Source organism: Episyrphus balteatus, chromosome 3 (genome assembly GCF_945859705.1).
Source record: "Episyrphus balteatus chromosome 3, idEpiBalt1.1, whole genome shotgun sequence".
Lineage (NCBI taxonomy): Eukaryota > Metazoa > Arthropoda > Insecta > Diptera > Syrphidae > Episyrphus > Episyrphus balteatus.
The window spans coordinates 53,695,469-53,978,075 of NC_079136.1; the positions used below are offsets into that span (position 1 = coordinate 53,695,469).

General features: G+C 30.5%; 4 protein-coding genes across 6 annotated transcripts; all 4 read right to left on the bottom strand.

Annotated features, from left to right (window-relative positions):
* Window positions 1-1,745: 1,745 nt before the first annotated feature.
* Window positions 1,746-3,167, bottom strand: LOC129916036 (glucose-dependent insulinotropic receptor-like). Its single transcript, XM_055995798.1, has 4 exons — window positions 2,997-3,167; window positions 2,798-2,932; window positions 2,240-2,732; window positions 1,746-2,181 (listed from the first exon to the last, which is right to left on the bottom strand). Exons 1-4 carry the CDS (start codon window positions 3,148-3,150, stop codon window positions 1,785-1,787), a joined length of 1,179 nt encoding a protein of 392 aa, XP_055851773.1. The 5' UTR covers window positions 3,151-3,167; the 3' UTR covers window positions 1,746-1,784.
* Window positions 3,168-7,546: 4,379 nt separating this feature from the next.
* LOC129916038 (5-hydroxytryptamine receptor 1A-like) lies at window positions 7,547-9,026 on the bottom strand. Its single transcript, XM_055995800.1, has 4 exons — window positions 8,820-9,026; window positions 8,624-8,758; window positions 8,080-8,560; window positions 7,547-8,014 (listed from the first exon to the last, which is right to left on the bottom strand). The coding sequence occupies exons 1-4, from the start codon at window positions 8,989-8,991 to the stop codon at window positions 7,648-7,650; spliced, it is 1,155 nt and encodes a 384-aa protein (XP_055851775.1). The 5' UTR covers window positions 8,992-9,026; the 3' UTR covers window positions 7,547-7,647.
* Window positions 9,027-23,562: 14,536 nt separating this feature from the next.
* On the bottom strand, window positions 23,563-26,397 carry LOC129916039 (glucose-dependent insulinotropic receptor-like). Of its 3 annotated transcripts, none has more exons than XR_008772399.1 (4): window positions 26,297-26,397; window positions 24,352-24,561; window positions 24,093-24,297; window positions 23,563-24,024 (listed from the first exon to the last, which is right to left on the bottom strand). XR_008772399.1 is itself a non-coding variant. In XM_055995802.1 (4 exons), the coding sequence occupies exons 1-4, from the start codon at window positions 26,376-26,378 to the stop codon at window positions 23,664-23,666; spliced, it is 804 nt and encodes a 267-aa protein (XP_055851777.1). In that variant the 5' UTR covers window positions 26,379-26,391; the 3' UTR covers window positions 23,563-23,663. The 3 variants fall into 3 exon arrangements, 2 of the variants coding, with proteins under 2 accessions (XP_055851777.1, XP_055851776.1); XM_055995802.1 differs by having other exon boundaries at window positions 24,093-24,243; window positions 26,297-26,391; XM_055995801.1 differs by having other exon boundaries at window positions 24,093-24,561; window positions 26,297-26,391.
* An 8,969-nt stretch (window positions 26,398-35,366) lies between these two features.
* On the bottom strand, window positions 35,367-213,293 carry LOC129916034 (uncharacterized). Its single transcript, XM_055995795.1, has 11 exons — window positions 213,056-213,293; window positions 212,608-212,964; window positions 207,883-208,655; window positions 78,984-79,174; window positions 72,600-72,946; window positions 72,247-72,408; window positions 71,873-72,061; window positions 58,356-58,485; window positions 58,163-58,261; window positions 48,975-49,131; window positions 35,367-36,036 (listed from the first exon to the last, which is right to left on the bottom strand). The coding sequence occupies exons 2-11, from the start codon at window positions 212,910-212,912 to the stop codon at window positions 35,909-35,911; spliced, it is 2,481 nt and encodes an 826-aa protein (XP_055851770.1). The 5' UTR covers window positions 212,913-212,964; window positions 213,056-213,293; the 3' UTR covers window positions 35,367-35,908.
* Window positions 213,294-282,607: the final 69,314 nt, after the last annotated feature.

A 282,607-nucleotide genomic window follows, 5' to 3' on the forward strand; every position in this document is an offset into this window, starting at 1 on the left:
ATGTATAGAACAATAATAGACCTTGACTACGGCTATATGTGTGCGAAATTTCAATCATTTTCGTATACACAATTTTGAGATAACGGTAAAATAAAATTTTAGAATTCAACAGGTTATAACTTTTTACCAAGAGCAGATAGAAATTTGATTAAACATTTATGAGCATCCTGATACAATTACCTTTCATTTGGTATATCACACATAACGCTAGACTAACTACAAGCCACACAATGTTAAATCAAGAAACTTGCGAAAAACCTCAAACCAAACCACCAGTGGAGATTTGTTGCGCCATGAACAGCCACCAGTGTCTCAGTCTGGAAATTCCACATGGTTGACTTTAAAAAATTCTAACTTCTCTTGTAGGCATCTTTGAAATTCGAAAGGTGAAACAATAAGCTTTCACATGGTATAAAATTTTTTATAGATTGTTAAAAAAAAAATGGATTTAATAGCGTGAGAAGATAAATTTACATGTTTTCTTTGATTTTTTTGATGAAAATGATTGTTTTAAATAAATTATTTTAATACCTTTTGCTCATTGTAAAAATTTAAAAATGGTTTTATTATTTAGAAGAAATATTTGGCTTTTTAATGGTATAATTTTTTTTTGTGAGCTTTTAAAATAAAAAAAAATTAATATAATGAGAAAAGAAAAAAGGTATTTTTTTTTTAGCTTTTTCTTGTAAATTATGATTGTTTGAAATAAATAAACCCTTCAAATGGCTCATTTTAAAAGCACACAACCTGTTTTCTTACGACGTTATCACGTAAAATCCTCGTCCGTAAACCGGCCTTACAGAGAACCTATTTTCTTTTTATGAAAAAAAAAACCTTTTAAAAGTGTCTTAATCTCCAAAGTGACCAACGAAGTAAATTTCAAGTTTTTATCACAAAACACATAACTGACCTTTTTGTCAATGCTAAGCCGCCCCACTAAGAGGCTGGAGAAATATTTTTAAATTTTTTATTGTTATTTGAAAAGATTTTGTTTTTCTAATTTTTTATTAACTCTGACGACACGGAGAACATGAAGGTTTTATTAAATTTTTTAGTGCAAATGTGTTGTTTTATATCGATTTGGGTGTGTTGGCATCTAAACCAAAATTTGCAATTTTCATTATTTACTCGTAGTACAAGTGCACTGTAGCGTATACGTACTTTTTTATATTTTTTTATATTTTTACTTGCGATTGGTAGGTACTATATAGGGTGTCCCACAGTCACCACCCGCAAATGAAAACCATTGAATTCTGAGGTCATTTTAATTCGAAAAACTTAAGAAGTAATTTTCTCGTTTTCATCCCGTTTTCGAGTTATAACGGTTTTATGATTTTTGTTCTATTTTCTTTTAACTTGCTTAGTCTTTGCCAAACTACGTCTGATTCTAAACATTTTTTTTTTACAGCCAATCAAGAATTTATTACAGTTTTAGTTTGTCCTAAATTTTTTTTCTGCGGACAACCGTTTCTCCGCAATTTTGTATCCAAACCAATTTTTTTCGTATTTTAAGTTGTTTGTTCACTTTCATATCATCTTATTAAAAAAAAAAAAAAACACGTAAATAAGTAGATACATATAAATTTCAGTTTATTTTTTTTGAAATAAATTAAAAAAAAAAACTAAACAATCTGAGTGAATTCAAAAAAAAAACAAAATAATTTTTAAATACAAATTTTATTTAAATGAATAAAAACTTTTCCTGAGCTTTATCTATTTTTTCTTTTCCTAACCACAATATAGGAATAAAAAATCTTTAATAATTTTAAACACAATTCTTACTATCATATCTGGCTGTCAAAATTTTCATGTCCATTTTCCCTAAAGAAATTAGTTTTATGAATTTTTGAAGCGGGTATCGATGGTTTCGGATGTATTTTTACAAATAATCTGGAATACATTTTCTTAACTGATATTCTAAATCCAGGATGCCACCATGCATAAATAAGAGGATTAAATAAATTATTGGCTATATAAAGAATAAACAATGGTTTCCTCATCAAGACAAATAAGTTATGACAATACTCAAAATTTAATTTGAAGTCGCAAAATGCATAGCAAATAGATGTTACGAAATAGGGAAAACACGTGATGAAATATGCTCCTGTTGTGTATGCAACAATTTTTACTGCTTTCCATTTACTTTCATCACATAAATTTGGTGTAATTTCAAGCTTACTCCTATAAGAAATAAAATAATTCTTATAGGAATTAAATTTTTTAATAAATTGGCACCCACCATCGACAGCAGGGAAGACCAAATTTTCGAACTCTCGATGGCAAATCTTCATCGGCACTATTCAAAGTGATGATTTTTTGTTCTCTTCCACGAAACACACGTAAGTTACCCTCATGATTCTGAAAACTGCTTTGTGTACTTCGATTCAGGCGAGATCTGCTATTCAATGCGCTTTTCAAGATAATACTGTAAAGGATCATTATAAGGATCATTGGAACTATGGCAATTACCATAGGAATCAGCGATATCTTTGGAGGTATTAAAACTAAAAAAAAGCAAATAAATTCATCCATGGAATAATAATCCGAAAATGTAAATGATGGACCACATCCGGGCACTGCGCTTATTAACCAAACTAACAAGACCATTAAATATGGATGTCGCGTTGTAAAGTATCTATGATAGTGAAGACCGTTCATAATGTAAAGATACCGGTCTATTGCTATAAGTCCAATAAAAAAAGAAGATGCCAATCCAGTCGTACCAGCCAAACCTAAAGAAATGCAAACAAAATGAAAATTTATATTAGTCACTTAAAAAATAGAATTTTTGTCTTACCAACGCTTATACCGCATAAAAATGCATTATTTAACTGATGAAAATAATTGACCATAAATAAAGTCACAATTCCTGATATCATATCGGCTAGACAAATGCTTCCTAAAAATATGTAAGTCGCTCGAGGTTCTTGCCCTAAAAGTTAAGGTAATCAAAAAAGTACAACTTCAGAAATTATAACCAAATTAAGATCTATTACCTCTTTTTAGTAAACAAAAACTTGAAAAGACAACAGAAAAGTTCACACAAATGATCGTAATACATATGAAAGTACCCGATATACTAAATAATCTTGATTCGTGTTTTGAAACAAATTCGTTTGTAAGAATTTCTCCAATTGTTTTTTCTCCCATGATTTTTAATTGTTAAAAATGTTTATATTTAACAATTTTTTTGATTTACTAAACTCGTTTACTGCGCTAAGGAAGTTATAGAATATTTAATTTTTTTACAGGGCGATATTTCAAAACATTTCGTAAGGAATACTCGGCAGCTACTGAATTATTATTTTGAAACTATATCAACATATCTGTTAATCAAATAGCAGTTATCTAATCACTTTATTGACCCAACATAATATATTCATAGATTAGTTGGGAATAATGCATACGAATTAATCGAATCCCTCTCGTAAATGATAATACGACGTATATAGCTCTATAGAAAAGTTGTTTTACTAGGCAGAAGTTAATTATTTCATATATTGAAATTTAAAAAAAACATACAATTATTCTTAAACTCTTTATTTTGAAAAAAAAATTATTTGATTTCTTAAAGATTTTATAATATGCATTTTTTTTAAATTTAATTTTTTTTTTTTTTTTTTGTAAATTTGTAATGCAAACCAATCATAAAATTATCCTTTTGACGAAAGAGTGCTTTTTTAGTGAAGAAAACAATAATACTTCTGAATAAAATATCTGTTCCAAATCTCTACATTTACTTTGCTCGAAAAAAACACCTTTTAATCAAAAATAATTGAATAGTTTCCATATATCGAAATGTTACATTTTTAGTAGATTTCAATCGGGAAGCATTTTGAAAGTGATTTTTGACAAATTATAACCTTTGTTTCTTCTACAAAAATAACAACACTCTTTCCCCAAGGGTTCATTTTAACTTTGGTTGTCAACTAGAAATTGAACATATGTACTTATATTACAGCTTTTACTTATTCTTTGAAACATTAAAAAAAAAAACACCCTTTGGATCAAAATTGTTTAATGAAGTATCTTTCTTTATGCTTGCGACATATCATCCAATGATTCAATGTAACGTTATTACCAAATTTAATGAGGATTTCCAAATTAACGCGAATTTTCCTTATTTCCCAAAAAAAAATATTTTTAGACTGCTTAGATTTGTATGGTTTTTGTCGTTAATGAATTTTTTTTTTACCAACTTTCATTGGAATCACAGTTTTTTTGGATGAATTCTGAATTTTTTCTTAAAAAAACAAAAACACCCTTTCACTTAAGATAATTTTTTAATAATCTTGGTTTTTACATCAAAGAAAACTCTATTACAAAGTTTAAGGAATTAACGAAATTTGTATGTAACTTAAAAAACAGATGTTCACCATAAAAAAATTTCTATAACGGCTTGATATATTTTTTGCCCTTGAATAAGTATATCGTGATTTAAACATGGGTTTTGGTTAAATTTAACCTGTTGTAGTGAAAAAAGAACAAGCTAAATTGCGTTAAATCGAAAAAAAATTTAAGAAAATTAAACACTCAGAGCAAACATTGTATTAGAATTAGTTGAGGGACATAAACAATTATTGTGCTATATTAATATTTAGAAAATCCTATTCCAGATAGCTTATCCAAATTACATAAAACACACTCTGTATCATTGATTGAAAAAGGTTCTTTCAAATTTTTTTTTGATGGCAGATAAATTTTATTCCAATAAAACCGTTTTCATTTTAATTTTTTGACGTGATAACGTCTTATAAATCGATGAACTATGGCAGCCACCACAAAAAAGTGACGCCATTTTCTAGCGTTAAACTCTCGCACTTTTGCAGTGCGGCAAAAAATTTAAATTCAAAATTAAAAATAAACTATTAGAGATACATATAATCTCCTAGAGCTTATTTGAAAGATAATAATCTAAAGCCTAATCCAAATGAAGGATTTTTAAAAATTCCGTCATTTAATAGGGTAAACAGGGGTAAAACGGAAAGATGAAATTTGGACTAAAAAAATAAACGCGTGGTCGTAGAGAGTTGATTCTTTTTGTTATAGATAGAGGAGACTGATTTAAGGATAACTGCATTTAAGAAAAAATTCTAAAAAATTCTGGAACTCCGCTATAACGTTTTGTTTGAACGTTAATCAGGTGTTGTGGGTATGACAAAATGTTGATTATGGGTAGGGGAAATTTTTTTTTGACAATTCTAAAGGTGACAGGTGAAAGATGAATACGGAGAAAAATAAGTTTTTAAAAAATAGGTTTTTTGGCCGTTTTTAACCCCGATTTTCATCGTTTTTTATTTTTACCTTTTTTTCTTTAATAGATAGAGGAATATTATATATGGAGTAATGATAGTTCATGACTACGACTATATGTGTGCGAATCAATCATTTTCGTAAACACAATTTTGAGATAACGGTAAAATAAAATTTTAGAATTCAACAGGTTATAACTTTTTACCAAGAGCAGATAGAAATTTGATTAAACATTTATGAGCATCCTGATACAATTACCTTTCAATTGGTATATCACACATAACGCTAGACTAACTACAAGCCACACAATGTTAAATCAAGAAACTTGCGAAAAACATCATACCACCAGTGGAGATCTGTTGCGCCATGAACAGCCACCAGTGTGGGAAGTACCGTAATCTTAGTCTGGAAATTCCACATGGTTGACTTTAAAAAATTCTAACTTCTCTTGTAGGCATCTTTGAAATGAGATTTATACGTCATTTGAAAGGTGAAACAATAAGCTTTCACATGTTATAAAATTTTTTGTAGGTTGTTAGGGAAAAAATTCATTTAATAGCATGAGAACATAAAAATAAATGTTTTTTTGCTTTTTTTGATGAAATTTCATCGAGTTTAAAAAATTCTAGCTCTTTTTGTAGATGTCTCATAGTCTTGATCTATATATATATTTATTATATATTAGCTAAGACAATAAGCTTTCAGATGGTGTAAAAATTTTTATAGATTGTTAAAAAAAAATGGATTTAATAGCGTGAGAAGATAAATTTACATGTTTTCTTTGCTTTTTTTGATGAAAATGATTGTTTTAAATAAATTATTTTAATACTTTTTGCTCATGGTAAAAATTTAAAAATGGTTTTATTATTAAGAAGAAATATTTGGCTTTTTAATGGTATAATTTTTTTTTGTGAGCTTTTAAAATAAAAAAAATTAATGTAATGAGAAAAGAAAAAAGTTATTTTTTTTAGATTTTTCTTGTAAATTATGATTGTTTGAAATGAATAAACTCTTCAAATGGCTCATTTTAAAAGCACGCAACCTGTTTTCTTACGACGTTATCACGTAAAATCATCGTCCGTAAACCGGATTTACAGACAACCTCTTGTTTTTTGTAATTTTTCTGCATAATTTTTTCACATTTCGTATCCACTTTCTCATGGTATTGCTCTTTAGTGCTAGCTACTGTCTCCGGCGAAAGTTATTATAACCGAAATACCTATAATTTAATATTATTTCCGAAATTAAAACTTACCTGTCATCCATCTCTGATTAAAAAATTTTGTTGACCGCAAGGAAAAATGTTTTTAGGTTAAAAATGTAGTATTTCCTTAAATATCAATTTTAAATTGTTTAATTTGTTAAAATCCGTAAGCTTACCTTTCTTTATAAAATAATTTTCAAAATTATATAAACGAAATTTTAAACCTTCGGCCTTTTTTTAATAGTGCTTAAATTTTATTAGGTAGGGTAACTTCGGGCATTATGGCGCACCGGGCATTATGGCGCACCTCTCAACTACCATACTTCCAATACTCACTTTTAAATAAAACCAATGCAGAAACTTTGGCCTTCGTCGAACACTAGCCTTGTGACGATCGCAGGTCAGTGCTATTATTTTTGTGCCAAACAAAAAAGAAAACAAAAAAAAAATACCGGTTCTGGGTTCCAATATAATAAATCTTTGTTTTTGTTTGTGTGTATCTCGGTAAGTATACAGTGCACGTGTTTGTTGTAAAGAGTGAAACGCAGAGTACAGTTTTGGTTTGGTTATATCACTTGTTATATTTTAACTGAAGTAAGAATTGTGTTTAGTTTTTGGAGTTTTGTGAATATGTGTATATTTTGCAATATGGCGCAGATGCAATAAGGGCATTATGGCGCTATATTATACCCGACTGCGCCATAATGCCCTTATGTAAAACTAATTTCAAAAGTAACTCTGCATTTTTTTTAATTTGAAAATAACCTCAATTTAACGTTAATTTTATGAAACTTATTAACAATTATATTTCAGAAATGCTGAATATACGTAAAAAAAGTAAAGGGTTCCGAAGTAAATGGGGTTCGCCATATTGCCCGTACATAGGGCAATATGGTTTTTTTTGGACTATTTTTTAATTAATTTATTTTTTGTTAAAAAGCTTGAATTTTTATTCTTAAATAATTTATTTATGTTACGTTTTTATGAAATTTAATTAAAAAAAATGATTGAAGTAAAAATTGTAGTCCGTAGTAAAGATATTTGAGTTTGTGCTTAGGTATGCCATAATGCCCTAATTTACCCTACTTAAAGTTTTTTCATATTAGGTATTTAAAAATAAGTTAAAAAAATTGTTCAAAAAACTTTTAATTTTGACCATTAACTTATTGTATTCCTTACTTATTGTCAAACTACTTCTCTTCTCCAATTTGTTTAATGGAGCATCTTTGATGAATTTTCCGTACTGGTATTGGCGATTTCTTCCGGCAAACTTTAATGTTAATCATGGAATACATTTTCAAAACTGATTTCCGAAATCCAGGATGCCACCAGGCATAAATTAAAGGATTCAACAAACTATTGGTTAAGCTAAGAAATAACATTGGCACACCAAGCGCATATGAGAGTTTTTCACAGTTCTCCTCGGAAAATGCATAAAATGTAAAGATTACAAAATAGCTAAACCATATAACGAGGTATGCTCCTGCTGTAAAGACAACAATTTTCACGGCCTTCCATTTCTTTTCACAAAATAGTGGTGTTATTTCAAGGGTGTTTCTAGTCGAGAAATTAAAAAAAAAAAACATTATTTCAAATTTGTTATTTTAAACAATTTCACTCACATTCGACAACAGGGTAAACCAAATGAACGAATTTTAGATCGAGGATTATCATTTACACAATTGGAAGTTATTTCTGTCTGCCCACGATATATGCGAAGATTTCCGTCGGGATTATTAGAGCTGTATACTGTACTACAATCCATCCGGGATCTACTGTTCAAAGCATTTTTCAAAATAATGCTGTACAAAACCAATATGATGATCAATGGAATAATTCCCAATGATGGCAGAATTAAGGCAACTTTCGGTGGAACTAAAATTACAAGCCAACAAATTTTATTGTTCATTGGGCTTCGCCAAACAAAAGCTGGAAATGAGCCAAAAAAAGTGCCCAACAACCAAGTCGAGAGAATCATACAATTTGTTCGTAAAGGTGTAATGTATCTGTGATAGTGAAGGCCATAACCAATGTAGAGATAACGATCAATTGCGATTAGTGCGATGCCAAATATTGATGTTAATGATGCAGTACAGCTCAAACCTAACAAAAGGTTTAAAAACGGGGTAAATTTTGGTATTTACTATGTTTGGTCAATTTTCTTACATGTAGTGAAACTGCACAAGAATTCACTATTAAATTGATGGCCAAATAACATGATAAAAAATTTCGAAATTCCAAGCAACATGTCAGCACAAGAAATATTTAATAAGAATTTGAAAGTTGCCCGCGGCTCTTGACCTAAATGTAGATAGAAAATAAATTTCAAAAATTAGTTTATTTTTAAATAGGAATAACTTACCTCTTCGTAGCAATATTCCAATTGAAAAGACTACGAAAAAATTCACAATAATTACGATGATGGAAAAAATTTCAACTAAGTAAGCGATAAACTCCGTTTTTTCTCCATAATTAAGTGAGGTTATATTCGAGTAATCCATTATTTCTGATATGCCATACATTGTTTTCTCCATTTTTTTATTTGTATTGAAACTTTTAAAATTTATAATCTTAGAAAGGTTTTCATGAATATAAGTCTTAAATTAAAAAAAAAAAAATAAAATGCATTTGGAAAATTTAAAATTAAAAAAAAAAACCAAAATCGTTTGAGTCGTTTTGAAAAAAAAATCTTTCTTTGATTTTTCAAAACAAAAGTTGAATTTTTTTCTTAAAAATCCAAAATTTTATTTTTTGTTTTAATTTTATTTTTGAATTATTTTTATATAAACTTTTTTTTAAACATTTTCAAAATTGGAATAAAACCTGCAATAAAACCGTTATTTTTGGCCCAAACAAAAATTCCAAAAACCACTCTATAGATTCTAAAATCTACATTCCAACCAAGTTTTAAATAAATTGACCCATCTGTTTAACTTTTAGCTTCCTATACAGACCAAACGACATCCTGAAATATTAGCAACACTTCTTATTTTTTATACTAATAAATTTTTCTACTAAGAAATTTCAATATTTTTGCATGTCCTCACTATTGGAATCAATGAAAACAACTGAATTATCTTTACTGGATTTAATCATCAAAATAATGAAAGCATAATTAATTAATAAAAACATACTCAGTCATGATATCTTATCAGTTTAACCAATAATAATTTATCCATTAGCCAACTTGATTGAGCCTAACGTTCTTTGAAAAAATTGCGTAACGCATTCTTCCATAAGTACAAAATACCTGTTTAGGAAAAAGCTTTCTTTAATGAGGTTAAGGTTTTAAACTCAAAACAAATATAATATATCTCAAAAATTATAAAAATTCTTAATTTAATTAAAAAAAATATATTATTATTTGATTTAAAACTAAAATTCCATTTTTTTTTTTTTTTTGAAAATGGATTCTTGCAAACGAATTGATAAATATTTTTCAAATTTTGTTTTAGATGCTGATTGAAAAGTTCTTAAAAATCATACATCATTTGTTTTTGTATTTAGGTATTATCAAGAAATTTTTCAAATTTTTTTTTTGAAAATTACTCTAAATTTTAAGATTAAGGTATAATCCAGTCAAATAAGGGGTTTCACCTCAGAATGAATGCTAATAGAAATTTTTTTCACTCAATACCTTCGTTTTGGCATTCTATAACATACATACCTCAAAAGTCTAGAAAAATCTCATGTCCGCAAGTCGCGATTTTCAAGGTCAAAGCGCGAAATGGAGATTTTCAAAATTAGCAAAAATAGACGATGGTATTATATACACATATGATACATATGATTTCAAGGTATTTTTTAATGCTGATTCAAAAAAATCTAAAATCAAGGCAATCTGACGTCTCTGAAAACAGTTATACCTGTTTTTCATCTGTCAACCCATATTATTATAAAAGTTGCAAACTTACTACCAAAAAACCCTTAAAAGTTATGGTAGAGGGACCAAATTTTGCATGAAGGTTTTCATATCCATTACGCTTACGAAAAAATCAGAAATAAAAAAAGTGTTCTAAGAAAAGTACCAATACTAAAATAAAAACCAAATTTGCTACAATACATGGCAAGTACCGTTGATTTTGGTAATTTTTGTACAGATTTCTCAAGCTGAAAATATTGAAAGACACTAAAATCTACAATACAGTGGATAAAGAATTATTATCTGGGTGTTTTATTCTTCCCGACATAATAATAAAAATTAATGATCAGCGATAGTGAAATGGGCCAAAAAACGCATATAAAGAAGATAGGAACCATCGGATAAATTGCTAAAATCGAACCTGAAACAAGTCCGCGCTTACAATACGCAGATATTTCCAAAAATATCCAAGCTGTACCTACTGTACAGTGTACATATTACTTCATCATTCGAAATTTTAAATTTTCATTAGGTTAATATTGTGCAAATTGCTGTTCGAAAAATTTTGCTTCAACATTTATTTCGAGATTTTTTTCAAATTTTGTGAAATCTGCTGCAACAACTTGGTACATATTTTAACTTGATATAAAGGTCGATTTGTAAAAAAACAGATAAGAATCAGACATATAAAATTACGATAAAAGTGGAATTTTGTTTTAAGGCCAAACTGATAGTACCTGCAATATAACGGCAATAAAAATAGGAAATGATCTTCAAAAACGGCACTAACGAATTTGATTCAAATTTTTTATGTAGCATTACAAATAAAACCCAAAAATAAAAAAAAAATATTTTTTTGAATGACGGTACCTGCCATAGAACGGTTTTTTTGTTTTGTTACTGAATATCTCGTACACGACTTACCTGAATTCAACGAAAAGTTTTAATGCATTAAAGCGTTTAAGTAGTCGTAATGTTAACATTTTATTGTGACAAAAGTTTGTTCGTACAGTGAGTGCCTGCCATTACTCATAAATTTTTCACCTTAGCGAAATAATACATAAACTCAAGAAGTTCTTTTGTTAAATTTCTTAATGCAATACATTTATTAAAAAAAAGCTTTTTAAACAAAAATCGTACACCTATATACTATCATATCTGGCTGTCAAAATTGTCATGTCCATCTTCCCTAATGGAATTAATTTTATGAATTTCTGGAAAAGGAGGTATCGATTGTTTTGGAAGTATTTTTACGAGCACTTTGGAATACATTTTCTTAACTGATATCCTAAATCCAGGATGCCACCATGCATAAATAAGAGGATTAAATAAATTATTGGCAAAATAAAGAAACCACAATGGTTGCTTCATTATGACAAATAAATTTTGACAATAATCAGAATTTAATTTGAAATCACAAAATGCATAGCAAATAGCTGTTAGAAATTAGTTAACATCGCTGCTCTTTCAGCTTAAGCTGTGTGTTAGTAATCGTTATAGTGTTTTTATCTGTATTTCCTGGTTTTTATCAAGTGAAAAAAATAAATAAAACATTAAAAGTGAAATTTTAAAGTGGTATTTTTGTTTTAAAACACAATTTCTGCTTAACTATTCATATTTTGGTGTTAAATTGTGATTTTCACATTGTGTTGTTCCAGAAAATTAATCGTAATTCTTTGTTTTCTGTGAGTCATTTTTACTTTACTCTCCAAACTTCTTTGTTTTTGTTTTAATATTTAAGTTTATCTTGAGTGATTTCTTTATTTTGTAAATTTCTTATTGCATACTTTTAGGCAAACTAAATTTTAAAAATTAGTATTGCATAAACTCAAACACGCCGATATCAATTGCATAGTTTTAGATTATTATTTATTTAAATTTGAATTATAACGTCTACTAAAATGAATTGCATTATCTGTAAAGAAATTATTGGCGATGGAGAAAGAATGTGTGTGTGTTGGTTATGTGATGGATTTGCCCATATGAAATGTGCTGGTCTTAATGTCAAAATAATTGAAGGTCTTCTTAAAATTGGTAATGGTTTACGCTGGTTCTGTAAGAACTGCAACTGCAAAAAAACTACTGATTTGTTTCAAGTCCTTAAAAAATCTAAAAAAACATTTAATGATATTACAAATGATTTGAAAAAAATACAAAAAAAGTTGTCTGATTATGAATTGCTCTTCAACGACATGAATTTCGAAGACAAGGATTTATCGCCAAAACGTAAGAAGACAGAAAATAACGTTATCTGCGTTCCAACAGGGTCGAGACTATCTCTCGTAGCTCCTTCGCAGATAACTTACTCAACACCAATAATTGAAGAAATCCCTTATTCTCCTACCGTGTCGCAAAAAAGATCTTTTTTGGGTGATAAAACTGCTAGCTCGCAAACCGTCGGCCCAATAGCTTCCGAAATGGATGAGGGTGTTTCGGACGGGTTAGTTGTTGTACCACCTGAGAAGTCTATCTTTATATCACGTCTTCACCCAAATACTACTTGTGAAATGGTTGTTAACTATGTAAAAAAGAAACTTTCTGTGCCTGATTTGTCTTTGAAGTGTTACAAAATGCAGTTTTCGTATGAACGTCGTATTTCATCGTTTAAATTATTTGCTCCTGATCCTACTATTAACCTTATGTTGTCTCCTGATTTCTGGCCAAAATTTACAATTGCTCATGAATTCAAGAACAACCCTAGAAAAGAAAACGTTGGTAGATTCCCAGTTTTTGATAATAACCCATCCATGGTTCAGTCAAAAAACTAAATATTTACTATCAGAACGCTGGAGGAATGAAATCAAAACTAAAAAACTTTTATTTAAATTGTATTAATGGAACTTATGACATTATCATTATAACTGAGACCTGGCTTAATTCATCTGTACATGATGCTGAGATATGTCCACCTGATTATAACTTATATCGTTTAGACAGAAACCCTTCTAATAGCGTTTTCAAAAATGGAGGTGGCGTTTTAATTGCTGTTAAATGTTGTCTTAAATCTGAGTTGTTGTTTTCAAACAAGCATACAAATTTGGAACTCGTCACAATAAAGATAAATTACTGTCATTCTTCGTTTGTCATCTGTGGTATTTATGTCCCGTCTGGATCATCGCCTTCTGTTTATGAACTGTATTCATCTGCTATATCGGGTATTGTTGAAAATTCAGTTATGAGTAATATATTTATCTTTGGGGACTTCAATTTAACAAATCTTGAATGGAAAAGGGATGATGATTTGAAATATACTTATAATGTGCTAGAGCATGGTCCAATATTTCAAAGAAATTTTGTTGAGACAGTACACTTATGTGGTCTAACTCAAATTAATGGATTAACAAACGAATTTCGTCGATTTCTTGATCTCGTGTTTAATGATTTCCCTGTTTCCTGTGATACTGTTTGTGTAAATGACTGGCTTTTGCCAAAAGTACCTCACCACAACGTACTTAATTGCAATATACAAATCGATCATCAAATTTCTTCAAATATTATTGCTGAACCTAACTTAGACCATGACTTTAATTTTAGTAAAATCGATTTAGTGAAGTTAGAACAATTTTTTATCGATTTTGACTGGACAAGTGTCTTAAGTATAAGTGATGTCAATGCATGTGTTGAAAACTTTTATGCTGTTTTAAGTAATTGTATTCATTTTTGTGTTCCTGTTATAAGAAAAAAAACAAATCCTCCATCAGTGAATTGGTTAAATAAGGATCTAAGACGCTTACGAAACTTTAAAAACGCATGTCACAAAAAATGGAAAAGAACGAGTTGCATCCAGTTTTATAACCGTTACTTATACTATCGCAAGCTATTTAACACAAGTTTAAAAACAACTTACAAAGCCTATATTTATAAAATTAAGTGCAATATATCAGGTAATCCGAAATCATTCTGGAAATATGTTAACTCCAAACGAAAAAGTTCAACATATCCGTCAACCGTGCAATATAAAGATAAAATTTCTAGCTGTGATAAAGAAATTAGTAACATATTTGCAGATTTCTTCCAACAGACATATACCTCGAGCAATCCTAATTACTGTGATAATATAGATTTAAGTTTTCCAACCTGTGATATACCTTTTATAAGATTGACTGAAGCGGAAGTAGTGCAATATATTGACGAATTAAAAAGTAACTGTTTGTCCGGTCCCGATAAAATTCCGTCCATATTTGTCAAAGCAAGCAAGTCCTATATATGTTCTGTAATTACGTATATATATAATTGTTCACTGTCAACTGGTGTTTTTCCTGAGCTGTGGAAATCTTCATTTATTGTTCCTCTTCATAAGAGTGGAAATAAGAATAACGTTGAAAACTATCGAGGAATTGCGAAACTCTCATGCTTACCAAAATTATTTGAGAAAATAGTCTGCAAACATATTCAATTTTACTGCCAAGGATTAATTTCCCCTGAGCAGCATGGGTTCTGCTTGCAGAAGTCAACTTCAACAAACCTATTGGAGTTTGCTAACAATGTTAACATCAATCTGCAAAATGGCCTCCAAACTGATGTTTTCTACGCTGATCTTAGCAAAGCTTTTGATAGAGTGTGCCACTCCATACTATTTAACAAATTGGCAAAATACGGTTTTCCTGAATGGTTTCTTGACTGGATAAAATCTTATTTAAAAGCACGAACACAGTTTGTCATCTTTAAGAAAAGTATATCTAAGCAAATTGATGTCTTATCCGGAGTTCCACAGGGTAGCCACATTGGACCACTTTTATTTATCCTTTTTCTCAATGATATTTCTAAGGATATTTCGTATTGTAAAATTCTCAAATTTGCTGACGACTTCAAACTTTTTTACGGTTATTCGAACCCAAATGGCTATTTATTTCTACAACACGACATTGACAGAATATTTGAATGGTGCAATACAAATGGAATGGAACTTAACAAAAAAAAGTGCAAAGTAATGTCCTATTCCAGGAGCAGGAACCCCTATTTATCTTACTACTTTGTTGAAGAATACATGATCGAAAGAGTTGAACATTTCAATGACTTAGGTGTCTTATTTGATACAAAGCTGTCGTTCAACCCTCATATTGACATCATCACAAGCAAGGCAAGGAGTCGCCTCGGTTTTATAATGAGGTTCTCAAAAGAATTCAATGATCCTCATATTCTAAAGGTTTTGTATTGTGCTCTCGTCCGTCCCATCGTTGAATATTGTAGCTGTATATGGTGTCCTAGCTACGACGTAGCCATAAATAAAATTGAAAGTGTTCAAAAACGCTTTTTACTATTTGCTCTTCGACATCTCCCTTGGGACCCGAATCTAAATCTTCCGGCTTATGAAAATCGCTTAAAGCTTCTTGGACTGTCGACACTTAAGAAACGGAGAGAAGTCACCAATGTTCTTTTTGTCTACCAACTTATATCCGGATCAATCAATTCACCTTCTATCCTCAGCATGCTGAACATCAACACTCGCCCAAGACTTACTCGCAACCCTTCATTTTTTTATACGGCTTCATCCAGAGTTAACTATGGAATTCATGAGCCTGTTAATATTATGTGCATGGACTTTAATCAATATTATCAAAACATAGATTTTAATTTATCAAAAAATATTTTAAAGACGAAACTATTGAATTGTTAATTATGATTTCTTAAATTTTTTAAAATAACTATTGTTACTATTTTAACAACTTAGACACGTAGTCTGTAGTTGAATAAATAAATAAATAAATAAATAAATAAACCACGTGATGAAATATGCTCCTGTTGTGTATGCAACAATTTTGACTGCTTTCCATTTGCTATCGTCACATAAATTTGGTGTTATTTCAAGTCTACTCCTATAAGAAATAAAATAATTATTACAGGAATTACATTTTTCACTAAATTGGAACCCACCATCGACAGCAGGGAAGACCAAATTTTCGAACTCTCGATGGCAAATCTTCATCGGCACAGTTCGAAGTGATTTGGTTTCTTCCACGAAATATACGTAAGTTACCCTCATGATTCTGAAAACTGCTTTGTGTACTTCGATTCAGGCGAGATCTGCTGTTCAAAGCAGTTTTCAAGATAATACTGTAAAGGACCAGTATAAGGATCATTGGTAGCATGGCAATTACAATGGGAATCAGCAATATCTTTGGAGGAATTAAAATTAAAAACCAACATATAAATTCGTCCATTGAATAATAATCCGAAAATGTAAATGATGGACCGCATCCTGGCACTGCGCTTATAAACCAAACTAACAAGACCATCAAATATGGATGTCGCGTTGTAAAGTATCTATGATAGTGAAGACCGTTCATAATGTAGAGATATCGGTCGATTGCTATAAGTCCAATGTGAAAAGACGATGCCAATGCAGCTGTGTTAGCCAAACCTAAAGAATTAGAAGTCTGCAGAAAACCCTTGAGAATGCCTTCGACGACGCACGTCCTAACAAACTTACACAACTGATTCTGTTCTTACCAATGCTTACACCGCAAGAAATTCCATTATTAAACTGATGAGGAATATTGAGCATGAATAAAGTCACAATTCCTGCAATCGTATCAGCCAGACAAATGTTTCCTAAAAATATGTAAGTCGCTCTCGGTTCTTGCCCTACAAGAGTATAGGATACCAAAAAGTAGAAAATCAATTGTTACCATTTAATACCTCTTTTTAGCAAACAACCACTTGAAACCACAACAGCGAAATTCACAAAAATTATGAAAATGCATATGAAAGTGTTCAATATTTCGAATAATCGAGATTCGTGTTTGGTTGTAACAACTTCTCCAATTGTTGTTTCCTCCATGTTTTTTTTTATAATTTAATAATAATATTATTTTTATCAAAAAATTTTATTTTTTTGTTCTAGCTGAACAAAAAATTCACTTTATATAGAATAATTTTCTAAACTGCGAAATTTCAAAACATTACGTAAAGAGTAAGAGCAAGCCACTGAAATATTGTTTTCAGTCTTTCAGCATATCTCTTATTCCATGTTATCTTAGTTTTGTTATCTAATCACTTTATTGACACAACCCGCTTACTAAAAGACATTTTGATAAATATTGTACATAGATTAATTGGGAGGGTTGAAAAGAAAGTATAAGAATGTATACAAACATTTATGTAGGTGCACATAAATTTATTTTACTTCTCATTTAGTCCATACAAAGCTAAAATGTTTAAAGTCCCTGAAAGTCCCATGAATGCATACAAAATATTATATTTAAAACTAAATATCGAAAATTTCGGTTTTATAACTTTAAAACAATAAAAGGGAAAAAAAAGTAACGGCAATTATTATTTCTACGTGCAATCGTTTAGAAGATTAATCCGATTTTAAAATGTGTCAATTTATTGCCGAAAATAACGGGTTTTTGAATATTATTTTTAAAAGGTGAGTTTCATTGAAAAGTTCTATTTAAAAAATTGTTGTTAAGGTGTTCTTCTAACATTTTTTTTTTTTTATTAAAATAAATAATTTCAAATAAGTTTTTTTATAAATAACCATTTTTAGCAAAAAAACAAAACCGACTTCCATGGATCAAAACTGGCTTTTATGGTTTTTTAAATAGTTCCTATGGCTAAAAGTGAACGAAATTGAAATGCAGCCAGCAGCTTTCCAATACAAAAATAATTATCAAAATTGGTTCACTCAGTCGAAAGTTATGCGGTAACAGACATAAAAAAAAAAAAAAAAAATACAGACGAATTTAATACCTCCACCTTTTTTGAAGTCGGTAAAAAGTGTGTCTATTCAACGAATTCAATTAAAATAAAAAAAATACAAATATATTACTCCTTAAAAAAAATAAACCTTATGTAATTCAAGTATAAAACGTTAATCTCCGTTTAAAAGTTTACTTGTTTAAAACACATAAATTCTATAATTTGTGGACTATTAGGATAGCCCAAAATATATAGTAGAATTAATTTTACTTAAAAAGGTCACGCAGGAATCTGTTTTATACACCCAAAATCCATTTTACTACAACATTTTTTAATTTGGTTGAAATAAAACAAAATAAACAATTTAAAATTATTTTTATTTAAATACTTATTTATTTTAAATTTTAATTTTAATTTGAAATTTTACAACTTTTTTATTTTTTTTTTTGTATCGACGACGCATTGTCCAAAAAGACTTTTCGCGTTGCAAAAATTCTAACTTTTGAACGGATTGAGGTTACAGTACAATTTTTTTTTTAATTTGAAGAAAATTTCTAGGGCTATTAAAGCAATGAATTTCAAGAAAATTGTTTCACATGGTGTTTCGTAATCATTGGCCGAAGAAAGATTTTTGTAGAAAAAGGAATTTACAGAAAAAATAACTGAAGTAAAATTTAAAAAATTGCCCTTAGCTTTGCAAATTTTGTTAAAAACAAAAACTATGACCACCTAAATAAAATAAAATAAAATTAATCACAACAGTGGATGCTTAAAGTTAACAAACATATGTATTTCTTATTTTTTTTACTAAGTATTAAAATTGTATTTTTTTTTTTTTGCATTTAGTGGTCCATAATAATATTTATACATTTTTTCAGTGACATATTTTATGTCAAATAGTAAAAAATTATTAAAATAAACATAATAGGACCAAAAAATTAAAAAAAAAATTTTTTTTATTAAAAACAAATTTAATGTTTAGTAAAATATAAAGTGTGTTCCTTATAAAAGGGGTATATTCTAAGAAAAAATTAAGGATTATTTGAACAATTCAAACGGTCCTTCTTGGTTTTGAACGCGCACTAGAGCCCTTTTTTATTTCAATAGGATTATTAATTGATTCTTACTGCTTTTTTTTTGAATACGCTCTCATTGCTCTACAAAAATTTGTATTTATGTTAAACAAACAATCTCATTTATTTCCCCATTGAAAAAAAGTTAATACAGTAAGTTTGGGACTTGGGAGATCCATTTTCAGGCAATTAAAAATTGCTTTTTTTTAAATATTTTTTTATTTTTTAACGCAATTCTTAAAAAAAAACTCCTTAATTTTAAAAACAAATCTTACTATTATTATCATATCTGGCTATCAAAATTTTCATGTCCATTTACCCTAATGGAATTAATTTTATGAATTTTTGAAGAAGGTATCGATTGTTTTCGAAGTATTTTTATCAGAAATTTTGAATGCATTTTCTTAACCGATACCCTAAATGCAGGATGCCACCATGCATAAATAAGAGGATTTAATAAAATATTGGCTAAATGAAGAAACCAAAATGGTTGTCTCATTAATACAAATAAATTTTGACAATACTCAAAATTTAATTTGAAGTCACAAAATGCATAGCAAATAGTTATAACGAAATAAGGAAACCACGAGATGAAATATGCTCCTGTTGTATATGCAACAATTTTCAATGCTTTCCATTTATGTACTTTCGTCACATAAATTTGGTGTAATTTCAAGCCTACTCCTATAAGAAATAAAATAATTCTAACAGGAGTTAAAATTTTGACTTAATTGCAAAACTCACCATCGATAGCAGGGAAGACCAATTTTTCGAACTCTCGATGGCAAATCTTCATCGGTACAATTCGAAGTTTTTTGTTCGTTTCCACAAATCGTGCTACGTACGCCACCCTCATGATTTTGAAAACTCTTTTGTGTACTTCTATTTAGACGGGACCTGCTGTTTAAGACACTTTTCGAGATAATACTGTAAAGGATCATTATAAGGATCATAGGAATCATAGCCATTACCACCGGAATCAGCATTATCTTTGGAGGAATTAACCCTAGTTTACGGCACGGAAAATAATGCAATAACCAAACTTGGGGTTCGCGCGAACCCCAAAGCTTTTATGCACCTCTATAATTGTTCAATATCAACAATTTGATGCATTGTCTCTTTCTGTTATTGATTAAGGTGACAGTTGCGTTGTCTTTTTATGATAACACTTGTTTGGTTTTGCCAAAATATAATAAAAATTGTTGAAAATAGTCCATTTTAAGTCTTGGGGTTCGCATGAACCCCAAGTTTGGTTTGTGACTTTTTTTCAGAAAAAAATTCCAGAAAATTATATAAAACCGCTTTTATGGAAAAAAGACAAAAAACGTAAACAAAAATGAATTTCGTTCAATGAGTTTTCATCCCAGGTCGAAAAAAACGATTTAGAAAAAAGTTATAACCATTCAAACATGCGTTGGGGTTCGAACGAACCCCAATCCGTAAACTAGAGTTAAAATTAAAAACCAGCAATTAACTTAGTCCATTGTATAATAATAATCCAGATATATAATTGAAGGACCACACCCAGGCACTGCGCTTATTAACCAAACTAATAGGCTAGGCGCACACATGCGATTTTGATCGTGCGATTATTCAGTCGCAAATAAGATGAAAACAATTTCAATGACTGTAGACATAATTTTCAAATTTTTAATCGCGGGAAGCATGTGTGTGCACAGGCATTGAAATCCTTGTGATCCATTTTTGCGACTGAATAATGCACAACTGATTTTTTTTCTTACCAACGCTTACGCCGGAAGAAATTCCATAACTAAACTGATGAGGATAATTAACCATGATAAGAGACACAATTCCTGCTATCATATCAGCCAGACAAATGTTTCCTAAAAATATGTAAGTCGCTCGAGGTTCTTGCCCTACAAGTATGAATATTAAACCAAAAAGGGCAACTTTAAAAATGTTATCCGAAATATTGGATAATAATGATTCGTTCTTTGGAATCAATGCGGTTGTAATAATATCTTCAATAGTTGTTTTATCCATAATTTTGAAATTAAATAGTGTTCTAAAAATGTTTAATATTTAACGAAAACTTCACTTTAGAATAGTAATGGAATAATAAGCTTTCGAGCTCTGCAAAATTTCAAAACATTTGGTAAGAAGCAATCTGAAGCTACTGAATTATTGTATTCAATTAATCAGCATATCTTTTATTCAAAAAATCATTATGTAGTTCTATTATCTTATCTCTTTATTGATACATCGCACTTATTAAAAGAGATTCAGATATATACATAGATTGGTTGAGGTTGGTGGAAAGAAATAAACTTAGTTCTTCTCGTAGGAAATAATAGGATATATCTAGCTCACTGGTTTTAATGAATTGATAAAATATTTTCATTCGCATTGCAAAACTTACATTGCATTACTTAAAATGTGTTTAATATTTCTTTCCTTCAGATTAAAAAAATAAAATAACACAAAAATTCTTGAACTTTTTGAAAATAATTATAATAGTAATAAGTTCCTTAAACCAAAAATACAAGCTTTTGTTTCCGTTTATATTAAATTCAATTTTAAAGTTCAAGTGACCTCAACTCCAAATTTATAAAGCGTTTCCCCCATGTACGCTTTAAATAAAAATAATTTTAATAATTTTATATTATTTTCGTTATTTTTTCTTCGTTATTGTTTATATTAAAGTTGTTAGGCCCAATTTATTCACTCTCCATTATATTTAAAGTCTCCATTAAAAATGAAAAATCTGTCAAATTGCATACAAATTTTAAAATTTCCCCTTTTAATTGCCAACTTTAAATTAAATTGAGTGTGAATAAATTGGGCCTTAGACGTACTACGCGAATCATTAGCTTTTTGGGACTTTTTAATAAATTCCCTCCCTAATTTAAGAAAAAACAACCTTTGAATCCAAGTAATTAATAATAATAATTTCATAGATACGGAACCTAGCCTTTTGTGGACTTAGTCAATTTAATAAGATTGGTAACCGCTTCACCAAATTATTAAACTTAATATTTTTCTCGGACACAATATTTGCTCACGTAGCATAATTCCAGCCGATGTTATACTAATAAAAGAAGAACAGCTTTAAATAATATTAAATATTAAATATATTTAAATTGAGTAATAATATGTTATATTACTCAATTTAAATACATTCAATATTCGAATTAGTTCAAAAGAAAAAAAATTGATATAATTTTTAAAAATGTAATTTTAATGAACTAATTTGAAATTGAAAGTGTTCTATTTAAGTATTTTTATTAAACTCCATCATGGTTTGACACTAACTTGAAAAATAGAAGAATAGAGCTTGGCTTAAGTTTAGTTAAATCAGAGCACATGATGATTATAGAATTTACTCCGAACTAAAATATATGTTCACTGACTATTTCAACTCACAATCCCGACCTAAGCCATAGGCCTGCTACGCAGTTCGAGCTAAATTTTAGCCGATATAAAATTCCCATACAAGTTATCGATAATTAGTATGGGACTCATTTTAGCTCAGCTAAAATTTTTCGTTAAAATTTGTATGGGAGCTAAAATTTAGCTCGATCTGCGTACCAGGCTTTAGGTTTTAATAACAAATTTTTAACGTGGATCTCGTCATATTGAGAGAATAGAAGTTATACTATTATTTTTAGAAATCAGCAATTTGATCAATTTTACGTCAAATGTGGTGTTCCACAAGGAAGCCAATTAGGTCCTTTATTATTTATTTTAAATATAAATCACATACCTTCCATTATAAAAACTCCTTTGCACTATGCTGATGAAACTAATATTTTCAAAACTATTAGCTCAAATAAAGACTGCTCACACCTTCAAGAAGATCTATAGGTATATAACCTTCGTTTTTGCCTTGGATCCAAAGATCCACACAGCCTCTATATTCTCACAGACTCTTGTTTGTAAATCTCCTTTCACTCTAACTTATGATAATTTTTTTTTTTCGAAAATCATTATTTTTTTTTCAATCTGATTTTCTGCCGAACTACTTATTCGATTTCAACGAATTTTTCTTTTACAGAAGCGCTTATTTATTTTTAATCGGAATTCAAAATAAAATTTAAAAAAAAAATATTTTTTGCATAAAAAAAAATTTTCAAAAAAGGTACTTTGAATTTTTTTTGCAATTTTGGTTTTAGATTTGAATGGCACACCACTTTTATTTTAAAACTTTCTTGGCAAAAAATTTTTTATAAAAAAATATTTTTTTTTTTAAACGGCTCTAACAAAATCTAAAATGCATCTTAATATAAAAAAAACTGCATACCTGCTTGTTTTGTGGGACAATTGATTTCAGATGTTGTTTTATTGCTTTGAAAAACGAATTTTGTGTTATTTTTGTATTTATTTTTTTTTTTTATATACATTATACATTATGTGTATTTTCCAAATTTTTATATATAAGTCTTTAAGCAAACTTGAACTCTAAGAGCAAGTTCGTGCGACCCAATCGTGAAACGAAACTTTTTCACCAAGTTAAAAAATAAACAATAACTTAATCAAAATACATAAAACAAGAACAAAATCTTGTAGTTGGTTTGGCTGTTATTTAATTTTATCGATAAAATTTACAACTACAATATTTTGAAAGTTTAATAAATCGTATAATCTTTGAAGATTATCATTGTCTAGTTCAACTTTCTTCAAAAGTATTCTGAATCTTCGGTTGTGTAAATGTATCTTTTTGATATCTTTTCTGAGATACTTTGGAATACATTTTCTTGATCGATACCTTAAATCCAGGATGCCACCAAGCATAAATAAGAGGATTCAATAGACTGTTGCTTATAATAAGTACTGACAATGGATTGCTCAAAAGATATGCTAAATATTCACAATGTTCGAAATCCATGTTGATATCACAGCGGGCATATAAAATATATGTTACAAAAAATGGAAACCATGTGATGAAATATGCTCCTGTTGTGAAGACAACAATTTTAACCGCCTTCCACTTATTATCACAAAAATACGGTGTAATTTCAAGGGTTTTTCTGTTATGAAGAAAAATTATTATTATTTAGTATTAGGAATTGAATTTTGAAACTATTGAGGCACTCACTTTTGACAGCAAGGCAGACCAAAACATCGAACTCTAGTTGGTAGATCTTCATCGGCACAATTCGAAGTGATCTGTTTTCTGCCATGAAACGTACGTAAATCTCTCTCATGGATCTTAAGACTGTAATTTATTTGGTTTCTACTGTTCAAAGCTTTTTTCAAAATAATACAGTACAGAACCAATACAAGAAGTATTGGTACCATTCCTGTAATAACAGCAATAAGAAAGATCTTTGGTGGTACTAAAACTAAAAACCAACAATTCCCTCCGTTCATTGGATATTGCCAAGTAAAAATTGGCACTAAGCCCATTAACGAGCCTAAAATCCAAACAAATAGGACCGCATAATATGGATGTTTTGTTGTAATATATCTATGATAGTGAAGGCCATTCAGAATGTAAAGATATCGGTCAATTGCTATTAGAGCGATGGTGGAAGTTGATGCTATGTTCGCTGCTATAAGCATGCCTAAAAAATGAAAAAATAAGAAAGAAATTTTGTTAAATTTTAATATCTTTTGTAATTCTGCTTATTTTTTTAAGCTAATAGTTTCGGAAATATTTAATTTTAAAATTTTAAGTACCTAAAATTTTTGTGTATACACAAACTATCTAGGAACCTTGTCGATTTGATGGAAAACCATGCGTGACATTCGAAAATTCTGATTATTGGCACAGATTTATGTTTTCTATAAAACGATTTTCCAAAGCAATGCAAAAAATCTCAGAAAAAAATCCGAATTCGTTTGCATTTATTGCCCGAGTAAGAATGGAATTCCGCCGAACGGCCGAACCCCTACCGCAAAGTAGTGCCATTTGTATGGGAACGCTGAAAAAAATCTGTAAAATCTAAACTATGCAACGGAATTCAATAAAAATGCAGGCATGTCAAATTTGCGTTTACGCTAATTTTAACAAAATTTGATGAACAAAAAATACACTGAAAAAAAAGTTATTGACATTTTTCGGATTTGAAGATTTTTTAAAATAACGAAAAAACCCTTTTAAGTGGTTTTATTCCCCAAACTTAGTATGCCACTTTATTTCTTGTATAGCAACGAATTTTCAGAATCTTTTTTCGAAAATTATGGAAAATATTTTTTTTTTAAATAGGTAGCTCTTTCTAGCAAAAATTTTCAAAAAAAAAACTTTCAAATCCAAATTTGGCAAACTATTCTTAATATATTATAATTTGAAACACAAAAACAAAATTTCAAAAATATGTATCAACCCGTTTTCATAAAACTGATTTAAATAAAAAAAATTATATTTAAAAAAAAAATTAGGTATTTAGCATTTTTTAGATTCTAGTAGAGTAGATTAAACGTTTTAGTTCTTCAACTTAGGTATATATCGTTTGACCCGGTCGATGCTCGATTTGAAGTCCTTTCTTGGTCTACCACGAGTCAAAACATTTTTCTGAGTTATCACTTGTCACTAGTGAAGGGAACCGCACATTCAACCAATTATCATATTTTTCCGCCAATAATTTTTTGTTTTGCTAATTTTTTTCCGTTTACAAATAATGTTTTTTATTTAATTTTATTAATTAAGTAAAAGTATTGTCCGTTAACCGACTTCACAGAAATTAATAAGGATTTAATTTTTGTTTATTTCATAAATTAGTGGCAGACATAAATATTTTGATCAAAATCGTTAGAGCCTCTTTTGAGAAATTTAATTAATTTTTATTTTGCTTATAACTTATAACTTGAATTTTTGTGCTTAAAATAAAATTTAAATTTTACTTCTCAGGATTTTCACAAAAATTAAGTATCAAGTTTTTTTCGTTTAATAAAGAATGGAAAAAAAATTTACTGAAGCAACCAAGAAAAAAATTGGTATACTATTTTAAAGAAATTATTTATGGGACTCATAGAAAACAAAATTTCAAAAAAATCTTTCAATATGTTTTCAAAAAACTATGATTTTTCAAGAAAAAAAAAAAAAATTGAAATTTTTAAAAAAATCCAGCACTGTAGGATTTCAACATTTTTAAACATTCTAATATTACGGGTTACGGCTACTTAGACGCTTCTGTGGAAAAATGTTCGCCTTAATAAGTTAACACATTTATGAGAAAGTCAGGAGTCAAGAAAACGGTTCTATGACAGGTACCATTAATAAATGCTCATAGGGATTGCCACTCTTAAACAATTAAAAAAAAAAATAAATAAATAGGTACCTACTTAAATATTTCTTACCAAGACTGATGCTGCATGAAATTTCATTCTCAACTTGATGCTGATAAATAAAAATGAATAAGGTCTTAATTCCTATTAACATATCTGCCAAAGAAATGTTTCCTAAGAATATATAAGTCGCTCGAGGTTGTTGTCCTAAGATAAAAAAATTTATTTAAAATTTAAATATTTCATGAAAATTGTTAATTTACCTTTTAATAGAAATGTACTTGAAATGATGACAAGAAAATTCACAACAATTATGATAATGGATACAAAAGCTTTAAATTTATAGAAAAATCCAAATACAAGTTGAATAGAATTCAAATTGTTAGGATCGCTAGTACTGCTTATTTGTTCCGTAATTGTTTCTTCCATGTTTATTGTTTTTGTTGTTTTTTTCAGTAAGATCTAGACCAGTTGGGTGAGATTAAACACTTGTTTATTTATGCTTCATCGAAAAAAAATTATTTATAACTCTAATACTAATTTTAAACTTATTTTTTGTTCACTGCACTTGACACATTACTTTGCAAGATTTGAGATCACAAACATTTTTTGTAAATATAAGAATTTTAAATTCTTTACATTTTCTTGCCAAAAGCTACTGATGAACTGTCTTTTGGACTGAGTAAAATAATAAAAAGTAAAACATAATTTATTATACAAATACTCTTTGGCTCTTTAATAATCACCTAAGCAATAAGTATACCCATAACAATTAAAATTAATTGAGTGAGATTTGGCTTATTAAAAATAGAATCACATAATTGTTTTGATGTCCATGGCCATAAACACCAACCGAAACGGAAGCAAGAATCAGAGGTGTTGAACATAAGACCACGTACGTTGAATTACCGCGGCCGCGTGGCAAGACTAAATTTGAGGGCGCCTGTCTGTTTGAAAAAAACCCTCAGTTTTGCTTTACGGTGGTTTTGAATTGATATAATGAATATAATATATTTGACATTTAAATACATATTAAAATCTTCCAAGGACCCAATACTTGTGCGGATACATAGTCTCACGTGGAGCCCTTGACATTCGGTAGGGGCCCCTGGGCAACACCCCGACTGCCCCATTGGTATGCACGCCCCTGCATATGACTGTAATTTATTTGGTGAAAATATCTACTCACTGGAGATGGAGAATATATTTTTTTGGGCAGAATGTTTAGGTATGGTAAATTGATTTATCGAAAAACAAATAAGAAAATTGGTTGTTAAAATATTCTCAATTAAATGCATGACTTGGTCGCACGTACTTGGTCGCATGGTAAAAGTTGCTTAAAGTGTTGGAAATTGTTTTTAATATAGGTAATGAAAACACCCTTTTAAATTGTTTTAATCTGCAAACTAAATAAATGCGATATGTCATTGAATTTTTTTACATAATTTTATTTTTTTGAAAATTATAGGAAGCGTTTTTTAATTATAAGTTTATTACAAAAAAAATTGGTAGGTATGCTTTCCGATTCTTATACAGGTACCATTAATAACGATACAATAAATTCGTGTGTGGTATTATACAGGTGGCATTCGATATTTTTAAGATTGAAACAGTCTCACCTAAAATCTGATGTATGTATGTAGGTATTAGAGCTTAACCCTATATCAAATATGTATCATAAACTTTGGCCGACAAATTAGTATTTTTAATGTTTTTTAGCATTTGTGTAGGGTTGCTGAGTAATTGCTCGTAGTTTACACATATATTTTTTTTTTCTTTTAGATAGGAGGGAGTGTCAGCTTATGTTTACTATATTCTGTATGGTTTAACGTTTAGTCTTTTGCTGCAAGATTGTACTCCTTAATCAAAGAAAATTTTGTTGTAGTATTTTTACTATTATAGAGCAGTTTTCGTGTCAAAAAAAAAATTTTCTAGGTTTTAATCAAAACCAACTTTTAAAATTGTATTTTATTCAATCGCTCCACTTAAAGTAAAAATAGTTTTTATCATTTTTATTATTTTTTCTTCGTTATGATGATGATGTAGAAGTTTAAACAATTGGTTTAAGTCACATAACGTTTTATGATTGCCACCTATGTTTTAAAGTAAATATTAAATAACATGATATAATGCATAATTACAATAATGTTCTATAAAACTGAGTATATATTTTTCTGGGGAATTAAAATAGATTTGAATGTTTTAAATTCAAATCCGAAGTAAAAAGTAAAAATTTATGACGTCACGTTTCCAAGATAAAAACTCTTTTTTAACTTCACTTGTTTAAATTTCTCCTCCATCGTAATGTTGGTTTTGATTAAAAACTCGATGTTTATTTTTTGACACGAAGCCAATTCTTTTTTTTTAATAATAGAGCATGTAGATAGAAATTAGCTCAGTAATTATATTGTTTTCAGAGTGAATTCTAACTTTCCAAAACTTTCTTAAAAAATATCATAAAAGTTCGTGTCTGGAAGTCGCGACTTTCAAAGTCCAGCTGAAGGTGCACGTTCATAAAAAAATGAAATAAAGCATTCTGACATGTTCTAAACTACACGATTTAAAAATATTTTTGCAGTTATAACTTATTTTAAAATTATTTGAAGTACACAGAGAAAAATAGACCACATAAAATAGAACAAAAACAATAAGATTTCTCTATGGTTTTCATCCAAGAAGGAAACCTTATTAAAACAATCGGGTTTTCCTTATTGTTTTAAAATCTGCAAAAAAATAAAAAAAACGATGACCAGGCTGGGAATCGAACTGGAGACTTCTAATCATTAGTCGCCCACCTTACAACCTGAACCAACCTGCAAGTTGCAAAAAAAATCAACTTTTCAGTCAAATTTTAATAAGATTTTCTCTATAAAAATAATAAGAAATCTCCTTAAAGAAACCTTATTAATCGTTGATTTTAATAAGATTTCCTTATTAAATGTATGGACGGTAAAACAATATGGCAATCTGTTAGTTTTTAGCGGGTCATATTTTTCTTTGTGTAAGATTTATAAATAAGCAAGATCGACACTATCCAAAGATGTATCGAGTTGTATTGTTATAAGAATGTGATCTGTAAAGATACCTCCACTTACCACGGGGAATATGATGCTCGTTTTCTTTTTTTCCTTTGAATCCAGATAACTTGAGCTCAAAAAAAAAAAAAAAAAAAACAAAATCTTATAACAGTTTGTCTGTGCTGGTATTTGTTTATTTCTTTATTAAATTCTTTCTATAATCTTACAATCCTTTAAACATAGTATACCTCCACTATTATTCAAAATGTTATTATCTTTGGTGATTTTCATAATTATCTATAGTTCAACTTTCTTCAGTGCAAAAGTATTCTGATTCTTCGGTTTTTTAACGTATCTTTTTGATGACTTTTCAGAAGTATTTTGGAGTACATTTTCTTGATCGATACCTTAAATCCAGGATGCCACCAAGCATAAATAAGAGGATTCAATAGACTGTTGCTTAGAATAAGAACTGGCAATGGATTGCTTAATAGAAATGCTAGATATTCACAATGTTTGAAATCCATGTTGATGTTACAGTGGGCATATAAAATATATGTTACAAAGAAAGGGAACCACGTGATGAAATATGCTCTTGTTATGAAGACAACAATTTTCGCCTTCCACTTATTTTCACAAAAATACTGTGTAATTTCCAGAGTCTTCCTTTTATAAAGAAAATTAAGTAATTACCACTGGAATTGAATTTTGAAACTATTAAGGCACTCACCCTTGACAGCAAGGAAGACTAAATGATCAAGCTCTAGATGGTAAGTCTTCATCGGCACAATTCGAAGTGATTTGTTCTCTGCCGCGGAACATTCGTAGATGTCACTCATAGTTCTGTATGCTGGATATCGTACTGCATTTCATCCGGGTCCTGCTCTTCAAAGCTTTTTTCAAAATAATACAGTAGATCACCAATACAAGGAGTATTGGTACCATTCCTATAACAACAGGAATTAGGAAGATCTTTGGTGGAACTAAAACTATAAACCAACAAGTCCCTTCGTTCATTGGATATTGCCAGGTAAAAATTGGCACAAATCCAATTAATGAGCTTAAAAACCAAACAAATAAGACCGCATAATATGGATGTTTTGTTGTAATATATCTATTATAGTGAAGGCCATTCAAAATGTAAAGATATCGGTCGATTGGGGAAACCGACGAAGTTACGAATAACAGAGTTACGCGCGACAGAGTTACGGCCGTCAAAGTTACGCGAAACCGAAGTTACGAAAAACTAGAGTTACGAATTCTAAAGTTATGTTAATCTATGACATGTGATTTTTGGGTTGGCAACAATTGCGAGGAACGACATGGAATTATTTAAATACAAACAAGAGATTAACATTTTTCTCATTGGTCAGAACTAAATGAGTAAAGCGAAAATGGGTGTTATTTTTTAATCTTGTAAAATTTTGATTGGATAGGTACCTATAGATATACATATATGGTTTTGTTTTTGTTTTTGTGAGAAGATCGCAAAAACGTTGAAATAGAAAAAAAACCATGAGTATACTTATGTAAGTTTGGGGGACATAATTGAATTTAACTTCTTATTTGTCCAACTAATATTGCAAATACGTATTTTTTTTTTTCTATTAATTAATATAATTATTCATAGCGTATTTTGTAATACCCACTTTGTTATTATTTATATTAAAATAATAACCAAACCACCCCTTTTTTTTACAGACGTTATTTTGGTGTGGTGAACTGTTGTTGCAATTGTTGCCAACTCAAAAATCACATGTCATAGCTTAACATAACTTTAGAATTCGTAACTCTAGTTTTTCGTAACTTCGGTTTCGCGTAACTTTGACGGCCGTAACTCTGTCGCGCGTAACTCTGTTATTCGTAACTCCGTTACCATTTCCTGAACTCGAATCCGGTTTCAGAAATATTCTATCAGCTCTAGTTTTTGAAATATTGCCATTAGAAAATGCAAAAACACGTTTTTTGGCTGATAGCTCTGGTCAACAAAATTTGACTATTTTTATTATGAATAAACCAAACTATACTTTTGCAATAGTTTTCGGTGTGCTTAACTGGAATATGAAGTCAGAAATATTCTATCAATCTTAGTTCTTGAAATATTGCCGTGAGAATTTGCGAAAAAAACGTGTTTTGTCTGTTTTTGAGGTTATGCTATGATGTGGGATACCTTATTTCAACATAATTTTTAACGGGTTTCTATAAGAACTGTTTTTCTTCTTTGAAAATCTGTTTAAATCTTTCCGATATCTGTTTTATTATCCGAGATATCTTGAGTTTATGTACGTGTGTTTTGGCTTATTTTATCAATAACGTTATTTCAAACTGCACTAACTTCAAATTAAAATATCTCGGGATATAAAAAAGATATCGCAAAGATTTAAACAGATTTTTAAAGAAGACAAGCAATTCTTATGCAAACCTTCAAAAAGAGTGTTGAAAAAAATTCCCTCACATTGCAGCATAACTTCAGAAACAGGTGTTTTTGCATTTTCTAGCGGTAATAAAACGGGAGCTGATAGAATATTTCTGAATTCGGATTCGAGCTCAGCACATCAAAAACTTTTGGAAAAGTATTGTTTGGTTTATTCATCATACACAGAGAAAAATAGACCACATAAAATAGAACAAAAACAATAAGATTTCTCTATGGTTTTCATCCAAGAAGGAAACCTTATTAAAACAATCGGATTTTCCTTATTGTTTTAAAATCTGCAAAAAAAATAAAAAAAACGATGACCAGGCTGGGAATCGAACTGGAGACTTCAAATCATTAGTCGCCCACCTTACCACCTGAACCAACCTGCCATGAAAATATTGATCGCGATTTTTGTTCTAGTGCTAAGTTGCAAGAAAAATCAACTTTTCAGTCAAATTTTAATAAGATTTTCTCTATAAAAATAATAAGAAATCTCCTTAAAAAAACCTTATTAATCGTTGATTTTAATAAGATTTCCTTATGAAATGTATGGAAGGTAAAACAATATGGCAATCTGTTAGTTTTTAGCGGGTCATATTTTTCTCTGTGTACAAAAACTTTAATTTTGTTGTGCAGTGTATTAGTTAGATGCTGAAGGTCAAGGTAGATGCTATTGTAGATGCACTAAGCAAACCTATCAAATGGAAAAAAGAACTATTTGAGTTATCTGTTTAGGATTTTTAATCAGTCTAGAATTTTTAATTATGTACAAAAATAACCAGTTAGTAAAAATTGTTGATTCTATAGAGGAAGACCGTGTGTCAAATGCGTCAATTCTGATTTTTGACACAGTTTGTGTCAGTTTGGCTCAGTAAAAATTTAAGTTCTTAAGCCCGCTTGTCCATGGAAATAGTGTCAAAAATTGGAAAAATAGCCAAATTTTCATGGAAGATTACAACAGAAATGTGTTAAAAATTGCTTTGGGGAAAATCGCAGATCAAAAGTGATTTTGAAAACATGATCAAAAAAACAAAGTTTTAGCTAGCATTTACAATAACCTCTCTATAGCAAACATTTCGTTGACGATTTTGTTTATTATTTTGTTTATTTATTTATTTATTAGCTTAATCAAGGTTTCCCCAGAAAGGATCACGATTTGAATTATGTAAAAAATATTGAATCATACGAAAAGCCACATAGTGGCAGTTTTTTTTTCGAATCCTAAACTTACAATAAAGCATATTTAAATTAATGGAAATTGTTTACCAAAAAAATAATTGCTACAGAATTTTTTTTATTTTGGGAGTGAATGTGAAATTATTATTAAAGTATCTACTTACATAGTCAAATATGATAAGAAAAGGCATAAACCTTAGAAAGAATGCTAAAAGGCTTAAAGTTTTGTTAATGTATTGTTTTTTAGGGCATTCTTAAACTTACCTCAAAAATCTCTTCACATCTCGTGACCGCAAGTTGAAATTTTTTAAGTTTGAGTGGGAAAAAAAGCATTCTGAAAATCCTTTTTAAATCTGTAGAGTGATGTAAGAAGGAAGCTGAAAAAACGTTTTGATAATGTAAACAATTGTCCACTTTTTTACATTATCAAAACAATTTTTCAATCATTTTATAGAATTTTGAAATAGGTAAATAGGAATTGTGAAATGCAGTTTTTTGATGAACCAGAATTTTTTTAAATAATGTACCTACAGAATTTTGCATTATAGTATTTTGGTCATACAGTATTTTTTGTACAAACAGAATTTTGAAATACAGTATTTTGACGTAAGATATTATGATAACAGTATTATGAACCATTCAGTATTTTGACCCCAAACCTATTTTCACTTGAAATTTACTACAAATCCTTAAAAAAATATTTCGCAATGAAAATAGGCTTTTTGATTAATCTGCTACAAAAAAAAAATTATAAAAGCAATAAAGGTTGCTATTTTCGCAAAAAAAAAAAAAACTGAAATTAGTGCTAACGATGCTAAATACCCCACTTTCAACATTTTCAAAATTTGTACCACATTCCAAGTATAAATATTAAAACTGATTAAGCATAATGGAGTACCCTTGAGCTATACTTTTTTACAAGATGTGTACGGGGATTCATGAGTCCCCACCTTGAAAATATAAGATTACATATCAGATTGTTCTACCACTTTTCTTTCTATTTAATCCTCCTAGAGTGGCCTAAACCCCTAAGTAATGTAATGACTTATGGAAAAGATAGACTGTATCCAAAAAGTAACACTTTCAGCATCTTTGTTTTCAGCCAATAGCAGCAAAAAATTTAGATATTCTCAATGTGATATAATGAGAATTTCAAAATAAGGATTAACATACGCCAAACTACACACAAACAATAAATAAAAAATATCTTTTGATTTATGTTGTTTTTTATTGAAAAAATGTATTTATTTTAAAATATGTATTTTTATATACGCACTTTTTTCTCCTTAGTCTGTTTTTTTTTTTTTTAATTTTAGTTTTTTTTTTTTAATTTCTTACATTTTTGTTCAATATATAAGTTTTCCGAAAAATTATTAATATTTTTTTGTTTGTTTTCATTCTTTTCAGCTTATAATATGCGTACTCTGATTTTTGTTACCTTATTTATCAATTTTGTTTATTTCTTTTTTTTTGTTGTTCTTTTGTTTTGTTATATTAAATACGAGAAAACAATTATTTTGTTATTATTTGCTTTTGCTTTTAAATATTTATATAATAATAATTTTAATTATTATATGATAAAATAATAATATTATTAATACCTAAATACTTGTTTTTGTTTTTTTTTTTATTTATCATTAAGGGTTTTATATATTATTTTTACAATATGCGAATATCCTTATTTTTAATAATATATTAATAATATTTTAGTTTTATCGTTTCGTCATTTAAAATATTTTTTATTTATATTTTATTTTTGCTTTTTTTAATTTTTTACTTAAAATTTAAATTTTATTGATTCATTTTTTTTTTATTTATATTTATATTTATAATTTTTTTTTATAATGTTTTTTGTTTTGTGTATGGTAATGTATTTGTTTTTCTTTGTATTTGGTATATGTTTTGGTTTCATTTTTGTGGGGAGGGGGATGGGAATTAACTTCCTTATTCACTTTTTTTTTTCATTTAACTTATTTAATTTCTTTGTTTTCATTTTTTTTTTTTTTTATTTTTGTTAATTATGAAATCACGTGGTGGTACAAGTACGAAGTGTATAATTTATTAATGCTTCATGTTTTTTTGTTTTATTTATATAATTATTTTAAATATTTAAATTAATTATTCTATTTTTTGAAATTTTACATTTTTACAAATATTTCCTTCATATGGAATATTATTTTTTTTAACCAGTCAGTCGGAAGGCTTTATTTCACTTTTATATATATTTTTTTTATTATTTATTTAATTTTTGGTAGAGTAGAAAATGTGAAGCTTCATCCAATATATTGATCGGATCCATTTGCAATTGTTAAATAATTTTTTTGTTCAATTAAATTGATTACACAAATTTGTTGTTATAAAAATGATAGTGGTGAAAACAAAATACAAATAATGGAATTAAGACTAAAGTTAGGTGTAATGATTGGAAGAGTTAAAGATTGGCTTAAGTTTATTAACAGAGAATTCGAGAACTCTCAAAATAATTTAAAAAAAATTATGTTTATAATTAAAAAAAAAAAAAATAAAAACAAATAAATAAGAAGTTAAAATTTTTGAAAATTTTGTCTCTTTTATTTTCAAATTATTGCATACCCCCTTATAACCTGTACAACTTTTTCTTCATCTTCTTTTTACAATTTTTATTATGTTTTTTCGTTGGTATTTTAAGTCGGCTTCATCACATTTTAACTTTTAACAAAGTAATCCTTCTTTCCATTGCTTAGTTTTTTATCTTTTGGTTTGTTTGTTTTAAATTTAACTTTCTGTTCTTTTTTTTTAATTTAAATTTTAATTATTATTTTACAGACATAAGATTATACAACTTAAAATTTATTTTTATTTTTTTTTTTTACTTAATAAAGTAGTTTCAGACAAAAAATCAATCATACCCGTATAAAAAAAATTTGTTTGTTTTTATTTTTTTGTTTGTTGAAAAAAGTAAGATAAGTATGATATTTTTTATATTAATAATATTATAACAACTATATATAATATGTATGTATGTAAAAAAAAAAACATTATTAACAAAATAAAAGTTTTTTATATATAAAAGAAATTTTACTAAATAAACTGTTAATAACTTATTGATAATGATCCCATTTGTCCTATACAACGTCCTTCATCATCGAATGTTGCTAATGTCAGGCGGGACAATTTATTGCAGAGTACACCGTTTCCATTGTTTTGAATTGGATTTGGTTCTGAAAATATTCAAAAAGAAAATGTTATTAATTTTTAAAAATATTTTTAATCAAAAGGATAGCTTTATATAAATTATAAATTTATTAATATTTATAAAAAGATTTTTTTCTAATTGAAATTGTTTGAGAGATCTTAGATACTAAATTGTAAAGAATGTATGTAAGAGAAAATCAGAAAACACAACCAAAACATGGTTGTTCACATGGCACAATAATACTTCTTAATGCCTACAACGCCATCTTGTCGATAAACGTGAAGGCTTCTGTGCGAGAGCTTTTTAATAATTTTAAAAAATAAAGAAGAATATACCTCGACAAAAATCATTTAACAGAAAATTAAAAGACACATTAAAAAATATCCATTAGAAATTTTTTTTCTTACATTTTAGATCAATTTAGGAAAGCCATCAAAATGGTTCTTTTTAGGGTTTAAAAATAAAATTACCGCTATTTTATTACTATAGAAGATATTATGATTAAAATGAGGTTTAATTTTGTAAGTTTTATTTAAGATTTTTAGACAGTTTTTCTGTTCTCAGGGGTCGAACTTTTGAGATGAAGTAAAACATCACATTTTGGCTGTTTTAATAAAATAAATTTTATCACTTTAACAAGTTCTATTGGGATTTTTTAAGCATTTTATTGATAAATATCATTTTTATTTTGCATAATCTAAATAAAAATTAAAAATTAAAAAAAAAAAGTATGAAAAATTGTTTTGAAATATTTTTTAAAAGTCCAAAAGTGTGTTTTTTTTTAAGTTTTGCTAAATTTTTAAAAACCAATTAAGTACTTAGACGTTTTGTGTGAAAATTTTGGTTGAAATCGGCTGTGTCGTTTACAGGAAATTCATAAATCAGAAAAACCGTTCTATGGCAGGTGCCGTTAATAACGGAAAAAGAAACATTTTTTGACGTGATAACGTCTTATAAATCGATGAACCATGGCAGCCACCACGAAAATGTGATGCCATTTTCTAATGTTCCACTTAAAATTTTTAGCAGTGCGGCAAAAATTTCAATTCAAAATTAAAAATAAACTATTAGAGATACAAAAATCTCTTGTAGCTTATTTGAAAGATAATAACCTAAAGTTAAAAACATTTGAAGGATTTTAAAAATTCCATCTTTTAATAGGGTAAATAGGGGTAAAACAAAATTTCAAAAAATTGGCTATTTTCTAAACGCGACATTGTAAAGAGTTGAATTTTTTTTAATCAATATATAAATTTATTGCTAGACTGAAAATGGTATTGAAAAAATTCTAAAAAAATTCAAAACTAAGTTATTAGTGGTTTTCTAAAACTAAAACATGAGTTAGACCTTTGACAAAGTAGTGATTATAGGTAGGGGAATTTTTTTTTGACAATTTGAAAAACGTCATTCGAAAGATAATAAAAAAAAGTTTGGGGTCAGATACGGATTTTTTTTAAGTCTCTGCGTTTCGAAATATGAATTTTTGAAAAACACTTATACTTATTTTGGGGTATTTTTAAGTGAGTTTTTATTTTTTTAAATTTTTTGTAGCATTCAACAAATCTCAAGCTTATAGGACATGAAGTCTACGACTGTGCGCATACATGTGCAAAAAATTTGTATTTCAAAATGGCTTTTGACCGAATAACGGAAAAAAAAAGTTTTTTTGTCCCAAGTTTTTTTTTACCTTTTTTAACCGTTTTTTATTTTTATCTTTTTGTCTTCCACAGATAAATAATTGAAATTTATATTGTAGATAGATTATAGACAGGAATATATCTGCGCAAAATTGTAATCAATTTTGTAGTCACAATTTTGAGATAACGGTAAATAAAGTTTTATTATTCAACAGGTTCTATCTTTTGATCTAAAGCAAATACAAATTGGATTTAACTTTATTGAGCATCCTGATGATGTTACCATTTGGTATATCACACTGTACATTCACTACAAGCTACACAATGTTAAATTAAAAAACTTGCGAAACACCTCAAAACACCTGTGGAGATCTATTGATCATGAACAGCCACCAGTGTGGGAAGTACCGTAATCTCAGTTTGGAATTTCGACATGGTTGGCTTTAAAAAATTCTAACTTTTTTCTAGGCATCGCAGAAATAAGATTGAAACGTCATATGAAAGGTAAAATTATAAACTTTTACATGATATAAAATTTTTTATAGGTTGTAAAAAATTAATTCAATAGCGTGAGAACATAAAATTATATGTTTTTTTTTGCTTTTTTTGATGAAAATTGATCGAGTTCAAAAAATTCTAGCTCTTTTTGGAGATGCCTAATAGACATGATCGATATATATATTTTGAGCGAAGCAATAAGCTTTCAGGTGATATAAAATTTATTATAGGTTGTTATATCAAAAAAATGAATTTTTAGGTGATGGATATGATTTTTTCACTTTTTTCATAAGAAATGATTGTTTTTAATAAATTATTTTAATACTTTCTGCGCATTGTAAAAATTTAAAAAAGGTTTTATTATTTAGAAGAAATATTTGGCTTTTTAATGGTATAGTTTTGTAAGCTTTTAAAATAAAAAAATTAATATAATGAGAAAAAAAGGTAATTTTTTTAGCTTTTCTTGTAAATTATGGTTGTTTGAAATAAATAAACGCTTCAATTGACTCATTTTAAAAGCACAAATCATCGTCCATAAACCGGCTTTACAGACAACCTCTTTTTATTTAAAAAGCTGACTTTTATATGTGTAATACTACAAAAAAAATTGTTGTAAATTTAAAAGAAAGTATTTTTATTATTTCCGTTATATGACCACGTACCATTAGTTTTTGTCATATAAAAATTTAATTTTTCTTCTGAGGAAATAACCAAACCTGTTGGCTACCAAGTTTGAAAAAAATAAACCCATTATTTTAGGCTCTAGCTCGAGGTACATACAGAAAGACAGACAGGAAGAATTGCGGGATCCACTTTTTATTGTTCAATAAAAAAAAAAACGTTCCAAAAATTCTATGTTATGCAAGAAATCAAATAAAATACTTGGTTTGGAGGTGAAAAATCTAGAAAGTGGTTCAGTTCAGTTCTTATAAAATTAATAGGTACTAAAATTAAATCTTGTTTGTGACAATAACCCATATAAGCAAATAAGTCAGATATCGCTACTTTTCAGGAAAACTATTTGATGTCTTCACTTTTTTAAATGCTTCTAAACAAAAAAATTAACGTAAGCAAAACCAAAAATTTATTTTATTTTTTTGTACCTAAGTTTTTTTTCTAACTATTGATTTAATTCAAACTTATTTTATTAATGTTTTGTATAATTAAAGATGAAAAAATCTTATTGTCAGTTTGTGTTAAATGTGTTATGTTATTAATAAGGAAAAAAAATTTGAATCTTGTTATAACTATAAACTTTATCTTCCCATTGAATGGAAAAACAAGAAAAAAATTTGGGTTAAAAGCATAAGTTTACTTACGACTGCTAATTTTCAAACAATAAAATTGAAATAATAATAAAAGTGGTTCTCTATTATGGAGACTTTTATTCCGAAACCTAAATCTTTGTTTCAATAGTTAAGAAAAAAATAAGGAAAACTATTTTTTTTTCTCAGTCATTGATGAATTTCTATTGATAGTATCCCCATCGAATAATGATACATCTTTTTCAGTGCAATGAAATCAAAATTGGAAACATAAGACAAATTACATAATAAGGCCCTTTAAAACAGTCACCGGATACTCCTAGAAACTTAATTTTCCATTTGGATATATCTGATTTTGAGAGAATATCAACCGTTGTCATCTTTTAGCTGCGTTCAAGAACACTTAAATATCTTTTAAAACAAAAACAAAAAAGTCTCCTTTACAACTCCTTGTCTGCGCTAACCTGCTAATATATACAAAACGCATTTAACCCATGTTATTAATTAAAACAATGAACTTTTAAACATCTCTCTAAACCCTTTCGACTTTCATCTGTTTCTCTATAAAATCTATCATCCACTTAGTTTTATTATAACATCAATCTTATAAGGACTTCTTCATTATGATTTAATCTTAAGAAAACATACAAAATCCCAAATCTGACATTTGCATCTCGTTCCTTCGACTTCAATCAATCTCAATGTGCGGAAGCAAAGAAGGTAAGGTAAGAGGTTACCTATAAATACCCTTTTGGCAACAGTAAATTTGACTTATACTCAACCTTCGTTAATCCCCTTTTTCTCTCTCGAATATAATTTCGATTAAAATTAGTCAATAAATTCAAATTATGTAGAAATCCATGAGATACATTATTTTCAACAATGAAGACATTCTCGTTTAATAGGAACTTGGAAAAAAAAAAGAACCACCCACCAACAAAATACTGCCAAGGCAACTTCTGTCAAAGTCACCTGACAAAACTCACTCCACCATCGACTTATTGCTCCATAAATAAATTCTCGGTTCCGTCGACATACGGCGCGCGCTCTCGGCGTGATATTTTTGATGTTGTCATCATCAGAATCCTCCTCGGCATTGTCGTCTTCATTTTCATTTTGGTTTACTCTTTTGGAACAGCCTTATACCAGCCAAATTAATTAAACTCCCAAGGATCTCTCCTGGTTCAACCTCCAACAAATCCAAAATAATGTAAAAAAAAAAAAAAAATAGGAAACGGGTTGAAAGAACAGGGAAACGAACAAGGAAAAAAATACACGTGCATCAACCCGAATCCGTGTTGTTGGAGAGAGGATCCTATGAATAGGAAATGATGAGTGATGCTCTCTGGTGAGATGGCACTCTCCTCCAACACCACCGCAGCCAACCATCATCATTGTGGACCGAGCCGAGCACCAAGAACATCCTTATCCTATTAGGATCCCATACTAGAATAATAATTACTTCCACTGAATTTGTTAATTCTTCAGGATATGTGTCGGAAGTTATAAATAAATGACATTGAAGAGATTATGCTTATGTTGGAGAGGGTCTAGTCTACTAGAATATGGAACTGAAAGGTATAACTTCGGGTAAGCGCTTGGTGCATTAATTACACTCTTTCCTATAGCAAAGCACCCAGGTTTGCTTTTGTATGGCAGTCACCTTCTTCATACTACCTAGTTCGGCCTCGACCAAAATTGCGTCGAATGTCGGCAACAAAAGAAGGAAGGTATATTTTAATTCTCACATCTCTCCATGTCGGTCCCCAGTAGACACAATTTAAGCAGCATCCACTTACAGGATTTTTGTGTGTGTGTTTTTGTATGAAGATGGCAGAAGTGCACGGTTACAGTATACTCAGCATTAGCATCAGAACAGAATATGCTCAGGTTTTTGTCTATTCAAAGATTTTGGTTTTCGTGCATAAGCATTGCTTAACGAGATTAAAGCAACAAACAGAAATCGTTGAGTAAACTTTTCTTCTTCCTTCTCTTCTCCTCTGCCTTGCTCATGGTTGTATATAAAGTCACCATTTTAACATTGGCGTTGGTGTTATTATTATTATAGTCGTCCTCTCGTTGTCTCGTGTTACTCGCTCTATTCCAGGGTTGTCTTGGGTCAATGTTATTTCTAGCTTAAGGCGCTTTTAATCCTTATGAGGATGATAAAGGTAGTAGATACACATGTCAAGGACTTGCCTCCATATCATATAGAAAGCATATCTCCTTTTAACTATTATATCAGAAAGAATATATTTAAAAAAAAATGTGATTTCCACTTTTTTGATAATAAGGTAAGGTTATAAAAATGGGTTAACTTTTAAATTGAAAAACTGTATTGATATTTTTTTGATGAACTTTGCACTTTAAGATATGATTTTGAAAACCCTTAGTTTGTACTTTTGGTTGAGTTTTGATGATATAAGAGCTAAAAACTAAACATTTTTTGGACACTAAGTGCCGTTACACTTTTCGTATAGATTTGTGCCCAGAAAACTCGAAAATCTTATGGATAGGTTAACGAGATATGATTTTTCAAAGTTTTTTTTTCCATGTTTTTTCCAGCCTACATAGTATTCGGGCTATATCTTGAGTAATAAACGACTACTCTAAACATAAAAGCCGGAGCCTGAGAGCTGAGTAAATAAGCAACAAACACTATACCAATTTTTATGGGCCACTCCAGATGTTTAAGTGCATGTATTAAAACATTTAAAAAAAATAGAGTTTTTAAAGGAAAGGAGAATGGGCATTTTGGACGTTGAGCGGCCATTAATAAAATTGGTATCAAATGAAAGGACTATAACATAGGAAAAACTTTTACTGTGGACGTTTTGCAGTATTGCGTTAAGAATGTTAGAAAATGCAGTATTAGTATCGTTAATGCATTATTCAATGTATGAACGACAAATTGGTTTATATTTTTATTTGGAACATAAAATATGATGCTCTGTCATTTTCCCTGAGTCTGAAGTCATTACTCTTGAAAATCCGACCAATAGAACTCATAATATAAGGTTTTTAACACAACTACTTCAAGATTTTGTTCGAAAGTTTTCAAACAACTCAAATTAACAAAAAATTGAATAACGAAACTCTCAAAATAGTCTTGAAACTGTTGTTTTAAAATGCTTATAGTTTGGGTTCTAGGGGTTGGATATTCAAGATAAAGGTCTTCAGATTTCGGGAACAGGAGAGAGTATCGTATTTTGCACTTAAAATACACACATAAGATACAACTTTGAGATAATCTGCATAAAGCTTTATATGCAAAAATGCATTTTATCCGTTTTTGGAGTATACGTCACAAAGATAAAACTTCTCCACAATATATGTAAACCTTAATTACATCAAAAAATAACAAATTCATTAATGGCCGCGCAACGTCCACATTCCATACAAACTTGCCCATTCTTCTTTCTGCAAAAGAAATTTTATTACTGAAAGAAAAAATCAAAATATTGCACTTAAACATCTGGAGTGACCCAGAAAAGTTGTTCTAGTGTTTGTTGCTTATTTACTCAGCTCTCAGGCGCCGGCTTTTATGTTCAGATTAGTCGTTTATTACTCAAGATATAGCCCGAATACTAAGTAGGCTGGAAAAAAAACAACGACAAAAAACTTTGAAAAATCATATCTCGAAAACGTATCCATCGTAATTTTATTTAAAGTGATTTCCGTGTTCCTGAGGTCAAAGTACGTAAGAAAAATATAGTGGGATTGAGTGTAAATTTTGGCTGTAAACCAGTGTTACTGATTAAATAAAAAAAATATTTTTTAAATCGTTAAGGAAGGTAGCATAAAAACGTTACGTAACTAATAATCGTGTTAACGACCTAATATAATTATTTAGAATTTTTTTTCTAAAATGTTCATGGAGATTATTTTTATTGATTTTTTAAAATAAGTCAGGTATTTAAATTCAGTATTTGTTTTTTTTTTTAAAACTTTGTTTTTGTGTTTCTTTTTCGATAACATAATAATAATTTTTGTTTTTTCAAAAGCTCTTTTTTTATGAATATATAAAAATTTATTTCTTAAAAATCGGCTCCAACGATTGTTGGTCTTTATTTTGATACATAATTACAAGATACGAGTAAAAAAAAAGTAGAAATTTTAAACTTGTAACATTTGTTAAGCTTGTCAAAAGTAATCACTAGAGAAATAATCCAAATCGCAACAAATTTTAAATCAAATTTTAGAACATAGGTGATCTTTCGCCAGATAACATGAACATAAAATTTCGAACTTCTCCCCCTCCCCTCCCCCAATTTCAAACATGCATTTTTAAAATATCAAATAAATGAATCTAAAAAATAGCACGTATACGCCACAGTGCATTTGGAAAACAAAAATTGAGAATTTAACAAAACCAATACTGCGATGATGTTTCGTCATCCCGTTAGTCGGTGAGTGATGCAAAGTGTGTGTCCGTCTGTACACATTTTCATGGCCTAAGCGGGTGGACGGATTTTGATCAAATTTGGTACAGATGATTTTTAATGGAATTCTGAAAGTTTATTTTTTTTTTAATATCTCTCTTAGGACGGATACTTCATTTTGATAACATTTTTTTATGTATGTATATTGCCATTTTCTCGAAAACTGCTGCAATCATTTGGTGAAAAATTCAATTACTTTTTAAATTAGGACTTTTTTTTAATCAAAAACTTTTTTTGAAAATTATTATTAACTCTACCTCACATAGAATAGTATTTTTTTATAATTTTTGACCTGTTTCCAAAGACTACGAGTAATTCCAATTTTTTTTTGTTTTTTGAAAAATTAATTTTTCGAAAAATGGGTTTAGACATTTTGTTTTTTTATGTTTAATTAAAACTTCATTTTTTTTCATGAAGATTTCGACAGAAACAACATAAGTCAATAAGCATTAACTTTTCATGAGCAACAAAAAACTGTTAATATGTTAAAACTGCACAACAGCACAACTCTACAAAATTATTTAAAAACTTCAGTTTGGTTTTGATGAAGTTGATTTTTGTCAGCTATTAATATTTTTTTACATGATTTTCGGTGGTGCTTAATTGTGTGGTACCTTCGTAATTGCGAGTACACTGAGGGAAAATTAACTAAAAATCAACGAAAAACACTTTCATTTTGTTATTAGTCGAGTTCTCGCTCTACCTAAGCATGCGCGTAGGAAGGGGGGGTCCTGGGTGGGCCAGGCCCACCCTAGAAAATCCATGGCCCACTCTAGAAAAATTGACAGTACTATGGAACTTTTAAGCCAGAATTTTAGGAAGCAGTCGGAAACTTATGTCAAATTAACGTTTTTGTTGTTGTTTTCTTTGTCTTTTTGATAAGTTTTCATCCCGCGAGTGCGGTTGCGAGCGCTGTTGCCGTCCGTTTCATGTTCATCCGACAATTATAGTTCTTGCTTTAGTCTGGTATTAGCTCCCACTGACAATTTTTTTTTTTTTCATAACATCGCTTGCTGAGAATTATAAGGTTGTCTGCTATAGTATAAGTACATACCTCGTTTATATGAGCAGACTCAGGGCCAGTTGTACAAACGTGGTTCAGCTTCGGATCAGGAATTTAACACGCCGATTTTGGCGAATTAGCAGTGGATCAACTTTGGTTAAAGAATGGATCTAGCTATTTCAACCTATATGGACCTAGAACCAGTGCTAAAAGTCAAATTTACCACCGAATTCAGATGATAAAAGTTGCTGAACCATGGATTAAATATTTGTACAACTGGCCCTCAAAGGCCGGATTCAATAATTAGCTTTTTCAACTTAAAATTTTGGCACAAGACTTTATTTTGATATTCAGGCCGTGTGTGAATCGCGTAAAATATTTAGACGAGAATACATTTTTGACACTTTTGAGGTGAAAAGATAATTTCAGTTGTCAAAAATTTATCTTGCTTAAATTTTAATTTTTATCTTCAGAGGTTAAATATTTTGCAGAATATTTTATTTTATGTATTTTTTTCAATATCTAATCAAGAACTGAAAATAAAGAAAGAAACATTATGAGTGTGTCTTAGGGAAAATTAATATTTTTCAATATACATATTTTATTTTATTGATGATGAAAAAAATTGTTAGTGAATGGCAACACAAAAATAAAATTCACAGGACAATGTGTGTTGGAAAGCTTATGTTAATATTTATAAAATTTAACATCATTAATTCTTTAGTTTTGCAGAAAAAAAATATATCTACGTTAAAAATTTATTCAAATTCACACAGGTAAATTAAGCCAAAGATAATTTTTTTACTAACCAGACATTCAAATTTCTTAACTTAACCCAATGCCCAAAATTTAATTTCCTACATTTCGGCTTAGGTTTCAAGAGCACCTTAAGTAAAAATATAAAGCAAATAAAATAAAATTGAAAGCTTGGTAAGGTCAGTTTTTAAAGCCAATCGCTGTCATATATTTTGAATGAATTCAACATGTGTGTCTATCAAAATAAAAGTGCTGTAACTCCATCCAATTGCATTTCGAGATAAGCTTTTAAAAAAAGGAATTCCATATACCTAACACCATAAAATATAAAAACAAAAAAACAGTAACTATCAAAGATATATTGTGTAATTGAAGTTGATTCCTTTTTATATTGAATGATATTAACAAAATACGATACCATTAATCAAAAAATACCTTTTTTCAAAAAAATTGAGTTACACACACAACCATTATTTTTGACAAATTTTAAGTTATTTAAAACAACAGAGCTTGGCGAATAATTTGCCATTGTAGGGAGCAAAGTAAAATAAAAATGCATGGCTTCAGGTGGACGATATCATCTGGCCCACCCTAGACAAAATCTCTAGCTACACCCATGTACCTAAGGCTAGGCGCACACATGCGATTTCAGTCGCGCGATTATTTAGTCGCAAAAATGGATTACACGGATTTCAATGCCGGTGAACACACATGCTTCTAAAAAATAGCCCCGATTTAAAAATTGAAAATTGTCCCATTTTTTTGGCGACGCGATTGTCGCAAATTAAAATGGAACAAATGGACCAGTATAGTTGTGCACACACTTGCGACTAAACCGAAAACGACTAAAAAGTAGCAGTCGCAAAGAGGCCAAATCATGCGCACACATGCGATTTTCAACCACTCGATTTTTTAGAAGCAAAAAATGAAACACATTATTTTAAATGAGAGCGCACAGACTTGCGATTTTAAAATCGCAAAGTTTAAAAAAATGGATCCGGTTCTATTTTTCGCGATTTTTTTTTGCTGTACATAAGGATATATTATACAGAATATTATTCACCTGCCCGCACGTGCGACACTTGGAACAATTATTTTAAGTACAATAATGGATATTACTAGAAAGTGTTGTATAGTGGCTCTTTTTTATAAACGATATGAAATTTAAAAGGACAATTCCATAAAATTCATAAAAATTTAAGGGAAGGCCCTCAGAAATTTACCCAGTACTATAGAATGAGTATATAATGCTTTGGTGAAATAATGGTACTCGTGGGGCCTAAAATAAGATACAAACATACACATGCAGAGAATTTATTTCTATTTCTAATCTGGTAAACAAGCTGTCAAACCCTTACCAAATTTTGAGACATTTATTACTTTACCTTTTTTACCAGAGCTTACACCGTTTCATGAATTCACCTTATCATAAAATCCGATCGTAGATACTACCATTTGTGTGAAATTTTCCATTACGAACGGATTTCGTGATTGTATCTTTGCGGTCATTTGACCATTTGATTTGAACAGTGAGTATCTCCTGGCTCTTTTGATCTTGAGATGATGCATTTTTTTTGTCGAAAAACGGTCAACTTTTTTTCGACCAAACATAATGTTTTTTCTTGCAATAAAAAATAGACGCGCGATTTTTTAGTCGCAAGTGTGTGCACGGTAATTTTATGTTGCGACTGCGATTTTTTAGTAGCAACGACTGAAAATCGCATGTGTGCGCCTAGCCTAAAGCCCAACACATTTTTCAAAATCAATATGATAAACTGCAACTTAGGCGGAAATAAGATAACAATTTGAGGATTAAAAAAAAATGTTTCAACTATTATTAAATGTTTTTTATTTTTTTAACGTTGAATCAAAATCAGATTGTATTATTTTTTTTAATATGCATTCTTCATAATATTTGTTATGTGTGTGTACTGATTTAATAATGAAAAATAAAATGTGTCATCACTTGAACTGGCGAAGTTAAAATGTTTGAGGCATAACTCCCTCAAAATCTGAATTATACATTATTTATTAAAAAAAAAAAAAAACAAAAAAGGCCAAAAAAACATTGCAGGTCAATATAATAAACCTGACAAAATTAAGTTTAATTTTCACACTAACATTTAATTAATTTTGATTCAAATGTTATATTCACTTGATTCTTATCATACCCTAAAGGTGAACATATAAAATCAGTCAGGTGCATAAAAACTTCCGCCTGATTTCCGGAATACACGCAATTTTGGTTTCAGGATAAATGTTGATTTATTTCATCCGAGAATAATTTTATACCGAAATGTTTGTTTTTTTTTTTTTCATATTTTATTTGGATAAGTAAGTGCGATTATTCTCCTGGGATATTGTTTTTCTATGAAAAAGTCAAGAGTTCATACTTCGATAGCAAAGGTTGTTATTTATTTATTACAAAATTTAGATATTCAGTGAGAAAATGAGGTTTCAACTTAAGAACCGACAGCAGCCTTAACATTATTGGTACACAAAAATAAGTCGAAAAAAATTGGACGAAATGGAGCGTTTTTTTTTTTAATTTTTGGTACATTCGTACACTAAAAAAACTTTGCAGGAAACATTTCACCCGCCAAATTAAATCTTTAATATTTAACTGAGTTCTACTAAAATTACTAAAGACAGACTTGAAATAATGTTAAACAGTTACAAACTTTCAAGGTTACTCTCTATGTTCCAATCTGACAAAAATACAGAGCGGAAAATGCGCCACTGGTACTGCCTTGAAGCGTTTTATTGTGACTAAAAGAAAGATATAATGAAAGAATATCCCATTAAGGATGATGCCACACAGTTTGAGTTCTACAAAAAAAAAAAAATCCAAAGGAAGGGTCAGAAGAGAGTGCCTATATGTATGGGAATGAAGAAGGACCGTTTTCGGGTTACATAACTCTTTAACATGAAATTGCTTTCTGTACAGTGTCAAACAAGCAGAGGACAACATCGAGAATTCCCTTGGGCAACGTTAAAATTTTAAACACAAAACTTTATAGTCTCCAGACATCACACTCTAAAAAAAATATATCTATACATAACGACCAACATTGGATAAAATTTCGAGACATACGACGGACACAACAAAACAGCAAGACACAAGTAAAAGAAAATTTTCTCTTGGTCAGGAGTGGGAGAGCTGAAAACTTTAAAACATTGATGTCCAAAATAGTTTACACCAAAAAAGAGGAAAGATATTTTAATTTTTTGAGAAAAAGGTTTGATTTTCTAAGGAGTCTTACAAAACTATAACCAAACCACCCATCACTTTTAAGCAAAAAATGTATAGGTACTTTGTTTATTTGTATTTATTTTTTTTTTTTTTTTAAGATAAAACTTACCATCATGGATATGCTCTGTAACATTTCCATCACCACCTTCTCGTCGTCGTCTCATTTGTTCCGCAAAATGAGCAATTAAGGCATCCATCATAGCCGCTTGTCTTGAGAATATTTGCATCAGTTTTGATATTTGGATTCCGTTTTCCACCGCATCGAACTGGAAAATGACAAAATAAAAAAAAATCAACATTTTATCAAAATCAAAAACAAGTACAAAAAAGTTAAACTTAATGAGTTGGAAAATTTTTTAATATACACTCATAAACTCGCCATCAAGGACATCCAAGGATATCCCTCATCAGACATCAGTAAAACACCATACGATGACGATTATGAAATTCAAATTAAATTTTATGTTGCGCTTCCAAATCATTTAACCAAAATTAATAAATAACTGGACTGGATACTCTTTTCGTTTTGTTGGAATGTTAGATTTGTAAGTACTTTTCATGCAGAAAAAGATTGACGAAATTGCTCGGAAATATGGGTAGTAAAAGGTAACAGCGGTTTCTTTTGTTTTAAAAATGGAAATATGGTCCACTTCTAATTTCAGATAAAGAAACGAGTTTCACATCCTTGGAAAATTGGGAACAGTAGTTAGTTAAAAAAAAAAGATACAAAACCAAGTGCATCATTACCGTAATATACGAAAAACCGAAATTTCACCATCATACCTATTCTCATAGAATGTGTTATTCTACTTTTTACTTGCTGCACCGTTGCAAAATGATCTGTGTGTTTTAACTTGTTTGTATGAATGTAGGTGTTGATGTTCCTTTAGAACTTCTAAACGGCTTAATATAATTCGGTATATGAGGTATCCTTGGAAGTGTCTTAGTTGTCTGTTATAGAATATGAAACATTCTCCAATATGATGCCCCTGAGGCCAAAAATCATAAACTAACAATTTTGTTTGAAATGAACAGTGCTTCTCCAAATAGTTACATTATGATATAATAACTTAAAAATCTCAACAAACAAACAAATCCAAGCACTGAAATCAGAAGAGTTAATGACTTTGGGTCTAGAAGGCGCCATCTTAGTTCAATTGACTTAGATATAGAACCAAACGCCAAGTGTATAACCATGAAAATTTAGTTGATATAAAAAAATCAATTTTTTTGAAGTTCCTTTCAATATTAAGTTGATCCGAAAATGAAATTGCACACGTTCCAAAGAGCAATAATCACTATATTAGTTTTTTTTGGAGGAATGCGTTACGCACCATAAAAATGGCATTCCAAAGTGTCTAGGAGATCTACCCACTTCAAGGCTTACCTGTTGTAGTACCAATTTTGGGCTCACGCTGTATAGCGGAACTGTTCTGCCTCTCGTTTTTTACTTGCTCTATAAGGCAAAAGTATTGGTTTCGTGTCGAAAAAAAAAATTTGAGGTTCTTTTAATCAAAACCAACATTACGATGATGGAGAATTCCAAAAAAGTAGAGTAAAAGCGGGTGAGATGGCATACCTTTTTTGTTTTTGACATATTTTTCAAAGTAAACCACATTTCATATTTCTAACAAAGCAAAAATGTTCTATATTCAATATCCAACGTATAATTATGTTTTAGAGAATTTTATATTTTTAGTTTATATTTTTAAATTAATAAAGCAAAAAAGCTTAAAAAAAACCATCTCCCCCTCTAGGGTGGGTGATATGGCATACCTTGATAGGTGAGATGGTGCATGAGTTTGTTTTAGGTTTCTATTGCCACATTCATTGCACAAATAGTTAACCGATGTGCAGGAGTGAAGCACCAATGCATGCCATATAATAGATTGCAGCTAGTCGTCTTTTTTTTATAAAAATGTTGGATTAAAAAGTTGGTTTTCCTTCAAATTTGAAGCTATTTAGTTTTTACTTGTTTTTTAAGTTAAAAGAATGTTTTATATGTCAACGAAGCAATAAATACAAATTATGTCAATGCAAACGTTTAAAAAGTTCACATACACAACCTCATTCTAAATTGTGTGTTTTAATGAAAATTTGAACTTGGCTGAATTACGAGTACTTTAAAAAAGATTTTGAGGGTGATATGGCACATGCTAACACTATACTCAAGTAAAAAATTTAGCACGGAATGCGCCATTTCACCCGCAAAAAACTGCGCCATTTCACCTTTTTTCGTATAATTCCTATTCATAAGCACACATAAAAAGCAGATAGAACTACAGCTCAGATTTCACATGCAATGCATATTTTATACTCTCTTGTATGTATTAGTGTATCAAGGGCATCTAAGATCCCAACGACTCACAAAATATCGTAACAAAAAAAAGAGCAAAAAAAAAAAATTCGCAAAAAATCATCACATGATTTGCTTTGAAATTTTTTTAATTTTTTGTATCACAGTCAAAGAAACGAATACTGGCTACTTCGATTTAAAATATTTAAAGAAAGCTAAAAATATTTTTCATACATTTTTAGAGCAATAAATGTACAAGATATTTAAAGTGCGCCATCCCTCCCGCCGCGCCATCTCACCCACTTCTACCCTATGTCTCGCTTAGAAAGTGTACCTCCCATACAAATTTATCAATTCAAACCAAATAACTCCAAAACGGCGCTAACAATTTTGATTGAACTTTGCAGAAGTAATATTCAAAGCGATTGCAATAAAACTGCATTTTAATTTTTTTTTTCAAAAAAGTCAAATAAAAAAATTTTTTTTTTTTTTCATTTAACAATATGTTGCGCTTAATGTCGACTCTTCCCCAACATCAACAAAATGTCTTTATATTCATATAGAGCAGCTTTTAAAAATACATGTAATTTGTAAACTAACATGAAAGTATTTTAAACTGCAAGAGCAAGTACGTGCGACCCCAGTCGTGCATTTTATTTCCTTCTGAGAAGGTGGTTGATGTTGGTGTGCAGATCTTGTTCCATTACTGTTCACTGGCCGATATTTCTCTCCAGTTTCCCATCTGCTGGAAGCGAATAATATTATGTTGCCCGCGTTCACTCCGCTTACCACCTTTTTGCACTGCCGCCATCGGCTTCGGTAATTCTCTTGCTTAAGTGCTTCTGCCAAGATTTTTCTACCGTTCAGAAAGATGAAATGTGTAGTCGCTATCTGTAACCTTCACTTACTGGCCGTTGTTATCCCACACGCTCGCTATGAGTCTGTGAGTCCTCTACGTAGTCAAAAGGCTTGGCTAATTCCATGCTCTTCCCTTCAAGAATTTTCACGTCGCATGAACTGGTTCATCGCATTGGGTGGCGTATAGTACTTCTTGTATTGCTCCCCGGAAACCATACTGCATCTCTGATAGATCTCCCGACACTTGTGGATACTGTCGCTGGTGACTTGGTTTCAATACCTTTTCCAAGAGTTTATCTTCCACACTTTGTCTAGCATGCACAGAGGTCTGTATGTCGATGGGGAGTCCCTCTAAAAACAAGAACCAGGAATGAGCTCTAGAAACGAGTGTAGTTCACTTCTGCAAGCTATACAATCTACAAAATCCGTCCAAAATTTGGTTTGAGAAGTCGATCTCGATTTATCAGAAAAGAACTGTCTTGAGTATTCAGGTGTGCCTTTACACTTTTGTTATCGATCCAGTGAGGGGATCTCAATCATCTTGGCATGCAAAACTGTAAGAAGCTGTATAAGGACAGAGCTGTCTGGAAAATTTGTTGTTGAGGCCCAAATCTACAATACCTAATATAATAATTGAAACCCCATTTTAAGGAGCAAGTCACCCAAAGCAAATGTTCTCACGTTTTAAGTGTCTTAACCATCACAGCCACTGTATTTTGAGCTTTTTTTAACCTGGTTGCCTTTGAAGCCCGTTGAGCTCGTCGTAAAATTTTCTTTTTAACTTCCCACCGCTGAACCGCTAAACCGAGCATCCGAGGGCCACTATTGTAAAGGTCGTATAAGAAGCATTCCAAACTACGATTACCATAAATCAGGCGAAAAACACATAATGACGACGAACCAAAGGAAGCTTTAAATAGGTTATCGCTGATAAGGGACCAACCATACTTATCAAAAGATTGAAATTTCTGGAACAAGCAGCATTGAACTTTCAACTAAGTAAAATTAACAACAACAGACCAAATCGGCTTGAAAATAGCTTCATATTCTAAGATATGTCTTATGAAGAAGTGTGAAATTGTTTTCAGGAGGATATGTGTATAGATCAGGGATACCTTTTAATAAAGTCTAGGTCTGAATTGTTATGAAACGTCCCAATACATAGTTTTCAAGAACTAAACAATACCTAAATAAAACGTATCATAAAATCGCATTCAAACAGTTGTTCTTCGCTCCTAAATGCACTTCCTGAAGCATGCCTCTCTCCAATTTCCATTTTACCACACTTCCTGGATAGTCGTAATGTCAGTTGAGCTTTATGTAGCTTTAATTTTCATAAGGCAAAAAATAGGCATGCCAATTTTTATTTTTCAGGCAAAAAACTCCCTTTTCTCCATATCGCAGGTATCTCTCTATCTGCTCCACAATATATTTCAAAAACTTTCTTATAGCTCACAAACGGCTTCGAGAAATTATAATTGCTCTCTTCTGCATGTATAGGTGTAGATATAAGTATACACAGGATATAGCACATCATGAACATTCAACATCCTTGTGGCAGATCTTTTATTCTTTGGGCACACAAAAAAAAAAAACAAAAACAAAAAAAAGAGAATAAAAGCAGCTTGAGGTGGTGATGATGATGGTGGTGCATCAGGTGCTAGTTGAAGCTTTTGCTTTTGTCGAATTTGAATGTGTTGGGTGGGAAAAAAATGGAAAAAAAAAAACAAGGAGACAAAAAGAGAAAAACAGTGCGGGAATATGCTAATTGATAGAAATACTAAAGAAGAATTGTATGGCTCTGTGTTTCTATTTTCTTTTTTGTTTCCCAGTGTCAGTCGTATAAAATGTATGCATGCAATGCATCCAAGATATACTTTTCACAGAAAAATTCAAAAAAAAAAAAATCCACCATCTATTCTTGGTTTATTCAACCTGGATTCTCACCACCAACGTTATTCGTCAGCAAAGTCTTCGTTGTCGTTGTCTCATCTCTTCCTTATATGCCTGCTTGGTTATAGAAGAGGGTATTTAGCCTGGAAGTAGGTCATGTCAGCCATTCTCTATACTGACGAAAATTGCTGCTATCCTGCTTGCAATATACCACTGCCGCGCCGCTAGTCAGTTTGAATTTGTATTTATGCTCAGGATTTCCTATGCACACGTTTGCATATGGTTGTTAAGAGGAAGAACCAGGACCAGAATCAGCTACTTGGAGCAGATGTTGAGTTCACCAGTATCCAGGCAGGACTCCATATTGCTTGCTTGCATTCACTCTTCTGGTTAGATATTGATTAAGTTCGCTTGCTTTCATGCACATATAAACTTATCTATTCAAATATATGTATGAATTGGGAAGATCTCCTCAGTCTTAAAGGATTACTCGATGTCAGAGCAAAAGGATTAGATAGATGCTCTCTTGGCAATGGTAGAGGCACCTCTACCATCATTTTAAGGTCTTCGGGTGTTTCTTTAGGGTTTTTTGGTTTAAAATTTTTTTTTTTTTTTATTTTTGGAAACCCAAGAGAACATTTTCCAAAAACGATATATACTCTTGGACGAGAGTGGTGAGGAAGCAGGTTGATGCTTTAAGTCTTAGAATTGATTGTCATCAATATAGTATACACATATCTAGACCTACAGTTGGTATATGGTTTATATAGTTTTAAGTTTGCTCCAAGGTATAATTGGAAAGTGCAGCTCAATTCACTTCAAACATTTTGGGGATCACAAAACTAATTGCTATACCTGACTGGGGGGCATGCAAAACTAAAAATTAATACAAAATTGTTTTAGCTGGGGAATAACACAATTGAAAATTGTTCGTTTTTTTCAAAAGGTAGATAGATATTCTCCTGGAGGACAGGTGGTAATATACCCTTTGACCAATGTCCGGTATAGTTTCAGAGGTTTTTTTTTACAGAATAACAATTCTAATTGAATTGGTGTAAGGTTCTTTGATGAACAGGAAAAAAGTAAAAGATTAATACGTTTTTTTTATAACAAAAAATGTTTGCTTGATTGAATTTCAAATTATAGACAAAGTTCCCATCATGACCTTAAGACCTCTTTTTAGATGCTATTTTATGAAAGAAAAAAGTCTTCATGACGTATTAGGACTTTACGAAGCAAAAAGTATGACCTTAAGACCTCTTTTAAGATGCTATTTTATGAAAGAAAAATGTCTTCATAACGTATTAGGACTTCACGAAGCTAAAAGTATGACCTCAAGACCACTTTAAAGATGCTAATTTATGAAAGCAAAATGTCTTCATAACGTATTAGAACTTCACGAAGCTAAAAGTATGACCTCAAGACCACTTTTAAGATGCTAATTTATGAAAGCAAAATGTCTTCATAACGTATTAGAACTTCACGAAGCTAAAAGTATGACCTTAAGACCTCTTTTAAGATGCTATTTTATGAAAGAAAAATGTCTTCATAACGTATTAGAACTTCACGAAGCTAAAAGTATGACCTTAAGACCTCTTTAAAGATGCTATTTTATGAAAGAAAAATGTCTTCATAACGTATTAGAACTTCACGAAGCTAAAAGTATGACCTCAAGACCACTTTTAAGATGCTAATTTATGAAAGCAAAATGTCTTCATAACGTATTAGAACTTCACGAAGCTAAAAGTATGACCTCAAGATCACTTTTAAGATGCTATTTTATGAAAGCAAAATGTCTTCATAACGTATTAGAACTTCACGAAGCTAAAAGTATGACCTTAAGACCTCTTCTAAGATGCTATTTTATGAAAGAAAAATGTCTTCATAACGTATTAGAACTTCACGAAGCTAAAAGTATGACCTCAAGAACTCTTTTAAGATGCTATTTTATGAAAGAAAAATGTCTTCATAACGTATTAGAACTTCACGAAGCTAAAAGTATGACCTTAAGACCTCTTTGAAGATGCTATTTTATGAAAGAAAAATGTCTTCATAACGTATTAGAACTTCACGAAGCTAAAAGTATGACCTTAAGACCTCTTTTAAGATGCTATTTTATGAAAGCAAAAATGTCTTCATAACGTATAAGAACTTCACGAAGCAAAAAGTATGACCTCAAGACCACGTTTAAGATGCTAATTTATGAAAGCAAAATGTATTCATAACGTATTAGAACTTCACGAAGCTAAAAGTATGACCTTAAGACCTCTTTTCAGATGGTTATTTATGAAAGAAAAATGTCTTCATAACGTATAAGGACTTTACGAAGCAAAAAGTTTGACAAAAGTCGTCGATAAAAGTCGTCGACAAAAGTCGGCGACTAAAGTCGTCGACTAAAGTCTTCGACAAAAGTCGTCGACAAAAGTCGTCGACAAAAGTCGTCGACAAAAATCGTCGACAAAAGTCTTCGACTAAAGTCTTCGACTAGAGTCGTCGACAAAAGTCGTCGACAAAAGTCGTCGACAAAAGTCGTCGACAAAAGTCTTCGACTAAAGTCTTCGACTAAAGTCTTCGACTAAAGTCGTCGACAAAAGTCGTCGACAAAAGTCGTCGACAAAAGTCGTCGACAAAAGTCGTCGACTAATGTCGTCAACTAAATTCGTCGACAAAAGTCGTCTACAAAAGTCGTTGACAAAAGTCGGCGACTTAAGTCGTCCACTAAAGTCTTCGACTAATGTCGTCAACTAAAGTCTTCGACTAATGTCGTCAACTAAAGTCGTCGACTAAAGTCTTCGACTAAAGTCGTCGACAAAAGTCGTCGACAAAAGTCGTCGACAAAAGTCGTCGACAAAAGTCGTTGACAAAAGTCGTCGACAAAAGTCGTCGACAAAAGTCGTCAACAAAAGTCGTCGACAAAAGTCTTCGACTAAAGTCGTCGACAAAAGTCGTCGACAAAAGTCGTCGACAAAAGTCGTCGACAAAAGACGTCGACAAAAGTCGTTGACAAAAGTCGTCGACAAAAGTCGTCGACAAAAGTCGTCGACAAAAGTCGTCGACAAAAGTCGTCGACAAAAGTCGTCGACAAAAGTCGTCGACAAAAGTCGTCGACAAAAGTCGTCGACAAAAGTCGCTGACTAAAGTCTTCGACTAAAGTCGTCGACTAAAGTCTTCGACTAAAGTCGTCGACTAAAGTCGCCGACTAAAGTCTTCGACAAAAGTCGTTGACAAAAGTCGTCGACAAAAGTCGTCGACAAAAGACGTCGACAAAAGTCGTTGACAAAAGTCGTCGACAAAAGTCGTCGACTAAAGTCGTCGACAAAAGTCGTCGACAAAAGTCGTCGACAAAAGTCGTCGACAAAAGTCGTCGACAAAAGTCTTCGACAAAAGTCGTCGACAAAAGTCGTCGACAAAAATCGTCGACAAAAGTCTTCGACTAAAGTCGTCGAATAAAGTCGCCGACTAAAGTCGTCGACTAAAGCCTTCGACTAATGTCGTCAACTAAAGTCGTCGACAAAAGTCGTCGACAAAAGTCGTCAACAAAAGTCGTCGACAAAAGTCTTCGAGTAAAGTCGTCGACAAAAGTCTTCGAGTAAAGTCGTCGACAAAAGTCGTCGACAAAAGTCGTCGACAAAAGTCGTCGACAAAAGTCGCCGACAAAAGTCGTCGACAAAAGTCGTCGACAAAAGACGTCGACAAAAGTCGGCGACTAAAGTCGGAGTTCATGAAAGAGAAAAGTCTTCATGACATAATACGACTTCAAAAAGCAAATAGTATGACCTTAAGACCGCTTTAAGGATTTATAAAAAAAAAGTCTGCATGACGCATCATAATCACCTAAAATGGAGCAAATTTACCGATTTTCAGATCTATAGACTTTATCGGTAGATGATTGCATCTCTGTTTCGGACATCTATTTTCTTAAAAAAGCCTTTATCAAGCAAATAATTTTCTAGCTAAATATTGTGAACGACAATATCAGTCTTCGATGTTTTTCTCTTGTGTTTACATTTTATCGTGAACTCCTTGATTTCGCGAAGGGCATTTACACTTTTTTATCTATCAACAATACGAAATCCATGAAATCAGCAATCCATCTTGTTCCTATGTATCATTGTCAAGTTTCTGCCGAACATGGAAATTCTTGAACCAGCGCAATGGGTAAAGCTTGCAACCTTGCAACCAAATACCATCGCATATAAATCAACATTTTTCAACTATAGTTTAGCTATATCTAATAATAAATAACTCACCTGTAGAAATATACACGTCTGGCATTCGGGATCATCACTCGCACTCGGTTTGGCAAAGTCCCAGGATAAGTCTTCATATCTTAAGCCCAGCAACAGTGTCTGCAAAAAAAGCAAGCAAAAAAAACCCATTTATCATCAATGTGATGTGGCAACAATGGAATATAGTATAAGCAATTGTGCCGATTACACTTACGTATTCCACCGGATCAATGATGAAAATACCACGCTCGTTTATCGCAACAATCACTGAAACATCCTTGTGATTCACTAAGCTCATAAGACCACGAACTGGCTGCTCCACTTGACCATGAAAAAATGCCGCACTGTGCAAATGGATTGAATGAAACAGAAATGAAATGAAATGAAATGAAGAAAAAAAGAAAACATCATTGAAATGGAGAAACAATTTTTAGTTCAGGATATAGGGGAGATTGAAGGAGGCAGGTGTTGGTGGTTTGGGAAAAGAGGTTTGGTTCAGTTGAGGCAATAATAGAAGATACAACAATAAAAAAGAGGCAAACAAAACGCTGGCAAATAGAACAAAAGGATAAATGTGGCGCGCAGCAATTAATTGCCACAGGGACACGTTCCCATTTTCCCATGTATTCACTTCATCTGACAGGAGTGGGAACCGAGCGGGAAGAGCCTCAGCCTCAGCCTCAGCTTGCTGCTTGCTGAACACGAACGTGCTTTTATTTCTGCATTTTATTGCTCGAAAAAGCAAAACGACCAAAACGAATACCAGTGAAGGCGGACTGTATACCATGCTACTTCTATTCACTATATACACCAAGGCGTACCCATAGTATCCACTTTAGAAGCGAGATGGTCTTAAAAGCTTCCTTTTGTTATTTAAGCTAACATTGTGTGGGAATGAGGTGAAAGACCCTCCAATCACCCCCTAACTAACTTACCTACCTGCAGCACACATCTTTACCTATCCTACCGAGAGATACCTTATGATACTAGAATGACTCTTTCAAAAGCAGAAACAGCATATGGCTTGTTTCATGTCCTGGAACGTGCCTTTTTAAAAGGATAACATTTTGCTGAGCTGCTTGTAATCCCCGTGTATTTTGTTTACATTTCAAAGTGATACTGTTCAAAATTTTTTTTTAAGTAAAATAGAAAAAAAAAGGACACACACGTACACATTGCAATATTTATATATTCACTCCACAAGGGACATCCTACTCTTACAAGAACAGAAAGTGGAAGATCTTAATCCTTTTTATGCGACGATGCAACTATATTATTGGAGATTTCGTTCGTTCTACTTCTGCCATATGCAATTTCAGAAACCTTATTTAGGGAACACTGGTTTCTGTGACATTTTTTATGACTTTGCTGAATAGGTTAAAGGACATTCTACCCACACACACACACACATTCAACCATTAACACAGTTGTAGGAAATTAGTTTGTGTGCTGGTAATTGTTACTGTTTTTAACGAAGTAATGTTATTTGAGTATAGTTCAAAGGATATTTTACAGGTGCAGGTGGATATTGTAAGAGAAATAGGTACATTAGTTTAACTATGTGAGTTGAAGGTTGGCAAAAGATGAAACTTAACTTAAACAAAACTTGTATCTTAACTGGATTTGAGGAACTTTGGAATAGTTTTGGAATTTTTAAACTGTTGAATTCTATCATATTCATTATATAAATATTTGCATATGAAAATTGACTAAAAACTTTTTTATGTAACACACATGGTCAGATAACTTTTCCATAGAGATATGGCTCTAAAAAAAACCTCGAAAGCTGAAAAAATAAATTGCACGACTGGGGTCGCACGTACTTGCTCTTATGCTTAAAGTAACTATAATGTTAAAGCTTTTTATTCAAGAAATTGAAAATTTGATATTTTGAAGCATATTCATAAGTAGTATAAAAAAATTAAATCTGTTTTTATAATTAATTAAACTCCGTTTTAAATTATCTTAAAAAAAAAAAACAAATATGCCATATTATTTCTTGTATAAAAAGGTATTTTTAGAAAAAAATTTTCGAAAATTGTAGGAGCCGTTTTTTAAAAAAATTATTTTTTATATACAGGGTGTCCCAAAAGTAATGGATCAAACGAAATATGCTGATAGGCCAACTTAAGGGCTCTCAGAATTTGGTAACTTGTTTATCCCAAATCCTTACGGTTTTCGATTTAATGCAGTTTTTGTGAAATTTCGAAAAATCCCGACTTTGCAACAGTATTTTTCTTCCTCCGCTCATAATTGATTTTTGTTTTTAACAATTCTTTCACTAAAACATTGGCTAATAATAAGAAATAATTAATTAATCAAAATATTTTTTATTTCATACGCCATCTCGCTGCAAATTAATTAACAGTTCCATGTTTTATAAAAACTCAATTTCTTTCTTTTATTTCAGAGCAACACACCCTGAAAAAAATTTGTATGGTGTGGCACTGGTTTATTATTTTGAAAACTTTCCGTGTTATTGCAGTTTTCAAAAATGTATAAAAATTTCCAAAGTTGAAATTATAACAAAAGATATTACAATTTAAATGCAACAAAACAGGGCTTTTCAGAGAAAAATAACAAAGAAAAATAAACACATTTTCTCGACTGTTGTTTGTTTATTTCTTTTTGAATAAAAGTCTCGACTTTTGTTTGTTATTTTTCTCTGAAAAACCCTGTTTTGTTGCATTTAAATTGTAATATCTTTTGTTCTAATTACAACTTTGGAAACTTTTATGCATTTTTGAAAACTGCAATAACACGGCAAGTTTTTAAAATAATAAACCAGTATCACACCATGCAAATTTTTTTCGGGATGTTGCTCTGAAATAAAAGTAAGAAATTGAGTTTTTATAAAACATGAAACTGTTAATTAATTTGCAGCACAATGGCGTATGAAATAAAAAATATTTTGATTAATTAATTATTTCCTATTATTAGGCAATGTTTTAGTGGAAGAATTGTAAAAAACAAAAGTCAATTATGAGCGGAGGAAGCAAAATACTGATGCAAAGTCGGCATTTTTCGAAATTTCACAAAAACTGCATTAAATCGAAAACCGTAAGGATTTGGGCTGAACAAAATACCAAATTCTGAGAGCCCTTAAGTTGGCCTATCAGCATATTTCGTTTGATCCATTACTTTTGGGACACCCTGTATAAAATTTTTTAACATTTTTCAAAAAAAAGTTGGTATGCCATTTTGAAGAAATAATTAATTTACACATAAAAACTAAATTTCAAAATTTTTCATTGATCCGTTTTGAAAAAATTGATTTTTCAAAAAAAAAAATTGAAATATTTTTTAAAAAACCAAAAATGCGTTTTTTGAAAATTTTCTAAAATTTTAATATTAAGCTTACTTACACACTTTTGTATAAAAAATTTCATTTAAATCGGGTTAATGTTGTACGAGATATTCAGAAACGAAAAAAACCGTTCTATGACAGGTACCGTTAATAACGTTACAAAAAATATTTTTTTTATTTAAAAAGTTGGCTCTTATGTGTAATACTACACACAAAAATTTTAATCAAAATCGTTAGAGCCGTTTTTGAAAAAAAATTAACTTTTCTATTTCCGTAGGTACCGTTAGTTTTGGTCATAAAAAAAAAATTTCAATTTCCCCTCTAGGGAATCACCAAAAACTGCTAACTACCAAGTTTGAAGAAAATCACTTCACTCGTTTAGGCTGCAGCTCCAGATAGAGACAGACACACAGACAGACAGACAGACAGACAGACAGACAGACAGACAGACAGACAGACAGACAGACAGACAGAATTGCCGGACCCACTTTTTTGGCATTCTCCATCATCGTAATATCATGTAAAATTGTTATCTTGAGTTTACCTATATCGCAAGTAAAAATATATAAATTATGGTTTAAGACGAAAATATATTTAGGTACCGGAAATATCTACACTTATTTTACAAATCTTTAATCTGCCCCACACATGGTGGTAAGACCGCCCTATCAAATTTTGTTAGTAGAAAGACCGTTTCTATTGTTTTAAATGCAGCCTATTTGTAATAATAACACAATTAGGTATGCTATATTTTTATAAGTTCTCACTGCAGCACAAGCTTTTTGGTACACATTTTGCACTTAATCCAACAATACTTTGGATTAGATCAAGAAAACAGTTGCAGATAGAAGGTACAAATACAATCTGCAAAGTCCTCTTTTTCAGAATCATCAATTACAGTATTGTTTGGCGCCTGTTGCTAAGCTTTTTAGAAGATTTAACGGCGAACTTCTTTTTTCACTTTGTTTAAGCTACCAAAGCTTCCAATTTCGCCCATGGGCGGTCTTGCCCCAGTCATATCATATTTGATGTTCTGTATTTTTTTTTTTTTTTAATTTATCTTTATGACTCCTTCTTTCGCAGAAAATACTTTTAAATATTCACTTTCTTTTATAAAAAAAGGAAAAGTTAAAAATTTTAATTATTTCAGTGTCAAAAATAAAACTGACTTTCTACATGAACGATAGCAATTTGATGAAAAATCACAAAATTTACCGTAACTCTTCGGGGTCTTAACCGAAATTGCTAAAACTTACAGACGTGATCGATCGTACCAAAGGGCACCTATTTTATATTGCAAGTGTTGCCAATTTTACCTTTTTTCATACAACATAGTACGAAAACCGTCTTGCCCCCATAGGTGGTCTTGCCCCCACTTCCCCTATAGTTTTTAAAGGAAAAAAACTGATGAGGTTCTTGTCTACATTAAGTACCGTTTTAAAAAAGGTATAAACTAGACCTCTTGATAACAGGATAGAGTACCCGAGTTTTGACGTCTGATTTAAAAAAAGTCAAAAAAACAAAAAAATCAGTATGGTTTCCTTCAAACACTTATAACCTAAGAACGCCAAAACTAATGTTAGTGTTCATGGTCTTAAAATAAAGCCTAGAATATAAATGGTTTTTGGTTTTTTTGTAAAAAAAAAAAAATGTTTCCACCCATCATGGATCCCATGGCCCTAATACTCTTAAATTAGACCAGGCGCTAGAGGTAGTTGAGTATCCAAAATATGAGTACCGAGTTTCATCAATGGATTTGAACTCAGAAGAGGTCAAAGTCATAGTTGCAACTACATAGGTACTCAACTACCTAAAATTCAATGTGTTTTTTAAACTCTTTTTTTCCCAAAATTTTGACTTTGAAATCAATTATTTCAAAAACGATTAACTAAAATAACTTGATTTAAAAATAAAACTTAAGTGTACAATTTTGGCTTTTAAGAAAAGTACAATTCATAACTGTAAGTGTTGCCGTTGTTTTTAAATATTTTTTTTTTATTTAAGTCAGTTTTTTAGAAAATTGCCCTCTTGCTTAAAAATAATTGTATTAAATTCCTCTATAAAAAAATCATATCAATTCTTGGCAACTAAGTTATCGTACTCTGCCCTCAAACGTTTCTTTTTATCTTGAGTAAAACTAAAAATGCGAAAAAAGATAGGTTTAAATGGCCATAGTTCGGTTAATTTTCAATAGAAAAATTTATTGAGAACAGCATTTTAAAGGAAATTTAATCTCCTTTTTTTATTTAGAGCAGTGATTATGTCTATCTAAGCAAAAAAAAATATACAGCCAAAAAAACAAAACAACTCAAAAATTAGAATATTTTGATTTTTTTGTTGTGTTTGTTTCGACTGTTTTGGTATGAAATATTTTTTTTTTTTCAATTTTTAAAAAAACATTAATCCGATAGGAAAATTAATTCTCTACGAAAAGTTTTCAGTGCAATTTATCAAAATTGTGCTTTGTTTACGAGATATATATATTAAAAAAAAAAAAACCAAAAAGGGGGCTTTTGCCCCCTATCTTCAGCTTTCACCCCCTCATTTAATGGCACTTCGCGGTTTTATCTTCTTTTATAAGCCATTGAACGATTCCTGCAATAAAAACAGATGAACGTCTTTGTTCCTTTAGTTATGGTTTTTATGACATAATCAATAGCCTATTTCCAATACAAATAACAGTAGGGGAGTAAAAAAAAAATGGACGACAAAATTGACCAGCAAGATCCACTTTATTAATCTTTGACCTCTTCTGAGTTCAAATCCATTGATGAAACTCGGTCCTCATATTTCGATTTTATAGTTAAAATTGCTAATGTATGGTCAAATAGCCAAAATTTAGAATTTTTGTTTTTTATTTAGAAATAGTTTTTTTCGACTTAAATTGATTCTCGATAAACTCTTAAATAACGAACGCCCTAATGGATTTGTATACATATACTAAAAATATATTTTTTCATGCAATGTCAGCCCCATTACAAAAATTTGTCACACCCGTTACATTTTTGAACATAGTTACAAAATCACACCCGGCACACCTTAGGTGTTTCATGAGATTGTGACTATACAAGCCAGGTTGACAAAATGACATTTAAAAAATTACAGTGTTGCCAGTTTTGGAAATTTTCTATCAACTTTTACGGTTCAAAAGAACCTGTAATTTATGGCTACGAGTAAATAAACTGAAAAAGACTTAACATTTTGGGAATATTATTTTTATTTAATGAAAAACTTTAGAACCCTTGTGCGTATTAAAATACAAGAATTTGGAAATTCCATAGAGCCTTGGCACAGTGTAATTAATATACAGGGTGTCCAAAAAGTATAGGTACTCTAAGGTATAGGTGATCTAAACGGAATATGGTGATTAACAATCATTTACCGCCTCTCAAAAATTAAGTAGCTTGTTTATTCCGAATCATTAAATGAAATTCTTATGGATTTCGAAAAAAAAAACCCTTACTTTCATCGGAATTTAACTTCCACTGCCCATAAACAGGGCCCGCCTTACTGTGAAAAGTAGTGCAAATGTAAAATGTACACAGAGTCAAAGGGCGCATTCTGAACTCTAGCAAAACTTCGGTTATACATAGATTAAGCTACACAGGTCCGTCAAGATAGCACCCACACCCCCAAATTTCCAAAATCTGAATATGCAGTAATTTGTTGCTAATTTGTTGCTAATTAGTTGCTCTAATCTCGAATTTGTTGCTCCACTCCTTCCCCCTCAAAATTGATGGAAAGGGTGTGGGTGCTATCTTGACGTCAAGATAGCACCCACACCCATTAAAAACCCAACATTTCAAAAAACTGAGTACGCAGTAATTTGTTGCTAATTAGTTGCTCCAATCTTGAATTTGTTGCTTGAAATGCACTTCAACAGTTTTCTCAAAAAAGCTAAATTCCCCAAAATTTAACGCACAGCAACAAAAATGATATCAAATTAAAGGGCCTCTCAACACCTTTTCAAAAAGGTCTCATTCAACTTTGAAATCCATCTCCTTCATGTCCAAAATGCATTGTGGAACTTGTGGAACATATCAAAACGTCAAGATAGCACCCACACCAAGAAAAACCTAAAAATTAAAAAAAATAAGTATGCAATAATTTGTTGCTAATTAGTTGCTCTAATCTTGAATTCGTTGCTTCATGATTTGACCATAAAATCGGCTGCAACAGATGCATTTTTTTGGAGACTTTTTATCTATAATTTTTTTCAAAAAAACTAAAAATGCCAAATTAAAAACATGATTTCATGCTCTGCAAAAAGTAGGTAACATACAAATTTTCCATCACTTTCCATTCCAGTCTTATAGTCCAAAAACTAGTCAACTCTCGCCCCTAAAAACTATAAAAAACGGTGTAGGTGCTATCTTGACGTCAAGATAGCACCCACACCCTTTCCATCAATTTTGAGGGGGAAGGAGTGGAGCAACAAATTCGAGATTAGAGCAACTAATTAACAACAAATTAGCAACAAATTACTGCATACTCAGATTTTGGAAATTTTAGTTCATTCGTTCATTCAGTTAAGATTTATATACTTTTCCACAAGCCATGTGCCTTCGATGTTATTGAAGGACTGGTCTGTGAGTGAGCCGTATAAAAACTGTTCATTCTCTGTTATGGTTTCTGTTTAAAAATTAGAAAATAATTGATTTTTATAATTTTTGCAACAGTGTTAGGGTTGAGTTTTTTTTTTTTTTTATAAAGTTGACCCCCTTCAATACAAAATAGCAAAAAAAAAATTTGCATCGCCGCCATTCGTCGATAAGATTAAAAATAATAAGTTGTTTGCTCCAGATTGCTTATTCCCACTTAATTCCTAATTGCTTTTCGTTCTCCATGAACAGTTCTTAGTTTTTAGATTATAAACCTTATGTTTGTGAGACCAAAAGCCCCATTTAATCACTTTCAATCTTAATTTCCTTTGCGCTGCCTTAATTTTCCCACCTCATAAAACAAATGGAATTTATAATTAAGTGCCTTGATTTTGATTTGGAGTAAAACCTCTCTAAGTTCTTTCTAAAGAAAATGCAGCAATATCGATATACTCACTCCATTTCGTTCCCCCCACAAAGTAAACAGGGCCAGTGGCGTATCCAGAAAAAAATTTGGAGGGGGCTAGAAAATTTTTCAAACATTTTTTAGAGGGGTACGAAAAATTTTTCTCTCTATTTTATTCACCTTTGATCGAGAGTGAAGCGCTGTGCTGCGATACTGAAAGTGGTATAGTAGCATTTAACTGCTCTCGACGTCGACAGCTTCGTACTGCTGTCTCCTGTTTTTAAAGTTCTTGTTCCGCAATTCGACCGAAAGTGAATTGAAATCACTTTTAGATTTCACGTGAAATAAAATATCATATTCTTCATTTGGATCAATTTCAAAAACTTCGAAATTGCTTCGAACTGTCATAGCTGAAGGATCATCCTTTTTAATTTTGTTTCTGAAGTTAAATTATTACTGCTGGATGCAATTTTATCGGCAATTTTAATGAAAAAAAAAGAAGAATTCAAGAGAAAAAATAAGGAGACACAAATAAGTTATGATAATATTTTGTCTAAAAATTATAGATTCATTAAAAAAGGCACCAAATTTACAAACAGAAATAATGTGAATTGAATTCGATCAGAAAATCTAAATGAGTGAAAAATGCAGAAAGTGAAAGCCTAGAAACTAATTTTCCATTAAATTATTTTAGATGTTTAATTCGAAATATATATTTTTTCGTAATATGTTGCTTTTATAATCCGAATTCGAAGTCCAAACTGGCATTTGCTGAAAGAAACCATTAGTTACATATGTTGACCACTAAGATTTTGAGATATCAAATATTTCTATTTCCAATAGCTTTGAGAAGTATATAATTTTTGAAAAAAGTGTTTATCGAGATTGCATAAGAACTTTTGCAAAATTACACGGTGATGATATTCGACGTACGTATTATATTAAAAAGTGATCTGAAGAATTTCGAATTGGACTTAAATCCGAAAAAAACCACCCAACCCCCAGCTACAGCTAAGGCTCTTACTCAAACAAACACAAATAGCCGTTTCAGAACTTGGAGGGGGCTCGAGCATGTGAGCTGCCTCTAAATCTATAAGATTTACGAACAAGTTTCAGTGAAGCATATACATTACAATGAAATTATGTAAAAAATAACATGATCTGGAAGGCTTGGGGGGGGGCTTGAGCCCCCTGAGCCCCCCCCTCAATACGCCACTGAACAGGGCGAGCGCGTCAAAAAGAAAATAAAGTGCACGCTAAAATAATAAAAATGCAAATCAATGCCCACTTTAAGGTTAATTGGAAGTTATTTTGTATATTTTTTTTTTATTTTTATTTTTTTTTTATAATTTGTGTTCAAAAGCCAACCAACGTTAAAAACAGAACGCAATGGTGTGATGGTGGTTCTGGTGAGAGTCCAATGACGACCCAATTACATCCATCTTAATTCGTTCGTGATTCCGTGTGGTCTATATTCATATACTTTTCTGTTTATTACTTCGTACTTCGTATATCTGTGTGGTATACATATAGATTGAATTTATATAGGTTTGGGTAAAATAAAGTTGGAGCAAACAATTATAAACTCGAAAACTTGTCTCGAAACACAACAACTTTGCACCAAGAACAGCAATTAGAAAACGCGAAAGCGAATTTATTCAAATCCGACACTCCTATATTCGCGGATCTAGTTTTAACACTTTTTTTTTCGTTTTTGTTCGGTGTGGGTGTGGTAGTGGTTAGTACAGGGTTGAATTGGACAAATTTGTAACTGGGAAAAGGGGCCTGAGTGGATCCCAACAACTAACATATTATTTCTGTGGAAAATATATTTTTCCTTAACGAAAACAACAAGCGAAGCGACGCGACGGAAGAAAAGCAGTAAATCTGGTCAACAATAGCTTCCTAAAGGACTGACACATTCACACATATGTAATACGGAAGGTTTGGAAAGACAGAAAGGGTGGATGCATGCATTAGAGGAAAGTTTTTGACCTTTCTTCTGGTAAAACACACCTTTATCGCCTTTATTTTTTAAGAATAAATTCAATATGTAATAAAAAAAAAATTTATTTCATCTTCAAATTCAAAGATACGAATGTTTTCAAGGGCAAAAACCATGTTTTATGTATTTGCGAATTTATTTTACAATATCAGTTAAACCCGCCAAAGACGGATTCTATGGGTTGGCTTCTTTACAGTTCCACTTTTTCCACTTCCACATATACAGAGAAGAATAAGCATCTAATAATCAAGATGATGCTCTTCTTAAATTTATCTCCTTCAAATAACAAGGTTTTTTATAAAAATACATAAATACTTTCTATCCAAACGGAGTCAATGGACCTCCCCAAGCGTCAGCTTAAGATGTGAACAAAAAAACCACCATCTTTCATGTAAGCTTTTAGAGTCGACAGTCGACACACTCTTGGGAACGAAGACTCAATAACACCCAGAACTCAGCTCAGTGTGAAAGCTCATAAGCGTCTTTTCTGGTACCGTCTTATTCTATGAATATTTCGGGCATGTTCAATTAGGACATCAACTTTGTGATGAGCCTTAAAGACTTATACTTCTTAACATGATAATCTAGATTACAAGTGACTTCTAAAAACTTTAAAAAACCCTCCGTTTTGGATCTTTAAAAAATAGATAGATTTTTTTTTTTTTTGAAAAATCAAATTTTTTCAAAACGGGTGGTTAATTTTTTGAAATTTTTTTGATACGTGTCAAATAATAATTTTTTTAAAATTTTGTTCTTATTGGAAATATTTTCTTAAAAAAAAAAACAATCCATACAATTTTCGAGAAAAAATTCCTAAAAGTCTTTGTTACGGCATTCATAGTTTGAAGATTAAAATTATTTTAAAAGGGAAGAGAATTAATTCAAACTTCGTGGGCAAGGGATTTTAGTAATATGTACGTTAGAAATTTTTTTATCGATTTTCATTATTAGAAAAAATGAAAAAAAAAATAAAAACAATTTTTAATTTTATTAAAAATTATTTTTTTTTTTTTTTATATAAAATTTTATATAAAATTAATAAAAAAAGCATATTATAATTTTGGTTTAACGATGTGAAAAAAACTTCCTGAAATATGTTCAAAAAAACCATGATTTACAGGAAGATGTCAAATGAACCTACAAGATTTAATTTACCACCTTTTGCAAACAAGAAAAATGACAGTCACACATATAGAACACACAGTGACAACGCATTATTTTATCCATAACACTAGTTTACAAAAAAATAAAAACATTTTGGACACCAAGTGCCGCTATACTTTTCATATAGATTTGAGCCCAGAAAACTCGAAAATCTTATCAAAAAAAATATTTATGGATAGGTTTTCGAGATATGATTTTTCAAAGTTTTTTGTCGTTTTTTTTTCCAGCATACTTAGTATTCGGGCTATATCTTGAGTAATAAATAACTAATCTGAACAGAAAAAACGGTTCCTGAAAGCTGATCAAATAAGCTACAATTACTAGAATTTACAAAAATTATCATATCTTTATAACTTATCCTTATATTTTGAAGAAAATTATCTTGTTATCTTTGCCAAAAAGTGCACTATACATACAAAATATAAAACTATGAGGATTCGCAAGATTTAGATTTTTTATGTCAGTAAGAAACTCTTTTTATTTTTTGGAAAAATTTCCTTTAAAAAGTCGATTTTTTAAAAGTGTTTTGATACAATGCACTTAAACTTTTAGAGTGACTCAAAAAAGTTATTCCAGTAATTGTTGCTTATTTGATCAGCTTTCAGGAACCGGTTTTTCTGTTCAGATTAATTGTTTATTACTCAATATATAGCCCGAATACTAAGTATGCTGGAAAAAAAAACGACAAGAAACTTTGAAAAATTATATCTCGAAAACGTATCCATCGTAATTTTTTTTTAAAGTGATTTCCGAGTTCCTGAGGTCAAAGTACGTAAGAAAAAAATAGTGGGATTGAGTGCCCATTTTGGCTGTAAACCAGTAGGTAATAGTTTCTCGAATATCAAAGTCTATTTTTTTAACGAACTCTTAACTCATTCGCTAGATTTTAATACACGGAAAAAAAAGACCACCTAAAATTAAGCGGATTTCTGCATGATTTTCATTATGAAAACGGTATTTCTTTTATAAAAACATAATATGATTAAAACCTTAAATTGAGTTCACAGGTAAAAGAAAGTTTATTTATTTAAATATCAAAATTGTTGAAATGCCTCCAAATATAAGTTTTGAATGTGTGTACTTAATTTAAGGTGTTGTAATCATTTTATGTTATTATAAATCTATGAGATTATCACGATTTGATTTTTCTTCTGAAACTTTAAAGTAAATATTAGTTTGTTAATTGATTTCTTTTTAATATTACATTCGTTACTTTTTCATATTTGTTTTATACATATATTGTATTTTTTGTTAAAGGTTTTAATTAAATGCGTTTAGAAAAATCTCTCATGTTTTAATTTGTTTTATTTTTATATATTTTTTAAAGTAAAACAACTAGTTTTGATTTAGTAGAAAACGGTATTATAAAAAGCGGGATTATGAAAAACGGGATTCTAAAAGCGGAAGTTTAAAAAACGGGAATATAAAAAGCGGGATATCGAACCCAACCCACTAATTTACAAAACTATTGTAACTTTAATAATCCCTAGAAAATTTCACTCCAATTCTTCCATTTTTTCTTATCTTTCAGTGCAAAATAGAGTGCGAAATTTTCAAATCCAACCCTGTTAAACAATCTTTAAGCCAAGTTAACTCTATACATTTTCAACACAGAACAAACGAAACGATGTGCTGACTCTGTGGTACGGTGTATAGTGGTTGTGGTGGGTGCTCTAGAACAGTTAGGTATAGTCAAGAAATTTGAACTCTCGTAAATTTTCCCAAAAAATGGTTTATAAATGCAAAAGCAGTCTAATTGCAATTAAGCCTCCTTTGCCTCTGAAAAATGTTTAAGTTTTTCCATTTTTTCTACCCTTTTTTATTTCCTCTCTCCCACTCTGTATCTATCTCTTTCTGTCTACTATACGAAAAACAATATTCTTCCATTTATTTAAAACTGTTACACCGCCACCATTCTCCACCGGAAACTCAATGCAAACTTTTTGGTGCTATAGCAAAAAGTTCTTATCGACTTAAAAAAAATGGCACACAACATTCTTATTTCTGTCTGCCTTTCCGATGGATTTGGGTTTTAATTAATTCCATGAGATTTCTTGCCAAAAATAATTAAATGAATGAAACTACCCCAACAACAGAGAAAGAAGGTGGTGGGAAAAAAGGATATAAAAATAAAAATTAAATGAAAAATCCAAAAAAAAGAACAAAAATATTTTCAACACTCAGGAGGAATCAGGATCATCATCATCAGGCAGAGTAAGCGCTACAACAATACAACTCGTACACTTACCCGTAGAAAGGAAGCGCCCAACAAAATTCCAAATATTTCCTCATGAGTTTCCTCGTCGTTGCTGTCTGTGGCACTCGTTTGTATTGTTCTAAAAGTTTGACTTCCGCCGAATTCTTACGACTAACTGGCAACCAGGACCAACTGGAGTTTTTGGCAACGTGTTGTGGCAGAAATCGTGATTGATTCTCTCTGTTTCGTTATATGACGTGTGGAAATAAAAATAACAAAAAAAAAAAAAAAATATAGAGAAACGAATGAAAGTGACGTGACAAGTGGGGTGACAATTTTAATCCTTGGAGAGAGAAAAGTCCATATCCTTCTCAGTCATCTTAAAAACTGAAAGGACCAACTACTCTGTGACTGTGAAAACTTACCTAAAAAAACTGATTGTGTGGGTGTGCGAATTGTAGGGACCCAATTCTATTCGAGCTTGTATTCCACCAAGCATGACCGAATGCACTGGTTCCATGATGTATCGACCTGTTAGCACATTGTGTTTCGCCTCCTCGTACAGTAGCTCCAATATCCGATGGTCTCTATTAAATTCGGATTTTCGAAAAAGAAAAATGAACACAAAAAATTAGGAAAAAATACAAAATAGAGGACACAAGAGATTTAAGAATTAAGAACGTGTTTCATCGTTTTGGCATTTGATGGTTTTGTGTATGTTTGAAATCGTCCTTGTCGTTGGTGGACAATGGAATCTATAGGATTCTCTAAAACTTACTTGATTTTTTCTTCATCCTTTTTTGAAAAGAACACATTCCGTTTGAGCATTATCATTGGTTCGTCGTATTTCTTTTCAATTGGATTGCCATGGCTGAACTTTTCGAGCAAACTTTGCCACGCTATTCTAACTACATAAGGTCGATGATGGGATTTCAATTGGATTTCTAAGAGTGCGCTGGTCATCCAAAGACCAAATATACTTTGCGCTAGTAATTTATTAGCTATTCCTAATTCTTCACAGCCCAGAGCAGCAGCCAGCATCACTTGCGATGGACACTGGGCCGTTCCTTCGATTTCCATATGTACAGCGATGCGTGACATTAGGTACACGCATGTGGGTATCACCTGTAAATAAAAAAAACACACAAATTAAATGATGGTTAAAATTTTGGAATAACAATTAACGCCGAAAAATACAATTTTCGAGGAATGGATTGGTAATCCTTTTTTTTTTACGAGCAACATAAATTAAACGAAATGTAGTGTCTAAAATGTTTAACCGTTATTTATTAGAAGACTGCAGTGAGTCTCAATAAAGTATAAAGACAACTGGAATATGGAATTATTTGAGAATTTCAGGCCCAAAATATGCCTTTACCAATTAATTTTTGAATAAGTTGGTAAGAACGCGAATCCACAAGAGGTTGATTTTTCGCATATCGTCGGTTAACAACCAAAACTCACTACCTGCAATTTTTACTTAAAATAAACTAATCATAAAAAGAGATTTATTTTATAATTTCGACATTAGCCTATTTTTAAAATTGATATTTTATAAGCAACTGCTTCCGGAAATCGAAATCCCTTATACCTATAATTATATCAATTATATAACTTTTCGGGATTTCTCTTTAAAGGTACGGTCCCGTCTTGAGTGGCTGAGCGGCAGTAATGAGCGGCTGTACGTCAATCCTGAGCGGCTGAGCGACGCACGTCGCGGAACTACATTATATTCTAAATTGATGCGAATATTTTAGTTTTGTGGCCTAAATTACCTATGGTTTCTTGTGAAGAGAAATTATTGATTTAATACACAAATTTTTATTTAAAATAAAAAAAATAAATGGGCACAGACAGGAATTCTCTGATTAATAAGCTACAGCCTAAACGGATGGATCAATTCTCTTCAAACTTGGTATGTAGCAGTTTTTGGAGATTGTAGGGGAGAGTGGGGCTAAATGTAACAGGGGTAAGAATTAACAGCTAAAAAAAGCGATGTTCCTTTCAATATTAAGAAACGCGTAAAGGAGAAAAATTCTCAATTTTTGCATATCTACCGGCACATTTTCTACAGATGAAGATTAGACGACAGGGTGAGAAGTTACACTAGTGGTGCCCAAAAAATCCATGTTTGTAACTTTTTTTTTAATTTTTATTTTTGGTCTACCTCTTTACCCGAAAAAGATAGAGTGCTAAGTGTTTTTTTGTCATATGCAACTGTGTTTTGGCTCAAATTGCGTGTATATGTTTTGTCTATATCAGTTTCGCTTTTTTTTTAAATTGATTTTATGTGCCAAATTTCATGCTGGGGCTAGTTGTAACATTTTTCCGGGGCAAGTTGTACCATGTAAAAACCTACCTATACTGAAAAATTGTTTACCTAATATAATTAACAACCCTGAATATGAATGCTTGTAATTGAATTTGTATTTATTTTGAAATTGGAAACACATTTTTGAACCACCACTTGAATTCATAAAGCTTATAAAACAATTTATGAATTCGAATAACTTTTATTTAAGACTACTGTCAAATTTTCTCTGGAAATCTTGGATTTGCTCTACTTTTTACAAATTTGCACCAAAATTTCATGACTGAGGTTTGTTTTTATTGTTATTAATTAAAAATAAATAAATATAAACAAATAAAGGTATTTTTCGCTTATTTTTAGTTTTTGGTACAACCTACCCCGGTATGTGTTACACTTTGCCCCGTATGTGGGGTAAGTTGAAACAACACGATTTTTTTTTTTGAAGCTTTATTTTTCAACATTACCGTTATGTTTTGCTTAATTTTTATGATGGATCTTGGAGCTAAAACATGGGTCTTTAATTTAAAAAAGGTGTGGTTGACCCACTTTCAAATTTGTAGGAGAACCATCGATTTTAGAAAAAAGTGTTACATTTGGCCCCACTCTCCCCTACAGATGATTCTATGGAATTAAATTTTTTAGAACTTTATTTACCGATACCTAGAAAAGTATAATTTTCTCAAAAACTCTTTTAACGATTAAATACAAAAAAAAAAAACTAAGTGTGGCTGTGGGTATTTGGACAAGGCCTATCTTTTGACAAAGAAAGATTTTTCCGAAAGTCATTATTAAAGGTACCTGTCATAGAACCGTTTTTTTAAACTCTGAATTTCTCTCAAACGACTTATTAAATTTTTTCTAGATTTCTTATACAAAAGCATTTATATAGTCTTAGTATAAATCAAAAATAAAACTTTGAAGAAATGCATTTTTGGATTTTTGAAAAAAAGTTGATTTTTTTTTTTTTTGAAAAATCAAATTTTCCAAAACAAGTCATTAGATTCTTTGGAAATTTTGGTTTTAGGTGTTGATCTATATTAACTATACAATATGGCATACCAACTTTATTTTATTTAGGGCCAATTTTTCAATAGTCAGTTAAACAGTCAGTTAGTACTTATTCCTAAGGATAGAGAAGAAATCAATTTTTCAACAGGCAGATATAGCTTATTCCTAAGAATAAAAATATCTGCTTCTTTCAGAAACGAATAAAAATTATTCTAGGGAATAATCTCAACAAAAATATTGTGTCAGTTGTCAAAGCTGTTTTGAAAGAATTTTGAAAAAAAATACAGTGGAACACAAGAAAACAAAAACAATCATGAATAAAAATGACGTTTAATTTTAAATATTTTTGAATTTGACAATTTTTTTTTTTTTTGTTATTCTGTAGAATAAATTATTTTTGATTGAAAAATTCAATGTTTTTATCTGATTGTTTATGAGTCTAATAACTTTATTCATCGAACAGTTAACTGACTGTTTATTAGAAGATTGAAAAATTGGCTCTTAGAATTATAAAATAAAAAAAAAAAAACAAAAAAAAAAAAAATCCCACGTATAGAAATCGAACCTGATACTCCCGCGTGTGAGCCGAATACTCATAGAATTTTTTTGCACTTGTAGGGTCTTGAAATTGCCGCTCAGGACGTGGCCACCTCGTCGCTCAGGATTGCCGCTCATCCACTCAGATGCTCAGGACGTGGCCGTAAAGTAATACAAACGTTGCAAAAATTCTTGAAAAAATTTTATCGTTATTTTGCGTCTATTTTCGACATTTCACATTAAGTAAATAACTTTTTTTTTTGATAATGTCTATTTTACCCTTTTGCAAATGATGAAAAAAAAAAAAATATTTGTACCAATCATCACCTCAACACGAGTCCAGGGATATTGTGAAAATTTAACGTTTTTTACACCGAACAAAAAAACATATTTTTTGGTTTTTGAGATGAAAAAAAAAATGCCTTTATAGTTTTTTGAGCAAAGAGTAGGTATTGGATAGCGAAAATAACAGGTGATATAACCTTTGGCAAACAAAACAACAGTATAATATCAACTATTTTTACACTAAACAAAAAATAATTACTAATTCAAAAAATATTTGTCTTAATATCTTGAAAAAAATAATAATCCGATTTTGATGAAAATCGGATTATTTTTCTGAGACCTTGACGACTACATATTTTATTTTTATCGTCATTTTGGATAAACCTTAAACGTTTTGTTTCATGAGCAGCCTAATAAGCTAGAGCCTGCAGGTTCGGTTAAGACAAGAAAAAATCATATGGTTTGGGGTCTATTCCTCTACAGTTTTTTTTTTTTTTTATATATTAAAATTTAATGATAGGGGCCTAATCCCCTACAATTTTTTTTTATGTTTTATTGATTGGGGTCTATCTCCCTACATTTTTTTTTAATTTAATGATTTCTTAGCCCTTTTTCCAAAGATTTTTTTTTTTTTGAAAAAAAAAACAAATTTTTCTTCATTTTAATGACAATGATTCAAAGAAAATATTTGAACTTGAAACTAATTTCGTTATATGATGTATTTTTAATTCTATAGTAAAAATACGCTATGACATAATATCGCAGATTACATGAGATACTAAATTAGTTAAACTTGATTCACCTGAATTTCAAAATGTTTTTTTTTTGAAGTGAAAACTTCTTTAGTATCGTAGTGATTTGAAACAAGATGAAACGAAAACGCGACACGACTTCAACTTCTTATAACTTTTTTGTTTTAATAGATAAATGAATGAAATTTGTACTGTAGATAGGTAATTAAATAAATTATAATTGTACAAAATTTTAATTAATTTCATATTCAAAATTCGGAGATAACGGTTAAAAGATGTTCTTTTCCAACACACGTTATATCTTTTGATCTAGTGCACATACAAATTTGATTTAACTTTAATACGCATGCTGATAACATAACCTTTTATTTGATATATCACACATAACGTTACGTGATCTACAAGTTGCACAATCTAAATTGAAAAAAAAATTTAAAAATACCTCAAAACATCTGTGGAGATCTGTTGGCGATGACCAGCTACCAGTGTAGGAAGTACCGTAATCTCAGTCTGGAAATTCGACATGGTTGACTTTAAAAAAATCTAACTTCTCTTGTAGACATCTTTGAAATAAGATTTATACACCATTATACAAGGTAAAACAATAAGCTTTCACATGGTATAAAATTTTTTATAGGTTGTCAAACAAAAAAATTGATTTAATAGCATGAGAACATAAAAGTAAATGTTTTTTTTTGCTTTTTGGATGAAATTTCATCGAGTTTAAAAAAATTCTAGCTCTTTTTGTAGATGTCTCATAGACTTGATCGATATATATATTTTGAGCTAAGACAATAAGCTTTCAGATGGTGTAAGTTGTTATAGGTTGTTAGGGCAAAAATGCATTTAATAGCGTGAGAAGGCAAAAATACGTGTTTTTTTCGCTTTTTTTGATGGAAATTGATCGAGTTCAAAAAATTCTAGCTCTTTTTGTAGATGTCTCATAGACCTGATCGATATATATATTTTGAGCTTAGACAATAAGCTTTGAAATGATATAAAACTTATATAGGCTGTCATATAAAAAACATGGATTTGAAGGTGAGAGAATAAAAATAGGTAGATTTTTTCTATTTTTTTTTTTTTTTTTTTGCAAGAAAAATGATTTTAAGGTTTCACTTCCACCACGTGTGAATTGCACACATGATTTTTTTTTTTTTTAACTATGTATTTAACTTATATTGGTTTTATCATTTCAATTTAAAATTTTGTAGCACCTGCATTACAAAATATTTTGTTTTAAATAGTGATGATTTCTATTTAATAGAAATATTGTTCATATCACTTTATGTACCTATTTATTTTGAAAAACAAAAACTCTATTAATTATTGATTGTAAACTTTTCGGAATTTATTGTAAAATACCATTAAATTACCCAACTGTATATTTTAAATAGTCAGTGAATGGTTGAAAAACGCAACAGATTTCATTGTATACCTACTTAATTAGTGTTAAAATTTTATAATTTTATATTTGTTGTGGTTCAACTTATAGGGTCACTGTGGTGTATGAGTAATCTTTTTTTTTCAGTAAAAACTTACAACAATAAACACAAATTATTCAATTCCTGACAAATCAATCAAATGAATTGATCTCTGTTATCTATTCTCTGAACATTTATGGGTAGGTATACTGGCCATTCTCTGGCCATTTATGGTTACATTGGTTCGGTGAAGTACAGATAGGATAGGATGCATTTAACGCGCAAATATAATAATTTTCCTAAGCAAAATACATGCAATCGATTTTAATTTCCGACATGTACATTCTATAAAAACATGTAGGTTATAAAAAAATGAATTTTTTCACATGCACAGACTAAATTCATTACGAATTTCCTAACATACACTCGTAAAAAGAAAAGAAAATATTTCATAGGTATGTCATAATTTTGAGGCATTTCTTATAAGTCGCTGAAAGAAATTCAACTTTGTTTTTTTATTCAACTTTGTAGTCTATCACATAACCATTTCTCAAAATATCCTAAGTTGATATAATAAATTAATTTTCCCTTAAAACATCCCAATTAATTTGTTTGTAGTGAATCATCAACTCGACAAATGGCTACATTTTCGTCCTTGAAAAATTGTTTTTATCATTTTTATAAGAAAACTCTAAAACTCCCAGCTAACATTTTGTTTTTTATACCTATCTGTTTACTTTTTGTAATGGCTAAATCTGTATCTTTTTTTTGTGTTTTTATTACTTCGAAAGTGAAATAAAAACAAACACATGCACATAAAATACATAGAAAGGGTTTATACTTACATTTTGCAGAGGCCTTGGTATCGACGTCGACGATTTAGCACCACTTGAGTAATTTGTGTTTGATGATGAGGTGGTTGAATTAAAATTATTTGATATCCTTGATGATGAGTGTTGTTGTTGTTGTTGTTGATGTTGAACTTCTGAACTGCATGGTTGCTGATGTGGCTGATAATTTGAATTTGTACTTGTTCCTGTAAATATACAAATAGATACACGAAAATGTCCAATTAAATTTGTGACGAGGAATTATGACATAAAATTATATAATAATTTCTTTGATCAATAAACCGAAATAAAAACATCCTCATTGCTTCAGTTATTATTGCAGCAATGTCCATTAATTGAGAACTAATGCTGCAGTTCAATTAATATCTAAAAATAAATAAATACAATAAATTGGTTGTTTAAAATACATATAAATCGCTTAGACCAGGATTACCAATACCTAAGCCATTAGGCAGTTTGCATTTGTTAGTCACTACTCGTGTATTTCGGTTGTAAACATTATGTATTTGGAAAAATTCAGCAACTACTGTGGACGAAAAGACACGGTACATAACAAGATGGTGACAACTTGCGATGACCCTATAATGTCTCCATAATGGAATTTGATTTTTTGATAGTCGTTTGTTTTATGAAAGAAAGTCTTTTTTGCGTAGGTATTTAAAACAAGTGTCAGTAATCTCCGAAATGTCAAAATCTATTTTATTTTCTTATTTATTGCTCTTTGCAATGTATATAGAAACCGCAACTATTGCCAAGAAAAAATAGGGTTGCCACTTTTATAATGGTAATAAAGAATATTTTTAACTTAGTTTTATAAGAATTAATAAAACTCAAAAAATACTATAAATACAAAAAATACTATAAAAATTGAAATAATCTATTTTTTTTATTCCATCACCTTTAAATCGATTTTTTTTATACGACAACTTACAATAAATTTTATATCATATGAAAGCTTATTGTTTCAGCTCAAATTATGTATTTATATCGACCATGTCTATACAACATCTAAAGAAAGAGCTAGAATTTTTTGAACCCAATCAGTTTTCATCAAAGAAGCAACAAAATCAATCTTTTTTTCTCTTCTAACACCATTAAATCCATTTTATTAAAAGACAGCCTATAATAAATTTTACATCATCTGAAAGTTTATTATTTCACCTTTTATATTCAATCATATTTCTACGAAGCCTACAAAAAAAGTAAGAATTTTTTAAAGCAAACTATGTCGAAATTTCAAACTGAGATTACGGTACTTCCTAACACTGGTGGCTGGTCATCGGCAACAGATCTCCACAGGTGTTTTGAGGTATTTTTGAAGTTTTTCAATTTAAGATTGTGTACCTTGTAGAGCACGTAACGTTTTGTGCGATGTATCAAATGAAAGGTAATATTATCAGCGTATTAAAGTTAAACCAAATTTGTATGTGCTTTAGATCAAAAGATATAACTTGTTTAGAAAAAGAACATCTTTTCACTGTTATATCAGGATTTTGAATATGAATTTAATTGAAATTTTGTACAATTATAGTTTATTCTATTCTACAGTATAAGTTTCATTCGTCTATCTATTAAAACAAAAAAGTTATATTCAGTTGATTTTTCCTGTTGCTTTTTCGTTTCATCGTGTTTTAAATCACTACGATACTAAAGAAGTTTTCACTTCAAAAACATATTCTTAAATGGTTTTGACCGATAAATTATGTATGCCATTTAATTTCTTATATAACAAAGAATTTTTAGAAAAAAAAAAATGAAAATCAAAAAAAATTTTATGAGTAGGTAGGTAAAAATTCACAAAAAAATCACATAAAAACAAAGTTTAAAAAAAAAACCATTGGCCCGGTTTGAATTGATTTTTCAAAAAAAAAAAAAAAATAAATAAATTTGTTTTAAACCAAAAACTATTTTTTGTTTTTGAAATTTTGTTAAGGTAAAACACTAAGGTCGCTGAAAAGTTTGTTTAAACAAAAATTATCGTATAATCAGTTAATTAGTTTACAAGAAAGTCAAAACTGTACCATTAATAATGTATTTACATATAAAATAGTTTCATATCAAGTGTTTCGAAGATGGTACCCTAAATTTTGAAGATATAAAAGAGTCTCCGTAACACTTGGAGGCTTCTTTTGCTATAGCTGCTTTTTATCACTCTTCTTTTTCACTGAGCAATAAACAGTTGCGATTGCTCTTTAATATAGCTGATCAGTTCTCAGGTTTACAAAAATACATTATCCAAACCAATCTAATTTCCTGTGTTCTTTTTTGTCCTTTTATAATTACAATGATTAATAGGAAACGATGTTCCCTTGAACATGGAGAATGTTCTAAAGTCTTAAAGATTTCACTGCTTTTATAAGCAAAACTTCACTGCTATTTTTCAGAAAATGTTACCAGCTCATACAAATTTTACTGCTTTTTTGTACATTCTGATGAAAAAAAAAAAAAACAAAGATGTAGAGAAAAGTTTAAAATGATGAAGACGAAACAGGGAAATTTTATTTTAATTACCATTCAAGGAGTTATTTCTTAATACATTTTTTTTTTTTTTATAAGAACCATTTTATATGTATGTAGATTAGGGTGGGTCAAAAAAAAGGAAATTCGTTTTTTTGATTTGGTACTTCGAAAACTCGATTGCTAGATACATCTAGAATATACTTACCAAATATGAGCTCTTTATCTTAATGGGAAGGTCCTCCGCTTTTCAATTTTCCATTTTTACGCCAAGCTTCTACTAAATAAAAAAATATTTTTTTTATTACTTGAATTTTTGGCCAATTTTTTTACATATCCTTGTAGAAAATTGAACGCTCTACAAAAAAGGTTAAATACACTTTTTTGAATTATCTAGCCGTTTAGTAGATATTTAAGGTCCAAAAATCGAGACAATTTTAAAAAATTCGTTTTTTGTTCTTAATTTTGTAAAAAATTGAAAAATTATAATTATCAAACGCGCATGAAATATTCTTGTAGGAAACAGATTGCTCCACAAAAAAGGTCTTATTAACTTTTAATGTTCTACAAAAAAGTCCATGGCATCAAATTGGTTGCTTTAACCGTTTAGAAGATATTCGCATCCAAGTCGCAATGCATAGGGACCATAAGAAAACTATTGAAATCAGTGGGCATTGGTTTGGATGCGAATATCTTCTAAACGGTTTAAGCAACCAATTTGATGCCATGGACTTTTTTGTAGAACATTTAAGCCCTTACAATAATCAATCTTGCTAATTTAATAATAATGACTTTTCAGTGAAGTAGAAAATTTTGAAAAGTGAAAAAAGTTTTTATATTTTTGTTTAACTTTGACCTCGAATATCTTTCAAATGGTTAGATTAATAAAAAAAGTTAATAAGACCTTTTTTGTGGAGCAATATGTTTCCTACAAGAATATGTCATGCGCGTTTGATTATTATAATTTTTTAATTTGTTACAAAATTAAGAACAAAAAACGAATTTTTTTAAGATTTTCTCGATTTTTGGACCTCAAATATCTACTAAACGGCTAGATAATTCAAAAAAGTGTATTTAACCTTTTTTGTAGAGCGTTCAATTTTCTACAAGAATATGTAAAAAAATTGGCCAAAAATTCAAGTAATAAAAAAAATATTTTTTTTTAGTAGAAGCTTGGCGTAAAAATGGAAAATTGAAAAGCGGAGGACCTTCCCATTAAGATAAAGAGCTCATATTTGGTGAGTATATTCTAGAGGTGTCTAGCAATCGAGTTTTCAAGGTACCAAATCAAAAAAAAATTTCCATTATTTTGACCCACCCTAATGTAGATGTATCGTTTAGGATCAGGCAACCTTTAAAAAATATTCCAGCCAAAGAACTTGTATTTCAAGCAATTTCTGTAGCAATATTGCCAGTATATAGTCCAAGTCTTGAGACTTAGAAGGTCTTAATAGACTAGGCTTTAACTATCTCTAGTTAAATTGGATATCCAGACACCAGAGGTAATTGCTTCAGTATAAACGCTTTTTCCTTCAGTTTCATTTCTGTTCCTAGTTTTACATACATAGGTACAATGTACATAAAAGAAGACTCTCATCTTTCTATATTAACTTTCGATAATATTTTTTGAGTAGATACCTACCATCCCTGGATTTCCTTAAATTTTCCATCACAAAATAGTAAAGTGCCTATTATTTACAGGAGTAATTACCTTTTTTAACGATCAATCGCAAAGTGGAAGTAAATATTAAAACAAAATAAAAATAAAATACTCCTCCACTTCGAGTGAGTTTTTTTTCCTTTTCAGGAAAAACGGATCCCTCTCATAAGTTTGCAATTTCTGTTAATACTCGTATATAACTTAAATAAAATTGCAAATTCATTGAATTTAATGACACAATGGTGTCATTAAAAAAAATAAAAGAAAAACTCTCAATAAAAATCAATTCATTAGCGTTTTTAGCTGATGCATCGTAAATGAGTGTCTTCTTTGTTCGGCATTTTGTGAATTTTATGCTTTTTGTTTGTTTCTTTTGTTTTTTTGCAATGAAATTGAAATAAAATTTTACTTCAGTTTCTTCAGCTCGTTACTTTTGGCTTGAACAGTGAACACTGCCTGCCACTACTAAACATTGCTTCAGCAGAGTCCACCATCACCACCACCACTTCCCCCAACCACATACACCACACTTACTTTCAATTAAACGTCTGCCAATAATGAGTTCGCTTCCTTTTGCTTTTTATCATCGCGTCGTCATGACATTCGAAATGGATTCGTTCGCAAGGAGAGCCAGCTCAAAATGGAATGGATTTCCCTTCCAGATGGGTTCAAATGGATTTCTTTTTTTTTTTTTTTGTGAGTTGTCTAGCTATGGGAGCTGGTCCAGCATTGAAAGCAAAGCAGAACAGAATACAGCACAACTACATAAGAACCAAACAACCATCGTTAAGTGAAAGGAACTCTCCTCCGGGGCTGTGCGCTGTTCCAGCTAGAGCAATGGATTTTGTTTCATTGTTTGGGCGTGTTTGTGTGGTTTTATGCACCACGATGAACGATGATGATCCCTATTCATTTGTCCGTTGGGTATAAACGCTTTCGGTTTGATGTGCTCCTCCGGGGGCTCTTGGTACTCTCGTTTCGTTGAATATTAAACACCAAAGTGTAACCATTAATTCATCAAGTGGAAAAATTGATCCATGTTAATCGAAAGATTTATTATCCTCATGCTTTATCCTTATGGCAATGCGGTCTTTAGAACCGTGCTGATGAATGATAAGCTACTAATTTTAATTTCAACAGCAATGTGTAAGTTTTTGGAGAATGAAAGATTGGATAAACTATAAGCGAAGGTAAATAAATTGGTTGTGGCTGACAGTTGACGTGTGAATTGGAATTTGAGATTTTTATTATTTTGTTTTTTTTTTTTTTTTTTTTTTTTATCTATATGTGGGTTCACTGTCTAAATGGCTTTGTCTTTACTTAAACATTAAGGAAAAACAACATTTTCACCATCATCATGAAGCTTGACTAAAAATTTTCAAATTCTTTTAATTTTTTTTTCTAAAAGAGAACCGTTTAAATTACCCATAAACTTTTTTTAGCACTCATTGTTTTCGAAAAAACTTTTTTGAAAAATTCTGGGACAAGTAAAACATATTTTTTTTTTTGTTTGACTATTTTTAGATTTTTTTTTTTTCTTTAAATATATTTTCTTACAATTTTGAAAAAATAAAAATGAACATTTGTCTCGGAAAAAAGTACATATTTTTAAATAAGTAAGAGCGATTTTTAATAATGGTAATTAAGATAAATTTATTTTCAAAATTGTCATTTTTGAAAGTTGAAAATAACTTATTTTTGAACAAAAAAAAAAAAAAGCAATATAAGAAATAGATATTTTTTTTTGTCAAAAATCTAATTTAGAACGATAAATTCTACTTTAATGGACAACAATCGAACAGAGTAGTAAAATTTGAAAGAAAAAAAAATCAATTTTTTTTCGAAAAGAGTGGGTGGTCAAAAAAAGTAATTGGGTGGTTTAAAGTGGCCAAATTAGAAGAATTTGACACTTTTTGAGGATGAATTAACACAGAAGTGATGGTAACAATAGAGCTGTACTAATGAACAACTCTTAGTTTGTTCTATTTTGAAAGAAAAATTAAATATTATCTTAGAGCCCTAAAAAATATTAGGTACTTCTACACTTTCGACAATCAAATAATACATCTTAATACATGTAAGGTTCAAAATAAAAAGACACCGAATTTTGTCCTCAATTATTCTCAAAACTCAAATCCCTAAGCATTCAATAAATTTTGAGTTTATATACGCCAAACAGGTACAGCTGCTAGCAAAAAAATAGCAGTGCTTTGAAGAATATTTTTAAAAAAGCTTTAAACATTAAAAAAGCTTTGATTTTGGAAATTTTTTTAAGTAAAACTCCTTAAGTTTCATTAAAATTTAATTTTTAATAAGAATGGAATTTAATTTATTTCTAATAAGCTAAGAAATAATCCAAAAACAAAATAAACCTCAAATTAAAGCGAGCAAAATAATAGCAGTGATTTTGTTTTTCTATTAAATTTAAATAAAACAAGGACGACAAAAGTTCAATTTAACGGTATTTTATTAGAGGAAAGGTAGTATTTGCTCCCTTGACCGTTATTTTTAACTACCGCTTCGCAACGACCTTCCATGAAGTCGTAAAGTCCCTGAGATCTTTCAGGTGTTAAAGATCACCAAAACCCGCTCAACAACGGTTCATAACTCCCGTTATTTTAAGTTTTGGCTTAAGACACATCTCCTTTTACATCCCCCCAAAGTTTCTAGAAGGGATTGAGGTTTGAAAGACTGAGCGGGTCACTTAATGACCTCAATCTTAGTATCTTTAAACCATTGCCTGGCTGCCCTGTCGGTGTGTTTTGGGTTATTATCCTGTTGGAAGACGCATTTAAGCTTTATTTGGTGTCGGCGTAATAGAAGCATAATATTTTGCAAGCTATCCAGGTGCCAGAGCTGGTTAATTATAGTTTTGATCCAAGATATTAGGCCAAATCCATAGTACCAGAAGAATCCTTAAAACTTTATATTAAACCCTCTATATTTTCTTGAATATTCTCTGTACTGATGAGAGAAAATTGGTCCTTTATGGTGATTTAGGGTCTCGGCTATTTGTGCTACGACCACGGAAAACGAAATTCAACCCTAGATGCATTACAAAAACTAATTAACTTGGAGGATCCAGTATAAAGTTTTAAGGATTCTTCTGGTACTATGGACTTGGCCTAATATCTTGGATCAAAACTATAATTAACCAGCTCTGGCACCTGGATAGCTTGCAAAATGTTATGCTTCTATTACGCCGACACCAAATAAAGCTTAAATGCGTCTTCCAACAGGATAATAACCCAAAACACACCGACAGGGCAGCCAGGCAATGGTTTAAGGATACTAAGATTGAGGTCATTAAGTGACCCGCTCAGTCTTTCAAACCTCAATCCCATCTAGAAACTTTGGGGGGATATAAAAGTCACCACCCCGAAAAACTTAAGATGTAATTTACTCGTTTTCGTCCCGTCCTTTAACTGGCCTTATCTTTGCCAAACAACGTTTTATTCAAAAGATTTTTTTTACAACCAATTAAGAATTTATTTATTGTCTCAAAACTTTTTTTTCTGCGGACAACCGTTTCTCCACAATTTTGCATCAAACACAATTTTCTTCGTTTTTTAAGTTGTTGTTTTTTACACTTTCATATCATTGAAGTAAAAAAAAAAACGTTAATGAGTATTAATTTTGTGTGCTTTTTTTAAAGCCCAGTTCATTTTCATAAAAAAAATAAGTTAAATTTCATAAAAAAATAAACAAACTGAGTGAATAAAAAAAAAAATAATTTTTAAATAAAAAATTAATTTGAATGAATTAAAAACTTTTTCTAAGCTATTGTGGTTAAGAAAAGAACAAATAGATAAAGCTCAGAAAAAGTTTTAATTCATTTAAATTAATTTTTTATTTAAAAATTATTTTTTTTTAAATTTTAATCTTAATTAAAATTAATTGTTAATCTCTTTTAAAATAATATGTCTAATGTCTATCCACCTACTACATACACATGTAATATACAATAAAAATGTATTCCTAGAAACTCATTGAAATAAATGCCTTCTATTACTTGGAATACCATAATCTTCTCAAAGTTGATTACACATTTCCAAAAAAGAATTCTCAAATTTACACCAAGTGTATGGATCTAAAACAAAAGAGTGCATATTCTGAGTTAAATTTGCCTTCAAGTTATGTCTCCCTACCTTAGCCCGCCCCCAATCCAATGACATTCTTTTCACATTATTTAAAGATTATAAAAGTACATAAGTATATCTTTAGCTTACTTCAGAGGTACAAACATGACATGGCAGCCCATTTCCAAATGAGACAACTTTTTCAAAGATATTTTAAATCATGTTCAGTTTGGAGAAAAAATAAAATAAAACAAAAAAAAAAAGTTAAATGCTTTTAAACTTTTGACATTTTACAAAAAGTTAACTTATTTCATTTTGTGGTAAGAGGGAAGTGATATTTTAAAATGAGATTTTCATGTTAAATCCTATCAACTACGTTCAAACAAATTAACTAAATTCTTCTTAACCCAGGTTCATAGTATAACTAAAAAAATAAAAAAAAAATATTCACATTTCAAACCACACAAAACTTTATCTTGCTATATTTTATTATATAAAAAATTCAAATCTCAAAAGCGAAAAACATATGTCGAACCTCCCACAAACACACATGCGGCATTATTTTTGTGTTTGTTTGTGTCGTGGTGTTTTCTTGTCTCTATTCCCTTTATAGTCTTCGTTTATTGTCGAGTCGGTGACGAAAACGTACTAACGCAAACACACACGCTCAGAAATGAAGGTGTATAATCTCATCCTTTAAAATTATTTATACCACCCACATTTAATGTTTATAACCTAGGATTCTAGGATAAGTACACACACACGCATACAAACTCACACAGCAAACATTTAGAGAAAAAAAAAAAAAAAACACAAGAAGACAGGGAAAAAACTTTTATTTTAATTTTATCATTTGAAATTCTAGTCGAAAAGTTTTTCCCTTGCAACACAAAACCACTTCACATCTATTACAAGGGCTCAGAGTGCATGGTGAATTTCACCAATGCAAAAGTTGCTTTAATAACACAGCCACACAAAAAAATATAAAAGTTCTGACCTGGGGTTGCGACTAAGTTTTTCATATAGTTTTTGGGTCGTTGAAACCGAATCTGAAGTCTATTTTGGCGTATCCAAATATTGAAATATCCTCAAAAAATGTCTAAACTCAAAAAAAAAGTTCTTATCTGAAATTTTTGGAGGATATCTCAAAAATCTGACGTGATACGGCAAAAAAGAGTTCGGATTCGGTTTTAGCAACCCAAAAACTATATGAAAAACCTAGACGCAACCCCAAATAAGAAATTTTGTTTTTTTTGGTTTTGACATTTTTTTGAGGATATCTCAGAAACTTGACGTGATAGGGCAAAATTGACTTCGAATCTGGATTCAGCGATCCAAAAACTATATGATTAACATATTCGCACATCCAGATCAGAGAACAAATTTTTTTGTTTTCGTGACATTTTTTGAGGTTTCGGACTTCGGATTCGGTTTCAGCGACCCTAACCTATATGAAAAACTTAGTCGGAACCCCAGGTCAGAACTTTTATTTTTTTTTTGTGTGGCTGTGTAATCTTTTTTCAAATTAATTTTTTTTTAATTAAATTTTCACAAAAAATTTTGAAAACATTTACGCATCTTTTTTCGAAAAAAATATTTCAAACAAAAATTTCAATATTTTTTTAATACCTAGTACATACTGTATGTATGTTTTTAAGTTTTTTGGCAAAAGAAGACTCCGTGTTGTCTGATATAATTTTTCAACTAGATGAAGACCCCACCAAAACCTTTAAAATTGTCAAATATTGCTTCGGAAATCAGAAATTTCAGACAGTTGCGTAGTCAGCATAAGGCCCTGACCCATTTTGGCTAAAAAACTGTTGAAATTTTTGAAGAAATTGTAAGCGCAGTAAAAAAACACAAGTCTAAAAGCGATGAGCTTTGAGCTTTCCATTAAGCTGAAATACGACCGAATTTTAAAATTATTTCTTCACAGATTGATAGATCCTATCTCGAGGCATTGTTAAAAGTGGTTAAAAGTGGTAAAAATTAATTCTAGTACACTCAATATATCGAAACAAAAGCCTTTTTCCAAAACGAGCAGAATTGGTCAAAAAATTGAACACGACCGACTCAGTTGGTATTGCCATGTTCAAAGGAGAGATCCTGAGAACCCCGTCAAAAAAGCAATATCATATAACGTTCCAACACGAAATAAAAAGAAAGGTAGGCCTAAAAACTCCTGGTACAAGCAAATGCAAAAACACCAGCATTCAGTTGGCCTCAGAAACGGAACAATACAAAACCGGGAGGCTTGCCGCCGATTTCTGAGGTCAACCCGGCGAACCCCACAGGCGGATCACTAGTGTGAAGCAGTAACGTGGGAAGGTTATGATCCCCTCGACATCGAGATCATAACAGCGCCGAGAAAAAGGAAGAAGAAGAAGAAGAAGAAGAGCAGAATTGGTCAAGTCCAAATACCAATATGATACTCTCCATTTTTGGACAATGAAGCACTTTTTAAAATTTTAATCAGGAAAACAAATGCTGGCATAATATAGAAAAACGATTTAATTCATGTAAAGAACACTAAGTTTAAACAACTTTCTCAAAAAATTCAAAACATTTGACCACTTTTGCTCGTCACTGTACCTATACAAAAATCTATTTTAAGGTAGGTAATGTAAGTGTTCTTAATTAAAAATTTTATTGAAATCGGTATAGTCCTAAATTTAAAAAAAATGATTCTATGGAAGTACCTACCTATAAAAATGATAAAAAAATTTGTTTTCATTGAAAGGTGGAGAAAAATAAATTTTTTCGATACTGGTACATAGCAGGTACCCTTATTTTGGCATTTGAAAAAAAAAAAAATACCGAATGCACTACTACCAAGAGGGGATGGGACTTTGCTACAATTGCAGTAGATCTACTGCATTTTTTTTTTTTTTTTTTTTTTTTCAAAAAGCAAATCTACTGCCTTTAAATAAAATCTACTGCACTTTTGTTTTAAAATAAATCAGCGAGTTTCATGTGAACAAGATTTCACCCGAAAAAATTCAATTTTTTAATTTTACTTTTACCCTATTATAAGTTCCGTGCGGAAAGTTGTTCACGTTCAGAAATCTCCCCGTGTACTTTGAACTTTTTTTTTCAGGTAATGTGTGAGGTAGTCGTTAGGTCTTTTGTAACTAAAATTTTAGTGACGCACAAGAAACAAGTTTTGCCGAAAATGTAAATTCCATTCTGGGGAAACCTACAATAGTTTTTTAAATTCTATGCGAACAAAAATGTTTCGGGTTGAAAATTGAAGGCTGCAAGAAAAATTAACTGCTTTTTAAAAGGGTTTCTGTTTTGAGTTGTTTGCTTTCAAAATTTGATTTGTTAGAAATTTTTCTTTAATATAATTATTCAAAACAAATTAAATGCGATTTTTTAAGAAATTTCATAAGAATAGTAAAAAAAAACATTTTTTATAGTTAACCTTAACACCGGTTCGAATGATTCTGATCGCAAAACGAAGTACATATGTATTTTTTGATCCTTATTTTGTTACGTGTTGGGTATTTTTTTTTTTTTTCTGAAACTCATCGCCGCCGCCGCCACGCGTCGATTGGATATCAATTAGTTCTTAATAGTGAACAAAAATTCTGTATTTTGCGGATTATTTTTTCTAATGTACTCATGTACTGTACATTATATGTTCGCACCTATAAAAATCAAAGAAAATACATATTTGACATGAAACTTTCATGTTCAATCCGGGAGAGGAAAGAAGTCAAATAAAAATCTAAAAAAAGTAGGGAAATTTTCTAATACCTATTGAAAAAAAAGTTTGAATGCCACCTTTAAGAAAATATTGATCAACAATTAAAAACCAAATTTAGAAAGAGTTCATCAATACTTTTTCCAAAAAAAAATTCTGAAAAAAAACTTAAAATATTTTTTTTTTGACGTGATAACGTCTTATAAATCGATGAACCATGGCAGCCACCACAAAAAAGTGACGCCATTTCCAACGGAAAGATGAAATTTTGGCTAAAATCTTAACGCGTAGTTGTAGAGTGTTGATTTTGCTATAGATAGATGAGACTAATTTAAGAATAACTGCATTTAAGAAAAAATTCTTAAACATTTTTAAACTAAGCTATAATGTTTTGTTTGAACGTTGTACACGTGTTGGGGATCTATGACAAAATGATGATTTTGGGTAGGGAAATTTTGTTTTTGACAATTCTAAAGGTGCCAGGTGAGAGATGAGGGAAAAATAGAGTAGGCGTCTGATACGGATTTTTTTCTAACACCCTGCATTTCGAAATATGAATTTTTGAAAAACACCTTGTTTTTTAGGGGTATTTTTGGGTAGTTTTTGATTTTTAGCTTTTTTTTTTTGGAGCGTTCAAAAATATCAAACTTAAATTGGAATCGTTTAGTGAGTTTTGACTGAATAACGGAAGAAACAAGTTTTTAAAAAACACGTTTTTTTACCGTTTTCAACCGATTTTCATCGTTTTTTATTTTTATCTTTTTTTCTTTAATAGATACAGGAATGAAGTATATGGAGTAATGATAGACCATTACTACGACAATATGTGATGTGTGCGAAGTTTCAGTCGTTTTCGTAAACACAAATTTGAGATAAAGGTAAAATAAAATTTTAGAACAGGTTATAACTTTTTACCAAGAACAGATAGAAATTTTATTAAACTTTTATGAGCATCCTGATACAATTACCTTTCATTTGGTATATAACACATAACGGTACACTAACTACAAGCTACAAAATATAAAATCAAGAAACTTGCGAAAAAACCTCAAAACACCAGTGGAGATCTGTGTTGCCCCCCGAACAGCCACCAGTGTGGGAAGTACCGTAATCTCAGTCTGGAAATTCGACATGGTTGACTTTAAAAAATTCTAACTTCTCCTGTAGGCATTTTTGAAATGAGATTGATACGTCATATGAAAGGTGAAATAATGGTATATATTTTTTATAAGTTGTCAAACAAAAAAATTGATTCCATAGCGTGAGAACATAAAAATAAATGTTTTTTTTTTGCTTTTTTTTAATGAAATTTGATCGAGTTCAAAAAATTCTAGCTCTTTTTGTAGATGTCTCATAGACCTGATCGATATATATATTTTGAGCAAAGACAATAAGCTTCCAGATGGTATAAAATTTTGTATAGGTTTTTAGGGAAAAATATGGAATTAATGACGTGAGAAGATAAAAATTCATTTTTTTTTTTTTGATTTTTTTGATGAAAATTATTGTTTTCAATAAATTATTTTTATACTTTTTGCGCATTGTAAAAATTTAAAAATGGCTTTATTCTTAAGAAGAAATTCTTGGCTTTTAAATTGCATAATTTGTTTTGTAAGCTTTTAAAATAAAAAAATTAATATAAGGAGAAAATAAAAAAAAGTTTTTTTTTAGCTTTTTCTTGTAAATTATGATTGTTTGAAAAAAGTAAACGCTTCAATTTACTCATTTTAAACAAAAGCACACAACCTGTTTTCTGACTTTACAGACAACCTCTTTTTAATCCAAAGATGTGTTTTTTTATTGAAAATGTTGTAAAAATTTAATACAACGGTTACTTAATGCTTAGGTGTCTTAAGTTGGACAAATCATCATATGACTTAGCCTTGAAGATATGAAATTGCAATCTATACTACACTTTAGACAGACGGAATGGTTGTGAATGTTGTGAATGGTAAAAAAAAAACTTTTGTCTTGGTATGGCAGGTACCGTTAGTTTTGCTTAAGACAAAAATTTCAATTTATCCTCTAAGGAATGCTCCAAAATTATTAACTATAGCAGGTTCGAAGAAAATCGCCATAGCAGTTAAGGCTTTATCTCCAGATACTTAAAGATAGACAGAATTTTTGAACCCACTATTTTCGTAATTTACATAACTGATTGTTATCTCGCATTCAATTTTGTAAGTATCCTTAGCTTGAACTACAGAATCTACATAATATTGCAAGTAAAATTCAGATTAGTTTATTGTTGTTTGCTTTATTTTCAAATTTGATTATCAAATGCGCGTAATTAAGTCGATAAGTCAGGCTTATATCAAAATTTTCTTCTGGCGATTCGCTCTACTGTCTTTTTAAAATATATATGAACACATTCTTAAAAATTGAAACCATGTTTTTTTAAATCAAAGTAAGGAAATATGACATTAGTCTTCTCAAAATATTTTGTTTTGAAAAGCGTTTTTGACTCGATTCACACACGAAAATCTTTGCTAAAAGCATATACTTTCATTCTAAATTAATTTTCGTTGCGTTGCAGATTATGTAACTGTAATGAAGTTCAATTAAGTTAATCGATTTTGGAACTTCTGCAAACCATTTCACAAAACGAAAAACAAGTTAATGTTTCGGTGCTTAAATCATAAATCGAAGAATCTGCTCTAACTAGCTTGTTTTTCGGTACAGGACAAAATCCATACCCGTTACATAAGTAGGCCATATTCCTTTATTTTGTTAAAACTTTAAATGATTCCAGTTTATTATTGAGTGGAAAAATCTTATTTACGACTGCTACCAACGCTGCCACTACTTCTATAAATTTCTAAAGTTGGTGAAATTCCCCTTAAACTTTTGTGTAGCGAAAAAAATATATAAAACCCAAAGTTGATGGCATCACGTTGACGAGTTTGATGAAAATGGCGAATGAACGGACGTGCGATAAGCGGATGCGAAGGTGCATCTGATAACAGAACAAACTTTCCCCCCTGCCGTTGTTGGGTTTTGGAAGGAAATGACGATGTCGATGTTGGTTTCGTTGTCGATTTTAGTTTCGGTATCAGTTTCACTCTCAAATTTAAAAAAAGAAAAACTATATTAAAAGTGGACCAACGCAACGTTCAGCTGAACGGGAAGACTACTTTAAATAGAACTCTCATAAAAGGCCACTCTCTACCTTCGTTATTTTTTCCTTCTTTTTTTTTTTTCTTAAGACAAAAAACAAATTTTCATATTTTGTTTGTGAAGATGAAAGAATGAAGAAAAAGAAGGAAAACATTAAAATTTGTTTAAAAAACATCAATGCGCTGCTGCTACAAGCAGCCAAAGAATTTTGAATTGCGAACCTCGTCGTTGTGTTTGTTTCAAAAACAGGGACAACGTTCTTTTTATGTGTAGAAGTGGTTAACATTTTAAGTTTTTCTTGTTTTTTTGTTTTTTTTTTTGTTCTATTTGTGTTCTCGTTTTCATTTGTAGAAGAACTCTTTTTAGCTTATTTTATTTTTCCAACCACAAGAATACTTAAAAAAAGGAAACTCTGTTCAGGGTATGGAGGTAGATATAACTAAAGTTTTTGTATGTTTTTTTTTCTTTTTTTTTTCTTTTTTTTAATTTAAGCAAGGCTTTGCCTTCTTTAGATATACTCCTTATTCGAATGTCCGTTTTTTTTTTTTAGAAGGTAGGTAGCCTGAAAGTGTTTTTTCAACCATATAATTGGTAATATTTTTGCCTTTTGAAAAAGTTGCATCAGTATCGGACAGGTAGTTATTGAGGAGATATAGATATGGATGCAAATGAAAAAAAAAAAATTTTTTTGGTTAATTTAACTGGGGGAAGAATTTATAAAAGATTATAACCTAAACAGGAATCTATATGAAAAGGAGCAACTGTTTTGAAAATTAGAATTTACCTACTCAATCGTAATTTTAATTCAATGGTTTTTTTTACAAAGAGACTTTTGTAGAGGAATAAATTTATCTTTGAGTTAAATTAAATTTGATCGAAATATAGGTCCGTGATGTTGATGGAAAAGAGAAGGAATTAGCTTTTTAATAAGATTTCCAATAAAACTGTAAGTTTTTAACTTATGCTTGTAGGTATGCATTGAATGAAAATATATTCAAATAACATTGAGCTTTAAATCCTGTACAAGTATTATTTTGACACAAAATGTGTAGGTCAAATAAAAATTGTATCAAGATATTTTTCCTTGCAATTCGTATTTGAACTTCGGGATTAAATAGAATAAAATAAGTTGAATTAAGATCCATATACTATAAAACTTATTTTATTTTGAACTTAAATGTATTCTTGTTTTCTTACGTTTTTTTTTTAAGTTAGTATTAGAAAAAAAAAGATTAAAACACTTTTCAAAAACTTTGTGAAGAGCCGTGGTTTACCATTTTTATTTTTAATGCAGACTTCTTTTAAAAAAAGTGCCAGACACCTCATCAAATAAGATTTTTTTTACCATCATTGCACTTCAGTTTTTGAAAGATAAGCATGTGAAATTAAATCACAATAGCCTATATAGTATTTAAAGAATTATTTCCCACCTTCCACGGCTAAATTCTTTACAAAAAAGTGAGATTTGTTCTCAAAAAAAGTAGAGCTGCTTTTCACATTCAGTGGCAACAAACTTCACCAAAAAAAAATGACATAATTTCCCGCTGTGAGTGAAGTTATTTCATATGTGAATGTAATTGCATGCACTCCCTAAATCCTATAGTGAGCCCAAGCAGGAAGTTTGCAGGAGGTTGCCCATCCTCCCCTACACTCACCTCATTCTTTATTTCTAAGTTAAGCCTGGTACGCTGCTGATGTGAAACGAAATTTTTCGTTTCGAAATCTCAACAGGAAAATATTCACAAATTTCAAAACATAAATATTGTAAGTAGAGTAACTACTATAACCCGGCCGAACATCACCTATTTTGATGATCTAAGTAAAGAAAATTATTAGGGAACCCGACCGAACAGCTCCAATTTTGATGACCCTTTTTTTCAAACGTCAATTATTAAAAATACTTTAACCTCTATAGGTTAAAAATTGCCGTTGTTGCTGCATTGATTTTTTGTGGACAAAAAAATTGTATTTTCAAAAATTCTACTTAAATCAAATGATACCAAAAAACTTACAAACGAAATGCTAATTTTTTCATTCAATTGACTTAATTTAAATTTAAAAAATAGGAATAAGTTTTCACCTTTTTAAAAATGTATGTTTTAAATGTTTTAGGTGTGACTGATGTGTTCAAAATATGTTTTTTTTTGTGTTTGTGAAAAAAATTGAAGTTTGTCCCTTGCTCTCAAAATTTTTTTTCCTTAAATTACACTGGTCTGCAAAATTTAACTTTTTTTTCTCCTTCAAATAATTTTTTGATATTATGAAAGATTAGACTTTCCTGAATCTAAATCTGCTTTCAGAAAAATTCTATCAGGTACAATTTTTGTAAAAATGATTTTTGAAAAATGTGAGTAGTTTCTAAAAAATCACCCTTTTGGATTCATTTGAACTTGTATAAAATTAAAACTATTTGTCGCATTGAGCTCAAATTTGGAGGACTTATTTTTCATAATATGACCTATCGATTGACACAAATATGTTGTTTTACATTCATGTTTACTCATTTTTAAAAATACTGATTGACAAAAAAAGCAGACATTTCGAAATCCTTCACTTTTTAGTAAATCCTACATGAACAAAAGCACCTTAATTAAGGAAAATGTAAAATATCAATGCCCATTATATTTAAAAAGTCAAATATGTAAAGAAAACCAAAATAAAAAACATTAAACAAAATTTTTACGTGTTTTGTAATTTTATATACTATTTTCTATTTAGAAATATCTTATTTGTAATAAACCATACCTTGTAAAGCTTCAGATTTGTTTCTACTAGAAGCAATAGTACACTTTTCTTATATAGTTTTTGATGTGCTGAGTTAGAATCCGAAGTCAAAAAAATTCTATCACGTCAGGATTTTAAGATATTCACATTAAAGTATCACAAAATCAAGTTTTTTTTTAGAAAATCTCAAAAAAACTACTTTATCTCAAAAACCAGAGCTGACCGAAATTTTTTGAGTTCGGATTCAAAATCAGCACACTAAAGTCCATTAGAAAAGTATACTTTTGTTCTAGGGAGAAATATATATTAATTTTTAGAGATCAGTTTCTTTATGGTAAGATATGCCAAACCTACTAAACTTACTTAAATTAAGATATCTTGGAGAAGAAAAGAGATATTGAGAAGATTGAAATTGAATTTGAAAGAAAAAAATAAGTTCTTTCATAAACCGTATCAATTTTAATTGTAAAAGATTACATTGTGCCAAAATATTTCTTCAAAAACAGCAACAAAATAGGTTTTTGAGATTTTCTAACGGGAATATCTAAAAAACGTGACGTGCTAGGTCAATTCTGACTTCAGATTCGGAATCAGCATACAAAAATCCTCTAGAAAAGTATAGTTTCATTTAAAGGAGGATTTCCTTGCAGACCAGTGTTATCATTTACATAATTTATGAAATTTAAGCAAAAATATTGGTTTGGTGAAAAAAAAAATAATTTTAATTTTGAAAAACAATACGGCAACATCGGCGATTTGTAACCTAAAGATGTTAAAGTATTTTTAATTACAGACGTTTGAAAAAAAAAAATGTCATCAAAATCGGAGCTGTTACTTATTTCACTAATTATAACGATTTCGTTGTGCTATTTTTGTATGGAATTGTTCGTTTCACATCAGCAGCGTACTACACTTTAACGTGAATACTAAGCAAGTATTCTCTTCCTTCAGAAATGTGGCCTTCCGCAAACTATTAATAACGCAGAATAATACGAAATTATCTTAAACATGTCAAGTAACAATCGCAAAAGTGTAAAAAGTTAAATATTTTAAAACAAAGATGTTTGGGGCCAAGGTAATTTTGCTAAAAGTCTTAATTATATCATGTGTTTAAAATCGTTATCATGCTGAAAATATTGCATACAATTTTTGAACATTTGTTTAGGAATTCATAACCGACAAAGTGCCAGTTTTCCATCCTTTAAATTTCTTAGTTGATTATTGCAAAATATTTTTTGAGTACCATTGAGGGTTCATAGAATGGTCACCAAAGTGTATATCGCCTGATAATTATTTACTCATGAAGAGAACAATAATTTGTATTAGTTTGTTTAAATGATTAACAAAAAAAAAAGTTGCACATACGCCACAGTGACCCGAAAATAAAATAATGAAAAATCTATTCGCTGACTTAATAATTACTTCATTGATCATTCACTGACTGTCAGAATTATTTACTTGACTTCATGTTCGTGTAATTTTATAAAATCTCGGACAATTTAATATCGTATTCTGATTGTATAACAGTTGAATAATCTACGATTATTTTAGCTGGAGTACCTAGTACGGCTTTCAAGATCACCTACTTTCTACGGAAAAAAGTGTCGAAAATACTAGTTTTACGATAGGAACTATCAAAAAGTTGTTTATGTGAAAGTAGGTCAAGTTACTCTCTGCAAAAAGGATCACGTACTTTGACTAGGAATAGTTGCTTTGAAAATATGTTTCGATTTTAAAAATTGTAAAATACTATTTTACCTGGTTATAATATTTGGAATACCTAAGAGACTGCTTGAATATTGATAAGTTAAGAAAAATGATTTTTGTTTTCGAAATCATTCATTGGTAGGTATAAACCAAAACTCGACCAATTCATACCAGTTAGGTACTATCTTGACTTCACATAAATGCCTAATAGTCCGTTTAAGCTTCAAAACAATTTATTTAAGTTTATCTCTCAGGTAAAATTCAAGGTAAAAATTCTCTCCACAACAACATTTTGCATAAGTTCCTATATATTCAAATAACATCAGCAAAATCCACAAACACAAGGCTCTATCTCTTCGCCCATGGCCAGCAGACAATTTGTCTGAAATTTAAAGCGGATTAAACCACATCAATAAAAACAATACACACCATTAAAACAACAACAAAAGAAGAACCCTATCGCTATCGCACACACACACACATATTGAAACTTGAGGAAACGCTTAATGGCTGCATCATAAGCAAGAGCCATTTTATCTGCAAAATGGCACAATACTTCCCGTTTTTTGTGTATTTATATTTTTAGATTTTCGTATACCTTCACCATCAACTATGACTACCTTATACCACACAGCAGACAGCCGAAAGGATGGAAACTAGCCTCTAGAAGTCGAAATGTCTTTGTTTACGGAATATATTCGTATTTCCTGAGATAAATACAAAATAAATTTTCCAATAAAAATTTTATCGCCATCGTTTTGCTAGCTTCTTTTCGTCGGGAGTTAAAAAAGAAAAGGGGTTGGGTGCCATCAGAAAAGAAGTCTATAACAGCAGAATCACAAAAATAGGACTGAGGACCATCAGAAGGAGTCTTTTGCCGTGGATTGGATAATACTTTTCTTTTCTTCTTACTCAAAAAGGAAAGAGATTAAAAATGGTGGACATGAAAACAAAAAATAAATCGACAAAAAGGGGAGTCGATAGAGTTTGCGATGGTGAGTTTGCTAGTTTACAGTGTATATTAAGGAGCTTATTTGAAGAGCACGTACTTGGCACATTGTAAAATCGTCGAAAAAGTTTCTAGACGAAGTATAGTGAACTCTGAAGAACAGAGATTTTAATTCTCTTGAGGATCGCTGCTTGAAAGGTTAGCCTTTAATTGCTGTTTTGCTTCAATTGCTTGGTCACTTAATTCGAGCACAAGCATCAAACAATATTTTAATCAACAGTCTTTTAAGTTTTAATTAACATTCTTCCTCCAAAAGGAAGTAAGTAAGTAAGTTGAGGGTTCGGCTACAGTATATCGACAGTGACGACGCACGGTCCAGAGTCTTGTTGGTCGTGGCTGTGCGGTACTAAATTTAATTGAAGTAAAAGGTAGTTCTATTAGGAATTACTTTGAAATCAAGTTGGTTCGTTTTTTTTTTTTTTTTTGATAATTTTCTATCTTCACTCTTCAATAAGAAAAAAAAAAGCTTTTATCTTCGACAAAATATTTGAAATAAAAGTCCTAGAAAAAGGGTTTGGCGTCTTTGGAAGCCTTTTAATTTAAAAGTCAATTTGACCCTTTTTGGGGTAAGGTCTTCATTTTAAATTTGACTTCCTTTTGAACTTTTCCCAGAAGCCAATTAACGTTAAATCAATATAATATCGACTATATATTATAAAATAAATAATCAAAAAAAAAAAAAAATAATAAAAACAAAACAGAAACCAAATGGGTTGGGTTTTTAATTATTTAATTTTGAAATTAAAGTGAAACTTTTTAATTGAGGCTTTGAGGATGGGGAATTAATACCTTAGAAAAAAAAAATAGATATTTTTCTCCATTAGGATAATTTGAAAGTTCAATGGTTATCTAAAATTACAAAGAAAATAATTATTTGTGGTAATTGTATTTAAGTGCTCAGTCGGAAAACAATTTTTAAGCTCTGAAAGCAAAAAGACCAAATTAGGGTTTGTTAAAAACAGAATCTTAGATATGTGTAGTAAATTTTTTTGAATGGCTAAGTTCTTAGCTTCTGGTGAGGGAAAAATTTAAAATTTTGAACTAATATAACATTGTTAGGAGAGTAAAATTGTTAAGAGTTAACTATTAATTTCTAACAAAATTAAAATAAATAGGCAATTTTATTTTATGTAATCTTTTTGTTCAGTTTTTTTTTTTGTTATATATATAATTAAAATTTCAAAGAAGGGAATTGAATTCTAAAAATAAAAGAATTATAAATAATATATAATAAAAAATAATCTGCAAAAAATTAAATCAATCAGATGACTTGTCTTAAAGTAACATAATCGTCGGTGAAACCAGAAAAGTGTGTAACTCCATTTTAGCAAATTTTATAGGAGAGCATTTGAACCTCATCGTTTTGAAGGCATTTGTATGAGCTTTCATTTTCTAATTTGCTAATAAAATACAAACTTTAAGGGGATTCCCAGTTTAAGGAACGTTTGATATCAGGTTTGACTTACATGATGGCATTCAAATCTAATTTTCAGAAAATTTGCAGTTACCTATACACTTTTCTGGTTTCACCGACGATATACAACTTCAGCAAAATTTGTTAAATCTATTATCGAGAAAAACTTATTTAATTTCCGATGAAAAGCAGTTCATTTTGAGAATTAAGAACTTAGAAACCCTAAGTGAAACAAATATTTTTAAACCCACTCAAAACCTGAATAGTTAAAAAATTCATCGATTTAGGTATAAATGTTTTTACTAAAAACAGATTAAAAATTGTTTTTAAAATCACTAAAAACCCATTTGAGTGGTTTAATTCTTCAAACTTGGATTTTTTTTATGAAAATTGTAAAAACCGATTTTTTTTACTTCAAAAATTTAAAAAAAAAAATGTAGGTATGATCTTCTGATGAAATTACTATTTGAGACATAAAAACAAAATTTAAAAAAAAAATTATTACCGAATTTTCAAAAAATTGATTTAAAAAATATAAATTTTTGAAGTTTTTAAAATTTTAAGAAATTTTATTATTTTACCCACTTAGACGATTCTATATAAAAATTTTCGTTGAAATGTCACTTATGAGATAGTCAGAAATTGTATTGAATTTGAATTTCTTCAAAACTGGCTCCTCAAAACTGGTCCCTACGATTTTTATTTCAAATTTAAATTTGGTACAGATGATTTTTAAACAATTCTGAAAGTTGTTTTTTTTTTTTTATATCTCGCTTAGAAAGTGTACCTCCCATAAAAATTTTTCAAGTTATAGTAAATAACTCGAAAACGGCTCCAACGATTTTGATTAAACTTCGTAAATATAATATTTAAAGCAATTGCAATAAAACTACATTTTTTTTTTCAAAAAAGTCATACCTATAACAAAACAAAAAATTTTATTTAACAAAATTTTGCCTTAAATGCTCTTCCACAACATCAACAAAATTTCTTTAAAATTTATAAATATACAGCTCTTAAAATCTACAAGTCAGTTAACATAAAAGTGCTTTGTTTTTTATTTGGTCGTGCATTTTTTTTTTTTTTTTTTGAAAAACCAAATTTTCGAAACGGAATAAAATTTTTTGAAATTTTGGTTTTGGGATTTTAAATAATAATTTAAACTTTATTTCAAAAATTGGGTTTCAAAAAATTACTTATAAAAAATTATTATTTGTCTTAAACGGTTCTAACGATTTTGAATTTCTTTTTTTTTAATGTATCTTTTAAAATAAATCTTCTCTTCTCTCTCAATCCATAACCTTGTGAAATTTAAATATTTAAGAAAGTCTGCGCCGCCCGCTTCCTCTCTGTTTTATATATAATAACACTTTTAAATAAAATCCTCAGCATTGAATTAAAATAAGTTACTCATACGCCATAGTGATCTACTGATTCAAACTGAAAAAATAAAAACAAGAGTAATAATTTGGTTTTGTTCAAAAAGAAAATTTTGTAAGAAATAAGGTATAAAATATTTCTTAACACTCTTATCTCAGTCTATTTATCAATGCAAATTCGGCTTCGACTTTTCAATACTTCATACTTAATAACGAAAATAAGGCGTCTTAGTAAGGGTACGACAGATCTAACTGATGAGCCCACTGTCGTACCTGAGCGAAACGCTTTATAAATTTTTTGAGTTGAGGTTACTTGAGGTTACAGATTTTTAGCTCAAAATACGTGAAAATCGGAATTGCTGCATAAAGATCGTGCTCCAGGTTAATTTACTTGATACATTACATTATTCAATTTCAATGATAGAATTTGAGTGGTTTAGAAAAAATAGGAATAATCTTAAGAAATTTTCTCAAAATTAAAAAATTTTTCAAGCTTTGCTCACTTTTACTTTTTAAATAAAAATATGTAAACTTGCAATTCCGAAACTCAAAAATCAAGTGCACCTAAATAACAATTTCTTGTGTACCCAAAGAAAACTCACGTTCACTGTACTGTTTTTCTTCAGTAAGCGTCTAAAGATTAAGTTTGGTTTTGAGTTAAAACAAAACCGGAAAAAAGAAAAATATAAATGAAGAGAGTTTTGAAAAAAAAAAAAATATATTCAGGCTTCGTCACTGCTGCACAAAGAACCTTAAGGCAAAATGATTTTAAAAGAAGTAACAACTCACAACTCACATGTTTGCTTCCATTCCATTCCAAAACATAAAAATACATTATAACATTATTCTTGTATACGACAATTCATATTTCTTGATACCTTGAGGCTAAAAAAAAGAGTTTCATCTCAAAAACTTTTTCCAATAAAAAAAAAACCAACACACACAGAAAATAAAACCCATCTTCCCGATCTGATATTTTGCCTTCAAGGAGCAAAAATTTTATAAACATGTTTCATTTCTTTTATATGCATGAGTATGTATGGTAGGGTGGGTCAAAAAATCGAAATTTTTTTTTTTGATTTGGTACTTCGAAAAATCGATTGCTAGACCCCTCTAGAATATACACACCAAATATGAGCTCTTTATATTAATGGGAAGGTCCTCCGCTTTGCAATTTTCCATTTTTACATCAAGCTTCTACTAAAAAAAAATAATTTTTTTATTAATTGACTTTTTAGCTAATTTCTTTTCATATTCTTGTAGGAAATTGAACGCTCTACAAAAAATGCCTTATACACTTTTTTCGTTTATCTAACCGTTGAATAGATATTTGAGGTCCAAAAATCGAGAAAATCTTTAAAAATTCGTTTTTTGTTCTTAATTTTGTAACAAATTGAAAAATTATAATGATCAAACGCGCAAGACATATTCTTGTTGAAAATTGATTGCTCCACAAAAAAGGTCTAATTAACTTTTTTCATTAATCTAACCATTCTAAAGATATTCGAGGTCAAAGTTAAAAAAAAATATAAAAACATTTTATATTTTTAAAAAATTTCTAATTCACTGAAACTTCATTATTTTCAAATTAGCAAGATATATTCTTGTAGGGGCTTAAACGTTCTACAAAAAATTCCTTGGAATGAAGTTGATTGCTTTAACCGTTTAGAAGATATTCGTATCCAAACCAATGCTCAATGATTTCAATAGTTTTCTTATGACTTGTATGCATTGCGATTTGGATACGAATATTTTCTAAACGGTTAAAGCAATCAATTTGATTCCAAGGAATTTTTTGTAGAACGTTTAAGCCCCTACAAGAATATATCTTGCTAATTTGAAAATAATGAAGTTTCAGTGAATTAGAAATTTTTTAAAAATATAAAATGTTTTTATATTTTTTTTTAACTTTGACCTCGAATATCTTTAGAATGGTTAGATTAATGAAAAAAGTTAATTAGACCTTTTTTGTGGAGCAATCAATTTTCAACAAGAATATGTCTTGCGCGTTTGATCATTATAATTTTTCAATTTGTTACAAAATTAAGAACAAAAAACGAATTTTTAAAGATTTTCTCGATTTTTGGACCTCAAATATCTATTCAACGGTTAGATAAACGAAAAAAGTGTATAAGGCATTTTTTGTAGAGCGTTCAATTTCCTACAAGAATATGAAAAGAAATTTGCTAAAAAGTCAATTAATAAAAAAATTATTTTTTTTTAGTAGAAGCTTGATGTAAAAATGGAAAATTGCAAAGCGGAGGACCTTCCCATTAATATAAAGAGCTCATATTTGGTGTGTATATTCTAGAGGGGTCTAGCAATCGATTTTTCGAAGTACCAAATCAAAAAAAAAATTTTCGATTTTTTTGACCCACCCTAATGTATGGTGTATATCAATATCCTATATCTATCTATATATATTTAACGGCTTTTTGAAGAAACTTTTTCTCTTCTTCTACTTTTTCTTCTTAAAACATCTTGAATACCAATCACTTTAGGTATACCTATATAGAGTCGCGCTCACGGAAAAGTACTTTCCAAGGAAAAAAGGATATAAAATAATAAAATGAAAAAAAAAAAAAACAAGAAAAAAAATTTAAAGGGATACACCGACACTTTTGATTTATACGTTATTCGTTTCCTCCCAATATTTTTTTTTTTTTTTTCTTCTTGTCAAGTCTGGTTGAAGAAACATTTTACATAGGAGACGAAGGAAGCTGCTAAATATGATGAGCACATCATTTTCACATTCCTGTCGTAAATTTCGATGTTCCCAATTTTTGTGCCCTACACACATCCTTAGTGAATTTTATTTTTACACAGATATCCTTTTTTCACGCGATTTAATTTTTCTCTTTTCCTTTTTCTTTTTTTTTTTGCTTTCGTCTTTTCTTTTTTTTTATATATATATGTTCTCAACCACAAACATGTCTCTGCTTCGCCTTTGGTGGATTACTTTCGTACAAGGATATTAAAACCTTTTAAAAGGAATTTTATGATACCCATAAGGACAGAATCAAGAATCGAATTTTTTAAAGGTGACCATATTATGATAAAGCAAAATTAGATTGCGTAGTTTTTTTTCTATTAAAAGTATTAAAGTGAAATCTTGAAAATTTTTGTTATAAAAAAGCTTATGATGTTGCATTAAATTTGTTATAGCACCCTCTAGAATCAAAAGTCATGAACCGTTTTTTTTTAAGATTTTAATAAGAAGTTCATAATATTATTGTACTTGGCAGTAGAACAAAAATTGTGACCAATATTTGTATAGTCAATTGGTGTAGGTGGTAAGGTGTGCGGCAAGTGCTTTAAAATCTTTAGTTCGATTCCCGAGATGATTGAAGGAAAATCTTTTTTTTTTTAATAAGACATTCTTTTTAGATCAGTATTTTATGAGTAAAATCAAATTTTATTGAGTTTATTTGAGCATTTTATCAATACATATGATTTAAAATTTCGATAAACCGAAAAATTTGAATTTTCAAAAAATGTTAAATTTTGAAAGAAAAAATATTTCATACCAATTTTTGATATTTTTTTTATTTTGAAAAGTTTAAATTTTTCTTTGGTTTATGTAAACGTTATTTATTAATAAAATACTTAGATAAATTCAAGAGAATTTGATTTTACTCATAAAATAGTGGTTAGAAGTAAGTTATAGTTATAAAAACGCTGTAAGTTTTCTTAAAAAACCGTATAAATGTAATTTTTGATATTTTTTCTAAATTGATCTCAAATGTAAGAAAATCAAATTTTTTTAAGAGCATTAAATGCAAATTTTAAATGTGTTCGTGTCGTTGAGATATTGATAGTTAAAGTCAAAAGTATGGTTTTTGGCTTGATGACTGATATTTCAGTCTTAAAAAAAATCGTAGGAGAGTCAAACAAAAAAACTTTGGAGATCAATAAATAGCCTTTCTAAAAGTAAGAATCCTTTAAAAAAAATCCCACTTCCTCATGAAGGAAAATATAAAAAAAAAAATTTGGAAAAATTTGGTTTTGGGGTACATATTTTTAATGATTGTGCCAAGACACCATTTGAAAAAAAAAAATATTAAGTATTAAAATTGTAAAACTAAAAGAATGTAGCTTTCACATTATACTGGTCAACAAGGTTTTTGACACAAGAACCAAAATATACTTTTCTAGTAGTTTTAAAAACACATAAAAACAGAACCTCGAAAACAGCCAAAATTACGATTTTTGACATTTTCTAACGGTAATATTTCAAAAACGAAGGCCAATCAAATTTTTCTGACTTCAGATTTGGATTCAGCACTCTAAAAACTACTAGAAAAGTATATTTTGGTTCTTGTGGCAAAAAAAAAGTTAAATTTTGTTGACCAGTGTTATTTATGTTTAATCACGTTAGGATATTTTTTTATTCAAATACAGCCTATTACTCCAGTCAAAGCGTCATTTGACTTTGCGCACAGAGCCACTGTCAGTTTTTATTTCATGGATCGATAGGGGTATATCTGAAAGGCTTAAACCCAATTTCTCACCACCTGATCATTCTTTTTAGCGGAGTAATTCACAAAAATGTATTTTTTGGGATATCTTACTTTTAAGCTAATATCTTTGCTCCAGTATATCGTAGACCAAACTATAAGCATACATTCTCTTTCTTATAATATTTTCTATCGTTGTATGTAATTTCATTGTATTAAAGTGAGTTACTACAAAATGGCACCCAGTTAAAGTCAAATTCTAGTTGTTAAAAAACACATTTTCGTTTTTATTTCGAAAAACGCTTATATTATGGGTAACATTTTTCTAATCTATTTTGTAGTCCTCTTTATTTCCTCAACTCTTTATCACCAAAGATGACCGAGCAATTGATAACTAAACGCACGAAAAACCAGTGCGAAACCACCCAAAAATATCGTTTTTTTGGGAATAACTCGGCTTCAGAATGTCCTACGACAAAAAATAAAGCTATTAATTGTTCGTTACAATATTTTCTATCGATTTGGTGAACATTATTTTTGTTGCATTTAATTAAATCATAAAGTTGAGCTTTGTTTTGAATAACCCAACTATTTCTCTTTGAAATATAATAGAGAATTAGAAATGAGAGAGAAAAAATTAATTCAAACCACGTGTAATTCAGGAGATTGTCTCAAAGGAAGAGAAAGATCACTTCTGGGTTGAATTTTTAGGACTTTTTATAATTTTGGGTTGTTTCAATAAATTGTGTACTGTTTATTATTTATTAATTCTACTAAGTTGCATCTTTTTGAAATGGAATCAGTGATCCCTAGTACGTTCTAATAAATTTTCTTTTTATAAAAAATATGTATTTAAAATATTTTAATTCCTAGTCAAAAATGAATAATAACCTGAAAATAATGTGTTTTCTGCACTCTTCTGAAAACCTTAGTCTTTTAGTTGTGATCGCCGTAAAACGCCAATAAGTTTTAGATGTCATTTTGTTCTGGGTTTTATCTAGTTTTAGAATATGAAAAGTTTTCTTGCTACTTTTTGCTACCCTGTGAAAATTGTTAATTTTTAGTTGGTGACGTCATTTTCCATAAATGCCCGTTTTTTAGTCGAAATTGAGAGTGATAAAGACATCTAAATTATTACATTCGTTCATTTACTAAATGTGTACTTATGTATAGTAAAATATTAAAAAAAAAATTAATTGAATAAATTTATTTAAAAAAAATACAAAATAAAATAATTTAAAAAAAAAACATAAAAAAATTCATAATTCAATTTATTTTTTTTTTTATAATTGCAATTGCATTACTGTTTTACAAAATTCATTTAAAGTTTAATTGAAACTGATTGAGGATTTTCCTAAAAATGGGTGTGGCCATTCGAAATTTCGGCTATGAACTAACATTTGTATCAGTAAGACTTGTTCCAAATTTCAAGTGTCTAGCTCTTTTGGTTGATTTAATGCCAGCTTTTTGTCATTTTGCCCCATTGTACGTCGCGTCACCACCGCAATTATTTCAAAATAATTGCAATTGTGTTTCAAAACGTCCCTCATATTCTTAAATACATATACATATTTTGATATGTATATTATAAAATTTATTTTGAATTTATTTTATAGAAAAATATTTATTGAAATTAAAGCTGTGTTAATTTCATTAATTGTGTGGGACTAAAAACACATATTATGTGTTAAGTTTTAAAGTGCTTCCAAGAAAATCAGAAAAAATTTAATTTTATTTTAATACAAGCATGCTCATTATTTTTTATTTATTTTGTGGGTAGCAAACCAAATTATGTAATAACTCGAAGCGTTTTGGTAATTGGTTTGGTATATACACCAGACTTATAAATATTTTTCAATTAAATCATCAAATCAGTTTTAAAATTGTCAAAGTTAAAAAAATTGGCTGTTGTTGTTGATGTAGTATAAGATTAATTTTGATATGACTAAATTTATTGAAACTAAATATATGGAGCATTTAAGCAACATTTGCACAATATCTATTCAAGGAGCAAAACCCTTTGTTATTCCCAAAAGAAACTTCAGCTACTTGCAGACACGGGTTTAAATGATTTGATTTAATAAAAAAAAAAAAAAAGCACTGCAGACGGTCACCCTAATATCCTCTATGACTCTAAATGCTAAGAACAAACTTCAGTTGCATTAAAAAAATATATATTCCTAATCATACATCACATAGACTAGGTATATGATTTACAACAAACGTATTACATGAATTAAACATAAGCGCACCACAAGGACATCACACGCTTACCTACCCCTGTTCCCCAGCCAAAGTGCCACCACTATATTCTCATACCTACAACGAAGCTATTGGCGCGAAAGGAAAGAAATTAATAATGAGGTCACAATGTCGTCCAATTTTGGGCCTTTTATAAACATTTTATCAGATTATTAACACTTCACGGGTAATCCTTTATTCCTTTCATAAAAAGGAAATCCTTTTTTTGAAAATAAGTCATTGGTAGGTAGCTGTTGAGTGTGTGTGTGTGCTAGTTTTTAAGACTCTAAGCTTTTAAAACGTTTTCTTTATGTTTTTCATATTTTTTTTTCACACTCATCTACGCAATGTAATAGAAAAAAATATCAATATCTAATATTTTGTAAAAAGCATTTCACTGGAGACCAAAATCAATTTTAAGAATTTCCAAGATTTAATGGAGGTGTAATTAAAATTTGGTGACGAAATTAATCAATTTTTGTCCTTTGAACTTCAATTAGATTTCAAATACTAATGATGAACAGTTCAAAGAGAAATTAAATTGTGTATTGAAGCTGCTGCTTCTACGCCTAAATACAGTACGTACACACTCTCAAACACACACACACAAACACACATAAAGTTGATAAGGTACAAATTTCATCGTAAGTATTGATGTGATATATAAGGATACTCCAGGTACTGGCTGGAACTCTAAAAGCATTTTAATTAGGTTTTTGAAATTTCATGGAAAATTGTTTTTGTTGTAGTTTGCAGCGACAAGTCAGTCTACATCTTTGTCGTACGAGGTAAGGGCAGAGTTTTGCTCTTGTTCTCAACTCAACTTGACTTTTGTATTGTGTTTGTGTGTTCTATAAAACTGTTTATGATTGGTTCCTGAGAAAAGAAGAAAAATACTTGGTGCGTATTTTTAGTTTGAAGGACACTTTTTCAGGTTGGATGGAGTCTTATGATTGTAAAAAAAAAAGAAGAAGAAAAAAAGTAAAAAAATAACATTTGTGTCAGATGTTTGGTTCAATAACAAGAAAAGAAATATTTTATTATTTAAGTTCATAGCTAATTGGGTTTATTGTTCTCCTTTGCGTTCTAAGTGAATTCTTAAGTTTTCATACACAGGTTGAGAGTCTTCAGTAAATCTTAAATATTAAAGGAAACTAAGAAGTATTAGAAGAAGAATGCAGTCCTTGTTAAAATAGTACATCTTTTAAAAATGTTTAAAATGGTAATTTTATATTAGAATAAAATTGTTTTTTGAATAACTGAAGCAAAAAGACTTTGCGATAGAATCCTCAAGTTGTTGATGTTGTTCAAATATTGCAAAATGGAATTGTTGGGAGATAGTATCCTTATTGCATTCAAAATTTGAAAATTGAGCTATGAGCTATTGTGGTGATATCAAGATTGTATTGAAAGTACTATCAGGAATTACGAAACATCTTGTAAATGTTATCATGGTAAAGTCAATTATTTTTATATCTCGGTAGCTAGTAAGTGAAAAAGTTAGAAGTCTGCCAGTTTTGTTCCGAGATTAGACTTAATTTTTTTTTAATCGGAAGTTAAAGCAATCAATTTGATGCCAACTAATTTTTTGTAGGACGTTTAAGCCCCTACAAAAATACATCTTGCTAATTTGAAAATAATGAATTTTCAGTGAATTGGAAAATTTTTAAAAGTAAAAATAATATTTTATAATATTTTTTAACTTTGACCTCGAATATCTTAAGAATGGTAAGATAAATGAAAAAAGTTAATAAGACCTTTTTTGTGAAACAATCTATTTCCTACAAGAATATGTCTTGCGCATATGATTATTATAATTTTCTGTTACAAAATTAAGAACAAAAAAACGAATTTTTAAAGATTTTCTCGATTTTTGGACATCAAATATCTAATAAACGGTTAGATAAACTAAAAAATTTTTAAGGCCTTTTTTATAGAGCGTTCAATTTCATACAAGAATGTGTAAAAAAATGTTTTTTTTTTAATAGAAGCTTGATGTAAAAATGGAAATTCCCGAAGCAGAGGACCTTCCCATTAATATAAAATGCTTATATTTGATGTAATAGAGTGTCTAGCAATCGATTTTTCGGAGGACAAAATCAAAAAAAAAAAATTTCGATTTTTTTGACCCACCCTAATCTACATGCTTAAGCATTTTGTCATGCAAATCACCCTGTGTATTTAATTATAAGTTTGATGCCTTATCTCTATTTTCATTTATATATTATTTTATATGGTTTGCATTGAGTGGTACACTCGGGCGTATGAGTACCTACTATATTTTATTATACTAAAATCTTGTTATCTCAAAACTTTTTACTGGCATATTTCGATTTAATTTAAATAAATATTTATATAACATTCATTCTTTACATTCAAATTGTATAAGTAGGTATAAAGTATTAGTGGGGTGTGGCTTAGCAACAAAATCGTGTACTTTGTGATAAAAGCATGAAATTTATACTGTTGGTAGCACAAAAAAATGCATACATTTTCCGTGTGATGCAATGGTACCATTTCAAAAGTCTTCTTTCTCACTAAAAAAAAAAAAACACCCTTTAACTAGAAATATTTTGATGGGCATATTTTATTTATTTTTTCGATGGTATATTAGACGTGCATCCAAAATTTCATCAGCCTTCCACTTATTTTCAAGGAGTACTTGGTAATATTTTTGCTCTTGTTCTTTAAGTAAATGACTATTTTATAAAAAGTGCAATAACTTTTTACATGATGGTGCAGACATTTTGGTATTGACTTTATTCGATCGGGTATTAAAAATTACCTCGAAATCATGTACTATGTTTATTAATAAAAATGTTTCATTAGCTTTACTATGATGTGCAACAATGCGGGTGAAACACAGAAAACAGCTTGTATCTACCCTCCCGGATGGAATACAAGGTGGCCCAATATCTCAAAATAATATTGGGTACTACAAACGATATAAATTTCATGCTTTTATCACAAAGTATACAATGGAGCTCTTTTTTAATGCCAAGCCGCCCAACTATATGTATGTAAATGCACACACACAAAGATCTTATATCAATAGCTGGAAGAAATTTCAATTCGATATAAAGTGTAATAATTGGTTTTTCAACATCTTTAACTTAGAGAAATATTTGACCAAAATGGTCAGCAATTTAAATATTTTAATTTGGAGAAGCCTACTGGAGCAAACGAGCTTCCTAGAGTTTGACTTCCATTTAAAATTAAAAGCTCATATGTGAATTTGTGTTATTTAAATTCTTTGAAACATTTCAATTGAGTCATTTTCTAGAAAACGATTTTGTAACTTAAATTTTTAAAAGTTTTTTTTCAGCATCGTCAAGCAGAAAATAAAATATTTTTATGAAAATGTGATTACGTGGTTTTAAATATATTGCATACTAGCTGACCCAGCGGACTTCGTTCCGCCATTACTTTTATTTTTTTCTAATTTTCGACTCAGTAATTAGTTAATTTTCAAATGATAAAGAGGATCAAAACTTGAAAAGTTCATAAAATGAGTTTAAAAATATTCACTTTTAAACTTTTAGCAAAAGTGGCCTATGCCAAAAACTCATTCATGAGCATGATTAAAACCTATATTTATTATAAGTTTGAGATTTTTTGCAGACTTTTAAAAATTCCAATAAAATAAAAGACTATACAAAAATGTCCCTTAAAATTAGTTGTTTTTCAAAAATTTGTATTTCAAACTACAGGGCCTATGAAAAAATTAGACCCCTAATTTTTTTTTTAATACCTTTCTAATGGTGTAACTCAAATTTCTGTGCAAAATTTTGCGTACTTGTAATTAGTCTTTTGTCGAAGGGTTATAAGTGCAAAAAAAAACCTTCATACCTTGGTTTTGAAATTTTTTTGAATTTTTTCAATACTTTTTTTAACTATACAATAAATTTGTCTATCATTTAAAAAAAAATTCATTTCCTTACGACTTACAGTTTAGAAAATAGCCTCTTTTTTCAATCTCGTGTCACCCCTATTTACCCTATAAAATCTTAAATTTTGTTTGCCTTAAACCTTCTCCTCTTATGCCTCTTTGATTAAAAAAAAAAATTAAGAAAATAAGTCAGCCGGTGTGGCCGGTTAGCGAACGTACACAAAACCAAACTCTAATATATATAATAGACTAGCTAACCCCCACCCGCTTCGCTGAGTGCACATTTAAAAAAAATAGAACCTGTTTGAAAATAAATTAAAACCGAATAAAAACTGGTTTATTGTAATGAACATTAACAAATTTATTGTAATTTAAGCAGTTATTGGACATTGTTAATGGAATAATGGCAATTGATTCTGAAGGCCGAATTACACTTCAAAACAATTTATAAGTGTATTTCCAAGTATTAAAACAAATTACAAAAATCATGCTTGGCTGAGTGAACGTGCAATAATGGCTGGTACAAATAAATATGTTTCTGAAATCAATGCAATAATTTTAAACGATATAAATGCACAATTTTTTGCCTACAAATCGGTTGACCCTATCACAAAAATGAATGCAATGTATCAAACAACCAAACGGAGTTTTTGAATTCATTGGGTACACCAGGACTGCCTCAACATAATTTAGCTCGGAAAGAAGTAGCGCCCATTATTATGCTTCGGAACATACAGCCGCCACCTAAACTTTGCAATGTACAAAACTTGTCTTGAAGAAGTTAATGGCAAATCTAATTGAAGCTACCATTTTTTGTGAAAAACTCAAAGGCGAAGATGTGTTGATTCGTCAAGGTCCAATGATTCTGTCAGATTACCCATTTTAATTCAAGCGTCTTCTTTATCTTTAAAAATATGTGGTATTAATTTAGAGAATCCTGTTTTTTCTCATGGTCAACTTTATGTTGACTGTTAGCGGGTAAGAAAACCATCTGCTCTATTTACATATATAAAAGATGGAAAAACAAAAAGTGGTGTGTATCAAAAAGCCTTGCCATATTTTTATTTTTGGCTTATATTAAAATTATAAAAATGCTTTTTTAGAAAATGTTTCGTCTAAATCAAATAAGTAGTTTCGGAGTAAATTGGATTAAAAAAAAACGGTCATATGGCAGGTACCGTTAATAATGATTTTCAAAATAAAATTTTTTTTTGAAAAATAGACCTTTTTGTAAAACTTTTATTTGAATTTTTTTTGACAAAATCGTTGGAGCCGTTTTCGAGATATTTCAATTTTACTAAAATCGATATATGGCAAGTACCGTTTTTTTGGTCCAAAAAAATTAATTCCCAAAACCCTCTGGAGAGTCGCCAAATAACGCTACATACCAAGTTTTACATAAATCGGTTCATCCGTTTAGGCTGTAGCTTCGTTTACAGACAGACAGACGGACTTCCGGGACCCACTTCTTTGGCATTCTCTATCATCGTAATGTCAGGGGGAAAAATGTTATCTCAACTTTTTTTGTACGAATGCAAAACTTGATATGAGGCTATGAGAGCAATAGTGGCGTAACCGGTTTTTTTTTCAAAAATGAGTTTTTCATAAAAACTTGGTCTCTTAATATATCTACTTTATTACAAAAATAGATTTATGCAGCTTGATACACTCAGAACAAGATGGCACTCAAAAAAGTGTTGTTTTGAAAAACCCTGTATCTTAAATCACTCGTAGCTCAAAACTTCCTTTTTGTGGCTTACGCCACTATTGTTCTCATAGCCTCATATATAGTACCTATATCGCAAGTAAAAATAAAATTTTTTGGTGCATGCTGGTGAATTTTTAAAGTTTTTGTCGAAATGTCTTAAATTTTTGTTGTCCTATTTACCTGCGCGTGAATTCCATAGGAAACGTCTTTTGGAGCTTTTCCCTTTTTGTACGTTATATTGTATCAGAAATTATGAATTCTTTGACTCTTTTAAGACTATAAACAATAATAATTATTATTTTGAAAGCCTGTCTTAATATATTTTTTTTACAAATTAAGCTTAGTTAAACTTTTTAATAAGCTAGAGTGTTTCTTCACTCGTACAAATTGACAGCTATGTGAAGATGGGAGAAAAGGTATTATTTTTTTTTGATACAAACCATCTACATATTAATACCTTTCAAACAAAACAAAAATTACCAAAATCGGACCAGCCAAACTCGAGTTTATCGGCCACACACACTTAACGAACTCTCTTTTATATATAAGATATCCAGCAAAGAGTTTGCCTAATATTGTATATTTAGACCAATTATGAAGGTAATAGCAGATTAACTGCGGGTTTGAAGGGAGTTTTCAGAGGAGCACGTTCTCTTATATAAACCTTACTGCTTTTTTTAGAAGTTACCATGAAAACATAACCAAATACTCTTGTGACCTTATTTTCATTTTGTTCAACTATTCTAATTTCTTGATTAAAATACCTTATTTTATAAGATTAAATTCATTTTACTGCCAATATTAATAACAGCTATTATTCGAACTTTAACTCTTATAAATCTTACTTAAACTTGAACTAACCAACATACACAGAGAAAAAAATAACTATTTTAATAGTTTCAACCGAAATAATTATTTTAAATAGTCATTATTGATTATTAAATAGTAATTATTGACTATTTAAATAGTCACATATTATTATTTTAATAGTTAAAATTGACTATTTAATAGTTAATTTGGAGAATACGAGTACTTCGATTGACTATTAAAATAGTCGAATATAACTATTTTTTTAACTATTTTAATAGTTATCCCTATAATAACTATTTTGTTCTCTGAGTGTACCAAAAAGGATTTTTTTCTAATAGAAAGAAAATGGTATCTCATAAGTTTCAGCTTCTATAAAGCTATTTTTAATTTTTAATAAAGTTTCTATTAAAAGCTGTACTAGCTTCTTCAAAAATTCAGTAATGTTTATTCAAAGTTTTTTTGTCCTGTGCAGATATAAAAATATTTTTAATTTAATAACCATTGTTTTGTTTAATCAAATTTAAAACAAATCTGTTCTATTAACTTTAGGGTTATATGAACTAAAAATTTCTTATACAACATCAAATTGATGTGTAAAGTTCCATAATCACTCTTTGAACTATGTGTTTCTTGGAATAAAAACCGAAGTGTAAAAGAAAATATTTAATATAATTCATAATCTTCAGTGGTTACTTTATCCTCCCAGTTACTATAACCACATTATTTCTGAGAAAATAACTTCATAAATTGTTACTTTCTTAATTCTTTGCATACCTTTCAATCCTTCTTTAACGTTAAACCAACGTACTCCTTCATTCAATTTCAATTATTTTCCATGAATACAAATGAGAGATCATTATATAAAGTATGCTGGTTCATATAATAAACAATTATCCGGGATTTTTTTTTAATACTTGAAGAAAAAAAAAAAAGAAACTCCACGAACTCAAGCTGATATAAAAACGGGAACTACTAACTATTATGATTTATATCTGGCAATTAAATATATTTGTAATGAAGCAAAAATGTAAAAAAAAAAAAAAAAGAAATTCAATCTAAGGGAAAAGAATGAACTTATTCCAGGAAAACTTATTCACAACAAACCCCAGAAACAGAAGAATTTTCTATTGAAAGTAAAAATATTTTTTCTCGCAAAGTAAAAAAATACAAACAAAAAACGAAAAAAGAAGAAGAAGAAGAAGAAAAATCAAAACACTATAGGTACCTAGTGAATACTGTAAGTTGTTAACCCAAACACTCCTAATGTTGAGTTGAAAATCCCCCACCAAACCGAAGCAAGAGCCCATCAACCCACAGGAAGGCCATCTTTTTCAACTATGTACACTCCAGTAATTTATGTGTTTTTCCAATTAAATGTCTATGCTAAGCATAAACTTTAGTTGGAGAAAATATATACAAAAGCTGAAGAGCATAAGACCTTCTTTCATGGAGAAATCCGACTCGACTATACTGGAGCGAGGCACAAGGCACAAGCATACCTTCATAAACCCTCAAAAGCTATTTGAGTTGGCATAGCAGCAATGTGAAGGCAGAGTTCTGAGTATTATTATTCTACATTCTTTTTTTTTTTGTTTTGTATTTAATATTTTTATATTTATCAAAAATATTTTACACTCCTTTATCCTCCCTCAATCTTACCCTCTTTTTCACATATATACAAAACCGAAAGCTAGAAAAAGTTGTTTTGCAGCTTCAATTCTTTAGTTTGTGTGGAGTCAGCTGAGGCGTTGGTTATAGAGCAATGACAGGATAAAAAGGAGGCAAGAGGAGAATGTTGTTTTTAAATTGAAAAACTTTGCAATCTTTTACCTCAGTTATAGCATCAGAAAGGTTTTGTTTTTTGTTTCTTTTTTTTATTTTTTTTTTGTGACTAAAGGGTTCTTTTACCAAACACACATATCGTCATCACCATATCCTTCTTCACCATACCCCGATACCGACCTTCCAACGTCACATTGTCGAATTCGTGCCGACTATCAGAAGAGAGAGAGAGATAAAGTTTAACGAAGGCGCAACAAAAAAAAAAAAACTTTTTTTTTTCCTTCGTAAGGACTTTTCTCTCATGGAACCAAAACAAAAAGAAACACAAATTCCGGCTTCATTCACCTGAGTTCGATCATCGGCATTCACCTGCAGAAGCTTACATATCATAAAAGGATTTTTACAATTTACAAAGTTACGTCCTTTTCGTTCGCAATAACGAACAATATTATAGAAGGTAGGTATGAGGTTGTCTTATATCCGTGCTCAACTCAGCTCGCATAGTCCTTTGTGGGATAACGTTGCTGTTGCTGCTGGCTCCATCTTTAAAGTTATGAGCTTATATGCATCGAAAAATCATATTCGAAAACGAAAAAGGAAATGAGCATTAAATTTGGGTAGCCTTAGCCTCTCTTTCGCCTGCTTGCCTGCCATTTTATCTGCATGTAATGGATTCAACATCCAGCCAACAGCCAACACATTTTATTGTTATCCTTTTTGAAAAGTTAAACTTTTTTTGAATGTGTGTGTGTGTAAGGTTCTTATTATATTGCAACTGACAGAAAAATGCCTGATATCTATGTGTTGTATTATTTTTGAAAACACAAACTATAAAAAAGACTTTTCATATTTCGTGTGTTGTTTTTTTTTTTTCATTTTTTGTACCAAATCACTTATAATATCCTTTCGGAAGGAAAAGAGAAAAAATACAAAAATCATATTTTTGAAAGGAATTCCCTTTTCTCTTCGAGAACGAATCAGTATTAAGAAGGATAGAAAAATGTTGAATAGCAAACGTGCGTCAGCATGAAAAGCTTTGATAGTTGATTTCCGAAAAAAAAAACTTAAAAGAAACACTTTGAAATTCTTTTGGTAAGTAAGAAGACCTTTTGTATTTGTTAATATTAAGGGCTTCTAAGTATTGGATAGAGATGACTACTTTATGTTTGTGTTATCATTTGGAACAGTTCGTTTGCTTATGTAAGGTCAAAAACATATATATGTGTTTTTTTCTTGTTATTGTACTTAGAACAAATTTCAAACAGTAATTCCTATCCAATACATTTTCGGATTACATTAACATTCTTAGAAATTTTTTAACAACACTATGATTCTGGTTCAATTATATCACAATTGACATAACTTTACTATACAATGGTCGGAAAACAATTTATGTTTTATCCGATTCTGTGTAAGATTTATGGTTTCCAATCAAAAGAAAATTACTGACGCTTTTTAGGCTAAGATTCATGAAAGAATATTTTTAAATATTGTAAATTTTGGTTTTAAAATACCTAATAAAAATATCTTTTTTTAAATGGTTTTGACCTCTTAACTAAGTAATTACGCCATTTAATTTTTCGAATAACAAAGAATTTTAAGAATTATTGATTGAAAATAGGTATTTGAAGCCGTTTTAGAAAAAAAAATTTCAAATATTATAAAAAAAATTGTTTACCGTTAAAAATAAAATACTAAGCGATACACAAAAAAAAAGTTAAAAAAAATATACCTATTGGTCCATTTTCCAAAAAAATTGATTTCCAAAAAAATGAAAAATTATTTTTTCTTTATTAAAAAAAAAAAATTATTTTAACATTAATATTAATGTCACTGCAACATAGTTTTGCGAAAATCTTAACTAAAATCGGTTTAGTCGTTTACTAAAAAAGTATAAATCAAGAGAACGGTTCTAGGGCAGATAGTGTTAATATAGATTTAAAAAATATTTTTTTGTTTTAAAAATATGATATTAATTGCTGAAAAATTTTAATCAAAATTGTTTAAAACATTACATTTTTTTTTTAAATTTTGATTATACATAACTTATAAGGCAAGTTAAGTTAAATTTGGTCCTAAAAATAATATTTCAATTTTACTTCTACTGAATCTCACAAAACTCATCGGGCTCCTGTTTAAAATAGATACAGACTGATAGATAGGCAGAATTTTTGGGCCCATCTTGTTTTGCATTCTCTATCAATGTAATGACTTTTAGGATTGATCATTTAAGTTCATTTGAGTGATCGATAACCTTAATTGAAATCATGATACTGACTTAGTTTGTTCACTCAAGTTAAAAAAATACCATTTTATAGAAAAAACCATGTACAAACAGTTTTTTTTTTTCAAAATAACTGTAACTAGACTAATATTCAGGTAAATACTTGTGAATTCGTAAAAATTTTACAAAAATAGTGCAATTTTACAAAAAGGAAAGCAGAATTCTTTTGACCATTTATTAACAAATCCAAGGGTCACAACACAATAGCTTTATTTGTTATTTTTTCAATGTGGGAGCGAAAGTTAAGCACGTTAATTGTCTGATTGTTATTCGATTTTTTTCCAAATCCTTAACTTGTCCTATGTGGATTTAGTACCTTTATCGCAAGTAAGATTAATTGAATAAAGTATTTTGTTTATTTTTTTTTTTATGCTGATTGTATGGAATTTTATATTTGGAAATCATAAGTCGTACCCAAAACGGACATAAATTGTTTGTTATTTTTTTTTTGCAAAAAGATCTCATTTTTTAAATAATTTTGGGCATTTTTTTGAACAATGGCCAGCAAAAATTGTCCGAAAAATTCAAAATTTCTTAAGCCAAAGAAAAAAATCTTTAAAAACAACATTACGCATACACCACAGTGACCTGAAAAAAAAAGTAAGAGTTTTAACATTCAAAGCAGCTGAATTCAAGAGTCAAATTTTATGTTGAATTCAAATTGTTATTAGTGTACAAAAATATTTATTTGGACTTTATTTCCAATTTTTCGTTAAAATATGAATCAATAGCCACAAGCTATTTACATACAACGTGCCCTCCAAGACCAAAAATTGGACGCCTGTATTCCATAGGGCCCCTTCCCTTCAACATGCCTGATATATTTTGAGCAACTTTAACTATAGAGTTGAATGGAAATGCTTTTTAACATTTGGCATAATAATAGTAAGCATATCACACTTGATATTCTTAATAAGGTATTGTTTTGGAGTTTTGATTTGGCAGAATTGATTCCGTGCCTAAAAAATATATACCACTTTAATTGTTCTTTTTTGATTCCATTATTTCTAAAAAAAATATAATAACTGTTGATGAAATAAAAAAAATGTTAGCAATCCTGCATTGCTTTCAAAAATTTGCTATCAAGTTAACTTTTATATAAAACTCTCTTAAAGTCCGAGCTGGCGTAGAATTTGTGTTATAAATAAAATTTAAGAAACAAAGTGTTCTACAAATGAAGATTTTGTTCTTGCTTCTAAGTGAACAATAATAACGCAAAAACGTACATTCATGGTACATTCTACAGAAGTCACTAACACGACAAGAAAGTGTTGAATAAGTGTTGTTCACTCTCAACTACTCAAAGTTTTGAAATCGAGATCAAGAATGAGAGCAAAGAAAGCAAATACAAAAGAAGTAGAAAAAAAATAGCATCTTGAGATGTTTTATAAGCATTTTTTTTTTTCTTCTTCTTCTTAAGTTTAAAAGGGGAACAGTACCTACCTATATATTGTATATATTCAAGAGTGTACTTTGGCAAAAAGCATATATGTAATGCGAAACATTGATGTTAAAATTGAAATCATAATATCCTACAAAGACCTTTAGTGTATAGGAACTCTCTGAAGTATGATATTGTGCTTTGGTATAAAAAAAAAAGGTTTAATGTATATCTTTGATTTCAGAGTTGAACTGTTTGTTAAAAGCATAATATAATTCTTGACCTACTTTTATGTATTTTACATGCAAATAATTTACAAAAAAAATAGGTATTACCTACATATTTGCAAGTCATAAATATCATAAAAGTGTAGTTATTGCTATCGCTACCCTTGCGTTTTGTTTGAAAACGTTCAAAGGAGTTTTTTGAAATTTTTGCCATGTTACCATTAAAAAAAATAATTAGGGGAGAGTGGGGCTAAATGTAACAGGGGTAAGAATTAACAGCTAAAAAAAGCGATGTTCCTTTCAATATTAAGAAACGCGTAAAGGAGAAAAATGCTCAATTTTTGCATATCTACCGGGACATTTTCTTCAGATGAAGATTAGACGACAGGGTGAGAAGTTACACTAGTGGTGCCCAAAAAATGCATGTTTGTAACTTTTTTTTTTAATTTTATTTTTGGTCTACCTCTTTACCCGAAAAAGATAGAGTGCTAAGTGTTTTTTTGTTATATGCAACTGTGTTTTTGCTCAAATTGCGTGTATATGTTATATCTACATCAGTTTCGCTTTTTTTTAAATTGATTTTATGTGCCAAATTTCATGCTGGGGCTAGTTGTAACATTTTTCCGGGGCAAGTTGTACCATGTAAAAACCTACCTATACTGAAAAATTGTTTACCTAATATAATTATCAACCCTGAATATGAATGCTTGTAATTGAATTTGTATTTATTTTGAAATTGGAAACACATTTTTGAACCACCACTTGAATTCATAAAGCTTATAAAACAATTTATGAATTCAAATAACTTTAATTTAAGACTACTGTTAAATTTTCTCTGGAAATCTTGGATTTGCTCCACTTTTTACAAATTTGCACCAAAATTTCATGACTGAGGTTTGTTTTTATTGTTATTAATTAAAAATAAATAAATATAAACAAATAAAGGTATTTTTCTCTTATTTTTAGTTCTTGGTACAACCTACCCCGGTATGTGTTACACTTTGCCCCGTATGTGGGGTAAGTTGAAACAACACGATTTTTTTTTTTGAAGCTTTATTTTTCAACATTACCGTTATGTTTTGCTAAATTTTTATGATGGATCTTGGAGCTAAAACATGGGTCTTTAGTTTAAAAAAGGTCTGGTTGACCCACTTTCAAATTTGTAGGAGAACCATCGATTTAAAAAAAAAGTGTTACATTTGGCCCCACTCTCCCCTATCTATATAATTAATTTTTTTTTTTAATATGTATATCTATTAAAATATTTTTTTTTTTATGTTATTTTAATTTTAAAATTTTTTATTCATGAATTCAAGAGCAATACAAAAAAAAATAAAAAAAAAATAAAAAGTGAGCACTTTTAATATTTACCAAAGGCTTAAAAATTTAATTAGATAATATTCTGAAACCCCACATTTACACCAAGCGTTTTTTTTTTTTTTTCATTATATTGATTGATTTGTATTTTCATTTGCTTATATTAAAAAAAAAAATCAAATATACTTAACCTGTAAAAATTATTCAAAAATCAGAATCACTCCATTCAGTTTTACATATAAAATCAATTTTAGTTTGTTGATTACCTCACAAAAATATTTCTATTCATCCAATTTACCCTTAAATCTCCCCCATGGTGTTATTTTTTTTACAATGATTTTTTTTCTCTCATACAATTTTTTTTTTTTTGTATTTTATGCCCATTTTTAAAACACATCTATGTACGTTATGGTATACTAATATACTCTTTATTAAAAGTTTGTGCTGTGGAAAGAAAAAAATTACTTACACAACATCATTATTTAATAAACATGTACTTTTTCATTCATACGGTGGATGGTCATGTTGTTGTTTTGAGATTTGCAGCCCTCTAGCGGGGAGAAAATAAAAAAAAAATATTTAAAAAAAATCATACAAATACAAAAAAAAAAACCAACAACATCGAAAAAATCTCATTCAACGAAAACAACTTCAACCATGTGCGTCCTTAACCAACAACGTGTAGATATTATATTTTTTTTTTTTTATATAAGCTTATACCTATAGTATACCAAACTTTTCTACCAACCCCAGCTATACCACCAACATCCCTACACCCTGGTTTTTGTTCTATTCTCTGGTCAAAACATCTCATTCAGGTCAAGGATTCAACTATAAAAAGAGAACTCACCCACTTCCTGCCTATATCATGGCGGTGGCCATCTTTTGAAATGTCACCATTACCATCACACAGAGAACCAAAAAAAAAAAAAAAGTAAGGACGGACAAATGGACGATTACGGTAGTAAGAAAAAATAGACAAAGAAAAGCAAATAATAATAACAAAAAAAAAATTAAAATAAAAAATCGAAATGATGACAGAGCACATTAAAAAAGATGAATGAATCAAATGAAAATGAACTGCTCTCTCTCTCCTCTCTGTTTCTGAGTATAGGCTGAGAGCTGAGGTTTATTTCGACAAGGAGAGTTGCCATTTATTCACATTTATGTATGAATTTAACAAATTGTCAAAGACCTATGATTTTAAAATTCAGAAAAAATTCAGTAATGAACAAATTGAATCCTTTTCAACATCTTCAAAATGTAAAATTTATTATAGTTTAAGAGAACCCGAATAGCAAAAAAAAGAACAGTTTTTCAACAGGTGTTAACTTTTGTTTAAAATTTAAGAATATTAAAAGATCGAAAAAAAAATCTTGTGAGATTAGGGGACATTTTTTCATCGCTTTAGGGGTAGAAGCATTTCCTTTGCAAATTGACTTAAAATTACAAAAAAAAATAAATTTTTAACACAACGACAGCACCTATAACATACGTTTTTTCAATGTATTTTTAAATTCTGAAGCGAATAAGTCCAAGAAAATATCAAAATAACTACCCTATGCCTCTTTTTATAAAAAGATGCACATTTTTTAGTAAAAAAAAAGTCAGGTAATTTTTTAGGGAAATTGGAGGATTTAGAACTGATTTTCAAATATTCAACATGAAAGGAGAAATGAAAAATTCAATTTTATAACTTAAATTGTCTTTCATAGCAGACGATCACGTCCCAACAGCTCTATATCAGTGAAAAGAAAGAAATCGTGAACGTCAGCTCAGTTTTATCAATACTAAACTTTTTTCGTTTGATGTTTTCAATTGGGGTTGGGGTCGAAATTCTGTATGTTGCAAAATTCTGTATTCAAAATACTGTATGCCAAAATACTGTATGTCAAAATTCTGTATGTGCAAAATGCTGTACGAGCAAAATTCTGAAAGTCAAAATTCTGTATAGCAAAATTCTGGTTGGTCAAAATACTGTATTTCAAAATTCTGTACATCAAAATTCTGTATATCAAAATTCTGTAAAAATGCTGTAAAAAAATATCGTTTTGATAATGTAAAAAAGTGCGCGCGCACTTTTTTACATTATCAAAACGATATTTTTTTACAGCATTTTTACAGAATTTTGATATACAGTATTTTGCCGTACAGAATTTTACAAAACAGAATTTTGCATGTCAGTATTTTGTTGATACAGTATTTTGACGTACAGAATTTTGTATTTACAGTATAATGACGTACAGAATTATGGTATTACAGTATTTTGATCCCACAGAATTTTGTCGTACAGAATTTTGACAAGCAGAATTATGACGCGCTCCCTTTCAATTGTCTCTACCTTTAAAAAAGTTATCGTGCTAAGAAAATTTCTAAGTTTTACCACAATGATAATGAAGATAGTACACGGTAGGTACAAATTTGAATTCCAAAATAAGACGTATGCCAGTAACCTTGTCGTTTATGTAGGAGTAGACCGAGCGTTAAATCTGGTAGTTCTTATTTTTAGCAGAATTATTAATGTTTGTGGACAAATGAACATAATGGTTGTCAAAAATACATAAAATACCGAAAAAGAATAAAATTGTACACATTTTGGTGATTTGGGCCCTTAAGCTATGCATATTATCAAAGGATTTCGAAATTCTGTATGTGCCAAAATTCGGATTCCAAAATTCTGTATTTTAAACTGCTGTAAATTCAAAATTCTGTATTTTAAAATTCTGTACATTCAAAATTCTGTATTCTAAAATTCTGTAAATACAAAATTCTGGATTTCAAAACTCTGTATTCCAAAATTCTGTAAATGATAAAAGAAAAATTGTTTTGATAATGAAAAAAAGTGCGCACATTTGCAGAATTTTGGAGTACCTACAGATTTTTGGTATTTTCTTTGAAGGAAATGTTGAAGTAAGCAGAATAATGGAATACAGAATTATGTTCATACAGAATTTTTTATTGAAATACAGAATTTTGGTCATACAGAATTCAGGAATACAGAATAACGACCCGTTCCCGTCAAAACTACTTTTTAAAATTTTGTAACCACCTTAACATGATAGAAAATTTGATTTGCTGTGGAAAGTGTCTTTGAACTATTTTAAAGTTAGGCTTAATTTTCGAGTTAAATCAATAACACTGAAGTTTGGCTGAAGTTTTTATGCCAAGGAATTATATATAGCAATAAAAAACTCTTGAACGAATTTGTTCTATTTTTGCTCCGCAACTCCAATTAAGTATAATATTTATTAAAGAACTCGAATTGTAAAAATAATATCAAATTACCTTAATTTTTATGTTAATATAATTCGATTTAGATTGTCCTTCTATAGCTATAAGTTATATGAATAAGTATGTTAGTTTTTTGACAATACAATTAGTTTCAAGACAATACTAAATAAAATACTTATAGATATTTGAAAATAGAGATACTGTTTTTAAATTCCAGTTTCATATTGGTGATATCATTGTTTCAAGAGTTACATTTCGTTTCTGGTGCTACCAGGAACAATAAAGATACAATTACAAAATTCAAAAAAAAAAAAATAGAATCCAAAAAAAATGGGAATGTTGATTCTGGAACAATAAATGCATTTATATTTTTGTTTTTAATAATATTTTTAAAACAAGTTTTTTAAATTAAAAATTAACACAATACTTAAAAAAAAAAGAATAGCATATGTGATTTTGAGAAAACCAATACATGCATTTTTTTTAATAATGTTTACAAAATTAGTTGTTATGAAATTTAAAATTACCCAATACAAAATTAAAAAATCTAAAAAAAAAGAAAATGTAGATCATTGAAAATACTATATATGGTTTTTTATTTACTCAAAGAAAAAAACCAAAAACTAAGAGAAATCAAATTTAGAGATTTGAAAAGTAAGTATACTGAGCCCAAGAGTTGTATTTTTACTGTAAAATTTTACAAATAACCGAATTTTTTTTTTTTTTCAATTGACTCATATTCAACAAATCTCCATTTAAAGAAATCCATTTTTGAAGTGAAAACTTCTTTAGTATCGTAGTGATTTGAAACAAGATGAAACGAAAAAGCGACACGAAAAATCAATTGATCATAACTTTTTTGTTTTGATGGATAGATCAATTAAATTTATACAGTATATAGGTAATTAAATGAATTATAATTGTGCAAAATTTTAATTAATTTAGTATTTAAAATTCTGAGGTAACGGTGAAAAGATGTTCTTTTTCTAAATACGTAATATCTTTTGATCTAGAACACATAACAACTTTAGACACGAGCCGAGAAATTAATTTTTAAAAAAGTTCCAAATGACCAACGAAAAACATGAGACCAAATCCTCTTGTAACAAGAAACAATGAAAACAACCCCCCTAACTGAGAACAACTATTATTCGACTCATGAACAAGGGATATTTTTTTTAATTTTCTTACGGATTAATGCTTTCTTAAAATTATAATAACTCGGCTCCCGTAAGTCGTAGAGAGCTAATTTTAAAATTGTAGATCATTTAAATTACAACAATAGTATTTTAATTTGTTAGCCAATACTTGCGTTTTTTTTCCTTGGTGATAAAGAGCTGATTTTTTTCTTTAAAATGCAGGACATGTATAGGGTTACAAAATAGGTTAGAAAAATATTAACCATAATATAAACTTTGTTCGAAATAAAAACGAAAATGTGTTTTTTAACTACTAGAATTTGACTTCAACTGGCTGCCATTTTGTAGTAACTCACTCAAATACAATGAAATTACATACATACGATATATTATAAGGAAGAGAATGTATGTTTATTTTTTGGTCTACGAGAAACTGGAGCAAAGATATGAGCTTAGAAGTAAAATATCCTAAAAATTGCATTTTTGTGAATAACTCCGCTAAAAACCCTTTCAAATATACCCCTATCGATCTATGAAATAAAAACTGCGCAAGGTCAAATGACGCTTTGACTGGACTAAAAGTTAATATTTTACAATATTTTTTGTACTACGTTCAAAAATGAATTTTCTATAGTTTTCATGACTTTTAACTCTTAAGAAATAAGTTATTCTGACAACAAGGAATTTTTCCAAAAGATATTTATTTTATGAATTGCAAAGTTCAAAGCTAAACGTAGACACTATGTACATTTTTTCATAAATACACATCATTCTAACGTTTCTGATTCTGTGTATTTCATTTATCTAAGAGTGTAGTGTCTGGTTCGCGGTACTTTCGACTTTAAACAAACATTTTACTTATTTTTAATTATGTAAATATTTCAGTTTTCATATTTCCTAATATTTTTTTTGTAATTAAAAATTGTTTCATTTAAAATATTCTCCATGGTAACACTGTGTGTAAGTTACTACAGGAGATGACCATGGACGTCGGATGATAACGTGGAGAAAAAGGCGAAAAGGAACCTAGTTCGTTAGTTAGATAGTTTGTGTCGTTGTTTGATATACAGAAATGAATGAAAAAAAAAAAAAGATTGGCATTTTCTTCATCTAACCACGAGTCGTGTCCGTGGGTCGTGTCTATGTCCGTGTTCTAGAAACTTTAGGTTGACCTAACCGAGATATAATTCACTTCAATTCAACTTGCAAAAGTGTACACAATTTTATTTAGTTTTCGTTTTATTATTTTTTTTTTTTTTTGTTTTTTTTTTTTTGTCTTCTATCTTTATGCTCCAAAAAGGACAAGAGTATTGGTTTAGTGGAAAATGTCAACCTTGAAGAGAAGATAAATTTATATAGTGCAACAGGAAAATATAAAGATGAAAAATACTTAAAAACGAAAAATATTATTTAAGTTGACGCACTTAAATTTTATATCGTTTAAAAGGGTTTCGGTAGATATTTACGAAAAGGTGAAGGGTTATTTTTTTTTTTTAATTGAAAGAAAAAAGAATTTTGCAAATTCTTTTAAATAGCTTCCTATTTAAATATCAATTTTAGTTTCCTTAGTATTATTCTTTGTTTCCTCTTTTTGTAGTCAAAGGTAATTAATTAAGAAAAATAATTTAAAATGGTCGGGAATGACTAACTAATGATTTTAATGAAAATTGTTTCATATTTCTTTTTTTCTGGTTTATTTCATTTATAAATGCATGCAATTTAAATAAATACTCCCATAATAAAAAAGAAAGAAATAAAAGAAAACTAAGTAATATTGATATCTTTTGAGTGGTCGTATATTCTTGTTTTTTTAGGTATTTAATTTTTAAAAACACCTTTCACAAAGAAAAAGACCACATTAAATTAAGCGGATTTACGTTTGTTTGTTTTTTTCAAGCTGATTTCCGTCTTAAATTAAGCGATAATTCACTGAATTATAAATGAAAATCTTCTTATTATCATTAAAATAAGAAGATTTATATCTCTACTCCTAGCCCTTTTTAGAGGTAATTATTCAAAAAAAGATAAACAGGATTTTTGATAATTTATTACAAAAATTGTACTTTTTTATCAGGTTTGATCATTTTGATTTTATATCGTTGTTAACTAGGTAATAGTCCAAGCGGCGACACACAGTGGGGCAGCCCCATAGAGTGATGTGATATAAAGGTTATTTTTTAAACTAAAGCTTTGGGGAAAAAAAATCACGTGTTCTATATTTAACAGTAAAACTGATAAGATGGGCATATTTGTTTTGTTCAAAGTCTTTAATTTATTATTAGTCATGCGGTTGAAGTTGAGTGTTAAAGAGCAAAAGTTCAGTTTTTAATAAGTGATAAAAAAGGTGTTCTTTTGTTTTTTGTTTAAAATCAAAAGTTTTTGGAAAAAAAAAATAAAATAAAAATGTCTCGCATAGACGAAGGTATGTAAATTACGGGAAACCGACGAAGTTACGAATACCAGAGTTACGGGCGACAGAGTTACGGCCGTCAGAGTTACGCAAAACCGAAGGTACGAAAAACTAGAGGTACGAATTCTAAAGTTATGTTAAGCTATGAAATGTGATTTTTGGGTTGGCAACAATTGCGAGGAACGATATGGAATTATGGAAACATAAATAAGAGAATATCGTTTCTCATTGGTCAGAACTAAATGAGTAAAGCGAAAATGAGTGTTATTTAATCTTGTAAAATTTTGATTGGATAGGTATAGGTATACATATATGGTTTTGTTTTTGTGAGAAGATCGCAAAAACGTTGAAAAAGAAAAAAAACATAGGTATACTTATGTAAGTTTGGGGGACATAATTGAAATTAACTTCTTATTTGTCCAACTATTATTGCACCTATGTATTTTATATTTATATTAAAATAATAAATAATAAAATAACCAAACCACCCCTTTTTTTTACAGACGTTATTTTGGTGTGGTGAACTGATGTGCAATGGTCTTTTATATCATTGAAGTTGCGATCATTCACTGAGCTTTGGTCTAACTGGCTGAATACAATGGTGTAGCTGTGGCTGTAGCTTGTAGTACTATCAAAATTTTATTAAGGGAAACAACAACAAAAGTTGGCGGCAGCTGAGCAAAAAGTTGAGAATTCTTCAACTTGCGCTACAAGCTACAGCCAGAGCTATACCATTTTATTCAGCCAGTAAATTACACTCCCGCCCTCTTTTCTCCTCAGAAGAAATTATTGAATGGGGAACAATTTGCTGACGTTTGTTTTTTTCATTTCTGTTTTGTTTGTAATATAGAATAGAATAATATGTGACAAAATGTGACGCCACAACCTCCTTAAACGGAGGTCAGGGAACCACTAAAAAAAAAAAACAAACCAAAGATGAAAATGTTCTATTTCAATCGTTTCTGTTTGGTGGGGGAAACTCCATTCATAATTATGTAAATAATTTGACAATAACTGATAAATAAAAGCAGATACATAACATTATACAAATTCAATGCACACCTATTGAGAAAGAACAATGGTGGTGGTTGGTCCATATTTCCCCAACTCTAAGAATGGATCGCGGATGTAGGAGAAGGAAGGAGCAGTCAAAAAATAAAAATAAAAAATCATTCACATTTCTGGTAAAGCCTCCGACGTCTCACCTACATAAAGGGGCCAAGGCATAGAAACCGTCGCATTCGTTGATTTGTCGACGGATTTTATTGACCTTGATAAACAACATTTTTATAAGAACCAATTCATATATTAGTTGGACTTGATGGTTTCCGTTTGTTTATAAGTCTGTTTTCATGAGAACTAATGTATTTTATTGAATTGTCCGTTGAATGCCTCTTCAATACTTCATCCAAACATAGCAGACAGACAACTGTCGGATTTTTCCCCATTGACTGAACTAAATGCAAGTTTAAGAAAAGAACAAGTCAACAAGTCAAAAATTTGTTAGGTTATCTCTTTCATAACAATAATATTGTTAGACAGTGACATCTTAAATGAAAAAAAAATGCATTCTTATTTCCCCAACTAAATAAGTAAAATAAAAAGCGCATTTTTATTTCCATTATATAACTCTGTTTCTGTTGTTAGATTGGGACAAACCTAAGCCAACGATAGATGACATCTTTCTCACACACACTCCCCACCTCCACATGAACTAGACGAAAATAATGTGTCATTAAAATACGGTTGTAGTGTTATGTAAAGTATAACACAAGGTGGAGAGAGAGAAGTAGTCGAGTAGTCCAACAGAGAGGTTCATTCTGTGATTGTGTTGCTCCCACTTCCACCTCCCACCAAAAAAGAACACTTTATATGGAACATTTTGTTGCTTAAATTTGTTTTATTTTTTAGTTGGCCTCTGACCTCCATCGAAAAAGGTGGTTGTGTTACCTCCTTCTTATATTTTTTTTTCCTATAGGTATCTACCTGTCATCCTTATTGCAATTGTCAGGTATTAGACCAGTGCAAATCCGGTTTTCAGGGGCCAAAAGTTGAACAAATTATAAGCAGCATAAGAGTGGTGGGAAAATTTAGGATAAATGGTATATGAAAGGGGAAAAATAAATTGCCCACAAAAAAATTGGGGGAAAGGGGGTGGATGGGCGAAAAAGTGGGGTGGGTGTCAAAAATCATGGTTTTTTACGATTTCTGTCAAAACTAGACGTCCTATCGAAAAAAGTCAAATGCAAAAGTTGTAGGTATTATAAATGTCTACAACTTTTACTCAAACAATTTTTTTCTATAACCTCAAAATTATTGAAAAAAATGCAAAAATACGATTTTTTGATTTTTTATTTTTATCTTTTACAGAAATGGTTGGATTTTAACAAAACTTGGTTAAAAACGACTTTGTTATGTTTTCTATCTATTAAAAAAAAAGACAAAAAAAACAATTTTTAAGACTGATTTTTCCGTAAATGACAGTAATATTGGCGAGAAATAATTTTCCATAGAAACCAAATTATACTTTTCTAATGGTCATTGACCTTTTTAATTTGAATCAAGCACTAGAATAGCTCTTACGTGCAAAGTTTTTGAGATATTGAATATTGAACGTCCAAAACACTATTTTTCTGATTTTTGGCATGGTAATATGTCAAAAATGTGACGTGATAGAATTTTTCTGACTTCGGATTCAAGCTCAGCGCACAAAAAACCATTAGAAAAGTATAATTTGGTTTCTATGGAAAATTATTTCTCGCCAATATTACTGTCATTTACGGAAAAATCAGTCTTAAAAATTGTTTTTTTTTTAATAGATAGAAAACATAACAAAGTCGTTTTTAACCAAGTTTTGTTAAAATCCAACCATTTCTGTAAAAGATAAAAATAAAAAATCAAAAAATCGTATTTTTGCATTTTTTTCAATAATTTTGAGGTTATAGAAAAAAATTGTTTGAGTAAAAGTTGTAGACATTTATAATACCTACAACTTTTGCATTTGACTTTTTTCGATAGGACGTCTAGTTTTGACAGAAATCGTAAAAAACCATGATTTTTGACACCCACCCCACTTTTTCGCCCATCCACCCCCTTTCCCCCAATTTTTTTGTGGGCAATTTATTTTTCCCCTTTCATATACCATTTATCCTAAATTTTCCCACCACTCTTATGCTGCTTATAATTTGTTCAACTTTTGGCCCCTGAAAACCGGATTTGCACTGGTCTAATACCTGACAATTGCAATAAGGATGACAGGTAGATACCTATAGGAAAAAAAAATATAAGAAGGAGGTAACACAACCACCTTTTTCGATGGAGGTCAGAGGCCAACTAAAAAATAAAACAAATTTAAGCAACAAAATGTTCCATATAAAGTGTTCTTTTTTGGTGGGAGGTGGAAGTGGGAGCAACACAATCACAGAATGAACCTCTCTGTTGGACTACTCGACTACTTCTCTCTCTCCACCTTGTGTTATACTTTACATAACACTACAACCGTATTTTAATGACACATTATTTTCGTCTAGTTCATGTGGAGGTGGGGAGTGTGTGTGAGAAAGATGTCATCTATCGTTGGCTTAGGTTTGTCCCAATCTAACAACAGAAACAGAGTTATATAATGGAAATAAAAATGCGCTTTTTATTTTACTTATTTAGTTGGGGAAATAAGAATGCATTTTTTTTTCATTTAAGATGTCACTGTCTAACAATATTATTGTTATGAAAGAGATAACCTAACAAATTTTTGACTTGTTGACTTGTTCTTTTCTTAAACTTGCATTTAGTTCAGTCAATGGGGAAAAATCCGACAGTTGTCTGTCTGCTATGTTTGGATGAAGTATTGAAGAGGCATTCAACGGACAATTCAATAAAATACATTAGTTCTCATGAAAACAGACTTATAAACAAACGGAAACCATCAAGTCCAACTAATATATGAATTCGTTCTTATAAAAATGTTGTTTATCAAGGTCAATAAAATCCGTCGACAAATCAACGAATGCGACGGTTTCTATGCCTTGGCCCCTTTATGTAGGTGAGACGTCGGAGGCTTTACCAGAAATGTGAATGATTTTTTATTTTTATTTTTTGACTGCTCCTTCCTTCTCCTACATCCGCGATCCATTCTTAGAGTTGGGGAAATATGGACCAACCACCACCATTGTTCTTTCTCAATAGGTGTGCATTGAATTTGTATAATGTTATGTATCTGCTTTTATTTATCAGTTATTGTCAAATTATTTACATAATTATGAATGGAGTTTCCCCCACCAAACAGAAACGATTGAAATAGAACATTTTCATCTTTGGTTTGTTTTTTTTTTTTAGTGGTTCCCTGACCTCCGTTTAAGGAGGTTGTGGCGTCACATTTTGTCACATATTATTCTATTCTATATTACAAACAAAACAGAAATGAAAAAAACAAACGTCAGCAAATTGTTCCCCATTCAATAATTTCTTCTGAGGAGAAAAGAGGGCGGGAGTGTAATTTACTGGCTGAATAAAATGGTATAGCTCTGGCTGTAGCTTGTAGCGCAAGTTGAAGAATTCTCAACTTTTTGCTCAGCTGCCGCCAACTTTTGTTGTTGTTTCCCTTAATAAAATTTTGATAGTACTACAAGCTACAGCCACAGCTACACCATTGTATTCAGCCAGTTAGACCAAAGCTCAGTGAATGATCGCAACTTCAATGATATAAAAGACCATTGCACATCAGTTCACCACACCAAAATAACGTCTGTAAAAAAAAGGGGTGGTTTGGTTATTTTATTATTTATTATTTTAATATAAATATAAAATACATAGGTGCAATAATAGTTGGACAAATAAGAAGTTAATTTCAATTATGTCCCCCAAACTTACATAAGTATACCTATGTTTTTTTTCTTTTTCAACGTTTTTGCGATCTTCTCACAAAAACAAAACCATATATGTATACCTATACCTATCCAATCAAAATTTTACAAGATTAAATAACACTCATTTTCGCTTTACTCATTTAGTTCTGACCAATGAGAAACGATATTCTCTTATTTATGTTTCCATAATTCCATATCGTTCCTCGCAATTGTTGCCAACCCAAAAATCACATTTCATAGCTTAACATAACTTTAGAATTCGTACCTCTAGTTTTTCGTACCTTCGGTTTTGCGTAACTCTGACGGCCGTAACTCTGTCGCCCGTAACTCTGTTATTCGTAACTCCGTTACCATTTCGTAAATTACTATTCTTCTTTAAAAAAAATAAAAAAAAAAATTCTTATATTAAAAAATTGAATCAGAAAATAATGAATTCTTAAGAAATCGTTTTTTAGTTTTTTCTCAAAATCTTGTGTTTAGGCAAATATTTAGCAGGTCTAAAAATGGAGAAATCATGATCAGTAAAAACTCTATTAGCCCGTATAAACACCTTTGCTAAATGTTTGCCTGAAATATTTTTTTTTAATTTTTGAAATCGGCTTTGAAGGAATTAAAGTGAAAAAAAAAATTTAAAAAATAATTTCTATTTCGTAAAAATTAATGGTAGCCACTTTTTCTTACTTTTGTTATTGTTTTAAAAGAGATTAAGTTATTTTTGAATTTTATATGCGTCATTTAAACAAAAAAAATTGCTTTTATTTATGAAAAACAGTCCATAGTCTCTTTTTGCATAGTCTCTGATTGCAATAATGATTAAGTCACGAAGTTGGTTTCGTAAACATCATTTAGCAATATTTGTGAAACAAAAAACCGTTTAAAAATGTTCAAATACGAATTATTTCTTTTGTTTAAGTATTCGAAATGAAAACATAGTATAACCCCTGCTAAATTTTATTTTGCTATTTATAGGAGTTTACAAATTACATAACTTTTTTTGCTTATTGAATATATGTGAAAATAAAAAGATACAATGGTATTTTAAATTTCGTTTACATTACATTTATTTACATTTTTAAGAGTAATCTTTTGATATTTTGAAATATTTCTCAAAGTAAGTATTTAAAAAAAAAAAACTATAAAACAGAAAGTTTATAAAAAAAAACCAAACTGAAATAAATGCCTTAAAACTTCTGAAGGTTTCCGGTGTGCTGAACTCGAATCCGAAGTCAAAAATATCCTAGCAGTTCGCGTTTTAGAAAAAGTACAGAAGTGAAAATTTTCAAACACATTTTTGTAGGTATAGTTTTTCGGGATGGAAAATTAAAACAAATGATGCAGAAAGCTTATTTTTTGGTCTAAAAAACAATTTGTATTCTTTTTCTTACAAAAAAATTGCGCTAGCCAGAAAAAAAATAATTTCACTTTTGTACTTTTTCAAAAAGTGGTGTATGTAGTTAAGCCTTTAATTTGAAGAATTTTTTTTAAAATATAAATCATAACGGTTTCGATAAGAACTATTTTATTCTTTCAAGACCCGTTTAAATCTTTGCAATATCTTTTTTATTGTGCGAGATATCTTAAAATGAAGTACATAGGTGTGTTTAGCTTAATTTATCAAAAAAGGAGATGCAAATGTGATACATTATAATAAGCCATAAAACTGACGATATCTCGAACAATAAAAAAGATATCGAAAAGATTTAAAAAATTCTTGAAAGAAGGAATATAGTTCTTACAGAAACCGTAATAAATTGTATTAAAAGCATAACCTCAAAAGTAGTAATTTTTGCAACTTCTAACGGTAATATTTCAAAAAACGGGAGCTGATAGAATGTTTTTGACTTCAGATTCGGGTTCAGCACACCAAAAACCTTTAGAAAAGTATATCCTAGTCTCGGCACCAAGAACGTTGTTGACTTGTGACAATTAATATCACGAAACCACCATTTCTGCCCCACTGTCGCGACAGTTGATTTACTTATCTCATAAGGTTAGAGGTGTCAAATGAAAGATAATTTGATACTGAAAATAAAAAAATAGTGTTGCCACTTCTAAAATGGGAACTTCTATGTGGCAACCCTATTTTAAAGGAAAAAATATCACATAACTAATACATTCATAATCCTTTGTTGTTGGGCCAGATAAAAAAATGTTTGAAATGCCAAACAAAAGTCTAAATAGTAAAAAAAAAAAATAACAAAATAATATAAAGAACGTTAGTCTACAAATGTGGCAACCCTATTCAAATGAAAACAACACTGACAAAAATCTTCTTTGAACAAAACAGTATATAACTTTTTATGCACTAGAAAGCTAAACTATACACCATATTTTAGATAATACTCTCTTCTTCTTTAAAAAGGTTGGGTGCCACCTCCCAAATGCAGACAAGTACTCGACAACCCTACTCAAATGCTAAAAAACACTAAAATCACTTGTTTTTTACCCAAAGTGTATAATTTTAGAGTTAAAGGCATACATCATGTTTTAGCTAAGACTCTCTTCTATCTAAAAAAAAAAAAAAAAACGACGGGTGCCACCTCGCAAATCCAGACTCGTCAACAATACTTAAATGCTAAAAATACTATAATTAAAAGTGGGATCTGCTTAATTTTATGTGGTCTTAAAAAGAATGACTTAATTTTACTGGCTTAGTGGTTCAGTTTAGTAACAAAGCCAATAAATTGTATTGTTATGTAAAATAGCAATTTGCACAATTTTTTCTGGCTTACTTTCTCATGGAACACCAATGACTTTCTAAATATCAAGAATAGATTGATTAATCTGTGCAAAGAAAAATATGCCCATTTAATTATTTTTGAAAATAGACCATGATTTTTTTCCGTCACGGGTGGGAAAACAAAAAAAAAGGTATGTATTTTTTTTTAAGTTAGTAATATCCATATTGTTTTTTTTTTATAAATAAATTGACTTCAAAGGTAAACAAAAATATTTGAACACAATGGCAGCAGCTAAAATTTTTAAATACACATTTTTTAAAAGCTAGAAGCTTATTCCTATTTGTAAAATTGAAAATACTATTTGTTGAACTAACAATTTTTCGGGTTTAAGTTTAAGAATATCATGTATTTGATTTCAACAATTTCTTTCTTAAGCTAAATTTAATTGTTAAAAGGATATTGTGCTATTGTGCCAACAACTTTTTGTTGTTCTAACAATTTTTAGCTAACAATCATTTTTAAGAACGCAAAATTCTTGGTTTAACAAAGATTTTTTATTTCTGAGTGATCAAATAATTTAAAGTCCACGTTAGAAACCATATAAAGACTAAGAAAAATTCTAAGTTTTTAATTTATTGGAAACTTTTTGAACTTCAAGGTCTTCTCAAAAAAAAAAAAAAAAAAATGCTACGCCGTTTTTCAAAAAATCTTAGGTAATCTGTTGAAAACGAAATTCAAAAACAAAAAAACGCATCAACCCATTTTCAAAAAAAAAAAATAATTAAAAAAAAAGTTGAAATATTTTTAAAATCCAAAACGGTGCAGTCTTATAAAAAAGGATGCTTTAAGACGACCTAGTGTTAACTTACCCTTACGATATTTTTTATGTAATTATCAGCGGATGTTTAAGTTTAATATATAAATCCTTACCACTATATTCTTTAAGGCCATTGACCTTCTATAAAAAACCAAGCCCAAAGAAAAATTCAATAAAGCTTACCTGAAACGAAAAGAAAAAATAATACGGATTAAGCTTGTGGATCTTATTATTGATAATTAATTAAAAAAAAAAGATGACACAAGAAAAAAAGGAATACTAACCCTAATTATTGTAAGGTTGTTAAACCTCTTAACCATTTCGAATAAATTTCTTAAATTAACCTCAATACTGAGAGTTTTATTTTGTATTACCAGCATGAAGGAATTTATTTCAGTTTATTTCTCTTAAATTCTTTTACACATTTTTATATATTTTATACGCATATCTTAAATTCGTTTTCTAGATTTTTTTTTCACATCATCATCCTTTCCATCATTTCAGTATTTTTATTTCTCCATTTTTGCCATATTCCATTTGGATATAAAAATAAATAAAATATTTTTGTGGTAATTCAGCAATTCCCATTTCAGATCTAAAATTAAAACCCTACCATTTAAGTATTTTCCAAAAAATAAACCCAAAAGAAACCTTTATTTTGTTTTCTCAGAAAGAGAAAGTAAAACATTTCCCTGTTTTTGCCAACTTCCAAAGAATTTATATATATAAATAAAAACACAAATAATTAACAAAACGAACCTCAAGCCCGTTAAAACAACCACATAACCTATATACATTCGCATAACAACGAAATTGTATGCTGTATAAAATTCCATTAGGGTCAAACAAAATACACAACAACAACAAAAAAAAAAAAACCCTTTTATAGGTTATCAGGACGACTGACTGTACGATTACGACAAAAAACAACACAAAACGACAAAAACAACACTAAAAGTCGTCCAATTAATGGTCAAAATGGCAAAATGGTCGAAAATATTCCAAAGTGCCTTTTTACCCCAAAATTCAACTCCATATATCCTTTCTACCCCACATCTGCAAAAGCCCCCTCTCAAACCGAAAAAAAAAAACGTAATTTTATTTGCTTAACAGTTGTTGTGTGTCAAGAGAGTTAATATGACGAGAAACGACGACAACAACGGTCGATGTCGACTTTAACGACGATGAAACATAAAACTGGCCAAAATAAGATTTTGAAGGTCGTAAGAAAGGGAATGTCAGCAGATTAATATAATTAAAAGTTTCAGTTTGATAAGCTTCTTTGCTGGTCAAATATAAGGAGTTTTTTTTGGGGGGGTTAAGGTGTGCATGAAGGCGCATGGAGGCATAATGAAGTTCTTTTTTGGGGTTATGGTTTGTATACGGACTTGATTAAGTGGGCCGCATTGATGATGGAAATGGATGCTATATGTGTGGTACGGCAGCGAATTTCTGAAGGAGTCTTGGTGCTGTTTTGGTTCATCCTATTTTTTTTCATAATTAATTAACGTTCCTGGAAAAAACTGGACCATTTTCTGTGCGATTCCACTCTTCACGTGGATGGATAATCCCAAATATTATCTTTTCTGTTTGAAGAAAAATGGGGTCAAACAAATTTATATAAGAGCACTTCTCTTGGTCAAATTGAAACTTTATCGTTTTTACCAATAGCCTTGACTTGACAGTGTTCATTCATCTTGTGGAGCAAAAAAAAAAAATGAAAGATTGACTAAAAATTTCATGATAAATTGTACATAAGGCTCAAATTTCGAATTATATCAGATTACTTGGAACAAAACATTTATTGTCAAGAAAAACCTTTTTAACAGTATCAATTATTCTTAAATTTCATGGATGCTATAATATCAAATAACAAGACTTTTCAAAAAAATGAGTTATAAGGTCATAGAAAACTCACTTTTTTGAATTTAAAGTTTATTTCTCTCATGATCTAAGGCTAAATGGTATAGAAGTAAAATCAAAGGAATTTATTAAATTATTACAATGTGAGCGAATAACATTCGAAAATAATATCTCACACAAGCAACTACCAATTTTTAAAAAATTGACATAATTAATAGTTATCTCATCTTGTAAATAATTGATATCCTATCATTTACAATAATAACTAAAACAAAGGTATCGCTGATGCTTTTGAAGGTCCTCGTAGTAGCACACTTCTGTATACGAATATCAAGACGCATATAATATCTTGTAGTAACGTATACATACTTAAATTACTTAAATCGTTAAACCTCCAATCCCACGGTTTCCCGTGACAAAGCTCAATAAAATGTCTCTAGATGAAAAACCCAGAACGATCCAGAGGGTACAAAAAGTAATATTAATTGCATTTTATAAAAAGTATAACGTTAAGACCTCTTTGAGGATGCCAATTTATGAAGCAGAAAAGTCTTCATAAGGAATCAGGACTTCACGGAGTAAAAGTCTAACCTTAAGACCTCTTTAAAGATGTCAATTTATGAAGCAAAACAGTCTTCATGACGAATCAAGACTTCATGGAGCAAAAAGTATAAAATTTAGACCTCTCTAAGGATACAAATTTATGAAGCACAAGAATCTTCATAATGAATCAGGACTTTGCCGAGTAAAAGTATAACCCTGAGACCTCTTTAAAGATGCCAATTTATAAAGAAAAAAACTCTTCATAACGAATCAGGACTTCACGGAGTAAAAAGTATAACCTTAAGACCTCTTTAAGGATGCCAATTTATAAAGCAAAAACATCTTCATAAAGAATTAGAAATATTCGGAGTAAAAAGTATAACCTTAAGACCTCTTTTAGGATGCCAATTTATGAACCAAAAACATCTTCATAAAGAATTAGAAATATTCGGAGTAAAAAGTATAACCTTAAGACCTCTTTAAGGATGCCAATATATGAAGCAAAAAAGTCTTCATAACGAATCCAGACTTTACGCAGTAAAAAGTATAACCTTAAGACCTCTTTAAATGGTCCCCAATTGGGTGGATGAAGGTTTTATAGTCTTGTCACCACCAAATGGCTAGTTTTTGAACGACGTATAACTTGGGTTAGAAAAAGGTAAAAATGGTGGCTACTAGAACAATTGCACAGAACTTCCAACTAGCCTTGGTTAGTTCCGTTTTATTAGTCACTGACATTAGGACCTACGCTTTTCAAATAAACTTGAGAACGAATAGATACATTAGATTTACTTTACATGTACGTAATGTTGGTCTTTTGTTACACAAAAAGTTTTTTGATGAATTTTATGTAGATGACAACGCGCCATAATTTTTGGACTTGAGCGAAGGTCAGTTTGAAATGCTGGAAATAATTTATATTAGTCTAGGAGTACTAAATGGTACATATAAATACCGTTTAAATTACTAAAAAAAACTTAAGTAAAATGTTTTATTTAAAAAAAAAAAAAAAACTCTCAAAACCAAATTGTTTTTCTTTATAAAATCTTAATTTAAGAACTTGAATGAATTGACAACTAACAAGAGTTGGGGTATGGCGAAGTTGATTCTCAATTTTCAATTAATTTTCATTTGCTTTTGATTTGTTTAAGCAACTCAATGAATTTCTTCCCCAAGAATTCAAAAAAAAAAATTAAAAAAAAAAAAACTCAAAATCAAGAACAATAAAATAAACACACACCCTACGAAAATGTACTTGAATCAAAGTTCAGGTACCTCACTGCTGTCGTTTGATGAAGATGGCAGACTTGTCGAAGTCTATACACACTCGCAGCAAAAGTTGAAAGTTTTGGTCAGACTTTCTAAAACACTCCAAAAACCAAAGTAAGATGATGATGATGATGATGATGGTATGAGACTTTACTATGTACCTACTCTCATTGTCCTTATCATCATCATGGCGTGTTTCATTTCAAATTTCCAAAAGTGCCTCATAGAAGAAGGAAAATGGAAGAGAAAAGTTAATTGAAAACTTTAAATTGCTATTGGTATACAATTTCGCAAAACGTGTAATGGAAATTGAGGAACCGATTTTACCGAAGCTATACATTTCGGTTTTGTTGTTGTTTTCGTCAATATTATCGTCTTCTTTGGTCTTCCATTCGTATACACATTTTCAAAACAACAAAAGCTAAACAAAATATTTGCTGTCTGTATAATGGTGAGAGAGTGATGTGAACACTCTTTGTGTATACATTTTATAGGATGCTATAGGTTTCAGAAATGTCTGCAAAAAGAATGAATTTCGGTAATAGAATTGCGCAAAATGTATAATTCAAAAAGGATTCATTAATTTCAAAACCACAGTGGACTTTGTAAGAGGAATTCGTTTAGGTTTTTATTTTAATAATTTCTTGAGATAATTACAAGAAAGATTTTAACTATTTCAAGGCTTAATGCAAAGGGTACATAACATCGTATAGTCACTACATCTGAAATACAAACGATCTGATCGTTTTTCTTGATACTGAAGGTGCCTTCAAAAACTTCAGAAATATTGTAATCAACAACGACACTGATGAAGTTGAAAATTTGAAAGTAGGGTGATGTGGTTTTTATTTTCCAGCCGAATTTTTGCACGTCGGATTGCCACGAAAAAATTCATGTCCGTCAAATAAGAATTAGAAGTTTCTAATTTCAAAAATCTAATGATGCAATGAATTGTCGTGAATTTGTCGTGAAAGAAAAAAAAAATTTCGCACCTTTTATATTGGTTACTTTTAGTGATGGGAACTATCGAATAAAAACTATCAAACTATCGATAGTTGCATAATATTCATTCATTCGATGGTTTAAAACATTCATTCATTTACTTAGTTACTATTTTCATTCGAATAGTTTTTTATTCGATAGTTTTTTCATTCGAATAGTTTTCTTAAAAGATAGTTTTCTTAAACGATAGTTTTTTAATTTGAATAGTTTTTTTGTTCGATAGTTTTTTCATTCGAATATTTTTCTTAAACGTTAGTTTTTTCATTTAAAAAGTTTTTTTTAACGATAGTTTTTTCATTCAAATAGTTTTCAGTCGAATAGTTTTCTTAAACGATAGTTTTTTTCATTTGAATAGTTTTATTCGATAGTTTTTATTCGAATGAATGAATGAATGAATGAACTATTCGATAGTAGTTCAAATCATTCAGTTACTAACTAAACTATCGATATTTCAAATCATAGTATAGTTCCCATCACTAGTTATTTTGTTTTAAATGCTTCAATGCTGAATCAGCGCCATTAAATCTTTGACAAAAAATGATATTTTAATGAAAATTGTTAAAATGATTCATTAACGACAGAAACCATGAATCTAAACAGTCTATAAAAATATTTAAAAAGGGTAATTTTTGAGAAATAAAATCAATGATTTCTGAAAAAGTTTAACTACAGGACATAAGCGGTTCTTGAAATGACCGATTCAAATGGTACTTTAACTTTTATTAAAATATTTCCATTTGGGACTACGAATAAAATAAGCCTGTATATTTTTTCATGAGGTTTTTTTTAAAAGGTAGGTAAATTTGTTTATAACAAATGTATAAAGGTAAAAATATTTTTTTGGGAACGGGTCGTTATTCTGTATTCCAAAATTCTGTGTGAACAAAATTCTGTATGAACATGAAAAATGCCCAGTTTTTTTTTATTATCAAAAAAATTTTTCTTTTATCATTTACAGAATTTTGGAATACAGAATTTTGAAATCCAGAATTTTGTATTTAAAAAATTTTAGAGTACCGAATTTTCAATTTACAGAATTAAAAAAAAAAAACAGAATTATGAATTTACAGAAATACAGAATTTTGGAATCTGAATTTTGGCACATTCATAATTTCGACCCCATCAACCCTATTTTTTTTCCTCATATATCCAGTTTTTTTGTGAAAAAGAATATACAGTAGCTCTTTTTTGAACCAAAATCTAAGAAGCAAAAATTAATGATGGAGTCAAGTCACACGTATGCTGAGATAATTTGAGGGGACCAGACAAAGATTTCAAGTTCTTCTATGCTCAGAAAAGTTGCCGTGTCTTAAACTAACTGCATGATCACGAATCGTCTACTATATTAATACCCCCCATGCAACAGTTCAATAAAAAAAAAGGCACCATTTCAATCAATATTTCAGAAAAGCAGGACTTCCCAAAAACCCTGGTGTACAGCAATCGCATCCAGTTTACTTCAAATGATTTTCAGTTTTTCTCAATTCACTCTTTTAACCCAGAAATCATGACCTGCTATGAAAATGGTTCAGAATTTTAAACTCGCTCTTTACACTTATTGAAGTCTTTGAACAATCGTTTACATAGCAGCATGAAGAATTTTTGAACTAATTGGCATATTTTTGCATTCCAAACTTTCTGTCTTTATAACTCAAAAATAAACTTGATAAAAAAAAAAGAAACCTTCAGCTGTTGGCATTCACAAACACAAACAATACTTTGCGCAATGGAATGGATCTCTTTGTTGGATGGATGAAAAGATTTTCAAACAACCAAAAGTCCTAAAAGCAACCTAGAGCCCATTATGACATCAATAGTGAAGTGCATATCAAAGACAAATCTATTCATTGAAAGCATAAATGCTCACAAAAAGTGAATACTCAAAGATCCTTATACCATTTGAAGGATTCTAATAAAAAAAAAAAGAGGCTAAACTGACATTCAAGAAATTTCGAACCAAAATTGAGGAAATTATTTCCACAAAAAGTTATCCTTTGAATGTCTCAAAAATTGTACCATCAATTTTTTATACACATGGATTTTTTGTAGTAGTGGATCAAAAAACTTGCCATAAATAAAATTTTCATGACATCAATAAATTATGATCAATTGATTTACGAAAAAAAAAAATTTCTCCGCGTAATTCTTCCTCATTTTGTTTGTTCAATATAAAATAAAAATAGATCCCGAAGTATAGACCATTTAAATATTTTTACTTTTTTCTCCAGTACTTAAGAAAACCAAAAAAAAAAAAAAATGACAAACTCAATTTACCCTAATGGCAACTTTTGTATATTGAACACAACAAAAAAATAAAGTATAAAAATAAGGTTACGCATACGCCACAGTGTCCCAAATCGATCAGCCGAACCGAAACCATTCATAAAACATTAGTGTGGGTTGTCGTTGTCATCGTTGTCGTTCGAGTTTGTTTGAGCAGTAGTCGTTTGTGTGTCGTTGAATGTCGCATAGTCTCGCATATATTCAGTAGGATAGTATAGCAAAGTTTGCAGACGACAAAAAAAAAAACCCGAAATCGAGCAAAATATCCACGCTGCAATGAATACGGAATAATAATTGAGGCTGAAGTTTCTATGGGAATACGCAGGCAGGTTTCTGTCAATGTGGTCCCTAATTTCCGCCACCAGGCAACGTAAATCACACAAAGCGAGCTGGGGGGGAGCCAGCCCAAAGCCTACGTGACTTTGCTTGCTAATTTTCCATAGTTTTCTTCCTCTATGAAATCCATTCAATTTGGGTTGTTTTAGTATTATTGAATGTAGGAGTGAGTGAGTAAGTATGCGGGGGATACCACTGGCAATGGTATAGAATAGCAGTGGGTGTGTGATGGCAAGCAGAGTATATCTAGAAGCGTTGAGTCCTTTTGAATTTGTTTGCAAACACTCACACATTTTAACTCTCTGTGTTTAGTCATAAAAGAGTCATAGTCTTGTATTCGTAGTAGTGGTTGTAGCTATGTGCTCTGTATTTTTGAGTTGTATCCAGATCAAGGACTAAATTGGAAGATTATGAATTTGTCAGCACAATACCAGTGACACTTGGTTAATGTGGTTGAGGCAGCAGTAGCAGCAGCAGTTGCTGTTGCCGCTCGTTGCCGAGGGGATCTTCTGAGGGAATACTTTTTTGGTTCTCTGTTGGCACGTAAATATACAAAAACTTCACACAAACCTACTCTTTCTACAGAAATTTTATACTTGTGTGTATCTATTTAAATTTCTTCTTCATTTTTTTTTTTGTATCTTTTTATATTTTTTGTTTTATCTTCTTTTATATCTTTCGTTCCAAGTTTCCAACATTTAAATGTTGTAGATACATGTACAGCATAAAACACATATTTCGGTGGAAGACCGACTACGATGACGATGTCAGAATGTTGAAAAGTGGTTTGGTTGTGCCTCTTGGTCCATTTGCCATGTAAAACCATTGACCTAAAATGATTGTTAACTCAACCATTTGAATGTTCATTGTTTGCATTGAAAATTTAATTTTTCGCTTTTGTTACTGCAAAATGTTTGTGTTCGAAATTCGGAAATGTATGTGTGTCTGTTAGAGTATTTGTGAATTTATTTATTTTTGAATTTCGAAAGGATATAAAATGCAGGCAAATGATCTATGACCTATAACCATAAAATGTTCAAATAGAATAGAGATAAATGCATATGCAAAAAGATAGCAAAGATTCATTGCAACTGGTTGCGTCCTAATTTTGCCTATGGTTCATAAAGTATTTATGACGAATGGGTAGAATTTGGTTTTAAAATTAAATAGAAAATTTGTTTTAAGGCAAAAACCCCATAGAACAATTGAAATTTAGTTAAATTTTAAATTGATATAATTCCTTCGGGGAAAAATAAGATCTTTTGTGGAAAAATGTGGTAGGAAAAGCAAAATATGTTTCATTTCTTTATAATGTTTAATATTTATTTTTGGAATATCTTGTTTTCGGTCAAAAATGTGACTTATTTTTACTTCAAAGGGTATTTATATTTAAATCAAAAATTTAACTTATTTTGTAACTACCAAAAAAGTATTTGAAACATCTTAAAATATTTTGTGTTATGGGGATGGCTTTCTTTTTTCTCATAAAAAAAAAAAACATATTAGTTCTGTTTCAGTACTGTATGTTGTGATGCTTTTTTACTTATGCTGAGCTAAGCTCAGGGGTGTTCCAGGATTCTTCCCAAAGAAGAAACAAAACTTGGGTTTTGAAAGTTCCGAACTCAAGGAAACAGCTTTTTAATCCTTTAATTTCAATTGGTTTTACTTATTGTAGTTGCTTATTACTAATTTACATCGTTATTTTGATCTCTAAGTATAACAAGTTATTTCATATAATTCGTGTCGCCGGCCCGCAATCCGGAGAGAAATCTGGTCGGAACTCACTATGAGAACCTATGCCCAATGAGCTAAGGAACTCAAAGGAAAAGTCTTTGGAATCCGAATGGAATCCTATGTCCCCACAGTACGGAGAAAAGTCTGGTCGGAACTCGGCAGGAGAACATATGTCCAACGAGAAGCTCGATGGAGTAGTCTGTGGGAATCCCAATTGAAACCCTTATGTCCCCAAAATGTGGAGATAATTCTGGTATAATTTGTTAGTATAATAATAATTTCCTGTTCTAAATTCTATTGTAAACTACCTGTGTTGATTTCTGATTCCCTAATACAACTAGCTACTTAATTACTACACTCCTTTTCATCAGAATAGGTACACAACTTTTCAAATGTTCAGTATTCCTTTTTTCCTTATACAGTGTAGGAAAAATAATAATTTTTTGGTGTCAAGTCATTGTTTAAGATGTTAGCAGAATCAGCAAAAAAAAAAATAATTCAAAACGTGTGGTTATTTTCCTTGTTTTTCTATGGCAAAGCATTTCATATCGAAAAACTGAGTTATTTTTTTTTTGTTTCATCAGAATAGGTACACATAGAGAATGATGTCAAAGTGGTCCATGAAATGAATTTGAATCAAGTTCTTCTTATTTTATTTTTTGTATAGTGGCGTTTTTATTCATAAAAAAATAAGGAAACCAGGATTTGCATTGTTAAATCTCTCTATGCAATCTATCTGAATCTCTTCCCTAAATTGTTAAATGGTGGGTTAGGAAATATTTTTGTCTTAAAATCGACTCTCACAAATTTCATCAGTACGGGCTAGCCATTTCCAAACATTTTCAACAAGGTTCAGGGTTGTTTTCTATGGAAGATACTCAAGTACTTTCTAAATTTGCACTTCCTCCCAATATTTTACAGAGCATTTTTTGTGGTAGGAGGAGTGGTCCTGTTAAAAAATTCAGAATACTGGTTCACAAATACTAGAGAATTAAGGAAAAGTTTCTTGAATATGCTTTTACAAATAATTGTGACCATTCTTCACGTTTGAAATTCATTATTTGTATTATCGTAGAAGATTACTTTCTTCCATGGCTTAACACTTCTTTTTTAACAATGAAGTTGGTCTCAAAATGGTTTCTCCTTTCGCAGAATGTTAAACTGATAGTTTAACTCACCAAGGACATCAAAATTAAATGTTCGTTGATCCAAAAATAACAGAAATACCACTCAACTTTTCATGTGGCAAAGGATTTCAAAAACCTTAAACGCATACAATTCTGTTCTTGGTGTAGTAATGGTGTCTTTTCAAAATTCAGCCATTTTAGAAGATTGGGACTAATGACATTCTATTTACTGTCCTAAAATTACAAATAACAACTGTTTTTCACTTTTATTCTTGTCGTTAATCCACCAAAACTGGTAGAACATGTAAAAATTTACTCGTCTAAGAGTGTTTTTTTTGCATTTTTTTTACAACCATTCATTTTTTTTACCCCCAGAATGTTTGTATCTGAAGTCTGGATAGAGCATATTCACAATTCGTAATTTTTTTTAACCATAATAGCATTGGTGGATCCTTCTTTGTTTGTTTTATTTATTAAGGTGTTTTCGCCAAAATTTAGCGATTTTAACCCACCCATGTTTTTCAAAATGGTAGTATGATTATTAAATAACACTTAAGAAAGTCCAGTTATTTGTTTTAATGGTAAATTTGCCTGAAATCCACAAAAACATTATAGATAACAAGGTAGTACCTTACCTATTCTGATGAAGAAAGAAATAAGTTAATTTTTCCTCAAAAAATACTTCACCAGAAAAACAATGGGAAAGTTATATTCCATTTTGAAATAATTTTAGCCGTTGCTTTACCTAACATTAACATCTTAAACTACCAAAAAACAATAAAACCTTATTAGGTCACGCACCACTATTGGCGACAAACGATTAATGAAAATTTGAAAAGTTGTGTACCTATTCTGATGAAAAGGAGTATTTAGGACCAAAAATTCAAGAAAATGACGATCAAGAAGAGCTGCCTCTAATTGCCAAGTCTTTGTATCTATACACTAAATGAATACTTGGAAACAGAGAATCGCAAGATCGACGACTTGATCACAATTTTTGCTTCCTGATATGTTATTTTTGGGTAAAACTTACTGTGAAGTATAACACTACTAAAAGCTTAAATTGCATGAAAACTTAAATTCTAATTTTCTTTGTTTATTTTTTTTTTTTTTTTGTTTCATTTGTTTTAAGTAATGTCACATTGCTTAAAACAAATGAAACAAAAAAAAAAAAAAATAAACAAAGAAAATTAGAATTTAAGTTTTCATGCAATTTAAGCTTTTAGTAGTGTCACATGGCATGCGTATGTATGCGTATGCATTTCAGAGAAGATAATGTGTAAGCATTGCGGGTATGCCGATTGTGTATAATTACTTATACAGATTTCATTTCTTTATTGGAAATGGATATATTAATTGTGACGCCTGACGCATCGTCACAATGTCAAACATGTTCCTTTTATACTTAAATTATGTCTCCCTCGAAATAAATAAAATAAACTAAAAGTCAGTTTTGCAATGTTAACTCGAGAGGTTTTATCAAAAAATAATATAGGTCATTTGAACTCATATTTTGTGTGCATTTCAAAAGCTCTAACCATTTTCTTTTCACCCTTTCATCAAACCATCTCTTATAAAGCAACTATTTGGTGAAAGCGCTGCGTAAATCTACAACTGCAATGTATTAAGAGTTTAAAACTGAAAAACAGTAGATGTAGTAATGCTTCAGAAGCAAAAAATGAGGTATTTAAAAGAAAGTTACGAATTTCTAAAGTGCTTCTGTAATTTGTTTGTTTTATGAATGATTTTAGTTCAAAATAAGTAGCAACACTTCTGCTGAAATGCCAATAGTCTGACACCCAGAAGGCGCTTAAAAGACCAAATTATTATTATCTAGAAAGTACCACCATTGTAATGATATCTGTCAAAAAAAACATTTTTTCCGTAGAGGGGAAGTGGGGGAAAGATGGGGTACTTAAGCTTGAAACGTTAACAATATAAAAATTTACATGGTGAAACAATCAAATTAATTTTTAATTTAACAAATAATTATTATTATTCTAATAAATGGTGTCATTAGGAACTTTTGGTAACACATTTAAGAAAATAAAATTAAAATAAAAAAATGGCTTTTCGCCCATCTTGCCTAATGGTGCGGGTAAGATGGGGTACCCCCCCTGAGGTAAGATGTGGTGCTGAGAATGATCACAGAGAATGATGATTATTTGACATGGGTGGCTTCGTCATCCTTTTTCCGCTAACTGTGACACTTTTTTGGAGGTGACGATAAGCTTTCTGCCTAACATTTTCACTATTATTAACTTGTGAGAATAATTCAATTCATAATTGTAATCCCACTTGATAAATTTCTTGAGAAGCTTTGGTATTCGTGCGGAAAATATCATAATACTAGCTCAAAATATGTGGATTATTGTTAAAGATGTTCAAGCCTTTGAAAGATTAACTACCTTCCGTCACTGCTGTTTCAACAATATTATTTACATTTTCCTTCTTTTTTATTTTAAAGATTGTTAGAAATGGTTCATTATGAAAAATTGTCTATTCTATTCAGTTCACAACATATATATGTATACAAACAACAATTTTAAAATCATTCCCTTTAATAAATTAACATTCTTCAAAAAGTTCACATTAACTCATATCAAAAAAGAAAATTCAACTAATTACCTCGATCAATATTTTTATAATTGAAAGAATTCAGAAAGATAAAAATTAGATGCTCATAACTTTTTTTCTCAGAATTTTTTTTTTTTTTTCTTTTCTTAAAATAAAAAAAGGATGAAGAGTCTATTCATACATACAATATTTCCTGTGAACCTGAAAACGTGCCCTTTTTTGTTTATTTTAAAGGTACTATTTTATATGCATGTGTATTATGTGTATATTAACGAAACAGGAACTCAAACAAGCTTAAATTATTATGCACATTCTTTTAAACACTCAACTTTCATGTATTAGGCCAGTGATTTTCTAGAAACATTTCGATCTGTTTCTTAAGTATCAACACCATGAACGGCACCTTAACACCGTATTGGATGTTCAACGGAGAATTACCTTTCAAAGTCCCTCATCTTCAGTTTTGTACAATAAATGTTTTTAAAGCTCCTTAATTTCTTTTAAACTCAAACACCTTACACCGGACTAGCAAGCTTCAAATATTTTTCAAAAATCCATGTAAACTTAAGTTTTTTTTGCAACACAAAAACAATATTAGTTATAAAAAGACAGAAATAGAACAAACAGAAAAAATATTTTACTTTACCTTTTCAAATTTGATGAAAATTAATATTTCAAGGCGAATTACAATGCGAATTAATACATAGTTCAATACCATTGCAACTCCCTAAAAGATGACGCACGTCGAGGAAGGCTGAAAATAGCAGAAACCACCAAAAACCATCGAAAAGGTCCATACAATGGTATTGAACATTAGGCGTGTGAAAGTTTGTTTAGTATAGCTGAAGGTGTGAGGATATCACTAGAAAAGGTTCGAAACACCTTTCACAAGGAATAAGCCATGAAAAGGTGGCTTGGTGACACGGCTATAAGCAATTCTCTTCCGGAAATCTTATGATCAAAGATTTTTGGGGTGCGAAAGGGATTCTGCTAGACACTGCTTTTAGAAAGATAAAAGCATAAAAGCTCTTTGGCTATGAAAAAAACTCAAATGAAAAAATCAAAAAATAATAATTATTATTATTTTTACATATTTTGAATGTGCATATATGACGTATTTAATAATGCTGCACAAAAAATTCACATTGATCAGGCGAAGAGTTTCGGAAAAATAAACATATTTGTAAAGGTGTCTTAACATAGATTAAATGGTTCCCAAAAACTTTAAACACATTGTTTTCAAAGTCCGTGAGGAGAATTTATCCGAAACGGCTGGACCGATCAGCTTGGAATTTTCACACGATCTTCTTAGATCGTGGTAATGAACGATGGAACACGATTTCCCAGAATAATTCGATATTTTAAGTGTAAATTTTCTTGATAAAAACAATATTTTTCTTTGAGAATCCGCCATTATTGTCAAAAATCAAAATTTCGACTGTTCCTTATTTCATTACTTGTATTCATCTGTTCTTACAATGAATCTTTTGTTTTTTTCTTATTTTAGATAATTTGAATCAGAGAAGTCCTCTCTAGGAGAGCTACTATAAAAATAACTTTATCCAACAATTTTGTAAATACATCGTAAGTTCTTAAAATACATTAAATTTGCTAAATGTAAATTTATTGTATGTATTTATTTACTAACAATTTATTCACAAAAAATTCAAGAAAAAGCACGTTTTTTCGGAATTGCATTTAATAACCTGTAATGTAAAAAAATCTGTCTTTCTTTTAATAATGAAGCACCATTTAAAATGATTTTGATCAAAAAACAAAGCATTTGAAAATCGTTAAAGCCATTTAAAAAAAAAAAAATATTTTGTATGTATCAAAACGATACTTCGAAATATTTCACCGACCCGTTTTCAAAAAGTTGTTTAAAAAATAAAAATTTGAAATATTTTTTTAAAAATCCAAAAGTGTTTTTTATCCAAAATTTTAATATTACGGTTACTTAAACGTTTGGAGATATTCAGAAACCAAAAAAAAAAGCATTTTATGGCATGTACCTTTAAAAACGGCTCAAAAAATATTTTTTTATTACAAAATTTGGGTGTTATTTTTAACATTACAAATAAAAATAAAATGCACGACTGGGTCGCACCAACTTGCTCTTAGAGTTCAAGTTGCTTACATTTTTAAGACTTTATATAGAAATTTGGAAAATGTAGGTACCTACTACATGGGTACAGTAAAAAAAATAATAAAAAAATAAAATTCGTTTTTTAAAAAAATAATATAAAATCTGAAATCAAATTGCCCCCCAAAACAAGTATGCAGTTTTGATTGATATATTAACATGCATTTTTAGAAAAAAAATTTTCAAAATCGTTAAAGCCGTTTTTTAAAAAACTAATTTTTTATAAATAATTTTTTGGAAAAAAAGTTTTAAAATAAAATTGGTATGCCATTTTGTAGAATCCACTAATCAACATCTAAAAACAAAATTTTAAAAAAATTCAATGTCCCGTTTTCGAAAATTTGATTTTTTAAATCCAAAAATTATTTTTTTCGAAATTTTATTTTCACAAAAAGTTTCGTTGAAATCGAATTAGCAGTTTCGGAGATAATCGGATTTGAAAAAACGGTTCTATGGCAGGTACCGTTAATAATGATTTTCAAAAAAAAATTTTTCATTGAAAGATAGGCCTTAGCTTAAAACTTACATTTGAATTTTTTAAACAAAATCGTTGGAGCCGTTTTCGAGATATTTCAATTTTACTAAAATCGGTATATGACAAGTACCGTTATTTTTGGTCCAAAAAAATTAATTCCAAAAACCCCTCTGGAGAGTCGCTAAATAACGCTGCATACCAAGTTTGACATTAATCGGTCCATCCGTTTAGGCTGTAGCTCCTTATACAGACAGACAGACTGACAGACGGACTTCCGGGACCCACTTTTTTGGCATTGTCTACCATCGTAATGTCATGGAAAAATGTTATCTCAACTTTTTTTTTTTGTACGAATGCATAACTTGATATATATAGTACCTATATCGCAAGTAAAAAATGGAAAAAAAATTCTATTTCCCCAAATGACTTGCTGGGACCGCCTTTTTGGTATTCTCCATCATCATTATGTCACGTCTGATTGTTATCTAGAGTTCAAGTTTTTTTCGAATCCTAAACAAGTTAGAATCGCAGGTACAAAGACTTGGATTCTTTAAATATTTCTTCTTAAATCAAGAGTGTCAAAAACTTATCAACTTATAACTTATACAATGGGCAAGTATAAAGTAAAGATAAAGACATTAAAATGCCTTTACAGAGTCTAAAGAGCAATTTTTACTTTCCATTATATTCAAACTTTCCATTAAAAATGAAAAATCTGTCAAATCGCATATGAATTTTAAAATTTTCCGTTTTAAATGGCGGCTTTAAATTTAATGGAGTGTGATTAAAATGGGCGTAAGTCTTAATCCTGCGGAGAACAGCTAAATTCATTTACATACTAATATGAAAGTACCTTTGCTGAACTTTTTACAAGTTGGACTAAATTCGTATATAAAAAAAAAAAAGTCATGTGTGCAATTCACACGTGGTAGAAGTGAAACCTTAAAAAATCATTTTTCTTGAAAATAAAAATAGAAAAAATCTTCCTATTTTTATTCTATCACCTTCAAATCCATGTTTTTGATACGACAACCTATATAAATTTTATATCATCTGAAAGCTTTTTGTCTTAGCTCAAAATATATATATCGATCAGTTCTATGAGACATCTTCAGAAAGAGATAGAATTTTTTGAACTCGATCAATTTCCATAAAAAAAAGCGAAAAAACACGTATTTTTATCTTCTCACGCTATTAAATGCAGTTTATCCCTAACAACCTATAAAAAATTTAATACCATCTGAAAGCTTATTGTCTTAGCTCAAAATATATATATCGATTAGACCTATGAGACATCTACAAAAAGAGCTAGAATTTTTTAAACTCGATGAAATTTCATCAAAAAAAGCAAAAAAAAGCATTTATTTTTATGTTCTCATGCTATTAAATCAATTTTTTTGTTTGACAACCTATGAAAAAATTTATACCATGTGAAAGCTTATTGTTTCACCTTGTATAATGAAACATAAATCTTTTTTCAAAGATGTCTACAAGAGAAGTTAGAGTTTTTTAAAGTCAACCATGTCGAATTTCCAGACTGAGATTACGGTACTTCCTACACTAGTAGCTGGTCATCGCCAATAGATCTCCACAGGTGTTTTGAGGTATTTTTAATTTTTTTTCAATTTAAGATTGTGTAACTTGTAGAGCACGTAACGTTATGTGTGATATATCAAATAAAAGGTTATGTTATCAGCATGCGTATTAAAGTTAAATCAAATTTGTAAGTGCACTAGATCAAAAGATATAACGTGTGTTGGAAAAGAACATCTTTTTACCGTTATCTCCGAATTTTGAATATGAAATTAATTGAAATTTTGTACAATTATAATTTATTGAATTACCTATCTGTAGTACAAATTTCATTCATCTATCTATTAAAACAAAAAAGTTATAACAAGTTGAAGTCGTGTCGCGTTTTCGTTTCATCTTGTTTCAAATCACTACGATACTAAAGAAGTTTTCACTTCAAAAAAAACATTTTTAGTGCTATCAACTGTGTTGGAGTGTACACGTGTATTTAATATACATCCTGTTAGGTTTCAGATTTGTAATTAGTAACTGAAACTCAACTTGGTAGAAATAATTTAATTCTTCAAGTTGAAATCATCAAAATAGCAATGAACATTGGGGATGGAGGATGGAGAATTGTGCTCTCTTTCTTTCTTTTCCTCCTTTGCTAAGTCTTGAAATGTTGATGAAACAAATTCTAAAAGGAATGAGCAAGTCGGTTACCAAGGTAAATGAATAGGTGCGAAATAGGATGAAGCCAAAATCCTGTGAGCCAAAAGCTAGAGCAATCTAGACCCTCAGGTATGTATTATAGGTATGAGAGTTCAACAATATTTAAAAAGAAACGAAAGGCAAGAAACCATTCTCAATTATAATAACCCTACGCCAACGACTACGACGACGAAGACCATGACGAAGAGAACGACTTCGTCGACGAACAAGGATGGGAATGGGAAATGAGGATGAAGGACCTCTTTTCTTGTTCAGTGTTCACAATGAACCAACTTCATTGGCATAAATTACTGACATGTTATATGATGGGGTAGGGTTGGGTTGAGTTTAATGGGGTTGGGGTAGTGTTCTTGGGGGTTAAAGGTGGAATGGGCTTCGTGTCTATGGGTGGTTTAGGATCTTTCTTAAAATTGTTATGTTGTGTGTGTCCTGGCATGAGGCAGGTGGATTTATTATTCCTATGTAATGACATTATTACGCAAATAAACACACGCTGGCTGGCTTCGTTTATAAGAAAGCCCCTTAATTTTGTATTTTCTCCATGAACACTGAATTTTGTTGTTTTTTTTTTTTTTCTATCCCAGACAATGATGTGTGCTGTTTTATTTTATTTTTTTATTTTCTTCTTAGGGTAGGTACTGATGATGGTGGTAGTAGAGGAAGGTGCGTACAAAAAAAAAAAGTCGGAGTAGAATTTTCATGTCTTAAACGTGTGTAGGTACAATATTACATATTTCTATTCGGTTTTTTTTTTGTTGGGTGGAATATAAGTTTTTCAAGGACACGCGTCATCAAAAAGTATAAAATTTTCTATTTTTTTTTTTTTTTTTTTTTTTTTTTTATTTGTAAGAAAACATGATGTTGAACAAGTTGCTTTAATCAGTTTCTAGAAGGTTAATGGTGTCAGTTTGGGTAATTTTGCGTAGGATTTGCGGCTTTATTTGAAAGAAGCTGCAAGATGAAACAACGGTTATAGCATCCAAAATGTTCAAAAATGATGTTCATAAGAAGAAGAATATAATTTTCATATTTCGAAGACATTCAAACGTAAAAAATAAAGGTTTTAGAATTCTTGTAAAGTTAAATAAGCCAAAACGTGCATTGTATGTTAAATGACTATTTAAAATTTTAGACAGTGATTTTGAATGTGGTTTTGACATGTTCTTGACGCGTGACGTATTTTAAGTTTTTCAATGTGAAATAAATTTTAGACAGAATTGTTTTATATTATGAAAATAGTACCTATGTGGAATAAGGTAATACATAATTTTCTAAATAGAAAGTTCATAATTGCAATTTACAAAGGTTTATGTTAGAAGATGGACTTTTTCTTAAGATATAATTGGCATAGACTGTCAACAATTTTAACTAAAAAAAATTGAAACTTTTTCTTGTATTTTTTTTTTAAGTTACGATTTGGAATACCTATACCTAATTAATAAACTACATACTTGAAAGCTTGCATGGAAAAACGTTTGATATCAGTTGAATGAATAATTAAAATAAAGTTGGTTCATACAGTGGTGTTCGAAAAATGTTGTTCCAATGTTTTTTTTTTTCAATTTTTTTTAAATTATGTTAAATTTGCTGCAATGACTACATATTTTTTAATAAAAATTTGTTTCTTATGTGGTTTCAATCGTTTCGTGATACATATTTAAAATTTTTCTACACGCCCGTCACGGGAGCAAAAAGTGATTATAACGAAAAATTGTGTTTTTAAGTACCTCTGCCTTATATTTAAGGGTTATAAAAAGTGCTCTTCTATAGTTGGAGAAAATCTGGTTTTCAAAAAAATTTATTTTTTCAGAATTTTAAATCATTGGAGCCGTCTCATCACTCGACAACACAAATTCTTCTTAAATGCATTTCAATAGTGAAAAATGGTGTCTGACCTTTCTGTGATTTGGGGATTTTTTTTTCTTGAAATATCGTTGGATAAATTCATTTTGTTCAGCGTAACCTGAATAAAGAAAAATACGTTGGCATTCTGAAGATTATAATGCTACCGTGATCGGAAAAAAATATGCCGATAATTCGGTCATTTCAACAAGATGACCAAGGCATATCGCGAAACTTAGAAAGTACCTTTTTATGCAAGTACTTGACTGTCATCATCAGTCCTGACCTAAACCTCATCAAACATCTATGGGAGGACGTAAAAATGAAGATCATCATGTTTGTGGAAAATTTGGACATTTTGTTCAATAGTGTGAAAGAAGCTTGATGTTTGATTCCTGTGAAAGGACATCAACACTTTTTTGAGTTTTGCAAAACCAATGTGGCCAGTATTGAAGCATCAGGGACTCCCAAGTAAGCATTGACCGTTTAAGAATATAAAACCCGAGTTAAAAAATTTTTGGTACGATTTTTTTGATTTTTCTATCGAGTTTCTAACTATGTTGTTGTATCAGTAAAATTTTAGTTTTATAGGTTAAAGTGAGCTCAAAACGATATCTATTCTTGAAAAGTAGATAAAAATTGTTAAAAAAATATTGAGTAATTACACTGGTCTGCAAGGAAATCTTCCTTTAAATAAAACTATACTTTTCTAAAGGATTTTTGTATGCTGATTCCGAATCCGAAGTCAGAATTGACCACGTCACGTTTAGAAAATCTCAAAAACCCATTTTTTTTTGCTGTTTTCGAAGAAATATTTTGGCATAATGTAATCTTTTTCAATTGAAATTGATACGGTTTATGAAAGAACTTATTTTTTTCTTTCAAATTCAATTTCAATCTTCTCAATATCTCTTTTCTTCTCCGAGATATCTTAATTTAAGTAAGTTTAGAAGGTTTGGCATATCTTACCATAAAGAAACTGATCTCTAAAAATTAATATATCTTTCTCCCTAGAACAAAAGTATACTTTTCTAATGGACTTTAGTGTGCTGATTTTGAATCCAAGGTCAAAAAATTTCGGCCATCTCTGGTTTTTGAGATATAGTAGTTTTTTTGAGATTTTCTAAAAAAAAGCTTGATTTTGTGATACTTTAATGCGAATATCTTTAAATCCTGACGTGATAGAATTTTTTTGACTTCGGATTCTAACTCAGCATATCAAAAACTATAAGAAAAGTGTACTATTGTTTCTAGGAGAAACAAATCTGAACCTTTACAAGGCAGTTTATCGAATAGTTTATTAAAAATAAGATATTTCTAAATAGAAAAATAGTATATAAAATTACAAAACACGTAAAAATTTTTGTAATGTTTTTTATTTTGGTTTTCTTAACATATTTGACTTTTTAAATATAATGGGCATTGATATTTAGCATTTTCCTTAACTAAGCCGTTTTTGTTCATGTAGGATTTACTAAAAAGTGAAGGATTTCGAAATGTCTGCTTTTATTGTCAACCAGTATTTTAAAAAATGAGTAAACATGAACGTAAAAGAACATATTTGGTGTCAATCGATAGGTCATATTATGAAGAATAAGTCATCCAAATTCGAGCTCAATGTGACAAATAGTTTTAATTATATACAAGTTCAAATGAATCTAAAAGAGGGATTTTTTAGAAACTACTCACATTTTTCAAAAATCATTTTTACAAAAATGGTACCTGATAGAATTTTTTTGATACCAGGTTTAGATTCAGGAAAGTCTAATCTTTCAAAATATCAAAAAAATATTTGAAGGAGAAAAAAAAAGTTAAATTTTGCAGACAGGGTTATTTAAATGATTTCTAATTAGCTGTCAAAGGCTGTCTATATGTGTATATCAAAACAGAGTTCACTCTCTGCTAAGTCTTAAATAAAATGGAAGTTACTACTAAATTTAAGCAGTTTATTCATAATTGATTTTCACACAAATTTTTAAATGTTCTATGAACTCAATAACACATAATTTATTCATTAAAAAAAAAAATCTACATAAATGAGCTTTATTAATTTACAACACTTTTAAGATACCTAACAAAATATTGAGGTTGGAGGATGTTTTGAAAATCCATTAACTTTTTCAAATAATATAAACTAGACTTAGGACGGACCAGGACCAAAAATAAGACTTAAGACAAAAAGCCACGACTAAATTTAATATTTATTTTTATATAAATTTACTGTCAAATAAAGACAGAAACTTTAATCTGATGTATTAATAGATATTCAATTTATTGAGCCTACCAACAGTTAATTAAATGTCATAAGAGAAATTAAACGATTAAGATGTATGTGTTTGTGTATTTTCAGCTCATCTGGTTAAATGCACAACACAAAATTCAAGGAGATTAAATTCAGATTTGTTTCCAAAGAGTCCTGCTGATTAATAAATTGTTTTTCTCCTTTAATCTTCTTCCTTTCAATCAATGAGATTGTTTCATGTGTCTGACATTTGAAAAATAGATAATCATATTGTACAATGTAACAGTACCTGTTTGTACATTGGATTATTATATTTATCTATTAAACACAATTTTCTTAATAAAATGTAGGTAGGTACTTAATATTTTATACATTTTATAAAATAATGTTTAAGATAAATCGATACAGCATTATAATTTAGATTAGACAATACTCTTAATTTAAGCAACCTGTTGCTTTGTATGATTTTTTTCTCTAACTGCATATTGTAATTTTTCTTAAATAAATGTAAGTGATTAAATAATTAAAACTAAAAATGTTTGTATTTTTTAATTTTATTTTTTTTAATTTTTGTACCACATTTTAAGCTATAAAGATTGTCTTCTAGTGCAATTTGTTGTAATTTTTTAGCCTAATACACCTTTTTAATTGAAGAAGTTTCTTTTGTGTTTATTCTATATTAAAATGGTTCTCATTCAAAACGTTCAATCGTATTCTGTTTGCAGCAAAACTTTTAAGGACACGATTTACTTGGGAAGAAATTCTCACAAATGAGCAGAAAATCATAAAATTATTTTGAATTTAATTACAGTGGCACCAAGTTAAATATCTTATTTTGTTATTTTCTACATTTTAAGAAAAATAATCTTCCAATCTTACCATACACTTTTTTAAGAGTGTTGACTTTATGCGAAAAAAAGAAATCAGCATTAGACAAATTCAATATAGCTTACCTGAAACGAAAAAAAAAAAATAAAAATAATTAAGTTTATGAAACAATCGTAATAATATTTTTAAATAAAAATTAATTAATAGATAGTTTTACGGAGAAAAAAGACATGCTGAAAACAAGTGGAATCTGTATTAAACTAATCTGATTTCTGGATGGTTTAAATTAAAGTGAATGTTGTAGAAACCTTTTTTTTTTAAGTTGTATTAAAATTTAAATTACCTATATCAAAAAATTTTCTAAAAAAAAATTCGTATGCTATAGGTACCTTCTTGTGTTACCTACTCGTATTTTTTTATCCAAAATCCTTCGTATTCTCCATTTTTGTTTAGTTTGATTTCGTCGACGAATCCTAAATTTGCCCTTTAATTGCAACTAAAAGTTGTTAAGCGGCACCTGCTCCTAATTTCTTCTTTTTAATTATCTCGTATTTGATTTGTTTTGATCAGTGAGAAAACACTTTTTGGTAGTTGGTAGCAAATATTCAACTTCAAATATGAAATACACAAAATCTCACAAAAAGTTTCAACAAAAAGAACACATATAAAATTTGGATTCAGGATACATATTTGTGTGACATTAGTAGTTATTTTTTACACCAACCTCACTTCTCTGATCAATCCCAAGCAATTGCAGTAATTCCACATTCCAAAACTTTGGCTACATTATTTGAAATGCCACTGTTTGTAAATCAGAGCTTGAAATGAACAAATCAGGCATATAACTTTTATTTATTCTTATAATCAATCGAGTTTCATCTAAAAAATAAAATTATGAGAAACCAAAATTCTAATATGCGGATTTCTAAATATAGAAAACAAATTACGTATACACCATAGTGAGCGATTTTTTTGAAGTTCGCAAATTATTTTCATGATCTCGAATAGGATCACAGCTCTCCCACTTTACTGGCTCACACTACGGCTCCACATGTGGGGTTCGCCGGGTTGACCTCAGGAAACGTCCGTCGGCAGGCCTCCCTGTTTTTGAATGGTTCCATTTCTAAGGCCAACTGAATGCAGATATCGTTGGATTTGTCACAAATTATTTTCAGTCAATCAAACGACCCGCATTTAAAAATTATAAAATTGAAAATCAACTTAGAACCATCTATACAAAATTATGAACATATTCCATCCATCTTTTTACAAAGCTCCATTCCCGAAATAGGATTTGGACATTTCTATCGATGATTTTTAACTGTAATAATGCTGTAAAATATTCAATTCGTATCAGCGCCATCACCCATAAATGGAACTCCAAATTTAGATAGTTTTTAAAATTTTCTGACCTTAAGTATGAACTATTTCCTTAACTTTAATAAAACTTTTATCGACCAACACCTTTTGAAGTATTTTTCATGAAACAACAAGTCATATTTTTGAACTGGAGTATTTTTCTTAGGCTCATAAATAGTCTAAATCCACTCCCGACAAAAAAAAAATACCAACCTGCCATAACTACAACTCGTGTATAGGCTTTTATATGCTTTCACTTTTCCGCTTTCGTCTTCTTTTTATTTCAATTTTTTTTTTTCTTTTTTGTTGATTCGACCTAGAAACGGAAGCTTCTACTATACGTTAGAGCACTTTCTATATCACCGTAATATCCTTATATTGTACATCTGAAAGAAGACTATATATGATTATAAGGATGTAAGGACGGTTGGGTGGATTGTGAAAATTACGGATTATTCTGATATCATTAAGTACACGAGTCCAGTGATGCGTGATGTGCTAGCTATATGCTCTGCTCAAGCTTCAGCATCATACTACGGCTCATGATGAGTGTCTTTAAAGGAGATTTCCAATAAAAGACCGGAAATGGAACCAGCATCCAACCTCACTATTGGAATTGGTATTATATTGGCCCACATGAAATTCTCTTTGCCAACACAATACACAACTGTGTGTGTAAGGCTTCCCAAGAAAAAAAAAAGGGAGAGACCCAGGAGGTGAAATAAACATAAACACAAGACGAATCAAATGAATCTGTTTTAATTAATATTTATTTTCCGATTATATGTGTACATTGGATTCAGGATCAATGAAGCATGAATATAAGCACAGTAAAGATATTTAAGTGAAATGCCAACAAAAACATCTGTTCTCTTTGGAAAAAAAGAAACATTAAATCTTTCAATGCCTTCCTCATGCTTCGAATACACTCTCGCATATTCGCCTTCACTTCGCCAAACGAACTTACGACGACAGGAGTATAAGAAAAATAGATGGTCCTTGAAACGGCGATAAATAGTTCAACATGGTTTTTTTTTCAATATGTTGTGTTAAAGGACTTAGACAGGGTTTCTTTTTTTTATTCTATTTGGTATAATAAATGTGCGTTTCAAGACATAGAATAGAATAGACTGAGAGCTTAGCTATATGGTATATACAGATACAGCTACACACGTCTTATAGAATAATACCTGCTTCGCTCTTCAAATATAAGTCTCCTTTGATAGATTTATGAGGTCAAGTAGGCGCCTAAAGCTCATTGATTCGCTTCTAATTGCAAATATATATAACACAAGAAACGAAAGAAAACGATAGTGACAAAGAGCACATATTTCACCTTTGTTCAAACAAAAAAATAATAATAAAAACGGAAAACAAAAGAAAGAAAAAACTGAAAGCAGATAGTACCATGAAACAAAGGAAACAATAGAAGAAGAAAGAAAAAAAAATAACCTTTTTGAAATTAAGTGAGGAAGAAGGCGTGTGAAAGACGAACATAAAATTTCATCCGAGTTTCTGAAGAAGTATAGTTGCCTTTGAATTAATTGAAAAGAAGCTGAGCAATTTTAACATGGTTCGGTAATCCCTTAGATATATATAAGGAATAACAAACAAAAGAAAGCGAAAACGCACAGAAAAAATCATCAAAATGGAAGAGAAAATGCCATATTACTTTGAATCTATAAATGTCAACCCAACCATGGAAAGGGCTTAATATGAAACTTGGGGTTTTTGCCACTCCAGAAAGAGTGAAAAGAAACCATCTTTTGTCACAACTAACTAAGCTAGAATAAATTTTATATTTTAAAGTAAAGCTAAAGCTGCAGCATTAGTAATGACGAAATGAAAAAAAAAATTATCTAAATTAACACTTATTAACAATTTTCAATGTATGGTTCAACAATTGCATCATAAGAGATATTACGTGTTATTCATTTGTACAATTAATTTAGTCTGGTTCTGTGATTTACATACATTTCATTAAAAAAATGATTGGTTTAAGTTGTTCTATAAAAAAAATGTCACACATACGCCACAGTTACCCACTTAATAGAAATGATTAAACACTCTATGAAACTTTGAAAAATAATCTGATTCTTGATTTGTGAAGAAACACAACATACATTTATGAAGGTATCTATAAAAAAGGGTTTAAAAGGGTTTAATATAATTGCTAAAATTTTAAAGACTTTTTATATGAAAATTTGCAACAGCCTAAAACCTAGTAGCTATGTTGCTTTTTTAACGACTCTCCAGAGAATTTTTCGGAATTATTTTTTTTAGCAAAAATAACGAAGGCTGTCATATAACAATTTTGGAAAAATTAATTTTCTCGAAAAAGCCTCGAACGATTGTGTTTAAAATATTTCAAGTAATAGTTTTTAAACAAGGTCTATTTTTTTTATGAAATTTTGTTCATTACACTGTGCAAATTTTTTCAAAAAAAATTTTGAGACAAGTGCGCTGTTGACTGTTGCCCCCAATTTCGGACCTGAGAAATCGATTGGCATCATAAGTTTTTCGATTTATCGGTACGACATCGAACAAAATTTTTTTCGAAAGTTTTTTTCAATAATTTTAAGCATTTTGCCCGGTTTAAAGTCATTTTTCTTGTTTATATTGCTATTTATTCTGCTCAAATGTTATTTACTACCAGCATAAAAAGAAATAAACAATTTTATGCAATTTATTTAACAATTTAGCAGGTTTTGTTGAAAAAAATTCAAGAAATTTGGATTTTTTTGCATTGTTATCGTTTTATTATGTTTTAGTGGAGTTTTTTTTAGAAGATCCAATTTTTATAATTTCTGTTCTTAAACATCGGTAATGAAAAATACTTTAAAATCTATGTGTTAAAATTTCCGGTGTTGCCGTTTTCTTTTTTAAACTAAAAATAAATTTTTTTCAAAACTTTTTTTTAAATTTCATAATAAATGATTAATAGAGATTATCTAGACTATTTAGAGAAAAAAATTATATTGGAGTGAAGGATAAGATTAAATCGTTTAGGCGGTAATCGGCTTCAAATAAAAAAAAAATTATTACAACACAACGGCAACACATTCATTACTAAGATATATATTTTTACAAAGCCAGTAGTTTGTGTTGGTAGTAAATAACATTTGAGCAGAATAAATAGCAATATAAACAAGAAAAATGACTTTAAACCGGGCAAAATGCTTAAAATTATTGAAAAAATTTCCGAAAAAAATTTTGTTCGAAGTCGTACCGATAAATCAAAAAACTAACGATGCTAATCGATTTCTAAGGTCCGAAATAGGGGGAAACAGTCAACAGCACACTTCTCAAAGATTTTGACTTGCGCAATGATTCACGGTAGGCACCTACCATAGAACGGGTGTTTTTTTTTTGCTTTGTGCCAAACTATTAATTTCAATTCAACGTAATTTTGTATACAAAAGTATTTGTAAAATTTTAATATGAATCAATCAATAAATAATGAAAAAAAATATTTTTTGGGTGTAAAAAAAAATGAAATTTCAAAAAATCAAATTTTCGAAAATGTTACATTGATTTTTTTTTTTTTCTTTTTCTAAAAATGCATCTTAATAAAAGAAATTAAATTGTATTCTCGTTCTGGAGCTCAATTCGAAAAAAGAAAGAAGAAGAAGATTTACAAAATTTTGCGTTATCACGCAGATCCACATGACTGCTGGAGGTCCATAATCCATCATGTGCATTTTACCAAACAAAAAAAAACAAAAGCTTCATTAAAAAAAAAAAAAAAAACATGATATATGGGGTATTTTTCGATGCTGGATGCCTCACGGAACTCAAATCAAGACAATTTGACCTAAAAATTTGGATGAAAAAGCCATAAAGTTCTCATTTTAATCGGCGCTGGTTTATTTTTGGCAATTTTTCTTTTAATCAATAGAAAATTTAATTGTTTAAGTAACCGATTTCGGCAAAATTTCGTCTCCCACCAATTTTAATAAATTATGTCCACGCTACCGGAACAAATCTCTGGTAGATTCCAGAGAAGGATTCTATTTTATTTCCCAAATCTATCTCCGAACCAAAGATTTACAACCGTATTATAATCATATTCAAAGGCAAGAATCGCCAAGATCCAACCTAGAGACCATTTCCGTAAGTTACTTTAAAAATACCGGAGTTATGAACACGAATACATTGTTTTGAAAGGTAAAAATCTTTTTCAAATTTCCAACAAAAAAATAAAAGTCCAAGCTAAAAGTAGTTAATATTTGTAACGCTCTATGCTTGGCTTCAAAACTTTAGCTTTGATTCTCGCTTCATATTATACAAAATCAAGAAATTCATTAACTTCAAAGCTTTTTTGTGCCTTTTTCACTATAATTTCCACTTCTTTCTGCCAAAAAACTCATTCCATAAAGTAGATATCCATTCAGAGATAAACAACAACAAAAAAAAAAGGAAATATTTTTAAAAGGATTACTCAACATTTTTGCGTGCTTTTTTCCTGTTTCCTTTAAGTGTTCTTCGAAAGAAACAAAAATATACAAAAACGAAAGAAAGAAAAAAAAACAAGTTCACTGCAAAGTAAATCTCAAAGGTATGTTCGACATCAGCTCAGTAATGAATCTCGAATAAGAAAGCAGAAATTAACATGAAAATTCACAGAACCCAACTCCTACTACACACAAACAAATTTCCACCAACACTAATGTACCTTCGAAGTCCTTTTTTTATTCTCTTCCTTTTCATTTTTCAAAAATAAAAAAAAAAGAAAGAAAGAAAAAAAAACTTTTAAGTCTTGTTAAGAGCTATCTGGAAATGCAAAACGATTCCATTGCTTTTCCTTTCGAATTTTTTTTTTCTTTTATTTCTTTTTTTGAATCTCATTCGTAGTACCTATGTATAAGTGTTGTTGTTATTTTTTTTTTTTTTTTTATTTATATTTTCTTTTTTTTTATAAATTTACTCATAAAACCTCATCAGAGAACGAAATGGAAAATCCTTTGTTTTGTAATATGCAAAGGGATTTCCCAATGACAGGCACAGCAAAGCTAAAACACACCAAAAAATAACCAAACAGAAAAATAAATAAAAAAAAAAATAGAGAAAGAAAAACGAAAATATAAACAAAAAAAAAATAATATGGGCTAAGGCCGGCATGTTAAATAAAATATATACAAAAAATATGAAGACGCTCCAAAGGATTTTTATATACACAAAAAAAAAATATTAGACTCGGGGTCGGTCGTTTTGAGGAGAAAGAAATGAATGGTAAAAGTTGGGGTTGGTGTATATTGCATGATTAAAGTGAATAACGGATATAAACTGCGAAAAAAGGTACCCAAAATGATGGTAAGCCCCCGTCCCGGTTCTGGTATCTTTACGGTGACCATCCGTCCCGGTTTACCCGGGACTGTCCCGTATTTCTACAGCTTGTCCCGGGTTTTTATTTAAGAAACCCGGGACGTGTAAGTGTCCCGTGTTTTGTAATTTGTCCCGTGATTGTCCCGCATTTGCAAATTCTCTGATTTTTTCATTCAAAATTTTAAAAACTTTGTACGAAAAACAAGATAAACAGCGGTTGCAAATTAAAAGTTTTTCTAATTTTTTCGTATAAAAGCGTCAAGCCTAGTTTGCTGCCGAAGAAAAACGAAAATTTTTCTGAGTCTCCCAAAGTCAAAAAACTCTTTTGGAGCAAGAAAAATTACCTGCACCGTTAAGTATTAGTGACAAACGATTTTAAACTCTCAAATTATTCTTGCACAGGTAAGAATTTCTTTGGTAAAGCTACGTAATGTGCAACGAAAAGTGAAATTTTCTTTTAGGATTTCGTTGAGCTGGTTTTATAATTTTTAATTCGCCTGGCTTTAGTTTTTAAAATTTGTTGTCAATTATTTAACTCCAGTTTATATTTGCCAGGTTGGAAAGCTCCATCAGGGAAAGTTTTTTCGAATAAAGAACAGAAGAGTAAAGAACCCAACTAAATTTCAAAAATTTTAAGGACATGTTAGAAGTTTATTTAAAGATTATACAATTTTAAAATCGTTTTAAATAAAATTAAAATGTTAAAAAATAGCTCTCACGATTTTGATTGAAAAAATATTTTTTTAAAAGTGATTAACAGTACTTATTAAGTATAAAAACGCTTTCCCTATTTTGTATATGATTTAAATGATTTCAACGAAAATGCGTTCAAGAAATCTTTAAATCAAATTTTATTTATTTTTTATTTTTTTGAAGAATCAATATTTTCAAAACGATCCGAAAAATTTTGCATGTGTCCCGGGTTTTGCTTCTGGAAATATGGTCACCGTAGGTATCTTTCATATAAGTCGCAAAGATATATTCAAATGAAATAGAGCAAGTTCCCCATGTGATGGCCATTGGGGGATTATGGCTCGCAAGTTATGAAAGTGTGTATATTGCTAGTCACAACTACCTACCCCATCCATCCACTTCACGTTTATACACATGCACACATACAATAAGGCTGTGTGTGGGGTAGTGGGGTGGCTATATATTTCTGGGTCGTCATCATATAAACTTACACAAACATATTTATATAAAAATTTCAGTTTATCGCCATAATCCAGATATTCTGTTTGCAAGCAAAAACACACATTTTGTTGGATTTGCTGACAACATTATGAAGTGCGAAGAATTTCTGCTGAATCAAGCAAGCCAGCCAACAAATCTCGTAAACAAATCGAATGAACATACAAAAAGCCTCAACATCCATATGGGATTATATATTTTATAGCCGCACATTTATGTATAGTATATAACACACAATTACTCTCCCGCCAACGAAGAGACGAAGTTGAACAGGGCTGCATTTGACAAAAGGAATTGTATGAATAGTGAATTTTTGTTAGTAAGCTTAAAGTTACTTAAATAACAATTTTTTAAACAAATACGAGGTCCAACAAAAGTACGCCACTTGATGCATTTTTAGAAAAAAAAAAGGTTGTCTGTAAAGCCGGTTTACGGACGATGATTTAACGTGATAACGTCGTCAGAAAATGAGTCAATTGAAGCGTTTACTTATTTCAAACAATCATAATTTACAAGAAGAAGCTAAAAAAAAAAATACCTTTTTTATTTTCTCATTATATTAATTTTTTATTTTAAAAGCTTACAAAAAAAATTATGCAATTTAAAAACCAAGTATTTCTTCTTAAGATTAAAACCATTTTTAAATTTTTACAATGCGCAAAAAGTATAAAAATAAATTTATTGAAAACAATCATTTTCATCAAAAACAAAAGCAAAGAAAACATGAATTTGTATCTTCTCACGTCATTAATTCCATTTTTTTCCCTGACAACCTATTAAAAATTTTATACCATCTAACAGCTTATTGTCTTAGCTCAAAATATATATATCGATCAGGTCTATGAGACATCTACAAAAAGAGCTAGAATTTTTTTAACTCGATCAAATTTCATTAAAAAAGCAAAAAAAAAAACATTTATTTTTAGGTTCTCAGGCTATGGAATCAATTTTTTTGTTTGGCAACCTATAAAAATACCATGTGAAAGCTAATTATTTCACCTTTCATAAGACGTATCAATCTCATTTCAAAGATGCCTACAAGAGAAGTTAGAATTTTTTAAAGTCAACCATGTCAAATTTCCAGACTGAGATTACGGTACTTCCCACACTGGTGGCTGTTCGGGGTTATTCGCAAGTTTCTTGATTTAACATTGTATAGCTTGTAGCTAGTATACCGTTATGTGTAATATACCAATTGAAAGGTAATTGTATCAGGATGCTCATAAAAGTTAATAAAATTACTATCTGCTCTTGGTCAAAAGTTATAACCTGTTAAATTCCAAAATTTAATTTTACCCTTATCTCAAAATTGTGTTTACGAAAATGATTGAAACTTCGCACACATATAGTCGTAGTCATGGTCTATCATATCACTCCATATACTTTATTCCTGTATCTATTAAAAAAAAAAGATAAAAATGAAAAACCGTGAAAATCGGTTAAAAACGGTCAAAAAACGTGTTTTTTAAAAACTTATTTTTCTCCGTATTCAGTCAAAACTCACTAAACGATTTCAATTTTTTCCACATGTATGCATAAGGCCAAAACCTACATGTCCTATAAGTTTGAACGCTCCAAAAAAAGCTACAAATCAAAAACTACCCAAAAATACCCCTAAAAAACAAGGTGTTTTTCAAAAGTTAGTTCATATTTCGAAACTCAGAGTGTTGGATAAAAATCCGTAAGAGATGCCTAATTTTTTTCCCTCATCTTTCACCTGACACCTTTAGATTTGTCAAAAAAAAATTTTCCCTACCCAAAATCATCATTTTGTCATATCCTCAAGACGTGTACAACGTTCAAACAAAACGTTATAGTCAATAAATATAAGTTATAGCTTAGTTTTAAAATTTTTTAGTATTTTTTCTTAAATACAATTATTCTTAAATTAGTCTCATTTATCTATAGCAAAAAAATCAACTCTCTACAACTTCGCGTTTAGATTTAAGCCCAAATTTCATCTTTCCGTTTTACCCCTGTTTACCCTATTAAATGACGAAATTTTTAAAAATCCATCATTTGGATAAAGCTTTAGGTTATTATCTTTCAAATAAGCTATAGCTGATTTTTGTATCTCAAATAGTTTATTTTTAATTTTGAATTGAAATTTTTTTTTGCACTGCGAAAGTGCGAGAGTGGAACGGTAGAAAATGGCGTCCCTTTTTTTGTGGTGGCTTCCATGGTTCATCGATTTATAAGACGTTATCACGTCAAAAAAGGAAATCCTTTTTTTTTTTTTTTCATTTTCATTTGACTCGTCTTGTTCATAACTACGTCAATCGTATAGTTATCACTGTCGTTAAATGCAACAACTTTTATCAACTTGGAATAAGGAATGAATATCTCAACCTAAGCCGTTAAATGTAAGACAATTAATTTATGGAGCTTGATTTCACTTTGAAGCTTATAGTGTGACAAAAAAAAGTCATTTGCTTTATTTCTTATAGTAGAAAGTAAAACCCATACCATTTAATTTTAAACTCATTTCATTGTTTCTTTTTATAAAAGTGTCCTTCATCCACCTACAGAGCTCTACAACAAGCCTCTTCTTAATCCAGGTAGAGAAAAAAAAAACTCTTTCTTTTAAATAAATTACGATAATGCATTTAAGCAAAACTAAAGCCATGACCTGCCTGCAACAGCAACTATTAAAAAAAAAAAAACATTCCTTGCAACTCTGATAAAACTTTCATAGGTGTATAGGATCCTTCTGATATTCCCCGTATTCAATTCCCTGAACAGTGAATAAATTTTCCATCATAACCTAGAAATTTTGTTTTATTTTTATTTATTCACTGTTTAAGGTTATAACACTTTACGCAACATGATATTATGTTAATGTTGCGGCAAAACTACTTAAACTTTATAACTCAACTAAATTTTTACAACCACATCAACCGATAGAATATGTAATCAAAAAACAAAAAAAAAAATTGAATATTCCTTGAAATAAAATTAAAAAAAAAAAAAAAAAAAAACGCAACATCATCGGAAAAGTAAACTTATGAAAATCTCTTTATCGCAGCGTAGCCAACAACGCAACACGATAGAAAGTCAGAGTAGACAAACTTTCACAGAAACTTCTCTTTTTCTATATCCCTTTCTCTCTGTATATCTTTCATTCCTGGTTCTTTATCCCTGGTTTTTTGAAAAAAAAAAAAAAAATATATATATCCCCATTATCCTCGCATCGTTGGGATAGTAATTTTTATGCACCAGAACTTTTAGATTATCACCTGACACACTTGTGCAGCGGTGATGGTTGCTTTTGTGTTTTCTCCCTTCCGCTTGCACCTAAAAATGACAAACATTTTGCCAACACTAAAAAAAAAAAACAAACAAAATTGTAGGGATCTTCTCGTTTGCCTTATCCATGGGGGCTTGATAAATCTAAGGATTAGGTGACCGTTTTTTTTTTGTATGAGAACATCTAGGAAACTACTAAATTGACACAAAAAACAGCAAGCAATAGCTCTGGTAGATCTACAAAAACCTGCTAGGAAGGCCTATCTTAAAGCTTTGACCCATAACCAATAAAAAAGAAAGTCTTTAGCAAAAAACTATTGGACAAAAATTTTGTTATCAAAAATGGTAGTTGAAGATTTAAACGAATGCTTTTTTATCTGCGCAAGTATATGTGAACTATATAAAGTAGAAGAAAAAGTTTTTTAAATTTTAAAATTTTTATTTGGAAAGCAGGCTATGTTAAAGCCGAAGAAGATTGGAGTGCTATAATAAAATAAATTAGTAGAAGATGAGACCTGGGACAAAAGTAACACGTCATGAAAGTAACAAGCCCATTTACAGCATGAAGGCACGTGTTTGACAAATTTCATATATGAATATGCAGTTTTGTCACTGAAACTGAATCCGAAATCCGTTTTACTCGATCACGTCAGATTTTCTAGATAAACTCAAAAAGGGGTCATACAGACAATCTGGCTCAAACAGCTTTTTTGAGGTTATCTCGAAAACCTGGCGTGATAGCGCAAAATAGACTTCGAATCTGGTTTCAGCCACCCGAAAAACATATATTTAACATAGTCGCACATTCAGATCAAACAAAAAAATGTGTGTGGCTGTGATATTTGTTTAGGGTATCTCAAAAACCTGACGTGATTTGGCAAAATGGACTTTGGATTCGGTTTTAGCGACCCAAAAAACATATGATTACCATATTCGCACCCTGAGGTCAGAATTTTTTATTTTTTTTTGAGTGGCTTTGTTATCACAGCTACTTGAATCCTTCAATTTATTTAAACTTAACTGCATCCTTTTCTAGATAAAAAACAAATCTTTCAAAAGGCATATTTTGATATTTGTCACTCAAACAATCACAGGAGCAGGAACCCAAAAAGTAAAAAAAATGTTACTTTTGTCCCCGGTCTCCCCTACCTATCACACCAAAGTAATGAGGTAACAAACATTTAAAAAAATAGGGACGAATTGAATATCTACTCTTTTTGGAAGTCGGTAAAAAAGCAAGGCCTAGTGACTTACAGCTCTCAAGTCTCAATCATTCTTTTGTGCCTGTTATTAATTTTCAAAAATGGTAGGGACCTATAAATTAACATCTGCGTCCACATGATCTGGATTTGAACCCAAAACCACGGAGTAGCCAGCGATAGTAATGTCTAATTTTTATATTTTCACTCCTTTCCAGTGTTGTCTTCCATTAAAGTGGACAAAACAGGAACCTTCTTAGTAGAGTCTAAAACTAAGTAAATATTAGCACTATCTTGGAATCCTCTTAACAGCATGAATTTTAACAGTTGACATTTTTAGAGAGCAAGTTTTTTTTTGGGGGGAAAAAACCTTTAAATTGAGTTTATATTTCCTTCAACGTTCAAAGAGCTCAACTGGTCACACTAACTTTATTCAACATTCCACACATAAAATGGCGTTGAAAATGCAATTTTTATATCTGCTGGCTTTATGGTGCTCGAGGATATCTTGAATTTTATAGTTTTTTTTTTTTTTTTCTTTTTATTTTTAGTTTTTTTTTTGCTTCCTCTTGTTGTAGCTAGTAGCATTTTGTGCAACTAGAGACCTCATTTTTATTTATTAACCTCTGTGTACACGTTCACAAGAAACAAACCATGAAGGTACCTACCATATAGAAAAAGAGGTTATGAGAAAGAGGAAACACTGTCGAGGGAAGAAAATAGTCAGTTTAAGTATAGCAGTTGAATTTGGCGGAAGGAAAAAAATCTTCTTAGAATTTTTTAAGTTTTTCCTCTTGCATCGGATCAACGATATCTATGTTTTCTTTTTCGTTGTTGAAAAAAAAAACAAACAAATTCAAATGACGTCTCAATTTTAGTTAAATTTTTCGTATCTATATCCTTTTTTTTTTTTATTTGAGTGGGAAGAAAAACTTGTAATCCAGTCAAATAAGGGTTCAACCTCGGAATGAATGTTAGTAGAAATTTTTTTTGCTCAATATCTTCCTTTTGCCATTCTATAACATATCTCAAAAGTCTAGAAAAATCTCATGTCCGCTTGTCGCGATTTCAAGGTCAAATCGCGAAATGGAGATTTTCAAAATTAGCAAAAATAGGCTATGGTATTATATACACATATGATACATGATTTCAAGCTATTTTTTAATGCTGATTCCAAAAAATATAAAATCAAGACAATCTGACGTCTCTGGAAAAAGTTATACCTGTTTTTCATCTGTCAACTCATATTATTATAACAGTTGCAAACTAACTGCCGAAAAACCCTTAAAAGTTATGGTAGATGAACCAAATTTTGCATGAAAATTTAAGAATCCATCATTATTAAAAATCAAAACAATCCATTACAAAAAATATATATACCTACGAAATAATGGTATTTTTTGATGGAGGGGCAAATTTTAGGATATGCACTAAAGAAGATTCTTGTTCATCTTAGGAATAAGTGCTAATAGGCTAATTTTTTCATTTTAATCTTTGTTTGGATATTCTTTAACTACCCTCAAAAATCTAAAAAAATCTCATGTCCGAAAGTCCTAATTTTCTTGGTTTGAAGATAAGGTGCAGTTTAAAAAAAATTGAAAAACTACACTTCAGATATTTGTGTCAGATCAACATGAATAAGGTGCATTACTTTTCAGGGATGGTCAGGTTGACTTGTTTGTGAGTTTTGTTGGAATAAGTGTTAAAAAATACCTTTAAATCATGTCGCTTATGTTGGTATACATATAAAAATTTAAACTTTTCTTATTAATTTTCTAAAATCTGCACCTTATTTTCAAACCAAGAAAATTAGGACTTGCGAACATGAGATTTTTTTTAGATTTTTGAGGGTAGTTAAAGAATATCCAAACAAAGATTAAAATGAAAAAATTAGCCTATTAGCACGTATTCCTAAGATGCACAAGAATCTTCTTTAGTGCATATCCTAAAATTTGCCCCTCCATCAAAAAATACCATTATTTCGTAGGTATATATATTTTTTGTAATGGATTGTTTTGATTTTTAATAATGATGGATTCTAAAACCTTCATGCAAAATTTGGTTCATCTACCATAACTTTTAAGGGTTTTTCGGCAGTTAGTTTGCAACTGTTATAATAATATGAGTTGACAGATGAAAAACAGGTATAACTTTTTCCAGAGACGTCAGATTGTCTTGATTTTATATTTTTTGGAATCAGCATTAAAAAATACCTTGAAATCATGTATCATGTGTGTATATAATACCATAGCCTATTTTTGCTAATTTTGAAAATCTCCATTTCGCGATTTGACCTTGAAATCGCGACAAGCGGACATGAGATTTTTCTAGACTTTTGAGATATGTTATACAATGGCAAAAGGAAGATATTGAGACAGAAAAATTTCTACTAACATTCATTCCGAGATTTACCCCTTTTTTCTCCTTATTTTACTGTATTATTGTAAATATTTATATTTGTTTAGTTAAAAGGAATATGGTAACCTACTTGAAATGATCCTTTTAGTTTCTTTTTACTTCTCTTTTTTAGGATATTTCCTTATAATATACAAAACGTTCTTAAAAAGAATCGAGTAGTATGACCACAAAGACCGAAATGAAAAGTTTTATTTGTTTAGGAAGAAATGGTTTGGGATACTGTTTTAAGAAGGGGGTAAAATGTGAATGAAAAGTTAAATATTTATACGTTTTCGATTTTAAATTCATTTGAAATCGGAGTGATGGAATAATGGTACATATTTAATTTAGTACTTGATGTGATTTTTGTGAAAAACAGAATTGATACAAATTTGTGTCCGTTTAATGAATTAAGTGTTTTTTTTTTTTTTATTTATTTAAAAACTAAATTGTTAAGTTTTCATTTAAAAACAATCTACAAAATGTCAGATATGGAAAACATGTTGACATTACTGCGATGAATTATTGAACCAAGCAAAAGTCCTTGCTACTCGTGTACCAATGACCAAATAAAAACAATTTAAATTTTTTATAGGTATGACAAATTGGGTGCATTTTGAAAATAAGCGATACGAAAATTTTGTTACGATACTTTTTGGTAGCTTTTTATGTTCCACATTTTATTTGTTTACATTTTTGGAATATAATGCACAGTTTTCGAGATATCTATCAAATATGTTGCCTGGAATATGTTAATCCGATAAATTTTTTTTGTTATTGCAATTTTCTCGAAAAAAGGCTACAACATGGCAAGTCCATTTTTTCCGCTATCCGAAAAAAACTAAAAACGCAGTTTTGTTAGAATACTTTAGGCTATTACGTATTCCAAATGTAATCCAAATCGTTAGAGCCGTTTTCGAGGTATAGGCGGTACAAGACATGACATTAAAAATATTTTTTTAAAACGAACTTTGGAAATTACAAAAAAAATATCTGTACCAAAATTCAAGCACATTCATACACCCGTTAAGGTTATGGCAGAAAAAAATAATAAAAGCAAAAAAACAATTTCATGTCTTAAATTTTCAAATATTTTGATCGATATCTCGAAAACGATGTAAGATATCCAAAAAAATGTTAAGAAATTAACTGTAGAACATGAAAAAATTCTACAAAAAAGCATAAATAATAAAATTTTCGTATCAAGTGCGATAGGCGAGTTATGTATTTAAAAAAAAAAAAAAAAAAACAATTTCATCCCCCTTTTTAAAAATGGCGGAAGCGGTCATTGGTCGAAAACTTTAAGTTAAGCCTTTCTAAGTACACAATACGTCATATCAAAAACTAAGCTTTTTCGGATCATTTGCATTTGCATTTAAGCCGTTTTTTCCGACGAGATGACTGAACTATAACTCACAAAATTCGACAAAAATGCAAAAATAATTTTTAGCTTAACTTTTTTTCTTCCAACTCCTTTTTTGTGGGCTTTCAAAAAGAGACCACAAAAATGGAGGATTAAGCTCATCGATGAGACCACGAAATACAAACATATTTCAAGTTAATAAACAAATTATTTAAAAACTGTGTATAATAAAATCGAAATACTAATATATTTTATTAAAATATTTCCACATAACAAAAAAATAATTTTCCGCTTAAATAAAGTGGATTTTTTTTATTTTCGCATTCAAGAAAATGAAAAGAATTTTCCGCTTAATTTAAGCCGAAAGTTATCTTGGAATAAAACCAGATGAACAATTTTCTCTTGAAAAGTTGTTACTGGTATTTCCATTGTCTACCTACTTCATTTTTTCACCGTTTCGCAACATTGTTATCACTACTACTTACATTAATTCTAATTTAGTTTATATTTAGGATAGGGGAAGTGGGGGCAAGACCGCCTATGAGGGCAAGACGGTTTTCGTACTATGTTGTATGAAAAAAAGTAAAATTGGCAACACTTGCAATATAAAATAGGTCCCCTTTGGTACGATCGATCACGTCTGTAAGTTTTAGCAATTTCGGCTAAGAGCAAAGACCAAATACCAAATTGTTATCGTTCATGTGAAAAGTCAGTTGCATTTTTGACACTGAAATAATTAAAATTTTTAACTTTTCCTTTTTTTATAATAGAAAGTGAATATTTAAAAGTATTTTCTGCGAAAGAAGGAGTCAAAAAGATAAATTTCAAAAAAAAATAATTCAGAACATCAAATATGATATGACTGGGGCGCAAGACCGCCCATGGTCGAAATTGGAAGCTCTGGTAGCTTAAACAAAGTGAAAAAAGAAATTCACCGTTAAATCTTTCAAAAAGCTAAGCAACAGGCGCCAAACAATATTTGTACCTTTTATCTGCAGCTGTTTTCTTGATCCAATCCATAGTATTGTTGGATTAAGTGCAAAATGTGTACCAAATGGTACCAAAAAGCTTGTGATGGAGTGAGAACTAATGAAAATATACCATAGATAATTGTGTTATTATTACAAATAGGCTGCATTTAAAACAAAAGAAACGGTCTTTCTAAGAAAAAAATTTGATAGGGTTTTTTGTTTGATGTTTTTTTCAAAACGTATTATCTTTTGTTCAGTATTTTTTTAATTTTTTTATAATAATGAGAGTTTCTGCAAAAAACATTAAACTTAATGAATAAAAACTTTATTCTGTTTAAAAGATGTTTTTTATGGGTTTTTAAGACAGTCAAACACTAAGTGGGCGGTCTTGCCCCCACTTCCCCTATATTCGGTTGTCAGAAGATTTGAAACGAATTCCTCTAAGGATTTTAATAAAACCGATCTAATGTCTTAATTTTTGAATAGGTATAAGTGGCAGCGATTATTAAGCAGAAATTTATCAGATTATGCATTTAATTAGACTATTTTGTATGTATTTATTTAGAAAATCCATTTTGCTAATTCAAAATTCAAATTGTATTGTAGATCAAAGTTTTTACACCGAAATATTTCGTTTTATTACTCGTCTTTCTGAGAAATAGAAATGACCTACATTCTACAAAATTTTCCTTTATTATTATTAAAATTTCTATGAATTTAGTAGAATCTGTCATTTCTTTAGAATTGCTGTTCTATTCCATTCAAAAACACCCTGTTTCAATATTGGCAAGGGTTTAAAGTAGCAATCTTTTAGGTATGCCAGCCAACGTAATAGCCTCCCATCACATATGTAAGCCTTAGTTCCACTCAACCTCTCTCTGATTGGAAGTAATTGCTTATTCCGTTCAATACTTTGTGCAAAAACATTTTCCATCAAATTGCATACCGAAAACCATCATCACGTGTGTGTTTTTTTCTTGTGCCTGTGCTTCTGTTGTGCCGCCCAGAGTGCTAGTAGTGTCCCATGACATGACATAAAAACAGCGACGTAATTTCCTTGCCAAATTCATCCTATAGGTACCTCGATCTAAGTTAACAAAAAAAAAAAAAAAAAATCCGCACATACTCATAAACTAAACAACAACGAAAAAAAAATATAAATAACAAAATTCTACATATAGAAAGGCCCATGGAGGCTTAACAATCCAGAAAATTTGCAAATATTTCCCTAGGAAATTGACTGAAGTTGATTTTGCGGTGATGTTTAGAGAGCAGGAGCATCAGCATCCGCTTCAAGGACAACATGATGGTTCACAAAAAACATTACAAAAAAAAAAAAAAATTGAGAAAAAAAACCACCACAAGGGGGCACCCTCTGCGTTTATTGCCAGCCACCACGTAAATTCATTTCGCCTCACAATAGAGCGATAGTTACCTCACTCATTTTGTATATTTGAATAAAAGCCACCCAATAGAGAGCTCGATGATGCGCATCCTTACAACGTTAAATGTCGAAGGTTAAAGTCCTTGTCAGTGTGTCGTCTTTATATCGTCGTCGTCATCGTTGTCGTTTAATACATTTGCGAGTACCTATGTGTGTGTGTATGTTTTTTTTTTTGTCACAGTCTAGCTTAACGAGCTAACGACAGCACAAGAAATACCAAACAAAATGACAAAAAAAAAAATAAACCAACAACAATATAACACAAGATAAATTGTGTTGCGAAAAGTAAATGTATCGAAAAATCCCACATGAAAGAAAAGAGAACCAGGACGACAGGCACAGTCAGCTCTAGCACACAGGATTCAGATTCAGGACATACATGAAATGTTCTTGGTGTTTGCGTAGCATTTCGTACAACATTGAACGGTGGAGTTGCATGGAATTTACTGCGAGAAACTCTATGTCGTATCTATTTCTATATGTTGGTATGAACGAAAAGTGAGATTCAGAAAAAAAAAAAACGTGTGACTAACTGTGAAATGTGCCAATGCAAGTGTATGCGTTTTTATATGCTGCGATCAAATAGAGGATAATTGGAATGCGACAGCGACACGTATTCATGTCGTCTGGCACAGTTCCATTTTTTGAGATTGTTTTTTTTTTTGTTATCATTTTTTTTTTTTTGTATTCATATCTTTCATATCTGCTCCATCGCTCTAATACTTGCTATAGGGGGTGCAGTTGTATTGTTTTGATATCCTTTCATGATTAGTTAAATTTGGAAAACCAACAACATTTGTGTACAACAAAAATGGAACGCGAACTGTTTTTGGTTTAAAAAAAGTTCTTTTATGAAACTTTTAAAAAAGCTTTTATAAACAATTCATTCCGATTAAGGAAAGGATAGATATACTTAATGTTGCTGAAAGAATTCCGCATTATTGACATCGCCATTTACTAAACGGAACAATAATTCAATTGCTAATTACAATCTGAGATAGCAGACGTCACTACTTTAGAACCTGGAATTCCACTTGTGGAACCTTAGTCCTTTTCAAAAATGGAGGAACACCCTGTACACAAGATTGGTACTTTCCTTACTTATAAGCACACTGCACAACTCGATTTGTACTGTATATTATCCGGCGTCTTATGTTTATTTCTGTAATAACCAGATGTGAACTGTAAGACACAAAAAAAATCCAGCACAATGTTTTACTTCACTTTTTCTTTTTTCTTTTTAGTCGAGTGCATTTATGATGTTCATATATGGGTGACCCAGCAGTTTGTACCACCCCCAAATTTTTTTTGCTCATTCGATAGAGCATTGGCTGAATATCATTACCCTGATTTTTCGCACTCGCGAAATTCACCTTTCGGCCGCCATCTTTTATTTTAGTTTTTGTTGAATATCTCGATTTCTATTTATCCTACATAAAAGTTGTGTATACAAGAAACGTAGGCAATTCAATTTCATAATTTTGATAAAAAGTGCTCAAAACTTTAAAATTGTCACTTTTTTCTGTTTTTTTTTAGTTTGTTGGCTTGTAACTTTTTTAATATTCAGAATACCGAAAAAGTGTTCTTAACATAAAAGACGCGAAATTTAATTGCCTACGTTTCTTGCTGCTGGGTCAAATTATAAATGCACGGAACTATTTCTTGTTGGCCTTTTGTTTTTTGTGCCAGAGCTATAATTGGAGAAAACAGTCGGGTGCTAATGTCAATTGTTGTTGTTTTCTTTGACTTTTTGATAAGTTTTCATCCGTCGAGTGCGGTTGCGAGCGCTGTTCCCCTCCGTTTCGTCCGACGACGCATCTGACAATTACATATAATTATATTGCGATGGTTGACATCGCTCAAGCTTAACAACATAGTTATACATATGGCTCAAATGGTTTATGAATGAATGGTGGTGCAAGTTCATGATTATACGACCTACACGGAGAAAAATGTCCAAATTTTAAAGAAATCCACTTAATTTAAGCGGAAAATCATCTTGTTTTTATGTTGAAACATTTAAATTAAAAAAAAACAAACTGGCATTTCACAGTTGGAAATATATAAGTACTAGCTGACCCGGCGGACTTTGTTCCGCCATTTCCTGTATTTATTTCTAATTTTCGACTCTGTAATTAGTTAATTTTCAAATGAAAACTTTTCAGATCAAAACTTGAAAAGTTCATAAAATGAGTTTAAAAATATTTACTTTTAAACTTTTAACAACAGTGGCCTTTGCAAAATACTCAAAAATGTCCCTAAAAATTAGTTGTTTTTCAAAAATTTGTATTTCAAATGCAGGGTCTATGAAAAAAATCCGCATTAAACCCCTAATTTTTTTTAAACATCTTTCTAATGGTGTAACTCAAATTTCTGTGCAAAATTTTGCGTACCTTTAATTAGTCTTTTGTCCAAGGTCTATGACTGCAAAAAACCTTCACAACTTCGTTTTGAAATTTTTTTGAATTTTTTCAATACCTTTTTTAACTATACTATAAAAAAAAAGTCAACTCTTTACGACTTACCGTTTAGAAAACAGCCTCTTTTTTTTCAATGTCGTGTTACCCCTATTTACCCTATAAGATCTTAAATTTGTTTGCCTTAAACCTTCTCCTCTTATGCCTCTTTGATTTAAAATAAAATTAAGAAAATAAATCAGCCGGTGTGGCCGGATAGCAAACGTACACAAAACCAAACTTTAATATATGTATATATAATAGATGATAAACTGCAACTAAAGCTGAAGTCTTACTATTATTTTAAATTTTTTATATTTTGTCATCTTTTTAGGATGAATTAAAATGAAATGCAGTTGACCTTAAAATTAAAAGAGTTTAAGTGGGTTCCACTTATTTTTAACGGATATCGTGTTGTTTTAAGAGGTTGGGATTTAAGTTGGGAATTATATTATTTAAATGTGTCTTTTTTTTCTCTGTATACTTATTTAGAAGCCCTCAAAGTTGAAAAATAATGCTATTTGATTCGCGCCATGTTTTCAATGAACGTTTATATGTGTTTTTTTTTTCCGAAGTTTCTTTTAATAAATTCTATTACTTCTTATGTTTATATATGTCATTTTGGTCTTTTCTTGAATATATAAAATAAGTTAAAAAAAATGATAATAATTAATGAAAGAAGCTTTACAGTACCTACCTACTCTCAAACATTAATGTTAAAGAATGTTTTTTCTTAACACCTTTTTAGTTTTTAAATTTGCGTCACTTAACTTCACTTCATGAAGCATACCAACAAAAAAAAAATCATCTGCAGATCTGAAAGTTATGACTAAATTAGTCTCAATGCATCAGGTTTCAAAAAAAAATCTGTTTTGACGGTGGTATATACCAAAAAGTTATAATTTCTTCGATTCTAATTGTCAGAATGAACCAGTTAAAACCTTTATTTTTAGAAAAAAAAGTGTGCCTTTATTTTAAAAATAAAATTGGTACGTTCATCCTTCTCAGAAATATTCGATTTGATTCGAAACCATTAATTCGTGTCCGCAATATTTTTCAACTTTAAACACTACTATACTAAATTCATTTAGGCATTACAGACAATTGGCTTAGTAATGCTAAGTTCTCTTGGTACACAAACGCTCAAGTTATTGGGGTATTTGTTTTTTTAAAAATATTTGAAAAGTGGCATATTACCCAAACTGGCATATTCAACTGACTTACCCAACAGTTTTACTCTGAAGTGGACTTGTGATCCTCTTGATGAGAAACTTATCAACCATCAATGATGAAAAGGATACTCTAATATAATACGACTTAGACATTATAGTCTTCTTCAACCTTACCCTAAATGTAATTCTATACAAAATTTAAATAAAATACTAAACGTTTAATAGTAATAGCAAAAACATTTAAGTTCATTATCAAAAAACCACATTCTACAAGAAACAAACAAAATTGTATTCAAAAGACATTGCTCTTATTCATTTGAAAAATGTTGTCATCTTGAAAGTATTTAAACTCTTTGGAAGCCTTCAATGTGTATATCTGCAAACGATTGAATTTACAACAATTAAGAGCCATTAAATGCCAGAGACATCAATTGTCAACAAAATATTTTGGGAAAAACTATATCTTGTCACACAGAGAGAACATTATATATAGTTACGAGAATTTTTTATATATGCAGGATATACCCAAAAGAGACTATCGAAAACGATAGACGAAATATCTAAAACAAAAGCTCGTTTTTCCTTTAGAATTTCGAAAATTACTTCCAAGTTCATCGCATCATTGAAAATGCATTGTTTTTTTTTTTTTTGTATACTATCACTAGATTTTCATGGCCTGGTAAGCATCAATAATGACATCAAGGACATGTAGGCTTAATCCTAAGTCGATGTCAGAATTTGAAAAGAGGCTACACACAAGTCAATTAGAAAAGATAGATACTTTATACCGACACACTCTTACACACATCACAGGAACTATCACCCGAATACCACTCAGATACTATAGAATCAAGGAGAGAGTAAAGAGAGAACCCAGATAAAAAAAAAAAAAAAAACAAACTTGAAATAATCATTTTGTAAGACAATAGACATCAGATATAGAAGAGAGATGCCCTTGTTTGATCATCATCCATTGTCCTTTCGACTGACTTGATAGTAAAAATTCATCTAGCGAACTATTTATTGTCAGAATGGCATTTCATTTTGTTCGAAACAATCCGACCGATGGATGCTTCTGACTTAGATGAGCAAAGAGCAACCGAGAACACGAACGTAGAGTATATTCAAATACGTTCACGTTCACGTACACGTACACAGACACACATATTATTTAGATAACTCTCCCAGTCTCTCCACCAATTCCCCCCGAGTTGTGCTACAATTTTCTATTTATGCACCAATGAACTGTAATCAATTTTGTTTCTCTGCTGCTTGTCCTCGGTCGTGGCTCTATCAGTTAGCAAAGGAACAAACACACACACATGTAAATGAAATGAAACACAATGAAAGTCTGTTTTTTTTTTTTTTTGAATAAGGAATTTTATCTGTTTCGATAGAGATCGAGGTCGAGTATGGAAACAATAATAAGTCAGGGCTGGAGTTTAATGCAGGAGACAATAATGAGACCTTACTTTTTCTATTATTGTAATAAATTAATATTGTAAGGGCTCCCGAACAAATTTTTAAATTCTTATGCATTTCCAATTATCTGAAACTTATTAAACGAAAAACTATGACAATCACTTCATTGTGGTACATGTTGTGTAATGGTGCCTACGAAGATCAAATTTATTTTTATAAAAATAGGTCACGAAATAATAGAGAATTGCTTAAGGTTTCTAATAGTTTCTTAGAACACATTGATCTATTATATAACGTGGAAATTTCGAAAAAGTTAAGAAATTAACCAATCACTGGGTAAATATCAACTTTACGAGTGATATCTTAGTCCAGATTTAGTGCAGAACCACCCTCCTAGGAAACCGCTTCTATTACGGTTTGGGATAGCAAAAAACACTAAGTTTCCAGTCTTACCTTATGGCGCAAAGTGTTGGATAGAAAAAGAGTGTTATCGCTGAACTGTTCCAAAAGAAAAATTCTTCAATTAAAATTCGGTTCTGTATGACGTATAAATTTAGTCCAAAAAGCAGCACATTTAATGAATAGACAAATACCAAGATGAAAAAAAAGTGGTCTGTAAAGCCGGTTTACGGACTATGATTTTACGTGATAACGTCATAAGAAAACAGGTTGTGTGCTTTTAAAATGAGTCAATTTGAAGCGTTTTTTTTTATTTCAAACAATCATTATTACCTTTTTTCTTTTCTCATTATATTATTTTTTTTATTTTAAAAGCTTACAAAAAAAAAATATACCATTAAAAAGCCAAATATTTCTTCTAAATAATAAAACCATTTTTAAATTTTTACAATGCGCAAAAAGTATTAAAATAATTTATTAAAAACAATCATTTCTTATGAAAAAAGTGAAGAAATCATTTCCATCACTCAAAAATTAATTTTTTTGATATAACAACCTATACCTAATTAATTTTATACCACCTGAAAGCTTATTGCTTCAGCTCAAAATATATATATATCAATTATGTCTATTAGGCATCTACAAAAAGAGCTAGAATTTTTTGAACTCGATCAATTTTCATGAAAAAAAGCAAAAAAAAAAACATATAATTTTATGTTCTCACGCTATTGAATCAATTTTTTTTAGACAACCTATAAAAATTTTTATATCATGTAAAAGGTTATAATTTCACCTTTCATATGACGTTTCAATCTTATTTCTGCGATGCCTAGAAAAAAAGTTAGAATTTTTTAAAGCCAACCATGTCGAAACTTAAAACTGAGATTACGGTACTTCCCAGGTTTTTTTTTCAAATAGCTTTAAAAATCGGTAATTTAAAGAAAAATTGTCAAGAGAACAATTAACATTTTATTTATACAAATTTAAAGCCAAGCTTTAGAACTTGGTACACTTTTACATTTCAGTACTTTTTGTGCTAGCATAACTTCAACATAGGAGAACTTGGCTTTTTTTTAACACTAATGTTTTTGTTGTGATAAAAATAACTGGGTGGAACTATTAGTATTTAATAAGCTACAATTTTCGTCCGCTAACTTCAGTCTTATTTTAGCGGAATTTCGAATAACAAAAAAAAATGTTAATGCTATAAAAACAAAGTTTTGGAATGTTTAAGTTTTTAAAAAGCTTCAAAGCGGTCGTATTACATATATTCACTCTTGGAATTCTCTTCAAAAAAAAGAAGAATAAAACCTTTCCGTTTAACATCAAAAAGATATTCAAAACTTCGATTCAAGCTTTAAATAAAGCACTGCCTGCGTAACTTAGGATAAACTCTGATAAAACAGCCACAAAAAAAAAGTTCTGACTATGCGACTATGTTAATCATATGTGCTTTGGGCAGAGTTGTAAAAATATTTTTTTTTTTAATGCATTTGTTTTCCATTACTTACAAATTAAAAAAAAAATATTTATTGCAAATAAAAAAAACTAAAAACAATTTGCATTAAAAAAAAAATGTATTGCAACTGAAAAATATTTGCATTAAACAAAATATTTATTGCACAAAATTTTTGTACCTACAAATTTTTTTCATTAAAAAAAAAAAAATTTTTATTGCAATAAAAATATTTTTTGAATTAAAAAAAAAAATTCAATGAAAAATGTGTGCATTAAATATTTTTCTTTTTAATATTTGTATTAGCTTCAATGTTATAGTTGAAATAACTGATGTACATATGGTCAAATAGTCACAATTTTAAGAAATCCGACGAATATTAAAAAAATTATTTAATGCACACATGAAGAAAATTTTTTATTTGCAATACAATTTTTTTTTAATGGAAAATATTTGTATGTGCAATAAATTTTTTGTTTTTTTTTTTTTTCAATGCAAAAATTTTTCAGTTCCAATAGCATTTTTTTTAATGCTTGAAATAAATATTTGTTTATAAATTATAATGCAATTTTTTTAAATATTTTTTTTTACTTCAAATAATTTTTTTCTTCAATTGACATTTTTACAACCCTGGTTTTAAGTCGCTGAAATCAAATCCGAAGTCTGTTTTTTTTTCTCCATTACGTCAGATTTTCGATTAAACCTCAAAAAAGATGTTCGTTTCAGAGTGTCTGTGATACCTTTTTCAGGTTATCTAGAAAACCTAAGTGGCTGCCAGTTTTTTTTTTTTAATTAAAATAATTCCACACAAAAATTATAGATGATCTTCTGCCTAAATTAAGTGGATTTCATTTAAGTTTGCGCATTCAAGAAATTAGCTTGGCAAAAAAACATGCAGAAATCTACTTAATTTAATGTGAAATCCACTTGTTTTTAGGTGATCTTTTTTCTCCGCGTAGAAATTCATTAATTTTTTTTTCTTGGATTCGCTTCAGTGGATTCCTAAATAAGTGCTTCGATAAGAAGTTTTAAATTCAGCTATTGGTCTTTTTAAATTATTTAAACTTGTTCTATAGAATGTTGGAGCTGGGTGGGTTATTACTAAAAATAATTATAATCAAAATGCGAATTTGAATTGTATTCATAACATAACTCAATTTTTTGCGCCTGATGCCTTCAAAACCCAAATACGTAACTGTACAAAAACGATTACTATCTTCATTCAACTCGTTTCAATGCCGTAGTTATACGGAAGTGAGAATAAAGTCCTTTATCTAATCCTCATTTCTAAATTGAACCCTACTGATAGAAGAAAAAGGAAAGCGCAGCATGCCATACATTTTTCCAAAAACCAGAAAAAGCCAAAAAGAAGAAAAAACAAAAACTACTGCACGACTTATACGCTCGTACATCGTAAATACCCCTCGCTACCAATTTAACGCTAAAACGAAAACACAGAGCTACCACCAAAAGAAAAATCGAAGAAAAAACTATACTACCACCACCGATACCACACCGCGCACATGAAACTGCTTGGTTAAGGAATAAACTTTGTCGAGCTTGGGCTAAATGAACGCCTTAAACTACCCGAACCCGTAAAATTTGAGAATTTGGTTCGCGCGGAAGTTCGGGCAGTATTGAACGAGTGAATGAGAGTTCTAGGATCTAGGATGTTCCAATTTCCAATATTGTTTTTTTTTTTTTTCTCTTTGGGAATTCCCTTGAAAGGTTTTTGGGGTTTTGTTTGACGGTTGGATTGAATATAAAAAAAAAAATACAAAAAATTTAAAATAGGAATGTACTGGTCCTGATGTGTTTTTCCAACTCTGGAAGTCGAAATGCCACGCCCATTAGCCTGAATGGACAAAATTGGGTATCGAATTTGTTTTTGAAGTCTAAATTGAGTTTTTTTTTTTTGTCGGAGTTATTTTCGTCGATTTATTTGATTTTTTTTTTGTTTTTGTTGTTTTTCTTTTAGCTTTTCGATTTACATTCATGTGCGCATATTAATTGGCTTTTGGGGGACAATTAGTCAAATGAAGAGAGGTAGTAGATTGAAGTGATGTGGGCGTGTGGATATGGCTGTGAGGGTGGTAGTGGTTGTGTGACAGCAGGAAGTGGTCAATATTTGATGTCACGTCTGGCAATATCGATTTTGGTAATTTTTGTCTCTCATTTTTTTTTCTCTTTTCTTCTTTTTTTTTCATTATTCGAGTGCAGAGTCTGTGGGTCTGCTGGGTTTTTGGGGATTTAGATGAAGATTGCAAATTTATTCAGTGAATTCGAAAGGAATTGCTTGTTCGGTAGAAATGAGGAATTCCTTTGTGTAGAAGTGAAACAGAGTTAGAAACAGACATTAGAGAGGGAGAGAGTAGGTACAAGAGAATATGAACAGGAATGTGAATAGTTGTTATTTCTTGTGGATTGTTATTTGTTGTTGGTGATGCTGCTGTTGCGGTGCATATGGAAGGACTTTTCAATCGAAGGATGCCTTTCGGGTAGGTTGTGTGCAGTTACGTACGTTTAACAACGTCAGTATTCTCTCTGTATCTATGCACACCGATACACAATCAAAGACAAATAATCAAGGAACGTGAACGGATGTGGAGAGCATAAGGCTTCACGACGACGGATGTACTGACTGGAGAGAATTTTGTATAATTCTTACAGCCAGAATTCTACGTTTAAATATACCTAGTCGATGGTAGGAAGTCCTTTGTGTATTAGAATATGTGTAGGGAAATTCTGATAGGTATATACCTGATGGTGCTGTATATGCCTTCCAGAATAAGTTCTTCTCTTCTAAAACAAGAGAGTCTTTGAGAAAATTTACATAATTGTTTATCATACGAATTTGGATGTTAGTTTATCCCAGAGACTTCTCCTGCCAGAATGTGTGTTTATTTTTGTTGTTTTTTGTAATTTACTAAATAGTCTTCAACAGAAGATCTGTTTGAGATTTCTCTCAAAGTATTTATGGGTGTTGCAAGATTAAATTTACCAAATGTAGTTTTTTTGTATTGTTTTTCTTTTAATAAATTTTTGAAGGCAGTAAATATTTTTGTTTTATATTTAACTGGGTTTGACAATTAAGTTGAGAGTTTGGATAGATTGATTTAAAAGTAATTATTTTGCTGAAAGCTTTGTTATTTCAAATGCATGTTTTCGTTTAATTGAAATCAACTTTGTTTAGAATTTTGCAAGTTGAAATTTTCATCAAATTTTCAAAATGAAAATAAAATTTAAGGATTGTAATAGCGTCAGAAAGTTTCTTTTAGACAAAGAACTCATTTTTGTTGAGGATTTTTACGCCTTGGCAGTAGGCTTAACCATGTTATCGGTACCTGCCTTGTTGTTGCAGCACAGGGGACAGTAGCAAACATCTTCTTCAGATTAGGTCAATTGTTTGAGCTTTGTCGAATAAAACCTGGATATAACACAGATTGTCAAAGCTCTACAAGTCCAATCGGATTTTTTTAAGATGAAAAAAATATTTTTCCCTTCATAAGTCGTAGCGAAATTTTAACTCTTTTTTCAGTCGAATCATCGCCCTTTTAGATTTGTTTGATAGCCTTCACCGTTTTAGAGTAACAAGTGAAAAACCGGTATTTTCCACACTTATCAATTGCAAAAACGGAAACACTTTTTGAACTTCTACTAGACAAAATAAAGTGATTACCTTTGTAGTTATTCACATCATCTAAAAACTTTTCATAAACAAGTTTTTAACCCACGAGGACTCGCAATGTGAGTAAAGTGCTCACATTGATTTTTAAACTGCTTTTTTCTATTTTTTAAATAAAAGTGTTTGGTATTTTAATTCTTTTAACCTGTTTATTAGATATTTTATTATTTTTATAACAAAAAAAAAATTTTTGTATTCCATTTAATATGGAATAATAGCAAAATGCAAGTGTGACTTTTTGGGGAATTTTCTCTTTTTGATATAAAAAAAAAAAAATAAAATGTACAATTAATCAAAGTACCCATTCATTAATTATTTTACTATTTTCATACAAAAAAAAACTATTGCAAAAAAAGTTTTTAAATTTTTTCTTTACAACTTTGAAAGCCTTTTGTTGAAAATATTGCAATACTATCAAAATAATCTGTAGCTAGTTATAAGAGTTTCCGTCCGCTAAATTAGGCAATGGAAATGTGAACAGATGGACATCCACCAACATGCACACAGAGATTCATAGCGAAAACCAATTTTTAGCCGACTTCAAAAAAGAAGGAAGTTCTCAATACTTCGTTTTTTTTTAGTTTTAATTGGGTGAACCGAATTGTGTGGTCCCATTTGAAGTCGTTCCAATTCTAACTATGACATCCTTAAAAAAAACCGTAATAGCTATAAGTTTCAATAAATAGAAGTTGTTGGTTTTTTTTTTCTTTTCACTTAATTAAAAAAGTGTTTTCGGTAATCTGAAAAAGTAAAAAGTAAACAACATTCATACATTACACATAACAGTAACTTATGAACAATTTGAAAGATCAGAAAATTATTATGAAAAATTAATTGATTTGATAAGGATTAGTCAGCCATAGAAATATTATACTAACTGTTTAAGTTTTTCTAAAGAAAAAAATAATACGCATACACCACAGTGACCCACTTTACATAATAGGATGAAAGGCTGCGTCAACCCTTATTCGCTTCTATCACTCTAATAACGAACACAAATAGAGAAAATAAGGCAGGAATGTTGGAAATTGTACCTACCAGACGCTTTTAAAAAAGGGTCAGAAAATAAAATGGAAATTAGGCTAGAAAATCAGAATATTTTTTTTAAATTTTTTTATAAACTAACAAGAAAAAAAAGTATTCTGGCTTAGTTAAAGAACTTCATTTTGAAAAAAAGAGCCAGAAAACTGTTTTTAGATTTTAGTAACATTATTTGATGAAACATTTTTGTATTCATCGTTTTAATTATTTTTGTATGCGTAAGTTCAATATTTTCAAATTAAAATTTACAAATTGTATATATGACTTTGTTTTTTTTCTTTGTAACTAACCACACAAAAATTAACAAAATGCATCGAGTGCTCCTCCACTGCATCGAGAGCAATTGCTATCTTATCATTTAGCAAAAGGATGATTTCATACCTTTGCTCGAACATAGACGTGTGTTAATGTTCTTTTCGTTAAAATTTTATAAATTTTCTTGGTCAATATTTAAGTTTCGTTAGATTATTTGATTATATATCATTGATATCTCTTGCTGGCAAAAGATGATTAATTCAGTTGCACACAACAACCAAGTCTGAATTAATTTTGAAATACCAACAAACAATCTCCTCTGCATTGCACAATTTATAATCAACTCATCTCATCTCATACAAATTCTATTTATAATGAGATTCATAATCAAAGGTGCTCCCAAAGAATGAATTTCAAATATGCATCACACACACGTTCTTCTTATATCTAGGTACCAACTAGTACCTGCCAATATTATAAATTCAAATTGATTTGCGTGTGTTGAGAGCAACTGTTGTGACAGAAGTGTTACCAAGATCTAATAAATCCTTCCCAGAAAAGCCTAGTTTCTCATACTGAAAGTTTCTCTCTGAGAAATTGATATTTCTTTTTAATTTTGGTTTTCAGTGATTTCAATAAAAAAAAATTTTTTTTTTTGCTTTAAAAGACTACGTGTTTGAAATAAAAATGTCCTACTTTCAATATTATTCTGACAAAGTAAAAAAATTGAGAATCAGTCGTGCGTTTTTTTACTTGCGATATAGGTACTATATATCAAGTTATGCATTCGTACAAAAAAAAAAAGTTGAGATAACATTTTTCCATGACATTACGATGGTAGACAATGCCAAAAAAGTGGGTCCCGGAAGTCCGTCTGTCTGTCTGTCTGTCTGTCTGTCAGTCTGTCAGTCTGTCTGTCTGTCTGTCTGTATAAGGAGCTACAGCCTAAACGGATGGACCGATTAATATCAAACTTGGTATGTAGCGTTATTTGGCGACTCTCCAGAGGGGTTTTTGGAATTAATTTTTTTGGACCAAAAATAACGGTACTTGTCATATACCGATTTTAGTAAAATTGAAATATCTCAAAAACGGCTCCAACGATTTTGTTTAAAAAATTCAAATGTTAGTTTTAAGCTAAGGGTTATCTTTTAATGAAAAACTTTTTTTTTGAAAATCATTATTAACGGTACCTGCCATAGAACCGTTTTTTTCAAATCTGATTATCTCCGAAACTACTTATCCGATTTCAACGAAACTTTTTGTGGAGAAGCATTTATACAATTTAAATATAAATCAAAAATAAATTTTCCCAAAAAATAATTTTTGGATTTTTAAAAAAATTTTGAAATTTTTTTTTTGAAAAATCAAATTTTCGAAAACGGGACATTGAATTTTTTTGAAATTTTGTTTTCAGGTGTTGATTAGTGATTTCTACAAAATGGCATACCAAATTTATTTTTAAACTTTTTTTCCAAAAAATTATTTATAAAAAACGATTTTTTTAAAAAACGGCTCTAACGATTTTGAAAATTTTTTTTCTAAAAATGCATCTTAATATATCAATCAAAACTGCATACTTGTTTTGGGGGGCAATTTGATTTCAGATTTTATTTTATTTTTTTAAAAAACGAATTTTATTTTTTTTTTCCAAATTTCTATATAAAAAGTCTTAAAAATTTAAGCAACTTTAACCCTAAGAGCAAGTTCGTGCGACCCAGTCGTGCATTTTATTTATTTTGAAATCATTGTTAAAAGTTAATGTATTCAATTTCTATCAACAAAAAGCAACAGAAAAAAAATAATAAAAATCGAAAAACAAACTTCAAGAATTGCCATTACAAAACTTGGCTAATTAACAATTTGTTAACAAAAGTACACAAAAAAAAAAAAAGAAAATATTAAAGTTTTATCATTTCTATTTGACTTTTCTATCGATCTTTTTTTGTAGATATACAGATGGAGAGTCAATTTTAAAATTGCAAAAATCCAGTTTACTGGCCATTGTTCGTAATTATTTTAAATTCCTTTTTCATTCATTAAGCAATAAAAAAAAATTAAAATTAACTGTTCTTGTTTGCATCCCTTTTTCCGGTTAGCCAAGTCCAATACGGATAAAATAAATTGAAAAATTAAAAAAAAAAAAAGAAAAAGAAAAAATATTCTCCCACACACAATGCATTTCAATTTAATAGTGGTCCCTGAATTCAATACTAACCAATACTTTACTTATCCCACATAACTTTCCTATCAAATACAAAACAGAGAATGAGGTTGATTGTTGTATGTAGTTGCTGCTGTGGCGGGCGCAGTGTATAAATATTATAACGCACATTGAGTTTATTTATTATTTACTGATGCAATTGCAAAACGGATTACGTGCGATGTTGTTCTTTGTTTTTTTTTTTTGGTTTTTTTTTGGTTTTTTTTTTTTTTGTTTTTTATTAAATTTTAAATAAGCGAATATTTATTTATTTAATAAATAAAATCAATTCAATCGAAAAAGCACTGAATGTTGTTAGCTAAAAATGAGATTAGTTTATTTTGTTTGGAGGGTTTTTTTTTTCTGGTATGTTGAATGCAGTATTCAATATATGAGTGTAAATTTTTAACAGGACCGAATCTGGTGAAAAATTTAGTATAAAGATAGAGAAATGGTGGAAATGTAAAAAAAAATGTAAGCATTTAAGAATTCTTGTTAAATAAAATGCACGACTCTTTATCTTAAATATCTATTGGAAAAATCAAAAGTTTAAAAATTAAATTCAAAAATTTTTTTTTTTCAAAAATGTTTTTAAAAATATTTTTTTTAACATTTTATACTTAATGATCTCTGTTAATTCTAAATAAAATAACTAATGCTTTGATGAAATATATGAACTTAAAAAATATGTCAATTTTTGAAAAACGGCAACGCCATATTTCCGTTCTCCGCATTTTTTGAGAAAAACTAATTGATTGTTAGAATCAATAAGAGTATTCCGCACACCAAATTTGATCGAAATCGTTAGAGCCGTTTTTGAGAAATTTGCAATACCTCGAAACTGTTATATGGGAGGTATGCGTTAAAATAGAGATATTCAAAAATAAAAAAAAACGGGTCTAGGGAATTACGTAAAAATCATCTGTACCAAGTTTCAAGCAAATCCATCCATCCGTTTAGGCCCTAGCTCGATGTACAGATGGACGCACAGACGCACACACGCACAGACCGACGGACGGCATGATGAAAACCACTTTTTTGATTTTCTCTTTCATCGTAATGTTGGTTATGATTAAAACCTCGATTTTTTTTTCTACACGAAACCAATACTTGCCCTATAGAGCAAGTAAAAAATTGAAATTTCAAAAATCAGAGTTGTAAGGCCTGTAAATAAGATACAAATTAAAAATCGATCCACTCCAAACTTAGTATGTAGCGGTTTTTGGATCCTTTTCGGTTTTAGGAATAAATTACTTTGGACCAAAAATGACGGCACCTGTTATATACCAATTTTGAAAAAAGTATGATTTTCTCAAATACGGTTGCTACGATTTCGATTAAAATTTAAAAAAAAATCAGGTTTTTGGCAAAAAATTGTATCATGATTAATTATATTAATTCGTTTTCGAAACGTTTTATTTTGACTTTCAACCAACGAATTTTTTGTATGCAAAAGCATTTATATTGTCTGAATACTGAATACAATCAAGGTCTAAATTTAAAAAAAAACTCTATTTTAGATTTAAAAAAAAATTAACTTAAATATTTTTTTGAAAAATCAAATTTTTGAAAATTTATTTTTATTTTTTTTTTTAATTTTGTTTTTGAGTGTCGATTAACAATTAATACATCATGGCATACCAACTCAATTTTAATAATTCATTTTCAATAATTTTTTTATAAAAATTTAATTTTTTCAATAATGATGGCTCCACTTTTTTTTTTTTTTTTCAAAGAATGCATCATTATAAAATAAATAAATTGCATCCTTGTTTTTTTGCCTTTGAAGAGCGAATTCTACGTTTTTACTTGCGATATTTATCTAGTTAATACGAGTACATAACTAGGAACAATTACATATGTAGTAAATTTAGGGTTCGAAACAAAATCGAATTAGAGATATCAATCAATCAATGACATTGACGATGACAGAGAATGCCAAAAAATGGGTCCGGCAATTCTGTGCGTATGTCCACTGAAACTATTTGGTACAAACTTGGTAGTAAGGAGTTAAATTGCGTTTGAGAAATTGTGGTGTAAAAGTTTTGAAAAAATTTTCAAAAAAATATTATTGGATTTGAAGAATCAGTTTTTTGTATGATTCTTTGAAATTTTGTTTTAATGTGGCGAAACATTTTTTTTGCGTCAAAGACCAAAAATGTAGGTAGCGATATTATTGAAAATTACATTCATCTTCCTTTTGCTTAGGATATGCAATTCACACTAAATCAAAAAATTAAAAGAAAAAAATTCCAGTTTTGAAATACTGAAATCGTTCGATGATTTGGTTTTATGTTTTTTGTTTGCACATACGAACTTTAAATTCTCGTTCATAAAACACATTCAACGTTGAATAGAGACATTATAAGCTTTTTCAATCCAAATTTCATTTTAGGATTCAGTTGAGGAATTATAATTATTGACAAATTATTCATACATATTTATTTAATTCTGTTTTGACTAGCAAACTATCAAACTATAGATAGTTGTAAAATATTCATTCATTCGATAGTTTTAAATCATTCATTCATTAAGTTACTATTTTCATTCGAATAGTTTTTTTTATACGATAGGTTTTTCATTTGAATAGTTTTCTTAAACGATAGTTTTTTCATTCAAATAGTTTTCTTAAACGATAGTTTTTAAATTTGAATAGTTTTCTTATAGTTTTCTTAGTTTTGATAGTTTTTTCATTCAAATAGTTTTCTTAAACGATAGTTTTTTCATTCAAATAGTTTTCTTAAACGATAGTTTTTTTACTTGAATAGTTTTCTTAGTTTTGATAGTTTTTTTATTCAAATAGTTTTCTTAAACGATAGTTTTTTCATTCGAATAGTTTTCTTAAACGATAGTTTTTTTTCATTTGAATAGTTTTCTAAAACGATAGTTTTTTCATTTGAATAGTTTTCTTCAACGATAGTTTTTTCATTTAAATAGTTTTCTTAAACGATAGTTTTTTTCATTCAAATAGATTTTTAAACGATAGTTTTTTTCATTTGAATAGTTTTTTTATTTGATAGTTTTCTTAAACGATAGTTTTTTCATTCAAATAGATTTCTTAAACGATAGTTTTTTCAGTTGAATATTTTTTTTATACGATAGTTTTTATATTTTAATAGTTTTTTTATACGATAGTTTTTATTCGATAGTTGTATTCGATAGTTTTTATTCGAATGAATAAATGAATGAATGAATGAACTATTCGATAGTTCAAGTCATGCAGTTACTAACTATCGACAGTTCCCATCATTAGTCTAAATGAATAAAAAAAATCCCTTTTTTTAATTTTTTATATAATGAATGAATAATTTTCTACGATCAGGAATTTGTGCAAAGTCATAATAATGACATAAATCTTTATTCAGCGCATAACTATATTCACCAGTTTCATGGATATTAATGAATAAGGCTGATTATGTTAAGCCAATATAAATAAATCTTGGGTTTCAAAGTTGAAAATACAAAATCTGTTTAAAACTTAAATTTCAAATGAGTACATTCACAGATGTGGTTATGATGGGTTGGGTAGCCTAGCACCAAAACGAAAATCCCCAAAAGAATTTAATATAACGAAATGAGCATGAAATCATTTGGGAACTAAGAACTTTATTAAAAAATTTAAAACTTGTGATTTTGTATGTGATGGCCACCATGTTGAAGGTATAACATCAGTTATTGAAACAGAACATGCCACTATGCGTCTATGCGCCCATAGTTCTCCCATAAATTCATCCGCACCTACGTATACGTTAACAAACACTCAAGTCTAAGAACCTGAGTATCAAACTAAGCAATTTAAGAGACAAGTAATTAAATCGATTTGTAACGAACTTCATTTCATTCAGAATTAAAATATTTATCCCCACTTGACCATATTGCAAAGAAGAATTAAATACCTATAAAGTCAATTAATAATTTCCTTGATGCCAAAAGCTTCTTTAGCTGAAGGACAGGTATTATAGATTATATACTTTTTGTATACTTCATTTAATATTTATTATTTATATAAATTGAAAATGCAATAAATTTAATCATACCCACTTTATTTCGACATTAATCATTTAGAAATATTACATTCGTCTGGAAGTTTTCTTTAAAAGTAAATAATTATATAAATTTATTTTACCTTTGAAAAGATAAATTGGGTTACCATTAAATGTCTAGTCTGGGTAATTTATAACATTTGTCAATAATATTGATTTGTACTCGTATGCGTGTCGGGATTTCATTGGTATAAACTTTTAATAAAATAAAATTGAAAAGCATTATTTAACTAGGGAAAAGTAATCTTTTACATTTGTAGAATTGAAAGTTTAATGATATTACTGTATTATAGGAATGATATTCATTGATGAAGTGATTTGATGACATATTCTCTTTCTAGCTCAAAAGTTGTACCAAGAAATAGATAGGACAGTTTGGTTTAAAAATATTTATCTAAAGTATGAACTTTAACATTTTCAAAATTTTAATCCTTCCTTTCTAGTTTTAAATAACAACTTATAATTAAAAATGCAAACCAAGCCAAAATCTTGTTTAGACTTAAGTTTAACCCTAGATGACAACTTTAATGACAATGAATATATAATCTGTCCAAAAACGTTTGTGTATCCATTTATTCAACTTCTCAATTCCTTATATGCCCTTTATTATTTCTTGTAAACAAATAAAAAAAAAAAAATAAAATTTATTTATTTCCACTTCAAACATCAAAGAGAAAAAGAAGACACTTTAAATGAGTTTTTTGAGTTGAGAATTGTCATGAAGCAACAAACAGCAATACAAACAAAACAAAAAAAAAAATGTTTATCTTTTACCTTTTTATATCCTGTTTTACATATTTTTCGATCGAAATTGGTCAAATACAAGAACACCTATAACAATTTAAAGTGCTCCTTATCTTTTATCTCTCTAAATATAGATACAAATAAAAAACTAAGGATGTCCTTTCTTTCTGACATTTTTCTTACACTCCAAAACCGCACTGTCGATGGGTTCAACTCACCATTACCTATCTACAGTAACTTAAACTTTGTTCTTTTAAAATCGACCTCCTACCACCAAATAAAAAAATAAAAGAAAGACCATAGGTCTCTTCTCTTTACTATGATGTCCATGTCTTTGTTTATTTAATCGTATTTTCAGCACAATTTTACGGGATTTATTTTTATGTCCTTTTCAAAGACCCGAGTCATTATTATCTCTGTGCACAAAGTAGATCCTTTTTTTTTTCTAGATTCCCCCGCCCCGCCTTAATATCTCTTCCTCTTTTTTCCATATCCTCTCTCGCATGTAGATATATAAAAAAACCTTAACTACAAACAAAGCCATTAAAATTGTGCCACGTGCTGGGGTAAAAAAAAAGCGTTTCGCCTTATGAAAACCCCCAAATGCTGTCATGTTATTCCACACAAAAATGGTCAGACATGAAGAGACGACCGACATGCATTTAAAATCTCTGGACAGAATGTATATTGCAGATATTGGTAACTGATATACCAGGGCACCTAATTACATTGTCAAAGTTTAAAACCCAAGCCCACAACATATACAAACACATGACCATACACACACACATGTTATATTATTATGTGACATGACAACCTTTCGCTGATATGGTGACCGCCTTTTTGTAATAAAAAGCATAAATAAAATATACAGTAATCGCTTTTTAATTAGATACATTTCAAAGAAGAACAAAAAAAATATGCGAATCATGTAGAAAAAAGTTTGGATTGAAAATTGAAACAATTTCGATAGGTACATATTTTGTAATTGATAGGTTGGTTTGACCTATGCAAAAAATTTAAATTTAAGGCAAAGGCGGATATACAGGGCTTTACAATTCGCTGAAAGATTCACAATTTTCTAAGAGTTTGACTTTATGGAAGCTTTTCTTAGAATAGAAATTTCTATTCTGGTCACTGTCTGCCAGTACGAAATGGTTATACTGAGAATCAGCATTGCTAAAATTTACAAAATGATCAATATTTCGAGAAAAAAATGAAAACTGCTCTTTTTTTCTAGGTCTTATTTAGGTACTTTGTATGCGTTTTGGATGCAAGAAACCAGGAAATTCGCAATTATATTTCACAGAAAATTTACACTTCCATAGTTACTGTTCTGTTGTTTCCAACCATATACAGGGTGTCCCAAAAGTAATGGATCAAACGAAGTATGCTGATAGGGGATCTTAAGGGCTCTCAAAATTTGGTAATTTGTTCATCCCAAATCCTTATGGTTTTCGATTTAATGCAATTCTTGTGAAATTTCGAAAAATCGCTACTTGGCAAAAGTATTTTGCTTCCTGCTCCCATTATTGATTTTTGTTTTTTTTTTTTAATTCTTTTAGGAAAACATTGCCAAATAATTAGGAACAATTAATTAATCAAAATACTTTTCATTTCATACGCCATTTCACTGCAAATTACCTAACAGTTTCAAGTTTTATAAAAAATCAAATATTGAGAACCATATGTTGTTAAGCCTTCTAGTTTTTGTGAAAAATTGAAAAATAGGAAAACTACTTTCTTTATCTGATCAAGGGGCACGGTAGTGCCCAGCCAAGTTCTCTAGCAACTTTGGCACTACACCCTTAGTTACAGGAAACAACTCAGGCCATTTTCGACCCCCCTCTAACTTCCACACCAAAGATGCTAGAAATTTCAAACTCGCTACATTTGTTGAACTGGTCAAAACCAAACACCTCACAAAATTTCAGCCTCCTACGATGAGTAGTTTCTGAGATATAGGGCTTTAAAAATCGCAAAAACCGTAACAGATCATCAAAATTATGAAAAACTTCCCGATATCATAGAAACTTAAAATTTTACACGGTGATAGGACTTATGGGGTATACAAAGGAAAAAATCGAAAACTTGAGATTTTCAATTCAGGGGGCGTGGCATCCGCCCATTTCCGCTGAATTTTCATAAAATATTATAGAGCACTTCTGATTATCGTAGAACCTTGAAATTTGGTAGAATGTCGATAGAGAAATGTCGATAGATAAATGTGGATAGATAAATGTGGATAGATAAATGTGGATAGATAAATGTCGATAGATAAAAGTCGATAGATAAATGTGGATAGATAAATGTGGATAGATAAATGTCGATAGATAAATGTCTCTAGACAAATGTCTCAAGACAAATGTCGACAGATAAATGTCGACAGATAAATGTCGATAGATAAATGTGGATAGATAAATGTCGATAGATAAATGTCGATAGATAAATGTCGATAGATAAATGTCGATAGATAAATGTGGATAGATAAATGTGGATAGATAAATGTCGATAGATAAATATCTCTAGACAAATGTCTCAAGACAAATGTCGACAGATAAATGTCGACAGATAAATGTCGATAGATAAATGTCGATAGATATATGTGGATAGATAAATGTCGATAGATAAATGTCGATAGATAAATGTGGATAGATAAATGTGGATAGATAAATGTGGATAGATAAATGTGGATAGATAAAAGTCGATAGATAAATGTGAATAGATAAATGTGGATAGATAAATGTCGATAGATAAATGTCTCTAGACAAATGTCTCAAGAAAAATGTCGACAGATAAATGTCGACAGATAAATGTCGATAGATAAATGTGGATAGATAAATGTGGATAGTAATATGTGGATAGATAAATGTGGATAGATAAATGTGGATAGATAAATGTCGATAGATAAAAGTCGATAGATAAATGTGGATAGATAAATGTGGATAGATAAATGTCGATAGATAAATGTCTCTAGACAAATGTCTCAAGACAAATGTCGACAGATAAATGTCGACAGATAAATGTCGATAGATAAATGTGGATAGATAAATGTCGATAGATAAATGTCGATAGATAAATGTGGATAGATAAATGTCGATAGATAAATGTAAATGTGGATAGATAAATGTCGACAGATAAATGTCGATAGATAAATGTGGATAGATAAATGTCGATAGATAAATGTCTCTAGACAAATGTCTCAAGACAAAAATGTCGACAGATAAATGTCGACAGATAAATGTCGATAGATAAATGTGGATAGATAAATGTCGATAGATAAATGTAAATGTGGATAGATAAATGTGGATAGATAAATGTCGATAGATAAATGTGGATAGATAAATGTCGATAGATAAATGTCTTGATAAATGTCTCAAGATAAATCTCGATAGATAAATGTGAATAGATAAATGTCTCAAGACAAATGTCTCAAGATAAATCTCGATAGATAAATGTCGATAGATAAATGTCGATAGATAAAAGTCGATAGATAAATGTGGATAGATAAATGTCGATAGATAAATGTCGATAGATAAATGTCGATAGATAAATGTAAATGTGGATAGATAAATGTGGATAGATAAATGTCGATAGATAAATGTGGATAGATAAATGTCGATAGATAAATGTCTTAATAAATGTCTCAAGATAAATCTCGATAGATAAATGTGAATAGATAAATGTCTCAAGACAAATGTCTCAAGATAAATCTCGATAGATAAATGTCGATAGATAAATGTCGATAGATAAATGTCGACAGATAAATGTCGACAGATAAATGTCGATAGATAAATGTGGATAGATAAATGTCGATAGATAAATGTAAATGTGGATAGATAAATGTGGATAGATAAATGTCGATAGATAAATGTGGATAGATAAATGTCGATAGATAAATGTCTTGATAAATGTCTCAAGATAAATCTCGATAGATAAATGTGAATAGATAAATGTCTCAAGACAAATGTCTCAAGATAAATCTCGATAGATAAATGTCGATAGATAAATGTCGATAGATAAAAGTCGATAGATAAATGTGGATAGATAAATGTCGACAGATAAATGTCGATAGATAAATGTGGATAGATAAATGTGGATAGATAAATGTCGATAGATAAATGTCTCTAGACAAATGTCTCAAGACAAATGTCGACAGATAAATGTCGACAGATAAATGTCGATAGATAAATGTGGATAGATAAATGTCGATAGATAAATGTCGATAGATAAATGTGGATAGATAAATGTGGAAAGATAAATGTGGATAGTAATATGTGGAAAGATAAATGTGGATAGATAAATGTGGATAGATAAATGTCGATAGATAAAAGTCGATAGATAAATGTGGATAGATAAATGTGGATAGATAAATGTGGATAGATAAATGTGGATAGATAAATGTGGATAGATAAATGTCGATAGATAAATGTCGATAGATAAATGTCGATAGATAAATGTGGATAGATAAATGTGGATAGATAAATGTCGATAGATAAATATCTCTAGACAAATGTCTCAAGACAAATGTCGACAGATAAATGTCGACAGATAAATGTCGATAGATAAATGTCGATAGATATATGTGGATAGATAAATGTCGATAGATAAATGTGGATAGATAAATGTGGATAGATAAATGTGGATAGATAAATGTGGATAGATAAAAGTCGATAGATAAATGTGAATAGATAAATGTGGATAGATAAATGTGGATAGATAAATGTCTCTAGATAAATGTCTCTAGATAAATGTCTCTAGATAAATGTCGATAGATAAATGTCTCTAGATAAATGTCGATAGATAAATGTGGATAGATAAATGTGGATAGATAAATGTCGACAGATAAATGTCGATAGATAAATGTCGATAGATAAATGTGGATAGATAAATGTCGATAGATAAATGTGGATAGATAAATGTGGATAGATAAATGTCGATAGATAAATGTGGATAGATAAATGTCGATAGATAAATGTCGATAGATAAATGTGGATAGATAAATGTCGATAGATAAATGTCGATAGATAAATGTGGATAGATAAATGTGGATAGATAAATGTGGATAGATAAATGTCTCTAGATAAATGTCGATAGATAAATGTGGATAGATAAATGTCGATAGATAAATGTGGATAGATAAATGTGGATAGATAAATGTCGACAGATAAATGTCGATAGATAAATGTCGATAGATAAATGTGGATAGATAAATGTCGATAGATAAATGTGGATAGATAAATGTGGATAGATAAATGTCGATAGATAAATGTCTCTAGACAAATGTCTCAAGACAAATGTCGACAGATAAATGTCGATAGATAAATGTGGATAGATAAATGTCGATAGATAAATGTCGATAGATAAATGTGGATAGATAAATGTGGATAGATAAATGTCGATAGATAAATGTCGATAGATAAATGTCGATAGATAAAAGTCGATAGATAAATGTGGATAGATAAATGTGGATAGATAAATGTGGATAGATAAATGTCGATAGATAAATGTCTCTAGACAAATGTCTCAAGACAAATGTCGACAGATAAATGTCGACAGATAAATGTCGATAAATAAATGTGGATAGATAAATGTCGATAGATAAATGTCGACAGATAAATGTCGATAGATAAATGTGGATAGATAAATGTGGATAGATAAATGTGGATAGATAAATGTGGATAGATAAATGTCGATAGATAAATGTGGATAGATAAATGTCGACAGATAAATGTCGACAGATAAATGTCGATAGATAAATGTGGATAGATAAATGTCGATAGATAAATGTGGATAGATAAATGTGGATAGATAAATGTGGATAGATAAATGTGGATAGATAAATGTCGATAGATAAATGTCTCTAGACAAATGTCTCAAGACAAAAATGTCGACAGATAAATGTCGACAGATAAATGTCGATAGATAAATGTGGATAGATAAATGTCGATAGATAAATGTAAATGTGGATAGATAAATGTGGATCGATAAATGTGGATAGATAAATGTCTCTAGATAAATGTAGATAGATAAATGTGGATAGATAAATGTGGATAGATAAATGTGGATAGATAAATGTCGACAGATAAATGTCGACAGATAAATGTCGATAGATAAATGTGGATAGATAAATGTGGATAGATAAATGTGGATAGATAAATGTCGACAGATAAATTTCGACAGATAAATGTCGATAGATAAATGTGGATAGATAAATGTCGATAGATAAATATCTCTAGACAAATGTCTCAAGACAAATGTCGACAGATAAATGTCGACAGATAAATGTCGATAGATAAATGTCGATAGATATATGTGGATAGATAAATGTCGATAGATAAATGTCGATAGATAAATGTGGATAGATAAATGTGGATAGATAAATGTGGATAGATAAATGTGGATAGATAAAAGTCGATAGATAAATGTGAATAGATAAATGTGGATAGATAAATGTGGATAGATAAATGTCTCTAGATAAATGTCTCTAGATAAATGTCTCTAGATAAATGTCGATAGATAAATGTCTCTAGATAAATGTCGATAGATAAATGTGGATAGATAAATGTGGATAGATAAATGTCGACAGATAAATGTCGACAGATAAATGTCGATAGATAAATGTGGATAGATAAATGTCGATAGATAAATGTGGATAGATAAATGTGGATAGATAAATGTCGATAGATAAATGTGGATAGATAAATGTCGATAGATAAATGTCGATAGATAAATGTGGATAGATAAATGTCGATAGATAAATGTCGATAGATAAATGTGGATAGATAAATGTGGATAGATAAATGTGGATAGATAAATGTCTCTAGATAAATGTCGATAGATAAATGTGGATAGATAAATGTCGATAGATAAATGTGGATAGATAAATGTGGATAGATAAATGTCGACAGATAAATGTCGATAGATAAATGTCGATAGATAAATGTGGATAGATAAATGTCGATAGATAAATGTGGATAGATAAATGTGGATAGATAAATGTCGATAGATAAATGTCTCTAGACAAATGTCTCAAGACAAATGTCGACAGATAAATGTCGATAGATAAATGTGGATAGATAAATGTCGATAGATAAATGTCGATAGATAAATGTGGATAGATAAATGTGGATAGATAAATGTCGATAGATAAATGTCGATAGATAAATGTCGATAGATAAAAGTCGATAGATAAATGTGGATAGATAAATGTGGATAGATAAATGTGGATAGATAAATGTCGATAGATAAATGTCTCTAGACAAATGTCTCAAGACAAATGTCGACAGATAAATGTCGACAGATAAATGTCGATAGATAAATGTGGATAGATAAATGTCGATAGATAAATGTCGACAGATAAATGTCGATAGATAAATGTGGATAGATAAATGTGGATAGATAAATGTGGATAGATAAATGTGGATAGATAAATGTCGATAGATAAATGTGGATAGATAAATGTCGACAGATAAATGTCGACAGATAAATGTCGATAGATAAATGTGGATAGATAAATGTCGATAGATAAATGTGGATAGATAAATGTGGATAGATAAATGTGGATAGATAAATGTGGATAGATAAATGTCGATAGATAAATGTCTCTAGACAAATGTCTCAAGACAAAAATGTCGACAGATAAATGTCGACAGATAAATGTCGATAGATAAATGTGGATAGATAAATGTCGATAGATAAATGTAAATGTGGATAGATAAATGTGGATCGATAAATGTGGATAGATAAATGTCTCTAGATAAATGTAGATAGATAAATGTGGATAGATAAATGTGGATAGATAAATGTGGATAGATAAATGTCGACAGATAAATGTCGACAGATAAATGTCGATAGATAAATGTGGATAGATAAATGTGGATAGATAAATGTGGATAGATAAATGTCGACAGATAAATTTCGACAGATAAATGTCGATAGATAAATGTGGATAGATAAATGTCGATAGATAAATGTGGATAGATAAATGTGGATAGATAAATGTCGATAGATAAATGTGGATAGATAAATTTCAAAATCGCTACATTTGTTGAGCTGATCAAAACCAAACACCTCGCAAAATTTCAGCCTCCTACAATGAGTTGTTTCTGAGATATAGGGCTTTAAAAATCGCAAAAACCGTAACTGTAGCTTTAAAAATCGGTAATTTAAAGAAATATTGTTAAGAGAACAATCAACATTTTATTTATACAAATTTAAAGCCAAGCCTTAGAACTTGGTACACTTTTACATTTCAGTACTTTTTGTGGTAGCATAACTTCAACATAGGAGAACTTGGCTCTTTTTTTAACAGTAATGTTTTTGTTGTGATTTTTATTTTCTTGGCTATTTTGCTTTGCCATTATCAAAAATCAAAAATTAAAAAGTACTGCGCTTAATTAACTTCGATTCCATGAATGGGTTTTATTTCCATTTAAAATTGGATCTAAAAAATAAAATTTCTTGGTACCAGTGTGGTACCAGAACGCTCATTAATGAGGCTGATAAGGAAAATAGCTTTCCTATTTTCAATTTTCTTAAAAACTAGGAGGCTTAACAACATATGGTTTTCAGTATTTGATAAAGAATTTATTGAGGTAGTTTACATTATCGATTTAACCCGTATTGAAATCCATAGTCAGTGACAAAAATATTATTCAATGTATTTTTTCATACTTATTTTTCACAAATGTTGACTTTGAAATCGATTATTTTGAAAACAACTGATTAAATTAACTTGATTTAAAAACTCAAATTAAGTGTACAATTCTAGCTTTTGAAAAAGGTATCATTGATAACTGTGAGTGTGGCCGTTGTTTTTTTATATATTTTTTTTTAGTAGTTTTTTAGAAAATTGTCTCATCCGCCTAAAGAGGGGGACATAGACCCCCTCCCATAACAAAAAATGATTGTATTGAATACTTCTACAAAAAACCGTTTTCAATTCTCGGGGCCCAAGTTATCGTACTCGAGCCTTGTGCTGATATGAATTTTTCTCGAAAAAAAACACGTTTACGGGGGGGTATCTCGAAAAAGGAAGCTAATCCGATTTTGGTTAACACGGATTATTATTGCTGAGGCCTTCAGGAACAATGCCTCATTTTTAGTTTTTGTCGTCATTTAAGGTCAACTTTAAACTTGTTCAGGCTCACTGTGAGAAACTAATAAAAAAAAACGGTTCTATGGCAAGTATCGTCCATAATTATATTTTCACTAAAACAAAAATCATTAAAAAGATTGAGTTGATTTTTGTTTACAAATTCGTAGAGGCTGCTTTTGAGAAAATTACACTTTTCTAAAATTCGCTTGAAAGCAAAAGTTTTGCAAACATTATGAGGTTAAGAAATAGGCAAAAAAATTAAGGGTTGCCAGAAGTCAGCCTTTTGAAAGTTCAAAACATCTTCTGATAAATATTTTTTTCCATACAGGTTTTTGGTAAAAGTAGTGCAGTCAGTGGCGAGTCTTTGCTTTTAAAGTTTGAGTATGTTCCAATTTTTGAACGTGTTGTTTAGGGCTGCAGAAAAGACAGGAGATGGGGTCAGACAAATTGATTCAAGAAATTTAGTGATTAGGTAATATCGACTATGGTTTAAAATTCCCGAAATCCCTGTAATGTTGTTTTTTTAACCACTTTAAAGCGCAAGTGTAAGGGAGTTCAGGATGGAAAGTTTATTTTAATTTGTGAAGAAGAAAAGAATTTCTTGAGGGAAGTTGGAGCTAGTGCCAAAACACCCTCTGAATAATATTCAATGCGCTTGAAATTCGGTGGAAATTTTGAAAAAAATTTGCGAGTATGTGTGTTTCGTCATTTAACTTCACCATAATTGGTTTTATACTAAAAACAAGTAATGTGTAACATGCTCTTTCAAATCGAAATAAATAAAACATTACTCAATTCGAACTCAAACATTTTAAAATGACGAATTCATACTCCTAGTTTTTTCCCTTAACGGTGTTAAGTTCATAAAATAATTATGTCAAGTGTATCTATTAAATCAGACCATCACTGTTAATAACACCGGCACACAAAATAAAAAAAGTTTCATGTACCAGGAACCAGACCTATCTTTCTATATGTTTTTGGACCCGCTGAATTCGAATTTCAAGTCCGTTTTGCCCGAACACCCTCCAGTTTTGAGAAAAATGCAAAAAACTCCAAAAAATGCATAAGAATACAAACAAAATGCAGTCACAGCTCAAAACTGGAGGGTGACCGGGCCAAACGGACTTGAAATTCGGATTCAGCGTGCCTAAAAACATATAGAAAGATAGGTCTGGTTCCTGGTATATGACACTTTTTTTATTTTGTGTGCCGGTGTAATCATTATCAGTTTGAAAAAAAAAAAATAAAATAATAACTTGGATGACTTAACAATCCATAAAATTATGTAGTCATATGTATACCTGCCTATGCCTATAGTGTGTGTTCAGTACACATACAACATGCAATGTATGTCAAACACAATACACACATGTGTTGGATAGAATAAATAGCAAATGATCAATAAATTATTATGTTAACTCACCAGGTGAACTACGGAGTCCTCCCGCTGAGGCAATTGCTGCTGCTGTTGCTGCTGCTGCTGATGTACCACCACCAACCCCTCCAACACCACCACTGGCCCCACTAACTGCGGCCGTTAAGCATTCGGCCGCATCACCCCCCCGCAACGCACTTACAACACTCGACACGCTCGATGACGAAGCGAACGTATTACCACCGGCCGTTTGTATTTGGGCCGTTGTCACTACCCTATGCACCGTGTACAACACTGGCGGTGGGGGTAGCGTTGATGCACTGCTACCCCCACCACCTACACCATTTGTGCTACCAAAACCTGTCGACACTATTTGTTCACAATTACCGTTGCTGGTTTGGGTGGCAACAACGCGACTACTGTTCAACACCTCATCAACAATATCCGTGCAGTGTTGTTGATGTAGATGTTGTTGTTGTTGCTGCTGCTGCTGATGGTGCTGCTGGGTTTGTTGTTGTTGTTGTTGATGATGGTGCTGTTGGTGGACATGATGATGTTGGTGGTGATGTTGCTGTTGTTGCTGTTGTTGGTGTTGCTGTTGTTGGTGTTGTTGATGCTGTTGATGGTGTTGTTGTTGTTGCAGTTGAAGTTGCTGCTGCTGTTGCTGTTGATGACTTTGTTGTGGTTGTTGCTGCTGGTGTTGTTGTTGCTGTTGCAACGAAGGCGATGGAGATGTCGTACTTAGTCGACCACTCGTTGGTGCAAGGTTATAGTAATCCTCCCGACATCGATAGTCTGTGCCATTATAATACAAACGTGACCTGAAATTTAAAATTTTTCATGTTTTGAATATTAATTATGCAATATGCATATAGATCAAGTTCAAACAAAAAATAATAGAAGATATCCGATTAGAGTTAAAAAATAATTCATTTTGAATATTTTTTTTTAATTTTAACTAAGGGGTCACTATGGTGTATGTGGAACATTTTCTGTCGATATAAATTTTTTTCATAAAAAATCTGTGGCCACAACCAATAACTGCTTAAGTGAGTTAAGAAAAAAATTTTGAGTGGTTTTATGGTGCTTCCCAATTCTAAGTCTACACCTTCTTAACTTTTAAATTATAAAAAAACGATAGATTAAACTATCTAGATCGAGTTAAGAAAATATTGAATTGTTTTTGAGGGAAATTAAAATATTCGGAACATAATAGTAAATGTTTGTTTTCTTTTTCGACCTAAGCGGTGATTGTTTGTGGCCACAGAAATTGTCTCTGTTCTGCTATCAAGGGGCACGGTAGTGCCCAGCCAAGTTCTCTAGCAACTTTGGCACTACACCCTTATTTACAGGAAACAACTCAGGCCATTTTCGACCCCCCTCTAACTTAAACACCAAAGATGCTAGAAATTTCAAACTCGCTACATTTATTGAGCTTGTCAAAACCAAACTCCTCACAAAATTTCAGCCTTTTACGATGAGTAGTTTCTGAGATATAGGGCTTCAAAAATCGCAAAAACCGTAACTGACTGACTGACTGACTGACTGACTGACTGACTCACTCACTGACAGATCATCAAAATTATGGAGAACTTCCCGTTAACGTAGAAACTTGAAATTTTACACGGTGATAGGGCTTGTGGTGTATACAAAGGGAAAAATCGAAAATTTGAGATTTTCAATTCAGGGGGCGTGGCATCCGCCCATTTCCGCTGAATTATCATCAAATATTATAGAGCACTTCTGATTATCGTAGAATCTTGAAATTTGGTAGAATGGTAGAGATGGTAGTTTATACAAAGGAAAAAATTTAAAATTTGAGAATTTCAGCCAGGGGGCGTGGCATCCGCCCATTTCCGCTGAATTTTCATTAAATATAAAAGAGCACTTCTGATTATCGTAGAATCTTGAAATTTGGTAGAATGGTAGAGATGGTAGTTTATACAAAGGAAAAAATTTAAAGTTTGAGAAGTTCAGCCAGGGGGCGTGGCAACCGCCCATTTTCACTGAATTTTCATCAAATATAGAGATTTTCAATTCTACAGCCATACCTTGCAAAAAGTAGTGAAATCACAACAAAAACATTACTGTTAAAAAAGGAGCCAAGTTCTCCTATGTTGAATTTATGCTGGCACAAAAAGTACTGAGATGTAAAAGTGTACCAAGTTCTAAAGTTTTGGTTCAAATTCGTATCAATAAAATTTTGATTGTTTACTTGGAAATTTTTGAAATAACTTTAAAAATCGGTAATTAAAAGAAAAATTGTCAAGAGAACAATCAAAATTTTATTGATACGAATTTGAACCAAAACTTTAGAACTTGGTACACTTTTACATCTCAGTACTTTTTGTGCCAGCATAAATTCAACATAGGAGAACTTGGCTCCTTTTTGAACAGTAATGTTTTTGTTGTGATCTATGTTTCCTTAAAACAGATTTTTGCATTAATGAGCAAAGAACGAAAAATACAAACCAATTTTTTTACGTAAGGTGATATGTGACCACGGCTAGTGAATGAATATAACATAACAATTTCATTTTAGATGAAAATTTTTTCTTGTTTCATACTTTTTATAACGTGATTTTTAGGTTATTGATTATGTCTTATTGAAAGGAATTAAGACGTACACATGTTTTTATTACAGGAATCGTTCAATGGTTTATAAAAGAAGCTGAAACCGCGGAGGGCTATTACATGAGAGGATGGAAAATGAAGATAGGGGTGCAAAAGCCCCCATTATTGTTTTTATTTCAATATAGCTAGTAAACAAAGCAAAATTTTGGTATATTGCGTCTTATACTTTTTTTGAGTTAAATTTTCTATAAGAATAATATTTTTTAAAAATTGAAAAAAAAAATCCATGCCAAAACAGTCCAAACAAACATAGACGGGCTGAGATAAAATTGAGCATTGCTCTAATAAAAAAAATATTAAATTTGCTTCAAAATGCTGAGCTTATTAAATTTTTTCATTAAAAATTAACTGAAGTAATACCATTTGAACCTATCTTTTTTTCGTATTTTTAGCTTAACGGGAGGTTAAGGTGGGAGGGGCAATTTTCTAAAAAAAAAGTACTCAAAATCAAAAAGAAAGATTAAAAAATAATGTCAACATTTACAGTTATGAATGATACTACAAAATTATATTTTGCGCAACAAATTTTGTTTTGCAAAGCTACAATTTCGAGAAAAGAAAAAAAATTTAAATGCAACTTTTTTGAAAATTTTGACCGTTACATATGACGTTGAGTCTTATTGTAGCGGAATCTAAAATAATAACGAAACCGATCGAGGTACAAAATTGAGTTTTTCACATTTCAAAATTGAACTTTAAGTTGAAATAAAAAATGACTGGGTGAAGTTAAAATATTTAATTTTAGCGCATCAAATTATTACCTATTTAACTAGCTATAATTTTGGACATCAAAAAAATTAAAATTTTCCTTTTTTCATCCGCTAACTTCAGTCTTATTTTAGCGAAATTTTGAATACCTAACCAAAAAGCTGTTGAGGCTAAAAAAAACCAAGTTTGTGGAATTGAAAAGCATTCAGCGGAATTTTTGAATAATCAAAAAACTGTTCAGTCTCAAAAAAAAAACAAGTTTGTTGTGGAATTGGAAATCATTATAAAAGTTACAAATTTGGTCAGCCAAACCTATTGCTTTTAATCATTTCAGATTTTGTCCGCTAGCTTCAGACTTATTTTGGCGGAAAATTTAATAATCAAAAACCATGCGAGCTACAAATTTTTGGTTTGCGCAACAAATTATAATTTAATTAGCTTCAATCAATCATATTATTTTTTTTTTATTCTACCACAAAGTGTCCGCCAAAGTAAGGGACGTCTTGGTTTTTGTCTTCTTGTATATACCTATGTCGTTTAAAAGTGGGTACCTTGAATTCATGTGTCGCAAACATGCCACAACTTTTTTGTTTTAATTTTATGAACCTACACCTCCAAGTTTGACCTTGAAAAAGCGTTGCAACCCTATGCTCTGTCAACTCTACAATATATCGCTTTGCAGCCCATGTACAAAATGGTTCTTTACGAAAATTTTCACCTGGAATAGCAATTAGTGTTAGTTGATATGGTATGATCCTAGACTAAGGAGCTGTTATACATAACTTCACCGTTTTTTTTTTTTTTTTTCATTTTTATTGAAACAAAGAAGTTAAAAAAAAAAGAATTTAAAATTCTTGTATTTCCCATATAAATCTTTTCCTGATGTTTCAACTTTTCTTCCTAAATAACACAACATATTGAATTTCACCAATTATCAAAAAAAAAGTAAAAATAACGTTAAACATAAAATCGACCCCCAAATGGGTTTAATGTTTCATTCACCCTGTGCCACTGTATGCGTGCATGTTCAATAAAAATTATTTAATGAATTATTAAAAATTAACAATAAATGATTATTTATTGAAGCTTGTTGTAGTGAAAATTGCCAACAGCAAAAAAAAAACAAGCACAGGAATGAGGATTTTATTAATGTAAATGTATGAGTATTCCCAGGAGTCACGAAATAAAAAAAAAAAAAAAAAGAAAAATTATATAAATAATTTCACATAATGAGCCCGAGAATTTACAATGATTTAATGGTTTGGGTGGATAATTATACGGCATAATAGGCGGAAAAACATAGGTTGGTCGAAACAACGTCGAATATTTTTAGGGGTGGTAACTCGTCGCCATCATCGTCGCCGTTGGTGTCATTACCATAATCCATAACCATTTGATATGTTATATAAGTTTTGTATAATATATACTTACTGATATTCCTGTGGCGTTAATTTTCTTCGATGGTATTGCACTCCAATGGGAACAGGCACAACATTTATGTAATTTCCTGTATTGGTCCCCCGATTCAATTGCTGGGATTTGCCTTTCGGTACAATGTCTTGGCCGATTTGAGATGAAGCGGCTGTTGCTGCAGCAGCAGTAGCAGCTGCTGCAGCTATTGCTGCGGCCGCTGATGATGATACTGACGACGAGGAAGATGCTATTGATGGTGTTTGTGAGCCGTTATTGTTGTTGTTATTATTATTGCTGCGACAATAGAATTTATTTGGATCCATTTCTTGGTGCGTTATGCATTTATATGGACAGACTCATGGACATATAGTAGATCTAATGGACAAGAGCAAATGCATCTAAATATTTTTTGGATACGGTTTTTTTTTCTTTTATTTTTTTTTTTAATTCATTTTAAAAATATTACGCTCGGATGTTTCAACTCGTTCGCGGATCCCGATCACGTCTTCGTCGTCGTCTTCTTCTCGCCCTCGTCCGCGCCCTTTTGACACGCTCTCGTACGTCACGCACTCGGACACATAAATTGCGTCTCACCACTATTAGCTTAACGTGGCCATTTTGAATTCAATCCGACATTTTTTTTTTGGTTGAATTTATTTAATTTTAAAACTATTTTTTTCTATATATATTTTTTTTACACTATAACACCATTTTTTTAAAATAATTTTAATTTAATTATTTTTTTTTTTTTTTTGTATAGATATATTTAACACATAATAATTTATTTTTTTATTTTATTTATTTACACATTAATTTACATTAAATTTAGTTATTTTGTTTCGGCGATTCATTTTACTGTGAAAAAAGAGAAAAAAATAGTTAATATTTTGTATAACCTAATGAAAATGTTGTTGAAAATAAAAAAAAGTTATAAAAATAAAAAGAATAAACTTTAAAAAAAAATAAAATTTAGTATGCAAAAATTTGGATTTTTACAAAAACCTTAAAATACTCTTAAGGATTATAAAACTATTTCCTGAAATAAAAATATTGTTTAACAAACTAGGATATTTAAAAATTTAAATTTATCAGAGAAACCTGAAATCAAAAATTTTGGCTTTGCACTTTACCTATAGAATTTTAGTTTTTTTATTTTGATAACTTTTGGCAAAGGAGACGGACACAATCCCGAAATTCTAAATCCGAAAAATTCGAAATCTTGAAAATCCAGAAACCCGAAAAACTAGAAACCCAATTACAAAAATAACTCAAAATTTAAAAGAAACCAAAAATCCAAAAAATAATAAAAATCTCAAAAACTCAAAATCCCGAAAATCCGAGATCCGGAAACCCAAATTCTTGAAAAGAAAAAATCCAGAAAACACATTAACAACTTTAGAGATATTGACTGAACTGACCTGAATATTAGGATTTTGAGATTTTGGGTTTTAGGAATTTCAGGTTTTTGGTTGGTTTTTCGAAATTTCCATTTTCGGTATCCTGAGGCGTGAAACTGAAAAAAAGTAAACTACCGACCGATTCAGGCCCGATACTCATAAAAATCGTTTGACAGCATTTGGATCAACGCATATATCTACAAGCTATTGGAATTTGTCTTTCCTGGATATTTATTAAAAATACTCAAAAAATGTCTTAGAAATCGTTTCTTTTTTAACAGTTTTCCAGCAAAAATTCAGAACTACGAGTTTTAGACACATCCAATGGGAGGAGTACCGCAAGGATCAAAGCTTAGACCTAATCTATTCAACATTTACATGGCTGTGGCTGTCAGTCCAAAAAAACTCGTCAGGAACCAGCTTTATGCAGATGAATTTATTTGTTATTCAAAAGCATCGTCGCCAGAGATAGCAGCTCGCTGAGTGAAGGAGTATGCCACCAATTTTTTTGGAACTCCTACCAAAAATGGGGAATGATAACCGCCAAAGAGACCGAACTAAACTAAAAGATCAAATAATTTTGCTATTAATTTTATAAGGTCAGATATTAAAAAACATGTATTATTCAAATATTGAATATACTTATTTCTCAAAACAAAATGGCTGCCAAATTCGATTAGTCATGTAACCATTTCTTTCTCGGCAGCTTATTACAAAAAAAAAAAAAAAAACTCATACCAATAAAAGTTGATCAAATTTGACGTTTAATTTAAAATTAATCAAATAAATTTATCAGCAAAAAGGATGAAAAAGACAGACCCAGGCAGGAACTTTAGTATTCCAATATTTGATAATGTTTTCGATGGAAAAAGGATATATACAATTATTATTAATTTATATATACAGTAGATACATCCACACACACACACACATATAACACACGAACTTATAATCAAGCACTTAACATGAGTAATAACAATACATATAGATAGGCGGTAGGCGGATAGGTATATATACATTTTATATTTTGTTGAAAAAAAAAAGAAGAAAAAATCCGTTGACGTTCAATTATTAACAATCATTAAATTGGCGGGAGCAAGTGGCATCGGCAATGGCTTCAGTTTCAGCAGGATTCGGTTTCGGCTTGGGTAGCAAACAACAACAGACGGAAGGATATGAATTACTGTAAATTTTTATGGTTAAAGTTATCTACGGCAGTGTGGATGTTATTGTCCTGAATGTGATTACACACATATAAGTAGATAGGTAGGGTATGTATATCACGTCCTGGTTAACGGTATTGTTGTTGTTACTGCTTTCAATTTTTTTTTTATTTTATTTATTATTTTATTATTGCATATTTTTTTTTTTTTTTGTGGAGTTGTGTGTTGTTGTTGTTGATTTTATGGGCTTAATGTGAAGAGCCACAAAATAAATCATAAAAATAAATAAAGCTGCTTCCACAATGGAATCCTTTATCAAAATGTTTTTATTAAATAGAGTTCCGATTCCGATATTTGTGTGTGTCCTTGCGGCCTTGCGGGTATCGTTTGGGTGGGAAATTGGTTATTTGTCTGCTTCTGCCTCTGCTTGTGACTTTCTTTCCACATGTGTATTGTATGTGTGCATGTGTCGGTCGTTCTCGGTCTCAATCTATTCGAGAGAATATAGAGGATATTATATGAAAAATAACGGTTGAGTAAGTATATCGTTGGCAATCTTTATTCTTATTGAATTGTCTCTCTGTGTATATGTATCTCTCTATATGAAATGTAAAAGGATTCCTCCATAAAAATTTATACCAAAGTACCTATGTATATGTATGTTTTTTAGAACAATATTATACCTTCCTCCTGAACCTGTGATATTACATTTATATTGAATGAGAGAGCAGAGAAAAAGGATATGAATGGAATAATCAAAGGTTCAATCATGGTATTATATTCTATGTCTCTATATCCCCTTAATGTTACATAATTATTTTAATCTTTTTGATGTAAAAGAATTTCAGCAAGGCACTTCATAATGGCACCAATATATTCTTATCTTTTTGTGTGTCCTTATTTTTAATGAGATTGATAAGTTTGTTTTCTTATTGGTTGTTTTTGTTTTTTTTTCTCTGTGAATAAGCTTAATTTTGAAAGAAATATCAAATGCTGGGTTTTGTCGGTATCTATTGAAAATGTCCTTGAATGTCTGTGAATGTCCTTTTTTCAGCTGCATTTTAATCTTTTTTTTTTAGGAATATAAACTTATAAATTTATAAATTTGTATCTGATGTTGTGGCTAGTATTAAATTTGAGATAACATAAGTATAAAGGCTTACATTTAGATAAGGATTCAAGGGTAAAGTTCATATTTGTATCTGTCCGAAAGAATATAATGTTGAGGACATCAAAGTGAATAAAATATTAGTCTATAAGGTAGAGCAGAAGACCAAAGGTGTTTTCATAAACGTTAAACTAATAAAAATCTATAGTCACATAGGAACATGAATGAAAAGGGCAAACTTAGAACATCGTTTTTTTCGGGACTAAATATTCTACAAATTATAAGCGAGCATTTCAAAATGGTTCAAAAGGGTCCATAACAAATTTATTTTAAACAGAAAGTAAATATCGGACAATTTGAACCTAATTTCTTTGAGGTACATAATATTTTTCTAATTTAGTCCTAAAAGCTAAAAAAGAAAACGGATTTCTGATTGGAACAGATAGAAAACTGGAAAAATCAAATAAATCTAAAAAAAAAAAACTAAATTCGGCTAAACCTACCAGGCAAGGAAACTCATATTTAAGTTAGTTATTTGAACTTCTATTACTTTTTCACTAAATATCGTTTTGAAAATTTAACCTCAATGCAATTTTTGAAGAATAGAATCTACAAAAAGAATTGAAAATGCTTTATGAAACTCCATTTGTAAGAGAAAAGTCTAAAAAAATGCAATTTTAACTTTATTTGACAAAAAAATGTTTTTTTTTTTTTTTTTTGATAGCCCTAAGAAAAAAAATTTGTCGATTGGAATAATCTCGGATAAGAGAGAGATAAGATAAGAGTTGAGTCGGGGTGTCCAAAATATTTAAGAGCTAAATTATTGGGGCTATATGAGAAAAAAGACATGCTAAAACAAAATAAAATAGAAACTGTTTTAAATTAAGCACATTTCTGCATGAATTTTTGCCAAGAAGACTACCGGCCATCTTAAAATAAGCGGAAAAAATTTCTTGAACCTAAACAAAACATCTACCTAAGGTGAAAAATGTTCGCCCAAACGAAATTGGAAGAAAAGAATGGGAGCGGGTCATAATTCTGCTTGTCAAAATTCTGTACGACAAAATTCTGTGAGCGCGCACTTTTTTACATTATCAAAACGATATTTTATACAGCATTTTTACAGAATTTTGATATACAGAATTTTGATGTACAGAATTTTGAAATACAGTATTTTGACCAACCAGAATTTTGCTATACAGAATTTTGACTTTCAGAATTTTGTTCGTACAGCATTTTGCACATACAGAATTTTGACATACCTACAGTATTTTGGCATACAGTATTTTGAATACAGAATTTTGCAACATACAGAATTTAGACCCCAACCCATAAAAAACCGTTGAAACATCTTTTTAAAAACATCTTACAAAACATTTTATTTCAACTAAACTCAAGACTACTTGAAAAATTTAAAATGTGGCAACATTTATAAGAAATATGCACTAAGAAAGTTAAGGGGGTGTGGTTTCTAAAGTAGAAGATGTTTACGACTATTTATTATTTCAAATTTATAGCAAAAAATCATAAAAACAAAAATGCTTATATGGTAGTTTATTTGGCCATTATTTTCAAAATAAAGGCGTGCATTATCTATTAAACGTCATTATACTGTAAATACAAAATTCTGTACGTCAAAATACTGTATGAACAAAATACTGACATGCAAAATTCTGTTTTGTAAAATTCTGTACGGCAAAATACTGTATATCAAAATTCTGTAAAAATGCTGTAAAAAAATATCGTTTTGATAATGTAAAAAAGTGCGCGCGCACTTACAGAATTTTGAAATACAGTATTTTGACCAATCAGAATTTTGCTATACAGAATTTTGACTTTCAGAAGTTTGTTCCTACAGCATTTTGCACATACAGAATTTTGACATACAGTATTTTGGCATACAGTATTTTGAATACAGAATTTTGCAACATACAGAATTTCGACCCCAACCCATAAAAAACCGTTGAAACATCTTTTTAAAAACATCTTACAAAACATTTTATTTCAACTAAACTCAAGACTACTTGAAAAATTTAAAATGTGGCAACATTTATAAGAAATATGCACTAAGAAAGTTAAGGGGGTGTGGTTTCTAAAGTAGAAGATGTTTACGACTATTTATTATTTCAAATTTATAGCAAAAAATCATAAAAACAAAAATGCTTATATGGTAGTTTATTTGGCCATTATTTTCAAAATAAAGGCGTGCATTATCTATTAAACGCCATTGTGTGACAATAGATTATGGAAAAATCTTTAGCAATTAATCATTATGAAAAAATAAATTCTTTGGTGAAGGTAATTATAAGAAATTTAGTTAAGAGCGATGTTTCCAAAAATAAATTTTTGTACAGTTACATCTGTCTACGACAGAATCAGGAAAATTATTGGCACACTTTTTTTTTCGATTTTAAGCTCATTTGCTAGGGTTCGTAAGTGCTAAATTCACTGTCAGATTAGCACTACCAGGCGTAATTTTTTTTTACCACGACAAATTCAGGATAAAATTTATCCTACAGCTAGAATCCTTGGGCGGCGGGCGCTCCAGATATAGTAAGAAAAATTCTCAGGTCAGTTTTCAGGTGTAATCAATGAAAAAAGTTGCTGAATTCAGGGTTAATTCAATACTGTGTCACTTTGTTATATCCTCATTAAAGTTTTAATGTTTCAGATATAATAGAGTAATGGTTAATGTTTCATAAATTAATTTATCAAAAAGTTCAGCCACGTAAAAACAAAAAATAAAGAGGTTTCTTTGAAAAAGGTAGTGTTGGTCTTTTGTTAATTTCTCTATTTTGTATATTCCCTTAAAATATTGAAACCGAAAAAATTAATAGGGACATGAAAAAGTACAAATCAAATTCGCGCCCGTGTGCCTTTCACGCAGGGTGTGCCTACAGAGGGTTAAAGAACAAAACTTAACAGCACCACTGATACCTCCTCAAAACGTAATGATTCAAGGTCATAATTATTGCTTCAAAAAGAGCCAATACTCCATCTAAATAGAAAACACAATAAACGACAGTCTTGTCTTGCAAGTCTCATTTTAAGCTCATCAAATATTGAATTACAAAAAACTTCCAAGAACAAAATATGTATATTTTCATAATTAATAACTTAAGTTGAAACACACATTTTTAATTAATTAATTTTTGACGAGACGGAATTGTATGTATAATATGTACCAGTAAGTTCTCCTTGGCTGTTTCAATGTCTACAAAATATTTTCGTTTTAACTTAAAAAGTTTAATTGTTTTGCAAAAAAAAATCTTACAAGCTTCCACGAAAAAAAAAACAAATAACTTAAACTGTTGACTTCTATGAAATTGTAAATCAAAGAATATAATACTTTTTTCCCAACGGATTGCCTTTACAAATTGAGTATTTTCTTAGAAAATTTAAATAACAACAATTCTTGGAATTTTTGAATTGAATCAATCAATCATTCATAAAATACATTTGATTTTTTACAATACATATTTTCAGAAAAATAAATTCCACAACTGGAGTCTAACATGGTATTACGGTTATTTTTAATGGAACTGAAATAAAAAATACAATAAATTTCTTAGAAAACATTGAAATAACACAATTGACATTAGATTGGAAGCTGAAAAGTGCGAAAAAATGAAATCCTTTGGTTGAAACCATTATAAATTGAGTGATATAATAATGTATTTGACCGTCTACGCGCAGTGGTGCCTTTGCTACTTTATGTATCGAAAAATTTGTAAAATTAACTGTAAGACGTCAAATGCTTCCAAGGCCAGACGTTTTATTATTAGATGTGTCAAGTGAACATTAATTTTTTTACCAAAATTTACTTTTTTTTTTGTGTGTTTTAATCCAAACCAATGAAAAGATGATAGACAAGATGAATTTTAGTGCAGCAGATTCAGGTATAAAATTCTATGCAGGACTTCAGGACTAAAGCAACTAGAATGCTTAAAATGTTTAAACATTTTAAATTAAAATTTGAAATATGTATTCGTATAAGAAAACTATGTAAATTTGTCCTTCAAAGGCAAAAAACAATATCTTAAATGAATATTATACAATCTTATGCTTTTTTCGAAAAGTAAACAGTTTCAAAATCGTGAGCCGTATTTGAAAAAAGAATTTTTTCCATAGTTTTTGGAATTTTTTTTTTAAGTTGGTATGTCATGTTGGAATAATTAGGTATTGACCAAAATTTCAAAAAAAAAAATGCAATCTCCCGTTTTCGAAAACTTAATTTTTCAAAAATAAAATTCAAATTTTTTTTTTTTTTTCAAAAATTCAAAAATACTCTCCGGCTCAAATTTAACGCACATCCTATTTATTTTTTATTTTATAAAAAACTTTAATACAAGGTATGGAATAAAATGTTTGTTAGGAAGAGATATGTCTATCTGTCATACATTTTCAAACACAAAAAATACATCAAAGAATTTTAAAGCCATTTTAAATAAGAAAAAAAAAGTGTGCGTTATAATATAAAAAATTATACCTATTTTTGGAAGACAATCAGGAATTTAAGAAACGGTTCAATAAAATGTCCCGTAATAACGAATTTTGAAATAAAAAACATTTTTCATTTTAAGATAGATTTTGTCTAAAAACTAAAAAAAAAATTTAATTTTTTTGCAAAATTGTGATATGTCAATTATTGTTATTTTTGATCCAAAAAAGCAACAAAAAGCAACTAATAACTTTTAAAATCGAAATAAAATATAAAAAACATTATAAAGTGGACGTGTCGGTAGGCTTTGTGCAAGGTCTTGGATCATTATAGAAAATTTCTAAAAAATTGGTTGAGTGGTTCTGATGCCCACTTGTCCATTTCGTGTGGTTGAACGTACTCAATGAATCTTTCTTGAACTTAATGTCAATGAAAACTGGTAGATTTCCATAATCTTGTTAATCCTAAGTTTATGCAAAATTGATTTTTTTTTTTTGAAAATTGTAGCTTTTCTCTCATTTTTGTTCCAATTATATTATTTTCCTGAATTGAAAAACTTGTCAGCTCTCCAATATAAATTGGAAACATTAAATGAATAAATAAAACTAATTCTAATTGGTTTGCTTCCTAATAGAAAAAAAAAGTATTGTCCCCATTGAAAAAAAAAAAATAAATAAAAACAACAACAAACTATAGAGGTGACTTATCAATGGGACTTAACACGCGTCCACTGCGCCTCAGGCCACAAATTACTTGATCACCACTGGGATTTTCTCCGATAAAACAACATTAACTGGACATAAATGGTCACTGGTCAGTTCAGAGAGCACCACATACACAAATAATAGAGTACCAAGTTCCTATATAAACTACATTATACATTTGTATATGCGGAGTAAAAGATGTAAACAATTCTTTGGACAAATGATAATGGCCAAGAAGTTGTTGCATGTGCAGTGCATGTTCTATGACCATAATATACAACGTCGTAGTCATCGTAGTCATCGTGGTGGTTCGAACGTTCGAACACACCCCACAATCATTTGTTAGCAACATTGACCTCATAATGTCTGTCCAAAGCTCTTGTAAATCGCCCCTCGTTTTGTTATACACTTAAACCACCTACAACAAAAACAACACACACACTCGAACCTACACTCTAATAGATTAATAGAGCACGAACTTTTTGCCATTATTTGTTTTTTTATTTTTTTTTTTTTTTGAGGGAAGAAAAACCATCCCTCTTTTTTATTCTTTTTGTTCTTAGAATTTTTCAACATAAAGTTGTAAAGTTCCTGAGGGTAGTAGGGGCTGCAGAAAAAAAAATGTCAGAAAAATTACTAAAAACTTGGAAAAAATAAAACATCATATTTAACACGAATCGTTGTGTGCATCATACACAGACACAAACAGACACACATATACACATGGGATAGGTCCATTAGTTTTGCTGTCCCGGCTTAACCAACCTCGGAATGGCCTTTTGACAGAGTAACTCTAATCAAATGTGAACTAAATTCTAAGCCACAAGCAACTCCTCCACATACCCTATCTGTTCTTTCTATCTTAACGACCATGGAATGGGGGAGGGTAGGAGAGTGGGCTCGAGGATGAGTTAACTTTTGGTCTATTGAAGTGTAAACTTTCATAGAGTGTGAGAGTGTGAGAAGGAAAAGCAAAACAGGATAACTAAGCCGAGGTCATCGCCAATATAGATACCCATTCTGCCAGATAGATAGAATAGTCGCTGGCGCTCGTTACTCGGCATGCTCGAGCTATATAGTGTTGCTTCTGTCCACTTCCATGTGATTAATCACTATGAAATAATATCCTCCGTGTACACTCGTACAGTGCACTCTCACTCTGTTGGGTTGGTTGTTTAGAAAATGAACGATTCCGGTGTATGGTTGCGGGGTTTTTCAGAGTTTGCTTTATGGAACACCATATCCTTGTTACCATCCAATTGTATATTGTGTACAAAGTATAGACTTTGTATAGAACAACAACATTTGCAGGAAGTTATCTGAATACGCGGAGAAAATACTCTCATTGTACTTAATTGTCAGGGATGTTATAGATAGTGACGTTACCAATTTATGTGTACATGTTGCCCATAGGTTAAATGATGCGTCGGTCATATTTTTGTCCGAACACGGACACATTTTCTTACCTTGTTATGATAGCAGCAGGCAAATATTGTTGTTTGGAATTTATGGGAAATTGCAATGTCATTTTCAGTTTTCTAATGTTTAGACTGTGGCGCCGAAAAGGGGTAGTGAAAAAATGAATATTTTTTGTTTGGGAAATTTTTTTTTTTGTTCAGCCTTTGTTTGTATTAAAGGTGAAATTGTTGGAGATATTTTTTATTATGTTTTTACTGGTTTTCAATTAATTCAAGTCTTAAAAACATATGTATGTATGTATGGAATTTACAAATTATGAATAGTTAAATGTTTTATAAATCTATTTATCTATGCAATTGATGACTTTTTACTTTGAGTTAAATAGAAAAATTATTGGGACTAGTTCATATATTTTTTTATTTTTTCTGTATATTCTGTATACCTAAGGAAAATTATTATTATCTCCAAAACATCAGATAATATTGACAAAAGGAAATTTTTAGATCCAAAATTAGCCGAATTCAACGAAAATATTTAAATATATGGAAATTTGAAAAAAATACATTTTTGGATTTAAAAAAAATCTTTGTTTCTAGTCAATTTTCTTAAAATGTATGGATGAATCTTTGTTTTTATGAGTCGATTTACAATTTTTTCAGAATTGCATATCCAAAGTTTTTTCACATTTATTTAAAAATTTCAATTATTAAATAAACTAGTTATTAATAACATTAAATGCATAACTGCATCGCATTTACTCGCTCTTATGAAAAAGTTGCTTATAATAGGTATTAAAGCTTTTTAAAAATTCATAAAAGTATATTTTTAATTATATAAATAATATTTTAACACCTTAAAATTTTTATTTTAAATTACAACAATCTCCTTAAATGTTTGTGACCTCCAGGTATACCATTATTAGGCCTTTTTCAAAAATAAATTAAAAAAAAAAAAAACAAATTGAAATTTCTTTAAAAATCAAAAAATGATTTTTTGAAAATTTTTAAAAAGGGTTAATAGTATGTTTTCGTCAAAAAACTGCATACGAGTAAGTCAGATAGCCTTTTTTTAAATCTAATTTTGTATAGACAATTTTTTGAAATTTTTTTAAGGTGGTATGCTTTTTTAAAAAATTGAGTTCAAAGTATTTTTTAAAAACTCAAAAATGTATTTTCTCAAAACATTAGGTCTGTTTAATGAATCTGATTCGCACAGACCTATTATTTTATATTTATATTAAAGTTGTGTAAATGTCTTTATTTTGATAAAAAAAAATTGTTGAATCGTTTGGAAGAAATTCAGAATCTACAGAAAACCGTTAACAATGGTTTAAAAAAAAAAACTTTTTTTCATGAAAAGTTAAATATTTGTTAAAAAGAATATATTTTTTATGGTTGTTATACTACGACCTTTTATCTTAAAAGCTTTGCTTTCAGTATTTTTTGAAATAAAAATAAGTTTTTCCACATACATACAGTTGTGTTCAAAATAATAGTAGTGCCTGCAACTAAATAACACTTGTTATATTTACGGTGCTTCTATGGTTAAAAATTTAATTTCTTTGATGTCAAAGTTTGTAACGGTCAATTACTAATAAATGTATCGTAATTTTAAAGTGGAAAAGAAGGTGCCAAATAATTTTTCAATGATTTTTGGTTGTTCTGTCGAATTTGACCTGTTCAAAATAATAGTAGTTAAAGTTATTTTTTAAGAATTTAAAAGCGGTTTATAACTTAGAATATTTATTTTTGGTTTATAAGTAAGTACTCATATAATTTGAATAATTTTTCAACAAAAAACGATTTGTTTCGGTTTTAATCTATTTAAAGTTCGAAGAGCAAAACACTGCAGTTCGGATAACGGAAACTTATACGAAAGCTGCTTGAAGAAGGGAAAACCTACTTGGAAATTCAAGTTTATATTAGGATGCTCCCCTACAATGGTAGCCAATGCAATAAAGTCAACGAAAAACCCGAAACGCGCGGTAGAAGAAGAAAAAAGACCGCCGTAGATGACAGGAGTAATGTCCAGACGAGCAAAGTTGAGCCTTCTGCATCGTTGTTTCACATCCAGAAGGCTTTAAGCCTGGATTACAGTGCAGTGAAAATTCGGAGGCGAATGTTAAACACTAATTTGTACGCTTGAAGTCCACGAAATGTTATTTTGTTGCAGGCACTACTATTATTTTGAACACAGCTGTATATATTATGTAGTCTTAAATAAAAATTAAAAAAAAAACATATTTTTTTGATTGAAAAATAGCCTTTTTTTCAAATAAATTTGTCAAAAATACAAAAATGTTTTTCTGAAAAACATATTAAAAATAGTAAAAAAAACATTAAAAAGTAATTTAACAAAATTTTGTTAAAATTCAACAATTTTTTGTAAAAGATACAAATAAAAAACAAAAATCCTTTTTTTTTTCTCTTTTCTCACTATTTCTGAGGTTATACAAAAAAATGATTTGAGGAAAGTTGTAAAACTTCTTACTTTCTACAACTTTTCTGTTTTTGAGGTATACTTTTGACATATATCTTAAAAGAAAAATGTTTGACATCCACCCCACTTTTTCGCCCACTTTCCGTGGTGCATTTAAAATAAAATGCACGACTGGGTCGCACGAACTTGCTCTTAGAGTTAAAGTTGCTTAAATTTTTAAGACTTTTTATATAGAAATTTGGAAAAAAAATAAAATCTAAAATCAAATTGCCCCACAAAACAAGTATGCAGTTTTGATTGATATATTAAGATGCATTTTAAGAAAAAAAATTTCAGAATCGTTAGAGCCGTTTTTTTAAAAAACTAATTTTTTATAAATAATTTTTTGGAAAAAAAGTTTAAAAATAAAATTGGTATGCCATTTTGTAGAAATCACTAATCAACATCTAAAAACAAAATTTCAAAGAAATTCAATGTCCCGTTTTCGAAAATTTGAATTTTCAACAAAAAAATTTCAAAATTTTTTTAAAAATCAAAAATTAATTTTTTTTGGCTTATATTATATTTATATAAATGCTTCTTCACAAAAAGTTTCGTTGAAATCGAATAAGCAGTTTCGGAGATAATCGGATTTGAAAAAAAAAAACGGTTCTATGGCAGGTACCGTTAATAAAAATGTTCATTAGAAGATAGACCTTAACTTAAAACTAACATTTGAATTTTTTAAACAAAATCGTTGGAGCCGTTTTTGAGATATTTCAATTTTACTAAAATCGGTATATGACAAGTACCGTTATTTTTGGTCCAAAAACATTAATTCCAAAAACCCCTCTGGAGAGTCGCCAAATAACGCTACATACCAAGTTTGACAATAATTAGTCCATCCGTTTAGGCTGTAGCTCCTTATACAAACAGACAGACAGACAGACTAACAGACAGACAGAGGACCCACTTTTTTGGCATTGTCTACCATCGTAATGTCATGGAAAAATGTTATCTCAACTTTTTTTTTTGTACGAATGCATAACTTGATATATAGTACCTATATCGGAAGTAAAAAAAAAGAATATGTGGCGCTGTGAAAATAAGATATGGCAAAGATTATACATTATGAAACTTGATCAAAATGGCTTTCAGCTGAGAGTATCAGAAAAACCGAGAGTCTCGCTAAAAAGGTTTATAAAAAAACTTAGAGTGAATTGACGTAATCCTTAGGCTACATAAATTTCATATTGGATTTAGTTAATTCTTGTTCTTGTTTTTATATACACGCTATTCAAACAATTAATCGAATGATTTGCTGGTCACTGTGGCGTATGCGTAACATTTTTTTTACTATAGGTACAAAGACTTATATACATTTTATGTATCCCAATTTTTTTGTTATCCCAATTTCAATAATTTGGGTACAACTTGATAAACTTACAAATAAGAGCCTTTTACACAAATGTGATGTTCAAAGTAGTTTTGTATCAATATGAAATTTTTTTTATTTAAACTACCAAAGAAAATAAGGCATTTTTTAACATCCCTGTTTAAATACTTAACTAGAGCGGATAAATATATTTCTCAATAACTTTAGATGAATTGTTATTTTGTTTCGTGCACCCGGAGGATAGTGTAGTTAACTCAAATTTGTAGTATATTTTAGGGCGTGCATTTAATATGTACACACAATGAAATTGTATAAACTTATCCTAGTTAAATCGAAGGACTCTGTATGTGTATATAGTTTAAGAGCTGAATGAGAGAACGAATTTGATATGGTATAGTCTATAGTGTGTAGGAGAAGAGAGGAAGGATTCTTGTGATTGTTTGTGTATATCATAAATATGTAGCGAACCGAAAGGGCAAAATGTAACAAAGTGATTATACAATATATAGCCACAGGATCTGATGTAGTTCGTTGGCTATTGTTTTGGTGGGTTATCCGGGTGATAGGTACAGGAATATGTGTATACAATGTGGCAAGGATATGCAATTTCTATTTAAATAGAATAATTCTGTAGTTGAAATGTTATACATGACTAATATTTAATTATTAACAAACTAAGTTGCATCATAAGCTACGTACATTAGGGTGGAGTGAAACTGCACTTTTTTTTCTTTTTTTTTTTCTTCTTCTACATACCAGGGACGGGTGTCATTAGTCATCAAAAAAGAGCATACCAAATCTCAGCCCGATCAAAAAATATCTTGAGGGTTCACAACGCCCTTTAAAATTTACATGCTTGTTGGAAGTAATGTACTGCAAGCAATTTTCAAAAGAGATGGAGCAATGTGCCAAAAAGTTAGAGCGTGTAGGTTCGGTCGAGACAAGAAAAAAATCGTATGGGAGGAGGGTCTATTCCCCTTCTTTAAGCGGGGAGGGGCAATTTAAAAAAGAAATTATTTAATTTGAAACAAAAAAATATTAAAAATCAACGGTTATACTTACATTAACGTGCTTTACCTTTTTGTAAAGCCAAAAACATCGTCTTTTACTAAAATGTTTAATATAGCCATTTTCTGGCCCAGTTTTCGAAAAATTAATTTTCGAAATCAAAATTTTGAAAAAAAAAAATTTCAAACTAATTTTTTTCAAAATTGTATGTATATAAGTACTACTTAAGTTTTTAAAATTCGATGCTGTTATTTGTTGTTAAAGAAAAACAGAAAACTGCATCCAAAAGCATCTTGTCATTTTCGAGAAATTAACAAAAAACTAAAACTATTTTTGTCTAAGAAATTTCTTTATTTTTTTGTTTTTATGTGGCTGGATCATCGGGGTTGGGAGTGCTCGCCGCCCATGGATTCTTGCAGTAAGGGCCTTAAGTCAATAAAATCGCATTTTTTTTAATGAAAATTGAACAATAAATAATAATGTACATGTTTTTCGAATCAAAAAAACTGAGTAAAACAGTAAAAACTCAAAAAAACTCCATAAATTAACCTCTATGGTGTTTTCATTTTTTTCAAGTGACTTGTGAACCCTCTAAAACTTCTTTGATAGATCTGAAACTTTTCTGCCGTTATTTAAGTTCCAATTGGCACCCATCCTGGCTGTAAAGAACAAAAAATAATACAACTTTTTTTTTCACTCCACCCTAACGTACATGGATTACAAAGTGTTAAAAGCTTAATAAAGGTTTCCTTTTTTTTAAAGTCCCTAATATTTTTCTTTTGGTGTGTATTTAGTCAATATTTAGTTTTTTTTTTCAAATGTTTCCAAATAAGTTTGTAGGATGCTTCTTGTTAACTTAAATAATAGTGTCAAGTGGAAGAATAATAAATGGACAGTCAAGCGTCTTATGATGTAAACGTAAACCAAACAATATTATTATTATTATCACACCTATCATAATTTCCATCAAATTCTAAAACTTATTATCATCCAACAGATGATATAAATAACCCTTTCGAACCCAAGCTATGAAAATCAATATCAAAAAATCTTTTTTTTTTCAGTATTATCGTGTCAAAAACATCACAACTAAGAAATATTAAGAGCCAAAAGTAATTTTCCAAAATAATAAATAGCAAAACTAATGTGTTACTCTCATGTCACACGTAAGTAACATGCACTGCCTATGACCACCAAAAAAGTCGGACAACTGAGAAAATAACTTTTTATAGAACAATAAATTTATGCTACTTCTTCTAAGCCAAAAAACAAAACACTTTCTGGATTAACATTTTTTATGTCTTTTTTTCAAAATTATGACCATATTTAAAAAAAAAAATGTTTGCAGAAAAAATTTTTTTTAATGTTAGTTTCAGTCCTTTTTTCGATAAAAAAACTAACTTTTTGTACTAATCCAGTAACTAGTAACTAGACATTATTATCTTTCAATTAACTCCGTGATTTTTACCGGTGGTAACGCCGTGATTTTTACCGGGGGCAACTCCGTGATTTTTACCGGTGGCAACGCCGTGATTTTAACCGGTGGCAACGCCGTGATTTTTACCGGGGGCAACTCCGTGATTTATACCGGTGGTAACGCCGTGATTTTTACCGGTGGTAACGCCGTGATTTTTACCGGGGGCAACTCCGTGATTTTTACCGGTGGTAACGCCGTGATTTTTACCGGGGGCAACTCCGCGATTTTTACCGGTGGCAACGCCGTGATTTTTACCGGTGGCAACGCCGTGATTTTTACCGGTGGCAACGCCGTGATTTTTACCGGGGGCAACTCCGTGATTTTTACCGGTGGCAACGCCGTGATTTTTTACCGGGGGCAACTCCGTGATTTTTACCGGTGGCAACGCCGTGATTTTTACCGGTGGTAACGCCGAGATTTTTACCGGGGTCAACTCCGTGATTTTTACCGGTGGCAACGCCGTGATTTTTACCGGTGGCAACGCCGTGATTTTACCGGGAGCAATCCAAGATCTACCTAACAACCAAAACCCTTCCCTGCTAAAGAAGTTGAAGGAAGCCGCTGACCGACCTGAAGAAATCAACAAGAACCGGAACCAGACCATAAATATTGAGAGAATTGTTTGTTGTTAATTAATATTTTAAGTTTTAAGAGTATAATAAAAGTAAAACCTTTTGATTAAAGTTAAGTGCTTACTTTAATTTGTACTTTGGAATCCGGCGAGCGAAACCTCAGCCTTTGACAAAAAAGCACATCACAAATTGGCGCCCGAGCAGGGACCTTAAAGGTCTTTACCGAAACGAACAAACTCTTAAATCTTAAAAAGGGCAAAAACGGCCTAAAACAACATTCAATTTAATTAATAACAATTTGGTCACCAAAACATTCCTGAACTCTTCGATTTTTTTTTTTTAATTCTGTACCCTTACCTAAAAGTAAGGCGACCTTCAAGGTCGAGCAACTTATTAAATTAAAAAAAAAAAAACAAAATTTTATACCGAACCTGCATCGAACCGAAAGATTACACACCGACCGTACCCCCACCGAACCAAGAGGTTACATACCGCCAAAAACCGAAAAATTACCGTACCCGTACCGAGCCGAAAGGTTATCTACCGTCCGTATCTTTAAAATCCCACGAGGTCCAACAAATCAACCGAGAGGTTACCGTAACTGCACCGGACCGAAAGGTTACCCACCGTACAAAATCCCTAGAGGTCCAAACACAACCGAAAAACATCCGTACCCGAACCCGACCGAATTCCCGTTTAAGCCAAAATGTCTGAAGAAGGCGATAGCTTCGACATATTTTCCAGTATAGGAGCAATTTATCTCCTTAATAAGGAGGAGCTCAAGCAAAGGATGGCTCAACTAGGCCTGAGTACCGAAGGTACCGTGGCTGCCCTGCGTGCAAGCTTCAGCGCACACATCAAAGAAGCCAGAGTCCGAAAATCCATGCAAAACTTGTGCGAAGAAATGGAAAGGTTGGTTGCCGAAAGGGAGTATCATGAAGACGCCCCTCCAACTATCCCCGTTTCTTCCAAAGACTCTTTTGAAATCGAGAGCGTCACTGTATATCCGAGTGGATCTAATACCAACGGAAAGATACAGCAACCAGAGTATACAGAATACCAGTACCGAGTACCAGAGCTACAAAAACCTCAGAAACCGATATATACCCCAGCTACTTACGCTGCAATTAACGACCTGGAGAAGATGACTCGGCACCCTGATTATAGGGATTGGTACTACCCATCAAATCTCCCAAGACCAGCCGTTACGACTATCACTTCAGCAGCCCATACCGCTATGACTGAGTTTGAACAGATGACGAAGTTACCGGAATACCGACCTCTTTACTATCCGGATGAAGATACTCAAAATACGGGGCCAAAAACGACAATTTCATACGCCCCATGTTCGTTACCGGGGCAACACAAAACCGCCAATAGAATACCGAACGTAGAGACGCCCACCACTTCAGTGGCTGCTCAATTGCCAAGCCACAACCCAAGGGCTAACTACCCAAGAACAATCTTACCAGAAGGATGGTCATGCGATAGAATTCCGATGAACCGTGAAGCCGAGGTATTGAATGTAGTCCGAAAATGGGGTCTACGATTCGACGGCTCCGGGAGTGCATTAGAATTTATAAAACGCATAGAAGAGCTTACCGAATCATACAGGATACAGTCGGGTGACATGTTGCGGGCTATCCCAGAAATTTTCCGAGGAACAGCTTTAGAATGGTACCGTATTAATCGAGGAGGGTTTCGAAGCTGGGAAGACTTCCACCAAGCATTCCTAGGACATTTCCTCCCCATTCGGTTCGTTCACAAATTGGAGGATGAAATCTCCAGGAAAAGACAAGGCCCTCGAGAAAAGGCCAAGGATTTCATCAGGGCAACCCAGTACTTGATTCACCAACATCCTACTATGCGCATAACAGATAACATCGATCGCATCTACGATCGGCTCCGCCCCGAATATCACCTATACATCCGTCGCAAAGATTTTAAAACCCTAGAAGAATTAACCGGACTAGCGGAAGAATTTGAATTCATACAAAATGAAAGCCGAAACCAAACTCCTGCTACGTTGCCCGCCAAGACAAACCCAAGAAACCCGTTAAGAAATACAAGTGAGCAATTTGACAGACGCCCTGTCGAAAGTTACGACCGCAAAACGCATTGTTGGAAATGCAAACAAAGGGGTCACTCTCAAGCCAACTGTCTAAGGCCCTTCCGTAAATTTTGTTCTTTCTGTGGGAAGGACGGTATATTGACCCGAGACTGCTCTTGCCATACGCAAGATGCAGCTATACTGAGCGACCTGCCTAAGCCGACAGAACCGACCGTAAAAACCGAAGCCCCGATACCCGACACCACCGAGCCTACTGCCCTAAAGGCGAATGAGGTAGAAACCGACGAATCAAATCACATTAATAACCCATGTGAACATAAGGAATTAGAAACCCTCGCGATACAAGAAGGGAACCCAAAACTTGAAGACGCGATTCCGGGACAGGCTGAAACGCCTCAGATTGAAGTCAACTTAGACCCACGTTACTTTATACCCATAGTGATAAACGGACTTCAGCTATCAGCTTTGATCGATACTGGGGCCACGAAATCTTTCATTAACAGGAAAGTAAGACGGCTTTTAAAGAAGAAAAGGGTACCAATGCGGGACTTACCGCATTCCGTTCGGATGGCGAATGGTGCCCCAGTATATAGTAACGAACACTACAACGTGTCTATTTGCATAGGAAACGAGAAGGTGCAAGGGGAATTGACATACTTTAAACAGTTGAAACAAGATGTCATCCTTGGAATGGACCTCCTTAACCAGTTCGATTTTGTAATGACAATCAAAGGGAAGGAGATAAAGACATTAGAGATTCCACAAGTATGCTCCAAGGATGAAATGTGCGTTTTAGGGGGCAAACCTCTTTCGTTAACACAACAAGACCGTCTAAATGAGTTGCTAAACCGAGAATTACCCAAGTTCGACAGATTGCCTAATTTAACTAACGCTGCAGTACACCGTATTCGACTAAAAACAAACGAACCGTTTCGTCAAAGATACTATCCCAGAAACCCCGCTATGCAAAGAATAATAGACGAAGAAATTGATGAGCTGCTTGCAGATGGGAGGATCGAACCTTCTAATAGTCCTTATAGCTCGCCCATAGTCCTCGTAAAAAAGAAGAACGGAACTTGGAGAGTATGCGTTGATTACAGACAGTTGAATGAGATTTCTATAATGGATGCCTACCCGCTACCGCAAATATTGGCCGTATTAGATAAATTGAAACAGGCTAATTTCATATCCACAATCGACCTTAAACAAGGATACTGGCAAATTCCTTTAGAGGAAGAATCCCGCCCGGTTACCGCTTTTACCGTCCCTGGACGGGGTCTGTTTCAATGGAGAGTGTTACCATGTGGGTTAAATTCTTCTGCAGCAACATTCCAGCGGATGCTAGATTCAGTTCTCGGTCCAGAAATGGACCCTTTTGCTTTTGCTTACCTTGATGACATAATAGTCATTAGCAAAACTTTTGAAGAACATCTAGAACACTTGAAAGAAGTATTTAAACGACTGCAAGCTGCACATTTGAGAATCAACCGCGAGAAATGCGAATTTTGCAAGAGAGAGCTGAAATACCTTGGACATGTCGTAAGTGATCAGGGTATAAGTACCGACCCAGACAAAATATCCGCAGTACGAGAACTAAATGCACCCAGAAATGTTAGAGAACTACGCCGGGTACTGGGAATTGCTTCCTGGTATCGACGTTTCATCAAAAGCTTTTCAGTAATAGCCACTCCGCTCACCCAATTACTAAAAAAGGATAAAAAGTGGGAATGGGGCCCATCGCAAGAAGCAGCATTCAATCTAATGAAAGACAAGCTAACAGAAGCCCCTGTTTTAATGTGTCCTAACTTCGAGTTACCGTTTACGCTCCAGACTGATGCAAGCCAATACGGCTTAGGAGTTGTCCTATCCCAAAACACTAAAGGACAAGAGCGAGTCATCGCGTACGCGAGCCGAACACTCACCGACCTAGAAAAAAAATATACAGTCACCGAGAAAGAATGTTTAGCCAGCTTATGGGGAATACGCAAGATGCGACCCTATTTAGAGGGTTACCACTTTACAGTCGTGACCGACCACCATTCGCTCAAATGGTTACATTCCTTAGAGAATCCTTCAGGAAGACTTGCGAGGTGGGCTATAGAGATGCAACAATACGACTTTAACATCGTTTACCGAAAGGGTGCCATGAACGTGGTAGCAGATACCTTGTCAAGAGATCCACTACCTATCACAGATAGTGAGTTGGCCATGTTGAGCGAGGAGCAAGAAGATTGGACCCAAAAGCGCTTAAGACAAGTAGAAAAAGACCCTGTGAAATACCCCGAATATCAGATACGAGAGAACCGATTATACAGGAAATTTGAGGCACATCCCTTAGCAGACCAAAGTTTCAATTGGAAGTGGTGTGTACCCACAACTGATCGAAATCAAATCATGAAAGAAAATCATGATGCGACAACCGCAGGTCATTTGGGCGTCGCCAAGACGATCTCTCGTATAATGAGAACATATTATTGGCCAGGAATGTGTCGAGACATAGCCCGATATGTTAACAAATGCACTAGTTGCAACCAGTATAAGGTACCACAACAAAAACCCAGTGGGTTAATGCATACTAGGAAAACTAATAATCCATGGGACACAGTCTGTGTCGACTTTGTAGGACCGCTCCCCCGCTCTACAAAAGGTTATACCATGATGGCAGTGTTCGTCGACCAATTCACCAAGTGGGTAGAAGCTATACCCATGAGAACCGCGACTTCTGGAAATTTAATCCGAGCGATGCGAGAAAGAATCATATCAAAATTCGGAATACCACGATACTTGGTGTCAGATAACGGTTCACAATTCGTAAGCCAACCCTTTCAAGCATTTCTACAAGAATTAGGGATTAAATCAGTATTTACAGCACCTTATACCCCCCAAGAAAACCCCACCGAAAGGGTGAATCGGGTTTTAAAAACAATGATAGCCCAATATGTAAAAGATAACCATCGATCCTGGGACGAGCATCTACCCGAATTAACATTTGCCATAAATACAAGTAAGCACACATCCACCGGATTTACGCCCGCATTCTTGAACTTCGGCAGAGAATTGAGATACCCAAAAGAACCTGAGTTACCTATTAGCGACCCCCCCGAGAACCATGAAACCATCTCAATCCGAAACGAAAGGATGAAAACACTATACGAGCTTGTGAGAACCAATTTACAGCGAGCAGCCGAAACTCAAGCTAAATACTACAATTTGAGGAGAAGGGCTTGGAAACCCAACATAGGAGAACTGGTATACAAAAAAGTAAGAGTCCTCTCTTCAGCAATCGACCACTTCACAGAGAAACTAGCCCCCCGATACGATGGACCTTTTCAAGTGGTGAAATTTGACTCTCCCGTAATTGCAGTGCTAAAGAGAGTAAAAGAGCAAAAGAAAAACCAAATAGCATACGTCCGCTGTCATATTAGGGACTTAAAAAAGACTCTCGATGAAAGTTCAAACTTCAGTATTAAAAAAGTAGTCGACCGCGATAACACGATGGGAAATCCATGGGACCGAAAGCCAACACAACCCCGGCGCATGGGCACTGCAGCTCCAGCACAACCAGCTAACCCAGAAGAAGAGGAGCGCCCATTGACTCCAGGGAGGCCCAGACAAGAGGATAGACCGGTCATCAGGTCGTGTATTACCATCCCAGCACCACAACAAGATCCCGCAATCAGGCAAGTAACCCGGAAAATTCCCAAGAAACCAGTGAAGCCTAAGCCCAGCCAGGGTCAAGAAGTAAGACCGAATCCAGACCAACCATCGACTAGCCGAGGACTTGTTCCCAGGGGCAGAGCTCCCCTTCAGCCACCCGTGATGCTAGCCCCACCGCAACATCAAGATAGACATGTAGAACACGCACCCGCACCTACACTACCACCCGCACCCGCACTACAACCAACACCTGCACTACCTCCACCACCACAACAACCCATGCTTGCCGCGATGAACGCCCTTCCAGCCTTGGGCGCAACACCACCAAGAAGGCGAGCGAATACAAGGGCCAACAGAGATGCAGGCCCGGCACCGCAGCCCCAGTTACCAGTGCCAGAGGACCCATTCGCAGGCATCGTCATCACGAGCCATCGCCTTTACAATCCTCGATTCAGACGACAGAGGTTTATTTTTCAAAGACGTTGGGGGCAAATAGTTGCCATAATACATAGAGCGCGGACGGCCATCTTAATATGCGGTAGACACCGAAAACGCGTCCAATTCTAAAAAGGAGTACTGGACTAGAAGGAAGTTTTTTTTTGCTGTGTTATTTTGAAATGTTATCTTTTTTTTTTGGATTAATTTTTTTATTATCTTATTTTAAGTTTTTTTGAATTAATCATTATGTTTATTTGGATTATTTTTTTTGTTATTATTTTTTTACGAATAAAGTTTATTTTTTTTCCTTTGGATATATAAAAAAAAAAAGATTGAAAAGGTTTTGTTTTTTTTGAAGAAAGGAAAAATCCGAAGAAACAAACAAATGAATGAAATAAAAAAAAAAAAAAAAAAAAAAAAAAAAAAATAAAAAAAAAAAAACAAAACAAAAAAAAAAAAAAACCTAAGCCCGTATCCTAACTTTTTTAGACGAGAAGGTTCTCGTCTCCAAAGAGGGGGTGAGTTGTAATGAAACATTACAATACACCGCATACTTACTATTCCCCCTTTGGTTAAATCGAGCTTTACACGCGCCTGCCTACATTTAAGCTAACCTTGAAAAATAAATAACCGAAGTAATATACATACCTACATTTAAGCTAACCTTGAAAAACCGAAATAATAAAAAAAAAAAGGAGAAAACGAGAACATACCTGACCTTGAAAATAATATATGAAATAATGATACCGATCCCACGATGTACCCCGCATGAAGAGAAAATCCCATCTAATCATGATCTACAGCAACCAACAACGCTGCATCGCTATTCACCACACTGATTAAGAAGAATTTTGATAACAAAGGAGAATTGAGAAAATTTCCTTATCAATCAGTAAGATCTACGCTGATGACATCGATTTGCGAACGAACAACAAAGCTCGGTGGTGAATATGTTTCATGAAAATAAAAACATGAATAATGAGAGGTGTGGTGGATAACGATGGAATATGTTTCGCTGAAGTGTGGGGAGTAATGATGGAAATATTCATTACACACTATAGTCCAAGTATGTAAACAAAATTCGAAAATTTGGCAAATGTTTTCGTTCGACAGAAAACTATTGAAAATAACTCTTTGTGCTTAATAATTCACACTGAGTTAAGTTCAACAGTAATATAAAAAGCCGCCATACAAACGACAAAATCATCATTCAATCGTGATCATCTCAAGAGGAAGTAACTCCAGGAGCTAAGTAAAATATAAAATTAAATTATTAGACTTCCCCCCACCAGCGGTAAGGGGTCTAAATAATATAACCGACAGTGTACCAGATTACCGGAGGAAACTCCGTGATTTTTACCGGTGGTAACGCCGTGATTTTTACCGGTGGTAACGCCGTGATTTTTACCGGGGGCAACTCCGTGATTTTTACCGGTGGCAACGCCGTGATTTTTACCGGTGGCAACGCCGTGATTTTTACCGGTGGCAACGCCGTGATTTTTACCGGGGGCAACTCCGTGATTTTTACCGGTGGTAACGCCGTGATTTTTACCGGTGGTAACGCCGTGATTTTTACCGGGGGCAACTCCGTGATTTTTACCGGTGGCAACGCCGTGATTTTTACCGGGGGCAACTCCGCGATTTTTACCGGTGGCAACGCCGTGATTTTTACCGGTGGCAACGCCGTGATTTTTACCGGTGGCAACGCCGTGATTTTTACCGGGGGCAACTCCGTGATTTTTACCGGTGGTAACGCCGTGATTTTTACCGGGGGCAACTCCGTGATTTTTACCGGTGGCAACGCCGTGATTTTAACCGGTGGCAACGCCGTGATTTTTACCGGGGGCAACTCCGTGATTTATACCGGTGGTGACGCCGTGATTTTTACCGGTGGTAACGCCGTGATTTTTACCGGGGGCAACTCCGTGATTTTTACCGGTGGCAACGCCGTGATTTTTACCGGGGGCAACTCCGCGATTTTTACCGGTGGCAACGCCGTGATTTTTACCGGTGGCAACGCCGTGATTTTTACCGGTGGCAACGCCGTGATTTTTACCGGGGGCAACTCCGTGATTTTTACCGGTGGCAACGCCGTGATTTTTTACCGGGGGCAACTCCGTGATTTTTACCGGTGGCAACGCCGTGATTTTTACCGGTGGTATCGCCGAGATTTTTACCGGGGTCAACTCCGTGATTTTTACCGGTGGCAACGCCGTGATTTTTACCGGTGGCAACGCCGTGATTTTACCGGGAGCAATCCAAGATCTACCTAACAACCAAAACCCTTCCCTGCTAAAGAAGTTGAAGGAAGCCGCTGACCGACCTGAAGAAATCAACAAGAACCGGAACCAGACCATAAATATTGAGAGAATTGTTTGTTGTTAATTAATATTTTAAGTTTTAAGAGTATAATAAAAGTAAAACCTTTTGATTAAAGTTAAGTGCTTACTTTAATTTGTACTTTGGAATCCGGCGAGCGAAACCTCAGCCTTTGACAAAAAAGCACATCACAAAAAGCGCTTAATCTAAAATTTATTTAATGGAATATTTTTTAAGAATTTTTAAATACCTATATGTTACATGAGAGTGAGTAACGCTGGTACCGAAAGGGATAAAAACTACAAAATATAGAAAATAAAAAATGCATAATATTCCAAACCCACATGATGCTCGTAACGTTAAAAAGTTATAAATAGAAAAAAAAGTAAGTTTCAATTCCATTTTATTCTAAGAAATGGGACTTACAAGTAGAACTCAACATTTTTCATGGTTGCCAATATGATAACTTTTACACTTTGGACTATGTGTGTTATTTATAAAGTACTCTGGTGAGGTACTTCAAAAACTTTCCCTTCCAAGAATCATGTTTTGCATTCCTTGTAAATAAATTTCCGAAGTGAAGATTTCCTAGCAAGAGAAATCAACCTGAAGTTTTCCCAGGACTCCCACCTAATGAAAGATATCTTAAGAGAAATTATTTCACTGATTTCTAAAGAACAGATAACTGTTCTTTTCAGATATACTCGTAGGTACTTTAAAAAAGTAATGGTCGTTCAACACACAAAATTGTGTTACAAAATTTGATCCCTTGTCCAAGTTTATATCGAATAATAACGGTTTTCGATTAAATGCATGTTCTTTTGAAATTTCGAAAAAACATCTTCTTTAAAAAAAAAAATATTGAACTCAAATCATTTCTAAAAGTGTAAATTTGACATAGAGTCGTCGACAAATTTGTAATTATTTTCATCTTCACAACATTGCATTTAAAATTAAATGCTTTGATTAGATATTTAAGGTTAAAACTTAAAGAACGAATTCCAAAAAACTTAACGTCTGTAACAGTAGGCTAAATACTATCAATAAGTAGCAGTGAAAAACATCTCGGAGATGATTTAAACATAGTATTGAGTGGTTTTATATGAAACACCAATCATAACCAAGTAAGAGGAAATACTATCCATTCCGAAAGTTCCTAAAAGCCATCACGTTAATTTCCCTCAACGGTCCTTTTGTCCTTTGCTCTAGCATTGACTGTTTTCATTTGGTAGATCATCGTAACCAAACATGCTTTGAAAAAAAAAATCACCGACATACATTTTTCGTGTTTTCCGTTCACATGATGTCAAGTTTGATTAAAATTTCACCCACTTTTCCCCCAAAACCAGAGGAAAATACTTCCTTAAGAAACTTTCCATCTATTGCCATTACTTCACATAATAATACATACACATTTAACAGCTCCTGTTCGCCCATCAAAATGATTCGTTCTCCTGTCAAATGCCTTGCTCAACTTATTCATTATTCAAGCACTGGCCAAACTGAAACTGCAGTCACCAGAAGATGAAGGAACTTTAAGTTTTGATTATTTTCAATGGTTTTTTGAATAAAAGTTTTGTTTTTGTTCCTTTTTACCCCCTTTTTTTTCGGTTTCTATCAAACAAAAAAAAAATTGTAAAAAAATTATAGAAAAATTTTGTTTAAGTGGCAACCATGATATACCAGTTTCCCTTTTCAGTTAATGCAATGAAAGGAGTATATCAAAATCGAGGGCAACTCGCGCGACCGACGGGAGTAGAGGGAAAATACTATTTTTTTTTTTCTTTATTTTTTTTTTTTTTAACATCAAAAGTCCTTGAACATGTAATGAAAAGAATCGAAGCGAAAACTCGAATGTTTTATGGCGAAAGAAGTCAAGGGTTGGGCTTGTTGGAGAACTCATTGTCTTCACATAAAATATTCAAGTGAAGAATTTTTATTCATATAAATTAGACGGAAGCACACTCATTTGAATGAGAGAGACAGAGAGTAGGTAGAGTAGAGTGTGTACATATTTTTTGTTTTATTTTTATGTGAATTCCTTGCTAGCTAACTTCATCCTCTTTGGCTCCTTTCACGTAGTTTGAGAAGAGTTTCTAAAACTTATTGGTGGAGCACTTATACATCCCGTTCTCGTTTTCGACCTGCTCTTCTGCTATAGTGGTTTTGGAGGGAATTATCATTTTTATATTTTTTGAAGAATATTTTTCAACTTTGATATCTCTCTCACTTCAGTCAGTCTTTAGTGATGCTTCTGGCTGAATAACTGACTAACTGGGTGGGTTTAAGTGGCCGCCTCTGCTGAATAGCTGAATTGAAATTTTTGAAATTTAAGTCATATTTTAATTTTGTGAATGGATATTTGTTTTTTTTTTTGGCTTTTTTGTTATTGATGATAATTTATAGATCAACAAAATGAGAAAAATGTATAAAAGCATTGTGTGTGTATGTGTGTAATGTTTATACTCGCCATTGAACGTCATTTTGACTTGGTTATATATGAGTTTCTAAATGATAGGTGGGTGTATGTATATAACAAAGTATATGTACTTTAGCCAGCTCTGAAGGCGGTTTTTAGAGCCTTAATCCATTTTAAATGTTGCACTTAATATTTTTGGCGAATAATTTTTATGGGCCCATGTTGGGTGGTTGTAGTCAAATAAATTTTACTTTCGGCTAGTAGAAAACAAATTTTTGACATTAGAGAGCCTCGGGAGGACATTTTGTGGGTGTGCTAATGCAAATAGCTGTGTTTTATGGGAGGAAAATAATCGTTTTAATCCTGATTTGTTTTTCCACCGAGGAATTTTAATAGGGAAATTTATTCCATAGATAAAGAGATTCATATGCATAGTACATACATACCTACTCGTCGGTCGTCTTCATTGCCAATAACTTATTATTCTTTTCAAATTGTCAAGAACAATTTTCGAGATCATGCTTTATTTTTTTATGTGTATTTTTTTTTTTGTTAACTCCTGTCTTTTTTAATCTCTGGAGAGACATAAAATGTCAACATAATTGGGGAAAGAATAGTTATGTCCTTGTAAGATATTAACTTTTTGTGGATTTCCCTATTCATGTTTCTTAAAAGCTCTTAAATTTTTTTTTTAACTTTGAAAATTTTCATTAATATTGACACCAACAAGAGTATGATAAAAAGCATTTCACATTTCCATAGCTTAAACGGCTTTATAAATTAGGTATGATTAAAATTTGCATACATAATATTCAAAGCAATTGCAAAAAATCTGCATTTTTAGTTTTTTCTCAATAAAGTCAAATTACAAAAACTAAATTTCATGTAACAAAAATTTGCACTTCATGTCCGCTCTTCCCCTCCATCAACCAAATTTCTTTTAAATGTATATAGAGGCACCTTCAATAATTTAAGGGGGGAAATCCCTCTGGAATTTTTTATTTTTTTTTTTTTTTTTGCCTAGTAAATTCATTTATCAAACGAAGAAACTATTTTCAGTGGTCCTAGCCTTAAATGAAGCCTCAAAAGACCCTAGATAGCCCCGAAACATACGCGCTCCGAACCTACCTCAGTACGAAAACGAAAACTTTAAACGCATTTTTCTCGAAACGCGTTTTTTTCAGCGCCGTGCAACGTTACTCAAAAACTAATGAAGCTATCGACTTGAAATGAAATGCAAATTACTCGTTAACTTATGGGCCATAGCATGAACCTAAAAGTTCAATATAATTTTTACATTAAATATTTTTTTTAACAATTTTTTTATAAAAAAAAATTGTGTTTTTTCGTTTTTTTGGTCTCTAATTTTTATTTTACACTTTTTTTTACTAAATTTAGGTTCATGCAATGCGTAAAAATATATTTTATTGGGAAAAAATTTCTTTTTTGATTATAATAAATTTTCTGGACTTGGGCATTGCACAGCGCAAACTGTAGACACCAACTTTAAATAGCTGTAGAGCCGCCATTTTGTTTTTATTTTACTTCAAAAAAAATGTATCAATACTTCATAATGTCAATAATATCATATACTTTTCCAAATTTTAATAAATGCTTTCGGTTTTCCAAAAAAAATTATTGAAAAAGCTGTCTTCCAGAGGGATTTCCCCCCTTAACTAAAATAAAAGTGCTTTCAAAAAAAGTCCATCTGTAGGTACATGAAGCTGCACCCTAAACGGGTGGACGGATTTTCTTTAAATTTGGTACGGATGTTTTTTTTTTGTAAGTTACATTGTTTATTTTTTTTGTAAAATATCTTCTACAAAGTGTAATGCTCTAAGTAATACCAACAAAACATGCGTTTTGAGATTTTCTCGAAAAAAGCGGATAATGGAAATATGGTACCTACATAATATATAATAAACCAAAAAATTAATATATAGGTAGGTTAGGTACCTACTTTAAAAATGATGATAAAAATGATGATTTTCTTCAAACTTGGTAGTTAACAGTTTTGGGTGATTCTCTACAGGAGAAATTGATTTTTTTTCTTATAACGAGAATTATTAGATATAAGGGCCAAAATACTTTTTGATACCTAATTAGGGTAGTGAATTTTGGAAAAAAAAAATGGAAATTTTTATCAAAATATTTTAATATTTTTTAGCTGACATAGAATGGCTATACTTTAATCTATTATAAAATAACATTTGCACCGATGTTTTCAATGATATTTTTTCTATATTTATGACAGTTTAAACGCAAAGTGATCAAAACCAAACAACTGCGTTACTTTACTGCAAATTTCAGTTTTAAAAATCATATAATTAAGCTCTCTGATATTCCCATTTGAAACTATCTCAACAACGTAAGACTCCTATGAAGTTAAATCACAGACAAAATAAATTCAATTAATAGTTTATTTCTTTGTGTTACCAAAAATCAGCTTTAAAACTTTAAATGCCACTGCGTTACCAAGATAAACCACAATGTTACTGTGATTTGTAAAAAATTAAATCCAAATTTGGGTTTCAAACTTGTAAATGTAAATCCAAATGTTAATTTTATAACTCAATATAGTTTTTCTATTAATTTGTACTTTTTCTTCAAGAAAAAAGAAATTCAACCAAAGGGACAACTTTTTACGCACTAAATAGTATTTTGGGTAATAATTAAAATGGAATTTTTTTAACGTCTAGAACGATTTTGATTGAAATTTGTATATTAAATGTTACAAATTAGACACTTTTATTGAAATAAAAACTTATTTTTGAACCCTTATTTTACCATATTACTTTTGAATTCTTCGAACACGATTTAGCTGATTTTACAGATTTTCAACAGAATCCTTTAAGTGACCATGATATAAAAATTTTACAAAATTTTCAAAAATTATATTTAAAATTAAATTTAAAAAGTTTTTTATGACCTGTAGTCCAAAATGCGTTTCGCATTATTTTAGTTTTTGTGTTTTCTTTCTTATTATTTCTTATATGTAAATTTTTGACTTTTTTTTTTTGTTTGTAAAATCAAAATTTGGAAACGGATTTATGATTTTTTCGAAATTTCGTTTATAAGTGTTTAATAATGAGGAAAATATTATTTTTTTAATTAAAAAAAAAAGATGTGCAGAATTTAAAAATTCTCTTAAAAAAGAGACGATTTTCTATTTTTTTTTTCTGAAAAGAAATCAAAAATCAAATGGCATATTCCGTTTTGTGGGCAGTCATTTAAAAAGGTTTTTATTTTCTTATACATAAAAAACAAAGTTAAATTCCGATTTTTAAAATCAATTAATATTGGGATCATTGCGATTGCTCATGTGTTTCAATGAAATCGTCCTTGTAGAGGACTTGGAAAACGAATAATACGTTGATATCATGCTAGTCATTCCATAGTTTTCTGAAAATCAGCTTAAATTCGTCCTCTATAACAATTGGAGAATTCTCTCATACACAGTTTCTGTTTCCACGAACTCTATACTTTCAATTCCAATGGTTGCCTTGATTCGTTTTAAACCCAGTCTTCAATATTCAAAACTGATTTCTGCAGAACTTTATACAATTTCCAATATAATTGTTACATTTCAGTTCTAGGTACTGTTATCTTTTAAATATTAATCATGGTAATCTTATACCAAGGACTTATTATTCGTTTGATAACATCCTAAGCTTATTTCAAGTTCAATTTAAAAAAAAAACAGCAAACATCAAATTCTCTGAATTAAGCAAATTAATTAACCACAGAGTTATGAATTTATCAAGAACCAATTCAATTCACTAGAATTTCATTTTGGTGTAGGTCATAATATATTCTGTGGAGAGCCCAAAGACTCTTAAATACATAATACAAAATGGAGCTTATTGCGTTTTCTATTGTATTAGAAAATAGGAAAATTCAAAAGCATTAGGTTCACTTAACATACCCCAAGCAAAAGAGCTATGCCATCGCATAGGTTACCTATGCACAAAATACATTTTGTTATTTCGTAATTCGTTTGGCTTAACATTTTGCAGGTCAACATTGCCCACACACACACACACGCCATTCCAATTAAATTAAAATTTATTAAGTATTTTATGCAATTTTGAACATTAACTGCGCACCAACCGCGGACCACTTCATCATTTTCCAACGGAGTGACCACTTAGGGTTGTACGTTATATCCTCGTGCCACCTACTATATCCTTTTACTGTGTGCAGTATGCAGGTACTACTTGAAATACTTGGTGCACAAAGTATGTGAACGCATTCCAGGTAAATGAATTCTCGGAAACAAGAGCATCTGCTTCACATATAGCCACTGCTTTACCTGGTACCTTACCTAGTCATAGTTTTTGTTGTAGTTATAGTAGTTCGTCGTCATCTTCACTGTCGATGTGCTCTCTTTCATTATAACATGCTCTGCATAATTTCTAATAACCCACATTGCCCTTCTCTGCACAATTCATAATCCCAAGCTCTAAGTCTTGAAAATGCGAATTTGAGTTTGTTTACCCTGCCACTAACATGCAGCGCCTCTGTATATAAACCTCCTAACCAAAATCCAAATTTTATGTTGCAACGGCAACCCAAAATCATACCCAGATATAACCCACTTAACCCCATAAAACTATTAAAATGTTCATTCCGAGTTACTATAGGATGCAGCACGTCACATCATTGCAAATCTAAAAAGAGAAAGAGAAAGAGTGCAGGGCTTAGCACACTCCCCAAAGGCACCCCATACGTAGGTATACGACGACATTCCACTCCATAAAATACAAAGAGGCAGAGTGAATATTGCGACTTTAATTTTTTGGTGAGAGAAATGGAATTCCCAGCTCCCATCGAGAAGAGGGGGTGGGCGGAGGGTGATGGGGCGGATGCTGCGTGTGATGCACAGCGAAACGAAATACGAAAACTATGCCATTGCCATTGCAAGCGAAAGTCAAAACTTTCAACGTTGTCAAACATAATTGAATAAATTGCATCCTTAAGCGAAAGAGGAGTCTAAAACAAAATGCTATATTCGAAACTCAGTCATACAAAACTGGGTCAAATTACGTTCGTCGACTGTAAGCTGCTGTGCGACACGATGACTTAACGTCAACCAACGACAAACCGACCGACGACGACAACGATGATAAGTATTTTTAGCTTCGAGACTGCGTTCTTTCTGATGCTTTTTTTTTTTTATTATTTGTCGTTATAGTTATGACTTAATGGATGCGTGTTTTAAACTTAAAAGGTTTGTAACAAATAGTTTTTTTTTTTATTTCTCTTTTTTGTCTGTTTTTAACTGTATCAGTTGTATAGGTAAGTTTTGATCCTATTCAATTGGATGTACTACTTTTTATAGTGAAAAGAGTAGTAACTCACCTTGACTTGAAGTGTTTAAGCTTTTCAGATGTTAGTTCTTTCAACTAAGTAATAATAAATAGGATCACAAGTTTTATTTAAAATTTTTTTCACACACACTAATGTGAATTCTTTTTGAGTTTATTCTTCTGAGAAATTGAGGATAACTGTTTTGATTTTGGAGCAAATATGTACCACAATTATGTGACATACATAAGGTTCAATAGAGTCACGAAACAAAAGGTTTAAAGGTTTATTTATAAGGTTGACTTAGTGAATTAAGCTCAATAGCGAAGAAAGTATTCATAAAAATGTTCAATATGTTGTAAAACTTTGTAAATAGGTAAATTTGTAAATATGTTGTATGGACTTAGTTATGAGTTATTCAGGGTTTAATGGTTTTTGTTACCTGAAAAAGGAAGAGACAAAAATCAAAAAATTCTGACTTAAATGCACTTCACTTTGCCACCTTTAATTTTATTTTCATCTATAAGATAACCATTTTTAAAGACGCCTTCTTAGGTAGCACAAGTTGTTATAAACAATACCTAATCAATGAAATTGTAGTGTAAAATAAAAACTCTAAATACGCACTTAATTGATATTATGATACAATTAAGTAGTTCTTTTGTTAAGGCTCTTTATGAAAAAAAAAAAAATAGTTTAGAAAAAAAAATTGAAAATAGTAAGAGCCATTTTTTAAAAGAATAATTGTATAATTTTTTCAGTGTGATCAGATTCAGATTTCAAGCGTTATCAATGAAAAAAAAAAGTTAATACAGGGTTTATCCAACACTATGTAACTTTATTGTATCCTCATACGACTCTGAATGTTTGAAAATAATAAAATAAATGTTTATTTTTCATTAATTAATTAGCCACCAAGTCCAAGCCACGTAAAAACGAAAAATAAAGGGTTTTCTTATAAACTCCTGCTCAAAATTAACGCACACTTTTTTTTTCTTTAGTTATACCCCTGCATCTTGTTTGAAATGGCTTTAAAATTATTTGTTGTATTTTTTTGTGTTTGCTTATTGTTTAGCAAGTCAGAAAAATGCTAAATTGCAACAGTATTATTAACCAAAAAAAAGATAAACCAAATTAGCAATTCAAGGTCTGAAAACTGATATTAAAATAATTTTTGTTTTTTAAGAAAAAAAATTTTAAAAAATGGAAACGCGTGACAGTTCTTTCCAATAATTTTTTTCAATACTTGGCATTGTCTCCTCTAGCGCATATGGTAATTTGGAGTCGTCTATTCATTCCACGAATTAAGTTTTGAAGGTTTTGTTGTAACTTTTCTTTCACTGCAGTTTTCTGTTAATCAAGAATGCTTGGAGGTGGATTTCGGCCGCAAATGCATTTTTTTCAACATTTCCTAGACATGTTCTATTGAATTTACATCCGGATACCTGTGTGGTCAATTCAAAGGTGGCACATTTTAATCATGAAGATATTCTCAAACCACTCTAGCATGCATTATCGTGCATCAGACTGATTTGTGGACCAAATCTAGGGGTGATTGGAACCGCATGCTGTTCGAGAATATTAGCCAAGTATCTTTGGGTACTTAAATTAGGTCTAGGAGATCTCACTAACTCCGTAGGTGTTGTGAGGCAGAGTTTACTCCATGAAAATTTATGACTCATCTCTAAAAGGTTCGCGGGTTGACAGATAGACTTCAGCATACCTCTCCAAATCTTCCCCACAAACATTTTATTCCATACCTTCAATTTAAGCTAACTCCTGTCTTATTTGAGAAAATAACCACGATACTGTGAGATAAAGTAATAGTAGGACTTTTTTGTAAAATAAATATGATGTGCGTTAAATTTGAGCAGGAGTGTATAAAAGTAGTTTTGCCCTATAGCTCCGATTTTGATGATCTTTTTTTCAAACGTGGTAATTAAAAATGAATATTTAGGTACTTTAACCTGTATAGATTCAAAATTTCTGGTACTACCATATTAGTTTTTTTTTTTTTTTTGATTAAAATTAAAATTTTTTTTTCACTTTCATAAATTAAAAACCCAACATGAAATGATTGTGTAAGTTATTTATGAATTAAAAAAAAAATATAGGGGAGTGACCGTTTTTGAAAAAATGGTGTTTGAGCTCAAAAAAAATTTAATTAAAAAAATTTTACCTTCAATTTCGTTCGTTGTAAGATATGAAGAATGAAATACAAACTGAATTTTTGTGTGGAAATAAATGTATATTTTAGTTTTCTAGGCGTTGCCGTTTTGTTTAAATATTTTTTTTTTGTGTTTGAGTCAACTTTTGAGAAAATTGCTTGTTCCGCTTTAACGATTGAATCTTCAATTACTCACTCACATATGTGTGTATATTTTTTTATCTTAAATAACTTACACAATCTTTTTATGTCACATAATTTATGTACATACCTAATTTAAAAATATTTTTGAAAAAAATTTTCTTCACAAAAATCTTCATTTAAACTTAAAACAATACGGCAACAGCGTAAATTTTCAACAGATAGAGTTAAAAGTATTTTTAATTACCGACGTAACAGTTGATTTGTAATAACTTTTTTTTGAAATGATTTTTCTTGCCTCAACCCAACCTACACGCTCCAGCTTTTGGTACATTGTGAATAACCCTGTATATAATAATTTTCTAACATTTTTAAGAAAATATAAATCTACACTCAAAAACGAAATTTCAAAATTAAACATCAATCCGTTGTCAAAAAATTGATTTAAAAAAAAAAAAAAAATTGAAATTGTAAGTAGTATTAAAAATCCAAAAATATTTCTTTTTGAAAATTTGTAGAAAATAAATTGTAAATTTTAAATTTAGTAACTGACCTATATCTTTAAAAAAAATTTGATAGAGAGGCTATTCTAATGACTCATTGAAGAATTTTTGGGTCACTGTGGTGTATGCGTAACCTTTTATTCGATAGAAAACAAGTTTTATAAACTTTCTATAGCTGACCTTTAAAATGACTATCGATTCACTGCACAACAAGGTTTTGGATGAATAAACTATACAATACTTTTCCAAGGGTTTTTGGTGTGCTGAACTCGAATCCGGTTTCAGAAATGTTCTATCAGCTCTAGTTTTTTAAATAAAGTTTTAAATATTGCCATTAGAAAATGCAAAAACACGTTTTTGGCTGATAGCTCTGGTCAACAAAATTTGACTATTTTTATTATGAATAAACCAAAGTATACTTTTCCAATAGTTTTTGGTATGCTTAACTCGAATATGAAATATTCTATCAATCTTAATTCTTGAAATATTGCCGTAAGAACTTGCGAAAAAAGCGTGTTTTGGCTGTTTTTGAGGTTATGCTATGATGTGAGGTACCTTATTTCAAAACAATTTTTAACGGTTTCTATAAGAACTGTTTTCCTTCTATGAAAATCTGTTTAAATCTTTCTAATATCTGTTTTATTATCCGAGATATCTTAAGTTTAAGTACGTGTGTTTTGGCTTATTTTATCAATAACGTTATTTCAAACTGCAGTAACTTCAAATTAAAATATCTCGGATTATAAAAAAGATATCGCAAAGATTTAAACAGATTTTTTAAGAAGAAAAGTAATTCTTTATACAAATTTTCAAAAAGAGTGTTGAAAAAAATTCCCTCACAATGCAGCATAACTTCAGAATCAGGTGTTTTTGCATTTTCTAACGGTAATATTTTAAAAACGGGAGCTGATAGAATATTTCTGAATTCGGATTCGAGCTCAGCACATCAAAAACCTTTGCAAAAGTATTGTTTGGTTTATTCATCATACAAAAACTTTAATTTTGTTGTGCAGTGTTATAGTCATTTAATTATTTATTCGTTTGAAGTTTTTAGTCTATTGAATAGACCCTTTTGGATGGAACAAATTCGTTCAAGAGTTTTTATTGGCGATTATGATTCCTTGGCATACAAGAATACTCCAGCCAAAAGTGCTACTAAATCCATTGGTGCATTTCTGAGAAAACGGCAACACTGGTCGGTTTTCAGTTTTTTTGATTTAACTCGAAAACCAAGCCTGACTTTGAAATGGTTCAAAGACACTTTTCATAGCAAATTAAATTTTCTGTCAAGTTAAGATGGTTAAAAAATTTAAAAAATTATTTTTGTCTAAAATTCTAACCTAAAATCAAAGAAAAAAAAGTTAAAAAATTGACAATTTTATTTTTTTTTACTAAATCAAGGGGCATTTTGTGTATGTAGCCGGGACGTCCAAACTTTGTACTAATGAAATAAAGTAGAGGTAAAATCCTTTGATAATATGCAATTTTTAATTTTTTTTGTCAAGAAACAACTTAAATGTACCTATTCAAAAATTAGCACTTTTTCTAAATTTTTGACTTTTTTAGTTAAAAGCAAGTTTTTAAAACTCGATAAAATCGTATTAATTGGTAACTTTTAGACTTTTAAAGTAAACATACTTCGAGGGATTGATTTAATATAAACTTAATATGACAAACAAAAAAAATTATTTGCATCCTTATGGCCTTTTGTGCAATTTTGTGTATGTGCATTTTTATAAATTCGGGTCGAATGGATGGACGGAGAGCCATTAGCTTTGGTCTATTGCATAGAAGAACATTTAATACCAACTCTTTTACTGTTTTCAATGGCCTGAAAAACAATTCTTGTAAAATCCGCGACCAACAAAAAGTTTCTCTTGAAAAACGAAAAAAATACTCTTATGAGTTTGAAACAAAATAGCTCAGGGAAATTAGTAAATTAAATTGCACTTTTCGCGGGACAAATTTTTTTCATGGAACGTATTTAGGTGAATGTCCTTATCGTAAAAGTGAATGTTTTGGGCTGATAAGATATCGGGAACAGCCGCCATCTTGGAAAAGAGGTCGGTGCCGTTTTTATTTTATAACTCCATTTTTACTCATTTAAACCAAAAATGTCCGAGGATAGACTTATTATCAATTAAATTATCTAAAAAATGATATACAAATGAATTCCGTGAGTTAGTTAAATTCAATTTTATAGTCAGTCAAAGTCCGGGTTCTTCTCGCAAGGTTAAGACAATATGACATTTTTTCAAATATCTGAAGAACTTTTGATTTGTTGGGGATTTTCTTAAAGTATGAATTATAGCACTTTGAATTATCTATGAAATGAGCCCTTTATCGTTACTGTAACCAACATAATGTATAAGCCATCTAACGTCGAAGTTCACATTCTACTATCCAAAAGTGAGAAAATAACAAGTTTTCTTCTATTAGACCGAGCAAATTTTTGAAGTGGAGGTATAACCAAAATATAAGTAAACAGTTTTTTAACTATATTCGTCTAAATATTGAATTCAAAGTTTGAAATCTTTAATGTTAACCTTTATATGGTTTTCGAGGTTTTAAATGAAGTGAATTTTCCAGTTAATGTGAATAAGCTCAAGTGACACTATTTAAAATTCTAAATATAAGAACTGATGCCCTGTCATTTTTCCTAAACATGAACACCTCAATCTCAGCATTACGATAAGTATAACTCAAGATATGAGGTGTGTAAGCCGTTATGTTTTCGAGACTATTGTGTTTAATTTTTGATTGTTTATTTGAACTATTGAAATCCCAAATATATTCAGTTAAAAAATCGTATATCATGACTTCGACGTTTGGTTGCCTCTACAATGTGAAGGTTACAAAAACAATAAAGGGTTCATTTCATAGATAATTAAAAGTGCTATAATTCATTCTTTAAGAAAATCCCAAACAAATCAAAAGTTCTTCAGATATTTGAAAAAATGTCATATTGTCTTAACCTTGCGAGAAGAAACCGGACTTTGACCGACTATAAAATTGAATTTAACTAACTCACGGAATTCATTTGTATATCATTTTTTAGATAATTTAATTGATAATAAGTCTACCCTCGGACATTTTTGGTTTAAATGAGTAAAAATGGAGTTATGAAATAAAAACGGCACCGACCTCTTTTCCAAGATGGCGGCTGTTCCCGATATCTTATCATCCCAAAAAATTCACTTTTACGATAAGGACATTCACCTAAATACGTTCCATGAAAAAAATTTGTCCCGCGAAAAGTGCAATTTGATTTACTAATTTCCCTGAGCTATTTTGTTTCAAACTCATAAGAGTATTTTTTTCGTTTTTCAAGAGAAACTTTTCGTTGGTCGCGGATTTTACAAGAATTGTTTTTCAGGCCATTGAAAACAGTAAAAGAGTTGGTATTAAATGTTCTTCTATGCAATAGACCAAAGCTAATGGCTCTCCGTCCATCCATTCGACCCGAATTTATAAAAATGCACATACACAAAATTGCACAAAAGGCCATAAGGATGCAAATAAATTTTTTTGTTTGTCATATTAAGTTTATATTAAATCAATCCCTCGAAGTATGTTTACTTTAAAAGTCTAAAAGTTACCAATTAATACGATTTTATCGAGTTTTAAAAACTTGCTTTTAACTAAAAAAGTCAAAAATTTAGAAAAAGTGCTAATTTTTGAATAGGTACATTTAAGTTGTTTCTTGACAAAAAAAATTAAAAATTGCATATTATCAAAGGATTTTACCTCTACTTTATTTCATTAGTACAAAGTTTGGACGTCCCGGCTACATACACAAAATGCCCCTTGATTTAGTAAAAAAAAATAAAATTGTCAATTTTTTAACTTTTTTTTCTTTGATTTTAGGTTAGAATTTTAGACAAAAATAATTTTTTAAATTTTTTAACCATCTTAACTTGACAGAAAATTTAATTTGCTATGAAAAGTGTCTTTGAACCATTTCAAAGTCAGGCTTGGTTTTCGAGTTAAATCAAAAAAACTGAAAACCGACCAGTGTTGCCGTTTTCTCAGAAATGCACCAATGGATTTAGTAGCACTTTTGGCTGGAGTATTCTTGTATGCCAAGGAATCATAATCGCCAATAAAAACTCTTGAACGAATTTGTTCTATTTTTGCTCTGGAGCTCGGGTCTATTAAATAGACTATTTAGATACTTAAAGTCTATACCTAAGGTAAATAACACTGGTCAACAAGGTTTTTGCCACAACAACCAAAATATACTTTTCTAGTAGTTTTTGATGTGCTGAACTCGAATCTGAAGTCAAAAAATTGTTATTGGCCTCCGTTTTTGAAATATTACCGTTAGAAAATGTCAACAAAAACGTTATTTTGGCTGATTTCGAGGTTATGTTTTTATGTGGGGCAATTCATTATGAATAAATTTGTAACGGTGGCTATAAGAACTAGTTCTATTCTTTCAAAAAATGTTTTGAATCTTTCCGATATCTCTTTTACTGCCCGAGATATTTAAAATTTAAGCAGCGGTCTTTGAATCAGAAACAACACTGGCCAACCAAATTAAACTTTTTTTGCCACAACAACCAAAATATACTTTTCTGAAGGTTTTTGGGTTGTTGAGCTCGAATCCGCAATCAGAAAATTTATTAGCCTTAGTTCTTGAAATATTACCGTTATAAATTGCTAAAAAATTTAATTTTGGCTGTTTTCGAGGTTCTGTTTTTATGTGGGGTAATTCATTATAAACAAATTTGTAAGGGTGATTATAAGAACAGATTCAGATTCGGATTCAGCATCCCAAAAAGTACTAGAAAAGTATATTTTGGTTCTTGTGGCAAAAAAAAAGTCAAATTTTGTTGACCAGTGTAATTTTCCTTGTACAGTAAAAGTAAATATTATTACATATATTATATTTCTGTTACAATTATAATTTTTGTTGCTCTTTGATTGGTTAAAAAAATTTTTATTTTTTTTTAACTAATTTGAAAAGATAACATCAAAAACCGAACCCAAATTTTAATTCACAATTAAATCAAAAAACTCAAAAAAAAAAATATTTTTTTTTGTCCAGTTCTTTGGTTTCAAATGTTTTGAAAAACCCTCTTTTGTTGCATTCAAATTGTTATATTTTTCGATCTAACTTGAACTTTGGAAACTTTTATACTTTTTTGAAAACTGCAATAACAGGACAAGTTTAAACCAGTGTCACACCTTACGAAAACCGTAAGGATTTGGGATGAACAAGTTCAAAATTCTGAGAGCAATTAAATTGGTCTAACAGCATATTTCGTTTGATCCATTACTTCTGGGACACCCTGTACCTATACCATTTAGCAAATTTATAGGTTTCTATTTACAATACTGATATGGTGTTATTTAACATCGATTCAAGTTACTCGCTGATTTTTTTTACAATTTTAAGAATTTTTCCTAGTCTATAATCGTCTTGGAACTTGGAATTCGTAACCATGAATTGTGTAAAGAAAAAACCTATGAAACTTTCTATGTAAATATGAAAATTTAAAACTTATAAAATAGTTTAGTTGATATATGTATGTACGAGTACCAAAATTGACAAGAAAATTGAAAGCGTTGAAAACCATTTTGTTTCTTTCTCTATTAGAATCAACCAAACTATGGAATCTCTATAAACATATTTACTTCAAAAAGGTTTTCTTTTCAATATATACCCCTTTGAATCTATTGTCCATCGTTTCCTCTCCGGAAAACGGAAATCATCCATGTAATTTGCTATTAAACCCCAATACATCATCAGACTCTGTTGTAGAGTATAGAAGCTGCTTCAGCCTTATAGCTAGTGCGAAAGTGTAAATGTGCTGACATAAATAAATGTAAAATATGAAAATCTGAAGTGACATCCCATCCTTTTCTATGTTGTGTGTGTCCTGTGTATTGTGTGTCCTCAATTTAAGTGTCTGTTAAATAATTAAGAACTATATTCGGCTGTCTTTTACACTTTTTATACAACAAACTTTTGGTGTGGCCTCCGTTCTTCGTTTAAAGTAGAGCTGATAGTTGAATGCCATACAAAATGTTGTTGTTTCGTTAGCGCACCGAGTGAGAATGTGTATATACAGTGTACACAGGAGCGTTCACAGCATAACCATCAGCAGAACCAGAACCACTGCACTGTTGCTACTGTGAAGCTGGGTGATGCTGGTGATGATGATGCTTTTGATGTTGTGAAACGTTTTCACTTCTGGGACAAGGATATCTCTCACATGTGCATATGTTCATATGTGTGCATGTGAATGTACATGTGGAATTTTTCTTCACTTGCAATTGCAAGCCCGAGAAATGAATAATGTAGATGATGATGATGATGACGATGATGTGAATAGATATGTATATGGAGATGTATAGTGGGAGGCAGGATGCATGTGGTACATGCAAATATACTCTCCAGAGTTCAGAAGCAACATTTTTTTCCAATTTATGTTTTTTTTTTTGTATATCCTCGGACCGGCACTGCGGGCGTGTTCATCTGGTACTTCGGTTTCCATCAATTGAAGTGAAGTTGGATGCATTTTTCTTGTTTTTTTTTTATAGAAGAAAATGGGCACAAGGATGAGTTTGATGGTGTGGTCCAGGGTCCGTGTTCGGTTCCCATGTCTTCTGGTTCTGGGATAACTTGGTTCGGTTCGTATATGCATACATTTAAATTTATTTTTAATTTTCTTCTTCTGATGCTGATGTAATTCTCGCGCTTTTTCTCATTGCAAATGGTGAGAAATGTATATACAGGAGCAGAGCACACTATACTAAATATTGTATATATATATATATGGTGCATGTCCTTTCTGGGGACATAAATTGAAAATCTATATTGTGGCAATGAAGATGGGTGCAAAGTATTTTGTATCCTTGTGTTCCTCGAATAACTTCTCTGGTGTTCTTCTGTGCCATGGCAGAGTCACTATAGGGAATTGAAATTTAAGGCATTTATGCCTCTTTGAGAATTTCGGAATAAAGTATATTTCACAGAGAGTATCCTTTTTTGCATGGTGGGTTATTTTTTTTATATATATATTTTTTTTTTTTTTTTTTGTTCATTCTTGTGAATGCAATTTTTTATATCCTTACCTTCTAGGGGTATGTGTCAGGTTGGGAGAGATAAAATGTTATTAATTCTGACAGAATGCAGTAAAGTGGTATTTACGGTGTCATTGTGTGTGTTAGCTGATAAAGAATGTTTTACTTTCTTCGTTGTCGTAAATGTTCGTGCTTGAGCATTAAGAAGGATTAAATTTGAGATAAGATTATATTGGGAAAGTCCTGTTGGAAAAGTTATATACAGGAAAGTTTTCAGTTTTCAGTTTTGTGTTTTTTTTTTTGTATGAAGATTAAAAAGGATGTCTTAATCAATTTTATGGATACCTTGTGGCCTGTAGTTGATATGACATTTTTCATTTAAAAATTAAAAAAAAAATTATATCTACCTTTGAGAGTTTATCAATAGCATCCAAAAAATTGATTTAAATAACTTTTTTTTTGTGAATATTCGTGATATTGGTATTTTGCTATTGCAAAATATAAATTTTTCACAAGATAACTTTTTTAAGGGTGATTGAGTTAAAGTAGATAAGTTATTGACGAGGAACTATTCAGATTTTACGGGGACTCCAAAAATGTTTATTTATTTTTGGCTGCACCTTATTCCGTATGATTAGTTTATCATCTTTGAATTTTAATTATGAAAAGTTTTTTCATCTAACTTATCATTATTACCAGATAAGGTCCCCTGCAGTACTACAAGCTATATTTATGTTATTAGGTATTAAAGTCCTGATTCATTGTATACTATAAAGTGGCAATTTTTTTTTAGACATCTCCTCAGTATTAAATAACTACAATTTGTTTCGACGGTACGGTCGGAAACTGAAAGAAACCGTCATCTTGAAAAAGAGGTGGCATTGTTTTTTTTAAGCCTATGGCTTAGGCTCAATTGTACCAGCGCCATTTAAATATACTTTTTGAGTGGATGAAAACTGTGGAAAAACATTAGATAAATTACAACGAACCAATTAAATTTAATAACAGACAAAAATAATTAACTCTTAAATCACATCAATTTCTCAACCATCTATAGTTCAATTCAAAATTTTCGTGCAGAGGAGGAGTTCTTGACAGTCTTTACCAGAGCAGTATTCAGTTTCAATGAAGATGTAGTTGAAAGCTTTATTTCTTTAAAATCAATTGGCCTTAATAATTTTGTTTCGCATTTTTATCTACAATTATGTATATTCTTACTAAGAAGATATTTTCCTCCAAAAGATCTCAAAATAATTCCTATCCTTAAAAATAGTGCTAACGTTCAATTACTACCCTTCCCTTCCTATCCAATGTCTTGAAAAAAAGAATGCTGAAGCAGCTTTCTGGCATTATATGGTTGCCTTTTAACCCAGACATGAAGTGCATTAGAGCTGATAGAAATGTCGAAAGATCAAATTTGGTCCTTTTTCTATGGCATCCTGACGTCAGATCAAACGACTGCAAGCTGCAAGTTAGTGCGAGAACCTGCTCTACGCCAACAATTCACTCAAACACAAAAAGTTAATATCAAAAAGTTTAGCTTGCCAGGAAAGTAGGGGCTGACATTTGGATGAGTTCTTCAAGTAAATGGATATTCAACTATTGTATCTTAGACGAACAGGAACATGAGTCAGTTTACCAACTGGAAATTATTGTAGAAGCATCAGATTCACACTTCTAGATGAAAACAAATTTGTAGCCAAACGCAAAACCAGGAATCAACATTAATCTGCTCCTGGGATTCAACAATACCTCTCGTTTGATCATCAAAAAAGCTAACTTTGTTCTCCATCGTCTCCAACAAAACTCTTGATCTACAAGCAAAAACAACAAGTCATTGCCTACATTTTTCCGGTATGGTGCATCATCTTCAAGACAGGACAGGATCTACAAATTTAAAGAAAAAAAAATACTGAGAATGTGCACTGGACTATTCTTCGACCGGCAGCAGCAGAAATGCTATAGCAACAAGCGACTCTTCAAGGAAGCAAAACTTATACCATGAACAAATATCTATTACAATCGGCGGCGATAAAACTTGTAGGAAATATCGCCCAATTACCCTAATTTAATGATGAGAAGGATAACTACCTTAAAACGAAATCCCGAGTCTGACACCTAGTCGGCATGCTACCGTGGCTAAACGCCAACCCAACTTTACATGCCGCACAACAGCACAGCACGAGCTCCTCGTTCTATATTCCTTGTTAAATTATTATAGTTCTATCAATCTTTCTGGAAGACGTTAAGCAGTTGTTCAAATCTACAGCCAATAACTAGCGGAGTTCCGCAAGGTTCAATTTTTGGTCCATCACTGTTCTCTATTTTCGTAAATGGAAGTACCCAAACTCTTACTTTTTACTGATGACTAAGATCTGTCGGATAGATGTGGTTTTACTTTAAATCCTTTATTTTATATATTTAATTAAAGTGGATTTAAGCTGTTGATTCAACAATCGAATTCTCGTGTACAGCTAAAAATCTGGATATTTGTACTTGATCGCAAAAAAACACTTCTTGTCGAATCCATTTTAACATACGGTGGTGAAAGTTTGTAAATTTGATAGTGTTGGCTACAGAAATATGGAATTTCTTTTGAAACTTGCTTGCGTTCGGAACTCTTGTCACGCTTTTTTAATATTATTTATCTGTATGCGCCTACCTATATAAAACATTAGAGCTCTCGTTTTCAAATCAAATCATTCTTCCTCGCTTTTCATGCAACAGTATCTGACATTTGGATATTAAACACAGAAGATCTGTCTTTAACACTTTTTTGGTACCTACGTATCATAATTATTTTATAAACAGTAGACTAATTCATTCGCTCTTGGGGCACAAAAAACGTATATCAAATTTGTTATTCTGAGAAAGTCCGACAATTAAAATGCTCAATAAAAAATCCATTAGTTCCATAATATCACTTTGGTTATTTTTTTTAGTTGATTTTTAACAATTTTAAATTGCATTCCAATAAAAAACAACCGTTTCAGCAAAAATTTCAATTCGGTTGAATTTCCAATAAAAAACCATTTAAATACAAAAACTTTATTAATAAATGTTCCTTTTCATTATTTTTATTTCACTTTCAATTCCTTTTCAGAAATTACCATTCAACTATTTCCTAGAAGATGTCTTTTAAATAAAATGAAGCTCAAAGAATTTTTTTTTTGCTTCTGCGAATTAAAAAAAAAAAAAATATTCACATTACCAATAGACTTTTTTAATACCTACAACAATTTCTCTATTGTGAATGTACAGTTCAGGAAAAAAAACTATTGAAATCAAAAAAAAAAAAAATTACTATTGCTGCATTAAACTGAGTTCAAGGATATAGATTTATGAAAGAGAAATTCCAGGTAAATTAAAAACAAAAAAAAAAATAAACAGAAAAGAAAAGAAAAAACAAATATGTATCCAGTTATAAACGGGTAGGTACATATTGATTTCCCGTGAGCGTGAACATGAGCATCTGCGTGTACGAGCTTATTCCGACAACATAACAATATGTGTTTCCAATGAAATGGGTTAAAGTGTTCGTGCTCACACATAGAACACGTCCAAATAACAATTAGCCTTCATACTGGAGTGCTCCGCATGTATAGTTGGTTGCAATTTAATCACGAAAAAGACCTTCAAAGTTTTGAGCTCTCACTTAACAAAAACAAAAAAATGAACAGAACACACAAAAAATTGGAAAATACTTTCCAAAGTATGAAACGTGCATGGAATATTAAGTAAGTTGAGGTATTTGTGTACATTTATATATACCTATATATTTTTTTTTTTTTGTATTTTGCAAAATTAAATAAAAAGCCTAAAAATCTATTAGATACTCAATTGTACTTGCAAAAAACGAATAAAAAAAGGGTAGTTTTTCAATTTCAATTTGAGGTCATAACAATTTCAAAGTGATTACCTCAAAACTGCCTACAGTTTTTTTTTAAATGACTTTCTACGTACAACACCAAACTTTGTTTTCTGAATGCACGTTAAGGAAGTTTGAATTTCAATTTACCATTTAGTGCCCTATTATTTGGTATTATTTTTTTGCAAACCTTTTCGCCCGCTTTCTCGGATAACTACCCTTAATTAAAACACAGATACAAAAAAAACATAGCTATTTCGAGATAGTGATTTTCACATGATATATAAACAACATGCAAACAGATACATAATATTCCATCAGAATTTTAGTTTGGGAGAGTGTTCAAGTGATAAAATAAATATAGAAGAATATGATATGAATTATGTATTCAATTTCGATGTGGGTTGTCTTGTGCATAAATTATGAGATATCAGGGACTATCATCGGGAAAAATGACGATGCTAAAATAGTATCTGGATATTATTTTGGGGAGGAAGGGCGACAACGATATCAAATATAATACAAACCACAAAACTTTTGAACGCACAAAATTGAAATATACAGTCATTATCAAAAAACTACTGACGGTTACTTTAGCATGAGATTTTATTTTTCATCAATGTACCTAGTCCTTAAAATTGTATGTATGGAAAAAAACTAAAAATCTGACAGATCTCATACAATTTTTTTAATTTTCGGTTTTTTATTGAATCTTTAATTTATAGTCTATTTAGGCCCATTTTCTTCACTATTGCTCAACTTGAAGCAAACTCCAAAGTTGGCGAACTTGAGAGTTGACTTCAACTCGAGAGTAGAAGCAAAAGTTGAACATTTGTTTTCTTCACTATTTTGTTCTCAACTCTCGAGTTTGAAAAACAAAAGTTGGCCAACTTTCAGTTAAACAAAATATCCCTGGGATATTTGTGACATTTTATTCAAATAAATTTAAAATAAATTTTAAATGTCATTTGTTTTGTTTAATTGTCTTATTTCTATCGAATTTGTTTTAAAACAAATTAAAAATCGGTGGATAAATTTGTTTTTTTATTTGGTGTTGATTTTTTTTTCAAAAGATTCTATTTGGTAGCAATAATTTTGAAGCGATATAAAAAAAAATTTACGTACTTAATGTACATATCGGTGAAACCAGAAAAGTGTGTAACTCCAAATTTTCTGAAAATTTGATTTGAATGCCATCTGTTAGACAAACCTAATATCTACCGTTCCTTAAACTCAGAATCCCCTTAAAGCTCATAGTTTTTATTTTGTTAGCAAATTAGAAAATGAAAACTCATACAAATGCCTTCAAAACGATTTTGTTTTTTTTGCTCTCCTATAAAATTTGCTAAAATCGAGTTACACACTTTTCTGGTTTCATCGACGATATGTTCATAAATTAACTAAAAAGTGCAACAATTGATGAATTGAATGAAAAAGCGAATACAATTTAATATTTTTCTTTGAAAAAATAAAAAAATTAGAGCCATTTTTTTACTAGATATCTTTTAGTTTAATTTTCCATTTTTAAAAAGAGGAATCATTACATTATCATACAATTTAAAAGAAAAAAAATATATGATGTTTTCCTACAAAATCTCAAGTTTGCTAGCCCAACTTTCATTTTTCCGAGAGTTGAGAAAATCTCAAGTTGATAAACTCTAAAGTTGAGAATCGAAAGTTGGAACTGTCAACTTTGAGTGAAGAAAAACAAAATCTCAAGTTGAGAATAAAAATCCTCAAGTTGACTTCAACTTTTAGTGAAGAAAACGGCTCTTAATAGACCGGAGATCCAGCAAAAATAGATTCCTTGACTTAAAAGTATACTTCGGTCAAAAGTGCTACTAAATCCAATGGTGCATTTGTGAAAAAAAAAACGGCAACACTGGTCAGTTTTCTTTTTTTTTTTTTTGTATTTAACTTGAAAACCAAGCCTTGCTTTAAAATGGTTCAAAAACACTTTTCATAGAAAATAAAATTTTCTACATCTTCTCACTGGTTTTATATCAACATTATACCGTCAAAACCATTTTAAGTGGGGGCAAATTAAAAAATAAAAAAATTCAAGGATATTAAAAAATTGTTTAAATTAGTTTTGACTAAAATTCAAACTTAAATCAATGATTAAAAGTTAAAAAATTATTTTTTTTACTAAATCCGGTGTATGAGTGAGCGAGCACGGTAGTTCCAAACTCTTTACTAATAATAAAACAAAGCAGAGGTAAAATCCTTTGACAATATGCATCTTTTTTTTCAAGAAATGACAGAAATGTACCTTTTCAAAAATTAGCACTTTTACATCGATTTTAGGTTAGAATTTGAGTCAAAATAACTAATTTTCAGTTTGAAGTCATTTTTTTTATTAAAATGATACTTTTTTTCAAAATTTGTTATAGAAGGTATGTACCTTCCATAGAACACTTACCTCAATTTTTGTTGATTTCTTCTAAACGAGTATTTGATTTTAATATCAACCGAAAAAAATTAAATTTTCACAAAAAAATTTGGATTAAAATTTTCAAAAAAAAATTAAATAATCCATTTTGATTTTGTTCGTTTTGCTTCACAATTGCCTTCAAACTAAAAAATTTCCTACCTAACCGACTATTTAGTCGGCTGCCTGAGCGCACACTAGTAGCCCAACCCGACTAAACTATCGGCCTATAGAAAGTCTGTAGTTTGCGGGCTGCGGGGGCTCTAAAATGGCTATAATAAGCTTTATTTAAATTTTTTTTACAAAAAGTAATTTTCTTAAAGAACGTCTTCGTTAGTTTTCAAATTTTGTTTTTCTTAAATGCATCTTAGTTAATAAAATCAAGTCAGGGTTTTTTTTGTAGAGCGTTCGATTTAGTCTAGCCTTTTTGATGAGTTATTAAAAAGTTATACAATTTTAATATCTCTGCCTATACGGGAGATAGAGACATCCACTCTTTTAAACGATTTTTTAATATAATTTCAACTTAACCTACATGCTCTAGCTTATGATGGAATCTTATCATAATCATCATGTACAATGTAGGTATATAATGATTAATGACCAGGGAAAGGATTTTTATGACCTAAAAAATTCAAAAAAAGCAAATAGAAATTAAAAAAAAATTATGAAAGCTTTTTAAAGTTTTAAGGAAATAGCCTCCTGTGATTGTCTCTAAGAAGCGTCTTAAATGAGCTGAAAGAATTCTCTATACTTGAGCAGAAACGAGTAGACCCAATTTAAAACTGTCGAAGTTATTTACTTTAATGTTTTCAAGAAGTCTTGAGTTTTTGTCGTCATTAATTAATTATTACAGAATTTATTTGTTCCACTATTTTTAGTCCCTGATTGAAGTTGAAAACATTAGTGAGTTTTTATTTATTAATTTTCGTTTATATTCTTAAAAAAGGGTAACACTTGCCCAATCGGTGTCCTTTAAAAAAAAAGTTAATAAATGTACATTTACAGTCTCACAAAACTATATGTTTTTTGCAAACTTTCGAAAATTTGAGAAAAAAATAAGAAATACATTTTTTATTGTAGGCTTAAAGTCATTTTTTATTTTATTTAATCACCTAAATTATAAAAGAAAAAATAGTAAATTTAATTTAGAAAAGAAAAGAAAAGAAAAATACCTACTCAATCTTCATACTTTCTTTTTCTAATGTGTTCAGTACAAGCAAATTTGGTTTCTTAAGATTATGTTACGGCAATATTTTAAAGCAAAATAATCTCAACTAAATTGTACGAAATTTCAAGCTATTATGGTTTATAGAAATTTAGATTCAAGATTTTTGTGGATTTAAGAAAGCAATAGACATACTTAAAAAGCCATTTAACAAAATTGACAAAAATAGACAAAAAAGTTACTGATGAGTATAAAAAGCAAAAATGGCACTCAATCAGGGGAAATGAACAGTGTTTGTATAAAGTCTATACTTCCATACTATTGAAAAAGTACGCATACGCCATAGTGTACTTTTATGAGTAAAACATCTTTTAGTTGTTTGACAATGAAAAAAGTACTCAATACCCATAAACAACACATACAAATCATAGTTGGACCTTCTTTAGATACATACCAAGCATTGAGTTCCTTCTTCTTTACTTAGTTGTTAGTTTATATTTGTATTGAAACTGTTAAAGTGTTGAAAATTGTGAAAGAATTTTATTCGAATGCTCATTAATGTGGTTATTTCTTATAGTTTCTTATTTGTTTATTATTTTTTCATACAAATTGTCACTACTATGTGTGACGACCATAATTTATATTTAAAAAAATTCAAAAGAAAAATAATTTACTTTTGAATACGACTGTATTTACCTCAGAAGATATTTCATCAATTTATATCAACTCCATGTTGTTTTGTTTTTGTTTTCTTTTTTTTTTGTATTTTTTGTATTTCTTGAATATTATCTATTAAAGAGATCGCTTTCTGAAATGTATTCTGTGTCATGTCAATGAATATTTTACGCAGATAATTAATTTTTTTTTCTACGAGTATTATACTATTTTCCTATTTGATTGAAATTTGTTTATGGTATGACTTAAATTAAATGCACATATTGATCTCTAAGGTTCGCTTTTTTATTTTAAAAAACCAATTGTATTGAAAACATTACGTATTTTCTAATTGCAAATTGCGAGAAAAAGTTAAAAATAATAAATTTTGTTTAATAAAATGTCATAGTATTTGAAAATTATTTTATTTACATATGTGCATTTTCAGTCACAGAATGTCACCAAACCAAACCAACACCAAACAATTCTATGAAAATATGCAATTTCTGACGGAGTGAAATATTTTCCCAGAAATTTGTATTTGCAATAGCGAACAGAAACTTTGTTTGTTTTATTCGAGTATGTAGCCAATTCTACTGAAGAAATTAAAACACAAGCTAGCTATTTTGCAAAATAATTTTTTTGTTAACAGGAAATTCTTAGAAAAAGAAAATAATTTCACTGTAGCATACTCAATTTTATAAGTGGCTGACAAAATTATGATAAATATTTATTCACGTAGAATGTCTTTGAAAATTCTGTGGAAAATCATGTGTGGAATGATCTTTATTTATATATTTGTTCCATCAAAATTGAGAAAATAACAAATTTCTAAGAATCAGGAAAATCAACAACAAACAAACCAATCTTATTAATTTGAAAAATGTATACGAGACTTTGAGGTTTTATGTTTTCTGGATTGAAGCTGTTTTACGGTATTTCAACAAATGATTTCATTTTCATTTGGAAGCAAATAACCGGAAACCCAATAATTAAAAAATCAGATATTAAAAAAGTGCGTATACACCAGGGTGAACTTAAGATTTAAAGTTTATAGAGATTGTTTTTTTTTTATTTAATTTAATTTTTTTTCAAGTTCAGATGACCTCAACTCCAGATGGGTTGGTTTTTTTTTCTAAATGTTGGGATTTCTGACTTACGAGTCAGTGCATTCTTGAGGCTATTAGATTTTCAAGAACTTATTTTGTTCAAGATTCTATACTTTCAAAATGCTGTGGTATTTGCTGTGGGTTTCCTAATTTTTTAGATTTCGAAACTTTCAACTCAAACAGTGTACATTTTTTTTTTATGTTCATAAACTTTAAATAATCTTTTCATATTAGTTTTAACCCAAGAATTGTGTTCACTTTAATTGTTGAGTGCAACAACCTTGCCCTCCTAAAGCTTTATCATTCCTTAATGGTATTATTTTTTTGAAGGTGTCAAAGTTCTACAGACTTAAAAGTAGACACGCATCAAAGAATTTAAATACCACAAGTGCTGAACGTCGCATATCAAATTTTGAATCATTATAAATTCAAAAAAAAACACACACATATGTAGGCATAAAACATTTATCCTTTGTGCGTTTGTTCCGCTATTTCCTCATTTAAACGTCATAAACCTATGCGTACTTCTTTGTAGTTACACTTGAATAATTTTCTCTTTGACTTTCTTTCATTTCATTTTTTCTTTTGACTTTTCTATGAATTTTGTTGTTTGTTTCGTTTTTTTCTTTTGATATAATAATCGTACGATATAATAAACCCTACATAGGTGTAGAATATAGCATTATAGTACAAAGTTTTGGCAGAAATATAAATGTTCACAAAAAATAAGGGCTATTTATAGTTTTAGTCTATTTAATAGACCCGAGCTCCAGAGCAAAAATAGAACAAATTCGTTCAAGAGTTTTTATTGGCGATTATGATTCCTTGGCATACAAGAATACTCCAGCCAAAAGTGCTACTAAATCCGTTGGTGCATTTCTGAGAAAACGGCAACACTGGTCGGTTTTCAGTTTTTTTGATTTAACTCGAAAACCAAGCCTGACTTTGAAATGGTTCAAAGACACTTTTCATAGCAAATTAAATTTTCTGTCAAGTTAAGATGGTTAAAAAATTTTAAAAATTATTTTTGACTAAAATTCTAACCTAAAATCAAAGAAAAAAAAGTTAAAAAATTGACAATTTTATTTTTTTTTACTAAATCAAGGGGCATTTTGTGTATGTAGCCGGGACGTCCAAACTTTGTACTAATGAAATAAAGTAGAGGTAAAATCCTTTGATAATATGCAATTTTTAATTTTTTTTTGTCAAGAAACAACTTAAATGTACCTATTCAAAAATTAGCACTTTTTCTAAATTTTTGACTTTTTTAGTTAAAAGCAAGTTTTTAAAACTCGATAAAATCGTATTAATTGGTAACTTTTAGACTTTTAAAGTAAACATACTTCGAGGGATTGATTTAATATAAACTAAATATGACAAACAAACAAATTTATTTGCATCCTTATGGCCTTTTGTGCAATTTTGTGTATGTGCATTTTTATAAATTCGGGTCGAATGGATGGACGGAGAGCCATTAGCTTTGGTCTATTGCATAGAAGAACATTTAATACCAACTCTTTTACTGTTTTCAATGGCCTGAAAAACAATTCTTGTAAAATCCGCGACCAACGAAAAGTTTCTCTTGAAAAACGAAAAAAATACTCTAATGAGTTTGAAACAAAATAGCTCAGGCAAATTAGTAAATCAAATTGCACTTTTCGCGGGACAAATTTTTTTTCATGGAACGTGTTTAGGTGAATGTCCTTATCGTAAAAGTGAATTTTTTGGGATGATAAGATATCGGGAACAGCCGCCATCTTGGAAAAGAGGTCGGTGCCGTTTTTATTTTATAACTCCATTTTTACTCATTTAAACCAAAAATGTCCGAGGATAAACTTATTATCAATTAAATTATCTAAAAAATGATATACAAATGAATTCCGTGAGTTAGTTAAATTCAATTTTTATAGTCGGTCAAAGTCCGGGTTCTTCTGGCAAGGTTAAGACAATATGACATTTTTTTCAAATATCTGAAGAACTTTTGATTTGTTTGGGATTTTCTTAAAGAATGAATTATAGCACTTTTAATTATCTATGAAATGAACCCTTTATTGTTATTGTAACCATCACATTGTAAAAGCAACCAAACGTCGAAGTCATGATATACGATTTTTAAACTGAACATATTTGAGATTTCAATAGTTCAAATAAACAATCAAAAATTAAACACAATAGTCTCGAAAACATAACGGCTTACACACCTCATATCTTGAGTTATACTTATCGTAATGCTGAGATTGAGGTGTTCAGGTTTAGGAAAAATGACAGGGCATCAGTTCATATATTTAGAATTTTAAATAGTGTCACTTTAGCTTATTCACATTAATTGGAAAATTCACTTCATTTAAAACCTCGAAAACCATATAAAGGTTAACATTAAAGATTTCAAACTCTGAATTCAATATTTAGACGAATATAGTTAAAAAACTGTTTACTTATATTTTGGTTATACCTCCACTTCAAAAATTTTCTCGGTCTAATAGAAGAAAACTTGTTATTTTCTCACTTTTGGATAGTAGAATGTGAACTTCGACGTTAGATGGCTTATACATTATGTTGGTTACAGTAACGATAAAGGGCTCATTTCATAGATAATTCAAAGTGCTATAATTCATACTTTAAGAAAATCCCCAACAAATCAAAAGTTCTTCAGATATTTGAAAAAATGTCATATTGTCTTAACCTTGCGAGAAGAACCCGGACTTTGACTGACTATAAAATTGAATTTAACTAACTCACGGAATTCATTTGTATATCATTTTTTAGATAATTTAATTGATAATAAGTTTATCCTCGGACATTTTTGGTTTAAATGAGTAAAAATGGAGTTATAAAATAAAAACGGCACCGACCTCTTTTCCAAGATGGCGGCTGTTCCCGATATCTTATCAGCCCAAAACATTCACTTTTACGATAAGGACATTCACCTAAATACGTTCCATGAAAAAAATTTGTCCCGCGAAAAGTGCAATTTAATTTACTAATTTCCCTGAGCTATTTTGTTTCAAACTCATAAGAGTATTTTTTTCGTTTTTCAAGAGAAACTTTTTGTTGGTCGCGGATTTTACAAGAATTGTTTTTCAGGCCATTGAAAACAGTAAAAGAGTTGGTATTAAATGTTCTTCTATGCAATAGACCAAAGCTAATGGCTCTCCGTCCATCCATTCGACCCGAATTTATAAAAATGCACATACACAAAATTGCACAAAAGGCCATAAGGATGCAAATAAATTTGTTTGTTTGTCATATTTAGTTTATATTAAATCAATCCCTCGAAGTATGTTTACTTTAAAAGTCTAAAAGTTACCAATTAATACGATTTTATCGAGTTTTAAAAACTTGCTTTTAACTAAAAAAGTCAAAAATTTAGAAAAAGTGCTAATTTTTGAATAGGTACATTTAAGTTGTTTCTTGACAAAAAAAAATTAAAAATTGCATATTATCAAAGGATTTTACCTCTACTTTATTTCATTAGTACAAAGTTTGGACGTCCCGGCTACATACACAAAATGCCCCTTGATTTAGTAAAAAAAAATAAAATTGTCAATTTTTTAACTTTTTTTTCTTTGATTTTAGGTTAGAATTTTAGTCAAAAATAATTTTTAAAATTTTTTAACCATCTTAACTTGACAGAAAATTTAATTTGCTATGAAAAGTGTCTTTGAACCATTTCAAAGTCAGGCTTGGTTTTCGAGTTAAATCAAAAAAACTGAAAACCGACCAGTGTTGCCGTTTTCTCAGAAATGCACCAACGGATTTAGTAGCACTTTTGGCTGGAGTATTCTTGTATGCCAAGGAATCATAATCGCCAATAAAAACTCTTGAACGAATTTGTTCCATCCAAAAGGGTCTATTCAATAGACTATTTGAAGAACTTACAATTTTTAACTCAAAGTTTAAACGATATTTTCATTCTAAATGAGGTTAATTAATTTAAAAATATTCAAAAGGGATAAATCTTTAAAAAAAATTAAAATTGAAACACAATCAATATTAGTCAACGTATTAGTTCTTTTAGTTGCAAAAAAAAAATAGGCGTTTTTGATTCACTTCAAACATTTAAGGGCAGAGATTTGCGCATTTTTAAGTTTAAATCAGCATTGCTTAGAATTTATCAAATGGCAGCATTGGTTCGATGTGTAAACCCTTCGTTTTTTTTTGTTTTTAATTATAACAATTTTGATACCTTTGCATTCAAAAAAAAAAAGTTAAATTATTTTTTTATAGCCACTATTCAACGGTTATAACATTTTTTTAAATGGTAGTATATAAGAACAATTACTGTGAAATATGACTGGAACAAAAAAACTGATGGGATCCATGCGTTTGTAGCAGCAATGTGAAAAAACTTAAGATAATACAGTAAAATTAATTTATGAAATTAAAAGACTTTTTGGCATTCTGGTACCAAAAACTTCTTTATAACTCTAGATACGGTAAAAACTATTACCATTATGGAATAACCTTTAGACGCACATATTTAAAAAATTGGCTACCTACGTAACGTACCTATAGATTTTTTGTATACCACAGGTGTTTAAAATTTTTCATAAAATACTTTTTTTACATTTTGCATCGAAAAACTAATTTCAAAATTTTTTATGAGTTATGAAAACTTTTAACTTCTTATGTAGTGAGTCAATTATTGAAAGAAATTATTAAAAAAAAAAAAAAAATTTATAAAATTTGTCCATTCGTTGTAAGATGATGAAATTTAAAATACACTGAACGGAAAAAAAGCAAATATTTTCTAATCTGGTTGCGATAGAAATTTTTTCTATTTGGTTTTAGAACAGTCATATGTGTAGCTATCAGCCATTTTAAACTTATCCATTCTCTACCGGACACCCTGTATACTGTACGCATAGTAAATATATCGGTGCAAAGAAATAAGTTTCCCGGGCAACTAAGTCCACTAAGGGATTAAGTTGCATTGGTTCTTTTTCATTTAAAATACGCTTTTGAACCTACCAGAAAAAGAAACTAAACCCCGCGGGTGTTACATATAAAAAGGAATTAAAACCCGAAGCTGCCTAATCGGTGGGTTTAATGCGCCGTGCCATTTTTAGAATATTGAAAATTTTGAAATGTACTTTTAGTTTTCAAAATTCTGTATAAAATCAAATAAAAACAATTTGACTTTTGTCCTCGTTATCTAACATCTTCTTGGAGAAAATGGGATTGAATATCCCATTCAGAGGCAACAAAAACCACACATGTTTTTTGGAATTAGATTCTAACCTTGCATGTGAACGAATTTAATTTAATTAAAGGAAATACATTCATATTCAGCGAGAACTTAGTCCCTTAATGTATTTAGTTGCCTCGGACTTTTTTTTCCTACCTACACCAAATACATCATAAATTCTAACTATGATTATCATTATGTTTGCTTTAAAACAAAATTAAAGGAGCTTTAACTTCCTGTATCTTGACACAAATTTTGTTGCTGTTGTTTTGCCTTAAATTCTCAATATGCATAAATATTCTATTTTGCAATCTTATCTTCTCCCACTTCTCTTTTTCTTATTAAACCCGTTCCATATATTATCTCATTTTCCATTAAAACAGATTGATAGGACATTGACATTAAATCGTGACTCACACATAAAAATATACATAAAATCATAAACATACACAAATATACATAATGTACATGTATATAATACTTTACTATATATCGTACATGACTAATAAACAAAACAAACAAAATTACAATGCACAAAGTTCAGGATATTTTGTATATGCTGGCTTAAGGAAGATAAGAAAGAGGCAAATATATTACATACACACACTTACAAACATTTTGAAAATAAAAGGCCTCAATACATCTTTGATGTAGGAAAATGGATGAAAGAATAGAGAAAATGGATGCTGTGTAAAAATTTATAGATATTTGATGTAAACTGATCCTTATCACAGTTTTTGCTAAATAATTTCCTTTATATCCTCATCCTTTCTTTGGGAATGACGTTAAGTGACTTGAGGGTTGTTGTGATGCGGGGTGCAAAGTGTAAAGAGTTAGTGTGTGTGTGTGTGTGTCATAGTGTTTGTCCTTGTTGTTTGTTCTGAAGGAACGAATCATTTTTTTGGGATTAATGGTAATGTGAAAAGAGTGAAATGACATTTTTTTTTTCTTTGGCAGCAGTGACGATGTTGTTGTTTTTTTATTTGTATTTTTCTTTCATTTTCTTTTGGTGTTTGAAAAAAAAAACTGCGGCATAGAATTTAATGAGAACAAAAATTTGTTAACTTTTTTGATCCTGTGAAATAAGATTACATTTTTTGTGTTTTTTTTTTTTTTTTTTTTTTCTTCCCGAGGCACTATTTACATTATTTGGATAATCCAATTTTTCGTTCACAGGACTTTGACACTATAATATTCTCTTTTTTTTTCTTTACCTACTCATTTTTTCGCTTCAAAGAAACCCACGAGAAAATTGGAAGTGATAGTAAGTGAAGAGAGTGTGAAGAGGAACTCAATTGTGTTTCTTAGGAAAAAAAAAAGGTATTTTTTATGGAGTTGACCTTTGAAAGGGCTTAAGATTAATTTATTTACATGAAAATAATTTCATGGTTTTCATAGTTCATAGCCGAAAGAAAGAAAGAAAACACACGTTTGTGAAAAGGATAAAAGCCATATATCTCAAAGGATTTATTTTATTAATATGTTTAGAGTTTAGTGACTACTTTTTTTTTTGGTTTCAGTGGATTATTTGTTAATGTACTAACATGGTTATAATAAAGTAAAGAAGAATAGTAGGTATGTCATTTATCTTTTTGGATTTTAGAATTTTAAATAAATAACCCAACATGTGTAGAGCCTCAAGGTGAAGCAATGAATTGGGAGAGTTGTGGTCCCATTTGAGACCATGAAGAAGAATTTTAAATAAATAAAACTGCCATCATGGATTCACCTTAAGTGACTGTATTCCTTGTGGGCTTCCTAAGGACTTTTAGAAATTCTAAATACCTACATATTTGCTAGTTAGGAGGGGTTAACTAGGTGATACTCATGAATGAGAATTTTCAAAACCTAGGTTTTAAAATTTTAAGGAACATCCGAAAGAGAATAAAGTATTTAACATTCGTGAAGTGTGGTTAAAAAGGATTTTCTGTGCATTTGTAGTGCAAATGTTGGACTGAACTTATGAGGCACTTATTTACCCATTGTTTGGAACGAATATTTTTTCTCGAACACTAGGGCGTATACGTACTTTTTTACTTAAATTGTTACCTTTGTTTTTATGTCAAAATCATTATGTTTGTTTCAAAAATTCTAGATACTTGCAAATGAAAATAAAACAGATATTTTATATTAAGTTAACCCCCAATTTTTGTACACACTAAATTAAAAGTTCCCAATTAAAAGAGGATTTTTTTTTTGTTTTAATTAAAAATGATTTTTTTTTTAAATACCTATGCATACATAATTGCGAGTCGACCCCTAAGTATTTAAAATTCTAAATTTTACAAAGATAATAGATAACGTGCTAAGGTAAGAACGGAAAATTGTTATAAATTCTTTGGAATACACTACCTACTATGTACATTTCACCTCTTAAAAATATGAAACATATAAAATCAAAATTTGCCATTTTCTCCCTCATTTCCATTTCTTTTCATTTCTTTGGAAGTGGGTAGGGAAAAGGTGCGAAAAGTGCGACTCCTTGCTTTTAAATTGGTATATCTTAAAATGTTTCCAAGCTAGCTTAACCAAACTTTGAAGTCAGTTGATATGACATATTTTATCTTAATGTTGCAGAAAAAGTTGTAGTTAAAGAATGAATGAGAGCATCACATTAGACTTAAATTTGCAGAAAAAGTCAAAACGTCTAACTTTTTGCAAGAGGTGCGATCAGTGAGACAGGTTAAGGTGAACAGTAAGACTAACGGATAAAACCGAAACAAATTAATGAAAACATTAATTTATGTGACTCTAACCGATTAAAAAAAAAAAAAAGTTACAAAAAAGCCGAAAAAACGAAAGAAAAAGCACCACCAAATCATATTAAAATCATGTTAAAATCATAAATTTTTTTAAAATCTATGTCTCACTGTTTGCTTTTTAAAAATGTCTCACTGTTTACTTTTTGTCATTTTTCGGAAAAATATATAATTACAAAAACGATAAGGAATTCTAAGTTTATGAAAGAACATATAAATATAATATATATTTTACAGGAGAGACGAAAGAGTAAACAAACAAGAGAGTAGTTGGGAAGAAACGCGCTGTGCAAAATTTGAATTCAAGTCTATTTAGAGTTTTCGGAATGAACCCAAATTTTCTGGGTTGCTCCGCTGACATATTTTCTAAAGAATGGCATTCAAAAGTCATTTTTGAAAAAAAGTGGAGTTACGAGGTTTTCTTATGAGACCGACGATATGTAAAAAAAAGTTTTGTCCATTAACGTAGTTTTTTTGTGTTATACACTCTTTTCATAACACTCCAAAAACGACTTCCACCTGATTTTGTTTGATATTTTCCCGTGTAGGAAAATGGACAACTTCAATCGGAACAGAATTAAAAGACGCAGATGGGGAAATACACGTTTTGACCCAAACAAACGGTACTGTGCTTGCTTTCAGAAAAGAGAAAAATGGATTGTCTCACTGTTAGCACTGTCTCACTGTTAGCACCTTTCCCCTACTACCCGAACTGCGATTGTTAACTATCAATTTATAGTTGATAAATCGAAATGAACTGAAAAATCTCAAAATTTGAAATAAAGTTTTCGATTTATCGAAAAAAAAAAAAAACAAATTTTCTTTTAAAAACGGGAAGGCGATGAAGTTGTTTAGATAAAAGGAACTGATCCCAAAAAGCAGTTTTTATTCATTATAACTTAAAAGTTGATTCATTACACTGGTCAACAAAATTTAACTTTTTTTTTGCCACAAAAAAAAACGAAGGCCAATCAAACTTTTCTGTCTTCAGATTCGGATCTAGCACCCCAAAAACTAATAGAAAAGTATATTTTGGTTCTTGTGGCAAAAACCTTGTTGACCAGTGTTATCTTTGCTATATGTATAATATATCGATGACCTTATTCGCCAAAATTTATAAGCCGGAACTTTATAGACAGGAACATAGCACCACAGGATATAAATGCTTAAAGAACTATATTTTACAATTATTCTATTATAAACTTATGTCCAAACTTACTAGGGCATATGACTACAAAATAAATATGTGGTGTTATGTCCCATGAATTGAACTCTCACTTTAAAGTGACGAATGAATTGGGGCTGCTTGGGCTCACTTTAGATTTTCGGGGTAGGTGCATCGAAAATTTCTTTTAATATCCAAAAGATTTCTTGAATTCAGATACAATTTGTATATAAGCTATTTCGTATACTCATTCTAAATCCTTAAGTTTGTCCGAAAAGAAAAGGCTGCAGAAGCATGAAAGCAGCAAACTCCTCATAATCTACCCAACAAACAATTTTGCTTCTGTAAAGCTTTACAGGTGCTTCTATAGCTTCTGTAAAGATTTATAGAAGCGAAATTGTTATTTGGGTATATCATTGTTAATTTATTAATTTTCAAAACATTTGCATCGGATATAAGATTGTGGAGTAATGTCTCACCTTTGGTGCACTTCCGCCACCTAGATTAAAAGTCTGTTTTTTTATGTTTACTGAAAAATATTCTTCTTTACATTGGTGTTGAATTTTGTATTGTATGTTTTGTGATTAATTTTGTCTATAAGTACCCCTAGCTCATATTATAGTTGCTAAACATTTCCATCAAGTTTGTAGGCTATGTGCGCTTAAAAGTCCTTTTAAATAGCCCATGAAAGATATTGGTGACGGTAAGATTTCAGTATCCATGTAAAAAAAAAAAACAATTGAATAAAATCATTTTATATTATTCGATTCCAAAGTTTCTCATGTATTAATAGTGTAGGGACAGGGAGATGGAACATGTGTATGTAAATGTTATGATTTAATTACTCTCCCAGGTTGTAGACAATTCAATAGTCAAAAAACAACATAACAATTTATGTATTTCAAACTTAAGGCTATACACTTTAAATTTTATTCTGCATTTCCTAGAAATTCAATTATTCAAATCCATTAAAGTGTTCATATTTTTGATCATGCTCTCCTTGCTCATCGTATATCTCAACAATATTATCCTTTGATGACTTTTATAAGAATATTACAACAGAAATCCCTTCAAAAAACAATCTTTTAGTTTAACAAATTAAACTAATGGTATAAATATTATTTTATCCTGCAAATGCATATATGAACCTGAACTGAATAGAACGTGAGCATCCTCAAACATAAATATTGTTATGTAATTTTTTTTTTTTCAAAACTTGACCATGGTGTATAGAAGGTATAGAATGAATAATAAAGTACAGCACATTTCCTGCATAGAAATAACAGCAACTACTATAAATTATAATCATACTAATTGGTCTCTAGAGAGGGAAAGAGAGAAAGAGAGAACAAATGTAAATGACCTTAGCATATTTCAAACCAAGGACTTTTCTCCTTTAAGAAGATTGCACAGGAAGAGCTTTTTTACTTATAAAGTATTTATGTATAAAAAGCATAAAAGAGAGAATATCTACCTACCTACTCTTGTCTACACACTTTTTTTTGTATTTGAGGAGTTTATAATATGTATGTACATTTGCAAAGTTAGAGTTTCCGAATTGAAATGAAAAGAAACAAAAAAAAAACTTAACTTCTATTTTCTACAACTTGCTCAGTTTAAATATTCACATAAAGGCAGAGAGGGATTGTCTTAGACGAAATACAAAAAAAAAACTTCAGTTAAACATTATAAAATGTACTACCTACTTAAGGTTTCAGATATAAAAGTTCTACACTCAAAGAAAAGTATAAAATATCCAAGTAAGATACTGTGCTTATAAAATTATTAAAGTTGCTTAGATTTTTGTTTTTATTTTATGCATTATTTATACATATTAGTTTGGCCTTCCATAGACATAGGTTACAGGATTTACCATCAGTGTTTTTTTTTTTTCAAAAATTCGGTTTGTTGCAGTTTTTCCCAAAATTTGACTATTGGTTATTATTCATGCATTAATTATTGACTCCTCCAAAAATTTGACTATTGGTTATTATTCATGCATTAATTATTGACTCCTCTTTCACCAGAAGGGTGAAAGGGAATTCGGTTAAAGTGCCCAGATTCACCAGAAGGGTGAAGTGGAATTCGGTGCGCTCCACAACAGCTGAAGAGTGAAGGAGTATGCGGTTCGTTCCTATACTCCACAGCACTGGGAAACCGACGAAGTTATGAATGCCAGAGTTATGTGCGTCAAAGTTATGAAAGACCGAATTTATGAAAAATCGAAGTTATGAAAAACCAGAGATACAAACGCCAAAGCTATAAAACGTGGGACAATATGCGGAATGATTCAGGAGGAATGAACAAAAAAGATAGAGCGTGTAAGTTGGGTCAAGACAAGAAAAAAATTGTATGGGGGCAGGGTTGTCTATTGCCATTTTGTAAAACTAACTCGTGTGTTAAAAAATTTAAAGGTACCTACACATATTAAGGCCTGCTTCTCTCCAACGAATGTTCGACTTTTTAATCACCATAAGTATTCCCCATTCATTTTTATGGGTTAGTTTAAAACTTCTGAAGTTTGGGCACATGAAGCTATCGAATTGTTAGCTATTAGTAGTATAGCAGTAGCATTTTCCTTACATCAAAACTAAACAAAAAAATAAAGATACCAAGAAACTGACATACATACATAGGTACTTTGTAAATATTCCCTCCTCAGTTGAATTTAACTTCTATGCTCATTGGCAGCTTGTTGTTTTTGTAAAATATTTTTAAACCCCTACTGCAGGTATGAATTAGCTACATATGCCAAAAAACACACCTTATAACTCATAAAACAAAAAATGAAATAATCTATTTCTTGGATTTGCTTCTAACCCAATAAAATATTCTTATCGAAAAGCAACAAAATTTTTTGAAAAAACGTCTAACATTTTTCAAAATCCTTGAACAGATTTTACAATTATTACTTTCTGACACTTTCACTAACGGTTATATCAATTTTTATGCCGAAAATAATTTAAAATTCGAATTTTTAACGACCAATATAAATTAAGTGACTCTTTCTGATGATATCATAAAATATTGAATTTTATTACGACTTTTATCAGAAGAAATTTATAATGGTTTACAAAATTAGCTCGACCTAAGTAACTAAGCAAGAATTTTTTGATCATCATTTTAAATGTTTATATAGTTATCGTTCAGCATCAAATAATGTCATAAAAGACGACTTGACAAAATTTTAAGGCTTCAAAAATATATAAAAAATATTTCGTTGGCTATTTTTTTTTTTTTCTTTTTCTTTTTTAACGACCACCAATTAACATTTCTTCTTTACAGTTCATTTACGATAGTCTTGTTACACATCCACTTCTTCGTCTATAATAATATGGTGATAGACCTCTTCAGAAAATAAAAAAAAAAAAAACAAACTACTTTCATTAAATTTAAATGTAAATAATGTCAATCTTCTTCACTCTCTTTTCCATGGAAAGTTAACCCACCCTTAGCTTTATCACAAGTACATTTTTGTAAAGAAAAAAAAGAAGTATATTTTTTTATGTTTTGACCTTGCTATACATAACTGAAACCAGATTTATTTTTAAGTGCGTCTATTTGTACCTTTTTCGCTGTCAAACTCAACAACAACAAAAAATGAAAAAGAGGACAAACTTCCTCAATGATATTGAAAATTCATTAAAAAGAAGTAGAAATAAAAAATAAATAAAAAGCACAACATAACAAAAAAAAAATCCTATATATAAGTTTTATACAACATCTATACAAACTAAAACGGAAAACGGATATGGAAACGGAAATGTACCTACATCATAAAAATGTTGGAAAATGTAAATTTGATAGACACTCCATTTTGGTTTTTGGATAGCACAAAATCTTTGCCGTATTCAACTTTTGACACACGTGTGTACTGCCATGAGCACTAAAAATGTCAGTTCGATAGAAGACATATACAAAGGGAGGGAAAAAGAGACAGACAGAGTGCAAATGGAAAGAATATCAAACAAAACATCACAAAACTTTAAATTAAACTCTGTGTTCTTTGAATGATGATAAAAGATTGGTGGTGGTGTCTTTTGTTAAATGTTTTGTGTATTTTGGTGAAATTCTATGTTGTGCTTGTCAAGAAAGTCTTTGTTTTGCTTGAACATATTTATCCCATTGTTATTATTTACGTTGACGAATAGACGACAAAGAAATAGGAGGAAAGGAGTTACTGCGAAAGCAAGCGATTGAAACACTTTTCGCAAATATGCAGTATAATTATGAGGCAACAAACATAAACAAAAATACAATTCGGTAAAAACGATACAAAACTATACTCGGCTAAAATTTAATGATACAATTGGAAACATAATTGGAAGACTAATTTATATACCTACCTGCACAGAAAAAAATAATTTATTTTTCAGTACCTTATAATACGTTTTTTTTAGGAGTAAATGAATCCTAATGCCTTCCTGACGGCCTAACCCTAAGCAAATTTAAATCTTTTCAAAATTTTCTTCCCAAAAATAAAATTGAGATTTCGTTCAAAAATTCTTAAAATGATCACAAAACAAGGGTTGTTAGCTAAAGTTTCAAATGAACTTTTTACTGTACCTAATACATTTCTAGCAAGGTTTTTTAAAAAAAATTTCTCGCTCTTCATTTGGAATATTGATTTTTATTCGGAGAGGCGATCGTAGAGCTAATAAGGTTTGAGCTTATAATTGGTGTCAATGTGTCAAGGCAAATTTAAGTTGATACTGAAAATTAAAAAACAAGGTTGCTACTTTTAAAATAGGAAGGGGTATTGTGATGTGGCACAATTATAATGTGTGTAAATTATAATTATAAAAAGTACAATGTTGTCATTTTGCTGTTGTGAAAATTAACATATTTGTGGGATACTGGGCGTAAAACTTTCTTGAGACTGAATCGATTTAATTCAAAGTTTATAGAAAGATTTTTCTTATAATTTTAAAGAATATTGTGTTTTTATAAAAAAATCAGGAAATTAAATTTCCTACAATTTTCTTAGTGCCACAACTTGCCTCACGATTTTCTAACTACAACCGGAGCTTTTATTAGGCCCTGCTCAGTAGGCCCAAGCACAAGCAACATCAGCCAGATTATTATAGTACCTGTTGATCTATTATCTGCTATTTCTAAGTTCCAACAGAGACCTCATTAGTGTTTGCAGAGGTAAAATCAACGATAAGGCTTCGGTTAAAATCTCCAATTTAATTTTTATCTGACACTTTGTAAGCAAGATACATCTTTTTTAGCTTTTTTAAATTACGAAACACCAACCAATACTCAATCAAGCTTAAATCCTCATTTATGCAACCCGCAGAATGTTCAATAAGACCCAATATAGGCAGTTCAAATTGAGGTGGGTGTCATCAGCAGGTGGAAAATTGTAAAGAGTTTTGTTTACCTCTACTGCTTGAACTCGATCAGTAGGTAAGGTAGTAAGTAAGGTGTAAGAGCCTGACTGCAGAAGAAAAAAAGTTCCAGTTTAAGCTTCTAAGAACAATTTTAAGTAAAGTGAAGTATTCGATGGATTGATTATGAATCTCAACTTGAATGTTAGGGTCAAAACCAGAAAAATGGGTGGCAGCACATGTGTTAACAAAATAAAGAATAAGAGAAAAAATATTATTTAAAACTCCATACCATTTTGTTTTGTGTAACTTAAAATTAATTACTAACTTAAAAAAATTGTAATAATTTTTTTCTAAGTTTCTTATATTTCTAAAAAAACTCGTACGTGGACGAAATTTAAACTTTACGTAGGTACCTATACTTATTAATGCCGGAAATATAAAGTAATTTTTACATGCCTATGGTACATTGTTTTTTTTTTACCAAAAACACTGTTTAATCTTACGAAACTTGGATATAATTTTTCCTCTTACATAAAACTGAATATTTAAAGCCCTTACTCTCCTAATCGCAGCTTTTATTCTTTTCCAAGGTCAAAATATCCAAATCTGTAACGACCTCTGAAAGTTAATCGTCTACACGTTTTACAATCAACTGCCCACAGCAAAAATATAATCTGACAAAAACTCATTTTTATAACAAAAAAAGCTAAACCAAAAGAAGAATAAATCCATTCTAGGAATTTTCCACTTTTTAATTTTTGCAGACACAAAAAAAATATCAGAATGAGTAGGTACCTAAACACGTAAAATAAAAGAAAAATCATTCAATATTGAAGAAATATATAACAACTTAATGTAATCCTTCAAAGAAAAAGTTGCAGAAAATGATTTTTCTTTTTAGGGTGTTCTACTAAAAATTTAATTTTCTTACAAGAAAAACCATTTCAATTCCATTCACTTCAAAGCACTAAAAATAATAAAGAAAAACATCTGAACAACTCTATTATCCTCGTTGACATAATATTAAATTTTTAATCACACCCGCACGTAATTTAATATTAAATCCAAACTTCCTTCCGTTTCCGACAGGTAATGAAAACCCAATTAGTTTTCTAGAAAATGAAAATATTCTAAAAAAAAAAAATAATAAATAAAATCAACAACAACAACTTCTTCTTCGCAACCATAAATGTTAAGGAGTGTCAAAAACCTTACCTTAACTCTCTCGAAACATAATAAAGACAACAATAACATAATAAAACTTACACCAACACACAAAACACCCACCAAAAATTTCCTTCACCTGGAAAGAGCACTCTATACAGAGCACCAGCAGCCAGTTGTTGTAGCAGCAAATTCATAACAAACAACAACCCTTCTCGTGTATATACGAGATGGGATATTTATGTAGCGGTGATAGGTAAGTCGCCGTACATTTTCGAAGGGGGGTATACCTGTACCCTTTTCGAGTTTTGAGTTTAACTAAAAAAATTATTAAGCTGCCAAAAACTAAAATCATCCCCCCTTCGGGAATCTCAATTCTCAAACTCGAACAAAAACTCAAAACACACTCATTTAAACTTATAAATACTTGGCGCACTTGCGAATACAAAAATTTGTTCCTTTTTACCATCCCACCACCCCCACGTACAGTACCATTCCCAACAACGCACCCTGTGTGTCGGTTGTGTGTTGTGTATAGTGTGTTTTTGTCACAAAAACGCTCGCATAACGGTATAAGTCGTGCACGGATACGGATATACCTTATTTAAAAAACGAAAGCAAAACACACACATAACCTCCTTTGAAAAGTAAAGAAGACGAAAACGAAGAAGAAGAAGAAAAAAGCCAAGTTAAAAGCGGGAGGTTTATAATAATAACTTTTGTAGGCTTTTTTTTGCTGTTGTTTAAGGGGGGAGAGGGGGGGGGGGGTGGTGGGGAAATAACAGGAGGTGTGTTGGGTGAAATTGAATTAAAAAATAATGTTTATCCTCTCTCAGATTGTATGTGTGTGTGTGTTGTGTTGAAATGTTGCAAAGGAACATCATCATCGTTACCATCTGACAACACCAACAACAATAACCCAAAAACCACCACCCCCTTGTCACCGAAAATACGACTTAAGGGTTGGTGTAGGATCATTATTGCCGAAGGAAAACTCGAAAAATTCCTTCTTATTTTTTTTTTTTCTCTCATATGACTTAATGTTGATGCTTCCCGAGGGGGAAAGGGGGTCACGAGCGTGATGGGGCTCAGTACGCAGGGGTAGGACAATATTACACACAAACACACAACGCACACCTATACACACACACACGCGCAGCCATCTGACAATAAATGTATGGCAACGAAAATGTTGATGCATGCGTGCGTGCGATACATCGTCTTCGGTGGTTATGACATATTTTTCAGTTTTTTTTTCAGTTTTTTTTTTGTATATTTTTCTTGGTGTGCAGAGGGGTGGGAATAAAGGGGAGTGAGGTAAAATGTTGAAAAAGGAGGTGGGCTGAGTTTGTTTTTCCGAAATAATCATGAAAAAATAAACTCCTTATTCATGCACCGTTTTAATTTTGTATATTTATTTTGTTTTTTTTTTATGTTTCTTCAGAATTTATGCGCGTGTTGGATGGATTTTTGAAAGGAAACAGCGCGAAAAACTTCCCTTAGAGATGGCGCTGCTCAATGGCAAATAATTCCCCTATCCAATTTTGAAATTATGTGTGCTGCTAGGCTATACTGCCCGCTGCCCGTTGCCGCTCCTAAAGTTTAGGTGTGCGTGTTTATTGGGTGATTTTTGTATTTTGTTTTTTTTTTTTTCCTAACGGGTTATATTGATGGGGTAGGTTAGGACACAAAACGTTCCTTATTTTTTTATGGAGTTCCCTATTTTTTTTTTTTTTTCTAAAAAAAACTGCCTCGCTCTTACCTATATAGTCCACAAAAATATGCAATGAAAAATAATTAAAAAAAAAAAAAACAGTGACTTCCAAATATAGTCAGCTCCTTAGCAACCAAGGATTTGCACATTTACACTCTCTCTCTGATCCTGGTTAGGTATGTTAAGGACACACAAATATTATCTCCACCCAAAATCCTTGTTGTATAGATGTGTGTTTGCATAAGTTGTTGGAGATTGAATATTAGAATTGGGATTTGGGTGGAGTGCAAATGCACTTAAATAAA

What these genes read in the sequence shown, in the direction of transcription:
- LOC129916036 (XM_055995798.1), bottom strand. Translation starts at nt 3,150, where the DNA reads ATGGGAGAAAAAACAATTGGAGAAATTCTTACAAACGAATTTGTTTCA. An exon ending in TTTTTGTTTACTAAAAAGAG is followed by an intron (nt 2,933 to 2,996) that starts GTAATAGATCTT and finishes CTTAACTTTTAG; the next exon opens with GGCAAGAACCTCGAGCGACT. An exon ending in GGTCTTCCCTGCTGTCGATG is followed by an intron (nt 2,182 to 2,239) that starts GTGGGTGCCAAT and finishes TATTTCTTATAG; the next exon opens with GAGTAAGCTTGAAATTACAC.
- LOC129916038 (XM_055995800.1), bottom strand. Translation starts at nt 8,991, where the DNA reads ATGGAGAAAACAATGTATGGCATATCAGAAATAATGGATTACTCGAAT. An exon ending in TGGAATATTGCTACGAAGAG is followed by an intron (nt 8,759 to 8,819) that starts GTAAGTTATTCC and finishes ATCTACATTTAG; the next exon opens with GTCAAGAGCCGCGGGCAACT. An exon ending in CTTGTGCAGTTTCACTACAT is followed by an intron (nt 8,561 to 8,623) that starts GTAAGAAAATTG and finishes ACCTTTTGTTAG; the next exon opens with GTTTGAGCTGTACTGCATCA.
- LOC129916039 (XM_055995801.1), bottom strand. Translation starts at nt 26,378, where the DNA reads ATGTTAATAGGAATTAAGACCTTATTCATTTTTATTTATCAGCATCAA. An exon ending in TTCATGCAGCATCAGTCTTG is followed by an intron (nt 24,562 to 26,296) that starts GTAAGAAATATT and finishes TTCATTTTTTAG; the next exon opens with GCATGCTTATAGCAGCGAAC. An exon ending in GGTCTGCCTTGCTGTCAAAA is followed by an intron (nt 24,025 to 24,092) that starts GTGAGTGCCTCA and finishes TCTTCATAACAG; the next exon opens with AAAAACCCTTGAAATTACAC.
- LOC129916034 (XM_055995795.1), bottom strand. Translation starts at nt 212,912, where the DNA reads ATGGATCCAAATAAATTCTATTGTCGCAGCAATAATAATAACAACAAC. An exon ending in TTAACGCCACAGGAATATCA is followed by an intron (nt 208,656 to 212,607) that starts GTAAGTATATAT and finishes TTTAAATTTCAG; the next exon opens with GTCACGTTTGTATTATAATG. An exon ending in AAGGATGAAGAAAAAATCAA is followed by an intron (nt 72,409 to 72,599) that starts GTAAGTTTTAGA and finishes CGAATTTAATAG; the next exon opens with AGACCATCGGATATTGGAGC.